General features: G+C 36.9%; 2 protein-coding genes and 3 non-coding genes across 5 annotated transcripts; 4 read left to right on the top strand and 1 right to left on the bottom strand.

Moving 5' to 3' along the window:
* Positions 1 to 8,952: 8,952 nt before the first annotated feature.
* On the top strand, positions 8,953 to 227,143 carry LOC105384857 (contactin-1a). The gene is made up of 18 exons (XM_048630311.1): positions 8,953 to 9,379; positions 109,761 to 109,931; positions 189,153 to 189,285; positions 189,812 to 190,020; positions 201,891 to 202,001; positions 203,311 to 203,514; positions 203,872 to 204,023; positions 205,873 to 206,014; positions 209,851 to 209,981; positions 210,409 to 210,568; positions 215,053 to 215,209; positions 216,537 to 216,676; positions 217,194 to 217,330; positions 218,398 to 218,563; positions 221,279 to 221,432; positions 221,775 to 221,953; positions 224,277 to 224,413; positions 225,631 to 227,143. Exons 2-18 carry the CDS (start codon positions 109,802 to 109,804, stop codon positions 225,775 to 225,777), a joined length of 2,589 nt encoding a protein of 862 aa, XP_048486268.1. The 5' UTR covers positions 8,953 to 9,379; positions 109,761 to 109,801; the 3' UTR covers positions 225,778 to 227,143.
* LOC119691057 (alpha-(1,3)-fucosyltransferase C-like) lies at positions 168,802 to 171,442 on the top strand. The gene has a single exon (XM_038107532.2). The coding sequence runs from the start codon at positions 169,361 to 169,363 to the stop codon at positions 170,561 to 170,563; it is 1,203 nt and encodes a 400-aa protein (XP_037963460.2). The 5' UTR covers positions 168,802 to 169,360; the 3' UTR covers positions 170,564 to 171,442.
* On the top strand, positions 218,147 to 218,219 carry Trnav-aac. The gene has a single exon. It is a non-coding gene; the product is annotated as a tRNA-Val (tRNA).
* A 4,298-nt stretch (positions 227,144 to 231,441) lies between the features above and the next one.
* Positions 231,442 to 231,514, bottom strand: Trnav-aac. The gene has a single exon. It is a non-coding gene; the product is annotated as a tRNA-Val (tRNA).
* A 10,667-nt stretch (positions 231,515 to 242,181) lies between these two features.
* Trnav-aac lies at positions 242,182 to 242,254 on the top strand. The gene has a single exon. It is a non-coding gene; the product is annotated as a tRNA-Val (tRNA).
* Positions 242,255 to 264,242: the final 21,988 nt, after the last annotated feature.

Here is a 264,242-nt window from a genome sequence, read left to right on the forward strand (position 1 = left end):
ACGGGTTTCACAGTTTTTACTCCTTAGTAACAGCTTTGGAATAGTATAGATTTCACTGGGCAAATGTCACTTTTAATCACTTTTTTTTATTAAAGTAATGCGGAGGATACAGTACACATCTACGTCTCACAGTGGCGCGCGGAGGAGGGGCAAAGCGCCCTAAGTGATCGCTTCGGATTTGTGCCATCAGTCAAACTTGGTAATCTATATTTATGATATAATATAATATATGGGGTCATTTCACATACGGCTATCCGACTCCAAGCTAGGGAGAACCTGTAATATGGTATCGGACAGCTGATATATTTACACAGATTCGTAGATGGACACATATATTATACGAGCTGTTCCCGCGAGCTTCGCTTCGCCTTAAAAAGTTTTCCCGTGGGAATTCCGGGATAAAAAGTAGCCAATGTTCTTTCTCAGCGTCTAGACCAAATGTATACCAAATTTCATTCAAATCCGTTCAGTAGTGTTGGCGTGAAAGAGTAACAGACAGACAGACAGACACAGTTACTTTCCTATTTATAATATTAGTTAGGATTAGGATATGTACATATCAACACCCAAGACCAAGTAAAAATATACGTCTTTAAATAAATATCTGCCCCGGCCGGGGATCTAACCCGGGACCTTGGGCATAGACAGGGTCACAAACTTCTACGTCGTCAATTATAAAATCCTTTATCCTGCGTAACTGACTGAAAATCAAGGCACTAATGACCGCATCCTCTTAAAGGGGATATTTCTTTACGTATGATGAGTAGTGTTTGTCACTGTGGTGCTAATATCAGCTGGAACTATGAATCTGTGGTATCCAAGTATAAGTGTGGTATCTCAAAATTATGATTAGAACCAAAGCAAAAAAACAACATCCAAAAATATGCTGTAAGTACCTACCGAAAATACTTGAAAATTTCCTACAACCATAAAACCCGATATTAACTATTCGTGTTTCGCGGCGGCCGTTAAGGGGGCTATTCTTAAAACTGTGTGTAGTTTAACCGCAGCATAGATCTTGGTCATTTGGCGGCCGGCCCTCCGCTCCGGATATGAGATTCTTCTGGTCTAAATGAATAATGTCTGGCTCTCGCGGTCCCTAAATGAAATTGTTATGTAAATTTCTGCCGGTCTCAGTAACCGACCAGGTTATTTTTGTGGCAGAGACCGTTGGGTTACTTATAGCGCTATAGCGGTACAAAGTAGAGCTGTTTTAGAATTAATAACACCAAGTAGCCCTAAATAGCACATTTTATTTGACTATTATAAGACGGCCGTGTTAGCAATGATCATAGCGCAGGGCTTGATAGTCAATAGTCAAGGATTTAGAAAAAAACTAAAGAATGACGAGTCAAATATGCCTAGCACAATTATCACTTAGTACCTATTCAATGTACATAATAGAGAATATAAATTCGAAACTGCAATAAAATATCTCACCGTGTCTCGTAAAATTAATAAAAGTGCGGAAATAATAAAAATTAAAAGAAATCTCCGGCAAGTGAGCAGTTAGTGAGAATTATCAATATTTAAATGATGAATATTTTATTTGGTCTGTCTTTTTTTCAGATTTCCCTTCGCTTCGTGAACATTAATAACTTCCATTTTTCTTTTGCTTAAGGAGAATGTTTGCCAGGTAGATTTGTACTGAACAATACCTACCCGCTGTTGCAGTATTTTGTCAAATTTATGTCTTATGAGGGGAGATATATATAAATTTACCTGTGGCGGGGGCGAGAGGCGACAACTTCACTAATTATCAGGTTTAACAGCAGACAACAAATGATTAAATGAAAATGTCTTTAAATAACAACTAAGATGACCACAAAAAAACATTACTGCGATTAAATAAAAAATATAAAAAATGCAGTTTACAAGTCATTCAGGTTTTGTGGGTTTTGTAAAACTTACAATAGTTCAAGTTACCGACCTAGTACCACAGGATAATCACTAGTCACTAGTAAAACTAAGAATACACGATCGCATAATAATTATGATAGATAAGCGTTTTAGAACTTATAAGTATATATCATATTCCTTAATATCACTTCCCCTTAACAGTCCATATTCATGGTCCACGCGACCGCTAAAATATCTACCTTCTGCTTTTAATAGCTTTTATCCAGAACTGGCGGGAATCTTCCAAACTTATAAGCGTAAGGCGACTTAGAGATTTGTGAAGGGAACATCTTAAAAAGAACCCTCTTTATATTGATTAAGGTATTTTTCAATTTTAATACCTGCCTTTTAAAAGTTGGGAAGTTTGGGGTGGGTGCTAGTGACGTCTTGGGATTGCGAATGTTTTATTTCATATACACTCACGAGCAATGAAAAGTTCCAGTGACATAGCACCAAATGACTTGTAAACGGAAAAGACTAGCTTAATGACGCCGCCGCCGTCTGCAATATTGAAGTAGGTCAAGGCATCAAAATACTACAATACAACCTTATTGGTGTCGCATTTTGAAAGTGGAACTTTTTCAATACCTATGACAGTATTTTATATAGTTATTTATTTATTAAGTTTAGTTTATTTAGTTGATGCACAATAGTTTGATTTCAGACGTTGGCCTCACAAAATATAATTTGTCCAGGTACATAAAGCCCAAAATTTTACAGTAAATTATAATGTATTTTCGTGGATATTTTTCGTTTAGTAATTTTGTCAGAGACGCCACAAACCCTTGAATTCCAGTCATAAAATTTTCTCAAGTCTTATGGGTGGTCGAGTTTTCAACGTGGTTTTAGTGTTGAGGAAATATGACTCATAAACATACAAAACAATGGCATTTAATTAACACAAGGAGATTAAATTTACCTCAAAATACGAGTTATAACAATACAGGATGTTGCAAAAAGAGTATGGAAAATAATATATATTTTTTTCGCGAATTTTGAAATTCTGATTTCATTTTTGGGCTTAGATATACCATGCTTCACATGTAGATTTCGGCTTAGTTTACCCTTTTTTGCAACACCTTGTTAGGTACCTATGACATAGGATAAATTTATCTTATACAAGCCATTATAATGCCAGCCATATTAAGTTCGGTAAACAAAATGGTGTTCTCATTGATCAAATTGTTAACTCTTAAATCTTCCCGAGCACATTTCATGTTTCTTAGATTTACAAAAAGTCCGGTGGAACAGATGGAATGTTGGCCTCGTCTCATCCATCAGGTTGTGATAAAAACGACACTGGGGGTTACTCTCTAAGTTTAAGCTTCAGAGCGCTGCGCTATCCACGGCTGTATCTCACCGTTCTTCCTACGATTTAGACAGTCATCATCGTCATCATCAGCCAATAATCATCCACTGCTGGACGTAGGCCTCTCCCAAGGAGCACCACAACACTTGGTCCTCGGCCTTCCTCATCAAACCACTACTGACTACCCGTCTAAGGTGGTCAGTCCAGCGGGCAGGAGGGCGTCCCACGCTGCGTTTGCCTGTTCATGGTCTCCACTCAAGAACTTGTCTACCCCAAATTTAAAGAGTGACCTCCTTTACTCCGTACTCCCTTCCTTGCGCATTCCAGCTTTTTAAAAATCAAGTTTCCGAGTGCTGCTGCTCTATCCACTTTGTCTAGACCCTGTCTATACAACCGAATGGTGTAGTGGTTAGTGGCCCTGTCTGCTATGCCGAAGGTCCCGGTTTCGATGCCCGGCCGGGGCAGCTGTCTGGTACCTACCTATATTACAAGCTCTGCCTAGCTTGTATGGCCGTGTGTGGGATGTCATACCTTACATATTTATTTAATTACTAGCGGTTCCCGCGAGCTTCGCTTCGCCTTAAAAGCTTTCCCGTGGGAATTCCGGGATAAAAAGTAGCCTACATTCTTTTTCAGGGTCTAGACCATATCTATACCAAATTTCATTCAAATCCGGTTAGTAGTTTTGGCGTGAAAGAGTAACAGACAGACAGACACAGTTACTTTCGCATTTATAATATTAGTTAGGATCATTTATCTCGTTCGAAATAAACGTAGGTAACAAATACAGGGCATCGTTCGCTCATTTTTTGTGAAGCTAAATTAACCCTTCAGATTCTAAATGGATGTTGCCGGCTGCTGCAGTTCTTGGCAGGTTCCGTTAATTCCAGAACAGTTTTTAACCCCCACGACACATTACAGAGGCTTGTTAGTTTTACCGTGTCTGCGTGACGCATTGTAGCTGGTAAACGGATTGGTGGGGTTATCGCGAAACCAAAACGAAGTAATATTAACGTAGTAATTAGTGTCAAATTAAATACAATCTGAATACGAAAATGGTTCCAAAACAAGTTCGCAATAGGGGCGCCCAATTTACATCCGACAAAATAGAATAGGTGACTGTTTTTAGTAAACGCCCATAAGTTGTACGGGATGGGTATCCTTTCTACTTAAGCAGGTTATGTATAATCTAAGTTGAGTCAACAATTAAACTCCAATTGGTCCCTTCCTCATATTTGTGACAGCCTCAACTTGCCAAAACTTGCTAACAGTGCGAGGGATGTTGTATTATGAGATGTGTAACACAATTATTGTGTTACTGAAATATTTTGTTTACTAATTTAGGTCATGTTATGAGTTTATAAGATGTGTTACACAATAATTGTGTTACTGAAATATTTTTTTTACTAATTTAGGTCATGTTATGAGTTTTTTCACAAATAATTGTTATTTATATTACACGATCACAAGACATTAACTAATAGTAAAAGGCAAGGTAGGCAAAAATTTTATAAAATTGACACTCAAACTTAGGTCAAGAAAAATATACTACTCGACTTTTCTATTTCTAGATACCTACGTAGGTAAATCTAGAACAGACCACTCCTTTATACTTATTTTAACAGCCACTTTTAAATCCAAGAGTTCTCTCTATCCAACGCTCCGTATCAACCCATCTTAACGGGACTAAAACAAGTAATTTGCGCACTAGATGGAGTAATGAACACACGCGGCCATCAAGCCCCGTGTTATCTGTCGAGCGTCTAATTGTCGACAAGCTGGAAAATTGTTGTTCCAAGTTTTGAACTTAATTTCTGGAGACACGGTGAACCTCTTCCTGTTTAATCTGTGTAAAAAATAATATAAAGAAATATTACTATATTAAACTTTTACCTACATTATTAAAACAAATGTAATATCAACCTAAATAATTAAGTATGTGCGCTTATTGTTAGCTTAGATAGAGCGGTGTCTCTAGGTGTCTCAGATTCTGCTTAAAAGAAGTTACCAAAACCTCAACACTTTTATTAACTGCAAGTAAAGATTTTGTGTTGCAAGTTTTGGCACATATCGGAACAGTCGCAATAAAATACATACTGAAAACACACTTTCAAGCCTTGTTTTGAACTCCATTCAATAATAATAATATAAAATGTTCGTGTACATTTAACATACGTAAAAATTATGGATTTCTTGCAAAAAAAAAACCTTTATGTTGGTACTCTACGGGGACACAATTTTCATTACAACTATAATAATTTGAAAATCCACATTTATCCTCATTTTATTTTATTATTTCAACTAAGATTTTATTAAAACACCAAAATCTAATGAACTTCAAATCATATTTAGGGTAAATATTTACAAAGCATTTTTTACCAGCAAAGTGAACATCCTTGTTTTCTGTAATCTCCCTGAAGAAACGGAAATTAAAATATTCCGATGCCCGAAGATGTTGACAAAAGTGAACAAAGAATCATTTGGAAATGGAATATAAAGGCTCATTTACAAACTGTTTATTGCGAGTAAAACCTAGTCCAGATCTAGTGTTTGTTACTGAAACGATAAGGAGAAGATCAATGGCTGTCATATCTCCCTGATGACACCTTAGCTCAGGCGGTAGTAGGCCTGCTTACACTAAGCAGCAAAAATCTTAAAAAGACACTTGTTTAGCAGTGTTCCAAAACCCTATATGCATCTGTGGAATACCGAATCGACCGCCTTAACTCCAATTTCACAATAGTCGGTTAAATCGTAACCAGGGAAAGGTTGATCAATTATTATACGTCATCTCCATATAAAATTCTTGACAGATGTGTCAAAAGTCAAGCAATAGTCCCTGGTTATGCTCTATGGAGAAATTGCAACTTAAAATATGGCCTACTTTTTAAACACAGTTAGGTACGTTTAGATAATTATTAAGAATGTCACTTCTTCGCAATCATTGTTCCACGAATGTCGAAGCCATTTCGGATTGCAGAATAAAGACGTTCTGAATTTGAAATTTAAATTACAATAAAGCTTTTGGCGGTTTGAATGTCAAACTTGTCAAACGTCGGCTCAACATTCCGATCGTGTCAACATTATGCCGGGTACTATTGTTCTGTGGATCCCATTTATGTAATCGTTAATGGATAACACGATTGGAACTATAATATAATAGTGTACGTAAGGAAATAATATTAACAAAGACAATTAATAATATAACCAAAACAAAGTTACAAGCCCCAGACATTAAAAACTAGAAGTTGCATGACTTCTGAACTGCTGAAACGACTTGCATGAAACATGGCTAAGAACAATCGGGGTAACATTACCTACGTCCATATAAAACGAAAACCAGACACATCACATTTATAATACCCCGGTCACAGGACAAACATATCCAGGATCTAGATTTGCAGGTTTCTTCAGGATAATTTTATCTGCATAATATTAAAAAAAAACCTACGTAACTTTATATTTTAAGTACTTGGAAATATAAAATAAAATGGAACATTCTGATATAAAAAAAGTAGTAATTATTTCATTTGTATAATTCCTTAATATTCAGATTGCGAAACATTTTTGATTAAATCGTAACTTTGAAAATAAACTTTTGATAACCGGAACAAAATAATTAATTCTAACGCTGAAAGATAAATTTAATAGTAAGTACCTACCCTTTTATAGATTATATAGATATAGGTAAATGCGTTGGCAGTTATCTTGATAAGTTTGTATCAGATTGCAGTAGGTTTCACATTTTAATTTAAGGTGGAAGTAGTATTACAAATTCTGTTAAAATTTCAGCAGTAAACTAATAATTAACAATAAGTCGGTCAGATACTTATACCTAAATCTGAAGGGCTAGCACGGGACGCATCGCACTCGCTGAAATCGCGCAGCCTCAAGAGCGAGCGAGACGGAGAACTTTTGTCACGTCTTAATGGCGCCCGTGCTGCCTGAAGAAAGAAAAATCGTCATAAAAACGTCAACTGTGTGGGAGCACCGTTATGAATATCTAAGTTCCCACATTCTCCTTTTAACTTTAGACAGTGCTAAGAAATTTAAAATTAAAATTTGTGTATTCGGAATTGCAGCCTACCATGGCTACTACCTAAAACCCTCTCGAAATTGTTTAATGTAGGGTGGAAACGAAATTGTATTCTTTTATGAAAACAAAATGGATTCCGAGAATCATTTCAGTCGGTAGGTAATTCGATAACGACCATCTTCAAAATCGCCATAATCCTTAGCATATTTTTTTTTCTTTGCAGGTAAAATCTTGAAATGATGTCGTCAATTGATGAATAAATGCAGTGCACGAAAGGAGAAATAGATGAAAATGCTTTAGACAATTTTTAGACGAGTCGCGTAGCTTCGATAATGCGCCAATGTGAGTGGAACCTTAGTAATTACTTAACACTTTATTAATTACTTAATAACTTATTTTAAGATGATAATATATAAACATTTAACACTGTGGTATAATTCATAATTTTCAACTCCCATTGTTTGGATAACAATGACATTATGTAGAGGTACCTATTATTTTTTTTTTACAACCCGCCACGACACCCTGTGTTATTTTATTGATCCACCCTGTACCAAAATGGGTTAATAATCCCCGGAAAAGTAAGTATTTGAGTTTTATCACAGCGGAATGAGGATTATATAACGGATAAACTGAAAATCATTAAGAACGTTCACGCTCAAAAATGAATTTAAAGTTTGATGCTCAAAATGTAATTTATCATTTTGCGTTGAGCGGTACACGGTTCGTTTAGATATTATATTTACATCGCATCCTGTTTCGGGATAATAAATTCGAAAGTATGGCCGACAGTTTTGTCACTAACTTTGGTGCAGTAAGTAGAACTAGGGCTAATTTGATACTAATCATAATCACACTAGGAGGTTTTTTTATAGAATAGGGCATAGGGACATTATGCTCACGATATGCAAATTCTTTACTTTTTGATATTTTCATATAGGTTTTTAGAATTGTTAAGTAAAATTTTATTCCATGTATTTTTTTTAACTCGGTTCCAACTGGAAAAAAGGGCAGGAAGGTCGATCAATAAAAAAAACTACATTTTAGAAAAAAAACAATAAAAAACTCATTCAAGAGAGAGCACGAAATGGAAAAAAACGGTCACCCACAAATATTATCTTTATAAGCTGCCAGTATCATTGATTTTGGGTCGAGTGGCAGTAGCCAGACATTTTTTTGTTAACTTGTCGTAAATTGAATAGTAGAGCCCCAACCTCGTGCCATCGCCTAAACAAACATTTTTTTCTGGAGAGGAAACTAGCCCTAATATGGAGTTTGTTAACCCCACCCTTTTATCTGATTCGGAGAAGTTAAAACGAAGACGAGTTTTAATAACAATAGTTAGTACCTACTTACATATCCATTTTAATAAAAGAAATCTGTCATTCGCCAACGTTAAATTCCCGCAAAATGAAGAGAATAGAGAGAAAATCCTCTCTAACGATTTAATCTTGTTTCTCGAATATCCTGTTAACTCGCAAGCGCTCGCATGAAGAGTTGAAGACAGATATTAAAATTCTTCCATGAAACAAATATGTCGAAGCGTTCAATTAAAAAAGAATAAAATACGAGAAATGAAATAAAGTAAGCCAAGTGGAGACGGAGCTTTAAAGCGCAAGTTCAGACGACGATGTGTGTGTGTGTGTGTGTGGGAGGGCGCTAGTGTGCGTGGCTCTGCAGGTATTGGATCGCAGCCTTCTCAGTTAGCTTCGAGCGGCGAAGCTCCGGGGACGCGCGGCCACGTTGCGGCATTTCAAATTTCGAATTCGATCGCGGCATTGCCAGTCGGCGGAACCGAGTTCGCATTTCAAAAATGGAACCACCCATTCGAATGACTCTGTGAATTTTGTGATTGTCGTTTGTTTCCCCCTATTGCAGTGACGAAATAGTGACAAACAGTATAACCATAATATTGACATAATGTCTTACAATTTGACAGCCGTAATATTTTGAGATAATTAACGGCCGCATGTTTATTCGTTGAGTGTTCAATAATATTGTGTTTGGTTGGAATATGTTTGAGGAGCAAAGGGAGAATAAGTGAGATTTGTTTTTTTTATAAGTGTTTTGTGTTACGAGACTGCAGTGTATGGTTGCCGGAACATTTGGATTTATATAATTGCTCTCCACTCACGGTCAGTATGCTTTTACATTTTAATACTGTGTCGATTAACTGAAGATAATGATCGGTTATAATTATCATGAATTCGTTCGGAACTTCGATCCTTTATTAAAGTTTTATTACTAGATCTCCCAATGTGAATAATCACATTCAATTAATCGGTGATATTGAAAAGACTATAAAGCTAGCAAGGTGAGATATTTAATTTCAAGACATTTTTATACGCTTTTGAATTCTTTTACTTGTAATTTAGTAATAAAACATGAAATATTTTTTTTATATAAAAGGAACACCCACTTTTGGTATCCCACGGCTCTCCAAAAAGAACAATGATCTTTGAAATTTGATAGATTTGTAGACTCCATTACTCCCACTGCAGTTAAACCTATGAATAACATTAGACTCTGGAGTTCCAAAGTTCACAATTTACTTTATTTTTTAACAAAAAGCACCTATACAAGAAGTTTTAAAATTGATGTATGTACTAAAAACTAAATTTAGACCTGAATATTCATTTAAAAGACACAATAAATTAAGGAGATGAATGATAATAGACAGAAACTAAAATACAAACCCGAATTATAACTTTTACTAGGACTACCAAATTAGATGTTTCTGCATCCCCAAAAATAGAAGCTGAAATAGTTCACTACACGTGACTACGTGAAGTCACATAATCCAACCATAACAATATTCACATTCTGATATAAACCTGTACACAACAAAGTAATCCTTAACGAGGTGTCAACATCACACCAAATTAAAAATAGACAGCAATAAACCCATAACGACGACACTGTAAAATGACTTGCAATTTGAACTTTAATAAATTGTTTATTCACTTTGAAGTTTATTTCTGCTTAACATCAGAAGAGTCTACAGCGATACAAGCACAGGTAGATACGCTGGATATGTAAACGGTACGGATTTAATCTTATCATGTAACATCAAACGGGATCCACACGATAAACATATTTGACTTTCCGCCTTGAAAAAACATCATAAAAATAACATGTATGTTTATTTAAATCTTTGTGGATATAATATAGAGATAATTATGTTAGGAAGTAAAAGTAATTAAGTAGGTGTTAGATGAAAATTTAGTTATATATTTTTTTAATAAGAGATATACATGACTGAGTGTTTATTTTAAAAGTTGAAATAGTACAGTATAACAAAATGTATTTATTTATTTATTTATTTAGAAATAAATAAGTTATGTAATTTCTACAGTAACAATTAAATTTTACTGTGTACTGTTAACATGATATCTGCGATGACTTCCACGAAACCTATTGTTTTAATTTTCTACCACTCATAGAAAGCTAAGAGCTTGATATCTTATTCTGCGAAATTTGAAAGCCATCTAGTATCACAAATATTATATTTATTTATTACTACTTTAGATCTATTATAACAACAATTAATAATGTCGGCTCGCGACCTATCACATGAGTACAAATGTACAGAGAAAAGCGGGTCACTCTCGACTCACCTGTGACTACTTCTTCGGAGCAATCATGAGCATAGTAAATTATACATTATAATTTCATTAAGTAATTCATTTCACCAGTACAAACCTGACTTAGATTTACCCAATCAGTTTGGTGGTTTCAAAGCTTGGTCAGGTCGGACGCGCCGGTCAATTTCATCAGTGCGGGATGAATTGTCTCTGACTCCGACATCACGTAATGAGGGTGTGGCGAATTTGACGGCGATCTCCCGGACGTTACATATCCGCGGAAGCCTACCTTCATACATAATCAATGGACATGTGTTAGACAATAGAACGGACGCCACCGCGTTTGTCCCCGCATTAGGGGACGAAATTGGGTAAATGGTTCGTTTTTGATGAAAACGATAAAGATTGTCATGTGGGAAATGTGTTTTGTTTCTTTGATGTAGGGCAAAGCAACAATGTTGCTAATAATGTAGAAAGGAATTTTCCTATAATAAGGTCACAAGTTAAACAGAGAAGTAAGTAAGTACATAGTAAGTCGTCGAGAAATACTCCGTTGTAAATGAGTTGGATCAAAATATTATTTGCTTGTAAAAAGCAACAGGGTAGGTTACTGGCACAGTAAAGAAGCTTTTAGGTTAGTACCTACTAATTTATTGAATTAAACTCCATTAGCTTTGTTTTCGGTGGGCATAAGAGGAAACATGCTTTTATATAACAATATTTTCTGCAAGTAAACGTAAGCCTTGATCTTCAACCACATTATCTCGATCTGGCTCCAAGTTCTTACAATGTCTTTGTGATATTCGTACATTTTAACATATTTTTTTGCAGAATTGGAATCACCAGGCACCGAGATGTGTCAAAAGGGAAATAAGAAACATTCATTATACACGCAAATCCCCATACTTTTAATAAGACACCAGCAACAATGCTGAATACGATTACGCCGCCGAATTGTACAAAAGAAACGCGACGAATGACATCATAACACGAACACGCTACCGGCAGATTCCGAGATTAGGTTTACGAATGGAAAAACTGGAATCGCACAACTTGGACCTCTTACTGTAAAGTGATCCGTATGAAAAAAATTATAAAATCTTTTAAAACATAGGTATTGTTTTGACCAGTTTCTGTAAATATTGCATGCATTTACTCATAAACTAGACAGTGAAAAAATACGTTAGAACTTAAATTATCTCTAAAGACTAGACTTAAATAGTTTAATTTAAGTATACAATAAAAATGTTCCTGATTTTTCCAACGAAGGTATGCTTCTGAGTTCTGAACAGAGTGAAGCCAATTTTGTTACGGAATCCTAAAATGAAGTAAAAAATAATATTAAGCTCATTTCTCACTTTGAAGCCTTGAGGAAATAAGTGAAAATGAGCCGCCTCTGACGGCAGAATATTCTGTCTGCAAAATAGGGTTTTTTAGCTTCTAGTGACGTGAAGATACTTACTGCCGAGACATTTGTGCCTTGAGTTGTTTCAGATGTTTTTTTCCTCATATGTAGGTACTTATATTATGTTAAGAAAATACGCATGTTAGGACTAATTATTAAAAGTATGTTATATTATGGATATAGAGTAGTATAATATAATATATGATTCAATTTATGATCTCTTATCAATCACATCTTCTAATATTAACGAAGGTGATCATTCATGAGTTATTAAAGTCTCTACTCACAAAGCATATATAATCGATTGTTCCTAATTCCATCGGAAAGCTTAATTTTCGATCGTAGATCAAATCTGGATGATTGATTTTGTCCTTAATGAGCTCGATAGATCAGATGCATTAATTATAAAAGAAGGATTGTAGGTACTTACTTGTTAAAAAGATATGTCATTTTTACTTTAATATTAACGAGAAGACTTTAATTTTAAAATTCGACTTTGTTTTAATTTGACTGCAGCTCTAGTTGGTAGGAACATAGTGAAATAATGAATTTACATAATTTTTGGTAGAATCTTTTCCTGATTTTATAAATATATGGGAAACGTATAAGATTGAGTTAGGTATAGGTAAATTTTAGCACAAAGGATATCTAAAGGTATTTTGAACTTTTCGATTAAGCTCTTTATTAAAGCTCGACCCCATCATCACATCAGGATCAGGCGACCGACAATTGAGAATATATCCCTGAATTTTATTAAAATTGTTAATTGAAATGAATTTTATAATTAAACGAAAGTTTATACAGGGTTGTGCTGTGTTTTCTGTTCCTTTTAATTAAACATATTTTATTGTAACTATAACATGAAGTCTTTATTTAATCTGAAATTAAATTTTGTGAACGATTCAGTCATATTTTGTTATAAGTATATTTTATTACGTTTTGCCAGTTGTTAAAGTATAAGGTACCTACTTACTTATTATACATAGTTTTTACTTAGGTAGTATTAGGTACTTCAATAAATTCTCATTTCATATCCAACGAATACAAATAAACGGGCAAGTATATATTCGATGCCTTACCTGTGCGATTTCATTTGGTGCAAACAACATCTAGCATCGAATAAATATTTAATTCGTATACTCTAGGAAAATAAGGCCACGAAGAACAACTAAATGAAGGAGAAGATATAATATTATAATAAGATACCTGTTCTTCGGTAGTTTCAGATACAAAAATATACCCGACATCATGAAAGAGTCTCGTTAACGCTTGATAAATGATTACATAAACTAAAGCATGGGAGCACTTCCACTTTATTCATTGCTCTTGAACATAAGTCGGAATAATTCACAAATATACGGGACCTAAGTATTAAAATCACGAATGGTGCTTAAACTTAACTACCAGTACTTAAGGCAAGTTCACGAAACAGTGCCTAGGAACCGTACACTGTTGAAAATTAACCAGAAGTAAATTGAGACATATTACAAGTGAAATTGCAGCGATTCGTTCAGTCGACGCTGGTAATATTTTTTGTCACGATTTACGGCTTGCGACTACAGGTATTGTAATCTTGGTTTTTCACGCCTTAGTAAAGGCAACTTGTTATAAGGTAAGTATGGGGTTATACGCGGTGCATGTTATCAATCTAACTAATGTGGTAGGTATTATGAACTCGAACTATATTATGGATCAATTTTGGTGAAATTTAGTATGTATGTTAGAATTTGGATAAAATATATACATATATTATATGACAATAGTACCTACCTACAGTATGGATTAATAAAACGGTTAGTTTTCAATCTGGGAAACCAGCTCAAAAGAAAAGATAGTCATATACATTTTCTATATTTTTGTTAGTTCGGTTTGGGATCACAAATGAGATTTTTAATTATTTCTCCCTATTACATAAACGATCATACTTATATTGTTTTATTAGATCTTAAAACAAAGCTCAGGTGTTATGACTTAATCTATTTCAATTCAATTGGTAACAGTAACGGATAGTTTCCATTGGCACCCAATATTTCGTTCCCACCATCTGTGTTCACCCTCGGGCCCTCCCGAAACTTGTAGATTGAGAGAAAACAGACGTGTACTTTGTAAGTCAATGCTTCGAACAATTAATTCGGTAGTCGGTTGGTTGTTTCATTGATTATTATATGTGTTACTTGTGTAAATAATAGTTATCGTAGTACATATTATTATGTTATATTATGATAAATACGAATGATTTGTGTGTAGGTACCTATTAAAGTTAAAGTACGTAGTATGTTAATAACGATACAATAGAATTCCCACAGGCTGAAAGAGTTTTGGAACCCCGCATAAATAAATCGTTGACGTTTTTCGTTTGCTATAGTAACCCATGGGGGTCACTCTCACACGAGAGTCGTGCTTACCGAAGTAGCTTCGGAGCGCTGCGCTTACCACGGCTATATCTAGTTGTATTAAGAGGAGAGTATACCTTCGCGATTCTAGCAAAATAGGTATTTAGGAAAAGATTTGTTATCACTTGCGCTCTCATGCCCCGGGCACGGGTGCGATAGAGATGCACTGCAGCACGCGACTGACAATAGGTACTTTTCTTAATGAAATTCTGGTTTCGGGAGAAAACGTTTTCCACTTACTAAATATCAACCAATCTTTTAGATTTTGGTGTCAATCGCTTCAGCATAATATATTCTAGGTTTATAGGTATCACTTAAAAAAAAAATACATTGTTATTGTTCAACCAACGGCTTGATTCAACAAACAAAAATTACGTTATTTGAGGTGCCTATAAGGTTGAATCTATTAAAAAAAATTAAAAAAGTAAAAGCTATAAACCTAGTTATTCCTTGTGTCAATCACATACTAAAAAATCATGGAGATTGGATAATATTTAGAGGTAGTAAAACGTTTTCTCTTTTTGTATGGACGAGCAAGTGCACTCTCCTCTTAACCGTGCCGATTCTCGTTCGTTCGTTCGTTCGTCGGTCTAGAGAGTGACCCTGCTGAGCGGTGCAGCGGCGCAGACTGCATCAGATTGCGGAGGCGTAGACGCTAGACGCTTGTGTTTCACCCGGTTCACCCGGTTCACCCGGCGCACCCGGACCGGGTGTGCGCTACCGGTTTACTGCGGGAGTTATTAGTCAGGGTGTTTACTGAGGGACTCTTCTAGTACTTGCAGTTTAGAAAAGGGTATTTGCAGGATTGTAAAGCTATAGATATTTGTCCATTTTCTTACAATCCTGTATAATGGATTTGACAAAATTAAAGTGTTAACCTATGCTTCGAGTATGTTTTAATCAATAATTTATGCACGTATTACCAACTTAATTTAAGGTTTTATGTACAAACTCATACAACCCTTAGGTGTAAACAACTTTATTATCAATTAATGTGCTAGTAGTAAAATTTTCAATGAACACAAAGTTTTATTTACACTCACGAGCAAAGTTTCTGGAACTTTTTCATTGCTCGTGAGTATATTTTCACGTAAACTTTGTTTAAAAATATCTACAACATATTTTTTTTGTGTTAGCGAAAGCTATTCATACACTGAAACTGTCCGTTTCAAGTGATTTTATCTCGCACTCAGCTAAAGCGTAAACGTGTGCGATACAATCTGCAAAGCGCCTGCAAAACGGTGCGGAGGCGAGATATCGGGTTGCGCCGGGGTATTCCCGGGATATGCCAGAGGGGTCACTCTATACTGAAGAAAAACGAGCGAGAGCAGAGCTGTAGGTGTAGGCCTATCACAGGCTAACGTGGCAATTTGCTAGCGTTGTACGATACTATATTATGGAAAAATAACAGCGCCAATGTAGTCATTTTTGGTACAAAAAAAAAAGATCAGGACATCACATATGGACTTTAGTATAACGCGTATTTCGTCTTTTTGCTCATAGAAATTTGACATCTTAGCGATCACGAACCTGTCGTAAAGATTCGAACGAAATTCTATCGCTAACATTAGAATTTCATTTGACAGTGACAGTTGACGCAACTTTAACGGAGGTCCGAGAATCTGGTGATTGGGGTTCTTTCCTGCAATCGGCATGTTTAATACAACAAGATAGACTCGTGGAAACTTCGTTTTTCGTCACATAGAGTGACCCCCAGGCCGTGCCGCGCCGGCTGCTGGAGCCCCGTCGCTTCCGACCCGCCCCGTGTATGCAGCACTATTAGTTTACAATCATGAAGACAGGAGCGGCTGAATTGAGGATAGCTTGGTGTTGTGTTGCAGGCCAACGAAAGGATCTTCGTATGATGAGACGCAGATAAAGCTAGGCAGTAGGGACATGGCAGGCAAGAAGGGGACATTTATACATTCACGAGCAATGAAAAAGTTCCAGTGTCATAAATATGGAATGGCAGTGGCAGGTGGAACTTTTTCATTGCTCACGTGTTTATTATAGTCCGCGGAGACGATAATGTTTTTTTCAACCACCTCCACTGCGTTCCAGTGGAAATAGCTTAGCTGATATCTATGTGCTGTACTGGGTGATTGCTATGTCGATTTATTCCTCTAAATGGGGTTTAGAGAAACGCATTTGCAGTCGATTGAACCCAATAACGCCCTATTCGAAAATCTTACCATTTCTCCTTCTCTTAACCAGCTATAACTAATGAGTTTTCAGTTTTTTGTTTTTGTTTTTAGAGGTCACTCCGTAAAGACCAAACGGAAAACGCGAGTAGGAAAATGAAATTATAGGTAGATATGAGAGTAAATTAGAAACCATATAGGGTTAGGACTGGGTTTAATTTAGTTTTGTAAGAAAAATTGGTTATACTTCCGGCGCATGCCACGCTCACAATAAAAGTAATTAATGTGAAATAAATAAAGTACTCACACGGGAAACGATATATTACTACGAAATATTAGTTTCCTCACTATGAATTTTCCTGTTACTATTTTACTAACTTACAATTAAGAGTATTGTAGTTCTGTAGTACTGCCTTATAACATTTTCCTAGTGTGGGAGGTGACAAATAAGCAGGTCACTATGACAAAAGCAAAGCGAACGACTCTATTTCGTTGTATTTAACATACCAATTGCACGAAAACTATCGTTTTTTTTTTCAAACTTATCGCTAAGTAGGTACATGGATAATTAAGCTTTAGTGGGGTCACTCTCAAAATCAACGAACGAGGGAATGTTTTTTTTTGTCAATACGTGTTTGTTCTTTCTTTCGTATAGAGAGTGACCTCACTGGCTCATCAATGCCTCTGGTCGTCTTGTAGTAATAACATTGTCGAAGTAGTGAGAATCAACAACTGAGCTAGGCTTAAGCGACTGTTCAGCAACTGTTGCCGAGTTAAACAAAACAGGACTGTTGGCGGTCTTATCAGTACATTTATACATCAAAGAGCGCTAAAGGAAACCTGTATTGTAAGATTATGACATTAGGTAATGCCCGGTTTCGTAATTAAGTAAATCTACCTTAGCATTAACTTAGATCAATGCCGCATTCCATAGTGTATGGAATTCTGTGTGAACCGCTTGTCCTGTATTTTAGGATTAGATTAGATCAATATTCTCCACATATTGTATTGTATACTACGAATACACAATAAAATATGCGGAGAATATTGATCATTTGTCATATTATCTAAAGTCAATTTACGTGTCATAAAAGTAGTAGTTAGTTATAGGGAACTGTGTAACCAAAAGCTGAGAGAAATTGACTTACCAGTTGAACTAAATCAATGCTGTGATTTTATGTGTGATAATACACAACATAATAGTGTTATAGATAATCTATACAATAAGATTGTAACAATTTTATCGGAGGCAGCTATTTCTACCGGCAGCGTACGGTCTGTTAGAAAACGAAAATACGTTACCGGCTGGAATAGGTATGTCCAAGAGTCTCACAGGGAGGCCCGACTAAGTTTCCAGTTGTGGCTAATAAATGGCAAACCAACTCGTGGACCATGCTATGATCAAATGAATAAAGATAGGAAACTTTTTAAGGCTAAACTTAGGTGGTGCCAAGATAATGAGACGCAAATAAAAATGGACATAATTGCGTCTCATCATAAGAATAAGAACTTTAGTCAGTTTTGGAAAGAAACTAAGAAGCTAAGCCCAAGGGCGGGCCTCCCTGTGAGTGTGGAGGGGGTAAGTGAGACCACAGAGATTGCTAATCTCTTCATGGAGCATTTTAAGGTGAAGTTATCGAGGGGGCAGGGGGACACGCTGCGGATGCCCACTGCTGACTCCGTCATCGCCCCCGTCACAGTCAATGCCAAGGAAGTTCGCAATATTATAGTGCGAATGACAAGAGGTAAATCGCCGGGGCATGATGGACTTAGCATTGAGCATTTGCTGTATGCTGGGGTTCACCTGCCAAGAGTCCTGGCTTTGCTGTACAGTCTCTGTATTAGGCATTCCTATCTACCTGAGGGTCTAATGAAAACAATTGTTGTTCCGATCATCAAAGATAAAAGAGGAGACCCGTCAGATAAAAACAATTATAGGCCGATATCGCTGGCAACCATCATGGCTAAGGTGCTGGATAGTGTGCTTGACAGCCATTTAGGTAAACATATGTGTCTGCACGATGGACAGTTTGGGTTTAGACCTGGGCTGTCCACTGAATCTGCCATACTCTGTCTAAAGCACACTGCCCAGTACTATGTGGATAGGGGAACTCCGGTATATGCGTGTTTCCTGGACCTCTCGAAAGCATTTGACCTTGTGTCTTATGACCTCCTCTGGGACAAACTGTCTGGTGAGACCAATCTTCCCTCTGAGCTTGTGGCAATCCTGGGGTATTGGTATAGGCATCAACAGAATAATGTTAGATGGGCAGGCTCTCTCTCGGACACGTATGGGTTGGACTGCGGGGTGAGGCAGGGGGGGTTGACCTCGCCTAAGCTTTTCAACCTATATGTCAACCGTCTGGTCGGGGAGCTCAGCAGCGCCGGTGTTGGCTGCTCTATTGATGGAAAGTTTGTTAACAACATTAGTTATGCTGACGATATGGTGCTGCTGAGTCCCTCGATCAGTGCTCTAAGAAAACTCATCGGCATCTGTGAGTCCTACGCCGTGGCGCATGGGCTCAGGTATAACGTTAAGAAGAGTGAGTTGCTGGTATTCAAGGCAGGGCGACACTCCTGCAATAATATTCCACCAGTAACTCTCTGTGGTGCTCCTCTTAACAGAGTTAATAAATTTAAATACCTGGGTCATTGGGTCACGGAGGACCTCACGGATGACCTTGACATTGAGAGGGAACGCAGAGCGCTGGCGGCCCGATGTAACATGCTGGCTCGCAGGTTTGCACGCTGCTCCAAAGAAGTAAGGGTGTCGCTTTTTAAGGCTTATTGCCAAACCTTCTACACATGCAGCCTGTGGGTCAAGTATACGCAGAAGGCCTACAGTGCTCTGCGCGTCCAATATAACAATGCCTTCAGGGTTCTACTGGGGCTGCCTCGATACTGCAGTGCGTCAGGGATGTTTGCAGATGCACGCACTGACGGGTTCCACGCAATAATGCGAAAGAGAGCGGCTTCCCTGATGCGCAGGATCCGGGGCAGCGCCTGTCGAACCCTGAAGGTAATTAGTGAGAGGGTCGATGGCCCTGTTTTATGTCACTGGGTAAAAATCCACAGCCCTAAAAATCCAAAGGTTTTTTGTAAATAAGTATTTATAATACTTGTTTGCAAGGAGCATTTGTATTAAATAAATATGTATTTAATAATATTATTTTTTTTTTTTAATTTAATAATGTAATAATAATATTATTGTTTTTAATTTAATAATTTAATAATGTAATAATGTTATTCTTTTTAATTTAATAATGTAACTAACCTAGATAATAAGCCAAATTGTTACTAACACAACTATGGACTTTTGTCTGAAATAAATATTATTCTATTCTATTCTATTAGTTAAGTATGTATTTAAATATTCTTAACACATAAGTGATAATTGACTCATTATTAAGCCTTGTTGAGTTATTGATAATTTGTGAAACTTGTTATGAATTTATTTAAATATTTTTAATGTTACCTACTCATATACATTTTCACGGACAAATATCACTCAGTATAGTAAGTATAAGTAATACATAATACAGAGGTCCACATCTTTCTTGTGGCTTGTGTGACTAGGGCCTTAGATAGGGCAGCTCCAAAATACAAAGTAAATATGTGAGAAAATTGGACTGGCCTTAATGTAAATATTGAGCTTTGACAACCCGCAGGGTACCGGCAAGCTACTTTTTAGGGTTCCCTAAATTTATGTGAAGATAATCTTACAGTAAATATTTTATTGTAACTTACGATATAAATTATCTTTCATTGACCCAAAAGTTGCCTGAAAGAGATCGCTTTAAGCGTTAAGGCCGGTTATAGTTCTTACTCCTTTTTTGATATTTAATGTATGTGGTGTGTTTTTTAAATAAAGTTATATTGTATTGTATTGTAAATAAAAAAAATAAATGTAGTTGCATTAGGTTGGAACTCCTATTTACGATAACTGATACTTTTAATATTAATTGTAGGTAGGTATTCATATTTTATGGTGAAATTAATCGGACCCTCTTAGAGAGCTATCTAGATAGAGGCTAGTTCCGTAGGATCAACGTCATCGTTATTTTAATAGTCTCGGAAAAGGCACATTATGTCCAGCAGCAGCAGTTAACTGATGATTGGAATTCCGTGAATCCATTACAAAATTCAGCTGTCCACCGAACCGAAATATGAATTTTATCGTAAATAAAAACAGACTACCTACATAACCTTTTTTTCATATCATACCGTTTTACTAATCGAATGATACTCGGCAAGAAAAAACAGGGACCTCTCCCACAAATTAAGCTTTGCCGAGCCGTGAAATGTTTAACATAATTGGTCACAGAACCCTTTCGGAAAATCCACGGACTTCCTTATCTTGCCTTTTTATTTGGTCGCCGTTTGAAGAGGGCACAATTTTGACATTGAGTCTAACTTTCTCTGGGTATGCCTCGTTTTATGTGTTTAGTGTTGACTGCAAAGCGACCTGCGGTGTGACGTAGACCGCAGACAAACCAGGGTCACGTTTTGCTGTGCTGCTTTCACACATTGGTTGGGAAGGTATGTTGGATTTGTTAATATGTTTCATATACCTATTGTTCAAATTGTCGAAAAATACATGGGGTTTGATATGTATGTAAATGTATTGTGGCTGCATTCACATATTTGTCATTGACAGCCGAAATATTTGGTCAGGCCTCCCTTGGTTGTAGAATTTTAGTGGCATAGGGTTATGTTAAAACAATTTATACGTAAAAGGGCCACTTAGTAGCCTATAAATTGTACTGACTATATATTAGATATGTCCGGCGTTCAATGGACAGTTACCGACGGAGAACTAATTTAACTGACTGTCAACCCCTAGTCCAGCTCTATAGTTTGTCACCGACAATAAGAATAAAAAACAATCTAGACATGTGAACCCACCAACCCGCATTGGACCAGCGTGGTGGGAAATGGTGCAAGCTTAGGAAGGCAGTTTAGACCTAGGGGATATGCACAAAGGTTCCACTCGAGTCAGGTGCAGGTACTTACACCCCCACATAGAATAGAATAGAGAATAATATAATATAAATATATATTTTTTTACTATGATGACTACATCATAATAATATTTAAAAAAATCATGGTCACTATACCAGACAGACAGTTCATTTAAAATTCTGTCTTTCATTGCACAAATCACAAAGTGTTTGTTTTTTTTAAAATTTTGTGATCGTGAAATTAAAGGTTATGCTTTGTTTGTGTTGAATAATAAGTCGTTCTACCGTTCTGTTCAAGACATTCTTAATTCGTAGGTCGTAGGGATTAAAATGCATCTGCTAGTATAATTCTGCAATGGTTGATTCAGATGTACCTAGTGATATTACTTTCAGAATTTGCTTAGCAATTTCGAGGACAAAATTTTTAATTTCCAAAAATCACGCGAACAACGTTCTTTGTAAATGTTTCTGTGACTTTGTTCATAAATTATAAGCAAGTTGCTTGAACTCTGAATGCTACGTTATAGTTTGCAACCACAAAACGAAACAGAATATTAAAAGGAAAAGTTGTAATACCTAGGACTAGAAGTTTAGAAATGACGTAGTTCTGTTGGTATTTCTTAAAACATAACCATAAAAAGCCCGACAATTATAGTATAACAAAAATCACGTTACTATCAAAGTACAATAGTACCAGTACCAGGTAAGTAGTAAGAATACTAAAATCATTTTAATTATACTTAGGGCCTGTTCCACAATGTCTGGTTAGTGGCTACCTGTCGGATAAAATACATGCTGTCACTCTCTGTCATTATTTTTTAGACAGTGACAGTATGTATTTTATCCGACAGGTAGCCACTAACCAGACATTGTGGAACAGGCCCTTACTATGATGTATCTTTTCAACTTATTACTGATTTTGAATATCTTATAAATATTTTGTAAGTAGTGTAATGTAAATATCATCGACCTAAAGCCTACCCTTTCCGATACGAGAGAGCTAAGCAGTAGGAAATCCTTTATTCTTTTCCTCTTGTCAATAATATTTACCAATATACAGGATAAAGCTACAACAAAAGCCTAAGGGCTGTATTTAGGGATAAATAATGGAGTGAGATGTTTACCTTACCAAGAGTAGTAGTTTACCTTAACAATAACAACCCTCTACAATACCTACTCTAAAATTTTCATTATGAGCTGATATTAGCTATAATACCATTATCATTATAACAATATCACAATACTAAGGGTCTGTTTCACAATGTCTGGTTAGTGGCTACCTGACGGATAAAATACATGCTGTCACTCTCTGTTATTATTTTTTAGACAGTGAAAGCATGTATTTTATCCGACAGGTAGCGACTAACCAGACATTGTGAAACAGGGGCTTAATATCATGGTTACATTCTTGGTAGAATAGCCCTAGAACCGTTAACCTGTCAGAGGCTGCTGTCATTATAGTGGAGTGTGCTATCTGACGACAACACAGACTCGTCGGGCAATCAATCCGGCGATTAGTTTGATGACAGATCCGAATTCATCCAGTTTGAGCTGTGATTTGCCAACAGTGTTGGTTCGTTGATTGAAATGTGCCGACTCGCTATTGGTCAGCAACTGTTATATGAGTAACGAGTGTGAGTTTTGTTTTAGTATCATTTTGCTTTATAACTAAGAGAAATCTTAGTGTGTTAAGCTATAAGCTGTATTCTAAGTATACCCACGATATCTAGCTATATCTTATCTGTAGGTATATCCATACTATACTATAACATTATTGACATCGTCCCATCGCAGTATAATTAACGATTTCCTGACAGAGAGGGACTCCCAAAAAAGTTAACCTTCAACTAGCATTTATAATCCCTTAACCCCTATAATCACCTATTTCCACAACCTTTACTTTTCAAGCAAACTTGAAGCTCCATAATTGCAAAATTCAAAGCCTGTTTCAGCACTATATACATTTATTATAACAAAGCCGATTAGCTCTCAAGGTATTATACCTCGGGTACGTAGTTTTACCCTAATTAATTAGGCAACGGGTGCGATTAAAAGGTAATGGTCCTCTGAAAGCAGGGTTAACCGCCAAAACGCCAGTCCTGAACATTTCTTAAGCCAGCATCGCAACCGCGGCTGAAAAACGGGCTGCTTAGTGAATAAGCCAGTGACGGCTAAGGGTTATTCTGCAATGAATTTAAGTTATACCAGATGATATGGGGGAGACAAAAGAAAAAGGAGTCAAGTTGGTTCAACCATAATTTACAAAACTTCATCGGCATTGCCGACGCCGTTTCACCGTACATTTCTGACAATCCGTTTGGTGCGATACGTACGATATCAATAGGAGGACGCTTACCTTTGGTGCTCTGCTGTGGGCCTCAGTCAGTGGACGTGGACGTCTTATGCGATCAGCCTAGCTCTATGCCCCAAGAGCTGTCTTGACTATTTTTACAATCACAGAACAGCGTGCAAAATATTTGGATTCCGTACATAGATATTTTGGCATCCAAAAAAGTTCCTCTATGCATGCAGCTAATAGAGGATATAGTATAATTGCCTTACAAATATACTTGTACATAATTGTGTACGTTTGTTGCTAATACGAGTAGTTTCAGAATAGCACAACTAAGGAGGGTAGATGGTTGTTTTTAGACCCCGCTGAAGCATGACTAAACATATTGTCTTAAGCCAGGATGTGAGGCTTTTAACCCTACCTTAGCTAGTTGTAATGATTGCATAATGTTCGCGGTGAGGCGTTCAGGCAACCTTTGTAGTGAAACACACAAAGATAAGTTGTTTTTGTCTTGCTTAAGATTAAATTTAGCTTGGTCATTTTACGTATAGTTGGGTAAAATCTTTGTGAAATTTATTTGGACTAGTCCTCAATATTTCATCTACCACTCTGAGCTTCTGAATTTACAACGGAAGAGATTGCATGTAGCGATAAGACCCCCCCTCCCCCCATTTATGCATTCATATTATTTAAGTTATGTTGAATGGTTTGCAAAAAGAGATTATTATTATTAATAATAATAACAGTCCGTAAAAATACTACTAAATACATATTCAAAACTTAAATAACACTGAGCAAATGAACACTTGTGTCAATGCCACTATGTTAGATCGTATCTTGACATTGTCACATTCACTTTGGGAACAGAAAATGACTCATTTAGGGCTAATGATCTTTTAATAACGACACACCTTTTTAACTTGACAAGCACCATTATCTTTGCCTTAATAAACACTTATTTTTGTTACGTGTTTTACAAAAACACAAGAATAAGAGGTCACAAATTGACAGCACTTAGAGAGACCAAGACCTGTCATTACGTGTCAGAAGAATGGTGTAATCTCAACGTGCGTATAAAAGAAATATGTCGACTTACATTTGACAGCTGACAAAACTGACCTCGGTCGGTTGTGAGCGGCTATTTCTAATTGCGTGCGAAATAATAAAAACGTACATAAGTAGGTAAGTACGTAAAATATTAATGACATTGTATCCACAATTTTTTTATGTATGAGCATTAAGTCAGCATCGACCAGTGACCGCCGCTAATCTGTGCGATTTTCTGACTTCGGTGACAAACCATTGTCACCATGTTCGTACCAGGGGTCGTTTTAAATAACTAGCAGTTCTCTTTAAACTTTGTCTTCGTCATAAAACATCTTACGAGTAGTCTACACTGCGTCTTACAAGCACCGTTGACTGCCTTCACATCTTCCTTATCTGCCAAATCCTCCAACCTCCTTACAAATCAACATAAGCCAGTTAACATCCGACCGACCGGATCGAACAAAGTAGCCGGAGTAAACGTAACTCATTCCACCCGGTTGAACCCGGTAGAAAATACTTTAAATGAGCTTGAAACATTTCGGACCTCCAAATTAGCATGATCCGGATAACCGGGGCAGCCGGGTAAAACGGGGACTCAAATAGGATAAAGTTAGTTGCCAGCGAAAATTATTTATTACTTGTGGAAGCCTTTGTTTTGTATGGGCGCCGTGCGTTTCATTTTTGCGGTCGCTTGCTCTCGGCCCGGCTTAGACTTCAGACATCCCGTATTCATATTTGTGTAATCGCTTCTTTAATGGTGGCTTGGTTTAAGGAGGTTTTTTTTTAATCTAATAGATAGTAGCATAGACTAATATAGTAGGTAGGTATTTAGTGTTGCTAGCACATGTAACTGCTCCAGCCACCGCAACACGAGGTATCGTAGTGGTGAGCTAAGGTTATAATTAGTTATAAAATTTTATGTTGATTACTGGGTATAAGTAAATAAAAAAATTTATTGGTATTATAGTAATAAGGATACCTGTAAGTACAGTCAGCTTCATTAGACCTGTACACTTTAGCATAAAATCACACACTTCTCAATTGGAAATTTAACAACACAATTAATTAAAATGTTAGTGAGGTTGACAAGGTACAAAACCTTAATTGTAATTGTTATTAAGTTTAAATTTAAACTTTATTTCTATTCAATAAAATATCAATACAATTAGGGATTTACCTGAAACAAAATAATTTCAAGTTTTGATCAAATATTGCTGAAACAATTGAAAATTCTTGAGCCCTGAAATTCATATTTTTGACATTTCGGTCGTTGTTTGACAGCGCACAACCGTTGTTTTGTTCGCTACAAATTGGAACAAGGAAAGGAGGAGAAGTTAAATAAATCTGAATAATTAAATTGAACGTCAGTTAATAAACAGTTTATTTAGTAAGATTTCACTTTATGTATCTAAAGAAGCGTGCCATACAAGTCTGTTGACTACTAAGTCAAAAGTTCAAAATGATTATTACATTTCTTAACTTTACTTACTATCATAATTTAAGTTATAAAATGGCATTTTTTTTTGTTGTTTTGTGTGTATATATAGCCAATTCAAATTATTTTTACGATGTCTCTTATGTACCTACATTATTATAAATATATTTTCTACCAATGCTACCGACGCTCTAGTTCTCTTTACCCCGATGTCCGCTGGCAGTACAGCGGCCAACAATCAAATTATTAATTCGTCGAGATTGTCAAATTTGTCGCAAAACTTTCCGATTGTTCACCAGATTCGAGGTATTTGTCGCCTTTGTTATTAACGTCATTCCCTTTAAGGGCTTAAAATTAATGAACATGATGTTAGATTGTTCCACAGAATCTGTTTAAGTTAAAGTTTAATGGGATTTAAATTATTTAACTCAGTCCAAAGAGCGTTGTTAGTTATTTTATTTTTAAAATAGGGAAACCGTTCCTTGTTGGGAGCACAATCGGGATTTTCAATGACTGTCAAAGAAGGTAAAAAATTACCTGATTTAAAATAGGTTTTAGAGCGAGACAATTACGCCTCGTTTCTAATAAATCTCGAGTCAAGCTCAGTAGGTACATTATATTCTCATGTGAATAGCAGATTACTCAAAGCCTCTTCTACAAGAGTGCGTGCGCAAAAAGGTAGAGGTATCATCATGGATGTCCTAGCTAGCTTGATTAATAAAATATCCTGCGTTTTAAGTGTAGTTGTGTTATGTTTTTTGTCTTTTAGATTTGGTAAGCTACATAGGTATCTAAATGTTGTTATAATAGTAAATTGTCTAATTGATTATTTGCACTAACTGTAAGCTAAGGAAGAGCGGTGCTCCCTGTCACAGGCTCTGCTTAAAAGAAGGCACCAATCACGTTTAATGTATACAAGTTCGTATTTATCGCAAAAAACATTTTGAATTTGAAATTTTGAATTTTGCTTTCAAGCGTGTTTGTAGTTAACATGTAGTCAGAGCTGAGATTTTCATGTTCGCAGTCACAAACACAGTTGTGCAACCCGTATGCAACTGTCAAATAGGATTAATTCCTACGAAGGTCTTAAAAACGTTTCTTAAAATGCGACGCTCACGTCACGTTTTTTTTAAAGGACCCTCATAATTGTTCCGTATGTTTGAGGTTTAAATGAAAAACGGCAGTTTGCGATTTGTTTGTTACTGTATTTGAAGGAGGAGAATAGATAGCCAGGCTACAAGCTGTTCTAAGCTTTATTGCTATATGTATTGTAGACCACCGTCACCGGCCGCCTGATTCCATTGATAGTACCTCTGCATTTCTCAGTTTCCAATTTACTAACGATGTTCTCTATGTAACTGCAAACCTATGTACTTAATTAGTAAGAGCTATTCAACCACCCACGTTATATGTTTACAATAATAACGTATGTAATACTATCTGAACCACTGTGTGCACAGGGGAACGGAAACATCTCAATCATCTTGTAAATACAATTATGTGAAGGATGGCTTCGATTTTCCTAAGAATAATCATCACATTGAATGAATATGCATTGGTATAAATGAAGGTGCATTTAGTGTGTGATGTCATTTATTTAGAAAATAAACAGGGTTTGAAAATAAAATATAGTTACTCGAAAGGGGTTGATTCAGGGACGAGGTTGGGTTATCGCGAAGTCAAAACAAAGTAACATTTACGAAGTAATAAATACAATCAAATTCGAATCCGAAATCGTTGTCAAAACAAATTCGCGATAGGGGGTCTCAGTCTTTCAGCTATCACTACTACCACTGTTGCGACACCCTGTATTATGTTTTCTACGGTTTACAGTTGGGTGTAGCGATACGGCATAGAGCAGCGTAATGAAAATGCTTAGCTCACACACAAAGCACAAGAGAACTAAACAATAAACCATATAAAAAAGAAAACTTAAAAAAGTAATTTATCCCGAGCCAACAATAAAAAAGGATGTTTAATTCATCCCTCGAGCAGCGGAACTTTAGAATCCACACAACAGTAGAACAATGAAACGAAAAGAAGTGTTATACGTTCATATCACTCCTGATAATTTTTGTTTCGAAGGGAAGGTTCCTTGGAAGAGATCGCCTATAGGAGGACGCTACCCATAGTGTAATTTCCAATGTATAAAATTGATATTTTTGAGTTTTTTTTAAATAAATAAGTAGTAAAATAAGTAGAAATCTATTCTAATTTATTCGATCTTTCGAATGGAGCTTGAATAACCTTCTTTACATATCTACCTATTATCTATCTAGTTGTCTACCGTGGGTGAACGCTAGTTCACTATCAACAGCCTCCTACAAGCCACTTCTCCATAACATTTGTTCGTCGGCATCCACGTATAGACATCAAGAAAGTCCATTCGAACCGAAGTTAAATCAAATTACCCGGAGTGGGACGCACGAGGCTGTTGTGTGGATGACCGCGTGAATACAGGGTGTTGTGACTTAGGTATAACGTTTGGATGTGTATGTGCCGTAAAAACAAATATGCCGAGTAGTTAAAAGGAAGTTAAGGGTAAGCTTCCAGCTATCGGTATGGTATGTACCAAACTTACATACTTACTTAATCCGCTGGCTCAGCGACCCAAAGTGAGTCTTGGCCTCCGGTCTACCGCCAGTCTACGGCTTGTAGCTCGGCAGGTAGGTTATGTACCAAACGAATTTTCATAAATAAATAAATATGTGGGGACATCTCACACACGGCCATCCGACCCCAAGCTAGGTAGAACCTATGTTATGGGTGTCGGACAGCTGATATATCTACACAAATACATAGATAGATAAATACTAAAAAAAAAACACACACACACTCACGCCTTGTACTCCCTTGCGGGGTAGGCAGAGGTGCATTGCTGCACCCACTTTTCGCCAGTGTTATGTTTAGTCCCAATGTAAAAGGGGGCGAGCCTATTGCCATTTTACGGGCACATCCGAGATAAATACTAAATATAAATAAATGTATGGCGAAATGGCAATGCCGATGAAGTGGACGCACATTTGTGAATGACTATACAAAGAAAACCAGCTGAATTCGTTGCGTACGATGCCGAAAGCTGAACGCTTACCCTAAAGATAATAATTATGACTTTGTTTCTGTCCGTATATTTCAAAGCATTTATTTTATAGGGAGTGCGTACAGAATACAAACATTATTTTAATGTGCACCTAACTTTATTTTTTGTTATGGCTATATTAAGATAAAAGGTTTTTAAATAGATGTGAATGTGACCTTTTAGTAGAGAAATATGGATTTCGTTCGAAGAAAGTCTAAAAGTAGGACCTTGGTATAAATAAACTCAAATGATACAGTTCAATACTCAATTCTCTTACACGTGTAAATTTTCTATAAGTTAATCCTAATCCTAACTAATACTACAAATGCGAAAGTAACTGTGTCTGTCTGTCTGTCTGTTACTCTTTCACGCCAAAACTACTGAACGGATTTGAATGAAATTTGGTTGTACATATAATCTAGCTAGACTCTGAGAAAGAACATAGGTTACTTTTTATCCCGGAATGCCCACGGGATTTTTTTTAAGGCGAAGCTCTTGGGAACAGCTAGTAGGTAAATAAGTGAGTCAGCTAAGTACTAGTCCTCTAAAACGATGAAAATAAACATAGGCTGGACCAGTTGGACCCTAATATTGCTTGGTCCTCAATATTCCTCGTATGCTATAAACGAGTCTAAAATCTAACTGTCTACGATCTAACTTATAGTTATAGAACCTTATGTGCGTTTCATATTTATAAAATCTTCTCCACTCTCTCGAATAACGTATTTTATTAACAAAATTTAATATCTTCTGTGACTAAATGAAAGTAAAATGATTTAAGTGCCTACTCCCTTTAATATTTATGCCGTAATGCTTTCAAAATGCTCAGTAAATAGAGATTTTAAGACCAAACTTAGCCAAAGTTCTTTGAAGGGTCTGTGTTATTTTATTAAATAAAAAAATACGTACGTACTTAGGTACTTACTCAACTCATCTCGAGACATATAATAATATATCTGGTCTTACTCTCTAGTAAACACATTTGTAGCACTATGTATCTCGTTAATAGTTTTTTTTGCTGAAGATTTATTAAAACTAATAAATAATTTCTGCCACAGATACGTCCAAAGGCTATTTACGTAATTTATCGTTCGAAATTTAATTCCTCCATTAATGGCGACACTCTAATACCGTCTAATTTGAATTCGTACTTCAAAGTAATAAGATTGGAAAGAGCCGATATTAAAATATGAAATTCCGCCTCTGAAAAGCGAAACACTTCAGGAGGGTTACTCCTGCTTGATAAAAAAGGAATGAAAGAGAGCTGTCATGTTGGTCGGTATGTTTAATACAACGGAATAGAGCCGTAGTTATCACGGCAGCGTTCCGAATCTTGGTTCATCATAAGCTATAGAGTCACCCACGGCTTAAGGAGCTAACTGCGCGTAACTAGTGATAGTTTTTTTTTTAATTAAATGTCACTATTCAGCCAGTAGGTAATTTTAGTGCAATTGAAATAACAAACCTTACCTAACAAAAATAACATACCTTTGTATGTATGTACACATTTATCTCGTATGAGGTCCTGAAGATAGCAGGGTAGTAACAACCTCCTTCTTCTTCTTCTTCTAATATTCCGTATTCCGATACTGCTGTAATACTTACTTTACTTCATTAATGATTTTTCAATAGTTTTAACCTAAAACGAATTTAATCATTTTGTTTGACCGTACGTTTGTGAGTTATGGTTTTTCTTGAAAGTATAATTTTCTGTGCTTACATTAGTATGAATAATCTCGCGTTGCCCCTCGCGGGCGCTATCGCCACGGCAACAGAAAGGAAGTCGCTTATTTATTTATTTCCCTTCAGAAATGTTGTTGCGAGATTCTCTTCAAGGGCGCTATCGATTTCTCTTTGACAAAGCTTTGTTCTTAGGGTAATTTGTTGGAAGATACTTCGCGGCGGGGTATTGTGTGTCAGCGGTTTAGTGAGTAAAATATAAATTTAGTAAGCACTTCGTTCATATTTTTTGTAATTAAGTAATGTTAGTAAATACATAAGTGTATTTATTCGCGAGCAATGAAACAGTTCTGCTTACAAATGGCCCCAATTTTATCAAACATTATCAACGTTGACCATGATGCACTGTTACATCTGCTTCAATACTGCAGATGGCGTAATTAACCTAGTCTTTTCCGTTTAAATTATACCAACATATTATTATAAGTGCCTATTATATTAGCTAGTCTTATAAACCCTGCAACATCTTCAAAAGACAATCTCACACAAACTATTTGCCAACACTATCCCGCTCTGCCCATAAATCATTGGACCCAAACAACGAATGGGTTAAAATTTCAATTTTCTCGCCCCCGAGTAGGGTCATTAGAACAGGGCGTCGGCAATTAGGGCCCAACGCTGGGGCTGAATGGGGATCCGAATGGGATGGGATGGGATAAGGGATGAACCTCCGGGTGTGGACGGACTCGACATGTGGGGAGTTATCTGGAAGAAGAAGCTTTGAGCGATAAGTGGTGTTTTGCTGGTGATCTTTGATTAAAATATTTTTGTTTTTATCGTTAACTTATGCCAAAGTGCACTCCAAATTATACGTGAAATGAAATAAGTTTATCAGTGAAAAATTTACTCTACAGGATGTTGCATAAACTGATAGGGTCAGGAGGTTATCATGAAAAATGCCACTATCCTTAATTTTCCCCTAGTAGGTCTAAACTGCCTTCCTAATTTTGTACCATTTTCCACCACGCTAGTCCACTGCGGGTTGGTAGGTTCACATATCGCCGGTATTCGAACCCGCCTCTCTGACGTCAGAAGCGAGCGCTTACCCGAATGAGCTACCACCGCTCTTCCTTTAGTAAAAGTCCTTAATTTATACCTAATAAATGCCCAATTTTAGTTAGAATATTCTAAGAACATGTCGAGTTTCGCACTACCCTTCATGTGTGAATTTGCATATGCAAGTTGTTGATTGAAAATGGAATACCAATTGTTCTACATCTTCATAGATGGAGCTATAAACTAGACAACGATCTCTCCTTACGATTGTAGACCCTCCCACCCGGGGCTTAAGGCATAAATTACCTTGTGCTCCTGGGATCTTGTAGTTTAGATGGTTTAGAGGTGATATAAGTTTAAGGCGCCGTTAATTCCCCTTTGTTCCAAAGTTATTGGTTACTGAAGTGGAAACAATATTCCCGTTTGTCTGTGCATGTGTGTGTGTGTGTGTGTATGTAGAGTACTAGTGTAGTTAATTTATTATGTAATACCAATATAATATTGACACCCACTGATCAACTTGTGATAGATAATAACATAAAGGTAAATAGCTATTAACCTGTTTATAATTAATGAAGTTATAAGTTTTACCAAGTTTATAAAGGTCTTCGACAGTAAATGAATCGTGAGGTTAAAATTTGTACAGAATGAGTAACCCCATTTTTCACTTTACCCCTTTCGCAACATGCTGTATATACAAAAAAAAAAAAAAAAAAAACACGCACTCACGCCTTGTACTAATGTACTCCCTTGCGGGGTAGGCAGAGGTGCATTGCTGCACCCACTTTTCGCCAGAGTGTTATGTTAGTCCCAATGTAATAGGGGGCGGGCCTATTGCCATTTTACGGGCACATCCAAGACCCGAGAACAAATATCTGTGTTTAAACAAATATCTGCCCCAGCCGGGAATCGAACCCGGGACCATCGGCTCAGTAGTCAGGTCACTAACCACTACGCCATTCGGTCGCCTGTATATACCTACATAGCGTACCTAGATATATGCCCTTGGCCGTTTTTTCTCAAGGCAATAAGTCCCCCTACTGACAGCTTGCCCAGCAGTTTGTATTTACGGTGTAAGTGAAATGAGAGATATAAATGCACGATCCGTCCGGAGAGGGCGCATAAAACACTCTGTCCCTTTGGAGGAATAGAACTGGTTAAGATGCAAGTTTGGTCCTTGATAAAAATATATTCTCTCTCTCTCTCTCTCTCTTAGCCTTCTGTAGTCCACTGTTGGACATAGGCGTCTACTAACGATCGCCACCCCAAACGGTCACCCGCCATCTGCATCCAGCGGCTTCCCGCTACCTTCCGCAGATCATCAGACCAACGGGTTGGGGGGCGACCGACACGCCGTTTGCCGACACGGGGTCTCCACTCCAGAACCAATACCAGAACAGAAAAAATATATTAGCTGTCAAAAATAAATACCTATCCGTTTGTCGCTTTATTTAAAAATGGTCATATCTGGCTGACTATTTATGGTATTTAACGTTTCTTTTAAGTGTACTTTAATTTAGTATTAGAACAGTTTGCAAGTTAAATAAAACAGGTAGGTCTTTTAAATTAAGGTTCAATAAATAATCATATATACTCAACTCTGAAGATAGACGAGTATATTTTCACACACTACTTTTAAGTTGCATGAGTAAACTTCCATTTATTACAATAATGAGCTTATTTGAAAACCTCATCATTTTTAATTTATTTCTGATTACATTCATCTTAGATTAATTTCTACATAAAGTAAACAAATCTATTGGAAATCGTGTCTAAACCTACATTGAAAAAGTATTTATGTTAAAACCGCAATAAAATCCAATCAAAGCAGCGTTTAAATTGACATACTAGTCAGAGTTACTTTTTTCCGTCACAATTTCGTTATTTATCGCAGCGGGGGTCAACTAGGTCAATAGTTGAGGTACAAACTGGACCGAAACCAGAAACATATTTAACTAATCCAGCTCGTGCTACGCATATCAATGGGCCAATAGTTTTTAATTATAAAATCTTCATTTTTATTGGTTTTTATCTGGCGTAATTACGTAAATGGAAATTTCTTTGTAGTTTAGATTCCAGTGATGTTCTGGTTGAATAAAGTATTAAAATAAATATGTTGGGTTACAAAAACGTAAGGTTCCTTTTATCGCTGTTTTTTTTATTAGGTATACTTACAGAAATGTAGCGAAGCTGATTATTTACTCAAGTTGTTACATGAGTTTCACACAGGCCTTATATTTAAATGTTATTTAGGATAATCCACAGTATTTACTAACTTTATGTTTCAAAGAAGACATTATGCATGTCATAATAATACAGAGCGGTACCATAACCATAATTTCAAAAAAAGTAATCCCATGTTGACTTTAAAACCAAGAAATTTGACCTTTTCTTTGAAGATAAATTTTCCCTAACTCAATAGATGTTATCCGAAGTAATTTATGTTCGGATCAGTAACGTTAGCACTTAATCTTTTATGTATTAGCATAATACTCGATCGAAGGAGATTCGTGCGCATTGAGTATTAAGATATCTTAGCGATTTTGATGTTTATGTTTAAATAACCCCTTCATAGCAAGATCGCTAAGAGACGGCAACAGAAGAAAAAGAAGAAGTATGATCGTAAAATTACCTATTAGTTTTCCGTATACAACCAAAACATTTATCCCACATCCAGCATTATGCTATGTAACAAATAAACCCTACATTTATTCGTATCATTTGCAACCGTCCTCCCCCGCTGAAACTTAACCCATATACAGCGTGTTCCTATTTACGGCCAACCAATCCATCTCGCACTTTTCCGGATCAGTATTAGTAATTACATACATTTCTACTAGGGCCGGGTCTGCTATTTTATATGCATTAAAAATACGATTTATAGCGATGGTTGAAAACTGTATCGGTCCTATAAGCCCGTGCCATGTTTGTTCTGTGTTGTTACTACCACCGAACATTAGCAATAAGCACTCCTTAAGCAGGCTTGCTCGTCTGTCAGATCCATACAAGTTTGATCAGATTTGACAAGAGAGCGATGTTGCTTACGGATTATTAATTTCTAAGGTTCGGTGCTGGTAATCCCACGGTTATCCTTCCAATCCAAGGAAACAAAACTATCATGAATCATAATATTCCCGCTAGCATGTTTCAAAGTTATAGGTGTATTTATCGGTGTTTTGTATTTACTTGTGTGTAATTTAGATTTAGTTTGTTTCTGACCCTGGACGCAAATGAATTTTGTTTAAGTAGTTTGTGTTTATTTGTGTGCCATTTGGTTATTCGTGTAGATGTATTGGTAGACTTATTCTTGTAGATGTATTAGTAGACTTGGCCCCATTGATCGTGCGTCTATCTCGCCACGTATACATCCCAATACGATTACATTCCTTAGAAACCTTCTTGAAATAGTTTATCTTACTTGCCTCAGATAAAACTGTTCGGCGCTTCGTTTTATTTTATTGAAATGGCTCGTCTTTCCAGAATACTAAATGCTGGATGCTATTTTCTGTTTTGTTTCCATTGAATTATGATTATGTAATTTTATTGCATGTGAAAATGTGTATTCCTAGAAGTAGTTCCATAGTTGAAACATTTGCAGGTTATCTCAATAGCCGTTGATTAAAATTAAACGGAAAATGATGAGTTTAAATAATCGTTACAGTATAATAATTAAGTTTTTCGAGGAAAAATGCCTCTGAATAAATGAGAAGACACTCTTTAATAATTTGACGATAAAAATATTCTGTTGCGATCAATCTATTAATTTACTGAAAATTGTTGATGGCAAAATATATACTTTGCTGGCAAAAAGTATAGTTCCCTTATAATAATATGTACCTAAGTATCATTGTGTTTTGTTAAACAGACTGTTACAAAGCCTTATAGTAAGCCGAAAAGGGGTGACTCGTGGGTCATTCTGAACAACTTTTGTTCTACGACTTTTGTAAGTTTGTAGCTGTTACCTAAAGGTAAGCGCCGTTTCTCCATACATTTATGAAAATCCATTTAGTGCGATACGTACGATACCAATAGGACGCTTGTTTACCTTAAATAAGTTATGGATTAAATAAAATATTTTTCCAGAAACACAACTCAAACGTAGAGCCGTTTATTTTTCGGTTGATGGTTGAAAAAGGAGGGTTACTCTATACTGACGAAAAATTAACAAACGAGAGCTGTCGTGCAATCGGCACGTTTAACACAACGAGATAGAGTCGTGGCTCGCGCAATAGCGCTCCGGAACTTAGTTTTTCGTCATACAGAGTGACCCCCTGTATCTTTGTCCGTGTAAGCCGGCCCATTTCTCCCCAGTTATCCGTAAGGGCCGGCTATGGCCGCGGCCCTAGATAACCCGAGTAATGGAGCGGCCATTAGTCCGCTCCCTTTCGGAACACTATTTTCTTATTTTTATTTTTTCCCGCCACTTCGAGCACAGCAAGAGCATTTATTTGTTTCGCTTTTAGTTGCGAGTGGCTAATTGATTAATTACTTGTGCTGCTGTTCCCGGCCCATGAATATGCGGCTGATAGCAGTGGTGCCTTATTGTGTGGGTTTGTGCTTGTACCTACCTATCTATACTTGTGTGTATTTTGGAATGTCAAAAACTATAGGTAATTAACCTAGAAAAAAGGTCTTCCATATTCCTGATAACATCCTGAGCCTCCTGTTTTCCGTTGTTCCTCTTTTTTGGACACCCTGAGTAATTAATTTTGGATGAGAAGTATAAACTCAACTACATAAATAACAAAACGCCGGTGTTGTAGGGGAATTAGCTTACCTGTCGCATATCGTATACTTATGTTAGAATAGAATAGAATATCATTTATTCGGCGTTTGTGTGATGATCACTTCTGTTTTACTTGTGTCTGTTTTTTATCTATATCCTATGTACCTATTTGTATACCTATCTATATATCTGTCCGATACCCATACGGATTGTTTAGGGGCAGTGTTTGAGATGTCCACACATAGTATTAAATTATTACTATAACTAGTTCTTTTAACAATGTTTCCAATTAGCGACGTACGGAAGTACATTTCTCATTGCGAGTCTTTACACGATGGCAGCGGGGTCACTCTATAAGACGAAAAATTTAGTTTCAGAGCGCTGCTAAGCGAGCCAGGACTCTATCTGGTTGTATTAAACGTGCAAATTGAACGACAGGTCTCGTTCATTTGTTTTTTGTCAGTATAGAGAAACCCTTCAGGTTCTTTGTTGCGGAAAACAATTAACTTTCAATCCATAAACCAAACTTTCTATGAAGAAAACGTTCGCGGCTACTATAGAAGGAAAACCTTTAAGTTCCAACAGGACAGTCTATTATTTTTATAAAGCATATTTGAGGATTCAGCAAAAATACTGCAACCTATATATTATAGGTACCTTTGCATAGATAAGGAAGGCTATTCAAGCTTTTAATTTCGAGTGTCAGTACATTTATCGATCTCCCAATTCCTGCCTTGAATTTCATTCCGTTATATAATATCAAAATAACGTCTTTACTTAACATTATGTTTATTAAATTACTATAATATTCCATTTTGTCTTCTTTCATTATGTCCATAGATTTTGACCCGAATCTGTCGCTCTTCTTTAAAAGCCCACCCATAAGGCACTGCGTCTAAGTGGTTATAGGAGACGGATGTCAATTCTCAAGATATTGATAAACAAGGGGCACGATTTGCATTAAGGCCCTCACGTGGGGAACCCGGATAGACCACGGGATTGATACCAACGTTTTAAACATCTCTATCATTGACTTTATTTTTACTTTATTTAAAAACCTTATAGGTAGGTAACGTTTATCGCAATATTTATACAAATAAATACAATACTTAATAAAATACTTTAAGAATTTATAAAGGTTCTTTAATAACATTAATATCCGACAAAAGATAACCAAATACATCTGAGAAACTACTACACGCCAGACACAGACACCAACGAGAATAATATTGTGAAACTTCCGCATTCATTTTATTAGATATTTCTAGGTTAGCCCAAACCTGTAAAGTATGAGATTGTTATTCTGTTGCTACAATAAAACTGTAGTCTCATTTATCAAACAGCTAACGACATCATTCTTTTTACTGCTAACAAAACACATAATGACCGAAATAATTTGACAGCGAATGTTGCTGTGGCTCAAACTAGACATCAAACGGGGAACAAACCTTCCCTTTGTCAGCTCATGTTTCAAAGTGCTATTTATACGTCACTAAAATGATGTGCTCCCTTAACAAGATCAAAAGCCTGCGACAAACTACGTAGGACATTATTTCCGGTACTTTCTTTGATAGAGAGTTTTTGAGTAGTACGTGGAATCTGGGACACAAAGAGTAAAATATGGGTTGTACTACCTACGCATGAGTTTACTTATAGATACATAGGTACTTATAGTATTATATTATACAGAAGAGATGCCCTTTATGAATGGGACATATTATGTAATATTTAGCCTACGTCAAGAAATTACATAAAAAACGGACGTAGAGGTTAGAAGGACGAAAACATAAATCGATGAAAGATCAAAAAGATTTTTGAATGAACCAAAACGTTTTTTTAACTGTTTAGTTTCTAGACTGACGCCGAGTTGCAACAAAGAACTTTTAGCTAATGTCGACCTTTAATATATATTGCTGTCTTGCTTTGATAGTATACGGACAAAAAGAGACAGCATAAATTTAACGTCTCAAAGTTCCTTTCTGCAACTCGGCATAAATCTAGAAGGTGTCGGGGTGGTGTAACGGATAAGCTCTCGGATCTCATTCGTGAGGCCATAGGTTCGAATCCTGCCATATGACAATGAATTCTTTAGAAATAAGGAAATTAAGTACTGGTGCCTTATACCTTGAGTTTACGAGGATTGGTCAGCTCACACTGTGGCCGCGACGTCTCGAGGGCTGCTATTAAGTTTACAGTCTTAACACAGAGTAGGTACTTGTAATTAAAGAGAGGGTATCTAACATTATAGTATTTTGAGTAAAATTTAAATCAATCATATTTGTAAAAGTAAATAACAAGCACATAACTTTACATACTTATGAAATGCTTATTTAAATCACAATAATCAATGAACACTCCCTTTTTAAAATTTAATTTAAGAATATCTATATAAATAATGTAAACTAAAAAGCAGCGTGCCTGAAAACGTACACTTAATTACGCAATTCTGGAAGCTTACGCCTAACAAAGACAAACGACTAAACTATCGTCCGTTCACAGTAGGAAGCTTAGGCAGTGCTTATCAGCAAATTCTACCACCCAACACAGTATTAGGCTCCTATTGAGTGAATGTAGAGCAGTAAGCACTAACTTTATAAGTTTTATTGTTACTTCACTGAAAGTTATAATTTCTAAAATATACCTAGATACCTACTATGGATATAATGTAATAGTTGTGTGGTGAGAAAGAATTTTGATGAATGAAGTTTGCTGATGAGATTATTATATATAAAAGACTCATTGATGACTTGGTAATATCTCTGTCTGTGGTTTACTCTGCATAAAAGTATTGAGTATCTAAAGTATTATGCAAATAGGAGCTGCGGCAAAAGTGTTTTTTGACGCGAAACCTGCGATCAACAGCGCGTAACTTAATATTTTTGTTGACGTAATAGCCTTATAAGAGAGTAACTTATTCGGAAAGAATAAATGGGATACGTTATGTGAATAATTTTCAGGAAATTTTATCTTTTGCGGGGCGGGCGTGTATGGAAATTTAATATTCAATGTTTCCGCAGCGTTTCCTCCTTGCATGGGAAAATGGGATATTATTTATTTTATCCTGTGGCTAACAGTATCGCTTTTAAAAACAATCCAGTTATACCGATTGGCCACGTGGAACTAACTCTAGCACAAACAAATGACGTATTGAGTTATTAATCGAAGATTTTAGCGAAATTTCTCATATAACGTAGCACATAACATATATATGTTATGTGCTACGATGTATATGAACAACGTGTTCTGATTCCAGGCACCTACTTCAATTGTTACCGGTTTTTTTGTCCATATAGGTAGCCTGAAAGACAAACTTCAGTATTAAAAACAAATTGCTAAAAGGTGGCGGGGTGTTGGGAGACGTATTCTCGCGTATATTTGCTCTTTCAAAACCACGTCACTCTCATCACTCCCAAATCTACCAATTTTGAGTCACAGCCAAAAAATGCTAAATTTAAGCGAATGCACATCTTTACCCACGTGTTCTCAATAAATCAAGGCTGAGTACTTATTGTATTGAGTTGAGTGAGAACATTTTGTACTAAGTATACCTATCTATGTTAGATAAAATTAGCCTGTAACATACCCATATTATCACGATATTCCTTCAGAAACGAATTATTTTAGCCGTTATAAAAGGTTTATTACCAACCCATTAAATATTCAAAGTATAATTTAAACTCTTACCTAATTCACTTCACATTTTATCGCACAATTGCACATGAAAGTCCTTTGTAAAACGGAACCTGCCGTAACAATGAAATATTTAACTTAATCAAAGATTAAATATGAATGCTCGTGGATGAAAGGGCAATGCACGTGAAAACTGACTGTAATACAGTGAAACCTCAAATTGTGAACACCAAAGGGAGGAAAGCTATTTGTTTTATGATATTTATGATAAATGATGAAACATCGTCAACCCTTAATATGGCTAAGGCAATATGGATCTTTAAGTTTTTATGTAGAAGTCTTGTATGTTTATTTATTATCTAGGTATTTCCGGATTAGGTACTGAACGTCTACATGTTTTTAATGACGATAATATGTAGGTATCTTGATTTTTTTATTTATCTATTTTTTATTTTTATGTAATGTTGTAACAAAACTCTATCCTTGACCTTCCTCGGTCAGTGACCAGCTACCCACCTGAACGCGTCCATTTTAGAAAATCCTTCATGAACTAAATGAAACCAACGTAAATTATAAACGAAGAAGGCTTAGCGATTGCCGTGGGTAACCTTTTTAAAGTGGTTGCTATGGCAACAATAGGAACAGCGGAAGCGAAGCGCTTAAAGTGATTTAACGAAAAAAAACTCAAAATAAAAAAATATTAAAAAAAAAAATTATACAATATTTTGCTATACGAAGATAAAAGGGGAGGGCCTTTGCCCAGCAGTTGGAAAACAAGTAGGCTATAAAAAAATATTTAAAAAATGCTATAAGTACCCTATTTCTCTTTCAGTCCATTCAGCCTTTTTTGTGCCCTTTTTTGGTTGTTATTTATTAATTCCTGATTTACTTACAAATAAACAATTAAACAGTCTAGGTGTATAAAATTGAATTTGTTAAGAAAGAAAGGTACATATACTACTTCTCTTACAAGAAGTCTCAAAGTATACTGTGACACAGACACTGGCAGTTAAAATAAATGAACCAATTTTATATTTTATCTGCATTACTTTAAAAAAATAACCCTGGTTTAAACCTAAACAACTTTTTCTTCTTACAATTTATTGGCACTTTCCACACCCTCGCATAAGCGGCCAATGTTTTGTTCAGAAATGTTCCGTGGCAGCCGGGTTAATTGCCTAAATAATTTATTCACGAAAACAATCAAAAGGAACACAATTCTTCGGTAATGCCTAGATTAAACTACATTATTCTATGATACTTTGTGTCTGCGCAATATAAAATAATTAATTGAATCTATTATTTATTCATATTGGAAAAAAAAATCACCGTGTTTCTTATTATCGTCACCTTCAGCCTGTAATCATCCACTGCGAAGAACCAATGAGGACTCACCCTTACAGGGATTTTAAATCACTGACAGTCTGAAGATTGTTTTTTAAAATATTTTCAATAATATTTAGAAACGAATAAAATTCGGCTTTGACTTAAATTAATAATTAAAACCTATCTACTACATTTACACTTGTATGTATACCTACAGGAATATAACTTGTAAGGACTTCTAATTAGAAGGGTGCGGTCAAACTTTACAACTAATTCAAACATTCGTAGATTTGGCTCTGCTCTGCTCAGCCTAAGCGGGACCTTTTAATTACGAAGGCGGTATTACGTTTGGGAGGTCGCTTCGTAACTCGGATTATAAAAAGAGGTTAAATTTATTGTTGTAGTGTTACAAATATTTTAGGGGTCATTTTTAATTAAGTATAATGAGTTATGAATGTTACCTGATACAATAGCATGATCTGAATTATTTATGTTATAGCAAACTATGGTAGGTATGTTGTTGTATTGTAGTTACAAAAAAAAATAATTACAAAAAATCGAGAAAGAGTAGTAAATAGTAGGTAGTAGTTAGTAGTAGGGTAGGGTTGGTTATACTTACTATATTTTTATTTTAACATCTGTACTGTGTAAAATATTGAATATGATAATATGCATATTTTATTAACATAACATCGCACTGTTTCTGAGACTTAATCTTAAAATCGGTATCAACAAAATGACACCTAATTTAAAAAAATTCAAAACCGACTTCAAAAAACCACTAAATTGTATAGAATTGCTGTAAACCTTAAATTTTTTCTTACATTTTAGTTGTTTTTTGAAGTCGGTTTTTATTTTTTTTTAAATTATTATTTTATTTTATTGTTTTTAGTTTATTTCCAATAATTTTCAATCAAAAGTAAGATGCAAATGATACAAATAAGTCCTACTAGTCAATACGAATAATTGAAGCCTAACCACGAGGTAGTTGCTATATACCGTTGAGGAGTTCCCTTGACTGCCTTCCGTTTCCATCATCAGATCAGCTAAGGCTCACTATCATATTTTTTTGTTATAAGAACTATATTAATGTTCTAAATTTCATTAGAATCGGTTAATAGGTGCCAAAATGGAAATTCATACCCTGTTTTTACCCCTTTACCCACCCTTGGGGGTGAGATAAAATTCTAAAAAAAAAATGGGACCACCTGGGAGAAGAATTTTCAAAATCGGTCCATAAACGGCGGAGTAATCGGTGAAAATACATAAAAAATATATAAAAAAAACATCCCGACGAATTGAGAACCTCCTCCTTTTTTTGAAGTCGTTTAAAAATGTCGAAAAAAGCTAACAAAACCTAGCCGCAAACTCACAAGCCACGGTCATTACCTTTGTCTAACCAAATTGGCTGAAAAGAGATAGAGGTACGACGTCGCGCGCCACTGGCTCCGAATCATCCTAACTAATATTATAAATGCGAAAGTCTAAAGTAACTGTGTCTGTTTGTCTGTCTATTACTCTCTTTCACGCCAAAACTACTGAACGGATTTAAATGAAATTTGGTATACATTATGGTCTAGACCCTGAGAAAGAACATAGGCTACTTTTTATCCCGGAATTCTACGTGATTTTTTAAGGCGAAGCGAAGCTCGCGGGAACAGCTAGTACCAAATAATCCGAGCCGCCGCAACGGATAATCGGTTCATATCCGATTGGGTCTGTTTCACGCATCGACAGTCGATTTTTTCTCCTAAATTACGTAATTTTCGGGCATTTGCGGCCGGAAATTTTTGATTAGTTGCGCCTTTTTGTGGACTTTCTCCTTTCATTTTGTTGCGGCCTTTTTGAGGACAAATAGGTATTTGTTAGAAGTATTTTCTTTAGCCATTGTTTTCTATCTATCTATTGGATTTTTGTTCTTGATTCCCTTCTTAAAACCTGTCCGCTTGCCTGACTGCTACAATATAAAATGAGGCTAAAATAATATAAAAATCGTTGGATATATTTTTAATTGATCGTCACTCCGACAAACACAAGTAATCGTTTAACGAAGGTGAATGTCACGCAATTTAAAACCCTACCTGGAGACGTTTAAGTTCAAAAACCATTGATGGCTGTCGCCGTCACCGTGACTGAGAAAATGTTTATTTTATTATGACAGTTATAAATGACATTGAGGAATAATTGGTCACGGAATATTTTATAATAATTGAAGTTATTTACCTACAATTTCGTGTCCGCAGTCAGATAGGGTAATTAATTAATGATAGGGTAAAAATACCTTGAGTGTCCAGAAATTTTAAGGTGACGAAACCGATATAATTGATAAACTTACAGGTTTTTAACATAATAGTGCATGCTTACTTTAGTCATAGTTAAGAATTTAGGCTATTTACTAACGCTTGCAAAACTTATAAAATGTTTCAACTTTTCTACCAGACTCGTCCATAATGGTCAAAATTTTAAAGAATTTAATTGTTAAAATTGGAACGTGTACGGAAGTCCTTTACATGATTTACGTATTTTAAAAACTCATTAAAAATATTACGACAGCATAAAGGTAACCCGATAATTTTTGACACATTAATGTTTAAAATAATAATTAATCCGTGACCAACCAGTTAATACATCTTCGCATATTAATTAAATTGTAAATATAAAGGCGGCAATAAAATATATTAAAAATGAAGTTTAGCAATAATATCTACTTCTAGGAACTCATTATACTGTGAGCATAGCGGATGGGAGGTAGCAACATTTTGCAAGCTTTTTCTGTGAAAGTGTATTTAAAATTTAACTTCGAATATAAATATGATGATGTTTTTGCTTATTTTTTTATGAAAAAATGGTGGATTTATATATTTATTTCTACATATAAACATAGATAGATGCCAAAATTATCAACACTGACTTTGTATGAGAGAAGGAATAGTTTTACGAATGAAGTTTATTGTATTATCAGTTCTTGACTTCTAGAAAATTATACAAAATGTACCTACCTTTTTATTAATTTATCAATACATTTTGTTTATAAATTTAAAAATGATGCTGACATAATCATCAATGCAATTTGCTGACCATTTTTCAACAAGCATTTCTTTATTTTGATTTGACCAATCATCACAAATTACCACACGTATTGAAATACAAAACAACGTAGGTCACATGAAATGTACTTACTTGAATGTAAAATAAATAAATAAGAAAAATAAAATTTAAATAGATTCTTGTTTTAAAAATAACTCTTTAATTTAGTACTATGAAATAAGCTATAGGTATAATTATATGCACTAAACTAGGCTCTAATCCTAATCCTGCAACAGAACCTAGATAGTAATCGAAATAACTGTTAGTAACATTCATTAATTTATAATCATTAAATAATACTCCATCCCAAAGAATAAACCTTTAATGATCTAAAATCATCTCCAAGGTTAAAAACTCAAATAGTAATATTACCTAATTAAAACCAATATTAACATACTAGTCGTGTGGTATATTGCTCGGATTACGGTAATTTATGTAAAAAAAAACATTTAATACATAAGAAGCGTCCATCTGTTCATGTTACATAAGAGAAAAAAACCTGAGATTAGTGTCGTGAATTCGCGACAGCTTTTAATAAATATTGTATTGACGGAAAACAAATATGCTTAGGCATAATTAGCATGACTCTATCTCGTCAATTTAAATTTTAACCGATAGAATATGAAATGGAGTTTTTTTTTATTCCATTGTGACAGATTATTTTCGAACGCCGAAACAAAGTCAAAGTCAAATGTTTTTATGCATCGTATAAATATAAAATTTTCTGATGAACGAACGAACAGTCGAGAAGAGCCTTTGGCAATGTCTGGATATAAGTTTATCGGCGTGACACAGTTGTATAAGAAAAAAAGCTACATCCTGTATCGATGGTCCAATATCTACGGGTCACCCTGTAGACATCATTATACCTAGATCGTGAAAGCATGGCTTTTACAAACACCATAGATAATAACATGATGAAAGTAATAGATTCAAAAAAGAATACAGGCGAAACATGCCAGCACGAAATTCTCTGAAAGGAGATTGACACAACACCGTAATAATTAAACGCGTCTCAAAGCGTTACAGGGGGTCTACTATGACTACACTTCAGGAAAATAATGGTACCTATTATGCCGGGGGCGTGACTGGAAGTGCATGTTCCTTTATTTTATTTTTATTCTATTTAAGTGTAAATAGCGCTGTAACATAAATTATTCTATTACAAGACAAGAAGCTCTTGCAGCTTAATGCAAATTTTTCCGGACAACCTTTGGGCGAAAACATATAATATTATTATTATATCGACACTTTTTACTATTAATATATTTATTAAAGAGTTATCAAATCGCAAAGTGAGAGTACATGCCCTCTCCCGCCCGGTCGCCACACTGAGTACAAAGTACAGAATCAAAGCATACCAGCGCCGCTCGTGGTATCCTAAAATCGGGCGCTTCTCCGCTCGCATGCTCCGGGTCACTCCGCCCACGGCATGTGGTCTACGGGGGAAATGGGAAGCTTTCTAGTGAGAAAAAACAACAAGATAGATAGATAGAATAACTTTATTTGTAGACAAACAGAAAAGAAATTACAAAACTTATCTAACATATAGGTACAAAAATGGCGGTCTTATCGCTTAAAGCGCGCCGACCCTTGCGAAAACAACTTTGAGAAATAAAATTACGCGTCCTGAGTTTTAAGTGTGTAGAGGTGGTTTAAAAATAATTATAAAAAGTTAGTATTGAGTATTTAATTTTGAATGTTAATTCCATGAGTGTGTTTTTGCGCTCCTTGGTAGGTGTTTAAGAAAATCTAGCAGTAAATAGTAAAGGGTATGGCTACTAATAGTAGTAGGGTAGGAAATAAAAAGCTGTCCTTATAAAGTATACCGTATATTTACTATACTATTAACTTCAAAATCATCATGTGAATGAAAGAAAAAATATATAAGGAATTTGATAGTGTAAAACATATATGACAATTTTTACAGTTTTGGTGGCGAGAGAGGCCAAAATATGTCATATCGACGGTGGCGCCGCCACAATATCTGTCTAATATTCATCAAGCTACCATGTACTGAACGAGACACACACTTCTAAAACGTTCGTTAAATTATCACCCCTAAGCCTTTCAGATATGATCTAGGTTGTAACGTTTTACTGGTGTGATAGCGTTAAGTTATGAATACAAAGCCTCTTGAATATTGATCAGATAAGCATGTTATGGCGAATTTGCCTTAAATGATGGAAAATTGATGTAAAATTTACCTCTCAAATAAGTTTTGCGAAGGAAATGGCATGAATTGCGACTTCAGTTTACTTAGTTATATTCGTAACGGTATATTATGTACATATAAATCATATAATGGTTATATTCATAGACCAAATTAAAGGTTGCCTGGAAGACATTCGCTTTAGCGATAAGGTCGCCTATTGAGTTATATCCACTTTACAAATATGTTCTGTTAAAGTTAAAGCAATAAAGTAGTAAGTAAGTATTACATAGACATGTGTGTGTAACGATACATAAATAAACCAACATATTTATTTACTCACGTCACTTTTTTCAAATACATTCACCAACTTACTTAATTTGGCACTAAAAATAATAATTGTATTTTCGTTCAAGACTCGACCCTTATATCAAAGGTCAGAATTAAAACTGTCAAAAGCAGGGTTTGACCTCGTAACACGAACAAATCTAAGTACGAAGCAAACATTTCAGCTGAAGTACGAATAGTGTTAAAGCTAACTAGCTCAGCTGCAGTTCAGCTGCTCAAAGTGGATCTTTGCCTCCAAAATTAAACCGAAGTAGCGCCGCTGTCAAACTTACTTTAACCCTTGATTACTCGCCTGATGTATATTGTACCTCACGGTGTTTGCCCAAGGCTGAGAGAATCGTATTAGGTTACACCCGCTAGAAAATTGTGAGTTCAAGGTAGAAGAAGTGGGTAAAAGTGACAACTATGACAGTAATTATCATGAAAAGACAGAACTTACATGTTATGTGTTAATCTGTTAGGGAAGACTGGTTGCTCGCTTGAGAGCCACCTATAAATAACTAAACTTTTTTGGATAATTCTTGCCACAAGCGTAAGTATTAAATATAAATTAAGTAAGTAAAAAATGATATCAAAATTATATTTTTATCATCCGATTAGGGTTTATTATACCCCACGTCAAATATTACTGATACTATTTTGAAGCGAGTTGTTAAGGGTTAAGCTTAGAATTGCAGTGAGCTGCAAGTACAAAGGAACTTGATTGAATATGAATAGATCATTTCTTACGCATCCTGTAAATGTAGGTATTAGGCAAATATAATAATAAATTTTTATTTAATTGAAGACAAGACATAACTACTACTACAACTCACATATAAACAAAAACAAAACTTACATCAGGTTTCTGGCCACTTTGTAGAAGATTTTAATTTCACCACCCTTTTCTTGCTATCAATTGTTTCTTTTTATAAAAAAACAAACATAAAATACATTATGTAACTGCTATAATCAGCCAAAAATGTTACACATTCACCATTGCAACTTCTGCTATTCAAATTGAACTCTTACTACTATTAAGATCGGTTCAAAGTCCAAGTCCCCTACGGAGCTCCTCAGGGGTTCAGTGTGGCTGATTGCTCGTCTCCCGACGGAACCCAGATTTGAATTTATTATTACGAGGCGCCGAGCGGCTAGAGGGTTACTCTGTACTGACAAAAACTAACGAAAGAGAGCTATTGTGCAATCAGAGCTGCGAGCACAGGATTCGATACTATTTTCGAGTGTACATAAACATATAGAAAAAGAACAGTATCGTCAACTGTCACTATTTTCGAATCTACACAAACATATTATGGAAAAAACAAATGCCACTTTTGGAACTAACAAATTTGCCTATCATATTTTGATAGTGACATTTGACCATACGCAACGTAAACGGAGGTTTCGAATTCTGTGCTCGCGGCTCAGCATGTATACTACAGCGAGATAGAGGCGTAGCTTTCGTAGCAGCGCTCCGAAACTTAGTTTTTCCTCATATAGAGTGACCCCCCTAGTTCTTGCGCACGAGTGTGGCCCAAATATAAGAGTTAGAATAGAATAGGGCTGTACCAAGTTAGGAGAATGGTAAAATATATGAACTGAAAAAATGAATTCAGTCACGAGCTGCAAGTATATTTTTCAGGAGGGTTTCGTTTAGTTTAAACAACTAAACGAAACCGATAAGTCCAATGAAACAGAAAATAAAAATAAAATCTTTATTGTTGATCAGATTTTTAGGTCCTAACCACAAAAATTAGACAATATTTAACAGATGTTTAGCACTGTCAAACGCCTACAAAATCTGTCAAATTTCATTTTAAACGCTTTTTAAAAAGTGTTTAAAGTTTTTTGTGGTAGCACAGTTATAGTAAATTTTTGAGACACACTGTTTAAGATCAATAAACAAATAATATTTATATATTTTTTTTATATGTAAGTATTGAAGTAAAACTCAAATACTTTGACATTCAAGTAGCCGTCTCTCCGTGAACGCAGCATATCCTACAGAATCGTGGATTCCGCCAGTTTTGTTGGTATATTTTCACACCGCAGTGTGAGGTGAATGCATAAACGATGTGCCCTTTGTAGCCAAATCCATAATCTCGCCTTTGTATTGGGGTCAGATGCTATATTTTATATAGTTTAGATGTCTATTTCGTATATTTTGTCAGTTTCTACACTGTACACGGCAGAAAAGTAAGGAAAATTATTTTAAAAAATAAGTACCTAACACTTTTCTAGTAAGTTATGTCCGTTACAACGCAAGGATTGGACACTAAAGTATATTTTCTGGTGCGAAAATTATACCTGAATGACTTTCGACGTAGTATTAAGTTTACTATAGCATTAAAAATACATGTGAAATTATTTTTGCATAATATTATCGAATTTGCATACTTACCTGACTTCTCAGTTTTTTTATGATTTTGATAATAATACTGATTATAAAAACAGGTAGAATCATTTTTGTGTGTAGTGCGTTGAACTCTTGTTCAATAAAGATTAAGATGAGCATTGAGCACTAAGCAATAACTATAATACCTATAGGCTGTTAAAATTTATGAAGACTATTTGTAATTATAATAATTATCGCATGGCTACCTTCATTAGGATGATGTTGTTAAATACTAAAATAGATTTATAGCTAAAAGTGATATTCGGGTAAATACAGAGAAATAATAATAATGAACAGCCGAGTCTACCGAACAAGATAGCAATATGAATAATTAAATGCAGAACTTAATAAAAAAATAAAGAAAATGTTCACTATTGTTAGCATTTAAAATGGCATTTTTCATCTCCTGTTAAGCTGCGTACAGACCGGCCCAACGAACGCCCAACGATAGATATTTATCATACACAATACAGGGCAGATTGCAGCAACGAAACCGTTCGTTGGGCCGGTCTGTACGCGGCTTTAGCAGAAGCGAGCTAGACAAATCGGAGCCGGGAGTCGATGCCATAAATTAAACATGTTCGATACGTATTTAGAATCGAATCGTTTTTATAATCTCGTTTCGGAATCGCATACATATTCATTAGCTTCTTGGCCATTTAGAGTGTTTTGCAATGTAAAAGTAATAAAAAATGCGAGGTATACTCATCTGCTACGTTTTTTACTGATATAAGTGTTATCTGTAATCGTACCTTGACCCGGAATCTCATAAAATAAAATACTTTAGGTAAAGTATTGAAACTATTAAAAACAATGGTGAAAAAAGTGAAAGCTATATTTCATACGTTTGTAATTTTTCGCGCGAAGTATAAATAGTATAAGGAAAAGATTTCGGATAAGGATAAGTACTGATATGTAAAGGGTTGTATTTGTTACTTGGTGACATTTGTCTCAGCAGCAGCATAGGTATAACTAAAAAAAACAATGAAATTTAAATTTTTCAACTATTTCAATGTATTTTTTTGGTATCGGAACCGCAATAAACTATCGATAATTTGTAGGTTGCCTTATTTTTAACAACTTTTTTCTTATTTCAGGTATGCGAAGACAAAATATTTCCGGGCGCCGCCACACTGCCAGCCAGGTTGTCGGATAAAAGGTTTACCATAACTTAGTATGTTTGGTATAGAGGCAGTTTTTGGAATAGATTCCATTATTTTGGTACAATGTTTTTTTTTTAATATGTACATTGTACACATACTAATTATACACATATTAGGTGATCCCGCGAGCTTCGCTTCACCTTAAAAAGTTTTTTCGTAGTAATTCCGCGATAAAAGTAGCAGTGTTAACCAGGGTAACAGAACAGCTAACTCCATACCAAAGTTCATTACTATTGGTTCAGCCGTTTTAACGTGAAGAAGTAACAAACATACACACACGCATACTCACAAACTTTCGCATTTAAAATATTATATAGTAATATTAACGAAGTAAAATAGGAGTTATGTACATTTTGAAATCTGTTTGTTTTGAATTTTGAAGCCGTTGTCGTGAGACCGCGTTGGCGTCTGAGGGGAGCACAAGGGCTCTAAAGTAAAACTTGTATCCCAAAATAATCTATACGAGTGACATAAAATGTATAAAATATCTGTCACTGTCAAACGTCACTCAAACGGGCGTGATTCTCGGCGCAACTCGGCTCACGACAAAACCAATTAACGCAGTTTTAGTCATATTTTTAGCCGACGTCGTTCCAATTCAGGTCTTATTTATCAATGTCAGCTTTCGACATGTCACTGGGGAGTTGAATTTTAACGCTCAATTGATTTTTGGTCACATGGACGGCGAGGGTGATATTGTTTTTTTCTATTTGGTTTTTGTGAAGTTAGCTGATCTGTAAACGGCGACCAAGGAATGCCACAACACTACATCCGATTATTTATAGGCTAATGACATAACGAAATGTCATAAATTAAACAAAATCATTTTTATAATTTCCTTATCTTCAAAGAATATTGGTGTCTCTTCTCACATCACCAAAAAGAAGATAGGTACGTTCTAAAGGGCGGATAACTATAAACATATTCCATTATGATAAAGTTCTTTATCCAGAATTTATCAGAAATAAAGATAGAATAGATAGAACAGTTATAAGTTTAAACCGACATATCGGAAGAGTCTAAAAATATGGAATTTTCATTTCTTATAAGAACAATGACAAAACGAAAATGAAAATTTTGGTGATCCTGTTGATAGCCTTTGATACCAAATTAACATAATAATTCATACATACATTCTATAATCCCATACATGTGTGGGTGACAAATGGGAGCACATGATTATGCCGTGGGTGTGCCTTAACTTATTTCCGGTTGCACTAAGATCCAGAAATCCACGAGATTAGTCGCCGGGATTAGTGAATGCTCACATAAATATACATTCCGACAGATGGGACAAGATGAATACCGGATGTATCGATGCTATTAATAGAAAATAAATAGTTAATGTAGGTAATGAATGGAATTGGCAAAATATAGCTGTAAAAGGTAAGCGTCCACCTATTGGTATCCTACATATTGGAATAAACTTTGTTTGTTCTAAGGAGGTTTTAAAACTGCATCAGGTATAAACTATTTATAACGAAAGAAAAAAAAACCCAATTAATATTAGAAACTAACAAAACTATAGGTAGGTTTTTTTTTTCTTTTCCTTTTTTACTGTAGATTCTGTTTATTTAATAAGATTATGAATATATAGCTAATACAATTTAACACAAAACTTATAACTAGATAAAATTAAATAAGCACTAATAATAGGTAGGTTAATAATTTTAAGGAATATATATCTAATCTTAATCTTAGGTGGTATTTGTTAAACTGTATCATTCGAATAAAACGGAAATGTAAAATAGAATACGTTTTATAAAAGCGACTGTTTAAGTTATCATTTTACAAAATTGGTTCTTTTATCTTCATTATGAGCAAATAAAATGTTTTTTGATATCAGTTGTCGTCATTATCATAAATAAGTCGAGATTTGACATCTTATTGATTTAGAAAAAAAAAAACGTTTTGAAAAATGTCGGTCATTATGATTTGACTTAAAAACAGTCGAAAAAGCATCAGTCATACGTTGGCTGTTGGTCCCAATTTTTTAACAAGGACAGAAAATATACCTAACTAATCAATTTTTTCACTATTGGACTAAAGAAAGCTAAGTTTGTGTGCAATGCATATTTTTTTAACTTTGAAATAAACTATACAAACTATCCTAATATATAGACTTAGTTAGGTATATTTGTAAAAAAAAATTAACATAATTTACTCGTTGGTATCCTCCTACATACCTCGCGTTAGTCCATAATTAACGCAAAAGCCAACTAATATGTACATAAACTGTACTATGTACAACTGTATACACCACCAAAAATTTAAAAAAATATGTTGGTCAGACTATACTACTCTCGCTTATCCTATCCACCGTATAATTCCAACCTTAGTGTGCCGTATTGATTAAAAAGATGTTATATGCTCTTCTTTAGCTATTTGTTATTAATTAAATTCGTATCCAAGGCTCTCGGAGATATTAATATGTAGAAAAAATCGTAAAGTTTATGTCGTTAGATAAGAGCAGGCAACATTAGTTGAAATGGACCGGTTTTAGTAGAAAACAGGTGGGATGATTAATATTAATGGCTTGACACGCCATGCGGGGATTGAGGATAAGAAGTGACCTTGCAAGGTCGACGGTCGATCACGAATATTCACGATAGATGGAGCCATACTGGTTTGTTGCGTACGATGCTGTTTTTCATATTTTTATATGATGAAAATAGTTTTGAACCGGTTTAATATTAATATAGTATTCAGCGGTTGGTAAGTGTAATCCTAAGAAAGGTTAGAATTAATGAAAATATAATAGTGTTACGTATAAAGGTAGACTCTCAGATAAAACCAGAACATTCTAAAGCCAAAGCAGTCCACATTTTCTACTATTTATAAATAAACATCCATTCATCATAGCGACCCATCACGTCCCCACTGCTAGGGCACGGGTCTCCTTCCAATGAAGGAAGGGTTTAGGCCTTGTCCATTCATACTTAAAATAATGAATTTTCCAATACATACAGCGATTTAAATTTTTGGTCAGATATAAATTCCGAATGTTAAAACCAAGATAACCCGATTTTAGACCCTTACAATCATAAATTAGCTTCAAGTTAGTTAATAAAAGCTTCATAAGGAGTCAATTAATAAAATTATTCCCGTATATACAGCGTGTTCCACGGAACATCAGCCGGGTTCGAAGGTGTAACGAGGCGCGCCGAATCCCCCTTCTATCGGGATGTGGCCAGGAAATCTACGCAATTATACTGAAAGATTTTGTAGTCCAACGTAGATTCGGATTTCGAGATCTTGGATAAATTAGAAGTGAGGTAACTCAAAATAGGATTTGATTCACAGTTACCTACCAATAAGTAACTCATAAGGCACTTAAAATCGGCAAGCTAATATGGCAGAGGGCTAAATGAGTTCACGAGTGGAGACCACAAACACTGGGGTTACCACCACTGAACATTAGCTGAACTCCACTTTTCGTAGTATGTAATATTATGTAGGTAAGTGAAACTTCAGTAATTCTAAGGAGTTCTAAAAAATAAAGGTATTTACATAAATTAGGTACTTTCTAACAATTTTCGGAAAACTTACAAACACTAACCGCCGTCCTCGCTCTTGTCGTGGCCCCACTTTAATGCGTTGCGAAGAATTCAACGCAATAATTCTATGGGAAGGAATTATGTAATCTGGTGCTTGTAAATCTGCCGGCGTCCGTGATTGGATGGGCCTTTATCTGCAAAATTTGTCGGGAGATTCTTCCTCGCTATATTACTGTTACCTGTATATCTAGCACGGGGTGCAAGACGCGCACGACAAGGCGTGGCAAAAGCAGCCATTGACCAATAGGTATTATTAGGTAATAAACACAAGATTTTTATTTTATCTCTAGGCATGTTATAGAGCTTTTATGTCATTAGAGAGACTATTTTATACCCATAATTATTTCTTTTTCAAACTTCACACCTTCTGTTTAACATGATATTAGGTATTTTTATCTGGCTTTCCATCCAATACCAATACATAATAATATTTAAACGAAGACTGTTTGAATTAGTCGGTTTATACATTAGCCGGAGCTTTATTTGTTTGTCGTTGTCCATCACGATGTGTCAATACGGATAACGCGATATATACAAGATCATTAACGCAGATACCCCGACAGCGCAGAGGTCTTCCCAACTGATCATGTATAGAGTGATCTGTTAGATCTAGGTAAAGAAAGCAATATTTTTTATATCATCATCATCAGCCAATAATCATCCACTGCTGGACATAGGCCTCTCCCAAGGAGCGCCACAACACTCGGTCCTCGGCCTTCCTCATCCAACCACTACCCGCCACCCGCCTAAGGTCGTCAGTCCAGCGGGCAGGAGGGCGTCCCTCGCTGCGTTTGCCTGTTCGTGGTCTCCACTCGAGAACTCGTCTACCCCAACGGTTATCGGTTCTTCGGCAGATATGACCAGCCCACTGCCACTTCAGCTTGCATTTTTTATATAGTATTCCAAAATTAAGTGCACAGTATAAATTGGTTACTTCATTTTAAGATTGTAAGATTGGCATTGATACCAGTTACGACAACGTAAAAATACCTTCTTAAGAATATAAATTAATATCAATAGTACATAAATATTATAAAAGTATATTTAAAAAAGGGTCAAACGGCTACCGCTGAATAGTGGGTGTCTCGCATGCTAGTTTACTTTTGTACGTATGCTATGCTAAGGATAATCAGTTAGGACTAAATCGCCGCTGCTAATTGTAGTCGGACAGACAAACAGCCTGATTGACGCAGCTTCATTAGTGAACATTGAGATACACACACACACACACACATACACCTGTGACGTTGTATTTGTTTTTTAAGCATTTTGTTTTTAAACCTATGAAATTTGTAAATTTTTCACTGTGAGTGAAAGCTTTTAGGGATTTTAAAATAACAATAAATGATAAAGTTGTTTCAATATTTTTGGTTAGAAACAGTCATCAGTAAATCTAGTTAGATATATCTAATTTGTGACAGTCAGGAGGAAATATTTTTATACAGGATGTTGTTGAAATACTAAGCCGACACCAGAATGTGCAGCACTACCCTACCCCTTACCCTTTTTGCAACATCCTGTATTATTATATTTGACGAATATCATTATGAGGTGTACATTCCGAAAAATACCTAGAAAGTACTGCAAGAAGTGTACCTCCAAGTCTTCACCCTGGAATAGCAGAATCATTTGTGGAAATGTGTAACAAAGACTCGTGTCAGCGGCAGACGCCATTATCTTGGGCCTCGCGCGGAGCAGCGGGGTCACTCTATACTGACGAAAAACGAACGAGAGCTGTCGTGCAATCGGCACGTTTAATACAACGAGATAGAGTTGGGGCTCGAGCAGCAGCGCTCAGAGACTTCGTTCTTCGTCAGTATAGAGTGACCCCTCAGATCAAACACCGGGTCCCACTAATCAGCCTCAGACAATGCTTTGTCCTGCACTCACTTAAATTTCGTTTGAATTCAGGCACGGATTCTAAAACGAGGGCCATAGACTGGGATGAGTATTGATTTATTTCTGCAAAGAAATTGTGCTTTGAATGTAAATTAAAATAACATTAATTACTATCAACGTCAAATGACCATGACATGTACGTGGACGTAAGTAGGTATATGATTACATTTTGTTTTCATTGGATATTATTATTGTTTATAATAATAATATGTGGGTCAAATTATGTAGTAGCCCAACTTTATACACAATGAACTATCGTAAGGTACCTTCTGGATTCTGCATGAGATGACAGAAAGATACAAAATACTCGATATAACGATAAAAATTACGATAAACGATGATAAATTAGGACATTTTCATTCAAGATGTAACTTTGCGCATTTACACAAAGCTACAGGCACAACAACTATAGGACATTATTGCCTTATTCCGCCACCCCTTCAACTTAAGTTAGTGAGTGCTGGATGCAAACTAGAAGCAAGAAACGTGAGTGGGGCATGTTCCGTGCAGTTCGAATGTCAGACAGAAGTCCACCAATCCGGTTGCAGCATACGCTGCGTCATAGCTAATCAGCCAACCAGCTGCGGCGGCTTTGTTTCGCACTAGACTCAAAGCGAGAGCTCGAGATCGTATTCGAAACTTGTGACTGCAAATGATTGGGGCTTCTCTCGAGGACGGCTGCACGTTTTGTTTAAGTATTAGTGAGATGAGATATTATGATAACATGGGCACAATAGGTAGATAGATAGAATATTCTTTATTTGTACACACACATAAAAGAAACTTACAAAACTTAAATACTAACAAATAGGTATGTAAATCGTATTAGGTATCTAAACATAAATATGATTATAAAATGAATCTGTTTTTTTTGTTGTTTTAGATGCTAATAACACTTTATTAATTAGTCCAAATAATACTTATATTTATATTCATGACAATACCATAAAACAAATGATTTTAAACATGTACCTACTTATATTGACACACTCAAAAATGAATTATGAATGTTCTATCCACTGACACATTTATAAAATAAGCAGCCAAACGTACTAAGAGTGTTATCTGAATCTGAGTAACACTAATAAAAAGTAATAAATAGACATCACTTTAAAAATCAAAGCAAATGCTCAGGTAGCTGGACAGATTGCATGCAAACGTGATGAAAATACAAAAACTGGCGCGAAAACTGAACGCACGTAAAAAGGAAAAATTGCAAGTCATGTCTACCAGGAAGCCATTTCGTAAGAAGCTGCTAAAAATAAAAGTTTAGTTTTCAACTAACACGATATTCAAACAGAAGTATCGCGTGTTTGAGGAACACTTCGCGATAAGGCCGAAAAGGTCAAAGAGTTAGAAAATTTAATAAATCATGAAGACTTGATTCTTAAAAATATATTATGTTTCTAAATGTATACAATTCATTGGTCATTTGACGTTGATATTAATTTATTATCAGAAGATATTATGAAACAGTGAATTTACTATTTGACTCAACGGTGCAAAGGCAAATGGTTACGATATTTCGTTTGACGCTGAGAGTATTCCCAGTTCAGTGTATTAAATGAAAGACCAAACGTTAGATTAAACAGTTAAATTACTTACGAACTCAAACGCTAAATAATTATTAGGATAAAAACCCAAGAGACCTGACCAATTCCAGCCACAGAAAGTAAAGGCTAATATTTTTCTTTTGATGTCATTACCAGATAATATAACAAGCCTTAGCCACATGCCATTAACCCGAAATACGCCCCAAAGGTAAACAAATTTTAATCGAATAGCCGCAATACCGTTATCTTCGCATCGTCGTTCTATGATTATTGCTCGTAGGCTAACGGACATGGGCAAACAAACAGCCCTTATAACGTCCGGTGTCCGTGCTGATTATTTACTAATATCCGTTGGGAAACTTTCCATCAAAGTTTTTAAAATAAATTATGAACATTCTGTTGTATGCCTGAATAGCTTAAAAGCCAAAGCAGACCAGGGCCCCAAGTCTGCTAAGGAATGGCGGCACAGTTGTGTGTCGGCAGCATGTGTTTCGCACTGTAGGTATTCATTATCTGCCTTTTAGGAAATATTTATTGCATATTTTTTTAAGAACTAATATTAATAAACAGTAATATATGTGTTAATAGTTTCATATTGCACTACTGGGACTCACTAACCAAGAGATAACGGATACCTAAAGTCGAAAAACCATTCAGACGACACAACATTGAGCCGCCATTCCTTAGCAGACTTGAGGCCCAGAAGCAATGAAAATCAGTGGTTTAACTTAACATAACTCAAAAACAAAGTACATGTACTTACATTATTTTTGATCAAAAAATTTAGGTAAACTAAACTTGTTAATTTTCTACATGGTATATATGTGTAGAAATATACGATAATAAACATACTGCAAAGTATATTGATGATCAGTTAAGAATGAATGATCTCCTTGGACTGTATCTATATTCGCGTGGACAAAGTGCCCTCGGTTTAGCACCGAACTCATTCTCCCCCTCCCCCCACCATTAATTAAAGTGATTATGTCTATTAAAGTACCATTTCCCGGGGTTTTTCACTATTCCCTTGTCAATCTATCGATGCCTATCGATGATTAAAAATGACATATTTTTCGTAGAAACGCTCGGTGGTATTTGTTTATCGTGGCTGAAAAAGGTGTGGTTTTACTAGAGTGTGTTATTATGACGTTTTGCGGAAAAAGAAAATTATAAACCCGGGCCGAAAAAATATATACCTATTATAAGTTTGAAGTTATGAAGGAATCTATCCGTCCGTGAAATACTCGGGCTATTTGTGGGGTAACTTGACCGATTTAGCTTCTTCCATCTATCATAAATCCGCCTTAAAATATTTTTTATGTCTTTTATTAATACACACAAATCCAAGCTTCAAGCACGGAACTTAATGGATATAATTAAGTGATTTCAAACTACCTAGATAAATACCCAAGAATAGAGTTCTTAAAATGAAAGCGATCAATAGCCGCTCCTGGGTAAGATTATAATGGAATCGACTTTCCAACTTCAACAGTTTCGTACAAGTTTAACCTCTTTCCCAATACTTCTTTCGTTTTCGCATTTAAATATAGGGCGTTTATTATACTTTATACTTTTAACCATTACCGCAAATACGGCAGGCTATCCTTCAGTGTGAATTATTGTACTTGTGAATGATTGATTATTGAATTTTATTTTCTTTGCAGGTATGTTTTACTGACCTCAATTCGTGAAAATGGCTGGTAAGGAATTTGCAATAAGTAATATTTACGCAACACTTTACTATACAAATATGTATTAAGAACCTAGATTTAGACTGTACTTACGTCTTAATTTGGTTTATAAAATTGTTTTCGACGTTCGCATTACAATGACTGTGTTTAACTTGATTTTACTTTTCGAAATAAGCGAACAAAAATTGCTCCTCCATGCTAAAAACTAACGTGACCATCAAGTTATCTACGAAGAAGCATTTGCCAAAACCATTTAGCAAATGCCCAAAATGCGTAGCACAAAAGTTGGTCAGAACCACCCCCTGAGTCACCCCCTTTCGGCTTAGTTTACCACGTTTGAAAATCCTGTATAACATACTTACCGTACCAACTGCGATTTGATGAGACACAGAAATCTGAACAGACATTGATTATGCATGGAATCACGGTGATTTGACTGTCAATGTCGGGTTTCTGACATCGATTATCGCTATTGGATAAAAACCGAGCAAGGAAAGCAAATCACCTTTGTGCCTACCAATCTGGGGGTGCCTGTAGTATGAAAATTGCCTATTATGTAAATGAGCGGGGACATTTTGTAACTGAACTGTGAATTCGTTATCGACAGACAGACAGCTGTTGTAAGCGTTTATGTTCGAGTAGGGAGGTAGAATATGTCATTCAATGCTTGAAGTGTGTCGATATGAATGATATGAATGTTCTGCTGACTGTTAGCAATTTGGTGGGTTATCTGTGCTATTGAGTATTGTGAAGATTGAAATTGAGCTGTTTCGGCCTGCTAAAATAATCACTGGTATTCTTCTTCTTATTAGCACGTCGGTGACAAATACGACATATTAGTACTGTGCGGTCTAGTTAGGCGTCTAGGATTTGTTACCGAAGTCACCGTGGTGAAAAGATTAGCCAGTTAGAATAGCATCACTGCGCGCTGTCTGCACAGTGTGCGCCGGACGCATATGCACCAGTATAAAGTACCTAAAGTCTGTTTTTTAATCTCAGATACTAAATTGACAGATTCTGAACCGTTCATCAACAGTGCGTCCCGCCAATAGAACGATACGTCACTTAATCGTGGGACCATCCACTGTTGATGAACCGTTCAGAATCTGTCAATTTAGTATCTGAAATTAAAAAAACAGATTTTACATATACCTACGATACGTCACTCGGGGAGGCTTATTTTTTCCACCCTGTGTACAATTCGGTAATTGCTAAAAGTTGCCGTGTCAGTTGTTTGCAATGGCGATGTATGTTTTAATGAATATGTTTCAGTTTTATTGTTCGCTCTGGGATTTCAGTTGGTATTGTAATTACTATGCAGTCTGCACATATTTTTAATCCTAAATGAAAATAAAGAGGAGTTATTTGTTTGCCATTGTACTAAGTACCTATAATATTTTTTTATAAACATAAATAGATCAGAATAAGTAGATAAGATATATTATGAAGTTGTAACTGGCGGAAAAAAGTTTCACAAAGTGTGATAGATACAGCCAACGATGTGACTAAAATACTAAGGTACATGTTTTCTACGTTTTCCTAAGCAAAGCCATCAGATTTTGCAAATAAATAGTTTAATAATACTGTATTTATTCAAACACCAAGCACTAAACACTACGTATGCAAAAGACAGTAGAAATCAAAACCATACTTTCCTATCACTCTATAAAATTTTATTACCCCTTGACACTAAAGCTGCATTACAAAGATCCTCGCGGGCGAGGCGTCAGAAACTACATCTCAAATGTATGCAAAACTCACTACCCGAGTTCTTACTCAGTTTATCTCTGCTCGGATATCGGTAGTAAATGGGGGAACGTTTTATTCAGGTACAGTGGGGGAAACCAGATGGGGTACTCGAAAGGAGCCCTTTCGAGAGACGTATCACCTGTTCCTTAGGCGCTCCGCTCACCGAGAGTCGAGGCGGCGGCGGCGTCGCGGTGGCGGCGACGAAAAGGCCCGCCTTTTCTATATTTTTTATGCAAGGACAGGTCGATGCTTACTGAAGAAGTCAAAGCGGAGTCGCGGCGGAGTTGCGGTGCGGGCAAGGTTCAGGCGAAGTTATAACTAATCTGACTGGTGAATTTTGTCAGCACGGTGACAAGCTCTAGTGTTTGTCACATGCAGACATGGTAATAATTATCAAAAAGAATTTAGGGACCAGATAAGAGTAACAGTTTGGAGTCTGTACTACATACCTAATTTATAATTCGTAGGTAGTAGTGGGTCTAAAAACAAGGTTCTATTTCAAATTCATTTGTTTTGTCACAGGAATAACACAATAATTCCGTGATACTTACATAAATACTGTTATCAATTTTACCAAAAATTAAATTCTTATCTTAACGAAACAACTCCGCGCCAGCCTCCAACTGAAAATAGCTGGCCTAAGAAAAATCGGAACGACAAATTTACGACTGTAACCGAAATCATATCGGATCCTACCAATATACAAAGCTTGCACCAATAAATATGACTTTACTACCGGCTTCGGCAACATATAAATTGGATAAAGATATTTGGAATCGGTCGGGAAACGTTCGACTTATTCATTCCCTTGATGTGTTCCGTGAGTTTACGGCTTGGCTCGCTTGCGTCTGGTTGCTGTATGTTTTTATGTACATGTATTATAGGGTTAAAAAATATTAAACACAAAAAAACAAAATTCCTATAAAATATAAAAAATAAAATGAGGTCCATTTTTTTTTGATAATACTCTTCCTTTTCTAGTTTCGATAATACTTACTTAAAATCAGGATAATTTATCAGTTAGTTTCGGTCCTGTTAAAATTCGCGCAGATAGAGACCGACGGCACAACGTGTAAGATACGGGAGATTATTATATTTTCTATAACTGGTAGCCATAAATAAATAAGAAATACGTACCACACCAGTGTCAGAACTTACAGAGAACAATAGCTAATAGTTGCCCTAACAAACATTTGTAGTGTTGGCACTTTTTTCTATTGCAAAGTTATCGTGGTGGATCGTGGATGAAGCGAGCCCCAGCGGCTCTCAACACTCAGGCCACGTTCAGATGACAAGCGCTCAACGCGCGTTTTGGTAACGCGCGTTTACAACTACATACATTTTATTCCGCGCGACGCACGTTAGCATGTGTACAGCCTGAATAAAATGTATGTAGTTGTAAACGCGCGTTACCAAAACGCGCGTTGAGCGCTTGTCATCTGAACGTGGCCTCAGTCAAACGAGAAAATGAAAAAGGAATAATACTCCGACGCTGGACACAAAAAATCCATCACGACACCTTTATTGAAGACAGCCGTGTTTACACTGAACTGTTACGGAAATGAAATTTCTTTTGTTTCGCAAAAAAAATGTAGAGAAAATATTTGAAAAAATAAGAATTCATTTAAAGTAAGAGACGTCAGCCGCTGTTTCGACATGAGTTGAGTATTGATTTGTAATTTTATTTATTTTTTGTTCGGGCATTCCTTTCTCCTGCTGGATCAAAGCCATTTCTATTGTTACAACGAAGAACCCTTGTTCAATGGTCAATATTAGATGTAATTATAATTGATAGACGGTCGAATGGCGTAGTGGTTAATGGCCCTAACTGCTATGCCGAAGGTCCCGGGTTCGATTCCCGGCTGGGGCAGATATTTGTTTAAAGACAGATATTTGTACTCGGGTCTTGGGTGTTGATATTTATATTTAGTATCTATCTATCTATGTATTTGTGTAGATATATCAGCTGTCCGACACCCATAACACAGGTTCTGCCTAGCTTGGGGTCGGATGGCCGTGTGTGAGATGTCCCCACATATTTATTTATTTATTTATTTATAATTATACTGGGGGAAATTTTATCATTTCACTTTCCGTTAGCAGGTCCAAACAGAAGTTAAACAAATTGAATAGTACTCTATGTATTCGAAAGACCTTTTGCTAAAAATTATGATTACAAATCATGAAACAAAGTTGCTTTCGCTTTCATTCCCGATGTATAACAGTAACTTTATCTTAATTAAATCCATGAAACTACCCAACAATTTTTGTCGCGGTGTTTCAAAATAGATAAAGTTTAGTGATTCAAGAGGTACGTTTAGATATATATTAAGGGCGAGCTGCTAATAAAAATATAATCCTCGCTTATAATTTTCCATAGAAAACACTTCTCAACCCAAAAGAAAATGTCTTTGACAAAGCCGATTTTGCTCAACTCTAAGAAAAAGCAAAGACCATTTTAACATCAAAATAAATCTGCCAACATGGGTTTTCAAGGACACCTTTCGGAAGATTAGGGATCTCTGGGACATCACTGCAGGGACTACTTAGGACCCTCTCTGCCAGTGGCTTGGGGACGGATTAAAATCTATCTTATCTTTAGCTAAGGTACATAAGGAATGAGGTAAGGTAAGCTATTTTTCGCACGGATGGTTCCGTAAGTTGCCGTGTAATTTTTTGAAATAATTTTGATTATCCATTCACGGATACATATTACATGACTGTGTTGTTGTCCTATGTAACCCCATGAATGTTACATAATATTTATTATGATGCTCACAACTACATGCCCCAAAGGGTTTTCAGAGGTGACTCGAAAGCGTTTCACCAGCTTTTCGCAGCTAAATTGTACTCACGTGATAAGTTGCCAGCCGTATCGGCATTTAAAATTTGTGTATAAAAGTGCCCTAAAATATACCTATAAATATCAACCTGATCTTTTTCTTTACCCAAGGGTTCATGAATACTTAACATTATTATTACACCCACTAGCACACATTACCGCATCATCACTCATACGTCTCTATGGATGGACCTGACTTTATTGGCCCGTATTCAAGTGTTGCCAAATTTCCGTTCATCGGTTTCTTTCACGATCCTGCCAATTCATGCCTCGTCGGTACCCCAAAAAATAAAGTCTCAAAGGGGATTAGGGTCCGTACACATGTACAGCGTGACAGGGGGAGACGAGGGTGCTCCGTGGCGGGAATACAAATGTGGGTCAGATCTGCTGCAATTATACAGGTGTTTTGTGAACTATTGAGCTCCAGTTGCTAAGATCGACGCGGCACGAAGCTTAGGGCGGGTGACACTGAGTTGAGCCTTTTTACGTGGGAAATTTTGTACATACTTTTGTGCCTACTGTGTTTTCTAATTTTGCTTTACTCTTTGGGCATTAATATTATCTACTTGTATATTTTATTTTCATTAGTTTAAATAACATACTTATCTTAAGTCATGTACAGGTGTACAAAAAAATAAAAAATAAATGTATGTTTTTGCAAATCAAATAGCAAATGACTCAAACAAGATTAAAGTGGAGCTGTATCCATCCAGATTTTAAGACAAGTGAAGTATCCATCATCATTACTAACAGAATAAAAGGGGTTTCAATTACTTCCAAGTAAGTTTGCAGTTTATATCAGCCTGAGTAAGTAATAAAAAGTGAAATAGCGCTTTTATGGCCACTCTCTGTCCCTCTGATGGCTAATGTGCAGTACATGGCACAATCAAATCTTTAATTTACCTTTTAAAGTAGGTATATAGGTACACGTTTTAAATTAACTTTAAGGTATTGTGATCACGAAAAAATAAATTACCTTATGTGGTTTATGGCTTTACCTTAGTAATGTACACTTGAGTACGAAAGGAGCCTCCTGAAGTCATGGTTATATACAGGTTGTTGCAAAAAGGGTATACTAAGCCGTAATCTACATGTGCAGCATGGTATATTAAACCCCGAAAATAAATACAGAATTTCAAAATTCGCGAAAAAAATATCGGGCTTAGATATACCATGCTGCACATGTAAGTTTCGGCTTAGTATACCCTTCTTGCAACACCCTGTATACTTATGGCGCACCCGGGCAATCTACCGTGGTGACAGACCCTAGACCTCTAGTGTTTGTCACCGACACGCTACGACAAAGAATGAAGCTGTAACGTTATCGGATACTAATCCAAAAAACTCAATGATTTCAAAACGCTAGTAATATATATATAAGTCAATGAAAAAACTCTTCAAAATCTGTACATGAATATACCTAACAGAACTACCGTAACAAATGGTCGTTGCTCCACACAATTTTGTTGTTTATCTAATACAACGTTAACAAGCTATCCAAAAACAAAATAAATGCAATAATGAAATGTTTATTCTTAAATAATGAACGTTGTTTTCATTCGAACCTCCTCCATTTAAAACATTATGATGGCGTTTTCTAAACATGTTGGGAAATATTGAGTGTAGGCGGCCGTGGCAGAGTGGGTTCTGCACAAGATACAACGTTGTGATCGATTACAGAGAGTCACAGAGTTATGAAACTATAGCAAGTCAACTGATAGTGGTACCTGATGGGGCCTAGGGTCCTGACTATGAAGATTGGATAAGCCCTAAGCTAATAAATGAGTGGACTGTATTTTATGGTATCGAATATTTAAATGTCTGGTTTACAATGGTTGTATGACAAAATATGTATGAAAAGATCGTGCGTCCGAAAAGTAAGAGGGTAAGAGGGTCCGGACAACCGAAGATGACGCATTTATACGTGGTGTCGCCGCTCCCCGCGCTCCTCCTCTTGCACCGATGTTGCCAGCTTCAATAGCCGCAACAGTACCTAGATAACTACATAAGAGAGTAAGATGATCCTTGGGAGAGCCACCTTTCCATTCTAATACAGGCTATTGATGGATTAATAATATAACTACTTAATTGCAAAAAAATAGAAAAATAACTAACTTCATCTAGTAAGTTATTACAGATTTTAGTATCCATCAAGGTTTTTCTAATTGATAACATAATAATTCAAGTCGTTATCGTGAACTTGTGATTTTGGTTCCAAATTTGATAAACCCGGATGTTTACGGAACCCTAAAATTAAATCGATGTCACATCAAGACAGGAAGTCCCGCCAGAGTATTGGTTTTGTTTCCGAAATGAGCGTAAAAACCTGTTCTGTGTTGACAAATTAAAACTCGATGAAGCCATGTATTTTCTCACCTCTACAACTAACGGAAATTTGTTGACAATTCTTTACTGTTCTGTAGAAAACTTAAATAATCCAAATACTTAAATATTTAGTTTTTCTTGTAATCTTTTCTAAAAGGAATTCATATATTACCTTATAAACTTATAACACCCCTATTTTTGCGTCAGTGGTTGATTAAAATAGACTATCACAATCGAATATTCACTGCCTATCCATTCCTAACTATCTGCAAAATCTGCATACTATAATACCTACATACCTTATAAGTATAGAGGTAAACACCACATCATTATTCCAACTTTTTGGAATTCCAGCTTTATCGAACGCACTGTAAATCAATGAATGCCAAATATTGGAACAAAATAATATCGGTAATATAATTTTATTCCTCCTCTCCGCTTATAGGATCAATTACAAACTAATTAAATATGTACACGTGTTACCTATTCGCTATTACAAACATCGTTTCATTACATTCCGTGTTATTTCACATGGAAATCTCGTACGCTCATACGATTTTCTGTATCAGTTACCTGAATCAAAATGATTATTCATGTTCATACATAAATTACGTGAAATTATGCCTGCGATATTATTTTATCCTGCGAGTAACGAGTCATTTAGTGGCTGGGGCTTCGGTAATGACCCTTGAGGGCGATTTGAATTTTGTTATGATAAGGAACGCAAGTGGGAAGGTTTGTCGCGTGGTAATAGTGATATGTTTTATGTTACATAGCCCAGTGTATGTCGTATATATTGTCACAGAATACACAAAGCTGAAGCACAGTAACTTTGAAACCACGATCTTATATTTTTACGGCTATTTACGATTTTTACGAATGAATAGGGATGATAATGGTTTATTATGCGTAGAAATTTCTTCATCTGTCGAAATACTCTATATTCCTATTATTTTGTTTAAAGCTTGTACAGCTGTACAATAGAGCTTATGGTAAGCTTTTATTCTAACCGATATGATGTTCTAAATAGAGATACACTTCAAAATTTTAAACTTACATCTACCCTCTCTTCAGGCCGGGGTTAAAATCGATGTTGCAAAGCGAGCCGCCCGCACCACTACCCACAGTTCGCTGCACCGTTTCATCCACGCGAAAGGTTCTAACTTACTCACATAAAATTACGGAATTACCTTCTAAATCCGCCCAATTTATTTCCCAACTTGTATAATTTAATTGCCTACGAACAAAATACTTGGATGAACTTCAGGTCTATCGGTATTCCGCGAAATTTCATTTACAAATTTTTTAGCCCACGAGCTTCGGTAAAGTTTTTTAATCTCGAGCCAGTGCCGAGGGTTGTCAGCCGCAAGAATTACTGGTCTCCAAAATAATAATAAATGTTGTTGTCTCAAAATGGGGCGAGGAACAAAAAGCTTCAATGTACACTCTGGCTTTGCGGATACTGAGTTTTACCACGCAAAACTCGCCCTTATTGTGATGCTTCAGAGGTAGCGATGGAGTGGGTGTAATTCTGTGAATCGTGTTAGTAATGTCGACATGAGCCTATATGCTTAGTTTCGCGCCACGACGACGCTCTTGGGGGAATTTTTGGAAGTTCTTTTTTTTCTTCAAATTTATGGAAGCATGAAAGTTTTTGCGCTAGGGATGAGTTTTGGTAAATATAGTTTAGGGGTAGTGGCGGGAACATACACAGGTACAAGCCTTACTCCCGGAGGAGACTTTTAATAATTATGTAGAGTTTTGTATTGCAAAGAGCACTTTTTATTATTTTTAACCTATATAACATCACCAACTTCGCACTTTTTCGTATCAATGACAGAGCAAAAAAAACAGGCCGTAACTCTCCATTTCAAGCGCAATCGAAAGTCTATCCCCTACGATTCAATAAAAATAGTGGAACATTTGGAGTAACTAGCAAATAAACTCAAGGATGTCGTCGTATTATTCTTTAATAGACCCCCCCCCCTCTCCTCTGCCCTTCTATTGGCCGGACACTGCAGAAAGAAAAGGAAGGCTCTGAGGCTATTTCATTGAAATTCAAGTAGCTCATAAATTCGACGTAAAAACCTTTGAGAGACGGGAGCGTTTCCAACCTGGACGTGTTTGATGGAAGATTTATTTTCATCTTGTTTTGTTTACAGTTTTTGTTTGCATTTTGGTGATAAAATTAAAGTCTTTACCTTTGGTAGAAGGTTTGAATATGAACTTCTTCTTCTTTAGAATGAGGTATTTTCTTTATTTGATAATTTTTATTTTGGTTCATACACGAGTATGTCAGAAGTAATCAACAGAAAATAATATTTACTTACCTATGTTAAACTGTTAAGAGACAGTCCATAGAAGCCCACAAAGAAGTAACATTGTTTGAATCTCCTAAAAAACCTTAGAATTACGAACAGGCCAAGTCGCAACGGACCGGACGGCCCGCGCCGTATATCGGGCATAAATCCTAAAGGCTGCGTATGTGTAATGCCTCTTTATATGCTGAGAAGAATATGTTGGATTTCGGATAACGGTTTACAGAAGCTAAAATACATGTACCTAGCTATAATTTGTTATTTTTTGTCCCACATACCTGAGCACATAAATTATAAATATGAGATTATTATCGCTCTCAGTTTCGAAAAACACCTTCCTTATACAGCATATTGCAGCCGGCTCAGGTAAGCAGCAAATAACATAAAGAAAGCTATTTATTAGATTAATCTTAACCCTAGAGTGCTCGCGCTATGAGCATTTTGCCGCCCTCAGCAAAGAATGTTTATTATTTTGTGAACTATGCACTCCTCAAGGTCCAGCGCCTATGTAGCTGCCCTCTCGGTCTTCTCCTACATGTTACGTAAATTTGGAGAAATTCAGTGCACAGGTTACAGCAGGAAGAGAGAATTGAAGAGAGTGTATCGCACGGGGCGGCATAATGCTCACCGCGCGAGCACTCGCGTCAGTAAAATTCAAGTAATTTTTTTACAATTGTTATGAAATATTGTAAATTTTTCAGTGTTTTTTGGTAATAATAATGTAAATATAATGTAGGTATGTATCTATTTCAGTTTACATTTGATTTATGATATAACTTTGTTAATTTACTAACGAGTTAATTTTACGATGAATTTACCTGGAAAAAATAGCTGTGCCCATAACTACACGACGTATAACAATAAAATCTTACATATGGACAGTACATAAGTAGTTTTAATTGGTCCGGTGGTACAAATCCCCCGTTTTGTACCACTGGACCAACAAAAAACACCCTGAAGAAGAGAGGGTACATGCCTATAACTATATCCATATAAGAAAAATAGCAGGTCAAAAAAGGGTGCAATACATGAAGAAAGTTACTGTGCAACGAACACTATGTGTTCATGTTTCAGGACTGTGTTGCTGAAATAAATGCTGTAGATGCTCGATAACGTAATTTTTTTTTTATAATTTTGCGATTTATTGATTTTGTGTGGCTTAAGACAAATTTATACCTAAAAGATCAGAATTTTTCCCGAAGCATGAACGATAGCTCATATAATGAACAATTATAATATAAAAACTATAAATATTACTTTTTCTAATACCATATGATTCATTTTATTCAAATTATATACATTTATAAGTTTTAGTAATTATTAAGTGTCCAAAAAATACATTTTAATATTGGCGGCAAAATGCCGCCAGGCGAGCACTCGCGTCACAAAAAAAGGCGCGACTACTCTAGGGTTAAGAGGGTAAAGGGCAAATGTGGCTAATAAATTGAATGTTTTACTTCAGCTGTCACCAAATAAAGTTGGTTTTAAAATCACCGTGTAGTATGAAATGTACATCTTACCGCTATGAATGTATGAATTCAAAAGACACAAAATGTCCGACCATCAGTATCATCAGTGGTATTTAAGGATAGCTTATCCCAAACACCCATAACACTGCCAGGGTACTACTACACAGGGTAAGTATCGGGATACGAAACGACCCAGATCTAGAAAGATCATCCCACTTTATGTGTCCCCATTATTCCCACACTTACCACTACCACAGGTTATTTAATAAGAACGGATCAACAGAAAGGTGGCAGTAAAAAAAGATTCCGACATTTAAGGTTTTTTTTCTCTATTTTTTATGGTGCTCGGGTCTTTTGTTTTCCCTGCCTTTTGTAAGCCTTCGGTTTTGTTTGAGTAAGAGGCTCAGTGGGCCGCGAATAATTTTATTATAATTGCGTCTGAAAATCATTGTAGAGGCTCCTGATTTTGCAAGTTTCGTATTCCTTTCTTGCGTCGAATTTTCGGCCAAAAATATTATATCAAACCCCGAGTTTTAATAAGAACGCTTCTAAAGGCTGCTAATTTATTTTCTTCACTTTTTGGTGCATACTACATTATATGTGTACCTATACTATACAATACCTGCATTATAATATATGTAACTGTAAAATTTTGAAAAAAAACATCGTATCCTAAGAAACTTTAAAATCTACAACTTTTAATACTAGTTAGAAAATTCTACTGTAAAGCATAAAACTTCCATAAATTGAGAGGCAGATTACTTAGCATCAGTACCCATTGTAAAAAATAAACAGTTTGCAAATGAAAATCTAAATAAGAACTAAAGTCAGACCGTCCACTTCGCATTCAATCCGCGGCCGTCAAGTGCGACGGTCCTCGCTCCTTTCATCTTCATATCGCGTTTTTGAAAGAAACTCAACAATTGGCTTCACAAAGAAATTCATAAAGTTGGCAGCGAACGCCTCAAAATGAGAAAACGCACAATAGCGTTTTTTTACTGTAATAAACAGTTACTTTGTCCACGCGGGTGCGCGATGAAATACTGCTGTTGTTCCTTTATTTAATGTTAATTAATATTTTATCAGGAATTCAGATAATGCCAAAAATATATTCATTTAATAACATAATTATGAGATAAGTTTATAAAAGCTGTTTAAACTTTAATAGTAATCGTAAAATAATTATGATAAAGGATAAAACCCTTTAAATATTATTATAATTATAAAATAAAAGAGATATCAAATACCTCTGTTTGTATCTCTCATAGGTAGGTACGTAACATAACATAAACTGATCTATCGTAAAACTACATTTTCACTATAATTACCTACATTCCACCAAGTGAAAAACACATAATGGGAAAAAATATTTTACACTTTCTGTTTTTGAAAAAAAAAAACAATCCTAACCCAAATGAGTGTCTAAAACAGATGTTTCGAAAGTAGGTACATACAGTCGTTTGCAATAGAAACCAACAATCATGTTAACAAATATGGCGGACTGACATTGACAGCGTATTGTTTATGCCCATAGTGATGTCATAGTGTTCTAATTAGATTAAATATATAAGCCATAGACTATAAAATAAAACTGATTATATATAAAAAAAGTGTTTATTAAAACAAATTTAAATCTTCGTCTTCGTCATCATCACTATCAGAAGTGTCGCCGGTGACCGTAATTATAAATGGAACCACTATGTCATCGCTTGCCATGTCTAAAATGCCGTCGAGCTTTTTCATTTCTTCCTCTTCCTTTTTTCGTTTTGGTTAATTATATTAAGCTCTTGAATTTTTTTTAAATTGTATTCAAATAATATTAAATTAAAATAATTTATTAAATTAAAAATAAAAGATAACTTCAGATTACGAACAACACTAACTTTTCAATGACTTATAGAGTTCGATGAGTAAAAAACTAAGATGACAGCTTGTCAAATACTTCGAAATTTTTACGTTGCAAATGTTTTAACAAATTTAACTTATAAATACAAGTTAAATCGTGTTGAAGATAATGTGAAAACAATGGTGTGTTCGTTGAAATCAGACTATGTTCATAAATTGATCGAAAATGTATGTGATTACGGAGTAATCGTGACAATTTGGTTTGTTTACATGATTGCTGGTTTCCATTGCAAACCACTATACCTACCTCCGACGCCATTCATAATTATTATGAAACGTAAAATTTTCCTTAAAAAATTGCATATCCTACCACAGCTATGCTGCATTTACTGTTCCTTCCTCGCAACAGTATCAAGCTCTTCTCAGCACAACTAATATAGACACAACAAGGAGCGGAGAGCAGCGGCAAAGGAAACCAGTGTTTTTCTTATTAAATTTTCATGTTGCCTCATAAATAATAGAGTAGTTGTATCGCGGTCTGTTCGTCTGTCGTTTCATTTGGCGCTGCCTGTTCTTGGCTTGCACTCATAAAAATTCTCTCGCATTGCAATATTTAAGTCCGTTTCTGGGATTTTAAATTATCTTCAGCACAAAGAGTGGTGGTGTTTCAGCCATTCTTCATTTATTAGATGTAGTGTTTTCATTTGTTAATGTATGTTATATTGTTATGTAGTTTTAAGAACAATATTATGCTCAAATATACAGATAGGGTGTAGTATTGCTATCCATAATTTAAAAGGGGTCAACGTCTTTTATCTACCTTTTATGCAGATATTATGAAGCAGGCACTATAAATCCAAACTAATCTTCTAGGCAGACTACATAATCACACTGAACTCCGATTTCGTCAAACAGAATCTGGGAATATGGGGCCCGACACAGTCATACAATATGTAATCAAAAGTGGAATCAGTGGCAGTAACTCGGATAATTAGGAGAAAAAGGCACGCGACAGCCTATTCGACAATTCGGGTTATAGTAGCATGTTACTGTACGGTCTTGTGCAGAGAAACCTGACCCCCCTCGCATAGTAGCAATGCGTATGAGAGGGGTCAGATTTCTCTGATTTATACTGTACAGTCAGCAAAATTATGTATGCAACCCAGCGCAAATAGGTACTTTAATTTTATGGTCCACTGATGGGTACGTGAGATGAAAAATACTTGTGATTGTTTGATTGTATCCTGGTATATTTATTGGTTATTGGTTAAATGTGTTTATTGATTCATTTATCTTCCACCTATGAGTCTTAGGATCGAACCGTTTGCGCTCCCTGGTGTGGTATACGGTATACATGTCTCTTTTGCGGAGACGGTTAATTTTACCACCGCAGTCAGTCTTACTAGACAGTATTAGTGGTGATTGGTGCTCGGATGAATGAAATGCACCGAATAGTCAGTCAGTATCAACTACAATACAATGGGAAGCCAATAAATGATTAAGAGTATGACGGGTCACTCACACACTCTTAATGACGAAAAACTAAGTATCTCGCTCGTTGTATTAAACGTGCCGATTGCACTCTCGTTCATTCTTTTGCCGTCAGTATAGAGTAACCCTATATACCAAATTTCAGTACTCAACCTAAGCATTAACAACAAGTCCTGCTCATTTTCAATTTTATTCAACCAATCACAGTGTCGTATGACCTACTTAAGTTCTGCTTAAAATGACATTCTCAGTTGTGAAACTGGCAGTAGATATAACTATTGAACTACGCTTCAGGCGGCGGATTGAGGGCACGTGGAATAAATCTGTCAGTTTTTGCTCCCGACATCTGTACTCACTGTCAGAACACACAAATATGGAAATATGTTAAATTCTGGATAAGGTTACGTATTTAAGCACAGTTTTTTACTTGAATATAAGGTTTAATGTATAAATTACTAAGTACATTATTATATTTGTATACAGTACTAAGCAACTTCAGTCCAACTCGATGACAACTCAGCCAGCCAATGACATCGCTGCATTCCATGCTGAAGTTGACTCCTATTGCTTTAACCTACACTAATTTAGGTTAGGTTTGGAGGTTAGGTGTCACAGTGTAAACATTAAATAATTTAGCTCTTGATAAAATTTAATAAATACTTACATAAATAGAGTAGTACTTCATGACCAAGTAAAGTTTGTGACACTATTATACCCGCCAGCTATATATATACTTCAAGAATATTATCCATTCATTGTTTGGGTGACATAACCTATAAGTAATTTCATAAACAATGGAATCAATAATGAAATCACTGGAGGATATGAAGGAGCTCTTTGGGAGCAGCATGTCCAGCTTCCAGGAACAACTGGACAAGAAATCCCCGAGCCCCCCAACCACCACTGGACTTGCTGCAGAGTTCAACACATTCCGGACGTTTATCATGTCTGCCCTGGCAACTCTGCAGCAACAAGTAGACTTCCTGGCGCGGGGCATGGACGCTGTTGAGATGAGGAGCCGCCGCAAGATGCTGCTGGTGCATGGTGTCCAGGACAGCAAGGACGAGAACACCATGGCGGCTACCATCAAGGTGCTTGCCGAACATCTCGCAGATCCCGAGCTCATCAAGGAGGACAATGTGAGACAATGTCACAGGTTAGGACGCAGTGTAGGTGACAAGGCCAGACCCGTTGTGTTAAAACTGAAGGAGGCTGCAGTGCGAGACAAGATTTGGTTCTCCAAGACCAAACTCAAGGGCACTGGAGTTACTTTGACGGAGTTTTTAACCAAGCCGCGTCACGATACATTCATGGCGGCTAGACAGCGAGTCGGTGTGACGCGATGCTGGACGAGGGATGGGTGCGTATTCGTGCTCAGCCCGGATGGTAAGCGGCACCGAGCAGTCACTGTCGCCGAGCTCGATGTGGTGTGTCCGCCGTCGCCGGTAGCAGGATCGTCGTCGTCCGATAATGCATCGACAGACGTTGCTAAAAGGAGTGGTGAAAGACCCCCATCCACTAAAGCTCGTCCAAAACGGGCCAACATTCAGAAATCTTCGTGATCATCTTAGTGTTCCGCTTTAGTCTCTGTTTTGTTCATATTTTATTATTCTACCTGTAAATTTCACTTTTGTAACTTGTTTTTGTTTCCATTATTGATAAATGTCACAAATTTTAGCTGTCATTTAGTTGACTTTGACATCTATCACAGACTATGTTTATTTTTATTTATTCTATGATAGTGCTTTGAAACTTAAAATATTTATATAACGTAGTCTGTGGCTATCGAATTCGGACAGCTGGCGGGTGTATGATACGACTTTGTAGTACTTGCGTATAGTGCTGCTTTGTTAATATTAGGCACATATTATTTAGTTTAACTATTTGTTTAGATATTATTTATATTTATATTATATTATAATTAATTACATATACTATATAGGTACTTGCAAATTATGTCCATACTGAATGAAAGCACTGATGTTGAAAACTACCTCTCTTGTACGTCCGATGATGAGCTGAACAGCACAGGTAGTAGTTTTCTAAGTATCCCGTCCCTATCAGAAACCCTTATTTCGAATTACTCTGATGTTCCAAAAAATTTTAATGTCATTCACTTCAATGCCCAAAGTATTCCGGCCCACTATTCTGATATGCTGGCAACGTTTGATAACAAAAATGTCCATGCTATATTAGTTTCCGAATCCTGGTTAAAACCATGTCTACCTACAACATCATATTCTCTCCCTGGTTTTCGGCTAATTCGAAATGACAGGACTGGCAGTGGAGCGGGGGGAGTGGCTATTTATCTTCGTGCCCACATTCCTTTCACTGTCATAAGTATGTCCGCACAACCCCCTCCACAAAATTCTGGTGAACACCTGTTCATAGAGGTAACTCTTTCACAGCAAAAAGTCTTTCTCGGAGTCTACTACTGTCCCACTCTTCGTTATAACTTTTTTCCCTCATTTGAAAAGCTTCTTGAAGACTTTACTTCCACTTACTCTCATATAATTTTAATGGGTGATTTTAATACTTGCCTTCTCAAAAACGATACCCGTTCTTCGTCTCTAGTGTCAATCTTGAATGCGAGCAACTTAAATATTCTTCCCCTCCATGCTACGCATCATTTCCCCAACTGTAATCCGTCTCTTCTAGATCTAATAATAGTTTCCTCCAATAATCACGTTGCTAAATTTGGTCAATGCAATGCCGATGCGTTTTCGTATCATGACTTGCTTTATCTTTCCTACAAAATTCGCCCCCCTAAAGCCAAGCCGAGGATACTTCTGCAACGATGTTTTGGTAGCATGGATGTAGAAAAGCTGCGGTCTGATGCTGAAAAGCTAGATTGGGGATCTATCCTAAGCGCCAACTCAGTCGACGATAAAGTGGAGCTTCTCAACTCTTTACTGGAAGACCTTTATGACAGACACGCTCCAGTCAGAGCAATTAAAATGAGACACTTGCCAGCTCCGTGGCTTACTGACGACATAAAAGCTCTGATGCATCGTAAAGCTTCATCAAAATGCAGATTCAAGTGTAATCCTACAGACCTCAACAAAGACAAATATATTCTAGCAAGGAATCGCTGCAACAAGGCGTGTAGGGACGCTCAACGACGCCATATCCACGAATCTGTACAAAATGGAGATCCGGTTAAAGTCTGGAAATTCCTTAAAACATTAGGAGTTGGGAAAATTCAACATAGCTCTTTCCCCAAAGATATTAATATAGACTCATTGAATCAACACTTTTCCTCAAGCTCATTTCTCAGTGGATCTAGTAAATCTGATACACTTTCTCGTCTCTCATCATTGCCAACTCCTAACTACCCCCCTTTTACTTTTAGCCAATTTAGTGAATGTGATGTTAAGAAGAACTTAGTTTCCATTACATCGAATGCAGTTGGAAGCGATGGTGTTAGTCGAAACATGATCATCCCCATTATTGATGTCGTCGTCCCAATAATAACCCACATCTTTAATTTTTCAATTAATGCAGAATCTTTCCCCGTAATATGGAAAGATGCACAAATTACTCCCATTCCTAAAAAATCCAACCCCTCCTCATTCTCAGATTATCGTCCCATCTCTATTTTAAGCTTCCTCTCCAAGGTGTTTGAACGATTGGTGCATCACCAATTAAATTCCTTCCTTTCTCAAAACAATGTCCTTAATCCTTTTCAGTCCGGCTTCCGTTCAGGCCATAGCACGGTCACAGCGTTAATTAAAATAACAGACGACATCCGTTGGGGTATGGAAAAAGGTGAACTTACTGTGTTGACACTACTCGATTTCAGTAACGCCTTCAACACCGTTGACTTCGACATATTGCTAGGAATACTGAGTTCACTTAACATATCTCCAGGAGCTATTGGCTGGTTTCACAGTTACTTGCGTGGCCGACGGCAGAGGATACGCATTGAAGACTCCTTCTCAGCGTGGTGTAGCACCAATGCCGGAGTCCCGCAAGGTGGCGTCTTATCTCCACTTCTTTTCGCCCTATTCATTAACGGCATATCCCAAAGCATTTCATGTTCCTACCACTTGTATGCCGATGACCTTCAAATATATTGTCAATCACCTCCACAAGAACTGCACAATGCAATATCTAGGATGAACTGTGACCTCAACAATATCTCTGACTGGAGCAAGTGCCATGGTCTTAAGGTCAACCCTACGAAGACCCAAGTCGTACTGGTTGGCAGTTCGAGGCTGAAATCTAAAATAGACTGGCTTCAGCTACCCCTCATTGCTTTCGATGGCGTTACGATTCCTTTTGCTGACAAGGTCAAGAATCTAGGCATCTTTATCGACAGTAATCTGACTTGGGCGCCACAGATCGGTGAAGTCAGTCGGAAAATTTTCGCATCATCCGCCAGTTTGAGAAGACTGCGTAATTTTCTGCCTACCGCTACCAAAATCTCGCTTGCACAAACTCTTCTACTTCCGATCCTCGACTACGCTGACGCCTGCTATTCAGATATCACAGAGGAGCAACTTAATAAGCTTGAGCGCCTTCAAAACTTTTGCATACGTTTCATATTTGGTTTACGCAAATTTGATCACATATCCGAATACCGCACTAAGCTCAAGTGGCTCCCAATCCGCCTTCGCCGGAATGCTCATATTCTCTCCTTACTCTACTCTGTGCTGTTCAATCCCTCAACACCGGCGTACCTTAAAGAGCGCTTCGTTTTTAAACTTCACGCAGACAACAGGCCGATGAGATCCTCACAAAGGCTTTTATTAGAGCTTCCAACGCACACCTCTGAGTTTTATGGCAACTCCTTCACAGTAACCGCCATACGGCTGTGGAACTCACTGCCATTGGAAATCCGTTGTGCAAAATCAGCTTTTGCTTTCAAAAGACAAGTAAAGGAATATTATCTGTCCATCATTTAATAGTACCTACCTACGTATAAATCTTTATATAAGTATATGGTATGTATGTATATATATAAGTATCTATTATATTTGTATGTATGTATCTAAGTATTTATTATTAAAACATAAAAAATATCACTAGTATTTAAATGCAATACGTGTACACCTTCCTCTTCTACTCAATAAGTCTCTCATTCACCCAAAGGTTGCCTGGAAGAGATCGCTTTTAGCGATAAGGCCGCCTATTGTGCTTACTCCTTTTGTAATTTAATGTATGTTGTGTGTTTTGTTCAATAAAGTTATATTGTATTGTATTGTATTGTATTGTAACGTGGCGTGGGAATCTGGGGAAACGCCAACGATCATAGCCAGATGTTAACTTCTACAGAAAAATCTTCAAAATACACTCATAAGCAATGAAAAAGTCTCACTTACAAAACTTTGACACCAAATGACCCCATTTTTTAAAACATGAAATTAAATTTAGTATTTCATCAAAATATTTCCGTTTTCAGTTGATAATATCGACGGTAGAAAGGCAGAATGTTTTATCCGCCACTTTTGGCGAATATGAGTTATATACACCGTTGGAATCGCCTGATTTTTCTCTTTCGAATGGTGCGGGTCTCGTTTCGATCTGAGCACTTTTTTGGCGCTTAAGACATCGGTGATTTTGGAAATCTTAATACTTTTTTCTTGTATTATGAGCCACTTTTTTAGTCATTTGTATGTTCAAACATATATGATTAATAATAAAGTTATATAAAACATTTTACCCTTACTAAAACAGTAAAACACTGTGACTTAATTCATTTTAAATGAATGTGAATTTGTATCATTAGTTACTTAAGCGACCTGCCTGATTGCGAAATAAAACATAATGGATATAAAACTAAATGCCTTCTTGTCAAAAATAACATAAAAGCACTTAATATATTTTACGTAATTGTAATTTAAGCCTCACTGGCACTTAAACCATTTTACCGGTCAGTCTCACTCGCGGCGTTTGGCGGTTAATACAACTTTACCTAAATCTGGTTAATGGTACAATTGGCATTTAAGCGGTGTTTTGCGATTTGTAGATGATTGATATAAGTGATATAAAACAATTCAAAAGAATCGCAATGAAGCGGTTTATGGTGTTTAAGCTGTTATATTATTATTATATCCAGAAGGATATTGCGTGAAAACGCCAATATATAAATAGGACCGGTTGGAAAGGTGTCGCTTCAGTACCCCGCCGGGACGTTCATTCGGAGAGGACGTGCGTCTATGCGACAGTTGGCGCCGCGTGCGCAGCGTAATTCCGTAGGCACAAACTCAGATTCGTTCGCCAGTATAAAACTATAAATATTTTTTATTATATCACCAGAAAACTACATTAAATTATAATATCTATTATATTACGGTTCTAAATAATAGTGTTGCTATAATTAATATTTATTGAGTTATTAATAAAAATATGCACTTGGATCCTTTCTCCTAAATTGCTGTTTCTATGCAAGTAGGGAATTTTAACGTTTCTCTAAAAGGATCAAACCAAATATTAAATTTTCATAAAATATTTTTTCTATGACAATATGGTTCTTAATGTAAAATATTTTTAATGTATTAACATGACATTACTTTTTATACAAAATGAAAATTATGTATCAAAAATAAACTCTATCTAGTCAGAAACAGGATTTCTTATCTATATAAATATCTAACCGAAAATGTGTTCCCAAGCGCAAAACTTAACCAATTTTGATAATTGTTAGGTAATTATACGAAATAGAAGACCACGTTTTAAGTGAGTGACCACGAGTACCACGACCTGTTTGTATCCCATAATTTTCAGAATAAAGTATTTTAAAGAAAAGCAAACCTTATAGGAAAAGTTGGACATGAATTAAAAATAACTTTTACTCTAACTTCACTTCATCATCCTCCATCGCTGAAGGCCTCTGACTAGCCTTAGCGACCTGCTGATTTTATTAATCATAATGATTACGATTATGCATCAAGATACAAGATGCTTCTGGTATATTTGCATATGCATCCAACTCCTCAGGTTGTAGTTAGGATCATTAAAAACTTCAGCTATGTGGCCTTACCATCTTGAAAGTCAATCTTCCATAGTAACAAGGAGACATCCTAAGTTTTGTTGCAATGTTCTTCAAGATGCTTTGTATAGATACTTCATGTTTTCTATGGCAGCCGATGGTCGTGGTCTCATTTCTGGACATTTATCCGTTTTTGGAGCGTTTGTCCTTTTATAAATTTCGTTTGATATTAAGTTCACAAAGAAAATACTCGTACGCAAGTGCTTCTTTAGAATGGTCGTCTAGTTCGACGTTAAGTCTTCTTTGATGGTTGATCATATCCCATGTTTCTTTAGACATACCATTCATTTTTTTTGTGTTCCTTGTGTCTTATTATTTCTTCGCAAATTTTTAACATCACGTCTTCGATGCCAAACCTTTGATCTTTGAATGAGACCTCGTCCAGACTTAGTAGATGGTATTTGTTGTCGATCTGGATACTAACTTGTGGGTCCTGCAGCATATTTACACGACACCTTTGGCAGATCTTGTGGCCTGCTCCTAAACGCCCACTATCTTCAAGCCGATTTTTCCATCGACTAAGTGGTGATCACTATTGACATCAGCAACCCTCTTATTCCTAACATCCAGAAGTGTCTCCATTTTCGACTAATTGACCAATCGTCGGTCGATTTGGTTCTCGGTCCGGCTGTCGGGTGAGACCTAACTCACATTGTGATAGCCCTTTGGGGTTACCACCACTAAACATTAGCCATTAAAAATCCTAAAGCATCGTCGCTTGCTTATCAAATCTAGCGTATCTTGTATGAATCTGACAGATAGTTTAGTTGGTAGATAGTTAGTTGGCGAGCGACGCTGCTTATGAATTGATAATTGCTTATGTGTCTTGCCCACAGTAACATAGGTGCCGATACATGGACGTTGACCAAGGAAACTGTGCACCGAATCAGAGTTGCACAGAGAGCTATGGAGCGATCCATGTTAAGCATTTTGCTTACAGACCGTATTCCCACCGTGGTAATTCGCCAAAAGACAAAAGTCTTCGACGTCGGTATGCAGGTCACTGAACTGAAATGGGAGTCGGCAGGACACTTGGCTCGAAGGCAGGACGGAAGGTGGACAAAGGCGGTGACAGAATGGTGGTATAGAGACGGGCGAAGAAATGTTGGTCGGTTATGATTATTAATTGATGAATAAGTAAACCTGATCACTTGGATCTCAATCTCAAAGTGATTTCGCGGTGAACAATATGTTAATAAAGTTTATATAGTAAAATAATGCTTCGAGAAAAGGATGGCACTGCCGTGCCCCCAGATATTATGAAATTTTTGTTTCAATGTAGCTGACCCTTCTTACCTACCTTCCCTGGACTTCCACAAATGTTTCTAGACCAAAATCGGTTCAACTGTTCTCGAGTTCTGAGGTCCAATTATAAGTTCATTTATTCTTTAAGTCATTCATCTTAGATATAAATTGCCTTAGTTTGGCGGTTAATTCATTCTTATGGAATGTTTAAAGTAATATAAATTATTATAAAACATTATGCTGGTGTAATGGTTAAATCTCCTTGGTCTTTAAATTGTTTTTACTTGTATTTTATTAAAATGTTTATGTCGTTTAAGCCAATTTTACCTGACTGAGATTTCAGATGCCTATGTCTTATGTCCCTTATTACAGTAAATAGAATATGTACATTCATTTTATATACAGAATTACATATAAAACTATTTGAATTTTACCTATTTTAATTTTCAAAGCCATAGCTAGAATAGTTAGAGAGATATGATTTTTTTTCGAAAATTTCAAACTTTAAATCGCTCTGGTGAACATTTTATGTCATGGCGCTTCAAACATTCTGCCTTTCCACCGTCGATATTCTGATGCGCCGATAAATGTTACTTCAATATTGCAGACGGCGTCATCAAACTAGCCTTTTCCGTTTACGAGTAATTTGATGCTATTGTCACTGGAACTTTTTCATTGCTCGTGAGTGTGTCGTTCACGGGAATTGATCTCCACTTCCCCGTATCCGTGTGCCGGTCCCGTATGCTGGCTGCGTACGGACCTTCATCAGGGCAACAATTATACGGTCGGCACCCGCGTCCCCGCTCTGGGGGGTCACTCTATATGACGAAAAACCAAGTTTCGGAGCGCTGCTTCGCGAGCCTCGACTGTATCGTTTTGTATTGAACGTGCCGATTGCACGACAGCTTTCGGTTGTTCGGTTTGCGTCAGTGTAGAGTAACCCTCCTGTCTCTCTTTACAATACGGACGAGTACATACATAAGGATATAGTATGTATGTATACGTCATAGGTACATTTGTGTAGAGCTAGCGGGTGCTGTAATGTACCTAATAGGGGTTAGTTTCTAAGTAAGAATTGCGAGAAAAGGGTATGATATGTAATGTTGTGTATGTATATTACAATGTGTAATTATGTAGCCATGGTGGCGTAATAGATAAGATCTCGTTGTCTCAATCGAGAGGCCGTGGATTTAAATCCTTACAGCCAGCACTGTCGGCGAAGAAAAACATCGTAAGTAAATCTACACATCCAGATTTGTGAATCCAACACTGGCAGTGGACCAGAGTAGTAGAAACTGGATCCAGCATATTTCCGCACAGCAGGCAATAGAGAAGTAAATAAATGAAAAAAGCGCCCCGAAAAATATAGTTTTATGTAAAGTTGTGGTCAATTATGTCCGGACTGAATTATAATAATTATGATTATTATCCGAAATCGTATAGGTATAATATATCAAACAATAATATGTGGTGGTATTTAATTTTGAGTAATTATTTCTCACGGCCCCTACTGACCTACGTTAATAAGTTGCAAATTGCCATTCTAGTTCCAACTCGATTGGGAATGTAAATTACTAATTTAGTCGACACATCGATTTCCGAACGATTATTCAATGATAAATATTCAAATAGATCCGACCATACCGTAGATAACAGATGACCTGGGCTGTTTAGCCAAAAACCACCAATTTTGTTTCAGGAAATTTTGTTTTAACTTTCCGCATACAATTTTATTGACACCCTTTCTGCATATTTTTTTTTAAATCTGCTTAGTGCGATATGTGAGCTACCAATAGGTGGTTGAGTACCTGAAGTCTACTATCTTGTTTTCAGGTAGTGTTTCTAGTTTTTTTTTAAATATTTTATTAAAACAAAAGAAAATAATAAATCGTCGTAGCATAACTACATAAAAATGATTCACTGTCACAACTTAGTGCATGATACTTACCCAGCTCAATTTAGACAACAAACTGAAAAAATCCGCTAATAATAATAAATAAATAAATAGTTTATTCATGAAACTGTACCCTGTACAGCAAGCAGGCAAGCAGGCAAGCTGCGTCGGACATAGCTTTTATATTCCAGTTAAACAAGTATTGTTTAAAATGTCACGTATTAACGGTTTAGCTGTCAACAGCTATAGTGTTTGATGTTGTATGTTATTACGATTATTATTAATGTTGACAGAAAAGTAAAAGTTGTGTCTGGTCGGCTTAACATATCATTTTGGTTAATGCTTGTTTTTATAATTTGTTGCTTTAGAAGTTTTGTTTTCACATTATCATAAATTACTGAGCACGCTGGGTGTGTAGTTTGTTAAGAACTGATTATGAATTTATGTTTTATGTACATGGTTCTGGAGTTTATTAGCTATCTGTGTATATCATCATCATCATAATAAGCCATCAATTGTCCACTGCAACACTCTGTCCTCCACCTTCGGTTCAATTGGAGTGTTACTCTATACTGACGAAAAACGAATGAACGAGAGCTGCTGTGCAATCGACACGTTTAATACAACGAGATAGAGTCGCGGCTTGCGCAGCAGCTCTCTAAAACTGAAACGAATACGGAAGCGTATCGTAAGGCCCACCCCACGCTACCCTTGCGTATTTCTTTATTCAAGAAAACGTTTAACTACTCCACTCCACTGTCAAACAAGCATGCCCCGGTTCTCTAATGACTACCTAATTATTAACCGTAATATTTAATGTAAGCATTTACCTCTCCCAATTTCTCAGAACAAACAACAAATCGAACAAAATCACTTTGTTCACTTTCAGATGAGTGTATGTTTTTTGCATGAATATACACAGTAAACTAGACTGTTCCTTTCCTCTCTGTATATTTAATTATTGTTTCTTCTGCTGCACTATCCGACTGGTTTAGGTTATGCTATCAGTCAGTCTAGATTCTAGATCCATAACTATATTCCCTGAAGATTCAGGTTTCCCGAGAGGCTCGACCGTGCCTCATGCGAGCGTGAGGAATCAAATAGCTTATAGTCTACAGTCTAGATACTTATCTGCTAGCATATTCATGCTTTGATACAGTTAGGTAACAACTTAGATGACCTAGTTTCAGATTATAGTCTGGCTCTGAATCAATACTTTATGCTTCACAGTTTTAATGAGCAATTGAGTGTTGATTCTTTCTATAATTGTTGTTTCATGAGCAGATAACGGATCGTTTTTATCTACTAAGGGTTGTCTTCCTGATTTAATTTATTGAACCTGTAAAACTTATGGATGCAATAAATGATTGAGTATTGAGTCTTTATCACTGTATCGTGGAACATAGGTAGTTAGTGTGTTTTGTTTTGTATGAAGTCGTTCTAACAATACCTGGTTATATACTTAATTAACAATCATAATGATAAACATATGATGAAATATTTTTAAATTTTAACTCATTGTTAGTTTTTTGCAAAGAAGAGTAAACAACATCTTAACTTAAACTCATGTTTTCTTCTTCAAAAACTTTGAAGCTCTTATTTTACGAATAATGCTTAAACTACGAAGCACGTTTAAAACTGAACCATAGAGCAAAAGTAACTGGAGTTTTAACAAGACTTTACTTCATCAAAAATTCTATCAGGGAGCCACTTGAGGAAGCTTATAATTTGCACCAAAAGAAAAAGAACTGCTTTTCGTCACAAACAGTGAATAAAAGGAGAAGTCATTTTTTAAAAGTATAAGTACTCATATAGGACAATTTAATTTTGAAAATAAGAAGGTACCTACTTAAAATAACATGTATAGTGCCACAAACTTATCTGTTCCGGTGAGAGCGAACTAAATTGGTCCATACCTCATTACTTACTAATGAATTTCATATTGACATGACATAGATTATATGGACCAATTTAGTTCGCTCTCACCGGAACAGATAAGTTTGTGGCACTATAAAACAAATCTTTAGTGCTGTCATACAGACGTTAAACTTGATTTGAACTTTTTTTCAACACTGACATAAATCGAACCTTCAGGAATGACATTGGCTACAATAAATTCATAATTAATATGAAAATATTATATTATACCTACATATTATTTATATTATACTTTCATGAATAAAAAAGAAACTAAGTAGATTCTCAAAACTAAAGAGCGGAGGCACTGTAACGATGTACTGCAATATTCCAGGCGGCTACGTAGTCTTTTCCGTTAAGGAGTAATTTATTGCTATTGTCACTTTTTCATGGCTATAGTGGGAATATATTTTCACTTCTCCGTAGCGTTGTGCTAGCGGCGGCGGCGGCGGCGGCGGCCAGTCGGCGCTCTCTCAATGTGCTTTGTTATAGCTCGTAATAGGAGCAATAAAATTTTAACGATACAATTCTCGATCGGACAGTGCGCTTAAAAGGTTTCCCTGGCTCGGTCAGGACCGTGTTACTTTGTGATTTATTGCAGACTTTGTCAACTGCAAAAAATAACAGATGTAAACAGTAAAAAAATCTGCGAAGGTTATAATTACAATGTTGTATTTTTATAGTGTTTGATAGATACAATAATACCTATGTGGGGACAACTCACACATTGATCCGCCCTCAGTAGGTATTTATATATCTATGTATATGTGTATCATCATTAGCCTATATAGCAGTATAATGCTGGACGTAGGCCTCTCCCAAAGCACGCCACTGGATGCGATCAATAGCATCTAGATACTAGATGTGTATCATAAGTGCATTTTACTTGTAGAAAAACGGCGATACGGCTCACGACCTATCTCTTGAGTACAAATTTACAGCGAAAAGCGGGTGGTTCGCTTACAACCCAGTAAAGGCGAAACTTTGTAATTATGTGTGTGTATATAATGTACCTATGTTTGTTACTTCTTCAAAACCTCAAAACGGCTAAACCGATTTTCATTAAATTTGGTATGGAGTTAGCTGACTCCCCTGGATTAACACATAAACTACTTTTTATCGCGGAAATCCTAAGTGTTTTTTTAAGGCGAAGTGAAGCTCGCGGGAACAGTTAGTACCTACTTATATGTAATTTATCTGGAGTTACAAGTAGGGAATGCAAATCTCGCGAGATTGGGGCTCCAGCGAGATCTCGCGAGATTGGTAGTTTTGTGTGTGTTTTTTTTTCAATAATGACAATAATGTATTTTTTCTTACTCTTCGTAGATTTTGAGCAATCTTGGAGTGTCTTTTTATTTGAATTAATTTAAAAACTTAGTTATAAAATGAAACATGAACACAAATTAAATACTTTACAAGCAAAAATGATTGATTTCGTAATTAAACCATTTATTTTGGCCGTAGTTTATTTGTTTAATAGTATTTTAATTAAAAAGACACACAAATATTGTTTACCTTTTTCGCGAAATAAGAATGAATACAGTATATAAATTGTAAGATAAACATATATTTTTATTTTTTCACCGAACATTGTTTTATGTATGTCTGAAATATTTTTATTTAATAAACTTTTAAAAATAAACTTTGATTTACGTATCTATCAAATAATAAATACAAAATGAAACAGTCTTCGCTAATCTCTTCTAATAATAAACAAAAATATTTTAGTATTTTAACTTATAATTCACGCTTCGAAGAGGACGTTTTTATGCTCGATTTCAATGTCGTTAATCTCGCGAGCGTTTTCCCCCCGAGATTAATCTCGCTCAGAAAGGCCGAGATCTCGCGAGATCGAGATTGCATTCCCTAGTTACAAGCTTGTGTTGGGGTCCACCAACCCGCACTAGGCCAGCGTGGTGGACTACGCCTGAACCCTTCCTTCATTGGAAGGAGACCCGTGCCCCAGCAGTGGGGACGTGATGGGTCCTGCTGATAATCTGGAGTGACCGGCGGCCACACACGGTGAAACACGGGAGCGCGGTCTAAGCTCGGTTATCTGTTCATCAGCTCAGTCGGAGACTCATTACGAACATTTGTCTCAATTTATTGGGACGTGTTAACGAGTATTGGATTTGTTGTTTTACTTTCAGAAGTAGTTTGAAATTGAGCATTAAAAAATCTGATTTATTATTTTTTTTTTTTCTTTAAATCTTTATTTATTTAATTGGGACTTTGTTCAACAAAAGAACATGTCAGTCCCATCATGCCTTAAACTAATACAATCACAACAGTCTTAAGTTAAATCTAATCTAGTTAACTAACATCTCTTGCTTTGATACTATGTTTTATAAAGTTGTATACACATTTAGCCGAGTCCGACCATGGTTCGGCCAGAATACTACAAAATAAACCTATGTTATAGTTATTATCACTAATCCCTAACTTATGTAACAATGCGCGACGCGCGCGCTCGTTCCGGGCGCACTCCGCCAGCAGGTGCTGCAGGTCCTCACACGCGGCGCACGCGCTGCAGTTGGGAGAAGGAACTTTTTTCATAAGGTAGCCGAATGCATTTAGTGGAATGTGCCCGGAACGAGCCCGATGAGCTACATATTATAATGTCAGATCTACTCAGTTTAGAATCACAGAACCAAGGCAAACGAGGAGGGTGTGACTGAATTATTTTGTACCATATTCCCTTTTCTTTCGACAACTGATTGAAATATTCTTTAAAAAGGCTATAACACTTGTTTTTATACCTAAATACACTTTCGGAATAATGTGGTAAGATGTATAATTCCGTACCTTCTGTACTAGCGAGCTTAGCTAACCTGTCCGCCTCCTCGTTCCCCCTGAGTCCAATGTGAGATGGGATCCACTGTAAAGCCAGCTGTTTCCCATCGCTGCTTAGTGTGTGTAGCAGGCGCAGTACCTCATAGGCTATCGAAACACCTCCGTGTCCGGAGACGCATCGAGCCAGTTGTTGTAGTGCGCTCTTGCTGTCTGTGAACACCACTACTTTGGCATTTTGTACATTTTGTTCAACATATAAAAGTGCCTCTAATATAGCTGTTAATTCACTGGTCATTATCGACAAATTATTATTTAATTTTAGCATACGATTTTGATTTATTATTGATTATAGGTAGGTAGGGCAAAACACCCAGTAACTGACCATGTGCCAGTAACTGACCACCTTCCTCTTCAACTCCAATAAATAAGAAATATAGCCAAGCAGGGCCATCTAGTGAACATCCAGTCTATTTTGTGGTTCATTGAGAGCATTACTGATACAAAAGATTTTGCCAGCCGCCAACAGATGGATAGTGAGCGATCGAAAAAGTTCAGTTGGCGCGCGAACCGAGTAAATTGCAGTTGTGACTAACGTATTTGTTAAGGTAAGTGAATTTTTTGATCGTAAAATTTACCATGAAAAAAATTGAAATCATTGAAAGAAAAAATTATACCATATAGATTTAATTATAAAGATTACGTTTTTGATAAGATTCAGCTTGTTATTTCCCGTTTGATTGTTTTTAATGGGGTGGACAGTTACTGGACGACAAAACAGCGATTTTCCAATAACTGACCACCTATGTCGGTTATTGGGATTTTTGGTTGAAGCTGAATTTAGGCAAAATAAGAACGTAATATTAAAGCTCATATGTGCCATTTTCTTGTGTCAAAATATGAGCATTCTATCTTCACTCCTTCCATTTACTGACATAGGTGGTCAGTTATTGGGTAAATTGGTGGTCAGTTACTGGTATTATTATATATGATATATTTTTACAGCTTTCAGCGAGATGAAGAAGCGCCAAGATAGCAAAAAAAGTATAGAAAAGGCAATTCCACTTGTCTGAGACAAACTAGGATCAACAAGACATTCCAAAATAATTCAGGGTGACATGCAAGCACCTTTTAAAATATAGAGAATTCAAAAACAAAGTCCAAGTTTGTTCCAGATTCGGTATTAGCTGATGAGGAAGATAAAAACGGTTGTGGAGCATACTATCAGCCTAGGATAATGTGGATTCTCCAGGATAAAGACAGATGTCACCATTTTTCCTTAAAGATAATCCTTGGAGCAGTCCCTTCAAGAATGCAAGACCAGGAGACAAATGGTTTTCACCATCTCACTCTATGAAAAGATACTCAAATGCTATCTTCAGAACAGCTGAAGGCGTACCTAACCAATGCCAGCGCTTGTGAACCAGATGAAATTGGTTCCCCGAGCACAAAAGCACTTGGCGAACAAGACCTCAATGACGCTATTAATGACCCAACCCGAATATACGTTACCGACGAAACGCGCCTCCACATTTTTCCAAAGACAGACAAAGCCACTTCAGCAAAATAGGAAAAAGAAAGCATCACTACAATGCTAGCACCCTCAGCACCAACACGCCCTTCAATGGCATTATGAACAGCCAGCGGATTTCAAACAGAACGGTAAAATTGGCACACAAGAAATGGGGCATTCTTCTATAAGTTGTTACCACGACCAACACCCCAGCCATTTGGAACCGATACCACAACTATCCGGAATCCACTGGCAACGCTATACTATCATTGGCAGACACATTAGTCCAGCAGCGGAAAATGCAGAAAGTACAGCTATGTTCTGCTTCTGTGACGCCTCTTCAACGAGGCAAAGATTCCCTGTCCCCCTTGCAGAAATGACTACTCCTGTCTTTGGCCAAATACTTACCTACGAAAGCACGTTTCAACAGCATCCTAAATATTCCAGTTGAATCCTTAAAAAAGTCATTGAAATCCCGTTCGTCAAGGCATCCATCTTTGTATCCTGAAAAACTAACCCCCAATATCTGATTCGGTCATAATTACAATGGCTAGCCTCAATGACTCTTTAAGCCGCACTGAAAGTCTCTGGGTGGGGTTTCAGCAATAATGAAAACCATCTGTCTCTGGTCCTACATCCTTGAAAGGACCGGCGGGGAAAGGGCCTACTTTCCGGCGGGGAATTTATGTTTTCCCAGGCCGACAATACAATCCGCCACGATTCCTCCTCCTCATCAGTTGATACCGAATATGGAAAAGACCGGCTTTAGCGCTTGGATTAGCTACTTTATATTTAAGAAAATGCTCGTTTCTGGCACCATGAATGCTTCATGGGCCTGTCCCACTGATCCTGGCTTGTTCCGGACAAACAAAATCGCCCTTTCTGTGACTTATCTGAAGGTACTACATTGGGGCCACTTAATCTCCCTGAAAGCTGTAAATTTAAAATGCGTGTTCACTATGTGCATGTGTGTTTATTCCTTTGTTTTAGTATTTAACAAAAATGCATAAACTTGTGTTTTTAATAAATAAATGGTTGATTATTAGGTTAAGATATCATTTAAATTATGCATTAATCTGATTAATTAATTTAATGCACTTTTCAGTTAAGAAACCTTGAGCAAAAGTGATGTGTCACACATTAAAAGAGACCAGAGGATCGGTACTATTACATGAAGTAATCAAATAAATAAATAAAAATAAGATTTAATCATAATTCCATTTTTAAACCATTTTAAATTGGTGGTCAGTTACTGGCATCGAGTGTGGTCAGTTACTAGATTTTAGTGGTCAGTTACTGGGAAAATCGCTACTTTTTGTTTGCAAAAATATATAAAAAAATGTGTAACTTCTACATGTTTGCTATTTACTCAGGAATGTAGCTCTGTTATTCTAGTTTCTAAAACAAAAATCGGATTTAATAAGCGATAAGAATTGAGCCCGCTACAGATAAATTACGTGAACAACTCCCTTAAGGTGGTCAGTTACTGGGTGTTTTGCCCTATATTATTTCTTTTTTGGATGGTTCGTTAAAACTTTATTTTTTATTTAAGTAGGTAGATATAGAGTTGTATTTTAATTCATTTGCACTAAAAAAAACTTTATGTTTATAATCCGCCTAGTTGCTCAATATTTTTTTACTATTTCCATAGTTTCCATTACTGCTTTATTTGGCCTGAATCCTGATTATTCGCTAGAAGGTATTCGTTTGTATCGTTTAAAAACTGTAAAACGTTATAGCCGCGTCCAAAATCCGAATATTTCAATTACTATTTTCAATTGATACCTTTCAATTGAATCGAGTAATATTTCCTATGATAACTAAATACCAATATTTTATATTTGTTCCTGTCTTCCAACCGCCACAATCACCTTGTAAATAAAGCATAATAATTTATGTAGATCCTACTTATATTATAAAGGCGAAACTTTGTAAGTATGTGTGTGTATGTACCTATGTTTGTTACTTCTTCAAAACCTCAAAACGGCTAAACCGATTTTCATTAAATTTGGTATGGACATGGAGTTAGCTGACTCCCCTGGATTAACACATAAACTACTTTTTATCGCGGAAATCCTACGTGTTTTTTTTAAGGCGAAGTGAAGCTCGCGGGAACAGTTAGTACCTACTTATATGTAATTTATCTGGAGTTACAAGCTTGTGTTGGGGTCCACCAACCCGCACTAGGCCAGCGTGGTGGACTAGGCCTGAACCCTTCCTTCATTGGAAGGAGACCCGTGCCCCAGCAGTGGGGACGTGATGGGTCCTGCTGATAATCTGGAGTGACCGGCGGCCACACACGGTGAAACACGGGAGCGCGGTCTAAGCTCGGTTATCTGTTCATCAGCTCAGTCGGAGACTCATTACGAACATTTGTCTCAATTTATTGGGACGTGTTAACGAGTATTGGATTTGTTGTTTAACTTTCAGAAATAGTTTGAAATTGAGCATTAAAAAATCTGATTTATTATTGATTATAGGTAGGTATATTATTTCTTTTTTTGGATGGTTCGTTAAAACTTTATTTTTTATTTAAGTAGGTAGATTTAGAGTTGTATTTTAATTCATTTGTACTAAAAAAAAACTTTATATTTATAATAGTCCCCTAGTTGCTCAATATTTTTTTACTATTTCCATAGTTTCCATACTGCTTTATTTGGCCTGAATCCTGATTATTCGCTAGAAGGTATTCGTTTGTATGGTTTAAAAACTGTAAAACGTTATAGCCGCGTCCAAAATCCGAATATTTCAATTACTATTTTCAATTGATACTTTTCAATTGAATCGAGTAATATTTCCTATGATTACTAAATAATAATATTTGATATTTGTTCTTATCTTCCAACCGCCACAATCACCTTGTATTGTATTCATCATCAACATGAGTGTTGTTGGCTCTTAGATATAAATTTAGGCACTTGTTCCTTATAAGTCTTTGTATAGTTATTTCAAAAGTTCACAAACTAAGTATACCGCTATTATTAACTACTACTCTATTCTTTACCCACCACGACCCATGAACTATGAACATTAATATTGTAAGGTCAACCCACGAATCATGACATAAAACTTTACCAGCCCATTTTTATCTTTAATCTTAGCAGCAAACACCATTTCGCCTTTAGTGTTGAGAATGAGAAATTAGTGAATAAAATTACAAAAAGTTTGATTGAACAATAACAAATTGACTTCAAGCAGATTTTCGCATTCATACCTATAATATTATGTTATAACTGTGCCAACCTATCTGTTTAAAATTGATTACTAGCATTAAAAATATTACGTTAAACATGATTTTTTTTGATTACAAGTCTCCAAATGTCACCATAAATGGCGGACAAGTCTGACATTATTATCCGGTTGATCTTTGTAAAAAAATATCTAACCATTCTCGGTGTAACAAAACGTTAACCGATACTTATGGTAATGTGGCCTTACAATCTCATTATTTCCGATAAAGCTATTCTTTACTGTCGAAACTGAACCCTTTGGCCATTAAACAGGCGAGCTGATTACGAAATAGCGTGCATGGGATTTCATATTTTGTTAGTCATTGATTTTGTGTGCAAAGAAATATAAAACAAAGATGGTACAAAAGAACATAATTTTTCGGTGGCAGGTTGCTTTTTATTGACTTTTTAGATAGATAGATAGATAGAATATTCTTTATTTGCACACACACATGAAATAAACTTACATAACTTAAATACTAACACATATGTACAAAAATGGCGGCCTTATCGCTTAAAGCGATTTTTTCAAGACAACCTTTTTAAGTTGTTTGCTTTCGAAACAACTTTAATTTAATTTCGCATTATACAGGGTGTTTCAAAATTGGTATACTAAGCCGAAACCTACATGTGCAGCATGGTATATCTAAGCCCGAAACAGAAATCAGAATCTGAAAATTCGAAAAAAAAAAAAAAATAATTCCATAGAAACTTTGTTGGTCACGTGACTTTTTACTATGGAAAATATTTTTTTTTTCGCGAATTTCCAAATTCTGTATATAGTAAGCTTCAAAGGACATAAGAAATAGAATAAGGACGCCTAATGTACCGTCTATGTTTATTATTCCTTTTTGTAATTTTAGTGTAAGTGAGCAATAAATATTTATCTATCTATAAAAATATTATTATAATAATTCTGTAAAACATAAGACCTCTACTTAACTGCGATGCAACAACGACTATGAATAAATGGTGCAACCTTCAATATGGCAGATTGTAATGTAAACGCTTTTCCATCAAGCTAAAAGCACATCCGATATTTTAGGTGCGTGGAGTTTTAACCTTTTATAGCTTAACTGTGTCAGATTTGTTATCGTTTAGCCTGCGTTCCCAGTGGGCTGAATATTAGTCGTCGATTGAGTTAGTATGGCGTATCGGTTTAGTATACCAAGTGCTCATTGTACCAGGTTCGCGGTGTCACGAGCGCCTAGCAACGTGAGTGTAGTTTGTCTACTGGGAAAGCAGTCTTACCTCTAACTAGCGACTCTCCCAGCTTCACACAGTGTAGTATAAAAAGAAAAACTATAAGATGTATTATTTACAATACAGACTGTATGTAGCTGTTAATTCATTTCAATCTTTCGTGAATCATCGCGATTTACTGAATCCCACCATCAATAAAATCATACTTCATATAATTATGAAGTTGAACTATTTGTGGTGGAAAAAAAACACCAAATTGTCTGTATTTCAAGTACCGATTGCATGCGCACGTCAATTCAGTGAATTTCATTTTCCGACGTCGAGTGACTCGCCGCCGCCGCCGCCGCCATGAGCTCCCGTCTGGAGGCACGAATCTAACGCCAACTTTCCCAAACTCTAAAATTACCGGCTCAAAATTCCCCTCAGATAAACGAATTAACTTTAAATTAGTTATGAGAGTTCGCTTCGGCTTTTTTCCCGGTTATCATTACAAAGCTCGGCCGTCGCTAGCTGCTATCAAGAAATTCTTAATTCACTTTCACTCCTTGTTGCGTATTTTTTAATGTTCCGCTCTCGTCTCTCTAAAAGCTGGTGTTTGTAAGGTTGTTTTTGCTCCCAACTGGTGTTTCGTTTCTGTAATTAACGCTGTTTTTTTCAGACACTTCATTATTTCCATTTTTCCTTCGTCATAACAGTCTTTGTGAGTCGTGTGCCATTTCGCGTCTTTGTCTGCTCGGGTGGTACAGGGCGTCTCGCGATGTCGCCTCACATTTTTACGCAATGAAATTCACCCCGTATTTTATTTTCTACATTCAGTTTTCATACTTGTGAAAATATGGCCCGCGATTGGTGGAACAGCAGGCGTTTTATTTTCTGCGGCGCGCTCCATAAAAATATCAGTTTTCATATTCTTTTCGATCGCCACGATTGATTCACTCTCGCCTGGCTCCCATTCACGTCGGAACAAATACGATCGCCTATTTATTTGAAGAAGTAAAAAAAGAACAACATCGCAGGCGATGATGGCGAACACAAACAAACTCTGTTACTGGAATAACAAAGGCACTCGGAAACCCGCCGAAGAAACATTTAATGTTATACGAGAAAAGGGTAATAGGTAATGGGGAAACAAAAAATAAATTTAATATTCCGATACTGTGCGGTATAAAGGAAACGCGAATACAGAAGAAGAAATATCATTTTTTATGCATATATTTAACGATATGGGTTTATGAAAATCTCAGTGTGAACTTTAGTGAATGCGATAGTATAGAATCTAGGTATAGACCCTTCAGAAATTGGGTCGTCCTGGCGTCGAACAGACATCCGGTCCTCGGCCTTCCTCACCCAGCCTCAATCTGCCTCTACCTGTCATTTGAAGCCTGTTGACACATTTTATACTGCCCCTGTAATTTTCCTCATCCTTACCATTTTTATACTGGAACTTTTTTATGAAAAATAACACGATTCCCCATTACCTTACGAGCGTTGGTGAAATGGCTTTGACGGCCTCGTTACATACCTCTGGAATGATGATGAAACCGTGTCAGAGTTCAGCAGACATACACACATACACGGGATCTGATAAATATTGCATAAGACCAACTCGTATACTTTGTTACTAGCCTTTTACTACACCGCCGGCGAATAAAAAGGTTCCTTTTACAACCACCCGTGTACATTGGTACTTATTTTAACAAGGTTCCTGGTCCATAACTTTTCTTGTTAAGTTCCATTACGTCGGCATCTTCGTGAAAGCTTTACTTATCGTATTGATGTCGGCGTTATTGTGTCTTTGCATTGGAACTTTGTGTTTTTAAACAGTATTGTTCTGTAACTGTAGCCTCCGTTGTTTACTTCTGGTGTTGTTTGATAAAGATTTTTTGTTTGTGTGTTTGTTAATGAAACTCAATTTCAACATACTTTATTTACATTATTTTACAAACAAATCCAAAATTTTCATAACCTCAACTATAAAATATAAATTATGTCAACCGTATTTACCTAAGTATAAAGCCATTACCTATAGGCACTTATTTGCGTAAAAAAACGAATATTTTCACACTAGACTTGAACCATTTCATAAACTCCTCTGGACCCGGCACACGGCGCAACACAAACTTTTTGCGTTACAAAACTTTCCAAAACAAGACAACTCTATCCAACTTCACGTGAAATCACATATTTTTACGAAATAGCTGTCGATTCATCAAAATCACCCCTCTTGTTACGCTAAGCAGCGAGGAAATAAAAAATAAATAACGTGACGCCATCCATGCCCCGTAGCGACGATTCGACGATTTTAGATATTGCGAACGAACGAATGACCTACGGGAGTGGGGTGGCTTCTATTCCTCACATGTCATATGCTTTGACTATTATGATAATTATTTTAATCATCTTCTTTTTAGAGTTTTCCTTATTTTTTATTGTGCGTCATGTCACGTCAGTTTACTATATCCTCTTTCACTCCACACTCTACCATATTTTCTTTCATGTAATCAAGGCACGTCTTTCTTGGTCTTTCTCTCTAACGCCATTTCCACAATTTTACACTATCATGTAATCAAAATTATTGTATGGTCAGCATTTTAGGTGGCTTAGCACTCTTAATTATATATACGTACTCGAACGACACACAATGATTGATGAAAAAATGCGGTTTAAAAAAATAAGTTTGCCAAAGTGCAAAAACGTATAGCTAGTATAGCTACTTAGGAAACTCACTACATTTACAAATGTTAGGTAGGAGGGTCTAAGACAGTCTAAGCTGTGTTTGCATGTCAATCGTGGTGGACTCGATAACTTAGTGTTAAATATTCGCACAGAAAAGTTAAAACATTTTATATTTTGATAAAATTTTTAATAATCCGTGTTATAACTACAACACGAACTATGTTATTTGACAGTTTTAAAATCGACAAATTGCGATGCCGTTAACCGGAATGACCCCCCAATATTTCCTATCGAACCAGGCAATAAGTTCGAGTCAGGCCCTTTCGCGGGGCTTAAATGATTTTTTCGCAGTCGAAAAAATACGGGCCGTCTAAATAAATCATTCGGCAGCTCCGGCCTTTGTGCCACAGGTCGCTATTATAGCGTAAGTACGCGGGGGATTTATGGGAATAGACTTTTTGGCGCGACTGCGTTTTGGTTAATGGAGGAGGCTGGATGATGAATACCGCGGTTGGTGTCTCGAGCGGTTGTTGATTTAGATGGGAATTTGTCAGCGAAGCTGCTTGCGTGTTTAGTGAGGTCACTCTATGAAGAAAACCGGCCAAGTGCGAGTCGGGCTCGCGCACAAAGGGTTCCGTAGCAGCAAAATTACAGTTAAATCAACCTATCTCAAAAACTATAAGAGATACTTTGATCAAACCAAAAATCGTTGAAAGAGTTAATTAGCATGCATCACCTCTATTTTTTTTAGAATTTTATACCCCGTAGTTATAAAAATAGAGGGGGGGGGGACATACTTTTTACGACTTTGAGAGCTGATATCTCAAAAACCGTTCACTTTAAGAAAAATGTTTTTTAGAAAACTTTATATCATTTTAAAAGACCTTTCCATTGATACCCCACACGGGTATGTACATCGAAAAAAAAAATTTCATCCCTCAGTTACATGTATGGGGGGCCCCACCCCCAATTCTTTTTTTTACTATTTAGTGTCATATTTTTGTAGCGGTTCATACAACACATATTCCCATCAAATTTCATCACTGTAGTACTTATAGTTTCCGAGTAAATCGGCTGTGACAGACGGACAGACGGACAGACGGACATGACGAAACTATAAGGGTTCCGTTTTTGCCATTTTGGCTACGGAACCCTAAAAACGAGGTTTTGGTGCGCTGCTGCGCGAGCCACGGCTATATCTAATTCAAATTATCGCATTCAAAAGAAAGCTTTTTGGTAATATTTACCTTATAAAGTGTTTATTTCTTCGAATAGTTAATACTTTTTTAGTTATTTATATTTAATGCCTTGGTTTTCATCGCCATGCTTTCATTTCCGTGGCTTCCGTGGCCAATATTTGCTATGGCAATGAAAAAAAAGCCACGGCAATGAAAAAAATTTCATTGCCATGTCTTGTTAAATAAATTGTATTCATTGCCGTGGTTAGGTTATTCATTTCCATGGCCAGGTTATTCATTTCCGTGACTTATGTTTTCATCGCCGTGGTATGTATGATTAGGCAAAGTAACATTTCTTTACCATTTTTTACCTGTAATACTGGTAATACCGATCACTGACATTACCTACAGGACTAGTCAAATTACCTCTTTTTGCAGTGCGTTAAAACGGGTGCGTATCGCGATGTATAAAAACGAATTATATAATATTACATTAATAATAACAATCACAACATAATAATAATGAACGTTATGTATAAATAAGATCGGTGGTAGCTCAGTCGGGTAAGCGCCCGCTTCCCACGCCAATGATGCGGGTGCGTATTCCGGCACTGACATGTACCAATGTGTTCCTTTGAATTTAAATACCTACAATGTATACCATCACTCTTACGGTGAAGGAAAACATCGTGAAGAATCCTGCATATCTACCTATAGATTTAGCACATCTAGATAATATGTGAACCCACCAACCCGCTGTGGACCAGCGTGGTGGGAAATAGTCTAAGCTTAGAAAGGCAGACCTTGGGGATATGCACATTGCACAAAGGTCCCATTCGAGAGAGCCAGGTGCAGGTACTTACACCTCCCACAGATAGTAGAATAGAATATAATAGAACAAACATCTCTGCAGGAACTCAGCTGGATGCTAAGTGGCCTTGATGCTGCTTGCAATGGGCAAGACAAAAGTCATGTAGAGTGTTCACATAAAACCGGAGCCGGTGATCATTCGTGAGACAACTATCGAAGTTGTGCAATAATATGACTACCTGAGGCAGACTATTCGGCTAGGCAGAAGCAATTTCGACAAGAAGGCTGAAAGGCGCATCCAACAGTCTTCAACCATTGCGCCCTGCCAGTTATGACATATGGTGCATATACGTGGACACTGATGGTGGGACTGGTCCACCGATTTAAAGTCACTCAACGTGCTATGGAGAGAGCTATGCTTGGGGTTTCTCTAATGGATGGTATCAGAAAAGAGGTTATACGTCAGAGGACTAAGGTTACCAACATAGCTGTCAAAATATGCAAGCTTAGGCAGGTAGCCGGTAGTGGCTGGATTCGGAAAACCGAGGACCGAGTGTTGTGGCGCTCCTTGGGAGAGGCCTATGTCCAGCATTGGATGATTATAGGCTGATGATGATAACATGTACATTTCATATTATTATACCAATTAAAATGTACTATGATTTAGCATAAAGTTCATAAAATATTCTATCATATCACATAATCTGTTAAATTACACAACACCATGAAAACCTCTAGCACCACAACCTAAAGATAGGTGCGATGACGAGAAAAGCGAGGAGGAGCGGTTAAGTGCACATGATCATCAAAAGCGAAGCGGGGCTACATGGGGAGACGCTCTATGTTTAGGTTTTGGTGCAAGGAGTTTTGACTGCGTTATTATTATTGGCGCTGTGTAGGGAGACGCATAGCTGACCAACATTTGCACCTAACCGCACCTATCTTTATATTTTGGTGCTAGGTGTTTTGCCGGTGTTGTGTAATTCAGCACAGATTATGTAATATTATAGTATATTTTATGAATTTTACATAAAATGAACAGTATACGAATTGGATATTATACCTTATGAAAATATAGATGTCATAGGAAAGGTTTATCATATGTTGTGAACGTTATTAGTGTGAAATGAAACATTTTGTTTTATACGTCGCAATACGGACCCCACAATGCTACTTTATTACCTTATTATTCCTACTGTTAGAAGGAATTATTCACAACAGCTTTGTGGCCGCACTCTTATCTCGAGGAATAACACAGAATAGAAGAAAGTTGTCTATGATATGTCTTGTCTATGGACTGAGCGTTTTCTGACGTTTACCGGCATCTTGTTCTCGAGCATAAATTGCGCATGGCTTCATGATTTTAATTTAAGCGAATCCTAGAAAAATAAGCATAGTAAGTAAATATTTTAACGTTTAAAAGATTCAGAAGTGAGATTGGGCCTTCCGCCACTAAAATTTTCAAGTTTAAAAGTAAAGTTCATCATTTTCCATATTTCTGTTAAAACCGCAAAAATAATTTATTATTTTGGTAAAATAAAGACTAATTTCAGTAATAAAACGCTTACATTGTGCATTTTGGTGTGTAATACGAATTTAAAATCCAATCCTGTGTGCGGGAATAGACGCTTTGTTGTTTTATAAAAATAAAATATCTTACGATCACGACGAACTAACCTCTAAAGTTACTAACCTATTTTGTGTTGTGCATTGTGAATTGTGCTTTTAACCTGCTGGTGGTGAAATAGTAAGACTGTTGGATTGTTGCTATTATTGCATTGGGTTGCCCATGCAAGTTTGGTGAGCTGTAAATAACCTATTAACTATTCTACTGTGAATGCCTACTGTCTCCTGAAAGGCTGGCTATTTTATTATCATTGATAATTATTTCGTGTGCTTATTTTAAATACTGATTGACCGTGTTCTTATTTTGTGTGTGCCTAATTGCAAATACTGTGCATTAGCTATTTTTAAATAACTACTGGGTGTGTGCATATTAATTATTTATTTATTTATTTATTTAATACTTTATTGCACAAATATAACATAAGTGTACAAAAGGTGGACTTAATGCCAAAAGCATTTTCTACCAGCCAACCTACAGGAGGTACAAGAAAACAAGTAGAAAGGTGCAAAAAAAAAAAAAAAAAATTAAACAGGATAAACTAAATATAGTCACTAGATTATATATAGAATTATAATTGCTATACTTGATAAACTTAATAAGTGCTTATAACTGGTACACTTGAAGTAAAGTTTTGTGTTATTGTGCTTAGCATAAGTTTAATTAACATTACTGAGTGAGAATATCTAAAATAATAATGGGACGGCATAAAAATAAGAAAAGATCTCATAGTAGTAGTTCAAGTGCATCCTCTTCAAGCAATAATAATAAGAAGAGATATAAATCTAAGTTAAGGGAGAAAGACAGACGTATTGATGCATTGGAAGATGTAATTAAGGTGCTAAGGAATAGTGACCATATTAGAAATGATAACAATGACCGGGACACTGAATCTATATCATTTGTGCCACCTGTACCTGGACCTAGTAGTGGTGGTATTGCTAGTAATGGTGGTATTGCTAGTAGTGGTGGTAATGCTAATCTACCAATAGTGAGATATGTTGGACGGAACGATTTCATCCCTGAATTTGATCCTCAAACCACAAATGTCCCTGTCGAACACTGGATCATCAATTTAGAAAGCACTGCTAGGATGCATGGCTGGGATGAGCGTAACCTTATTTGCAACTGCACTTGTAAACTACGTGGATATGCAAAGGGATGGTATGAACGGCAGGCATCATTTGAAATGAGCTGGGATGAGTGGAAAGATAAAATTATAAAAGCTTTTCCATTTCCTAAGAATAAATTATCTCAGATCCAGGAGCTAGTAAATAGGATGCGTCTACCTAATGAAGATCCCATAGAATTCTATTACATTAAATTGGGAATTGGCATGTCATGCCAGATGAGTGATGAAGTTATTACTGAAGCAATCATAGGAACACTTGGAAATCAGCTGCTAGAAGTAGGTGCAAAGTCTGCTGGCTGTCAAAACACAACTACATTACTGAAGTACTTAGCCAGCATGAATACATCGAACTTTGGCGACATTAAGTATTCTGTGAGTAATAGTGAAGGAAAGACAAATATACCTTTGATATGTTTTAAATGTGAGAAAGTCGGACACAAGGCTGCCAGGTGTCGGCAGAATAAAGAGAATACAAAAGAAAATATAAATAAAGAAAACAATAAATGTGGCTTTTGTGGTAGATTGGGCCATACAGAGATTAATTGTTTTAAGAAGAAGAAGCACTGTTCATTCTGTAACATGAATGGTCACACTTTAGAAGAATGCAGAAAATCAAAGTCAACATAAAATTTAATACCTAATATAATATTAATTTAGTTATACCACCAGATATTATACAATACTACATTCACAAAATAAACAATACAATATATATATATATATATTAACTGTCAGTTCCGGATATACATAACTGTGCCTGCCCATTTGTCACAGCTATATTAATGGTGGATGGGATTTAATTGATGACTGACTTTTTGAAGTATACCAGGCAGTGGCCCAGTACCTTGATGTGTTGGTTGGTGACCATTTTGAGGTCACAGTACAGCATAATAATATATTGGTGGGTAAAATAGTTGAGTTTCTCCGCAATAGAAATGGCACTTCAATTGGCAAAGTTATAGTGAGGCTATTGGATAAGTGTAGTATACCAAGAAGTTAGAAAATTGTTTAATCTGTCACATTGAATTTGATTTGGAATTAAACTAAACTAACTGAAAAGACAGTCATAAAGTACAAGCAATATTGTATGTTATTTTATGAAGCAGAAGTTTTAATTAATACTAATGTTTATATTAAATATTGTTACTAAATTGGTAAAGTCTCCAACGTCCAGTAATTTAAGTCAAGTAATAATAATAATGGAAATAAAATAGCTTAAATTAAGTTATGATTGATATGATAAATACACAACAGAACTGCTGAGGTAACTTATTGAACAGTAATGCCTGAGGGAAGCTTTTCATCAGAGGAATACTTGACTGAGCAATGAGTCCTATACAGAATACTTAATTAAGTGTGCTTGCCTTCGGGGCCTCATCACACCAAAATCATATACTAATTATTATTGTGCTTGCCTTCGGGGCCTACATAGCATAAGTGTGCTTGCCTTCGGGGCCTACACAGCATAAGCGTGCTTGCCTTCGGGGCCTACACAGCATAAGTGTGCTTGCCTTTGGGGCCTACATAGCATAATCGTGCTTGCCTTCGGGGCCTACATAGCATAAGTGTGCTTGCCTTCGGGGCCTACACAGCATAAGCGTGCTTGCCTTCGGGGCCTACACAGCATAAGTGTGCTTGCCTTTGGGGCCTACACAGCACAAATGTGTTGCCTACGGGGCCTAAACACTATGCCTATGGGGCCTGAACATGTTGCCTGTGGGGCCTAGACATAATGCCTACGGGGCCTGGACATAATGCCTATGGGGCCTAGACATAATGCCTATGGGGCCTGACATGTTGCCTGTGGGGCCTAGACATAATGCCTACGGGGCCTAGACAATGCCTACGGGGCCTAAACAATGCCTACGGGGCCTAGACATAATGCCTACGGGGCCTAGACATAATGCCTACGGGGCCTAGACATAATGCCTTCGGGGCCTAGACTCAATGCCTACGGGGCCTAGACACAATGTCTACGGTGCCTGAAGATGTTGCCTACAGGGCCCAGACACAATGCCTACGGGGCTTAACATGTTGCCTGCGGGGCCTATGCTCATTACCTTCGGCGCCTACTAACATTGCCTTCTGGGCTTAGACTCATTGCCTTGGGGGCCTACGCATGTTGTCTTCGGGGCCTATATGTTGCCTGCAGAACTTTTCAGAGCTATGAAGAATCTCATTGTAAGCATGAGCATCAACTACTCCTACGAGGACGCAGGAGAATCAGGATTCATTTTTTTTATTTAGTTAAGTACTTGATATTGTTTTACTGGTAAATAAATATTTTAAATATTTTAGGATGGCCGAACTGTTAGAAGGAATTATTCACAACAGCTTTGTGGCCGCACTCTTATCTCGAGGAATAACACAGAATAGAAGAAAGTTGTCTATGATATGTCTTGTCTATGGACTGAGCGTTTTCTGACGTTTACCGGCATCTTGTTCTCGAGCATAAATTGCGCATGGCTTCATGATTTTAATTTAAGCGAATCCTAGAAAAATAAGCATAGTAAGTAAATATTTTAACGTTTAAAACTACCTTATTATTCCATACTATATTCTTATTTTTTTATACATAGGTACTGTCGTTCTTTCTTTCGTTCCAATATCTATCCAAATATTTCCCCCATACATACCTGTCTAAGTTTGCGTTTCCCACACAGTATTTTTAAAAAATTGCAGTGGATTGATTCTTTCATTTCCATTGTATACAGTTCTTTCATTGCCGTGGAAGTTTGTTTCATTGCCGTGGGCCTTTGTTTCATTGCCGTGGACGCTTGTTTCATTGCCGTGAACGCATGTTTCATCGCCGTGGCACGAAATTTTTAATCATCGGTATCTCGTTAAGTTTTTAACTTATTTGCTACCCATTTAGTAAGAACACTAACATTAACAAAAACTTTAATAAAAGCGTTTTTCTAATATAAAAAACCTTAAGATAAAAAAGTCCACGGAAATGAAGATTTTTTAGGACTTGTTGAAATCCACCCATTTAGCTTTTTGCTTTCATTTAGTCTCATCTATTGCTGTAACGGGGCCCGCGCCACTGAAGCCGTTATCTGTGTCACAGTATACCGCGTTTTGCAAGTCACTTCTATTCAATACAACCTACCTACTCACTCTGTAATAAACAAGTTCTTACTGGGCTGGAAATAAAGCACAATTTACAACAATCGTGGTCGAGTGTCACTGCAACAAAATTACAATGGCGCTGTGTTCCTTTCAATAAGTTTCTATAAATACAGCGCTTTCATGAAACCTCAGGTTTTTTCTAACTATATTTTAGTTTAGACAGTCTCTGAAGCTCTCTATAGGGTTGTTTGTTTTCCATTATAATTATTGTGAAGCGTAGTGATTGTTATTGGTATTTATTTATACTTTTAATGCACTTTTACTTGCTCAGTATGTTTTTAGAATGAGAATCCCTAAAATCCTAGTCACAAGAAATACAATAAAAAAATGTAGAAATTTTAAAAATCAAAGCAACCTTTCAAAAGTTTGTTTTGTAGGTAATTACATAGTGTATTATTTAAATAATCGTGACACAAAATTTATTCAGAATGACCCTCTAAATCCCCCCCCCCCCTTTTTGGCTTACTATACCAATTTCGCAACATCCTGTAAATGTACAGCTCATCACAACTCCCAGCTATAATTTCAACGCATCGCACTAATTTTCCCTATTTATAAAGAGCACTCATGACTCCGCTCCATACACTCACGGCTTAAGTCTTTATTCCGCTCAACCAAACACTCAATAATCTGAAAAAGCCACTCAGAATCTCTTCACGTTGCTTATTTATTGAGTACAAGTGAGTACAAGTGTACAGAATGGAAGGCGCAAGGATTTAAGTAGGTTATATCGATGATTGAGCGGTAAGCAGCTTTCGGATGGCTTTATGAGGATCTCCGTTGAGTGCAGTTTTAAGACAATTTCCAAATATACATTTACAGATACAGATTTAAAAAACATACATTTAAATATAGTTAGCTTTTTTCTGTGTTGTATAAATATAGTTATTACTTTTTTCTGTGTTATTTTAAATGGGATTATTGTGTGATAAGATAGGACCATAGGTATATTGAATTATCTAACCACTTGCTTAGCTTTCTTATTATGTACAATCATGTATTGTATATTCTTTCTTTCTTTCTTCTTTCTATTAATTATCAAAGGCCACCACCACTACCAACCAATACCACCAACGGGTCATCTTTTTATAATGTATTTGCTACGTACGTATCTGATTTTCATTAAGTGTAAAACCATGGCCGAATCGTTAGAAAGGTGCAACCGTATAACAGAAAAAAACCAACAACAAACACGTGTCAGAGTTTACCATATGCTGGAATTCACATAAATAATATATTATTACATAGGCAGAAATATCTGAAATTCTGTTTCACACACAAACTTTTCCGTCATATTTTTTTTTGCGTCATCTCATTTAGTTGCCCGGGAGAAGAGTATGTTTTCCTGTTCGCTCACTAGTGAATTGAATTCTGCGTAACTCAATGCTTATTCGACGGAAATTCTATGCAGTAGGCCAGTCGAGGCCGTGTCTTTAGCCGAAAAATATACCACTTTCTCAAATTTAATAGGTATTATGCATCAGGCATAGGAATATTAAGACACAACACGCTATGACCCAAGCAAAAGTATGTTATGAACATTGTAGATACTTTAAAAACATTTCTATAGGTACTTAATAGAAAATTTCCAAGAAAATGAATGGAATACTGCAATACATTCAAATTCAGCGTCCAATCCAAACCGTCTACACAAAAAATTACCCAAAAATTCTGTTAAGTGACGAAACTTTGTTATGTGGACGAAAGAAAGCCGAAACCAATGTTCTTTCCACCACCCCGATTCACTACCGATGTCAAGGTCGTACGTTTTCGATCGAGTATCGAACCCCATCAACTGTCGGAATAAGTGAGAGCTCGCAATTTCTTGAAGGACCTGTCACTCCGAAGGTTCCTCTCGTTATCTCGGAATAAGTGCTTTATACGTGCCATATTTAGGGAAACGCGGAAAGCGGTAGTAAATACCTGGTGACACGAGCCACGGATTTCACGATGCTCACGAGCACGAGGTAAAATGCAGGGTGACAAAATTTGTCACGAAATACGCACTACAGGATATAAAATAAAAAAATACTTGTGAATATAGTAGGTACTTTTTACGTTTTTTAAATTATATCGCATAAATACTGTGAAATATTTCAATTACACTAGTCATTTAAAAGAGCTACGTGTGAGAAGATAATAAAATTGTTATGAGCTACAGACTTTGATTATCGGGTATAAAGATACAAAGTTTTAAAAAATATAACAAAGTAAAAACATTTCTCTGTCACCAAATTATTGAAGGTTGGCCAGAATAAATAGCTTATGAAAAGATTATTCATTATATATTTAGTATTATTTAGGTATTACTAAAATCTGTGTTTAAATCTCATAATTATACTAAATTGACTGATTCTGAACGGTTCATCAACAGTCGATTGTTGTTTAGTGCCAATTTCTCCATAGTCGGTTATCTAACCGACAGGGATTCATTTATAAATTAAACGTCATCTCCATAATATAAAATTCATGACAGATGTGTCAAAAGTCAACCACCACTCCCTGGTTATGCTCTAACCGACTAGAGAGAAATAGGGAATATGCAAGTGGTTCAAATAAAGGTCAAATATTATTTATAATAAACTTTGTTGTTTCATAACTACGACTCCATCATTATTTTTGATTATAATTTATTTTTGAGCAAGTAAATGAAGTTGAAAAGTACAAAAAAACTTCGGTAAATTCTAACTTCCGAGAAACGTCACCCATTTTCTTAGGGCGGATGCGACGTCATAATTCTTTATATATCAATCTCAGAATAATAACTTCTTTGCGTTTGCGTATAGTTAAATAAATGTCAAGTGTAAACAAAGAAATGTTAATGTCACCGAGTATTTGTGATGCTCGTTGTGATCAGATACGATGGATCACATAAAAATTCTTCCAATACGAGTAGATCCTAGCCTCCTTTAACCTCTCCACTTCTTGTTTGATATGCTTGTTTGTTTGCAAAGTTTAAGACTTTTTATATTTTTTGTTGGTAGTGTATGGGCTGCCACTAGTTGTTCTATTGTAATGAGGCGTAAACAGCCATTCGCTAGTCAACGAGCCACTCAAATATGCTCCATATTGCAACACAGTAAAATTAAATTTGCATTGTAAGTATTATGACATGAACATGACACAAGTTGCTCTTTCTACTTTTAGGTTATAATGGCAGTCGTTATTATATTTCAAAATTTGTTATTTAAGTTATGGAAGAATTCTCGTAATCAGAAGAACTGGACACATTAAATTTATTACGCAGTATGAACGAGTAAACTGTGGCCAGCTGCGGAAAAGGACAGCAAAGACTATTGAAAAGTCGAGAGCCGTGTGCCCAAATATTAGGGAATATGCATATATTTTTATACTCTTATTCGATAGTTTAGATAAGGGGGTTTAGACCTTTGAGATATGCACAATGGTTCCATTCAAGAGAGCCAGGTGCAGGTTCTTACACCCCCACAGATAATAGAATAGAATGACCCACTAACCCTAGTCTCTCTTACTGAGAACCAAAGTTACAGTAAGTACTTACATACAATACAAATATTACTTTATATTCATATTGCCATAATAGCGTAATATTGTGTACAAAGGTCCTCTGGTTTGCGCGCTCCCATTTCAAAAGAGCTACTAGCAGCTATTTACGAGCTCCCATTACAAAACAGCCACTGGTCACACTTTATTACCATTACAAAACAGCCACTGATCACACTTTATACACTTCCTTTTTCGTTTGTTACCATGACAACATTGGTTTGTTGAAAATACAAAAGTACTCTGTGATTACTTGATTAGGTAAAAAAAAATCGAAATCTATGCCGACTGACGGGACTCATTATTCTGAGCCGTGAAATTAAACGATTATGACGTCACACCAGCCCGCCATCCTGACGGGAATTTCAAAGTGGTCGTGATGGTTGTAATTTTTTAACTTTCTTTAAAATACCTTAAATTACTTATTTTGGCGTTGAATTTTTTTTTACTATAATAAAGTGATGTAAAACTATCCAATAAAAGTATAAAAAAAAATTACGCATATTCCCTATTGGCTCTCAGTATCTGAGATTAAATATAGACTTTAGGTAGTAGGTATTACTTATTATTATATTGTAAAATAAGGTAGGTACATGGACCCTTATCTCCAGAATGTTCCGCCCGACACGAGTGGCTTAGCGTCGCGGAATACACTCTGTACTACGTAAATAATGAGCCAAACATCTTGTAGGAGGACACAAAATATATTACACATTTTTTTGGGTACCACGCAGCTAAGCTTTAATAAAAATTATAGGTATTTATTAGGTATCAAAATATTTTAAAAGTGCTTGCATTATTCATTTCGGACGCCTTCAAATATTATTTTCATGTTATTATGAACCTTGTGAATAAAGAGAAATAAAAACTTGGACACGCATAAAGAAGTAGCAATGGAAATTCTGGCAGTAACAGCACAGCACAGGCGTCTTGCAATAGTAGCCGAGACTCGATGTGCTTTAGGTGTGCCCAAGCCAAGTAGCATCATTCTCATTTACTGCCATTATACAAACGTGTTTTTTTCTTCTTTCCAGGATGCCAGTGCTAGTGCGGGTGATGTGTGCGAGCTGAGGCGATGCGGCGGCGGGGCGCGCGGGGGCCGCAGCGGGGCGCGGGGGGGGCGGCGTGGCTCGCGCTGCTGCTCCTCGGAACAACGACGGCCTACACCGACACAGAGGACTTCATCTCTGATCTTGACAAGCCAGGTTAGTCTATGGTTTTATGTGACGCAACCTGTCATTGTGACAGGGCGGCATTTGTATTCATTTATGCAAGAAATAGGAATTATACTTTTATTTTCTTTCTTTATGGTCAAAAACAAATGCTGTCGGTCTTTAGTCGGCATTGGATACCATAAAAACATAATTTCAAACGATCAAATTAAATCCCATAGACTTTTACTTGTGCACGCAATAGGAAACACTTAAAAACCGATTAAATTAAACATCGAAATTATAAATTCAAATACTGGCAACATTAAACAAACAATAACATTTAATTTAGAAAAATAACGTCGTTTTTTTAAATAAAGAACACGGATTTTCGTGTAAACATTTAAAAAGAATATGCGTTCGATGACAGCCGAGTAATTTTATTCATGAGTAATGGCAGTCACTGGCATCCACCATAGCCAGCTTAGGGATAGAAAAAAAACAAAACGTTCTATTTTTAAATGGGTTTCTTATTATCTTTCATGGTGATTATAAGTTCACGCTGTGATTTATCCGTTCGGATTATCGCATGCAGCTAGAGGAGAATGTAGATTATGTTTTTAATTAAGATACAACTATCTGCGCCTGTCACCTAATTTACATTGACTTATTGTTTTAAAGTTAATGGATCAGGAAACGAAGACTCACATTCTCACGAGTAATTTTAGATTAGAATACGGAAACGAGCACCTTCAGGACATTGGTAGTATATGTATATAAATAGTATATACATACCTAATTACGTTGTTTGTATGCCAATATGTACTGGCTTAGACTTAGAACTAACCTAATTAATGATTTAGTTTAACTAGTTACCTCATAGATTTAAAATTAATTTTAAAATATAATTACTAACCTAAACAAATGTTTGTGTAGCAAACTACTCTAGCATGTTTTTGTTACATAGTTTTGGACTGTTATTTACTTTAAGATCCACAAGCATGAATTTATAAGAATGTGTTAATAACAATCTGTTTTGTAACTTACAAATAATTAAATAAATAAATTGGCCTAATTTATTAAAACTTAAAACGAAGTGCCGGAAAATAACTATAATATTATTAATAAAATAAACAATTTTGGTTAGAACGCTGTGATTTTTTGCAAGTTTATGGGTAACAAAATACAATGATGCTAAATATTGGTCTATTTTCTGACTTTGATACTGAAAACTGTACTTATTATTGGTCCAGTTATGCGGAGTCAAAACAAACTTCATTTAAGGTAAGCCTCCGCATTTCGGCATACGCAACGGACGCGTCGCATTCAGTATTCTTTGTATCGAAATTCACACTAGGACGTCCTCTTCATCGGCATTCTTCCATACTTTTTATCAAAATCCCTTTGGTCCGATACGTACGATACCGACGCTTACCTTTAATAGACAAGGCAAGAAGAGAAGCAGCTTGCAGTATAATATATAGTTAAATGCATCCATCTAACTTCATTTAAACAGTATCAACAAAATACCATCGACCTTGCTCAGACTTGGAGCGTAATTCGCGATCAAGATAATGCTTTTTTACGGAACCCCGAAATATAAAATAGTCCTAAAATGTGGTTGAGCCGACGACTGCGGTATACGAGCTGGCATCATACGAGGGTTTTATTGGCTTCTGTCACGCGTGCCCTGAACATCCTGCCGGTGGATAATAGAAATGGTTCCGTCTTTAAAAAATTAAAATAAAACATAAATTTCCTAAAGGTTTTTCCAAGACTAGTTCGTAGATCTAATTCAATATACATATAAGTACCTACCACAAATTGCTAGCATAGCGTGAGACGCCCTCTGGCCCACTGAACCTACTTATGGTCTTTGAATGGTAATCCGTAGTCGCTGGATGGGGAAGGACTAAGACAGATTGTACTAGCGCTCAAAAAACGGTTATAGCCTGACGATAATGATAACCTTCTTTCTGTAATCTTTGTAAAATTTCCATCCTATAATTATGTTTTACCAACGCCTGTAAATGTCACGAAGTATAACACCTACCCTCCGACCTTCAACATTTGGTTGTTGAGAAAGTTGCGTTACCCGATAAACATTAACACACAAGCTCGGAGACACTTTATCAAATTGCTTGAGGCGTGTGTCGGAGTCTAGAAAGTTCTGCGCAGTTCAGAGTCATTACTGTGTTTTGGGAGTTGGAGCAGCCACTTGAACACGCGGTGTGAACAGTGAACACCTTCCCCTCTCACTTCCTCTGTTAATATCTTACGGATTTTTTCTTGAGATCTTGATAAATATTATTATTAACCGTTGTAAAACCAAAGTAAAACATAGGAAATTGTGTTATAATATGGGGAATAAAAAATAAAAATATAATTGTGTCTCTCTCTGAATTTTCGCTTAGAAAGTGACAGTATGGCTTTTATCAAACATTGACAACTTTTATCTATAGATAAAGAAGTCTCTAGTCTAAATTGGTACAGTTTTTGTCTAACTCGATCTGTTATGGTACCTAATCTTCCTAACATTGCCATTAGGGTCGTAACTTTTAGAATTCTACGACTGAACCCCAAATAACATTGGGTACCAGTCGTTTTTATATTCCAGAAGATAATCATATATCAAAGAATTAACATACGGCCGTACGGTGAAATTATTTGCTTTGTGTTTGTTACAGAACAATAAGTTCATTCGTATATTCAAAAGGTCATGGTTTGAACATTCATAGAAAAATACAATATAATAATAATGTACCAAAATGCTTTTGTTAGACGTTGTTTAGGTAATGATTCGTCTAATATTTATCTGATGCTATATTGACAAGTAAATATTATAACACTCAACCATTATAATATTTTCCACTCGTATATGGTATGTATACTATTACGATTATTCTTATATTATTATGAGTCTCAAATTTTGTCTGTGCTATTTACTTTATATTTGCACTTGCTTAAATACATCTAAAAATAAATATTTATAGATGGTAATATTGAATATTTATCAAATAATATTACCTTATTATTACTAAACCGACGATGGCTGTTTTTATAAACTCAAGCCTAGTCATTTAACACGTCAATATAATAACAAAGTAACATAATTACTCTCGTAAATTACTAAGAAACCTGAACTTTGACTGAGACCTAACAAGTATAGTGCGGTACTTAAAACTAGTAGCCTTTTTAGTTTATGATTTCGTAAGTATCATACACATTTATGATATGGGTAATTATAATAATATAATGTGGAATTTCGCGTTGTGTATTTTATTACATGTACTACAACATCTACTTATGTTTAGCCAAATAACTGAATTAAAACTTGTGGATATTCGAACCACTAAAGGTTTATTGTACCGTAGTCAACTTTACCCATTAGTCAAATCACTGGTCAAGCATTACAGCTACATACTTTTGTTGGATTTCCAATGGTTGTGTTAACTAAGGACCAAATAATCGGTTCCAAAAATGTTTACTTGTACAAAATTATAATGCGGAACATACAAGTGGTATAGGTACCGACAAACTGAGAGCTGAATTTCCCAAACGTATTCGTTCTTTACGAGCCTGCACTAGAGGAAGTAACGCGCGTTTGAAGGTTGTCTTCCAGTTGGTCGTAAAATGCGTTACTTCCACAACAATTACTGTGAAGCTGTTTGTAGTTGTTGGAGATAATAATTAAATGAAAATAGTTCTCAACAGACTCAAAACAAATTCAAAATTATTATAAAATCATTTTGGATCTACATAAGTAGGTACCTAAAGAAATCGCGGCCGGAAGTTTGTAAAATTTTATATAGTAAGTACCTACTCACAAATTTCATATCTGTCAGTTATTTGGCAGGGCATTGTTATTCTTCGTGTTTAAATCTGATTGCCATGCATCTATAACACACCACGACGCCATACATATAGAAATACACGTCAAACATTTTTTTTTCTATACTATAGTGTAAAACTGGGTGAACGTACAAAGTAAGTGAAGCACAGAAAGCTAATATGTATTGTGTTTTAAACCAGCGAGCATTGTGTACATTTTAAGTTTTAAAAGAACTGGGGAAGGTTTTGAACTGAATTTTTTATTGCACCCCGCAAGTGGCAGCGCGGGGAAGTTTTGCAATTCCCGTTTGTAACTCTTTTTTACAAGAATTGAGTGGACTACGCAGTTGAGTTGTTGACCCATGCAGTACGAAAAAAACTCTTGCAAAGATCGCGTTCAGAATTATTGTAATTCCAAGAGTAACAGATATTATTATATTTTAGAAAATGGATATGCTTTCTACCCTAATATATATATTTTAAATCTTTGTAATAATGTCCAGAAAGACTATCGGTAATAAAAACATGTAGCTTATGTATCTAGTTGTTATCTACTCCTTTATATCAGTGACATGCTAATCCTTTAACCAAGCAGACAAACCTAGTCCAGCTCTAGTACTCACTTGTCTACGACACAATAAGAAAAAAGGAGAACCTAACAGCGATAAAGTTTCAATGAATTCACTTGTACTTGTCAAAGTCGGGATTTGAACCCGAATCCCAGGAGTTGGAAGCGGGTGCGTTACCACACTGCTACCACCGATATCCTGATAATATTTTTTACTGTTTCCCATAAGTTTTTTGGGGACAACGCAAGGTTTTTGTTATGTTTCAGGAAGGGTGCGGTATTGTGAATGTTATCGCGCGCAGAATGTGCCGAGATAACTTACAGCTGTTACGAATGAATATGTTTATTTTTTCTTGGAAAAACTTCGCCTTTTCTTGTTATTGAGTGTGAAGTTTTTGTGCAATAATATTTTGCTTGTTTAAAATAACTTTGTTATAAGTTGAAATTCTGTTGTTTTTATCAAACAATATTTAACATACATTTTAATTAATTTTGATGACTTCACACGTGGAACAGACTTACGTTCTGCAAATAATCAAAGCAAGAAATAACTATAACCAAACTTAAGGCTATCCTTCACAGTTTATAACATAACGTAAAAACACAAAAATCCCAAATACCTACATATGTACTTATTAAAATATACTTGGCTAATATTTTCCGCATGGAATCCGCCCAAGAGATTGTACCTCAACGGTCTTTAGGCGGTTAAGGGTTGGAAATTCTTTTTTCGAATTCCGCCCCTGCCCAGCTCCAGCGTCGTAAATTGGACGGAGAGGTTTAAACAAGGAGGCGGGCAACAACAACACTTTTTTATCTCAAACCTGGAGGGTGACTCTATACTGACGGAAAACTAACGAACGAAAGCTGTCGTGGAATGGCCACGTTTAGTACAACGAGATAGAGTCGTGGCTCGCGCAGCAGAGATCCGAAACTTCGTTTTCGTCATAAAGAGTGGCCCCTGTACCTACGGGCTGCGGAAGACGACCACAATTTACGCTTGCAATCTGAAGTTTCAAATCTAGTTCTTACGACAAAGGTGATAGGATTGCAACTGAGAGAGACGCCACTATTCGGCCAGGAACAAAGCGCCCTAGGTGTCCCAGGAGTGTCTACACCGGGTAGTGTGTCTAACTCGCAGCCACTTCAACAATAAAATACTGTTTAAAAGAGCAAAACCGGCAAGTGGTTAGCAAAGAGATTTAGCGTCGAGTGCTAAAAAAATTGTCGACAAGAGTGTTTTACCTCGAAATCGGGAAAAGAAAAAGTTTTTTTTTCACGTTTTCGCTCTCAAATTTTGCACGCGTGAAGCTTAATTAAGGCTTCGGGAAAGTGCGGTGGAAGTAGAAACGGTTTCACTTTGAACAATCAGGTTTTTTTATGGTAGAGATATTCATCATTTTTGGGGCTTTCTCCCCCTCCCCCCCCTGTAGTAAATAAAAGGTGTTTGCGGCAGATAGGGGGGATGATTCATCATTTTAGCCCACGAGGGTTCACCTGGCATTTTTGTTTGGTCTGTTTGATGGCCGAAATAAAATCACCCTGCTCTCTCTTGATTACAAACATTGCTGAAATTATAAACAAGAGTTTTCGTAACTGGTTTTTATTATTTTTTACCATTATTTATACATATTATCTTATATGATACGTAATTCTTTATATTTTATTATGTATTATGTTTATCATCCTGTACAAACCTCATATTTAAGTACTACTTGTATGGGTAAGTGGAGCTATTTGTACAAACATCAAACTTAACATCATTGGTTAAATAAAACATTAGCTAGAAATACGGAGCAATAACTCATCTACCTAATACGTAGGCAAAATAAATGTTTTTTCATAATGTTTGCGTACAAAATGTAACCAACGGGAAAGGCCAGGCAGTGGAATAGCAACTGAAAATTTGCAATGCGTATGAACCGCGCTCAGGCGGTTATATTTCAAGTCTGAACATTTAATATATTATTATGGAATCCATCTGAATATTTATGAGAACGCCCCAACCCGTACCCCGTTCTACGTAACATCCCATCCCTATATAATTAAAATTAGAATGAAGTCAAACTTATACGCTTGAAACTTTTTTATGGAGTAACTTAGTGGCCAGTTCTATTCCGCGACGGAGGTGTAAACCTCCTTGGCACGCTCCAGTCTGAATTTCAAATTCAATTTTGGAATGCATTCGTTGAGTTGGCAGTTTGGATGTTGTGTGAATCTCGGCGAAACGGTTCGATTGCAGCGATTGCTAAAATAGCCATGTTTAGAAAATTCGAGAGAAATTTCGAGAGAATTATAGCTATGGTTACAAACGAATACCTAGCTATGCCATATCTGCTGCAATGTCATTTCATTTTACTAAGTGCGCAATTATGTTTACTGTCTAACTGCTACTTCAAATATAAATAAAATATACTATAGGTTCTCTGAGGAATATAACCCCAAGTAACCCTATCGACTGTTACATAATTCTGGTTTAATTATGCTCCGGAGCCAAAAAACACGTGAGCATCCGAATTTATGACCGAATCAGAGTGCCAATCGATATCCTGGCATCGGAGGCAATCTCCAACGCAATTGCAATCTTAACATCAGAGGGAAAAGAACGTTTGTCGAATGGGAGATAGTTATTTGTGTTGACTAAACGTACGGTTCGTAATATGAAATGAGCGCCGTAACAGGCATAATAAATACTCTGTATGGAACCTCCGTGGAGCAATGTGTGCTTCATACTTACTGTTATATCATTGTATGTAGTTCAAACAAATATGCTTACGGGAATTGAAAAAGTTCCAGTGTCATAATAGTTTAGGTGGCAAGGTTAACCTATATTATCTTGTGCCATTAACGATGTATGTTTGTTTATCTTACATATTTTTTTTATCAATAAATATTTTATTTATTGTTATTATTAATTATTATGGAACGGCGACGGCTTTTTCATTGCCGTTGTGTGATAAGGTATATCTGGGCCACCCTATGGAGCTCAAACCTTATGGTGCATAAGTTGAGCGTTGCGTTGCAAACATTGACGTCCCGTGTTCATGGCCCAGTCCTGTTACATTAATTGTTTTTTTCCTCATTGTAATAATTATGCACATAGATAGGTAAAAGTGATATATGAAAAGAGCCTTTATATTAGGATCAATCATACGAAAAAAAAATTGTAGCATTACACGGGTAACTTTAATAATTTTGACTTTATAAACAATGCATGGTATGGTATGTGGCTCATCCACCTACAATAACGGAAGTGCTAGAAATATTTTAACCGATTTAAACATGTTTAGCTTATCTCATAACAAGGCGATGATTTGACCACGCTATCACAAAGATAAGGCAGCACGAGCTAAAAAATAATATATCGTCTATGCATATGAAAGAACTTACAGGTCATCTTCATCCGGGCTTTATTTCCATTGCATGAAGGGATATTGTTGCATGTATAGAATTTAATATAAGTTGGTGTTACTTACGATCACCCACGTTGAAATTCTAAACGTAGTTTTGAATATGAAAAACTCATGTTATAGAGAAGTTAATTGTGTTGAAATCGGTTTTGGTACACATTTTCTTGTTGTTGATGTGCGATAGAGTGCTTTTTCTATTTAGTTATGAATACTTTTACTAAGGTCAAGTGGGATGTGAAATATTGTTGCAGTGGATCATAAAATAAACTTTTTCTTAAATTGACTTTAATACCGTAACTACAAAGCTCAGCACTTTTGGGCTTGAAACTGTATTGTATCTTTGATTGTGCAATTGTGCATTGATGATGCAGGCTGTACCGGCTTACTAAGAGTTACTAAAGTAATATATTGACGAAAGAATGGTGTAGTGGTTAGCGGCTCTGACTGCTATACTGAAGGTTCCGCGTTCGATTCCCAGCTTGGGCAGATATTTGTTTAAAAGACAGATAGTTGTACTTGGGTTTTGATCGTTAATGTGTATCTGTGTAGATATATCAGCCTGTCCGATACCCATATTACAGGCTCTGTCTAGATTGGGGTCGGACGGCTGTGTGTGAGATATCTTCACATATTATTATTATATCTCACACCCTATTCTGAACTTAGCATACCCACAGCCTAGCATTGGTACAGGCCTCTTGTATATTTCAGCATTGTAATTTCCTTCTCAAGTTCATCCCCACATGGTTCAAATTCGTGTAAATTCTGTCTTTCGGAGGCAGCAGGGTAAACTTTTATAATTGTTTGCCCTTGACAAATGTGGAAGTGAAACCGCGAGGATCTTTGCAGAGGATGCAGAGTCAATATGGAGAGCTCTTAATAGCAAACAAGCCTTCAGTTAAATGTTTAATTGCTCCTCTGAAGGATGTATGTTATGGATAGTTATATTTTTGTTAATGGGTAAATGAGATGTCCCCACATATTATATAGGTATAGGCCGGAAGTTAGGTGTATTTGCAACCATCTCTTTTGTGTATTACCTATGTATCTCAATAAGGACAACTAATTCGGGACAACTACACCAACTTAAGCAGGGTACACAGCTTTGTATCATTACCCCGTATCAGATGATACACATGCCGTTACTATGATACGGACATCAGATACTGGAAAATGATACACTAAAATGTGGGCCCAGTTTAACATGACAGTATAAGACCTTTACTTTGACCCGATGAGGTAAAAATCACATGCAAATTAAAATCAATTTACTGAACAAACAAGCCGAGATGTTGAATGAATATCATCATCAAATATTATTCAGTCACATATCATTGGCATTTGTCTAATTTATTTGCTTTTCAAGTGTTTATTCAAGTTACGCCCTTGTTTACCGAATACTTAACCTAAATGTTTTTTTTTACTAAGTATAATTATAAATCGAAATTTGTGAAAATATAGCTTGTTCAAAACTACGTATGTTAAAAACAACCAATAACTTTACGTAAAGGTAGGTAATCGAAAATATTAAACCTGTAAAACATAAATAAAGAAAAAAAAACTTTATTTCATGAACGTCCATAAGTTAAATTAGCTACATTCAAGTTTGACCTCTATTGCCATACAGTTAAGGGTCGCCTCTAGCGGCTCGGTACTTACATAATATTTTATTTGTCGGCTATAATTTGCCGAATGGTCATCGTCCATTTACGAGTGCAGATAAAAGCCTCAAGTAATTAGAGTGCGGTATTTTGTATACAGGAAATTCACCGATCAACATCCTCCCTGTATTTTTTCATCCACGGGCAATGAAAAAGTTCCACTGAAAAAGGCACCAAATTACTCCTAAACGGAAAAGGCTAGCTCAATGACGCCTTTTGAAACATTGGAGTACATTTAACAGAGCATCCGGATGTTACCAATTAAATACTTTAATATTTTTTTTAAACATTGGGGTTGTTTTTTGTTGGTATTTTGTGAGTGGAACATTTTCAATGCCTGTGAGTGTATTATATTTTGCAGTATGATATGCAGATGTATATGTGTATTTTTTATAATAGAGACTACTAGACTTGTGTTTGTCTACATTTTTAACGAAATACAAATTAGTTAATTTTCAAAGAAATAACGTAAAAATGTAGTCAACCTTGACCTTATAATTTTGGTTAATTAACAAAATTAATTATACAGTCATCTATCTGAATTACCTTTGACCTCGTTTTTTTTAAATGAAGATCTGATTAATTGTAAGGAAGTAATAATATTGATATTGCCCTCAATATGGATTTGACCGTAGAGCAATTTATGTAAATAAAATAAAACTTTTTCTAAGGACTCTGTAATATTATTGTTAGTTTAGAATTTACAAATTTTATGAAGATATAATGAGAGATTCAAGACATCAACTTCAGCAAATTAAGACTATATTTGTAAAACGATTTACGATTAAATTCAGATCAGGTAAAGTATAAAATCGAATTTTAAATAGGTAGTTTCTTTAAATAAATATTTCAAAATAAACCAGAATATTCCGCATACTGAATCCTTTTACGTAGCAATTTTAAAAATATCTAAACCAAAAGTACCTACCTAACACTTAGATTTTTCATAAAACGCACAATAACCAGATATTCAACATCAAAGCGTCATTAAAAGCGCCATGCGATATCCGAGAGGGCCAAAATGACGCCGTCGAGAGCAATTTTCTCGAGTTGATTAAAAAAAAAGTGAGATACAAGCCAGCAAAGGGTTTACCTCGACGACTAATCGAGTGTCATTACTTGGCTATGAATAAATTACGTGAGTACCCGTTGCGCCCCACTTTACACACTTTGTCTCGCTGCAAGCCACAAGCTGTTTCTACAGCGTTTTGGGCAAATTTTCTGTCGTATAGTGTTGCTCTCCAATGGCGTGGTGCCTGAAGTGAAGTTCCGATAATTTACGCAAACACGAAGTATGTAGACTCCACGAGTGACGTATCAACCTGAACTATACTGATTTATAAACGTCCGGCGTATCCTTGGGGCACTGACGCTATTTTACAGTGGGTGATCAAATTATTATGATCACTTGGAGAAAAATCATTTTTATGTTTCAAAAGACCTTGTTCTTTTCAATTTTTTTCTTTATGTTATTGACTTTTGACTGAGCAACACTGTGCTTTTCAGCTATCTGACGTTGTGAGAGATTTTTGTTGAGTAGTAATTTTTTGATTTCACCTATTTTTGGCTCAGGAATGTCTTTGCCCTTACCCCTTTATATAAATTTTAGAAATTAACAAAAACCGAAATTAAAAACCACTTTTAATGGTGAAATCTAAACAATTTATATTAAAAAAACAACAATATAAAGAGTAAAAAGCAAATGAATTGCACTACAGAACTAATAACAAATTTTACCCACGTGGACAGTTAGGGATGTTTTTTTATGAGTCTAGACATAATATTATTGTCATGTATAAAATCCAATGTTACCATACGCATAAACGCTTTGTGAACAAAATGATAAATGTACAATACTCAAAGGTTTGCTGGTGGTTTATGACTGAAATATTAGATCGTAGTCATAGTCGTTTTCTTCATAAAAAATCAAGTGATCATAAAAATTTGATCACCCACTGTAGCTATTCTAACTGTCTAAGCCCTTGTTTTGCTTTACTATGTTAGATCATTAACACCCTGTTACATGACACATATTTTTATGTCAAGAATTCAATACTTATGTACATTTAATTGGTGTTAATAATTATCAAACAGACTGGTGAAACTAGGCCTAATCATTTCACCACCATGGTGACAAACCATTGACACCCACAACCGACTCGTGTCTGTCACCGTCATCGACACAAAAGGAGATGTTAACGCATTCATATGTCAACGGAATGCATTTTCCGGAATTCCCACGGGAAAACTTCTTAAGGCGAAACAAACCTCGCAACAGGAGCTAGTTTATTTTTAAATGAGTAATTTATTTCTTTCATTCTCTTTTGTTCCCTGACATCGATCGGAAAACCGACTCGAGTAAGAACACGGAACAGCAAAACTAGTTAAAAATTAAGTGTGGTGAACCTCACCTACTTCCGGAACTCGGCGTACTTTTTTATAGCAATTACGTATTTTTCTTTAACACCATCGTTGAAAGTTATTTTGGTGTATCAAAGTAAAATAATGGAATTTAATAAATTTACTTTTGCTCGCTTTCGCGTATATTTTAAGCGTATCACCGAGGGTGGAGTGAAAGAGACCTAAACCTGTAATCTACTTCATACAATCTCTTTATTGTTACATTCTTTTCAGCGAAAAGTTTGTATCACTGCATATAAGAGGAAGAGGACAGGTATCTATTTACTAAGAACGGATACTACTACCATCTCTTCCGTTGAAATCGAGCTAACACCACAAAATAATAACTTACATAACCTTATTATAATTGGGAAAGGAGCACTAGAGGGATAGTTACAGAGGCAACATGCAAAGATTTGTTGTTCTTTCGTAATCCCATAACAATAATATTATTATATTATATTATAAAAAATCCTGAAGCAAACAACCTACCCAGGTAATTCATTACAATGCAGGTGTATCGTACCTGTGTTACCTACCACCTACGCTACGGAGTAGGCCACAGTGAAGTGTAATTTTACTCACAAACCAACGCCGGGTTATGAGGGCAACTTTGTTTGAAACTCGGAAAATATACCGCTCTGAATAAAACTTATACATAAATTTTCCGTATTTTATGGTTGTAAAGGAAAATACTGTTTTCGGTTTCAGTAACAGCTTTGTTGGTGTAATGCGGTTGACTTGTAGGATGGTACCAAGTTTTAAGGTTTCGGAATGGAGTGGTGTTTTGTTTATGTTACTCTGATAAATAGTGCCTCATTTTGCAACAATCCACGCTTGGCTGGTTGGTTGGAGATATTGACAACACAATCATTTAATAGGTACGATGTATTTCTTAAAAACTGTTTGCTCTCGCAAAGCCCCAGCTGGGAATCGAACCTGGCACAGCAGTCACTTAACCACTGAGCCATCCGGTCGTCCCATTTATTCACGAATTCCTTAAACGCATTTGTTTCCACGGCGCCGTACACTCGTGTTGTGAAGTGCTTCGACATAATTCCATTTCGTGTTTACATGTTGACTTTGGTTCAATTTACCACGTCTCTCCAGCGGTCAAGTGCGTGCGTTTACTTCTCGCGTCTTGTCCCTTCGGCAGGAGAATGCTGGTTCTTATCGCTGTTACTTAATGCATATTTTTGCGCTATCAGGTCTCAGGTTAAAGGACAAGACGGTGTGAAGGAAGAATATGTCATAGAGAAAGAACGAGTGGTTTTCTAGCATATGTAGAAATGGTTCGGTTACCAGTTCGTCGTTGTTTAAAATGTTTGATTAGAACATTCTTTATGTACAATTAAAATATACATAATAATTTTAGAAAGTCCGGATATTGTTGAAGTACTCTAACATTAGGTATATTACGTTTATATGTATATCGGCATCATGAGGAACTTTACTTGCTATTATCCATTTTTAATTATTATCTCGCATGTTTCTCTATAAAACATATGTATACAAGAAAAAATGGCTTTACTGTCTTCAATGTGTCTTGTTGAATCTTTTCCAAATTCTAAGAAGCTTAATCCTCTCAGAGGCAAGTCTGAAACTTTTACCATATTTTATATTTTCCTTCCCAGTATCTAGCAGAGGTCAGTGATGTGAGGTTTTTAGGTTAATCTTGTATCGGGAGGCTCGATACACGTGCGTGACGGGGACCCATTGAGTATTATACTTAATAATTCGTATATTATTCTTATTATAATTATCTACACGTACATAAAATATATACCTACTCAAATATTTTCTATTGTATGGGCATTAGAGCTTGTAGCCGGTGCATTGCGGGACATCATTGTCAGCTGGTCATCCACCAATGCTGGAGCAATACAAAATTCTGTCCTCGACTTTCCTCATGCTGCCACTACCGGGTACCTGTCTATAGGCCCTTCGGATACAAACAAGACCCGAGATCAAATATCTGTGTTTAGAAAAATAATATGTGCCTCAGCAGACGTTTTTTATAGTTTTCGACAAACTATCAAACCAAGATGTGCAAAAATACTTTTTGTTTTGTAAATTAAGATTTTAATTTTACTTATTATGTGTTTTATGTGCAAATAAATAAATATTTTACTTTACTTTACTTACTTTACTGTACGTGCCTGTACTATATACGTACAGGACTAAAAAAGCTTTATTTAAATTACAATTCCTGCAACGCCATTAAATCCAAACCAACGTAACTTTACCAGTGGTTTTATGAGGACAAATTGAGTCGTCAAATAAGAACATAAACAATAATGTTAAATATAAGTAGAGCATTACTAATGCATAATGGTACAGTTTGAAAGGGAATTGGTGGGGTAATGGCTACTTACTAGTGTTGTGTAAGGTAGGTAAGGTACGGTAGTATTCTAATCTAAAATATTCTTAGTAACAGAAGTTACAAAGACGAAAACATAATAGTTTATATAAAAAATAGGGACCTGTAAAATAGTCACTATTGGTATTATAAGAATAAGATAATAAAATGTGTCTAATAGAATTGGAAAAATTATATATTAACTTATAAAAGTGATTGTTTTAAATAATAAAAATCAACCAATAAATATTAACTGTCCAGAAAAAAACTGTGAAATAACGAACTAAGCTCCATTTCACAGCAGTCCAAACAATTACTGAACTACAGTTCACTTGACTGGGCCGAATCGGGACCAAATGAGTCGTATTACATTACCCGGCACTAGTCGTGCGACTTCACTTGATGGCCCCGGAATTATTGCAACACTGCCCGATCATCCCCCGGGTAACAACCTTCTTAGGGGGTCACTCTACAGGGTGTTGCAAAAAGGGTATACTAAGCCGAAAGGGGGTGACTCAGGGGGTCATGCTGAACAACTTTTGTTCTAAGGGTTTTGGAAATTCGCGAAAAAAAAACGTTCTCCATAGTAAAAAGTCACGTGACCAACGAAGTGTCTATGGAAAAGGGATTTTTATTTCGTGAATTTCCAAAACTCGTAGAGCAAAAGTAGTTCAGTATAGTCCCTTTTGCAACTCCCTGTATAAAGAGAGCTAAAAAAACTGCAGCGCTAACCAGTACTCTATCTCGGTTTATTAAGCGTGCTGTTCGTTCGTCGATTTAGAGAGTGACCCCCTGAGGAGAAGCAAAACCGAATATTAAACGGTTAAATGACAAGTTGAAAATTGTATTGTTAATTTCGCCCCTTTGTTATTGTTTTATGACGATTTTGTCATCCATTTTGTCATCTTTAGTGTCGATCTACTCTTTGTTGAGCTGAGGAGTGGCTGTTAAAAGGAAGGTTTAAGATTTTCATTGAATTAATTTTGAAATGTAGGTATTTGTTTCTTGTTTTTATTTATTTATTTATTTATTTATTTGATACTTTATTGCACAAATATGAAATATAAGTGTACAAAAGGTGGACTTAATGCTAAAAGCATTTTCTACCAGCCAACCTACAGGAGGTACAGAAAAACTAGTAGAAAGGTGCAACAAAAAAAAAAAGTAGTTACTAAATTGAAAAAGCAAAAACAAAATAAAGTCACTTGATAATTAACTTAACAGATATACATAAAATATACATAATATACTATAAATTCAATATAAATATATATATACGAACTAGCTGTTCCCGCGAGCTTCGCTTCGCCTTAAAAAGTTTTCCCGTGGGAATTCCGGGATAAAAAGTAGCCTATGTTCTTTCCCAGGGTCTAGACCGTATGTATACCAAATTTCATTCAAATCCGTTCAGTAGTTTTTGAGTGAAAGAGTAACAGACAGACAGACAGACAGACAGACAGACACAGTTACTTTCACATTTATAATATTAGTTAGGAAGTTAGGATACCAATTATATATACAATAATACATACAAAATTATAATATTCAAAGAGGTACAAGAAAATGCTACTTATCTAACTTGCTGAGATAATGAGCACGGGTTAGTCGCTTGAAGACATTGCGGGAAGGAGCTTTCCTAATGTTCTCGGGAAGATTATTCCATAGGCGCACAGCGGTGACAGCGAAAGAGTCTGACATGAAACCTGAATGGAAGGAGGGCAGTGCTAATAGATGATTATGGGAGGAACGGAGATGACGAGTGTGAGTGTCAGAAAGAAAGTTGAACATGGACTTAAGGTAAGGGGGAGTATTTGGCTCGTGGAGGACAGAAAAGAGGAGACATAGAATCCGTAGATTTCTACGATCTCGGATGGGGAGCCATTTTAGCTGTGCGCGGTACTGGGACACGTGATCATATTATTATTTACGTAGCCCAAAAACGAAACGGATACAGGTGTTCAATAAGCGTTCAAGCTTATTGAGAAGTGCCTCGGTCAAATCCAAATAACACACATCCGCGTAGTTCAGGATCGGTAGGAGCAGTGAGTTGACTAAGTTTTTGTTTGTTTTTATACTATTTTACCGTACTCTTAGTATTAACCCTTTCGCTGCTGCCTGGAGATCCTTCAGAATCAGATTTTATGTTGTATCTAATTTACTTAATGGAGTACCAACATCGTTTACTTATTAAACAATGGCACGGGCAGGAGTACTTAAAATCTTCATTTTTTTGTTACCCGTGCCTATCGAGAACTGAAATTGAGATCTTGAAATATTTTCCCATTGAAGTAGGTACAGTTTAATATATCAATATAATAAAAAAACGACGTAAAACCGTAACGTAAAATTGGTTCGTCAAAGGCCGAAGGAAGCACCTAGAAGCAACAATTACATTCAATGTTAATGGAACTCGAACAAAAAGTCCATCACGAAAACTAGGTGGAAACATATCGGATCAACAGTAAATAGTTAATTGCTACATACATGCGTGTTCGATACCTCATAAATAAATAATGATTGAGACATTAGATGTTAAAGATCAATAAAAAAAACGTACTTTGAAGTTCAAAAGGAGTTGAAGAGAATAGCAGACTTCGGAATGCTATTAAGGTTACACGGGTAAACGCGAACCAAACCTTTATAAAACTATTTTAATTGACACCTAAAATCAAAACACTTTTAAACCACTGAAAGGTAAAATAACTTTATCATTTTGCGCTAGCTTTCAATAAAAAACCAACAGTCAGTTCAGCCATTTTTATTCCAACTATCAAATGTTAAAGTTTAACTACAAACTGCTCTTTTTGGGGGTGAAAATAGTTGTCAACTCGTTTTGAACTCGATCACTGCTCGCGTCCCGCGGGTCACAGGGGGGTTACTCTATACTGAAGAAAAACGAACGAACGGGAGCTGTCGTGCAATCGGCACGTTTAATACAACGAGATAGAGTCGTGGCTAGTGCAGAAGCGCTCCGAAACTACGTTTTTCGTCATATAGAGTGACCGCCCTAAACTAAAGTGACTCGGTCAATGTACAGTAGAGGACGCTAACTACCAGACTTGCAGTTGGAATTGAACTCTTACAACTCACTAATTAAGGACGACTTACATAACAAAGTGTAGCCCACACTGTCCCCCTTGTAGACTCGTACAGCGATATAACCATTACCACTGTGATAGCGAAAGACGCCGTAAAGTCACAAAACATGAACAGTTCGGAAACTTTTCTAATTTATTCATAACAGCACGTTGGTAGAGGCCCTGAAGTTACAGGACTTTGTTAAACAATACGGATGAGAACATCCGAAATGGGATTCCACTTTGCGAGTAATTATTTTGTTCGCTCTGAGCTCCCTTTTTATGGCACATCTGCTTTTTGTTAAGTCGTAAACGTGTGCGTTTTTACGGCTTTCTCGAAAAAACTTTGCATTTGAAGCTTCCTGTGCATTGTTGTAAAAATAAGTGCTTCGAAATCTGTGAGATCCTTGGGATGTTTCGGTTTCACTAATAAAATGTCGGCAATTGTATATATAAAATATATACATATTCCTTTGTGTAGAGTCATGCGGCGAATATGTCCCACTTGCGTGGGTGCTGCGTACAGTCAAGTGTAAGTCAGAGAATTAGTATTCAGTTAGGGACTTCGATACTGTGTAACCAGTAGCTGATATCTGTGAAGTTATTGAACGGGTTTGTACCCTTCAAGTTAGGTCTAAGAAGGTACAATTTTGTGAATACATTTGTTTCTCTTTTCTTTGGTCTTCGGGTAGTAATCGGGTAACATGTGCCAGAAACAATCGGTCTAGCCGTTGGGGAGCTACGATACCACAGACAGATACACAGACACGTTTATATTATAACACCCCTCTTTTTCCTTCGGGGATAAATCTAATCTAAAGGGGGTTAATAAAAGTCAATATTGAAACTAAAGATTATTGAAACTACGGAAAGCTAAAGATCGCATCCAGTGGCGTACTTTGGGAGAGGCCTACGTCCAGCAACACTGCTATAGGCTGATGATGATGATGATGATTCTATGATTTTTGAAACTATGTTTGTCCACAGTATAAGTGAATAAAGATAGGAAGTACCTACGGAGTTCGGCGGAGTTGCCTGCATGCGCTGCGCTGGCTGATTATGCGTACGTAATGGCAAAACTTGAGCCACACGAACTTTGTAACTGATTATTATGTATGAACTGTGCTTACAATTAAACTGCTGATGTAGCTGAAAAGGGTTACAAAGAAATAAGTAGGCAGTTTTTTATGAAAATAATTACCTAAATGTTGTTACCTACTTAACAACAACAAAAATATGAAAACAATATCATGCATCTATAATCCATTGCATATTTCATGATAGCTAGATACCAGTTACCAAAGCAATTTTGGTAGGTCTACATTAGGTATAGTTATGCAATAAGATGTAAGATCCAAATATTTCGTCCATCAGAATCAGTCTGCTCAACAACCGCCCCCAGAGTAAGCAAACAATATTCACCAGTGTGAAGTTGGCAGCCTAAAGTTAGCAGCCTAAGTGTAGGCGACCAAATTAAGAAGGTTACGATTTGTACCACACATATTATTCAAAATTAAGGCTAATTTCATATTACTAATAAATACAAATGTATTAAATAATTAAAATTTAAAACATCGAATGACCAAACCGCAAAATAAAAAGCAAAATAATTTTTTAAAAATCTATTCTCCATAAGTGGATGACGTTTCAACCACGAAGGAGTCGGAAAGCCACGACCAGACCTAGTTTAAATCGAAGGCTGGTTAAGTAACACCACCTGAAAGAAGTTTCATCAACATTGAAAGAGGATTACAGGTGTCAGTAAGAAGAAGAATGCTGAAATCTGGGGAAAAAATACATATTTCACAAAGTTTTTTAAAAATTTCAGCCGAAAATGCTGATAAGAACAATACGTCTGCTGGTTTATATGATTGGCAATGATGATTACTGAAAACTATTTTCAGGATTTTCAGCTCACATGAGTACCTCTTCAGTTATAGGTAAATAGGTATTTAGCGGCCCAAGTCAAAATAATACACTCATACCCTCAGATACCCTAGAAGCAGGTGGAAAGCCACGACCAGACCTAGTTTAAATCGAAGGTTGGTTAAGTACCAACAGCTGAAAGAAGTTTCATCAACATTGAAAGAGGATTACAGGTGTCAGTAAGAGGAAGAATGCTGAATTCTGGGGAAAAAATACATATTTTACAAAGTTTTTTAAAATTTTCAGCTGAAAACGCGCACAAAACCACAACGTCTGCTGGTTAATATGATCGGCACTGATAATTGCTAAAAACCATTTTCAGGATTTTCAGCTCACATGAGTACCTTTCCAGTTATAGGTAAATAGGTATTTAGCAGCCTAAGTCGAAATATTACACTCATACCCTCAGATACCCAAGAAGCAGGTGGAAAGCCACGACCAGACCTAGTTTAAATCAAAGGTTGGTTATGTACTAACAGCTGAAAGAAGTTTCATTAACATTGAAAGAGGATTACAGGTGCCTGTAAGAAGAAGAATGCTGAATTCTGGGGAAAAATTAGACATTTCCCAAAGTTTATTGAGATTTTAGGTGGAAATCCTCTTGAATCCCCTAGAAGCAGGTGGAAAGCCACGACTAGACCTAGTTTAAATCGAAGGTTGGTTAATAACCAACAGCTGAAAGAAGTTTCATCAACATTGAAAGAGGATTACAGGTTCCTGTAAGAAGATGAATGCTGAATTCCGGGAAAAAAATACACATTTATTAAAGTTTATTGACATTTTAGATGGAAACCCTCATGGATCCCCTAGAAGTACTTGGAAAGCCACAACCAGACCTAGTTTAAATCAAAGGCTGGTTAAGTACCAACAGCTGAAAAAAGTTTCATCAACATTGAAAGAGGATTACAGGTGTCAGTAAGAAGAAGAATGCTGAAATCTGGGGAAAAAATACATATTTCAGAAAGTTTTTTAAAATTTTCAGCTGAAAATGCTGATAAGACCACAACGTCTGCTAGTTTTTATGATCGGCACTGATGATTGCTGAAAACCATTTTCAGGATTTTCAGCTCACATGAGTACCTCTTCAGTTATAGGTAAATAGGTATTTAGCGGCCTAAGTCGAAATATTACTTTTATACCCTCAGATACCCAAGAAGCAGGTGGAAAGCCACGACCAGACCTAGTCTCAATTGAAGGTTGTTTATGAACAAACATCTGAAAGAAGTTTCATCAACATTGAAAGAGGATTACAGGTGTCAGTAAGTGGAAGAATGCTGAATTCTGGGGAAAAAATACATATTTCACAAAGTTTTTTAAAATTTTCAGCTGAAAATGCAGATAAAACCAATACGTCTGCTGGTTTATATGATCGGCAATGATGATCACTGAAAACTATTTTCAGGATTTTCAGCTCACATGAGTACCTCTTCAGTTATAGGTAAATAGGTATTTAGCGGCCTAAGTCGAAATATTACACTCATACCCTCAGATACCCAAGAAGCAGGTGGAAAGCCACGACCAGACCTAGTTTAAATCGAAGGTTGGTTATGTACCAACAGCTGTAAGAAGTTTCATTAACATTGAAAGAGGATTACAGGTGCCTGTAAGAAGAAGAATGCTGAATTCTGGGGAAAAAATAGACATTTCCCAAAGTTTATTGAGATTTTAGGTGGAAATCCTCATCAATCCCCTAGAAGCAGGTGGAAAGCCACGACCAGACCTAGTCTCAATCGAAGGTTGGTTATGTACAAACATCTGAAAGAAGTTTCATTAACATTGAAAGAGGATTACAGGTGTCAGTAAGTGGAAGAATGCTGAAATCTGGGGAAAAAATACATATTTCAGAAAGTTTTTTAAAATTTTCAGCTAAAAATGCTGATAAGACCACAACGTCTGCTAGTTTTTATGATCGGCACTGATGATTGCTGAAAACTGTTATCAGGATTTTCAGCTCACATGAGTACCTCTTCAGTTATAGGTAAATAGGTATTTAGCGGCCTAAGTCGAAATATTACTTTTATACCCTCAGATACCCAAGAAGCAGGTGGAAAGCCACGACCAGACCTAGTCTCAATTGAAGGTTGTTTATGAACAAACATCTGAAAGAAGTTTCATCAACATTGAAAGAGGATTACAGGTGTCAGTAAGTGGAAGAATGCTGAATTCTGGGGAAAAAATACATATTTCACAAAGTTTTTTAAAATTTTCAGCTGAAAATGCAGATAAAACCAATACGTCTGCTGGTTTATATGATCGGCAATGATGATCACTGAAAACTATTTTCAGGATTTTCAGCTCACATGAGTACCTCTTCAGTTATAGGTAAATAGGTATTTAGCGGCCTAAGTCGAAATATTACACTCATACCCTCAGATACCCAAGAAGCAGGTGGAAAGCCACGACCAGACCTAGTTTAAATCGAAGGTTGGTTATGTACCAACAGCTGTAAGAAGTTTCATTAACATTGAAAGAGGATTACAGGTGCCTGTAAGAAGAAGAATGCTGAATTCTGGGGAAAAAATAGACATTTCCCAAAGTTTATTGAGATTTTAGGTGGAAATCCTCATCAATCCCCTAGAAGCAGGTGGAAAGCCACGACCAGACCTAGTCTCAATCGAAGGTTGGTTATGTACAAACATCTGAAAGAAGTTTCATTAACATTGAAAGAGGATTACAGGTGTCAGTAAGTGGAAGAATGCTGAAATCTGGGGAAAAAATACATATTTCAGAAAGTTTTTTAAAATTTTCAGCTAAAAATGCTGATAAGACCACAACGTCTGCTAGTTTTTATGATCGGCACTGATGATTGCTGAAAACTGTTATCAGGATTTTCAGCTCACATGAGTACCTCTTCAGTTATAGGTAAATAGGTATTTAGCGGCCTAAGTCGAAATATTACACTGAAAATTTTTTATTTTAATTAATATTTTACTAACATTGAAAAAATAAAAACATAAGTAATATGGACTGATGATTACCGGATTTCTTATTTCAAGCTTCGCTAGTACTTCGAACGCACACCAATTTTTTCCTTGTCAGAGCGAGAAAAAACACAAGATCTTATACAATTTTATAGAGCGACATCTCTTTCTTTCACCTCTATTGAAATACGGAACGCAACATCGGCCTGATATCGGCTTACTTCGGCTACCGTTTCAAAAATAATCACTAGTCGTTTCTTGATATATTTTCTACGTTGTCCCTGGTCCGCGGCTCAGTCAAAACCGAGGTGGTGGTACCAACTGAATCGGCCTAAATTTTTCAACTGAGTTTTAATTGGCTTTTTTGGATAGCGACTATTAATCGCTGGGAGTAAGGCTGCTGTAATCCTCTTTCAATGTTGATGAAACTTCTTTCAGATGTTTGTACATAACCAACCTTCGATTGAGACTAGGTCTGGTCGTGGCTTTCCACCTGCTTCTAGGGGATTGATGAGGATTTCCACCTAAAATCTCAATAAACTTTGGGAAATGTCTATTTTTTCCCCAGAATTCAGCATTCTTCTTCTTACAGGCACCTGTAATCCTCTTTCAATGTTAATGAAACTTCTTTCAGCTGCTGGTACATAACCAACCTTCGATTTAAACTAGGTCTGGTCGTGGCTTTCCACCTGCTTCTAGGGTATCTGAGGGTATGAGTGTAATATTTCGACTTAGGCCGCTAAATACCTATTTACCTATAACTGAAGAGGTACTCATGTGAGCTGAAAATCCTGATAACAGTTTTCAGCAATCATCAGTGCCGATCATAAAAACTAGCAGACGTTGTGGTCTTATCAGCATTTTCAGCTGAAAATTTTAAAAAACTGTCTGAAATATGTATTTTTTCCCCAGATTTCAGCATTCTTCTTCTTACTGACACCTGTAATCCTCTTTCAATGTTGATGAAACTTCTTTCAGCTGTTGGTACTTAACCAGCCTTTGATTTAAACTAGGTCTGGTCGTGGCTTTCCACCTGCTTCTAGGGTATCTGAGGGTATGAGTGTATTATTTCGACTTAGGCCGCTAAATACCTATTTACCTATAACTGAAGAGGTACTCATGTGAGCTGAAAATCCTGAAAATGGTTTTCAGTAATCATCATTGCCGATCATAAAAACTAGCAGACGTTGTGGTCTTATATGCATTTTCGGCTGAAATTTTTAAAAACCTTTCTGAAATATGTATTTTTTCCCCAGATTTCAGCATTCTTCTTCTTAGTGACACCTGTAATCCTCTTTCAATGTTGATGAAACTTCTTTCAGCTGTTGGTACTTAACCAGCCTTTGATTTAAACTAGGTCTGGTCGTGGCTTTCCAACTACTTCTAGGGGATCCATGAGGGTTTCCATCTAAAATATCAATAAACTTTTATTAAATGTGTATTTTTTTTCCCTTAATTCAGCATTCATCATCTTACAGGAACCTGTAATCCTCTTTCAATGTTGATGAAACTTCTTTCAGCTGTTGGTACTTAATCAATCTTCGATTTAAACTAGGTCTGGTCGTGGCTTTCCACCTGCTTCTAGGGTATCTGAGGGTATGAGTGTAATATTTCGACTTAGGCCGCTAAATACCTATTTACCTATAACTGAAGAGGTACTCATGTGAGCTGAAAATCCTGAAAATGGTTTTCAGTGATCATCATTGCCGATCATATAAACCAGCAGACGTATTGGTTTTATCTGCATTTTCAGCTGAAAATTTTAAAAAACTTTGTGAAATATGTATTTTTTCCCCAGAATTCAGCATTCTTCCACTTACTGACACCTGTAATCCTCTTTCAATGTTGATGAAACTTCTTTCAGATGTTTGTACATAACCAACCTTCGATTGAGACTAGGTCTGGTCGTGGCTTTCCACCTGCTTCTAGGGTATCTGAGGGTATGAGTGTAATATTTCGACTTAGGCCGCTAAATACCTATTTACCTATAACTGAAGATGTACTCATGTGAGCTGAAAATCCTGAAAATAGTTTTTAGCAATCATCAGTGCCGATCATAAAAACTAGCAGACGTTGTGGTCCTAACAGCATTTTCAGCTGAAAATTTTAAAAAACTTTCTGAAATATGTATTTTTTCCCCAGATTTCAGCATTCTTCTTCTTACTGACACCTGTAATCCTCTTTCAATGTTGATGAAACTTCTTTCAGCTGTTGGTTGTTAACTAACCTTCGATTTAAACTAGGTCTAGTCGTGGCTTTCCACCTGCTTCTGAGGAATTGATGAGGATTTCCACCTAAAATCTCAATAAACTTTTGGAAATGTCTATTTTTTCCCCAGAATTCAGCATTCTTCTTCTTACAGGCACCTGTAATCCTCTTTCAATGTTAATGAAACTTCTTTCAGCTGTTGGTACTTAACCAGCCTTTGATTTAAACTAGGTCTGGTTGTGGCTTTCCAACTACTTCTAGGGGATCCATGAGGGTTTCCATCTAAAATGTCAATAAACTTTATTAAATGTGTATTTTTTTTCCCGGAATTCAGCATTCATCTTCTTACAGGAACCTGTAATCCTCTTTCAATGTTGATGAAACTTCTTTCAGCTGTTGTTTATTAACCAACCTTCGATTTAAACTAGGTCTAGTCGTGGCTTTCCACCTGCTTCTGAGGAATTGATGAGGATTTCCACCTAAAATCTCAATAAACTTTGGGAAATGTCTATTTTTTCCCCAGAATTCAGCATTCTTCTTCTTACAGGCACCTGTAATCCTCTTTCAATGTTAATGAATCTTCTTTCAGCTGTTGGTACATAACCAACCATCGATTTAAACTAGGTCTGGTCGTGGCTTTCCACCTGCTTCTTGGGTATCTGAGGGTATGAGTGTAATATTTCGACTTAGGCCGCTAAATACCTATTTACCTATACCTGAAGAGGTACTCATGTGAGCTGAAAATCCTGAAAATGCTTTTCAGTGATCATCATTGCCGATCATATAAACCAGCAGACGTATTGGTTTTATCTGCATTTTCAGCTGAAAATTTTAAAAAACTTTGTGAAATATGTATTTTTTCCCCAGAATTCAGCATTCTTCCACTTACTGACACCTGTAATCCTCTTTCAATGTTGATGAAACTTCTTTCAGCTGTTTGTACATAACCAACTTTCGATTGAGACTAGGTCTGGTCGTGGCTTTCCACCTGCTTCTTGGGTATCTGAGGGTATAAAAGTAATATTTCGACTTAGGCCGCTAAATACCTATTTACCTATAACTGAAGAGGTTCTCATGTGAGCTGAAAATCCTGAAAATGGTTTTCAGCAATCATCAGTGCCGATCATAAAAACTAGCAGACGTTGTGGTCTTATCAGCATTTTCAGCTGAAAATTTTAAAAAACTTTCTGAAATATGTATTTTTTCCCCAGATTTCAGCATTCTTCTTCTTACTGACACCTGTAATCCTCTTTCAATGTTGATGAAACTTCTTTCAGCTGTTGGTACTTAACCAGCCTTTGATTTAAACTAGGTCTGGTTGTGGCTTTCCAACTACTTCTAGGGGATCCATTAGGGTTTCCATCTAAAATGTCAATAAACTTTATAAAATGTGTATTTTTTTTCCCGGAATTCAGCATTCATCTTCTTACAGGAACCTGTAATCCTCTTTCAATGTTGATGAAACTTCTTTCAGCTGTTGGTTATTAACCAACCTTCGATTTAAACTAGGTCTAGTCGTGGCTTTCCACCTGCTTCTGAGGAATTGATGAGGATTTCCACCTAAAATCTCAATAAACTTTGGGAAATGTCTATTTTTTCCCCAGAATTCAGCATTCTTCTTCTTACAGGCACCTGTAATCCTCTTTCAATGTTAATGAAACTTCTTACAGCTGTTGGTACATAACCAACCTTCGATTTAAACTAGGTCTGGTCGTGGCTTTCCACCTGCTTCTTGGGTATCTGAGGGTATAAAAGTAATATTTCGACTTAGGCCGCTAAATACCTATTTACCTATAACTGAAGAGGTACTCATGTGAGCTGAAAATCCTGAAAATGGTTTTCAGCAATCATCAGTGCCGATCATAAAAACTAGCAGACGTTGTGGTCTTATCAGCATTTTCAGCTGAAAATTTTAAAAAACTTTCTGAAATATGTATTTTTTCCCCAGATTTCAGCATTCTTCTTCTTACTGACACCTGTAATCCTCTTTCAATGTTGATGAAACTTCTTTCAGCTGTTGGTACTTAACCAGCCTTTGATTTAAACTAGGTCTGGTTGTGGCTTTCCAACTACTTCTAGGGGATCCATTAGGGTTTCCATCTAAAATGTCAATAAACTTTATTAAATGTGTATTTTTTTTCCCGGAATTCAGCATTCATCTTCTTACAGGAACCTGTAATCCTCTTTCAATGTTGATGAAACTTCTTTCAGCTGTTGGTTATTAACCAACCTTCGATTTAAACTAGGTCTAGTCGTGGCTTTCCACCTGCTTCTGAGGAATTGATGAGGATTTCCACCTAAAATCTCAATAAACTTTGGGAAATGTCTATTTTTTCCCCAGAATTCAGCATTCTTCTTCTTACAGACACCTGTAATCCTCTTTCAATGTTAAGGCTGTCACTAAAGCTGGAAGAAAATCAGAATCTGTCAAATCTAGTGAGGGGGGGTTGAGGTATGCGGGGCGTTCTACGGACAATGACATGAAATTTTAACATAGTACTCGAAAACATAAAAGTGAAGACATGCCACTTTGTTAAAAATATACTAAGTAAGTAATATTGTTTTGTGATACGAAAATATTTATTTTTATTTGAAAGTATTTTTAATATTTAATAATTAATTATATATAAAGTCGTACCCGTGCCGATATTTATACAGGTTGTTGCAAAAAGGGTTTAATACTATGCCGAAACCTACGTGTGCAGCATGTTATTGATGTTATTTCTAAGCCAGGAAATTAAATCAGAATGTAAAAAAAACGCGAAAATATTATCAGAGTTTAATAGTTCAGGGTGTTGTATTAAACTCTGCCCCCGTGTGAGGTATAAGAATAGTAAATAAAAAAAGTATAGTTAGCCGAAAGGGCGTTACTCAGGCGTCACTCTGAAAAACTTTTATCCTACGTAATTTTTTATATTCGTGAAAAAAACGCTTCTTCATATAATTTTTTTTTGGTCACGTGACCTTTTAGTTAGACGACCTGTTTTTTTTTTGGTGTTTCAAAAGCCGAACAGTAGTTTGCAGAACTCTGCATATACAGGGTGTCACAAAAGGTGCTGGCAAAGGGATATGGGGAGGTCACCAGAAAAATAATAACATGTAAGTACCCCCGCAAGGGAGTACATTAGTACAAGGCGTGAGTGTGTGTGTTTTTTTTTAAGTACTTATGTGTATTTGGGATATGATAGAAATAATATTTTTGTTTCTTAAAAACCAAAAAATTTACACCTTGCTGCGCTCTTTTGCTCACTGTAAGTACACCTACAAATATTGCTGTATTAAAATACGGTTTTGTAATAACGATTATAAAAAAAAAGGTTATTTTCATGTCAAGGAGTCATTTACCTAATTACGATTTCACTCAACAGCAGGTGAACTAAAAAAATAAGTTCTAGTTCTATCATCACTTTAGATCGCAAACATTGTAACTCCACTTTTCTCGGCGAAAAGTACTCTTTGGTGTCAATAGAAACGTTTTTTGAATTCACATGTTTTCCTCTTTATTCGAAAAAAAAAAACTGTATTCCACATTTTACCATTTGTTTTCCTCTAAACCCCAAACCGTGATTTTTAAACAAGAAAACTTAGTAATTACCCTTTATTCTCATATACAACGTGCGATGTAGGCGAACGTGAACGAAAACTATGCAATAAGCCTTTGTTTTTATTACTACTTTAGTAAATTACAATAACATACTCAACAATGTTAATTTTTTTTTGCAATGTTATGTTGTTAAATTAAGATCTAATATTTTATTAACATGAAGTTACTTTCAACTTTTTTTTGCATCTATGCGTCGAATCACAGCATGACGGCTGCTGCAGCTTCCTGCTGTCCTGCCCTCCAACCAATCCCACCAGTACTGCAGGTTGCGTCGAATACGAGCCATTCTCTTCGACTTGACAAGACAGGTGCTCCCGGAAGGATCATAGATCGCACGGAACCCGTACCGTATAGATAGAGGCAACGGACTCCTTTGCAACAGCCCCCCAGATTCGGAAGTAGCCCATGCACTGCATGGCGAGCACAGCTGCAGCAATTTTTTCGTAATGAATCATTAGGATGTCATCCCCGAAGGAGGCTCTCAGCCTACCTCACGACCTGTGTGACATTAGAAAAATGCACTGTGCTAACGCCGTTTGCGAGCTTGATTTGCAGGACCGCGTTGTATGCCAAGTTCCACAGCAGAGGGGTCCAAGACCTACCGCTGTGGAACTCCGCAACTGAACTTCTTCTGTGAAAACAAACCCTCCCTTTTCGCATCCTTAATGTACTTGTTAGACACGTATGACCTCTGTCAATTTTCTGCAGATAAGAAGACAAGTGATGGTATACAAGAGCCGCCCTAAAGGTTCGCCCTCTAGGGGATAGAGTTGAACGCGGTTACTATTTTTAAGCAAACAGCCAGCGCAACAACTCGCCCGTGGTTCTTATCCTGCTCCGACAGTGAACGAACGCAAAGTATTGTACCCACTATTCGAATCCGCATTTCGGATGCCAAACTGACTGTCCGAAAGGTCGAAACCGTACCACCACAGAGGTATGACTCGTTCGAAGAGCTTATCAGGCTCTTACAGCAATCAGATGTGTCGGTACACTGAAAGATAATCTACAGGCCTGCTTTATTTATTTAGGAGCACTAATTGCCTCCTTTCAGTCATTGAGTCACTGGCACTCAGTTCAACTGCGGTTGAACAGGAAGATAGACTGTCTAAACAAATCATTTTTAGGCTAGTTAAAAAAAACTTTAGGTGGGTAGTATGCCAACTAGAACTACAAATAAAACAGTATTTTTGTCTCCTCTAAAATTTGGTCACGAGGAGTTACGATGATTACGATCTAAGGTGACGCTGACGATATTTTATACAAGGTATTGAAAAAAGGGTATAAAGCTTAGCCAAAAGTGGATTTAGGTGCCATTCTGATCCATTTTTCTTCTACAATTTTGAAAATTCACGTAACAAAACCTTTTACATAGAAACTTATTCGATCACGTGACTTTTTACTATAGAGACCGAATTTATTTTTCGAGAATTTCCAAAACTTGGAGAACAAAAGTTGTTCAGAACAGAATAACCCCTGAGTCAAACCCTTTCGGCACAGTATACCCTTTTTGCAACATCCTGTATAGGTAATATCAGGTTTATAAAAGACCTGGGCCTGTAGAGTGAGACTCGGCATGGGGAGTCATAATTTATAGATCTTTTAGGTTGCAGTGGCGAATGGGCACTGGTAGCCCTGCCCTTTTCTATAACTATAACTATAGGTAATTTTATGGCAATTTAAAAATGGTACCTATAACATTTATCTATTTGAAAAAATCATTAAAAATATACATTACCTATCACCCTAATTTAAAAAAAAAATTCAGCCCTTACTTTAAACTTATAACACCCCTCTATTTCCTTCAGGGGTTAAAAAACCTGTGTATTTAATATTTTCTTATGAGTTTTTTTTTAAAAACTAGGCTCTTACATAGTTGTACATAATATTATGCGGTATTTTATTCCACTTGTAACGCATAAAATTCATAGCTACAGTAAACATTTCATTTTTTCATGGCGAGATACAGTCGCACTTAACCGCTTTTTTGCAAAGCTTGTTAAATAGATTTAAAAAATTATGTAAATTTTAGATCTTCAATTTTTAAAAATACTTACTTATTTTTAACAACCTGTAGTGTACAGACTACCACATCTTAAAATATATATATTTTTAATTAACTACGGTTTTTGGTTTCAAATAAAACAAATTATGAACTTACTTTTCAACACCCTGTATATTGTGTAGCTTACCTACCATACACAACCGTTAAAATAAAATAAATTACCCCTCAGAATATAAACAGGCTCGCGCTTTGGCATACTGCATTGACCGTATAGTTCTTATTCGGAGAATCTAATAAGTGTCATTATGTGCAATGTTTACCTTTATCTATGCATCTGTAACTCTATAGTAAAAAATGTAAACAAATCGAAAAGGCGAAATGTTTTCTAAGAATTTTCGGCTTTTCTGCATCTAAAATGATTAGAAAATTAACTTTCCATAGCAAATGCATATGTATTATAATACTTGTAGTCATAATTTGTTGATTTAATCAGTTTTTGTGAAATATTTGATAAAAAATAAAATGGCGTGGGTATCGCTCCTAACAGGCCGCCACCAGGGCGACGACTGAAGAAATCTGAAATCTGTCACGGTGTCATCATTTTTAAACCGGAATTTATTAGTTTTTTGCAAAAAAAGTTGACTTCTGGTCCATTAAATCCAACTCTTTAAGGTAACTTTGTTAAGAATTTAATTACCTACACATACATATAAGATTCCATGAAAATGGGCCCTCTGATTTCGAGGGTTTTTTCATAATAAGTCAAAAAATGGCAAAAGACATGGTGTGTTTGCATTTTTTTTTAACATACTTATTATAATCCTGCACCAATTTATAAGCAACTAACATGTTCAGTATACCCTCTGCTACAATATATATTTTTACCAATGTGATAGAAGCCACCGTTTTTCCAATCTAATCAAGTATATCAAGCCGACTTTAGCATTTTAGCTTTAGGGATCCCCTTAATGAAACTTCTTTCAGCTGTTGGTACATAACCAACCTTCGATTTAAACTAGGTCTGGTCGTGGCTTTCCACCTGCTTCTTGGGTATCTGAGGGTATGAGTGTAATATTTCGACTTAGGCCGCTAAATACCTATTTACCTATAACTGAAGGGGTACTCATGTGAGCTGAAAATCCTGAAAATGGTTTTCAGCAATCATCAGTGCCGATCATAAAAACTAGCAGACGTTGTGGTCTTATCAGCATTTTCAGCTGAAAATTTTAAAAAACTTTCTGAAATATGTATTTTTTCCCCAGATTTCAGCATTCTTCTTCTTACTGACACCTGTAATCCTCTTTCAATGTTGATGAAACTTCTTTCAGCTGTTGGTACTTAACCAGCCTTTGATTTAAACTAGGTCTGGTTGTGGCTTTCCAACTACTTCTAGGGGATCCATTAGGGTTTCCATCTAAAATGTCAATAAACTTTATAAAATGTGTATTTTTTTTCCCGGAATTCAGCATTCATCTTCTTACAGGAACCTGTAATCCTCTTTCAATGTTGATGAAACTTCTTTCAGCTGTTGGTTATTAACCAACCTTCGATTTAAACAAGGTCTAGTCGTGGCTTTCCACCTGCTTCTGAGGAATTGATGAGGATTTCCACCTAAAATCTCAATAAACTTTGGGAAATGTCTATTTTTTCCCCAGAATTCAGCATTCTTCTTCTTACAGGCACCTGTAATCCTCTTTCAATGTTAATGAAACTTCTTTCAGCTGTTGGTACATAACCAACCTTCGATTTAAACTAGGTCTGGTCGTGGCTTTCCACCTGCTTCTTGGGTATCTGAGGGTATGAGTGTAATATTTCGACTGAGGCCGCTAAATACCTATTTACCTATAACTGAAGGGGTACTCATGTGAGCTGAAAATCCTGAAAATGGTTTTCAGCAATCATCAGTGCCGATCATAAAAACTAGCAGACGTTGTGGTCTTATCAGCATTTTCAGCTGAAAATTTTAAAAAACTTTCTGAAATATGTATTTTTTCCCCAGATTTCAGCATTCTTCTTCTTACTGACATCTGTAATCCTCTTTCAATGTTGATGAAACTTCTTTCAGCTGTTGGTACTTAACCAGCCTTTGATTTAAACTAGGTCTGGTTGTGGCTTTCCAACTACTTCTAGGGGATCCATTAGGGTTTCCATCTAAAATGTCAATAAACTTTATAAAATGTGTATTTTTTTTCCCGGAATTCAGCATTCATCTTCTTACAGGAACCTGTAATCCTCTTTCAATGTTGATGAAACTTCTTTCAGCTGTTGGTTATTAACCAACCTTCGATTTAAACAAGGTCTAGTCGTGGCTTTCCACCTGCTTCTGAGGAATTGATGAGGATTTCCACCTAAAATCTCAATAAACTTTGGGAAATGTCTATTTTTTCCCCAGAATTCAGCATTCTTCTTCTTACAGGCACCTGTAATCCTCTTTCAATGTTAATGAAACTTCTTTCAGCTGTTGGTACATAACCAACCTTCGATTTAAACTAGGTCTGGTCGTGGCTTTCCACCTGCTTCTTGGGTATCTGAGGGTATGAGTGTAATATTTCGACTTAAGCCGCTAAATACCTATTTACCTATAACTGAAGAGGTACTCATGTAAGCTGAAAATCCTGAAAATGGTTTTCAGTGATCATCATTGCCGATCATATAAACCAGCAGACGTATTGGTTTTATCTACATTTTCAGCTGAAAATTTTAAAAAACTTTGTGAAATATGTATTTTTTCCCCAGAATTCAGCATTCTTCCACTTACTGACACCTGTAATCCTCTTTCAATGTTGATGAAACTTCTTTCAGCTGTTTGTACATAACCAACTTTCGATTGAGACTAGGTCTGGTCGTGGCTTTCCACCTGCTTCTTGGGTATCTGAGGGTATAAAAGTAATATTTCGACTTAGGCCGCTAAATACCTATTTACCTATAACTGAAGAGGTACTCATGTGAGCTGAAAATCCTGAAAATGGTTTTCAGCAATCATCAGTGCCGATCATAAAAACTAGCAGACGTTGTGGTCTTATCAGCATTTTCAGCTGAAAATTTTAAAAAACTTTCTGAAATATGTATTTTTTCCCCAGATTTCAGCATTCTTCTTCTTACTGACACCTGTAATCCTCTTTCAATGTTGATGAAACTTCTTTCAGCTGTTGGTACTTAACCAGCCTTTGATTTAAACTAGGTCTGGTTGTGGCTTTCCAACTACTTCTAGGGGATCCATGAGGGTTTCCATCTAAAATGTCAATAAACTTTATTAAATGTGTATTTTTTTTCCCGGAATTCAGCATTCATCTTCTTACAGGAACCTGTAATCCTCTTTCAATGTTGATGAAACTTCTTTCAGCTGTTGGTTATTAACCAACCTTCGATTTAAACTAGGTCTAGTCGTGGCTTTCCACCTGCTTCTGAGGAATTGATGAGGATTTCCACCTAAAATCTCAATAAACTTTGGGAAATGTCTATTTTTTCCCCAGAATTCAGCATTCTTCTTCTTACAGGCACCTGTAATCCTCTTTCAAAGTTAATGAAACTTCTTTCAGCTGTTGGTACATAACCAACCTTCGATTTAAACTAGGTCTGGTCGTGGCTTTCCACCTGCTTCTTGGGTATCTGAGGGTATGAGTGTAATATTTCGACTTAGGCCGCTAAATACCTATTTACCTATAACTGAAGGGGTACTCATGTGAGCTGAAAATCCTGAAAATGGTTTTCAGCAATCATCAGTGCCGATCATAAAAACTAGCAGACGTTGTGGTCTTATCAGCATTTTCAGCTGAAAATTTTAAAAAACTTTCTGAAATATGTATTTTTTCCCCAGATTTCAGCATTCTTCTTCTTACTGACACCTGTAATCCTCTTTCAATGTTGATGAAACTTCTTTCAGCTGTTGGTACTTAACCAGCCTTTGATTTAAACTAGGTCTGGTTGTGGCTTTCCAACTACTTCTAGGGGATCCATTAGGGTTTCCATCTAAAATGTCAATAAACTTTATAAAATGTGTATTTTTTTTCCCGGAATTCAGCATTCATCTTCTTACAGGAACCTGTAATCCTCTTTCAATGTTGATGAAACTTCTTTCAGCTGTTGGTTATTAACCAACCTTCGATTTAAACAAGGTCTAGTCGTGGCTTTCCACCTGCTTCTGAGGAATTGATGAGGATTTCCACCTAAAATCTCAATAAACTTTGGGAAATGTCTATTTTTTCCCCAGAATTCAGCATTCTTCTTCTTACAGGCACCTGTAATCCTCTTTCAATGTTAATGAAACTTCTTTCAGCTGTTGGTACATAACCAACCTTCGATTTAAACTAGGTCTGGTCGTGGCTTTCCACCTGCTTCTTGGGTATCTGAGGGTATGAGTGTAATATTTCGACTTAAGCCGCTAAATACCTATTTACCTATAACTGAAGAGGTACTCATGTTAGCTGAAAATCCTGAAAATGGTTTTCAGTGATCATCATTGCCGATCATATAAACCAGCAGACGTATTGGTTTTATCTGCATTTTCAGCTGAAAATTTTAAAAAACTTTGTGAAATATGTATTTTTTCCCCAGAATTCAGCATTCTTCCACTTACTGACACCTGTAATCCTCTTTCAATGTTGATGAAACTTCTTTCAGCTGTTTGTACATAACCAACTTTCGATTGAGACTAGGTCTGGTCGTGGCTTTCCACCTGCTTCTTGGGTATCTGAGGGTATAAAAGTAATATTTCGACTTAGGCCGCTAAATACCTATTTACCTATAACTGAAGAGGTACTCATGTGAGCTGAAAATCCTGAAAATGGATTTCAGCAATCATCAGTGCCGATCATAAAAACTAGCAGACGTTGTGGTCTTATCAGCATTTTCAGCTGAAAATTTTAAAAAACTTTCTGAAATATGTATTTTTTCCCCAGATTTCAGCATTCTTCTTCTTACTGACACCTGTAATCCTCTTTCAATGTTGGTGAAACTTTTTTCAGCTGTTGGTACTTAACCAGCCTTTGATTTAAACTAGGTCTGGTTGTGGCTTTCCAACTACTTCTAGGGGATCCATGAGGGTTTCCATCTAAAATGTCAATAAACTTTATTAAATGTGTATTTTTTTTCCCGGAATTCAGCATTCATCTTCTTACAGGAACCTGTAATCCTCTTTCAATGTTGATGAAACTTCTTTCAGCTGTTGGTTATTAACCAACCTTCGATTTAAACTAGGTCTAGTCGTGGCTTTCCACCTGCTTCTAGGGGATTCATGAGGATTTCCACCTAAAATCTCAATAAACTTTGGGAAGTGTCTAATTTTTCCCCAGAATTCAGCATTCTTCTTCTTACGGGCACCTGTAATCCTCTTTTCAATGTTAATGAAACTTCTTTCAGCTGTTAGTACATAACCAACCTTTGATTTAAACTAGGTCTGGTTGTGGCTTTCCACCTGCTTCTTGGGTATCTGAGGGTATGAGTGTAATATTTCGACTTAGGCTGCTAAATACCTATTTACCTATAACTGGAAAGGTACTCATGTGAGCTGAAAATCCTGAAAATGGTTTTTAGCAATTATCAGTGCCGATCATATTAACCAGCAGACGTTGTGGTTTTGTGCGCGTTTTCAGCTGAAAATTTTAAAAAACTTTGTGAAATATGTATTTTTTCCCCAGAATTCAGCATTCTTCCTCTTACTGACACCTGTAATCCTCTTTCAATGTTGATGAAACTTCTTTCAGCTGTTGGTACTTAACCAACCTTCGATTTAAACTAGGTCTGGTCGTGGCTTTCCACCTGCTTCTAGGGTATCTGAGGGTATGAGTGTATTATTTTGACTTGTGCCGCTAAATACCTATTTACCTATAACTGAAGAGGTACTCATGTGAGCTGAAAATCCTGAAAATAGTTTTCAGTAATCATCATTGCCGATCATATAAACCAGCAGACGTATTGTTCTTATCAGCATTTTCGGCTGAAATTTTTAAAAAACTTTGTGAAATATGTATTTTTTCCCCAGATTTCAGCATTCTTCTTCTTACTGACACCTGTAATCCTCTTTCAATGTTGATGAAACTTCTTTCAGGTGGTGTTACTTAACCAGCCTTCGATTTAAACTAGGTCTGGTCGTGGCTTTCCGACTCCTTCGTGGTTGAAACGTCATCCACTTATGGAGAATAGATTTTTAAAAAATTATTTTGCTTTTTATTTTGCGGTTTGGTCATTCGATGTTTTAAATTTTAATTATTTAATACATTTGTATTTATTAGCAATATGAAATTAGCCTTAATTTTGAATAATATGTGTGGTACAAATCGTAACCTTCTTAATTTGGTCGCCTACACTTAGGCTGCTAACTTTAGGCTGCCAACTTCACACTGGTACAATATTCTAACTCAATTAGAGTCCGTAAAACTACTTAAACATGATTCATACATATTTCATTGCATTCCGGGACTCCCCGGGCTTGTTTCATAAGAAAACAAACAAGAACTTGCAATCATCGTTCAAATGAACGCTAAGTAGCGAACTTCGTAAATGCACGGCAAAGGATTCTTTTATCAAAGCAATTAGTGAGCAGCGCGCCCCGTGAATGTTCCTGGCGCCTCATTCTCTATATTCTACAGCTATCTCGATGACGTTTTATTTTATAAGAAAGAAATTGCAGATCGGATAGTTTCTTCTGTCAATTTTAAGGTGATTGCGATTGAGTGAAAAATGAGCCAATCAGGCACCTGGAAGCGGTAATCCGCGCCGTGATTGGATCGCTTTTACACAATCTTTTTTTTTACACAAACTTCTTAAAACATCCTCCTTTTAACATTGACTGAGTTTTTATAAGCTGCCTTTATTAAAGTTTGGATGGATGGAAAGCCTTTTCTGTGAAGAATTTTTAATGTGGTAATATTATTTTTGTTCTTTTTGCGTTCTGCGCTTTTGCCTTGATTTTGAGATGGATGATGCAGACAATATATTTTGGTGAATATTTGTATAGAACATTACTTAAGCTCAATGATAATAAAAAATAAATCGTAATAGGTAGGTAATTTTACATACATTTTAGTATAGAGCATATCGATCCCCGGCCGGGTAAGATATTTGTTTAAAAACAGATATTTTAATAGACACGCACTCACGCCTTGTACTAATGTACTCCCTTGCGGGGTAAGCAGAGGTGCATTGCTGCACCCACTTTTCGCCAGAGTGTTATGTTAGTCCTAATGTAATAGGGGGCGGGCCTATTGCCATTTTACGGGCACATCCAACCAAAGAACAAATATCTGTGTTTAAACAAATATCTGTCCCAGCCGGGAATCGAAACCGGGACCATCGGCTCAGTAGTCAGGGTCACTAAGCACTACGCCATTCGGTCGTCATATTTTAATACGTACGTATGTTTGCATCTGTGTAAGTATATCAGCTCCCCGATACTCATATTACACGTTCTGCTTAGCTTGGGGTCGACCCCACATATATTATTGTTATCATTACTATTATTATGTACATACCTAAATAATTGTTTTACTAATCACATCATAAAGAAGCCTCATAATTATCACAGTGGGGCGCTAAACATTATCTTCCGTGCTTCCCGAATTTCCCCAACAGTAGGAACACATGTGATGCAAACACACACAGTATTATGCTTCTTACATTCGCCCCGGCGCTTCATATAATTAATTAATTATCCTACAAGCCGTTCTGTTCTAAGCAACTCGCATGCAGCCAACCGTTTTATTATGCCAGGGACGAATTCGGGCCCCAACAAATGGCATTTAGGGCCCTTTCGCGTCAGCACGGGATTGAATCAATGGTTCTGATTGAGTCCCCGTTTTGATACAAATTTGGCGGAAATGATTGCTATGTGTTGATTGGTACTGATAATTGATTAGTATGTTGGTACCTAGTCTCGCTTTGCGCTCGCTGGAGATTTATATGGGACTGTTTGATTGGATTTTGGTTTGTGTAATGGTATTGTGTTTCCAATTTGAAGTACCTATTGTTAATTCAAAAGTATGTTGTCTTTCTTTCTCGGCAGAAATACTCTCAACCAATTAGCAAGCTGTGTATAAATTTGAAGAAGAGAAGAACAACTAGTGTACTTTTCGCTAAAGTGATAGATATAAAGAAGTAGGTATTTAATTCCTTGTAGTTGAATATTCTGAAACCTTGATAGGAGCTAAGTAATAAGTATTATCTCACCTAACCAGCTACACATTTTGTGCTGAATACAGAATCTGGTAATTACGTGAGAGCTTAGCATTAATAATACATTTTATCTTCATGTTGTATGGATCTTCACTAGTGTAAGTTCAGTTTTTTTCTGTGATGTAGGCATACTGTATCTGATTATCTGCTTCGCATCTAAGGCAGTCAGTGATTAAAGCTAGTCTAAATATTTTCTTTCTATTACTAGCCCATACTTCTCCAACTACTGTCGTGTCATCGAGAAGCTAAGAACAACACTAGCAAAAAATATCAGCAAAAATGCATAGAAGGGTCTAGTAGCAATCTGGAACAAGAATAGCCCACGAAGTAAATTCAAGCTTACTGGCCAAAACTCAGCTTTCCTTGATCTTCTTTTGTTTTATATATCCTTTCTGTGAATAGTGAATCAGTATGTAATTATAATGACCTAATTATCCCTGAATACGTCCCTGTCGCTGTAAATATCCGTTGGTACCAGCGCATGTATCATAGTTAAACGGATAAATACACTGAAATTTACAGTATTACGGTCTCGTTTAGTTGATGAATGATGATTTGAACACTTATCAATAAATTACAGCTCCAGTATGCTAATTGCATTCACGAGAACTAGCAAACTATTAAGATATTATCTATTGATGACAGACGCAACATCAAACATTACGGCAACTAAGTTATCATCCACTCAACCACCAGAGGGAATTGAAATTAGGAGGGGGATTATAAGACTTGTCATACACTGTACATAACCATAAAAAGTGCATTACACGCATTGCTGTTTCTAAATTCTAATCTTTGTCATTTTCATTCAACTATCTCTTAACCTATAACTAGCATAATAAATACACTCTCGAGTTATGAAAAAGTTTCACTTAAAACACTTTTATCGATACCATATTATTATGACAACAATTAAAAAAAAACCGGCCAAGTGCGAGTCGGGCTCGCGCACAAAGGGTTCCGTAGCAGCAAAATTACAGTTAAATCAACCTATCTCAAAAACTATAAGAGATACTTTGATCAAACCAAAAATCGTTGAAAGAGTTAATTAGCATGCATCACCTCTATTTTTTTTAGAATTTTATACCCCGTAGTTATAAAAATAGAGGGGGGGGGACATACTTTTTACGACTTTGAGAGCTGATATCTCAAAAACCGTTCACTTTAAGAAAAATGTTTTTTAGAAAACTTTATATCATTTTAAAAGACCTTTCCATTGATACCCCACACGGGTATGTACATCGAAAAAAAAAATTTCATCCCTCAGTTACATGTATGGGGGGCCCCACCCCCAATTCTTTTTTTTACTATTTAGTGTCATATTTTTGTAGCGGTTCATACAACACATATTCCCATCAAATTTCATCACTGTAGTACTTATAGTTTCCGAGTAAATCGGCTGTGACAGACGGACAGACGGACAGACGGACAGACGGACATGACGAAACTATAAGGGTTCCGTTTTTGCCATTTTGGCTACGGAACCCTAAAAACTAAATCGATCACAACATTCACGTTTTTAGTTGATAAATTAGTTGTCAAAATTGCAGACGTTTTCCGCTAGGGGTAATTGGTTGCTATTATCAACTTGGAACTTTACCATTGCTCACGAGTGTAATATAATTAATTATAATCATGTATTTGACTACTTATGTACCAATGAATTTATATAATACCTACCTCTAGAGGGTGGTGGTATCGGGGCAAATCACTTGATCACACGGCGACCCTGTAAGTACGAACCGAAATTAATTAACAACTCCATTTTATCTCTCAAAGTAGCGCCAGCAGAGCACAAAATGTACTCTCGAATAAAATTAATATTCATCGGGAACAAAGCGCCGTGTTCATTGTACATTTTAACTAAAATCAAACATTGCACAATTTCGCGACCGGTTTAGCGTTACCAACTTAAACAAGCATAAAATTATTTAATTAGCGAGAGAGCCGATAGCGGAGATACGGTCGATGCGAACAGAGAGGTGCAGACTGATCACTCATCACTGATCATTCTAGATCGAATCTGACGAAACGGCAAAATCTATCGAGATCGCCCCGCCATCTCTGTCTGGGTCTTACGCGACTCCGCGTCCATCACTGGGCACCCACTGTGTGACAATTCTGGCCCACCGGTCCGGGTGCTTGCGGTAGATTTGGCCTGCCCAGGTCCACTTCAGCTTTGCAGCCTGTGCGCCCAGCCCACATCAGTAACACGAGCATAGCGTGATGTATCTGACTTTGTGGGTCTTTGCTACACCTAGTATGGATAGTTTTGTTTAGTAATGCATTTTCTTTCAGCAGCGCTCCCAGTATCAGCTGGGAAACTTGCAGACACGCCTAATTGTTAGCAGCGCAACAAAACACAATAAATTTATTACAGATCGGGTTCCGTAGCAAACAATGCGATCGGGACAGGATTTATGCTAACGAGACCCGTCCTTTGAATGAAAATGCCTTCAAGTATTACGTCTCCAGAAAGGAAATATTTAAATTACATTCCGATGACAATAGAAATTTTATGGCTCATCGACCTAAATATTAAAATGTGATTCGAGTCGCGATTCGAATGTAAAAACAGTTATCAGATCAGGCGGCAGTCGCCGTGTTGTTTTAAGGGAAATTGGGTGCGCGAATGGGTTTTTGTATTCCGGTCGGATTCAAAGGGACTTTTATCGAATAAGTGTATTTTTTAACTATGTACCTACGTACTCTTGTGAAAACATCCGTCACCAAAAGTTATTTTAAACCATATACCTTATTCATGTCGAATCTTATAGGTAGTTTTTAATTTCAGCATCTATTTCATTGATCGAAAAATAAAAAAGCTGTAAAATATGATGATGAAATTGACGTGACATGTGTTTATTATTCCATTTCACATAAAACATCCAAAATTTGATCGGTAGGTGAGTATTTAATAAAAAAAATAGCTTTTTCCCATGACAAGACCACAAAGTTGAAACAGAGATATTAAACAAATCTAATAAGTAATTTGAATAGTTTCGAAGCTAAATCGCTTGGGCAAAAAGTTGAGAAAGTTGCAATGTTCGCTCCTACCCGTGGGAAATGATATTTCCCGGACTAAAATGTAGCTTTTATTTCAGAAAAGATATTTCGGCATGAATTTAAAATGGTTTTATAGTATTTTTTACCCAAATGATGATGCACGTGCAGTTTTAACTATAGTTTCTAAACGTTACGAACGTTTCAGATCCATATTATTATAAAATTATTATCTTTTTCTTGTGAATCAAGTTGCCTATTTTCAATATATGTGGCAAAAGTATTTCAGGTTCACTTATTAAACATGTTAAAGAAACCCACTTGTAAAGAAAAAAAAAACAAATAAGTACCTCAATCATTTTCAGTGTAGTTCTCTTTCAGCATCCTAGTACAGTTTCAGAATCCACAAGCATAATAATATAATAACCTAATAATAAAAAGATTCCCTCGCTGATGCACTAAAATTATGACAAAGTTCCGCAGCAGCCAGCAACACTGCAGCGCTCACACTCGCAGGAACTTTTTCAAACTTATCCCCAAGTTTACGACAGCATCGCGACAACTCAGTCTCATGTTCAGGCGCAATTTTCGCGAGATTAAATCCCTTCTTTACGCTCTAAAATAGCGGAGACTTAAATATATTTATGGTATAGCAGTTCAGGACTTCCCCAATGGACGCGGTAAAATATGGAATATAAGAAACGATTAATGAACTTTCCGTGAAACTTTGCTAATAGGATTATTTTTTACCTCCACCGTGACAGATTTCGAAGACTTAAAATCGACGGAGGTGTTCATTTTTTACTGTAATTAAAAGCTTTTATAGCATTTCCATGTTGAACTAAAACTGTTAGTGCTTAGTGAACTCAGTTTTTAACTGTAACAAAATGGAGGATGGGTTTAAGCAAACCCGAGCAGCATCTTTGAGATGGGACTGCAGAAGTTTCACTCCCAGTATCTTATTACCGGGCAGTAGGGTGGAGAATGCGAGGGTGTTTCCTGGCGGGCCATTCCGTCCACTCCAGTGAGTCTCTTCAGCATGATAAGCCGGAGTAGATTATTTTGTTTTAGGGCGAAGCGGAACAAATGAGAATGGGAAGCTTTGTGCTTTGAACGAGACATCTTCGACGTTTTTGTACATTTTCAACCGACGGCCGCAGAATAAGGGTGTTAGAAGTATTAGGTTCTGATATTATTATTATTTTTTGCCAGTAGGTTGTTTCTGTATCTGCAAGTATCCTCAGCTGTAGTTTCGGATGAATTGGTTTATTTATTTATTTAATTCTTTATTATATAATTTTCTATCACTCAATGCAGGCAGTAGAGGAGAAAGTATGGTTTTCTGTTTAATTTTCCTCAAATACATTGCACTGTTCCTAAAAGGCTTTCAAGCCAAGCAAACCGACTATGCGGAAGGATCTTGATAAGATTTCCGTAAAAAACCCAGTAACCTAATTCATTAATTCTTTTCTTTATCACATTCCACGGGTATGTTTTCTTTTTTGAAAGATTACAATAGGACTTCGCAATACAGCCGTCTTCAGGGAAATCAGGATTCAAATTATCTTTCCATACGCGTCGTCTTAAATTTATTACTGACATGGGATGAAGGCGGGTAACCTCAAATTGTTTCCGGGAGTAAATTTCGTAAGCCACATGAAAATCAAATTTTAAAATTCATGATAGTGCCTGCGGGCTATATTGTCTTCCTGAACAGTAGGGTGAGCGGGCGAATGTGGACCTTCTTTTGAAGATATTAAAGAGTTAGATTTCAGTAAGCCTGAAGATGGTTCTATGGGAATTTCTAACGCGCAAAAGTATGAGCCACTAGCGCAATACAAACTGAAATATAAATATGGACACAGCATGTGCAGTGAGAATAATAATTTAACTATTTCGAGGATGTATCAAAATTGTAATTACATTTTATTTCTGGGTGCAAAAACTTTTGTACTTCGATTTGTACTTTATATTATTACCGAATTAAACGTATTCAAATAAGTATTGAGCATTAACACGCACTTCATCATAAAAACATGATTTCCCGACTAAGGTCTTCTCAATATATTTTTCTGAAGAAACCACTCTCCCAAACAAATAACTCGATCCAATAATTTTCCGAAAGCTAATAAAGTCGTCTGGGCAATCCTAACCCTAATATAGGACTTCAATGTAAGAGATTTGATCATAAAACGGGGCTGCCTCATGAGCGTATTACACAGATCACTGGCTCGGGTCAACTCGGGATACGCTCACATTTTTACACAGGTCCTACAGATTACCTGTCCTAACTGATCATTTTTTCAACGCTACTATCCCTGCCATAAGGATATAATAATATTATAGATTGGTTTATGAAGAAGATTGGTAGAATCTTGCGTGGGCACCAAGAAAAGGAGAATGAGCGCCCACTGAACATTGGGCAGATACAGGAAATGTCGTAATTCAGTATCTAGATACGGCAGTCTGAGAGAAGAACATAGTAACTCCTTCGTAGAGGCCTATAATGTCCAGATTTAGTTGACTTTACGTCCAGATTTGGCATCCTATGGTATGTTAACCATCGATTAAAATTTTATAAATATTACTTATGTACCTACTAAATATACGCCCTTATCCATTGATCCTTCATCATAACCATTATAATAATACTCTAGCTTTGTAAATTGTTAAGCTAAAACTAAAATCTTTTACTGAATTTGATTTGCAAAGATAAAAAAAAAACTAAATAATGATATTTTAATAAATTACTAACTACTTTTGTGTACTATATCGGTGAGTGACCACTGATCCTAGTTTGAGTATCACGGGACACACTATTGATGCATACAGCCTAAATCTATGCTTGTTAACTTTGGTTTTTGTACCTACTTAAGTTTAAGTTTGGCTATGAAATAAATTATTATTTATTTATTTATAACCTTATTTCACTGATCCATGTCTCGCTATCAGTTTGGATATCGTAGGTACGGTAAATTTGTTTGAAAAAAAGACGCTCTTCTAACGTTAGATCTGCGTTTTTTTTTTTACTTTACACGTTTTGTGAAAAGGCTTAGTGGCAATTAAATGTACTGTATTAACAATATTTTCCGTCTTCTTAGCGTATAAGAAGACGGAACATTTATTTGGTGTAAAACTATTTTGTATAGGTAAGCGCGAAATAACTAAATATCGAATGGACCAAAATGTTCTACATACTCACCTCTTCAAGCGAATTTTACAATTATTTTTCCAGCTCCACTATGAATTTCACTAAATTACACTATCTCTATTGTAAGCTCCGTTAACTTCTCCTATTTTAGCGTCCGTCACCCACAATGTAAAATAACTAGGGAATTTCTAAAACTCCCTGTAATCTAAAACCCGACACATGCCATATATCTCCAGCTAAAAAAACGGTGCCTTTTTCAGCCCTTGAATGCCTTAACCAATTTAAACTTTATAAACTTGCCGCGTTATATTAGACTTTATCATGTGGTGTTAAGGGCTAGAGGGAATGAATGGATAATGTGGTTTTGTAAGACTTTTCGTAAACGCAAGGGTATCCTCATTGGTTATTAATATCTCGGTGCGGACCCTCACTAGCGAAATAATGGTATACTAAACATTCTAGGTCCTTTCAAAGACTACTTTTGCATTGAATTATTTTGAACAAAATTAGTAGGTACATACCCTACATTATTGTTAGGTTGGATTATGACCTCCAGAGTTATAATTATTACCTAAACGGGTATATAATATAATCAGTATACATACTTCCACGTGTGGGGGACCAATGGATGTCAGGGCAAAGATGGCTCAGGAGTTTCATGCCCAGGTTTTTCTATTTAAAAAAATAACAATCTTTTCAACAATTTTCGAACAGATAGCTCAAGTTTGTAATTATTAAGGTTCATTAGATAAATTAATACGTGTAAACATAATATTTATAATAATTCTTCGCAGTAAACTACCGACCAAAAAGCAATGACCCGCTGTTGTCCCCAAGTTGAAACCGCGTCGGTGGCTTTTTATATGTAAATCATTGTTGATGCTTTTGTCGGTGGGTCAGGATTTATTGGACAGCGCAGTTTGAGATATGTTTTCCGCATATTCAGGTTAAAATTTAGTTCTGGTCACACTCGACACCATTTTGGCTACATGTCAACCGCTGAGTTAGCAAATGGAGGAAAATAACTATTTTGTCATCCTTTCAGCCTATAAGATAAAAAAATCGTTTTAAATGAATATGATAAGTAATGTAACACTTAGGGTTAAGTAATCTTAGGGTTGCTACACATTTAAGTACTTATAAATATCAATGCTTATCTTTATGAAATTCTAGAAGGTCTTCCTAATAAAAGTTTCTAAATACAAAAAGGATTGCTCCAGTCCAGCATTTTCTACCAGTTTAATCTAGGTGTCATGTACACCTTTACAGCATTAAGTCCTCACTTTGTACCCTTATTGATATATTTGTGTAATAAAGGATTAAATAAAAATAAAGAATATTATAATTTGATTGGCTGATTTTTCTTGTCAGTCACAGCTCTCAGAATAGATCTGGGCATCTAATAGGGATATTTAAAAATATTTAAGTATGCAGATGTGTCTAAATATTTATTTGAAACTTTTTAAAACACTTTTTTTGCATTACAGTTAATTAAAATTATATTGTTTCAGGTATGTTTGAAATTGGAACAAAATTGACATGGCTACAACCAAATGGTATGTTAATGTACCATAACAGGACATCACATTATGCTAACGACTCTTCTAAATTTGTCGTATAATGTAGCAGCACATTTTTAAAATGGTTTCTGCCATATTTCTTTTAGCATTTACTGGAACCATTCAAAGTTATGTTATTTTCCCTGACAAGTTTGTTCATTATAAAGATAGAAGGCAATGCATTCTTATACTTATGAATAAATAATCTTACCGATATATACATATTATGTATGCTATACACAATAATGGGTGCACCTGTACCTATCGTAAGCTAGAATAAATATGATCTACCTATCTATCTACCTATACTACCTGCAAATAATAAGGCATAGGTACGTATACATAATAATATTTGAAAAGCCAGTGTATAAAAAATAGACTGTCATATTTTCATAACTTTCCTATACATTTTTGGTTCATATTTCCAATTAATAAAAGGTATTTAATATTAATACCCTTTTCGGATCTGAAGGGATTACTTTTCTGCTCATTGAATTTTAATAACAAGATTACTGCAATATACAATCTATAGGAGGATCAGGAAATAATTATCCTTGCAATTATTGTATCTAGAAAGAACATAAATATCAATTTCATCTAAACTTATATTAAACTCATAGTAATTACTTTATTATTGTTATTAGTTGCTCTATCAACAAATTATATTAATTACAAACAACATTAAACACACTGCATACTTTTATTTTTAAATAATCCGAGTGAGTAATTTGTCCGACACTGTATAAAATATTGCGTGTTTCATTAAAATGTTGTGCTGTTTAAAAACTGAAACACAGACTGAAGCACGTTTTAATCACTTTCGCGCCTTACTCGCTTGTTTTAAATTTTACAAAAATAATCATTGAATAACTATCGAAATACAGTAAGATGTCTATACCTAGTACCTACTGGATTTAAACATGAGATTATTACATATTTGGAGCGGTGGTAGCTCAGTCGGGTAAGCGCCCGCTTCTCACGCCAGAGATGCGGGTTCGATCCCGGCGCTGACATGTACCAATGAGTTCTTTTAACTTAAGTACAATGTATACCATCGCTCTTACGGTGAAGGAAAACATCGTGAGGAAACCTGCATATCTAGATCTAGCACATCTAGATATGTGAACCCATCAACCCGCAGTGGACCAGCGTGGTGTGGAAATGGTCCAAGCTTAGGAAGGCAGTTTAGACCTTGGGGATATGCACAAAGGTTCCATTCGAGAGAGCCAGGTGCAGGTACTTACACCCCCACAGAGAATAGAATAGAATAGAATAGAATACATATTTTGTCTACAAAATGACACTTCCTATTCAATGTTTATAAAATTTAGCAAACTGGCTGTGATACTGTGATACTTCACTCTAAGAGCCTCCTTTCTTGCACCCCATGATAAATACTCATCATCAGCACAACCCATCACGTCCTCACTGCTGAGGCACGGGTCTCCTTCTAATGAAGTAAGGGTTTTAGGCCTCGTCCACCACGCTGGCCTAGTGCGGGTTGGTGGATCCCAACCCAAAACAAGCAAGCTTGTGCTGAGAGAGATGTCGGGTAAGTGGACAACCCGATAATGATAAATACAAAATAAAAATAAACAATTACATAACTCGGTTATGCAATATACTAGCAATATGCACTATGCAATATGCACTATGCAATATGCACCATTTAAGCTAAGTTTTATTTCGCAATAAAATTATGTTTATGTTTAGGTTGAAAGTAAAGGTATTGTCATATTCTCCGTTAGAATGGAAACATGATAACATTTCAGATTATTTAATAATTCCTCGGAAGCCATTCGCATACAAATATAGGGGAGGCGTCCGCAAACATTATGTTCTGATGTGATAGTAAGTGGAGATGAGTTCTGTAAACGAGGGGAGATAGGGGTGACACGGATCCTTGTTAGTTCTCGGATTTCGTTTCCATCTGTGGAATGATTTTAGTAGTGTTTGTCCTATATATTATATGTAAGTAGGTACCTATATGTCATTGGAGATGATTCGATGTTATTAAATCGTTTATGTTACTTGATTTCAATAATTAGGTACCTCTATCAATAACTTGTCAGTTTTTTTGTCTGAGCTGAAAATTTTGAACAAAAGCCGGCGTTTTTCAATTTAAATTGAAATTTCTCATTCAACAAAAAACGTAAAACGTGAAACTCACTTCCCGTTTTCGCACCCGAAACTCCCGAAAACTAGAGACCGCCTCCCAACAGATGGACCGTCCGAAAAAAACGACCGACACATATATTTCAAGAGCTAAACTGCTAGACTAAATAAAAAAACACACACCCGGAAAACTAGACCGTGAAAGCCGCAGTGGCCCCGGACGGCCCGGCCCCCCATATATTAATGTCTGCCCACAATTTTTAACACTAAAATCGGCGAATCATGAAATCGAGTAAAGGGAGGGTCCGTTATGCTGTCATAAAGACTGTGTGTTTATGACGCTGGGTGTTTAGCGCAGGGTTTGATGCAAAATGTTTTTGGGTTGGACGAGTTTTATGTTAATATCTGTTTTCGGTTTTATCTTGAGACAGGTGAAGCCTCTGTTTATGTTGCTCAGTAACCTTTTACGGTGTTTACAGGGAGGGTCGGCAGACTAAAGTACATAAGTCATAATTCATTTTCACTTTAGTTTTTACAGGAACAACAAAAAACATAATAAAAATCTATGTATTTGGAATTTAATAATTTATTTATTACACTTTCATTGTTTAACATGAAATACATTAGATGAACATAAAAAACTATAAAAAATAAGTCAAAAGCAGACTTTGAGTGACTTATGTGATACGTATTATTTACTAAGTACACCTTAGATATGACTTAAGTGATTAGGCCTAGTGAAGTGTTGCTTTTATTTCAGATAATAATATTAATCATACACTCACAGAAGAGATGTGTGTGTGTATGAATCATAATTATCTAATTATTGAACTCTTCTTCACTACTGAAAACATCTGGGAGTGTGTTCCGAGCTGTTTCAGAAGAACGCAAATTATTGTAAAACTAAGAAATATCATATTTTTTCTCTTTGAATATAGGTTTGTTGGACATCAATGGTATAGCATCGGGCACTATCTTCTCTTCATTTTCATAGTCTGGAAATCACTATTTCGGTCTAAGCTATTCTTGAACAAAATAATCATCATCAGCCTTTAGCAGTCCACTGCTGGACGTAGGCCTCTCCCAAAGCACGCCATCGGATGCGAAGTCGTGACCCCATCTAGCCGGTAGACGTCCCACACTACGTTTGCCTTGTCGCGGCCTCCAGTCCAGAACACGTTTACCCCATCAGTCATCGGTTCTTCGACAGATGCGATCAGCCCACTGCCACTTAAGCTTACTAACTCGGTGTGCTAAGTCGGTGACTTTAGTTCTTACGTTCCGGATGCAATCTTTCAGAGAGACTCCAAGCATCTCTCTCTCTCTCGCATTAGCTCTTTCCATAGCTCGCTGAGTGACCTTCAGTTTGTGAACCAGTTCCACTGTAAGTGTCCACGTTTCAGCCCCATAGGTAATAACCGGTAGGACACACTAATCAAAGACGTTTTCGTCTTGAGACTTTGTGGTATGGGCGACGACTTGACGAAGTTTGCCAAATGCTGCCCAGCCCAACTGTATTCTTCTATTGACCTCTGATTGGAAGTTGTTTCTACCCAGCTGCATATTGTTGAACAACTTCTAGGGTCATGCCATCAACGGTTATTGGACACGGTAAAACGTGGTTATTATACATAACCTTAGTTTTATCCAGGTTCATCTCGAGGCCAACCTGGCGTGAAGCTTTGAATAGGCTGTTCAGCATTTGTTGAAGTTCCTGCAGATTCGGCTATAATGACGATGTCGTCGGCAAATCGAAGGTGCAAGATGTTTTTGCCGTTGATGTTTATGCCTTGTCCTTTCAAGTCCAGCGTTTTAAAGACATCGACCAAAGCATTGCTGAACAGCTTCGGGGAAATTACGTCTTGTCTGCTGTTTTATTTTCTTTTCTTACATTTCATTCTACATGCTGCATTTTAATGTTTTGTAACTTTGGCCTGTACTACGCATTTTTTTCTGTTGTTTCAACACACGCAAGCTTAATCCAGCAACGGCAGGTGGTTCATTTGTAATGTCTAAGTCTGAAGTCGTAGAAGAACTATCATTTGTAACATTTTTAGTTCTATGTGTTCCTGTTTTCGACTAGACCGGTTCGTTGACAAATAAAAAGTCGGGGTCAGCTATAGAATCATCTGAATCTTCGTACCTGATCTCGACTCCTCTGAATGTGTTTGATGTGTATGGTACTGGCTCCATGTATGGGTCATTGTTTGATCCCATTGCTTGAGAAGTCATCACCACACTTATGGTGCCTTCGTTTTCTTTTTGATTTTTACCGTGTATAAAGTATAAGACAAACTAAGCATAATCAATTTCAATTAATAAGTATTTATGAAAATATGCATTAGTTTATACTTTATACATATTGCAGTTAAACACTTACTTGCTGTGGGACTTTAATCCTAGCTGAGCTAGCTGAGCTGCGCCAGTTCCACTAGCTTTTTTCTTCTTCCTAAATTCATTTTTAACAATAATTCACTTCACACAATATGAACGATTAAACGTACTGTTTAAAATAGAATCAAAGTTAAGACTGAAGCAAAATAACACTTATATCCCACAGGATTGTAATAAAAAATATCGTGTAGGTACCTAACCACTTGTAGACCACCCGTAGTTGACTGCTGTTCAACAAAATTCTTTGAAGATATATTTTTTATTTAGTGGGTAGTAAGACACTTGAGAAACGGTGTTAAAATTATTAGGTACCTTATAACATAAGTCGTTCCTTATCGGCACAACGTGACTGTGGAGTGTTAGTTCCTTTTCACATAAGTTCACTTATGTTGTTTAGCCTGATTACAAATTGGTAGCTTTCAAAATGTTCATAAGGAACAATTTGAGACTTAGCTACTTATAATAGTGATTTGACATGTGTGTTTTAGTCCAGCTATGAGTCGAGCCAAAATAATGCCCCTGGCGATTAACAAAAAATATAGGTAAAAATGACTTATGTGCTTTAGTCTGCGGGCCCTTCAGTTATGATAAATGTAAAAGGCGCAAATTTTAAGGGACTTCAGGACGCTCCTGCTCCCGGAGCACCATTCTGTTAAAACTCAAGCAAGCTCAAGCTTTTCAAATTCCAACATGTCAGACATTATGTATAGAAAATAATAGACACTAGGGTGGTAAATACAGAGAGCAATTACACAAACAACAGTGTTTTATTAATTTAGGGGTACCAGTAAAAAAACTACTACGTTACTAACGCCTACTTTTACCAATGCAAAGTTAACTTTCTCTGAATTAAAATCAAATTTGAAAAACAAATAAGTAGTATGTTACGTACCTATTTCCTACATTTTTCTGGAAAATTATTGTACAGCTAGGTACTTACATAATATACTACAGAGTCAAAATTAAAAATAAAGTTACAAAACGAAATGCTGAAAGTGAAAAGGCGCGTATATTAAGCAAACTTGACGGCTTGTCATAAACATAAAAATGGCAGCCAACATGATCGACGAGCTAATAATGTTCAGCTCGCGACGTCAATAATAATAATAACTGAACACGGAACCACTGGAGGGTTACTCTATACTGACGAAAATCGAGCGAAGAAGAGCTATCGTGGAATCGGCACGTTTAAATCAACGAGATAGAGTCGTGGATCGCGCAGCAGCGCTCTGAAACGTCGTAAAAAATTAAAATACTTGCTTGCATAAAATATGTAAAAAAATATCCTGTATATTTTTTTGAGTCTTCATAGGTGCACATCCGGAAGTAGGTATGTCACAGAGCTTTTCATTCTGAACGTTATGATGACCTTGGGATATTCCCAGCTCTGTGACATACTTTAATAAATAATTCAGCACTGTCCTTAATTAAATACCCTCAGGTCCCTCAGTAGGTCCAAAATATGTAAGTACATGCATATATGAATTATGATGTAAATTAATTGCGTTTAATCGCATCGCTGTGAGAAACTCGTACCTATAACAATATATATCTAAAAACGTAAGTTGGTATACATTTGACAGAGCCCTTTGAAATAACATTTAGGAAGACATCTATCAAGTTAATGTAGGCTGTTGTGATGAATATTTTTTTACACACATCATTACTCGTAGGATAGAAACGTTTAAGTACCTAAGCAACATTATCAGTCAATATTATTGTGTATTAAAAATTACTTACCTTAGGTATATCGTATATACCTACAAGGTATTTCAAAACGGTAGACTGTCTAGGTATTTAAAATTATCAGTGAGTAAGTGTGACCGTGTATTTAAATATACTAAGCTATAACATGGCATGGCATTATAATAGTAAGCCAAAATGGCCACTTCTATGAAGTAGCAAAAAAACGCGTTTTTATGGTTGAACAAAAGGTAGTCAAAATGACAATTCATGAATTTTAAAAATATCAGTTGAATGAATCAGAGACCTACATTACAAAATTATAAATTACCAGGACATCATAAGCTGCTGGTAATCAGAGACTAACTAATTGCACGTTCAAACGATAACTCAGGGGGTCACTTCATATGACGAAAAACTAAGTTAAGAAACGCTGCTGCGCGACCCACGACTCTATCTCCTTGTATTAAACGTGCCGATTGCACGACAGCTCTCGTCCGTTAGTTTTTTGTCACTAAAGAGTGACCCTCCTGCGAAGTACACTATACAGTATACACTACTCAGAGTATCAATTAGCCCACTAATTAGATCACCAAATTAACAATTATTAAGTTAATCGTCTCCTAATCGGTTATCGGGTTACGTTTGAAAGCAAACGTCTGATTAAAGTTTAATTAAAGATCGCGATGAAATTGTATCCGCTATAATTATTTGGCAGCACTTTTAGGTACAATTTGTGGAGAAGTTTCTCCAGGTTTGTAAGTTCTAGGAATTTTAGGCTTATTTTCGTCGAAATCGTAGTTTTCAAGCTTGAGAGAGAAAATACTTATTATTATTAATTTACTCAATTACAAATTAAGTAGGTGAAAAAAGTTTACATAAAATAAGATTTTCAGAGATATCGGTGGACATGCATAAACAAAACATACTCAGAAGAACTGAGAACCTCCCCCTTTTTCTAAGTCGGTTATAAATGAGCTATCGATTATCTTTCTGTAAGCTTTCAGGGCCCCAAGTCTGCTAAGGAATGGCGGCACAGTTGTGTGTCGGCAGCATGGGTTTCGCACTGTAGGTATTTATTATGTAGGAAATATTTATTGCATCTTTTTTAAAGAACTAACGTTAATAAACAGTAATAAGTGTTAAGTGTTTCATATTGCACTACTGGGACTCACTTACAAAGAGAAAACAGATACCTAAAGTCGGAAAACCATTCAGCCGACACAGCATTGAGCCGCCATTCATTAGCAGACTTGAGGCCCAGGATGTAAGAAGGTCATTACCATTTGTTATAGGTACCTACTAGTTGAACTACGCTGAAATAATTATTATATATCCTTATTACTGTACAAACACATTATGCTAAACAACACATAAGCACGCCATTTAGGAAAGCACTATCAAAACTAATTTATATTAATTGCCGGGACTACGTCTTCCGTAGATCTTGTTTATAATACAAAGTGGGTTTACCATTAACCTACCGAATGCGAGGATCTTTTGATGAAGCGGCAAACAACGCAGACATACCTTATATAGCTACTGCTGCTGGTAGCAGTGCGGAGATTACATACTTAATAAAAAAAACCTTTCCCAAAAAAACCGGCCTGCGAGATGGATACAAGAAGTTTTTTTAGTACGTATGGGTACTTATTCCCAATTATTTTCATATTTTTTGTATGAAAAACAAAGTCATAAGCTCAATTTTTTTTCTCAATTTGTAGTCACTCGTATTTGACAGTATTATACTTACTTGGCTTTTATTGTTCTGTGTTTTCGGGCAGTACCCTAAACTGTACCAATTTAAAATACCTATCTTCCTTTCTTAATATTTTGAAGATATATCATAGTCGTGTCCCCTTAACCCGCCAGTGCTCGCGTCAAATTTCGTGACACAAACAGTCGCATGTGGGTCTTTTAGACCCGAAAGTAAATTGATCTATTTTCTCGAAAAAAAAAGAAAATTTAGATATTATTGTACATCAAACGTAAGGTTAGTAATAAATCTATATTGGAATCAAAATTATTTATGAATTTATGGATAAAAAAAATATGTTTTGATAGTTTCAAAAGTACTATGCTTTATGTTCTTATTTATCTACATAGGAACATAAATTACAGCTTATTTTTATTAATTTTATATTTATCAATAAAAAAAACTTAGTTTTATCTAAACTAATAACCATTCTTCTCAGTAACAAAAAAATAATTAACTTTTTATATAAAAAAATAATCAACAATCAGCCTTCAAAGTTAACATAAATTTACATACAAAATTACTTCTTCCTTGTATTGATTAAGTATATAATTAGGTATTTTCTTCGGTATTTTCACATATTCGGATTACAATTAATGCATAAAAATGCAGTGTGATCTCTACAAAGATCGTCTAAAAGGTAACGTGACATTTCTGAAAAGAAAAAATAATAAAATAAAAAAAATTTCAAAAAAATTATACTGACACAAAGCGTCGCTCATGGGTCGAAAAGACCCATACTCACTTTGAATGTCCGTCCTGTCCAAGTGCCGCGGGCAATCTGGTCGGGGTGGGGAGTGCGGCTAGCCTATATGGTAACTTAAAGGTACTAGGCACGCCAATTAGTAATATCAAATATTTTAAAAGTTATCGAGGTATAAATAGAGTGCTGGGTCTTTTTGACCCACGCGCGACTATCCGCGGGTTAAGTCCATCTGAGACCACTAGTTAAAGTGGATATCCCGGTAAGATGGGCATTAAACCCATAAGGCTCTGTACTGTTGCCTAAAAGGCTCGACAATGGGCCGGGTTATGGGCTCAGCCTTTGAATGAGACTATGAGAATACTGAGCTTACTTTAGGGTAAGTGGCATTATGTGTTTAAAAGATAATTATCATGGTTAAATTTATTGAATAAATGAAACTGTATGTTATTTTATCTTTAATAATTTTATTCACAATAAAGAAAACTGTAAGTATGTTAAAAATATTAAATAGAAGTTATTAAATTTATAGTAAACAAACTGTAACATGTATTAGGCTTAAAATATACATAAGATACATTCTTGTAAGTTCGATTCAGTTTTTTCCGTAGCCTATACATAATTCAAAGCCTATATATAATATAACCAACATAAAAAACTACACAAAAAACATAATTTTATTTAAGCTTTAACAATAAAATTATTCATCTTAAATAAAGTTGCAAAAACTGCACTCACTCAAAAAAGCTCCCCTTCAAGCTGTAACTATTATGAAATAAATCACTGAAGCTGTAAAACATAATCACTATGGTGATTCCTTCACTCCGTGTGAATCGTATGCGTCGTTTAACGACAGCCCTCGAGTCGTAAACGTAATGGACAGAATACGACGGCAAAATATGCTTTTATTATTACTGTGTGATGATGACGGAGGGGCGACGGTTTTAGTATTCAAGACAATCATTATCAATGACTCTTCAGACTGATGTTTTATACGTACTTCATTGAAAGCAGATTTTTAGCATTTTCAAGTTTGTTTTTTATTTTGGAAGCTTTAAATAATCATCATGCGGAAAGTTAGGTATTCACCAAAATGTATATCCTTTATTTTGTTGCATTGACAACTTATATCCTTACAGTATCGCGACCGACACAAGCGGATTCATTCCCGCTGCGGCTGGTCTGCCACCATCGATGCACTTCCTTCACCTTCCTCGAGGAGCGCCAGGTCGGCTGGTGCAGGATCTCGCACAACTGACACAGCGGGTGCTCCCCCGCCGGCCACTCGGAGCCGAGACCCCTGCGCTCCACTCTGTACCTCCTTCGCCAAGAGAAATACCTCGCATACGCTTCAGGGTCATCCATCAGCGCACGCATCATCTCGGCCACTTTCTTCGGACCAACCGATCTGACGTCCAAGTACGATCCTGGAGGCAGGAATTTGTCTACATTGGCCCCACTTAAAACCACAGGCACAGCACCGTTGTAAAGGGCTTTCACTACTTTATCAGACATGTAGTCTTCGCATAGGGCATTCTCGAAGACCAGGTAGAAGTAGTAGGAGCGCCCGAGAGACAGTGAACAGTCGGTGTCCGTGTCGCCGCGGCATGGGCCTATGGGTCCGCAGCGCCCGTGAACATCTACTTGTACTCCATACCGACGAATCTTCCGTACGTACTTCTGTCTTTGGCTGACATCGTCACAGTTCGTCGCGATCCAAACAGCTTCATCTTCTTTCTCTTTAATGAGATCGTTTATTTCTTTTCTCAAATAAGAACCTGGTTTGGGTGGCTTCGGATTTTTCCAACTGACTTTTAGGGATGGAGCTACAGTCTTATTGGTCCCTTTGTCCACTATTGCAAAATATGGCGACGGTATGTCTGAATCTAGGCGGTACGTCATAGTAAGATCCATTAAGTTTGAGAGTTTTTCTGGCCAACGAAGGTGCACCGGTGGTTCTAGAGACATGAACACAAATAGTTGATGTGGCAAGGAATGCACAGGTAGATCTAATCTGTTAGAAATGCCATCGTCAATGTGAAAGAGGATCGCAGCATCCTGACTATCTTCCAAGTGTTGGTGTTGGCGATAGTTCATGATGCAATTCGACACTTTACATTCAGAAAAGTCAAACACTCCTCTTTCAGATCTTGTTGGTCCAAATGAATTTTCGTTGTGATATCGGTTCCATATCCTTATGACTTTTGTCTCATTAATGGAGGTCACGCTTTGATTATTTTTCAATTTATTTTTGTTTCTATTGTTATTCCTGGATGACACCATGATAATTTGTAGCAAAACGAATGTGATGCTGATCTTCATATTATTTAATTACTATCAGCAAATCCTACGACGTCTAGATACCAACTAAAATAATGAGGACCATAATTGTCTAGATATACCTAGTTCATTTTAGATCATCTTGATTATTATGATAAGTCATATACAATGTTTAAGTAACAATACTCAACCGAATTCAAAATATAAATCATGTCTATGCTTAAAAACCAACCATTCATATTTATTTCTTCTGTAGCGTATTATGACTAATACACCTTTTGATGGCAATATTCGATACATACGTGTATAGATGGATGATCTATGATTTCAATACAATAATTTTGTGAAGAAAGAAATAAAACATTTGTTTAATAAAGAGATAGCAACACGTGCTCTAGTATTGGTATAATAATTTTTAATTTTTAATTGCAGATGTATTATAATACATCTGCAATTAAAATAAAGCTTTAAAATACTGCAGGTCATCCAAAGTGAACATATTTTACACAGAACATTAAAATAAAATGTTATGAATAGTTAATTGTGTGCAATTTTTTGTTTAAAAATGATTAACTACTATGGTATCTAAGTATACAATACATGGTTTTTCACATTGGCAAAAACCTAAAGAAGGGCTGCGAACACGCAAACTCTTTACTGTTGGGCTTAGTTTGCCACCAAAAGCGAACTTCCTTCTTTCGCAAAGATCTGGGTGCCAGGGGATGGTGCAAGATATCACACAAATTGCATAGAGGATGTTTTCCCGTGGCCCATTTTTCTTCAAAATATCTTCGCTCTACACGGTATTGCTTACGCCACCAAAAAAATCTCTCATAATCTTCCTTGTTCCCCATATACTGCCTCACCACCCCTGCCATATCCTTCGGGCTCAGCTTACTACCATCAATGTATGAATTTGGAGGCAAAAAGTTCTTCAAATTTGCACCACTAAATATTATGGGCACTACGCCATTCTCCAGAGCATCCACCACGCTCTCGGATAAGTAGTCTACGCATAATGCCTTCTCAAAGATAAAGAGGAAATAATACCTAGCTCCTATTCCCTTAATACAGTTTTCGTGCACGCTACAGTTTGGTGATAGACCACATAGACCGTAAGAGTCAACTGTTATTCCATTACTGCGAACTTTTTCCACATACATTTCGGCAACTCTATCACAATTTTGCTCTATCCATGCTACTTCAATTTCTTTCGCAGCCACGATTTTTTTTACGTCGGAAGATTCTTTGTTAGCTTTTTCGTCAACCTTCGGCAATGTTGCGATCCAGGGAGGATTTAACACAGGTGCAACGTCTATATTGCTATTCCGATCAACGACAGCAAAGAAAGGCCACACAATATTAGAATCAAGGCGGTAAGTCATGGTCATGTTGAAGAAGTTTGTGAGCCGAGGAGGAATATTGAAATAAATCGCTGGTTCTAAAGTCATGAAGACGTAAAGTTGCTTTTGACTTCGGGCATGAGGAGTTTCGAATGTGGTGGACATGCGGTCATAGGCATGAAACACGATTGCATCATAAACCTCGAGACTATGGTAGTACCGATTAGTGAATATTTTGCAGTTGGTATAACTGCATCCTTTATTGGTGAAAAAGTTGATATGGCCGTTCTTCGAACCGAATATTGTTTGATGGCTGTATTTAGTCCAGAATAAAATTCTTTTCACTTTCTTAATTTCTGTTTTTCCAGATACACTGTTAATTTGACAGGGAATAATCATTATTACTAAGCACATCGAAACTAAACACCACATTTTGTATGTTAACTTACAAAATCAAAATCACTACTAATCCGAAAGAACTTTAGAAAAAGAATGAAATGTAACATTTTGTTTTCAATTTGATTTAACGTTACAGGAAATAAAAAAAGACAATCGTTTATTTGATACCGCCACTTAATAATGTTGAACATAAATAATTTTATTAATTCAATTATCGATTCCGGTCCGTTCAAGATTCATAATATTGTAACATAACACTCATGAAAGTCATGAATGAAATATAAACAATGATTCATTGGATTCATTGAAATTGATTGAATGGATAATATAACTTACAGCTAGAGAAATTTGCAAGCTTGATAATTAACTAAGGTATTTTATTTCAATTTTCACATTATACATCATCACGATCCATTATGTCCCCACTGCTCGGGCACGGGTCTCCTTCCAATGAAGGAAGGTTTTAGGCCTAGTCCACCACGCTGGCCTAGTGCGGGTTGGTGGACATATACATACATATTATAAAAAATGAAAAAGTTACACTTACAAAATGTCGACACGAAATGACCTATTTTTTACTCACCTATCCATCTATCGGTTCTTAGACACTTCCACTTCAGCTTGCAGATTTTGTGACCGAGGTAGGTTTTTCAGTTACAGCTGTCTTATTTCTGATGTAATCTTTCAGATAAATCGTAAGCATCACTACTTAGCTCATTCCACTGTCTGAAAACAAAAGGAAAAAGCAAAAATATTATCTGAGAAACTAAAAATAAACAATGGTTTTGTTTCTTTTGAATGTAAAATATTGTAAAACCAAGAGAAATCAATATTATTATATTACACAATGTGTATTGTTAATCAATATATTACACAGTAGCGTGTTTTTGGGTGAAAATACACAATATAAATGAGCGAGGAATATAATTTAACATAAGTTCTTTCCCATACGTAAGCAATGGAGCTCAGAAAAGTGTTACAAGTAGTCATTTTGTTACCCTTCTCAATGGCTTCAAGAAACGAAACGGATGTTGAAATATCATCACCAAGAACAAGAACTGAAACAGTGCTAGAGAATGAACCAAAAACGATGTTACTATACAATATGGAATCAGATTTTCCAAAACTCGAAAGGGACTACAACCTGACTTGTACGAGCAAATACACATGTTCCACAAACGTGTACTCCAACCCTCAACTACAGTTCGATGCAGTACTGTACCCGACCAACACGACGAAGCCCAGAAACGACCACCATTTACACAACCAAAAACAAATTAATGTCTTCTACAGTATGGACGCCACAGCTACCATTCCAGAAAATCTGGACAAGTTCTTCAATTTGACAATAACATACCGCCTGGACTCAGACATACCTTGGCCGTTCTTCGCATTCATAGATCGTGCAACGCATCAACAAGTTGCGCCGGCGATCGAACCTGTGTGGAGGAAGACTCGCAGACCGATGCCAGGCTCGTTTGAAGAGAAAGAGATAACAGACCTGGTGAAACATAAAGAATATGATGCTGTGTTTGTGGCTTCTACTTGCAACACTCAGAGCCGTCGGGAGGATTTCGTGCGTCACCTGCGGAAGCACGGGGTGCAGGTCGACACGCACGGCCAGTGCGGCCAGTTCCAGTGCCCGTATACAGACGAGGACTGTGCTGAGACCATCGGCCAGAAGTACTACTTCTATTTAGTCTTAGAAAAGGCTTTGTGCGTAGATTACTTAACTGAGAAAGTCGTGTTAGCCATGGAAAGCGGAGCGGTGCCGGTGATACTCAGCGGAGCTAACTTGACTCGCTTCCTGCCGCCTGGTTCGTACATCGACGCTCTGCAGTTCAGCGTGAAGTCATTAGCAGATGAGATGGCTCGGCTGATAGCAGATCCGTCATCTTATGAGAGTTTTTTTTGGTGGCGCACACAATATCGCGTGGAGCGTCGTGATCGACCCCACCGCGAGATTGATGAATCACATCCGTTTTGCAAACTCTGCTCTGTGCTGCACAAGCTGGATAAACATTATGTTTATACTTCCCGCGGCTCACGGAGTGTAAGGAAGTGGTGGAACAAGATGCCTAACAGTGACAGATCTGCGTGTGTGCATAATGATGAAAGCGTTTATAAGCCGACTATGACTAAATGGCGTACGCTCGTTTGAATTTGTTACAATATCTATAACTTGTACATAACGGCCGGGACTTGAACATACTAAAATTAACAGTACCTACATACCTTTCTCAAAAAATTAAAATATAGAATTAGAAAAATAATTTCTTTTTTCGGTAGGATATTACAGTTTGGTTTCTTTAAAAAAAATTGGCCTGTTTTTAAAGGACTTTACTTTTCCTTCAGAGCCCATAAGATTGTTCCGCCCTGTGTACATAAATAGAGATAAAATAAAACACAGTTCAATAATTGTACAGTGAAAGGGCCTGTTTACTTTCACACCTTTGAGTATCCTAATCCTTTAAGCCATCCACTATCGAACGCTCCAAATGGATTCCTACTACAACAGTTTTCAAGACTGATATTCCAGTCGGATTGTGGGTGCTATCCATGGATGACTTCCATATTTTATATAATATCATATTTCTGACTCTTATCGAAAGTACCTTAACTGAATACAAAAACTGCAGTTAAAATTAATGGTTAAAATAAAATCTTAAGGATGACTTGCACCACCCATTTAAATGCTTTAAATCTATTTTTTGCTTGCTTTGACAGTGTAGTGTCAAAGCTAGGCAGCAATAGATATAATTACGTTGAAATATTTGGTACAAGCCATCCTTAATGAACATCCCAAATCTATAAAAAGTGTTGCCGTGTTGCGGTTAGCGATTCCCCCACCACGTATAATATACTGAGTTCAAAGTGGGGTGAGACATTACACGTAAAGCAGATGCAACATGTCTGTTTGTGTTACTGTCCTGGCTGAGTTCGGTACAACGGTGGATAAACAATGTCGACCCTTATTGCTTCCCAGTAAGTCATCTGTTTCGTCTCAAGTTGAACAAACTGTAACATATAAGCATCTTTGTTTTGAGAACTCAGATAAAAGGTAAGAATATTTTCAAAACTGTTATTGTTCGTGAAGCGGGTCTCTCTATTTCAATTCGTTTTTGTACTCGTAAGGTGCTGGAGTGCATTCTCTCAAATCAATATTGGTTCCGTTCATCGGTGAATTTTAACAAATTATTCAGTTTTCCTGTTTGGTGTAACTAAACCTGTTGAAAATAATAAACTTTGAAATCGGTTTTACCAACCTTTTACAATCAATTTACATTTTTAAACCGTTCAACAACTAGAGTAATTTCATAATGTAATGGTACTTTAAACGATAGGTATTTGAAAAGTGACATGGGCAAAAGTACTCAGTGTTTAAAATTCGATTGGTGTTTGAGGTTCGAGTAGATTGTTTGTTTTCCCGTCACCTGTGTTAGAAAAAGCCTATTTTGTTATCCAACGGGAAACCCGAGTGTGAGTGGTCTTGTTTTGAATTGGGCTTTGTTTGATACATTTCGGGATCCAGATTTTAGTTGGGGCCTAAAAGTCGAACGCTGTTGCTAAATAAATGTCATTGCAAAAACTTCGTTTTGGAACGTGCTCCGCGTTATTTAGTTTTGTGTATCATATTTAGCTGGAAATCTGTGGTACCTATAAAATATTGACGACCGAATGGCGTAGTGGTTAGTGACCCTGACTACTGAGCCGATGGTCCCGGGTTCGATTCCCGGCTGGGGCAGATATTTGTTTAAACACAGATATTTGTTCTCAGGTCTTGGATGTGCCCGTAAAATGGCAATAGGCCCGCCCCCTATTACATTGGGACTAACATAACACTCTGGCGAAAAGTGGGTGCAGCAATGCACCTCTGCCTACCCCGCAAGGGAGTACTTTAGTACAAGGCGTGAGTGCGTGTGTGTGTGTGTGTGTGTGCTATAAAATATTTTTTAACGTAGGTACTTAATTAATCTGGTTTATATAATTTAGAGTATATACTCACAAATTACCACAGATCAAACACTTAAATTCGTTTGCATGATAAAAACATAAAAAACCATCAAATCCAAAATTCTTGTAAAACATTATTATTTCTATTCCAAACCATCGACAGCAGAAACTTGACCCTAAACAAATAAAGGTGACTTGAAAAGACGATCGAAGAAAGATTAAAGCGAGCCGAAGTTAAATTTGAGAAACAAGTAAACTTGAGCCGCAGAATCAATCGTAATTTATTCAAAGTTCGCCATCGACACTGGCGGCAGGTGCCACGCTAAACTTTGACTTTGACTTTAGCTTTAAGACGATGTTCTTAACATCAAGCTCAACTTCGGATATAGATTTTAATGACATACTTTTTTACTTCCCTTCTAGAGGTACCTGAGAAGTGGACAGGTGTTTAGCAATAACGCCGCCTTAGTAAGCCTGACGCCCGAATGGTGTAGTGGTTAGTGACCAAGACTGGTATGCCGAAGGTCCCGTGTTCGATACCCAGCTGGGGCACATATTTGTTTTAAGACTGTATTTGTGTCTGTATTATACTAGCAGTAGGTAGCTATCCGATACCCATATAACAGACTCTGCCTACCTTTGGGTCAGGTGGCCATGTGTGAGATCTCATCCTCACATATTTATTTATTGTAAATTTTCAGGTGCTAACTGTAGCCTCTTGAGTTAATTTGCACAGCTCATTTTCTGGTATAATATTATTTCCTTGTAATTTTGATTCACAGAATTGGCTTTTTTTGTAGCGAGAAATAAATAATTGACCATTCTTGAGCAAAAAACTTTGTAACTACATAACTGATGTTGGTTTTGTTTTCAAATTTACAAAGAAATGGCATTAAAAAGTATTGTGCTGCTGTAACTTTCGTCAAGTTTGCAAAATAATGCCGGTGCCGTGAGGTTTCATGGTTTTGTTCGGATTTTGTTACTTTCTCTTGGTAAAGAAATATGGCGCCTTCGTCTTTTAGCGTTGGCCTTTGTTATGAAATATTTGACACCACTCTTTCAGCATTTCATGGAATTTTCGAATGTTTCACGCAAATTACAATAAGTACAGTTTATTTGCACCAAAAACAAAATTAATAAGTGAAAACATTTAAAAAAAACAAGTATTCTTCTAAAATCAAAAACAGGTCTTATTTCTTAAATAGCAAATACTTAGGTGTGTCTCTCTTGACTCTTGGATAGAAAAGAATGAGTTTAAACTATTGTTTCGAAATATTTTTCAAGTCTTGATTATAGTAAATTTATTTCTTGAAATTAACAATTTACAGTCATAAACACTACAAATACACCACTATATATATATATATGGATATAATAACTGTGCAGAATAAATAAAGCAGATTTCCCAAACAGATAAATCAGAGATTGCAATCAAAAAGGGAACAAAGATGAAATCCGCAAACGGGTACTTGATAATCCCGATTAAAAGACTTGCACCGCTCTTTGCGTGGTAAGACATAGTGTTGAGAAAAAACTATCGAATAAAAATTAAATTTCATAGTAAGTATATACCTAAAGTGTGAGAAACGAGCAAGTTAAAATAATTATAATGATATGGCTTAGTGGCGCTATCAAATACTTATACATGGGATTTATACCTCGCAATAGTGTCAACTTGTTATTGATAAAAATAATTCGGTTATTGCATGGTTTTTTTTAACCTATTCAGGTGCATTAAAAATGTAATTCTTGTTTTAAACCTTTGGTAATTGTATGCAAATGCTAAAAAGTATGTTTATTTAATAACCAATATAACAAACACCTATTAGTAGTCAAATAAGCATACATATGGTAAAGCGACACAACATATTTTTCCACAACGTGTCACATCATTACTCCTCCCAGTTACTTTGAAGTGCAATAAAATAACATTTGTTTCTTTTGAAAAGCAATACAATTACATTTTTATCAATACGCCTATCGATATCAAGCACGAGGTATCTAAAGGACTTAAAGCTTATCGATAGAATTATGATCATTATGCATCTCTACACTGCCGGCCGCACTTTGAACCGGAGAGTCTTGAGATGTGATCGGGAGAGGTTAAGGATCATTACGATGCAAAGGTGCATTCGAAGCTGAATCAGCTAGTTTAATGGACAGGCCGAGAGTTTTTATCTTAAGGAAATTGTCTACTTGAATTATCTTTGAACATCTTCCTCTACGGATCTCTAGTTATATTATGTAGATATACTATAATTGTGTTTACTACAGTAATGTTTGTTGATGTCAACGCGTAGGTTTAAATTGGAGTAAAGCACTTAGCATACACTGTCTAGCCTTTAAAATATTCATCGATACCTTTATAACGCATTACCTGCCAATCAACATCTGTCATACATGAATTAAATCTGTTTATACACTCAATTACCAGCTGGTTTGTGCCACTCTGTCAAAGCAACAGATTTGCATACGCTTCCATTTAGGAAAGTGACTGTGTGCTAATCTAAAACACCCTTTACGGGTTACGAGATAAGAGTTTTAGTGGTAGCAACAGGGGAGTGGTTGGCAGTCAAAACATTTACATGTCAATTTCCGTGGAGGCATGGATGGTAATCGAAGTTGTGTACTTAGTCAATATAAATGCTCATTTACTCGATGAGCCAATGGTCTTACGCGTTTGTGAAGAGATCGTCTTTGCTGATGCTCTAATGGATCCGTGGGAACACTTGCACGGTAGCGAAATGTGGTAAACATAATGATTAGGTTTACAATTCAATCACTATAATAATTGTAATAACTTTATTCACGCTGACAGGATTGCATTCAACTAAAGTTAGTAACTTACATAATCATAAAGCAACATAATTGTTGAACTTGTTTAAAGTATCGAACTGGTGTCCTTGCTAGGTTGGCAAAAAAGTACATCAGTGTATATCCCGGACGAAGATAATTAAAATTATGTTATATCAAAAAAGATATAAAAAAAATTATTCCAATAAAGCTTTAATTTTTGTTACAGGTAAAACTACAGTCAAACATTTTTATATTATGAAAGAATTCTTTCTAAGATAAATTAAATAGATTCATCCTTTCGCCTCCCTTGAACCAATTCGTAGACGTATTTCCTGTCAGAGAATGTATTTTTTCCTGCGAACACTCTTAGATGTTCCTGTAAACATGAAAAACCTTATCTTAGCTACAAATAAGAGCTCTCCATCCAACTTAAAAGACATCTCAAAGAGCATTGTGAACAGAGTATCTTCCTGCTTCAGTTTGCAATGAAAACAGTCTCGAAAAACTTATCTCCTAACCATACGAATTGCTCTCAAACAACCTGAAAAAGTCCGAAATCAAAGCAAAAAACGAAACGCGGAAAATTCCTCTTTTATTTGAACGGATGCACAATAGAGAGCTGTAGGGTCCTCCAAACATGTTCTAGACGCATGTTTGCGGACTGCATGCGGCGCCGGGTACCGCGAGGGAGAAATTGTGTACGAAAGCTGTTTGCTCGGGCCTTCCTTCCTTCCTTGCACTAAACTTTTCAGGGTTGGGCAGGTCATGGCACGTTAAACTTGGGACTCGGTATTGTTCTGGTTAAAATATTACCAGGAAATTGGGCGGAGTAGTTTTCGTTTAACTGTCTTTGTTTATTCGGCACGCGATTGTCTTAATTAATTCGTCATTCTTTTTCACATAAATGTTTTGAATTCGGAACAATACCTGTAGTAAGAAAACAAAGTGTGCTTTCAAAATATTTTATAGAATTTCAGTAACCTTAAAAAGTTAAAAGTGAGAAAATATCGACACCACATTCACATGTTGTGTGGATTCACACTTGACAGGAGTTTTTCTGGGCGCGTCGTCTCGACTCCTTTTGATTTACAAATAAGATACGGCTTCAAAAATTTTACTTGAGCTGCAAGACGTATTCGCCATGTTTGATTTGGAAGCAAGTCTCTTGGCACAAAATTTTAGATTACAGATGTTTTTATTGCAATTTAAATACAGTTAAATATTGGAATTGTAAATACTTACCTCACCTTATTTATTAAAAATATACCTACTTGTTTATTTTCTGGTTTTATAGCCTTTTTCTATAGGGTATAGTGTATACCTAGATAGTATACAGATATTGGTATACAGATATTGAGACCTAAACGATATTATTATGCTATATTCGTATTAAAACCTGATACACCGATAAGCAACCCTGTATCCTGTACAGACAAGAAAAAAGCAAGACTAAACAACTTAACATTGAGTCACGTGCCTCAGGTGTAAGAGCCTGTGCTTTGTCACTCGGCTGTCAGCGCAAGAGGCGGCGTCCCGCAGGGCGCGTCCTGGCGCCCGGTTTGTTCGTCGTGTGACTGACAGCGTCTGCTCGTCTCTGTGCTTGTTGCGTTCACGTTTAGACTCTGTTTACGTTTGCAATTCTTATGAGATGGTGTAAAATGTTTTTTTTTGCTTAGATAAAAAGGAAGCTTTATTTTAAGCATATTATTTTTTGTGTTGTAAAATAATATTCACATTAAAAAGAGTATTTTACAGGTACCATTCCATAGACTAAAACAAAAAAAAAACAGAGTCTTTGCAAATGGCATAGCAATAAATATTTATCTCACTGTTAAACAACATAAAATCAACCAATATACTACGCGTTAATTTGCACGCAAAGTCAAACAAACAGTCCAGCATGTTCATCTGCTAAATTGGTCTGTGGAGCAACAATTGTGATTGCCGCATAATATTAACTTAACTCCGCAACTACTGCAATCAGATAGCGTCTTTATTCCTTTGTGATAGAGTTTAAAAGGTTATATCCAAGTTGTATGCTATCGTTAGTAGTAACGATACGGTTCGTAAACATTTCGATCCAGCTCAGCGGGTGGTCGAGTCTCATAACAATGAAGACGATCTTAAAATATCAACTGAATTGTGAATTGTGCGTATAAGGAATTGATTTTGACGTTTTTATTATTGGATATCAAAGAAAGGTGTCTCGATGTGTACTCGTATCTAAAAATGGAGAATTGACTTTTAGAATTTATGTGTTTAGGCATATAAATAATGTTGTTTCTAGTTTAGTTTTTAAAATTGGTAATATTTTTTTCTATTTTACAGGAAAACTTTATTTCAGACCGAATACGTTTTGCATAGACCTGAATAAAGTTTGGCAAGAAGTGTACCGTCAATTTATTTTGAAGAACGAAAGAACAAAATGATTAGAGACAACCTCACCGTCAAATGTTAAGGTTGACACGGATTACGTCGTTCGTTCGTTCATCAAAATGTAATACGACTGGACCCTTTTGAAGTAGCCTTTTGTTCCTTAATTTGTCGTTGGAGTATCTTATTCTGCTAATGAGTTTATTAATTGGATAATTTTAAATAGAACAATACGAATGGATCTTTTGTCTGTTACGAAATCAAATCCTTAAAGTATATTATTACATTTCTATCTTTATTTATAATTAATTATTTAATAGTTTATTTACATTATAGAGAACTTATATAAAAATCAGTACAACACTGACTTGGCACTATACATATACAACAGTCATTATTTTAGACAGATCGAATCACACGTTCGACAGTTTTAGAGTAAATAAACTCATCAAAAGTAATCCATCCATCACTTTCGGAACTAACGTGGTCTGAGCCAGATACTGAATACAAGAACATTCATGAAAACTTACTCAATAAATCTCTATAACTGCACATCATTATTATAATGTTTTCTAATAACTTTCGTAGACTGCTCAATCCAGTCATCAATGTCCAAGTAATCATTATACAATCAATGCAATTCTCATTAATGATTAAAGCGCTACTTCCTGCCGGTACTTAATTGTTGAGAGGAACGGATAATTGATACCCCATTTACACTCTCGCCTCGGCCCTCGCCTCCTCGCTCGCCTCGTCACTCGTGCGGAGGCGCGAATGTAAACACCCACTCGCGTGTGACGCGAGTGGGTGTTTACACTCTCGTGCAGAGTTCAGTTGTCTTTGAGCTAGCAACGATGGAGGACGTCGAAGTTTTAGCTGCAACAATAAAGAATTTATGTATGATCATCGATTACTTCGCCGTTTATGGACCGATTTTGAAAATTCTTTTTTTTATGTATTGGGTTGAGATCCCATGTGGTCCTATTTTTTTCAAATTTTTATTCCACCTCCAAGGGTGGGTAAAGGGTTAAAAACAGGCTATGAATTTCCATTTTGGGTACCTATTAACCGATTGTAGTTAATGTAATTTAGAAAGTACATAGGTACTTACTTACCTATATTTTTAACATTAAAAAAATATGATGGTGACCTTGAGCTGATCTGATGATGGAAACGGAAGGTAGTCAAGGGAACTTCTCAACGGTAGGTATATAGCAACTACTTCGTGTTTACTACTGACTAGTAGGACTTATAGGTATCATTTGCTTCTTAATTTTGATTGTCAATTATTGCAAATAAACTAAGTATAATAAGTAATAAAATAAAATAATGATAAAAAAACGACTTCAAAAAACCACTAAAACGTAAGAAATAATTTAAGGTTTAGACATGGTTTAGACCTATTCTATGTGAGAGTACTAATATATCTAAGCAGGTAAGTACTGCTTTTATTTCTTACGTTTTAGTGTTTTATTATTATTATTATTTTATTGAAATATTTACTTATATGAAATTAAATGTTTCGTCTTGCGACCAATCCATTATACAACTGAGGAAAAAACACTACGTTATAATTATACGACGACAAACACAACCTGCGCGGCACGATGGAGAAGCCAGAATGAAGCGGACGCGAGAGTGTAAACACCCGCTCGCGTGCGACGCGAGCTCGACGCGAGCTCCTTTGACTCGTGCCCCAAAAACCGCTCCGGACGCGAGCGCCGCGAGTGGCGAGGCGAGCGAGGAGGCGAGCCACGAGCGTCTGTTCACACTCGCGCCTCGCCCCTCGCCTTGTCGCTCGCCTCGCCACTCGTGCGAGAGTGTAAATGGGGTATCATAGGTACGATTTGATGCAATTAAAATAATGACCTAGGACTCCATAATATCGCGGTTAAGCACCGTTTTGTGTAGGAATGTGATAGATAGGTAATACAATTTCATTTCATTTTTTTTTTTCAAGAAAGCTGTCTTCAAATCTCATTTTAATCTTGTGCTTTCTGTAAAATAAATTCTAATAGCTTGTTCAAGCGATTAATAATCCATAGGTTTTGTGCTGATATTACGTTTATTTACAAAGAAAACTGAATATAATACAATTTATACAGATGCGTATCGTGACGAGTTCAGATTGAGAAGTGAAAATTCTACAGGCCTCTTTCAGAGGATTCTTTCATTTCTTTTGTTTCTAGTTTCCGCCGACCGCCACCAGGCAGCGCGGCGGTCGCGGCGCTGCAGTCGCGAACATACCGCCGGCCTTGGAAGAACCTACTTCCAACATCTAGGTCGTAATCGTAGGTGAAGCCGGTGATGATGATGAAGAGGGCTCTGGCTGGAGAGGCAGTGGGCAGATCTTCGAGAAGGCGCGGCGCACCACGCCCGTGGCGGTGCGTATGTCTGCCACCCGAGCTACTCCGTCCGTGCCCGGGAACAGCTGTACGATTCTTCCCAGTCGCCATCTCGGCGGTGGAAGGTTGTCCTCTTTTATCAGCACCAGACTGTTCATCGTGAGTGTGTCGTGGTTGATTTTCCACTTGGTTCGTGTTTGTAGTTCAGAGACGAATTCTTTTGACCATCGCCGCCAGAAGTGTTGGCGAAGCTGTTCGACTCTGTCGTATCTGTTGAGCCGGTTGGTCACGGCTGCTGTCAGGTCCTCGGCTGGTGGGGCGGTCAGGGGGCGTCCGATGAGGAAGTGTCCCGGCGTCAGCGGCGAGAGGTCGTTCGGGTCGGCGGAGAGCGGCGACAAGGGGCGGGAATTTAGGACGGCCTCGATCTGCGCTAACACAGTACTAAATTCCTCAAACGTTAATCGAGCATCACCAACTATTCGCCTCAGGTGACTCTTGCAGGACTTTACTCCCGCCTCCCACAAACTTACAAAATGAGCAGAGTAAGGAAGGATAAAATGAAATTGTATACCCTGATTAGCCGAGTGATCAATGACCTTTCGTTTATTTTTCTCACAGAGTGAGGGAAATTGCGTGTCTACGCCTACAAAGTTTCTTCCGTTATCTGAAGTAATCGAAATAGGTTTACCGCGTTCACTATAGAACCGAATGAGCGCTAGAACATAATCATTTGTCGATAAACCGCTTACTAGCTCCAAATGAATCGCTCGCGTCGAAAGGCAACAGAAACGTAGCAAGTAGGCAGCTATACGTTGTTTAGTGAAGTCAAATAACTCATCATTAGGCTGCGTACTCACTAAGCTCGTCGTATTATTTGTCGGTTTCATTTCAGGCAGTGACTCGAAATGCACTTGATTCGTCTGACTAGCTGGCTGGCAATCTCCGAGAGATTCAACTGGTTCGTTTAATGGCATTCGTACTGAAAAACTACCACTAGCTTCCCGTATTGTCGTACTAGTAAATAGATCCTCGCATTTTTGTTCGTCTAATGTAAAACTCGGTTTACTGTTATCAATCGTTTGAGTGAAGTTGCACTGAACTTGATAATTCATGCGCAAGTCAGTGTTTGGAATCGGCCCTGAAACTAACCATCCTAACTTAGAATCGATTAAGTAGGTACCGCTCGATAATCGTATTTTTCCTGATTCTATCAAATCCCAGAATAAATCAGAACCTATCAGCAACTCGACTTCTGAAGGAACGTGAAAACTAGGATCCGCTAACCGTATATTTTCAGGAATTCGTATATTTTGCACATCTACGCGGGTAGATGGCAAGTGTGAGGTAATACTAGAAAGTACAATACATCTTAAAGGTGTACTGTAATCCTGTACCTTTGATCGCATGGTGATATCGCATAAGTGACTCGAATTGGTGTGCTTGTTGCCTACACCTGTAACGTTTAGAGTGGACTGTATCAATTTCGTATTTAATCGTTTACTTAATTTCTCCGAAATGAAATTGTGTTCGCTGCCATTATCTAATAATGCACGGGCAGTGTGATACTTATTATCGTCACCGGCGACTTCGACTAGCACGGTGGACAATAAGACCCTTTTTAACAGCTGATCGTTATACTGCGAAGTTGTATTGGTTGGTTGCAACCCTAGTGTGCTAAACAATGACACCGACTCTTGAACTTTGTCGGGTAACACGCGGGTACTGCTATCGTTTTGATTCGTATGAAGTAGACTGTTGTGTTTCTGTTGACACTGCCGGCATGGCCCGAATAAACAGTCTGCTACAGAGTGACCTGCCCGTAAACAGTTCACACATAATCCGTTTTGTTGCACAATTTTAGTTCTTTCACCTACTGCAATGTTAAGAAAGTACGAACACGTAAACAAAGGATGACTTTTGTTACACATTACGCAGCTCCGTGGTGAACGTTTATCTGTCGACTTATTTTTATTAGTGGAGACGTAACTGTGTACATAATTATTTTGTGAAGATCCTTTCTTTTCGTGAACTGCTTTGCTTTCGGTTGTAACTTGTTTAACTGTGCTTTTTGAGTTAGATTGGTTCGCATTAACCATTTCTAAGAAGTCTGCCCTATTGCGAAGAAATGTCATCAAATCGTCTAACTTTAGTTTATTTGACTCCGAATTAGAAAGTAAGGTACCCTTGTGCTGTTCCCACTCTCGCTCTGAGCTCTCATCGAGTTTAGTAACAATCAAATATATTAGCAACGTATCCCAATGGCTCGTGGGCTCATGCAAGGTTTGAAGTGCACGTAGGTTCCTTAACACCGTATCTATGAGCTTCCGTAACTGCCCAGGGGACTCCTTACTAACCGTGTGAATGTTAAACAGTGATTTAACATGATTGTGAACTAGTAACCTATCGTTATGAAATCTCTTTTCGAGTAGCTCCCAAGCGTGCGTGTAATTATCCGCAGTAAACTCTAAAGCACTAATAACTTGAGAAGCGCTACCAGTTAGTGACGATTTTAAATAGTGAAACTTCTGAATGCTATTTAAATCAGTGCGTTCATGAATCATTGTTACATATGAGTTTCGAAACTCAAGCCAGCGATCATAGCTACCGTCAAAGGAAGGGAGTTTAATGTCAGGCAATTTTATATTAGTGAATGGAGCGCATTTGGCACTAGAACTAGGCGATTCATCGTCAAGCAAGCATTTAGCAACAGCTATGAGATTAAAATATTGTTCCTCAAATGACTCGCGGTAATCCAACTGCAACATAAGCTCATCCTCATCGGCTAATCCTTCTATATCGCTCTGAATAGCATTAAAACATTTGAATGTATCCTCCATCGACTGAATTCTAACGCTAACTTCGGTTTTTTGTAATTTATCTAACGTACTATCTTTAAATTTTGTAACGTACTTTTCGAATATAGTTAATCTGCATTTTAACGTACCTCTCTGTTTCTTAAGGTCGCTAATGCGTGGATTACAAGGTGACCTACTTCTACTAATATCCTCTTTACTCATTTTGGCAGTTTATAGAATGCAAGAGTACTCACAGTTATCCTGTGCTGCGCGCGCCAACCTGAGCCGAACAGCAGGGTCTCGTGTACTGAAAAGTGAGTGCACAAGCTATGTTAACACAGATCTCTGGCAAAGGGCAAAGGAATATGTAGAAGGAATGTCTTGACCGTGTTCTCGACGCCGCGCTGACTGCGTGGAGACCGCCTCGAAGTGGTGGGATTCTCGCTCGCCTCAGTGGGACATCTGCTTCTCTCGTATGTTTCTCGTTTCAGGATGCTCGTCCAGCGTATCTGGCGTCTGATCCAGTGGTTCTGACTCGTCGACTTCGTATTCGCCGCACGTACTACTGGATTCGTCGAAGTAGACGTGGCTCGATGACTCGTATATTGTATTTTCGAATTCTTCAATTTTCTTGTTTTATCCGGCTCGAAGGACCAAATTTATGTTCAAGCGATTAATAATCCATAGGTTTTGTGCTGATATTACGTTTATTTACAAAGAAAACTGAATATAATACAATTTATACAGATGCGTATCGTGACGAGTTCAGATTGAGAAGTGAAAATTCTACAGGCCTCTTTCAGAGGATTCTTTCATTTCTTTTGTTTCTAGTTTCCGCCGACCGCCACCAGGCAGCGCGGCGGTCGCGGCGCTGCAGTCGCGAACATAGCTTGTGTTCCAACTTATGATATGATAATCGGAGACCCTTAAAAAAATTAGGGGCGCTGATCAAGATGTCATACAAATTGCTATCGATTTAGCTGTCGACTAAAGTCGTCAATATTTGTACACACACATGTAGCACACTGATGCTGGATCTGAACGTTTGCACAATAAAAATTTTTACTTAATCCGGAAAGATACTTGAACAACATAATAATCCCTCTATTTTAGGAGTAGCCTCATGCCCAATAACAATATGATTGCGTAACAGTTTCTGTATGATTAATGACTGAATATAACTTAAATTCATTAAAAAAAATCGCGCAATGCTCGCCAGGCCAGCGTTATTAATTTGTTTAGGTGTTGTCAGTTACGACACTTCAATGCAGTGGGCGTCAATTGTACCCATTCTTGTCAAAGAACAATCATGTCTGCAGCAGACGTGACACTTCGATGCTTTGAAAACAACTCTGTATCGCATCTCTGTTCTTGCATCGATTGACGAGCTCGCTCTTTGTTTAGTATAATAGTGGATGCTCTACTCTACTTCTGGGAATACGTGACATTGACAGAGTTCTATGGAAGTTATTTCTCCATGAAGGTATGGTGACTTATGTTATTTTATATTCTCTTATCTTATAATTAGCTATCATGTATATTATCTCTTAGGTAGACGGACCTAGATTTGTAATTGTATACGTATACTTAGTAAAGTGAATTTAACAGATGAAAATCTTTGATTCCATCGCAGATAATTTCAGTTAATAGGCTTACGTAGGTATAAATAACTTGTGCAAATATGCATAAGGTAAGAAAATTAAAAAAAAAATGGAATGGATATTGATTAAATATATAGTTTGTGGTTTGCCATGTTTCATAAAATTTGGACAAACAGGTGGCATACCTGCACAGTGTACAGGCAGACCTCTCCTGCCAACTGACCTTTGTGTGGCCTAAGTTACGAGTGCTATGACTTCGTTAATAAACTACCAAGTGTCAGTTCTACAACATCGCCCATCTATGCGTCATCGTCAGCGTGACTCCCCCGCGCCCCTCCCCCCCCCGCCCCCGTGGGCGCCGTGATTGATGCTGGATCACTGTGTGGGTCTCATTGTGGATCACTGATCAATCATCACGGAAATGGGTTCCGGAACTCGAAATAAATTTATCGTCATCCATTTAAAAGTGACTAAAATCGATGTTTCCTGGTCTTTTAATTAATCCTTTTTTTAATTGTATGATGTCATCACAAGCCTTTAAATATCTAGGTAGGACAATATACCTACCGTTGCGTCGTATTCATGGATTTCAACTGACACATGGTCAACATTAGAGTGTTATTCACTCATTTAGAAACCCCTAACCAACCACTTCAAACTTTACAAATACGGAGCTATGCATCTGTATCAAAATAATAATGCTATCGAGGGTAGTCAACCACAACCAAAGCTATTTGTTTCTTTCCTTGAAATTCCTTCACATAGCTACTCGAGGGATTATCACCAAACCAAATTGGTTGAATATTGCCACCGACTGTAGCAGGCCTCCGACATAAACACTGGAACAATCCAACTGTTATTATAATATTAACCGAGCGTTTACCAACACGTGCCAACAGCTCGTCTAAGTACGCATGTAATATTCAATAAGTTCTCTAGATGATACGCCAACGGTATTCATACGAGGCTGTGAATTCTGAATACATACTTATGTTATGTGTTGGTACATACATATGTATATAGGGGTGGTATTCACTTGGATATTTCGTCGCAGGTGTGTGGAAGAGCGGACTGTGAGGCGTCTATGGGCTAAGCTACGAGCGTAACTTCAGCTTAAGGGAAATTCATGTTTACTAGAAATTTACAATAAACGCTAAGTTTTAAAAACAATTGTCTCAGATTTTGAAATCTCAAACTTGAGGTTTTAAAATGAATGAAATCGCCAAATAAATTCTTTATTCGCAGTGAAGTATTAATATTTATATATTATGGGATAAAACCGTGGAATTTGTTTCGTTGATTAATTAAATTATTGGTTATTTGGAGGCGCACTTTAAACCAAGAGTGCATGTGCCGTGCCGGTGGCGAGGAAACCCGGGTAAATAAAACAAAAATGAACATTCATTTTATTAAAAGCAATTGTATTCGTTTTTAATATACGCAATAAATTTCCCGACACAATTGCGTAAAATATTTATTATTTGCCAGTAATCAAAGCATCAACAATCAAAGAGTAAATGCTGAGTCAAACACAACGAAAAATGAGGCTAAAATTATACCTACCACCCTGGCAATTTTAAAAATTTTGTAATGCAATACCCTGACTATTAAGTGATAATTAGTTGGTTGACTAAATTAAATGTATTTCCATGGACACACAAAGCTTCCCCTTAAAAGACTATTGTGAATATAGTACACCGAAGCAGCCGGCTAACGCAATAGAACCACGTAACAGAACAGCGCTGTATTTCTGCACTATCCTCCTTTATAGTTTACTTTGTTAGTATAATAACATCACTGTGATAAATCAGATAAAAGCATAAAAGCTCGCTTTAGTTCAAGAAAATTACATTAATGAAGATGTTATATTTTGCGGTTTGCAGGCTACTTTGAATCACTGACTTCTGTCCTAAGGTTGCAGGTTTGGTGCTAGGCTTTACTTCTATGCTAAGGTCAATCCCTGTATTTATGAAGAAAATTGTCAAATTGTCTTAGCTACTCATTATTTTGTACACCAATGATAAAAAGATCTAGATAAAAAGATAAAAATTCGGTGTCTAACACCACTCACCAAAAGAATAATAATAACATAAGTACACAAAAAATAAAACAAAAAACTAAATTAAAATTAAAAGTGAAACAAACATCTAAACAAATTAATTCCTAAATCACCACACCTTTACATAATAAATCACCGTCTATCATTCTTGGTATACCGTCTTACGCCACACCAATAAACTAAGTTTTATCTAAAATTTAATTAATTTCTTTGCCATCGCTGGCATCAACTTTACCGATACATCAAAAACCATCCTTATTACTATTCTTATAGAAGTGCTTTAAGTTTGCATGGTGTCTATTCATGTTTTTAGGTTCCCAAAAGGCAGGAAGTTCAGAAATAGGTACTTTTTAGTGAATCAACTGTGAGAAGACGGATGACTGTGACTGGTCGGGTGACGTAAGCCGGAATCGGTGATATTTCATTTTGGTCTGTGATGTCATAGATATAGCTCCGAGTATTCGTAATTGTTACTAACAAAAAGTTGTGGTCACGCAATTCACCACTACAGCACAAGAAATGGTCGGATCTACCTAAACTTATACTTATTTTGTTTATGTATAATATAGGTAATATGTCTCCTATATCATACATAAATAACTCATCATCAGTGGACTGGCTCCCTATTGCGAACTTGTTTTGACAATTACTTCGTTTTGACTTCGCGATATCTATCTGGTCTCTATCAAGAAGTGAATAATACATACTTTATTCTAGCCATTACCAGCCACACCCGGTCTCAAGTCGTCGGTACGAAGACGAAATCACCTCAGCAATTTGAGTATCAATCATGGAATATGGCAAACTCTTACAACATCAAATAACGTCATTATAAAGATTGAGCATAACGAGAGGCTTTTGAAGCATAATAACATCTCCGTAACTGTACACCTTCTGTGTAACAAGGGCCGAAGTCTGGTTCTAGTCTTGAATTCAAAACGAAATAGCATCTATTGTTATGTGTTTAAGGACGTTGATGATTTTCTTTATTAAAAATTCAGATAACTTATTGAAAATTAATGCTTTGTCGGTTAAATCTGCCCGTTCTTTCTCCGTTTCAGGACTCCATAAAACGAGTCCCGTAAAATGCAAAATTTCCGAAACCTGAGTTTGAAACAAGGATAATTTTAACAATGATTCCAAAGTTTTGAATCAAGTTTTGGGAACACGGGTACTTGTTACTGAGATACGGGTGATACTTATAAAGTTTCCTATAAATTCCTTACAGTGTAGGTAGACAATCCTAATCCTAATATCAATGGAGATCCATCTATTTAAATTTGATAGAGGAGGAACATTTTTACTGTTAAATATTAAAATGAAGAACCACCTGATCCATTTATTTACATTATTATCGAACCCACATTGTTTTGCGTGGTATTTTGCAAAGTACGGTAAAGTTTATCGTGAAACAACGAAACATTCGAACAAAGTTATCGAAGTGACGTCGATAAAACAAGTGAAACACGAGTTTTCCGTGAAATTACCCCGTGATTCGTGAAAGTATCGGGCCGACCGTTTTCGACACTGCGCTTATATGCTGAGACATAAGTACCTACTGTTTCCCACCTCCCTTATAGTAACGTGAACTTTTTTAACTTTGTGTAAATATTCATGTACTTAAATTTAATGTATAAATAACAGTAGATACAAATTAAAATCACCTATGAATTTAGTTACCTTCGCTTCGCCGGCATTTTGAAATACATCATTATCACGTATAGGTTTACAATATTATCTAGGTAAGTTAGGAAGGTATTAATCTTATCGGAAACTAAAGTTGGTAAGTAAGCCATAATCGATTCATATGTAATAGGCGCCACGGGATGCGGCCAACTATAACAAATAGGATGATTGAGATTGAACGCTTTCTTGAGTATGATAATGTGATATATGTATATTATTATGTAGAGCTTATAAGTCTTAGACTATGACTCAATACACTAAGATATAAGACAATTTCCAGTGTTTATTAGATGTTATGGAAAAAAAATATATTGCTGTATTGTCGTATAAGTTTACCGCCCTGTAGGTGGTCCTACAGGGCGGTAAACTTTAAGCAATTCGAAAAAGTAAACCATTTTGAACCATTTGCAACCAAAAAAAGTTAGGTCCACTATATTTTTCCAACGAAAATCCTCCACATTCATTTTTTGTTTTAATATCAGCACAAAAACCGTCGAATCGTCCGCCGTCCGTATTGTGTGTGCAAAGTTTAAATACACGCCGTCGGTAAAAAGGCCTACAATGTGGATGTGAATCTAGCCGTTCCAGGGGGGTCACTCTATCATGCGAAAATCAATATTTAGGAGTGCTGCTACTCTGACCACAACTCCATATCGTTGTATTATACCGTACCGATTGAAAGACTCTCTTCCGTTATTTTCGTGAAGGTAGAGTAACCCTCCAGGCATCGCATGTCGGGTTGTCTTCAACTTGTCCTTTGTTCCGTGTAAAAACTTGGTTACATATCGTCGGCACAAAAACATGGCGTCCAGCCAGTATCGCGACATTACGGTGTACCAACTTTTGTAATTAGACGGGAATTTTTTAATGCAGAAATGGTAGGAGGTTAAATGGAGAAATAATTTCACTACAACTTTGTCGTGAGGAAGTTTGACCTCAGTTTGCACAAATGATTATATAGCGTTGATATTGTTTGATAAACTACATTTTCGTATGTTATGTTTTTTGAACGTTTAAAGCCGCAACACTAACAATTCTCCCATCTCTCTCCGACCAGTGCCCACGCAACACTAACAATCTCCCATCTCTCTCCCACCAGTGCCCACGCAACACTAACAATCTCCCATCTCTCTCCCACCAGTGCCCACGTCGGACGTGCAAGGAGTGCTGGGCAAGAAGGCGTCTCTCCCGTGCGACATCCAGCCGCTGCACTCCGACGACTCCGTCTCCATGGTGCTCTGGTTCAAGGAGTCTGATGGAGAGCCGCTGTACAGGTTTGTTAGAGACTTTATTGCAGAAGGTAGTAAAGAAGAAGAAGCAGTATATAGTTGGAGAATGTCAACCAGAAGTAAAGGTTGAAAGATGTTAAAGCAACACTATGATCAACATTTTAAGTACATGCTTATGTTGATTGACTCTTATTAGCGACTTCTATGGTTCTTTTACATGAGAGTACAGCAGCAGTTGAGGCAGAACAGCTAGGCCCTGGATACTGAGAAGATTGAAAGTACTGTTCTGCCAACTGTTCTGCCTCGCTGCTCTACCCTGCCTCGTATGACAGGGCCAAAAGTAAAGAAGATAATTTAATGCATGTAATCTAATGATGCATGTACTACTTTCTATATGAATATAATTTTCTACCGTCAAACAAAAAACAACATTTACAATCGTTGTCCGCATTTTCAATGGTATAGAATGCTTTTAGCATTACGTACATCTGAATGTATAGTATATCAGCTACTCTTTGGAAATTGTGCAATGAAATTATTAGAAATAATAATATACCTTTCTCTCCACCAGCTACGACATCCGCGGGCGGTCCTTCAGCCAGCCTAAGCTGTGGTCGTCGCCGACGGTGTTCGGCAACCGCGCCTTCTTCCGCGCAGTCGCCGACCCCGCCGTGCTCATGATCGACAACGTGACGGCCGTCGACGCCGGGGTGTACCGCTGCCGCGTCGACTTCAAGAACTCGCCGACCAGGAATCTTAAAGTCAACTTTACTGTTATTAGTAAGTGTTTCGGGTGAATTATTGGTGTCTGTGTTTTCGTTACAAATAGGGTTTTTTAGGTTTTTATTTATGTTGGCGCCTACCGCTGCCGTGTCAACTTTTAGAACTCGCCGATCAAGAATCTTCAAGTCAACTCTACCGTTATGAACAAGTTTGTTGGGTGGATTTGGTGTTTTTGTTCTCTTTTGATTTATTTCTTGAGTAAATAGAACATTTTGCTTCCTTATTTGTTAGCAGAATCAGTTGCTATTATTTTAGTAATGATTAGTGGTTTAGGTATAAACACTTTTAAACAAAGTGCACTCTTAACCAAACTAGGTATCTACATGTACGAGTAAAGTAAATAAGTACTGATAATATTTTAGTTCTTTGTAAGTGCTATAGCGACGGACATTACGAAAGCATGTTAACTACATTCAAATGAGTATTGTGAACAGAAGCTCGAAGCTGTGAACATTTTCAAGGGTTTAATAGTTGACACGAACATTAAGTCTGCGTTTTGTTGAGAACTTGCCATTGTTTCACCGTTCCCGTTTCTGGAAGGTCACTCTATATGACGAAAAACTAAGTTTCGGAGCGCTGCTGCGCGAACTACGGATCTCTCTCGTTGTATTAAACGTGCCGATTGCACGACAGCTCCTGTTCGTTTGTTTTATGACATTATAGAGTAACCCTCCTGAGTATTCTTACAATAGGTAAGAGGGTACAGTCGAGTAAGAAAAGAGTGTATAGCGTGAGAAAATTATAGATAATAGGTACCATAGTTTAAATAGAAGTATTGATTAATCCATTTACAAAACGGGTACATTACAGTATAAAGGGATTTTTAGGACGTTTTCCAATTTGACTTTCGAATTCGGTACGGTATTAGATTTCGTATTTCGAATACGGTAAGAAAACGAAGTGTCTTTTGAACGATAAAAAATACACGCATTGATGTGTAGTTGCACGCTCATTGCCCTTACCGTGCCCTTACTCAATGAAGAGATACGATGACATTTACGACCACAGCTCCTACTCAAAGGAGCTGCGAAATGTAGTTAGTAAATGTCACTTTCTAAGATGCTGATGCTACTTACTAAGTTGCAAAAGGAAAATATAATGGATATTTTCTATGCAATGCTTTTGATATATCGTAAAATATGAAATAACTTACTAAGATTAAGTAGGGCAAAACACCCAGTAACTGACCATGTGCCAGTAACTGACCACCTTCCTCTTCAACTCCAATAAATAAGAAAAATAGCCAAGCAGGGCCATCTAGTGAACATCCAGTCTATTTTGTGGTTCATTGAGAGCATTACTGATACAAAAGATTTTGCCAGCCGCCAACAGATGGATAGTGAGCGATCGAAAAAGTTCAGTTGGCGCGCGAACCGAGTAAATTGCAGTTGTGACTAACGTATTTGTTAAGGTAAGTGAATTTTTTTATCGTAAAATTTACCATGAAAAAAATTGAAATCATTGAAAGAAAAAAATATACCATATAGATTGAATTATAAAGATTACGTTTTTGATAAGATTCAGCTTGTTATTTCCCGTTTGATTGTTTTTAATGGGGTGGACAGTTACTGGACGACGAAACGGCGATTTTCCAATAACTGACCACCTATGTCGGTTATTGGGATTTTTGGTTGAAGCTGAATTTAGGCAAAATAAGAACGTAATATTAAAGAATAGAATAGAATAGAAAAACTTTATTCGACACAAAAACAACAACATGGACAGTAAAACAGGTAACAAAAATACTTAATTACTAGAAAAATTCATATTAATAAATTAGTAGGTAGGGTACACTAGGTGCTAGTTGCTGCTCAGTGTCGAAAAGGACTCCAGACTCAGCATGTGCTATAATCCCGGGGACTATAGCGCTGGTTTTCAGCTGGATCCTTTGCGAACGGAACGCCGTAGAGTAGGAGTGCGATCGTTTGAATTAAACAATTACAAAGCATACAACAAAAAATAAACAAACAAGTAAGTGAACAAACAAGTGTTAGTTAGGTACTACAATGAAAGATATTATAAACAGTGAAACAACAATTATACATTTAGATTTAAGGGTAGGTCTAACATTTTGTGTAGGCACATACATATTAGGTATATAGGCATTAACCAAACTCAAAAAGATGTAGGTACTCATGGAATACTTCATGACTGCAACTTTTGTAACAAGATCAGGTGTGTTTTGAGTCTGTGCTTAAAGGTGCTTTGTCCTTTTAGGTCGCGAATGGGAGGGGGGAGATTATTCCAACATTTACAGGCTGCGTATCGGAAACTACATCTAAATGCTGCGCTTCTGAAGTCAGGGGTAATGAGTAGATAGGAGGAGGCCCTAGTGTTATGCTTATTAAACTGATGTGACCATGTAAGTTTCTTGTTAAGATACTCAGGGGTTTCACCTCTAACAACCCCAAATAATAGGGTAGCGAAATGAAGCTTTCTTCTACTTGATAATTTTAATAAATTTGAACTGTTCAAAAATGGGGTCACATGAGCACGAGGAGGTATATTAAAACAAAAACGTGCACAAGCATTTTGGACTCTTTGAATGAGGTTCTGCGTTTTAACATACAGACAGGGTCCGTAGACAGTGTCTGCGTAGTTTAACTTTGATAAAACTAGTGCTTCACACAGCTGAATACGCAGTTTTTCACTAATGTACGGTCTTATTTTGTATAGCACTTTGAGTTTGTAAAAACAGCTTCTAACAACGTTGAGAATGTGTTTCTCAAAGCGAAGGTTTTGATCAAAGAGTACGCCAAGATTACGGGCCTCAGTAACTTCTTCAACACTTGTGCCGTTAACTTTTATGTTAGGATCGTAATTTTTTATTCCCTGTATTTGTTTTTTTGAGCCTAATATCATAAATTTAGATTTAGTCGGATTAAGAAGCAAGCAGTTTTTATTGGACCAATCTACTATCCGCTCCAAGTCCTCATTGATTTTGTTCACCGTTGGCCCAGAATCCCCTGGCAAACAGGCAAGATATAATTGAGGGTCATCAGCATAAATGTGGAAGTTACAGTGCTTAATACAATTGGTAATATCGGAAGAATATAAAATAAACAAGATAGGTCCAAGGATTGAGCCTTGAGGGACTCCTCTAGTCACAGGTAGTAATGACGAGGAAAGAGTTTTCCCGTCAGTGCCTGTAAACATTACCCTTTGCGTCCGATCTGAGAGGTAACTCCTGAACCAGCTAACTGTAGATTTTTCAAATCCATAGTAGGATAATTTCGCTAATAACAGGGGAATATTTATGGTGTCGAAAGCGCGGGAGAAATCCAGTAGCGTCAGCAGTGTGCCCTTGCCCTTATCCTGGGAGGAAATTATGTCATCCACTACGTTAAGTAATGCCGTTGCCGTGCTTCTTCCCTTTCTAAATCCGGACTGAACTGTAGGAAGGATTTTATTTATTTCTAAGTACTGTGTTAGTTGGTTGCTAACAGCTTTTTCAAGTATTTTAGAAAAACATGTCAGTAAACTGATCGGTCTTAGTTCTTTTTCGGATACTGGATTTACACTTTTTGGAATAGGCCTAATTAGAGCAATCTTCCATAGATCTGGGAAACAACTAGTTTTGATGGAATAATTGACCATGAAAGTGATTATTTCTAACGTGCGCGGTAAAGTCAACACTATCATATTTAAAGCGATATTATCGACACCTCGAGCGTTTGACTTAAGGCCATTTATGATTTTGACCACTGTTTCCTCATGGATGGTAAAAAGGTTAAAAGAACATGATGTGTCAAATTTATGCGACTCATAGTATTCGATATCGGTTTTACTGACAGAGCTATTTCCAGGAAGATCCAAAAAATGCTGGTTGATTTTATCCGGATTCTGTAGATGGTTAGGAAGTAGGGTTTCGTTCCCGCTTTCCCGAGAATTCCCGTTCCCGGGAATTCCCGGGAAATTTGTCCTTCCCGAAACCGGGAAAAAAATTGCATTCCCGGGAATTCCCGGGTTTGATTTTTTATCGAATTTATGCTATATTATTTTCGTCTTTATCTATCTGTTTCTCCTACCTTAAACCAAAAAAAATATCGGCAGGTTTGTCGTCTACGATCAGAAACTCGGTTTTGTTGTAAATTATTGGAAAATCATACGTGTTATTGTTTTCACGCAGCTGCATTGCAAAGATAAATGACTCATCTACATCACTTTGTTTCACCTCTCCCTGATTCAATATTTTCATCTTTATTTATCTGTTGGTCCTCCCACCTACCTAAAACCAAACAATTGATCGGCTTTTACATATGTGACCAAAGAGTATGTAAAAGCTAACACTAGTGTGACACCTGTCATATATTTTTTTTATGTCCCCGTTTTATGTCCGCGTTTTATTTTTTTTTTAATTACTAACGCATAGAAAAAACCAAAATAAGAAGTAGGTTGAGCGATAAATCGTTGAATGAATTATTTTTTCTAAAACATTACCTCAAGTGTAATTAATTTTTTATTTTAATTATATGTCATAATAATATTATTTTCAAACTATTAATTATAATACCTTTGTTATTGTTTAATTTACAATAAAGAAAAATAAATGATTTGGCATGTAAAACAAATCATTATATGTAATTTTGATTGTTAATTTATATGATTGTTGCTTTTTTCTACCTATACGAGTGATAAAAGTATTTGATTTAATTGTTATAGTTTTAATAGACTATTTTATAGACTTTTAATACCCGAAAATAGCAAAACCAAGCATTTAAAACAATTTCCCGTTTCCCGGGAATTCCCGGGAAATCTTCAAAATAATTCCCGTTTCCCGGGAACAGAAAAAGGTCGGGAAAAACGAAACCCTATTAGGAAGGCATGGTTCTGTGTGACTGCGGAGCGCGGTATTCTTTAAGTTTTTCCAGAGGGTGGCAGCGTTTTTAATGTTTTTATTAATATTTTGCTCAAAATAGGCTCGCTTCTCGTTAAAAATTGCACAATTCACCAGTTTTTTCAGATCCAAGTAGCATTGTCTGTGAGTATCTGATTTAGAAATACGGTACTTCTTGTGTGCAGTGTCTCTTAGCTCCATCATAAGTTTTACAGTCTCTGTTATCCATGGGTGGCTGTTATGTTTTATAAGAATGCGTTTCTCCGGTGCATGTAAGTCAAAGAGTCTAATAACATAATCATTAAATGTGTCAATCATAGAATTGAGATTGCCAAGTGTTTTAATATTCTCCCAGTCAATGCTATTCAGATCCGAGTTGAATTGTGTTATATTTATATCCTGAAGTGGGCGATAAACAATCCAACGCGGTTTAGGCTTGATTTTTTTAAGATTAAGTTCTACACATATAAAAGCATGTCTACCAAGAGAAGGAATGTAATCAACAGTGGTTCGGCGGGTCTCAATATCCGTGCAGACGATATCAATCAGGGTCTCACTGTCGTCGTTAGCAAAATGAGTTGGCTCAGAGACCAACTGATTCAGAGTGAGGCTTGATACAAAGTCATTTACGGTTTGTGTGTAGCTATCATGTTTCAGTAGATCAATATTAAAATCTCCTACAAGTATAATTTTATCGTAACCGGCTAAAGAAGTGACTGTGTCAGTGATGGCTTCAAGAAATGAGTTCAGGTCTTGCCACTGTGGACGGTACGCAGTACCCACGAGTAGCTTAAAAGAGTTCACGGTGCATGTGAGCCACATCTGTTCAATACCAGCGGCCACGGGATGAGAACGAACCCGGACATTTACACCCTCGCGGATGTAAAAACCCACTCCTCCGCCTCGTTGGCGCTGCCCCGGAATGATCACGCGCGGCGCGTGACGTAGTCGGTAGCCGGAGACCACTGGGGCTCGCTGGTCTTCACCCTCATATAGCCAAGTTTCGTTGATTGAGACAATGTCGGCACCGTAACGCTCCATGACGGCTATGAACTCATCGTGACCGGTCCCTAAGGATCCCGCGTTGAAATGTCCAATTGTAAATGATTTTGTCTTACCCATGGGTCTTTTTGTGGATGATACATTCGAATTTACTCATTATTAACAATATTATGTAGGTTTCAATCCTAAAAGCAGCAGGCTCAGGCCAGTATGCAAGAGTTCGATGGTAGACTACAGTCAGGAATTCAAACATAAGCGTACCCAAAAATACATACACACACAATAATATATTCAACACAGATAGGTCCTTTAAAAAAATTGCATTCAAGTCATTCTGGATTAGTTTTGTAACATATGAAGTTATATATAAATATACATATGCACAATAATTTAGATCGCAATCAAAAAGGTAGAAACATTTCAACACATCAGAATCTATACAACAAAAAAATAATAACAGTTTAATACCTACAGGCACCGAGATTACAGGCAACTTCCATATGAGAAATACGACCAATATAGCAAGAAACATTAGTCGAAGAAAATCATCATCATCATCAATAATTTGTAGTACTAGGTTTAGGAACGTTTGTGCCAACTTTATCTGAGCCAAAAACACTCGCGAGGTCCATTTCCGATCTTATGCGGTGACTGGCCTTTCCTTGTTCCTTACGAACCAGTACCTTGCCCTCTTTGGTCCAGATGAACCGCCACCCGTGACGCTTGCCCTCTTCGCGGGCTTTATTGAACAGCCATCTGTTCGTTCTTGTAAGGCGTTCGTTCACGTAGAAGCGTCTCGATGGTCCGGGAAGATCGCAGTCTGCTGTAGTGGCGCCACGACGAACACGCGCTGCATTGATAATGCCATCTTTGACAGATCGGCGCGCGAACCGCACGGCTATAGGGCGCGGGCGCGGCTCAGCCGCCCCGTTCGAGCCTTTGCCGCTGACGTTTTCCACCAGACCGCCTGGCCGGAACACACCTACTCGGGTAGCACTGACAATATCACATTCATTGATGCTTAGACCGAGCTTATTTGCGAGTACCTGAACGATATGGCCAACGTTTTCTTCTTTCGTCTCCGTTATTCCTGAGATCTCAACATCATTGCACAAAAATTCCTGTTCGCGGTCGCTTAACTCCATTTTGAGAAGATCAATCGCGTTGGAAAGAGTGATGTTCTCAGATGCCAGCTTCATTGTAGTCTCGGAGAGTGACTCAATACGTGCCTCCGCTGATGAGATTCTCTGGTCAAATGAGCTCACCGTGTCACTGAGTTGGGTAAGTCTCGCGTTCACTTCTGTCTTGAACGTATCGATTGAGTCTTTGAGAGAATCAAATCGCCTATTAATGAGACTTATCAGGCTTTCGGTATCTATATTAATGATTGATGACATAGCTTCCGATTCCTCACATACCTTATTCAATACAATCGGACTTCCCAGTTTTGGTGGTTTGCAGTTTCCGCACTTCCATTTGGGCTTATTCATAGGAAGGATTTTCTTAAAACCTGCCATATCCAGCCCAGCGCAGGTATAGTGCAATGTTATCGAACATGCATTGCACTTCAATAGTTCCTCCGGCTTTAATTTCAGCTTACATTTAGAGCAATCCATCTTGGACAATGTGATATAAAAGCTCAGAATGAGGAGTCGCACTACCAAATTTTATCAATATACGTAAATTGGAACGTATCTCAAATATCGTATGAATCGCAGGTGTAGTGGCAGCCTTATCTGTTTATTATGCCTGGCAACATTTATCCGTTGACATTTAAGAACAGCTGATTGGTCTCCGAGGTGTTTGTTTACCAAGAGTTTGAGTAAAAATATTGCTGTTAAGGCAGTTAAAGCTTAATTTGAATTCAAATTTACTGCGAAATGAAGACAATAGATCCAACTGTGTACCTTGTTTCAGGATATAGTCCAAAATTAGAGTTTAAAACTCAATTTCACCAGTGGTACTAGATGAGGTGAGGTTATATCTTGATGTAGATGATAATTTGATGGACACTAGGCACTGATTTACTTGTTTTATGATTTTAAACTTGAAGAGCTTTATGATAACAATGTTTATAAACACACGGCGACGTTCCGTTTTCTAAAGTTCGTAAAGCTCATATGTGCCATTTTCTTGTGTCAAAATATGAGCATTCTATCTTCACTCCTTCCATTTACTGACATAGGTGGTCAGTTATTGGGTAAATTGGTGGTCAGTTACTGGTATTATTATATATGATATATTTTTACAGCTTTCAGCGAGATGAAGAAGCGCCAAAATAGCAAAAAAAGTATAGAAAAGGCAATTCCACTTGTCTAAGACAAACTAAGATCAACAAGACATTCCAAAATAATTCGGGGTGACATGCAAGCACCTTTTAAAATAAAGAGAATTCAAACACAAAGTCCAAGTTTGTTTCAGATTCGGTATTAGCTGATGAGGAAGATAAAAACGCTAGTGGAGCATACTATCAGCCTAGGAAAATGTGGATTCTCCAGGATAAAGACACATGTCACAATTTTTCCTTAAAGATAATCCTTGGAGCAGTCCCTTCAAGAATGCAAGACCAGGAGACAAATGGCATTCACCATCTCACTCTATGAAAAGATACTCAAATGCTATCTTCAGAACAGCTGAAGGCGTACCTAACAAATGCCAGCGCTTGTGAACCAGATGAAATTGGTTCCCCGAGCACAAAAGCTCTTGGCGAACAAGACCTCAATGACGCTATTAATGACCCAACCCGAATATACGTTACCGACGAAACGCGCCTCCACATTTTTCAGCAAAATAGGAAAAAGAAAGCATCACTACAATGCTAGCAGCTCAGCCTCAGCCGGTGCACCAACACGCCCTTCAATGGCATTATGAACGGCCAGAGGATTTCAAACAGAACGGTAAAATCGGCACACAAGAAATGGGGCATTCTTCTATAAGTTGTTACCACGACCAACACCCCAGCCATTTGGAACCGATACCACAACTATCCGGAATCCACTGGCAACGCTATACTATCATTGGCAGACACATTAGTCCAGCAGCGGAAAATGCAGAAAGTACAGCGATGTTCTGCTTCAGTGACGCCTCTTCAACGAGGCAAAGATTCCCTGTCCCCCTTGCCGAAATGACTACTCCTGTCTTTGGCCAAATACTTACCTACGAAAGCACGTTTCAACAGCATCCTAAATATTCCAGTTGAATCCTCAACAAAGTCATCGCCCCAATTTTGGCTAACATCTTTAATAAATGTATCGCTGAAGGTGTGTTCCCAGATCTTATGAAATTTAGTAAAATTATACCTCTGTTCAAAAGTGGGGATATGGAGGACCCTGCAAATTTCAGGCCTGTCTCGGTTCTTCCAGTTTTGAGTAAAATATTTGAGAGGGTCATACTCAGTCAGATGCTTTTGCATTTCAATGATGCTCGATTGTTTCATAGCCAGCAGTATGGTTTTACAAAAGGCAAATCAACAGCCGATGCCGGTACTGCGTTGATTAAGCACATATTTGACGCCTGGGAAGACCATCACGATGCTATTGGAGTCTTCTGTGATCTGTCGAAGGCGTTTGATTGTGTAGACCATCAGACTTTAATTTCGAAACTTAGATACTATGGAATAGGAGGAAAGGCTTTAGATTTGATATCTTCATATTTAGACAAGAGACAACAAAGGGTCGATATTAACAATACTAAATCACAGGGGGCTCATGTAAAAATAGGCGTCCCTCAAGGATCTATTCTAGGACCATTTTTATTCCTCATTTATATTAATGACTTGCCTTTTATGGTTGAAAAATTGACTAATATAGTTTTATTTGCTGACGATACTTCTTTGCTTTTTAAAGTTAAAAGAAGAGAAAATAATTTTAATGAAATTAATTCAATTCTATCTGACATACACGATTGGTTTACCGTTAATAATCTTCTATTGAATTCTAAGAAAACGAAATGTATTAAATTTACACTGCCGAATGTTAGACAATGCGATACTAACATTATTCTAGATGGGAATAAATTGGACCTAGTTAATGATACTGTCTTTCTTGGGATGACTATAGATTCAAAGTTACAGTGGGGACCTCACATTGAAAAATTGTCTGGAAGGTTGAGCTCCGCAGCTTTTGCTGTACGGAAAATTAGACAGCTGACCGACGTTGAAACCGCCAGATTAGTTTACTTTAGTTATTTCCACAGCTTATTATCGTATGGCATTTTGCTTTGGGGTAGAGCAGCTGATATTGAAACTATATTTGTATTACAGAAAAGAGCCATCCGCTCTATATACAAACTTGGTTCCAGGGATTCATTGAGAGAACTATTTAAAGAAATTAACATCCTTACAGTTCCATGTCAGTTCATTTTTTCCAATTTAATGTATGTACGAAAGAATATTTCAACTTTTGATACAATTGGCAGTAATCATGACATTAATACTAGGAACAAGCATAAGCTGGCTTTTCCAGCGATGCGTCTGGCGAAAGTTAATAAATCGTTTTTAGGGTACTGTATTAGATTTTATAATAAGCTTCCAGCAGAAGTTGCTCAAATGCCAGAGAATAAGTTTAAGTGTTACATTAAAGAGAAACTCAGTAAAAAAGCTTATTATAAAATTGATGATTACTTAGAGGACGTTAATGCATGGCTGTGATAAGTAGTTAGCTCTGCTCATATTATTATAATAATAATTATTAAGCTTATATGTATTGTATACCAACTAGTTTTAAGTCTTTTTTTGAAAAGATGGCTCAGGAGTTTCTTGCCTCCGTTCTTCTCCTTAGACAGAAAGAGCCCCCCCTTATCCGAACGGAGAGTAATTTGTAAAAATTGACGTTCATCAGAAAATTTTATATTTGTACGATGAATAAAAAAAATTTGAGTTTGAGTTTGAGTTTGAGTTTCATTGAAATCCCGTTCGTCAAGGCATCCATCTTTGTATCCTGAAAAACTAACCCCCAATATCTGATTCGGTCATAATTACAATGGCTAGCCTCAATGACTCTTTTAGCCGCACTGAAAGTCTCTGGGTGGGGTTTCAGCAATAATGAAAACCATCTGTCTCTGGTCCTACATCCTTGAAAGGACCGGCGGGGAAAGGACCTACTTTTCCGGCGGGGAATTTATGTTTTCCCAGGCCGACAATACAATCCGCCACGATTCCTCCTCCTCGTCAGTTGATACCGAATATGGAAAAGACCGTCTTTAGCGCTTGGATTTGCTACTTTATATTTAAGAAATTGCTCGTTTCTGGCACCATGAATGCTTCATGGGCCTGTCCCACTGATCCTGGCTTGTTCCGGACAAACAAAATCGCCCTTTCTGTGACTTATCTGAAGGTACTACATTGGGGCAAATTAATCTCCCTGAAAGCTGTAAATTTAAAATGCGTGTTCACTATGTGCATGTGTGTTTATTCCTTTGTTTTCAGTATTTAACAAAAATGCATAAACTTGTGTTTTTAATAAATAAATGGTTGATTATTAGGATAATATATTATTTAAATTATGCATTAATCTGATTAATTAATTTAATGCACTTTTCAGTTAAGAAACCTTGAGCAAAAGTGATGTGTCACACATTAAAAGAGACTAGAGGATCGGTACTATTACATGAAGTAATCAAATAAATAAATAATAATAAGATTTAATCATAATTCCATTTTTAAACCATTAAATTGGTGGTCAGTTACTGGCATCGAGTGTGGTCAGTTACTAGATTTTAGTGGTCAGTTACTGGGAAAATCACTACTTTTTGTTTGCAAAAATATATAAAAAAATTAGTAACTTCTACATGTTTGCTATTTACTCAGGAATGTAGCTCTGTTATTCTAGTTTCTAAAACAAAAATCGGATTTAATAAGCGATAAGAATTGAGCCCGCTACAGATAAATTACTGGAACAACTCCCTTAAGGTGGTCAGTTACTGGGTGTTTTGCCCTACCACTGTTAATATTAATTATTTTGTGCTAACAGACAATTAAACCAACAAATCATTGATTAAAATGTATTCTAAATATATTTCTTTGTTACAGTACCCCCAAGTCGTCCAACAATATACGATGCAAAAAGAAGAGATAGAACGAAATTAGTGGAGCCTTATAATGAAGGCTCCAATGTGCTGCTCATATGTGAAGTAGAAGGAGGTAAGTACCTAGTTATGTGTAAGTTGTTAGGTATGTGTATTAAAACATAATAATATGTACTAACCGTGTGCCAATACATACATTCAAAACAAGCAGAGCGTCAATAAATAATTATTAATCGAGCCTGAAAGTTGATCAAGATGAATAAGTAATAAATACCTACATTGTATTTTTTTTGTAAAAGACGAAACCTCTAATATATTTCGTTCACTCTTAACATCTTACGTAATATACCTAATAAAGTAGTAAAACAACATATTTATGTGGTTCAATAGTTTTGTTACTTTCAACGTTATTGTCTGTTTCGAAGAGCTTATCCTAATTTGCATTCAAACGAGCATTTTGTTTACAATGCATTCAACGTTTTACATTACACGTTATATGTAGTTGTTATTCCATTGCCCATATCCCACGTAATTACAGTAATTTTAGAGCTTTTGTCATCAATCTTTGTTTAATTTCACTATTCTGTGAACGGCATAATTTGCTTTGTCACTGTTAGACAAACATTTTGTAACAATACATTTCAAAACGAATTTTAGTGACTTCACAGAAAATTTTGAACTTGTTTGTTTTCTGTCCTTTACGAGTATTATGGATATAATATAAATGGCTTTCCAAGCACACAATGACATTTTTAAAAACCTGATTATCCAGATGATGTTTTCAGAGCAAAAACTAGTCATTCTTTATTAATAGCTTTTACTGCATAAAATATTCTGAAATTAAGTTTTTTTTTTCGTTAAAGAAAGCGTGATCAAAGCACATTAAAAATATATTTAATATGGATCGCAACATGATCGATTGTAACGTTATTTTAAAAAAAAACGTTATATTTCCTCTTGACTCATGATAATAACAATTATGAATATGAGGCCACTGTAAAACCTTTGACAAATGGTTCGAACCAGTTTAAACGGAATTCTAATTTCAAATTCAAAACTAACAATTTCGTTATCAACCAATCAGCAATCAAACATTGTCAACACAATATAAAGTAACTTGCGTGTTTGTTTTATTGGTCATTATATTCTCATATAGTTTTTATGTTACCTGTCGTAAATGAAGAAAGAAAACCGACAATTCCAGTTTAGGAGTTTTCAGCTCTATCATAATATTTATAAACCTTAGCTTTTGTTTTTTCTTTAATGATTTCTTGAAAGACTTTCTTACACACAAACATTTGAAATAGTCTGCATTATGTTATGTACACATTTCTCTAACCAATTTCATTGAACGAAAATCCTCCAATCCACCCAAACCTGCATCACCAATTCCCCAATTTCACTAATTCTTCCCTTTTTAACAGGTCGGCCAAGGCCACGAGTCACGTGGTACCTGGAGAACGTGGTGATAGACGACTCATTCGAGCAGCGTCCTGACGGCGTGACGCTCAACACGCTGACCTTCCCCAACGTGGGGCGGCAGCACCTCAACGCGCGGCTGGTGTGCCAAGCCTCGAACACCAACCTGGCGCCGCCGCAGACTAAAGTGCTTATATTGGATATTAATTGTAAGTGGATGATGTGTTTTTGATACAGCTGTTCTTTATTATGGTGCGGATTTTACCGTTTTATCGCGTCCCATGTAGACGCGTCTCATTTTTGACGCATTACAATAAATAGGTAAAAACATAAAAAAACATGAAAATGAAAATAGCCGTTGTCACTCGTGCATGATGAAATAATATGCAAGATATTAAAACCCCATAATCCTGTGATTTTTGCAAACAATTCAGATACTATAATTAATCTGAGTTATCCTCGATGATTTATTTCTGTCATAGATAAAGAGTAGCATAAAAGATCAGTGTAGTCTTTGCAATAACAAACCTTTCAAAAGAAACTAATCAAACATATACATTCCACAGTAAAACCAATAACAGTGACGATCCTGACGAAGGAGAAGCAGATATCTGCGGACAAGCGCTACGAGATCGAGTGCCGGACCACGGGCTCGCGGCCTGAGGCCTACGTCACCTGGTGGAAGAACAACCGGCAGCTGAAGAGGATGGCCAAGAATGTAAGTTTTTTTTTATATAAGAGGATGGTTCATTTGATTTTAGATGATGATACGGTCAGGTGCAAAGAAACCTGACCCCCCTCTCATACTAACAATGCTTCTGAGGGGGGTCAGGTTTATCCGCCCCTTACTTGTAAAAGACTGCGAAGTTAAATACGCTTTTTAAGTAAGGGTTTTAGAAGTCACATAATCACATTAGATGAGAAAATTGCAAATTAACGACTTGTAATCATGTAGATATAATTTTATTAGAAGTGTATAAAATCAGCAATAATGCAGTCCTTCCTATTAAATATCAATTTTCGATTTAATTTTGCGCATATGATCATTTTATAAACATAGATTAAAATGTAATAACCGAAGTAAGTCATTTCACGTCTTCTATAAATAAATGTTATCTCTATTATTTTGTAATACAGGGGCTCGTATATCACTTATTTATAATAATACCTTTGTTGTATTTACAAACATCAAATTCAATTTAGCTTATACCGCGCCCGGCATAATTCTATTGTAGGCATATGTTATTATCTGTACAAAGAGCCGTATAAATGGGGGACTATTATGAATCATAATTCAAATCTTATCTTAATCACGCAACTGTGCACGTAAAAGAGACCTGGCATTTTTCCTCCATTATTCCCTTTCAACGATTCCTTGAACATTACCTGAAATCATCGCTTTCATATGTCAAGGGTTCCTTTGGCGATGAGGAAATATGGCCGGTCCTGAGCGGATACTTGTCGGGCGTGAGTCATTATCGTTATTCCCCACAGTTTGTGTTGTAGATAAGAAAGTATAGAATTGGCTGGTGGATTTCCTCAATGGATACGTAGATACGAGTATATTGTTAAACAAACGTTATAGATAAACCAAATATATAAGTATAAATAAAACAAATTTACATAAATAAGTAATTACGAGTATTTTAGAACTTTAGGACTTAAAGGGCCACTTGCACCAACATATTGAAACTAGATTTAGTGTTAAATCTCGATTTAGTGTCAAATTTTATATGGACTGACGTTTCTTAAACCGACATTTTTTACACTAAATCTAGATTTAATTTGTTGGTGCAAGGGGCTCTAAATTACTGCCCAAATATGAAAAATTCTAAACACACTTCAGAAGGCAGATCCCTCATTTTTTTGTTGTTGCGAGAAAAATACCTAAGTCTTCTTCAGAGACATTTAATATTAACGCTGAAAGCGTTAAATCATGTATGAGTCAAAAGTGTATTTGCATGTTCTTTAAATATGTTTTTGAGTACTCTCTTACTTTGCCTCTAATGACGTACTGATGTCTACAGTATCCATTGTCCCTATTTTCCGATTCATTCTTTTGTCTTTTAATTAATTCATTCTTTTCTTTCCTCATTCACTGTGTTTGGGTCGTGATAAATAGTAGCCATTGTCGACTGCCTTGTTTCGTTATATTTTTCTTTTATTTTTTTGCCAAGTGAGCGTCTTGTCGGATGGAGTAAAAGAATTTGAGGTTTTGTAGTGGAGTGGACTGAATGAACACAATACTACTGAGAAGTGTCATAGGATTTTTATTTCAGAATTCTCCAGAGAAACTCCACAAAATTAAAACGAGAGAATAGCAAGTTGTCTATAAACATACAGCGGCCGCTACATGGGATCGTTCTACATTCTTAAACTCGTTTCATGCGCGTTTCACCAATCACAGCTCCGTATTTTTCGATGAATTTCAATATGCTACGCCGGTGAAAAACCTGTGTTGTGGCAGCTGGCCTCTAACTCTAGACCGCACGCCATTTTTTTTGTTATTACCTTGCCTCTTAAAGGCGTGGTTGAGACCAAGCTACATTCTCTACCTTACTCCTCAGTTCTCGGAGAACAACGAGACGCTGTCCGTACTGAGCCTCGTCCCCAGTGCGGAGGACGACGGTCGCGTGCTGGCGTGCCGCGCCGAGAACAAACACGTCGATGACTCCGCCATCGAGGACAAGTGGCGGCTCAATGTGCACTGTGAGTGAGCTTCTTACTCTGTTTTTCATAACAAACGTAGACTAAAGATGGTGCTAGTTTAGACCAGTCCAGAGATTTCATACAAATCAGTAGACTACAGTGCTGGGTATGAACCGGAACTATCTTTAATCTTAGTTTTATAATAAGGAGGATTATAATAGGACGACGGCCGCTCACTGGCGTGCCGCGCCGAGAACAACACGTCGACGACTCCGCCATCGAGGACAAGTGACGGCTCAATGTGCACTGTGAGTGAGCTTCTTAGTGTAAAATTGAAGGTCTACTTCCGAGCGGAGCGGCACCGAAGACACTGACTTTGCTTCGACCAAAGTGACAAGTTACAGTGACAATTCAGTTGTCTCCAGAGCTGTACCGCTCGGAATTGGAGCTTTACCAAATATTCATATTGTATATTAAGGTGAATCATTATCCATCAATCTGCATTGGACCAGCGTGGTGAGAAATGGTCCAAGCTTAGAACGGCACTAAAATCCACGTAATAAATAGACTATTACAGAATGAACAGTAAAGGAGCCAATGAAGTAATTATGGTGTATGGATTATGTAATTAGGTATTATCATTCACCTAAATAATTTATAAGCCCCGGAAAATGCTATCGCCCCTGTCTGTCTAAGCAATAATGGCTATTATTGACTTGTGTTCAAATCATGACGTTATTGGTTCAGGCACATTAGCCATTCATGTCTTTTTAACCGACTTCAAAAAAAGGAGGAGGTTCTCAATTCGTCGGGATCTTTTTTTTTTTTTTTTTTTTATATTTTTTTTATGTATGTTCACCGATTACTCCGCCGTTTATGGACCGATTTTGAAAATTCTTTTTTTGTTGTATTGGGTTGAGCTCCCAGGTGGTCCCATTTTTTTTTCAGAATTTTATCTCACCCCCAAGGGTGGGTAAAGGGGTAAAAACAGGGTATGAATTTCCATTTTGGGCACATATTAACCGATTCTAATGAAATTAAGAATGTAAATATAGTTCTTATAACAAAAAAATATGATGGTGACCTTGAGCTGATCTGATGATGGAAACGGAAGGCAGTCAGGGGAACTCCTCAGCGGTATATAGCAACTACTTCGTGTTTAGGCTTGAATGATTCGTATTGATTAGTAGGACTTTTTGGTATCATTTGCACCTTACTTTTGATTGAAAAATATTGCAAATAAACTAAAAACTATAAAATAAAATAATAATTAAAAAAATTAAAAAACCGACTTCAAAAAACCACTAAAATGTAAGAAATAATTTAAGGTTTACACAAATTCTACTCGTATGTGACAGTACAAATATACCTAAGCAGGAACTGTTCTTTTTTGAAGTTGGTGCCATATTTCTTCAGATTACCTACTTTGTCACCGCACCAACATCAAAAGAGAACAGTTCCTGCTTAGGTATATTTGTACTGTCACATACGAGTAGAATTTGTGTAAACCTTAAATTATTTCTTACATTTTAGTGGTTTTTTGAAGTCGGTTTTTTAATTTTTTTAATTATATACTTCGTCACCTTAAATCGTAAACCGCCCAACTCCACGCGAGCAAATTTTACAGGAGACAAAAAAAACTGTTTATTTTGTACTTCTACTTAGGATACCCCCTAATATTTTTTTGATACTAGACTAAAAAAGTGGTTGCGCATTCAACGGCGTTATGAAAAATTAGTTATTTTTATCGCTTTATACATAAAATGGACTTACGATCTTTTCCCAATCTCTATGTGAATACTATTATTGGAGATAAGTGTTTTTCCTGGAAATACGAGTTTTTCGGACTTTGATTATGAAAAATATTGTTCTCTTTGATGGACTTATGCTGTTCAAATATAGATAAATCTACTTACCTTTTCCTATTACTTCAAATTTATAGTATGATTGATGTACTTAATAAAATGATTATATAATCAGCAGTCATCGTTATAAGCAGTAGAAAACATAAATCAGTACTAGGAGGCCATGGTCCCGCCGTTGCCGTTGAATCCCTGGTGGTAAGCACGCTGTTTCCCAGGGACTAGGAACATCATCACGTTTAATTTAATGGTGAAAAATAAAGAGCATTCTATTCTATTCTATCATCTGACGAGCAAGGAGTGACGGATCTAGAGTTCAAACGGAGCGCAAAAGACTGTTCCTAGCCCCGATGGAATACCAGACCGCGTGTGAGTGCTGGCGCTCAAAGCTGGTTTGTACAGAAAGTTTATCTGTCTGTTGAACAGCAGCCAGAGTGCCAGTGAGGTGTCCACTGACTGAAACGAGGCCACGTTAAAGCTCCTGAAGAAAGAAAGCAGTCCTGCAGATTCTTTTTCTATGTACAGACCCATCTGCCTCCTGTAAGAGGCTGACAAGCTTTTTAAATTAGTGACACCCCTGGATGAACGGTCATTACCTTTCGGATTGTCAGTTTGGTTTACGAAATGTACAATCGATAGTGGATACAATACGTATTAGTAGAAGTACTTCTATGTTCGTTCACTGTCGGAGCAGGATGTGAACCGCGGGGATAGTTGCGCTGGGTGTTAGATTAGACCAAGGATTAGACATGGTGTACCCGTTCAACTCTATCCCTTGAGGAACCTTCAGGGCCTCTCTTGAATACTATCGGCCGATCCTACCTCCAGCAAATAGTCAGAGGTCCAACTGGTACAATAATTACCCGATAAGAGAGGGTTAATGTTCGCAGAAGGAGGTCAGTTGTGGAGTTCCACAGGGGTCAGTCTTGGACACCTCTGCAATGTAACTTGGCATACAATACTGTCCTGCAAATGAAGCTCGCAAAAGGCGTTAGCACAATTCATTCTGCTGATCTCCATCTCCAATGTGTGTCACATTGAAGATGGCTGAGAGAGCGTCCATCGAGGATGATTTATCAAAGACGATAGTGGCATGATCCACCGCCTAGGCCTTAAAACAGCGCCCCTCCTGATATCCTACACACTCCTAATGAGCAGGGAGCCAACAGATCTGTCGGTGCGGGTTAGTGAGGTTCATATTGCTATAGAACGGCACATGTGCTACCTCAGCCTAGTCGTAGATAGTAGCTGGTCATTCAAGGAGCATTGCAAGATGTTAGTTCCCCAGAATCAAAGAGTAGCTGGTGCTCTACACGCCATGCAGTGCACGGGCTACTTTCAAATCTGAGGGCCGTCGCAAATGAGTCCATCGCATCTATACGGGTGCCGTGCAATCTACTGCCCTTCAAGGAGCACCTATCTGGTCAAGTCGAAGAGAATGACTGTGATGAGATCGGTTAGAGGAGCCATGGATTCGTCAGCAACGGGTTGCAGCAGCCGTCCTGCCTTGTTTGCAAAAAACCTATATTAGTATGTAGTAAAGTGCTGATTCCAACCAAAATATACAAAATATTTTGTTTGTGATATACGCGTAACTTTTAATTTAAGAGCATAATATTGCTAAAAAAATGCAAAATTTAACTATAAATTGATCAATAAGAATGTTAAGTTCTATAATTTATTAATGTAGTAATAAAAACAAAGCCAAACACATAGTTTTATTGCAAAAATGTACGTTCACTCCCGCCTACATCGCTCGTTGTATGGGAGTAGGAGGAGTTACGAGGTTTTATTGTTTAAAAATCACGACTTAGAGTTAGGAGGAAAACGAAAACTAAATTTTCTCAGAATTCTGATTTTTTATCGATTTACGAGTAATACGAGTAGATGCGCCTTGAAAAAACGCTTCTATTGATACCAAAAAGTCATTTTCGCCAAAAAGTGGAGTTAGGCGGTTTACGATTTAAGGTGACGACTTAACGTATTCTCTATCTTACAAAATACAAAATTAACACTATGATTTGTTTACAACAGATGTCCCTGTAGTGGATCTGAAGATGGGGTCCAAGTTAAACCCGGACGAGATCAAGGAGGGCGACGACGTGTACTTCGAGTGCACGGTGAAGGCGAACCCCAAGACGCATCGGCTGGTCTGGTTCCATGGTGTAAGTGGTAGTTGTTTTGTTTGTTTAATATAATAATATATAATGTAGGTGAATTTTCTCCCTCTAAAGATAGGTTGTAAGATATTTTGAAGAGCCATCTAATGACAATGCTCGTTTAAAGAAAAAGTTAAAGAGCGTCGAAATAAGTTTTGAAGACATTAAAAGCATCCATTATATTTTTATGATAGCTTGTATTATCACTCTCAGTGCTTTCAGCTATAATTATAACTGTATAGAATATTTCTAAAACTCAATTAGTCTGATTTGAAACAGTCACGCAAATGAACCGCTAACAAATCTAAAATATATAGTTTAGCGGTGACAGGGCACACACCGACTTTTGACGGATCAGCGTGACTGCAAACCACAGTTGCCCATCCCGTCAATTCCTATCTATCAACCTAACCTAACTCTCTTCTTCCACCAGAACAACGAGATCTTCCACAACGAGGCGGCCGGCGTGATCCTGTCGGCCCAGAGCCTGGTGCTGCAGAGTGTGACGCGCGCCGCCGCCGGCGACTACACCTGCATGGCCGCCAACAGCGAGGGCAAAGGCACCAGCAACCCCGTGTCGCTGTTGGTCAGATGTGAGTAGTGTTGACGCTTCTTTAGATCGCTATTGGTCAGATGTGAGTGTGTTCTCTAGCAACCCCGTGTCGCTGTTGGTCAGATGTGAGTAGTGTTGTCTAGCATCCCCGTGTCCCCGTGTCGTGGTCAGATGTGAGTTTTTTTATAAACTTTACTACCTACCTTTTTCTTAGGGACAGTTTTTTGTGTTAAAAATTGCAACGATTACCCAGTTAAAAACTATCATAATTCAAATGCAGCTGTCATGCCTGACATGTTTTGTGAATGAACTGGTTAGGCTGTGTCTGAGATATTGCGGTGCGGACACGGCCGTTAACTATCCGGTTTTTGAGAGTATCTTTAAAAATATTAGGTCCTTACATATGAAATTGGCGTTTTCTATAGGAGGAACATAAAGTCGTTTTTTTTTTTAAATGAAATATATTAAATTAATCAAAGTATGTACCATTGCTATGTATGCACTTTTGCCATCTCATAGGTAGTTCATTGATCCCCTTACTAAAAAAAACCATTCGGGCGGGAATCAATAAAATCTTTGAAGGCGGTTTGGACTGCCCCATCGGAGTTGAATTTTTTTCCTTGCAAGTAGTTATCCAAATTGCGAAAAAAATGGTAATCTGTTGGAGCAAGGTCCGGAGAGTACGGTGGATGTCTAAGACATTCTAATTGAAGCTCCTCTAATTTGGTAGCCGTCTGTTGTGCAGTGTGTGGTCTAGCGTTGTCCTGAAGCAGCAGTGGCCTAGAGCGATTGACCAGCCTCGGTTGTTTAGCAGCTAGCTTTTCCATCATGGTTTGCAGTTGCTGACAATAGATATCTGCCGTAATCGTCTGGCCAGATTTAAGAAAGCTGTAGTGAACGACACCGGCACTAGTCCACCAAACACTTACAAGCAACTTTTTTTTAGTCAATTTTTGCTTAGGGCAGGATTTGGCTGGTTCGCCAGGGTTCAGCCATTGCGATGAGCGCTTCCGATTATCGTAGAGGATCCACTTTTCATCACAGGTAATGATTCGATTTAAAACTCCTTTATTATTGTGCCGGTTGAGTGACGTAACGCAGCAGTCGACGCGTGTTTGTCGGTTTGCTTCACTCAATTCATGAGGTACCCACCTTTCAAGCTTTTTCACCTTCCCAATTTGCTTCAAGTGGATTAGAATAGTTTTATCACTAACACCGGAGCCTGCAGCTAACTCGGACGTGGTTTGCGATGGATCCGCTTCCACAATAGCCTTCAATTCTTCATTATCAACTTTGGTCTCCGGCCGTCCACGAGGCTTGTTCTGCAGGTCGAAATTTCCAGAACGAAAACGTTGGAACCAAAAACGCACTGTGTTTTCTTTTGCGACAACGTCACCATACACATCATTAATCCTTCGAGCCGTTTCTGCAGCACTGGTGCCACGGTGGAACTCATACTCGTAAATAACGCGATATTTCAAGTTTTCCATGTTGTAAACAGAGTGACACAAAGAAAAAAACAAAAGAAGAAAAAACAAATGAATTAGGGGGTTTGAAACACAAATGCATGAGTAAATAGCTGTATGAATTTGAATTTGGAATTCCTAACCATAAAGGTAATATTTGAGATCAAAGTGGCCAGTACGACAAAATGCCAATTTCATATGTAAGGACCTAATAATACATAACTCGATAAAAAGACAGACTGTATCTGTACCTACCCACGTAACTTTTAGTGCCTCACCCTGGCCTGTGTCGAAATTAGTAGAAAAATTAAATGCAATAAGTTGTATGTTATTTAATGACTGTTTCTAGCAAAATATAGGAAATAAAATAAATTTAGAATGTAATATTGCTTGCGAATCGTTTGTTAATAATGGTCTATTTCATAGCGTGCTGAACAAAGTATTATCTGTCATTTTCATTTGACGAACTTACAAAGCTTTTTACAATCAAATCTGTCGTCCGTGAATCACAGAGAATCAGTGATGACAAATTATTTCCGAAAAATTGTTAGTCAAAGTAAAAATTGAACAAAAGGCCTCCAATATCCTGTCCGTCAGGCGGCACCTCATTTTGTCGAAAAATACTCTAGTTTTAGGTCTCAAAGGGAACGTGAATTATATCGTCGAGCTTAGTGCGAGCGCTCACAAAGGGGCTTAGAGTGCGCCTGCCAAACGTACTATTAGATTCCAAAAGAAAACGTAATTTAAGAAAGGATGAAATTCAAGTCCCACCGAGAAAAAAAGCACTGTCAGAACATGAAATAGGAAAGTGTCCGTCGACGAACCGTTTTGATGTTAATTTGACGAGCGGTGGTAGCTCAGTCGGGTAAGCGCCCGCTTCTCACGCCAGAGATGCGGGTTCGAATCCCGGCGCTGACATGTACCAATGAGTTCTTTTCTGAATTTAAGTACAATGTATACCATCGCTCTTACGGTGAAGGAAAACATCGTGAGGAAACCTGCATATCTAGACTTAGCACATCTAGATATGTGAACCCACCAACCCGCCGTGGACCAGCGTGGTGGGTAATGGTCCAAGCTTAGGAAGGCAGTTTAGACCTCGGGGATATGCACAAAGGTTCCACTCGAGAGAGCCAGGTGCAGGTACTGACACCCCCACAGAGAATAGAATAGAATAGATGTTAATTTATTGTTGATGAGGTGAAAACACTTCCTCAAGCCAGTTGCTCATCATGGATATAAATGGTTCCGGCAAGATGCCTTTTCTTGCGTTAATTACCAACGAAGTAGATAAAAGATATCTTTGTAATTTATATTGAAAAACTTCCGGCTATAAATCCACTTCAACGGAGATAAAGAAGACTTTTCAAGACCTAAATCCCTTTGTAACGATGTAAACAAATGTTGAAGAGACAATATTTGTGAAAGTCGAGTCGGCAACAGTAACCGATACTTCGGACCGAGATGTTTGGGATTGTTTCGTAGCTCATTACTGTAGTCCATGAAACATCGAGGGAGGAGTTCTTTACTTAAAGTCAATTTATATTAAGGTTAATATTGGTTGGAACATATTTAATGTACCTACTAAAGTATATTTCTTTATGTAGGTATTTATTTAGCTAGCTGTTTGAAGACCTTTGCAGCAAAGCGTTTATTTTTCATGACCCTTTATAAAAAAAACATGTTAATTCCCGAATGTCAATAAAATGGCGATAGCGACTATTATTAACGTAACAGAAAGCTCAATGTAATAAAAACAAAGCATTTCAACGTTGCTTGCAAAATAACAAAAAAAAAGCTTCCGAAAATCGCGCACTGAAAATCCGATTGCTGCAATCAATTTAGCGGGGAAACAATGGGCACTTAAAATTTTGAAGCTACATTAAAACAATACCCACTTGCTTCGGATCTTTTGTTAGCGGCTCGGCGCAACGCAAAAACCGGGAAAATGCAATCCAGCCAGTAACTGGATCTGGGACAGCAACACTCTTCAAACAGTCTAACTAGCAATACAGAGGGGTCATGAATAAAATACAGAGAGATTTTAATTTAACGAGATCGGGAAATGCAGTGGAGAGAGATCTGGAAAGGTAAACAGAACGTAATTTCTGAACGTGCGCCCACTGAGCCGGCGTACGCTGTGCAGTGTGCAGGTGGAAGGAACTCCCCTGGGTTATTAATTTTCTCATTAAGCCGCACTAACGTAATTATCTTTGGGCAAACTTGGAAGAGATTTTATGACAAAGTTTAGAGAAATCAATCTCGTTTAAAGTTTCATAGTTTCTTCTATTATTTCAGCGTAGTTTGACCTCTTCTTTGCTGATATTAAAAGCGGGGTTGTTAAAGTCCGGGCTAAGTTCGCGTCAGTTCTCCGTCGTGAAGTTCGGTCTCTGGTTAGACGCTTGGTTTCAGCCCGCGAGCATCGGCAGTGGCTTTGATAGTCGGGAATTATGTCGGGTTTTAACTAGTTTTACGGACTGTTTCTGATTTTAATTGCACGGAACACGGTTCTGTTTTCAAGCTTCCTGTTTTTCGAATGCAATGCTGAATGGACTGAATGTATGTGAGAATAATAATATTTTTTATTTCCAATAACAATCCACACCATGATTACAATAATGATAGAAATTGAAATAGTTTATTTTCTTTCTAAACTCAACACAATCCGTAACGATCATGAGTGGAGCCCCCTAAATAATTATAACGACAATAGAAATGGCCTAGAATGTAGCTAAGTAGGAATACAAAATATAGGCATATAACATGTTGAAGGATTTTAGATTAGATAAATTTATTGTTAACCACCTAAAATAACGAAATTGGATTATCTATTTCTTATGACGCAAAAGCCAAACACCCTTCAAAGTCTGCTACCGCATCAGTACTTACACCATCACCGTAACAACAACAATAAAACCCGCCAAATCCCTCCTTTATTCACTGTTGCCCGTAACTCTTTCCGCAACCCTATTGCATTCCCGGCCACCATTCAACAGAACTAAAGCATTTTATCTCCGTACTCTCAGGGATCGAATAAACTAGCCACAATTCGTTTCAGACGCTCCGGTCTGCGCTGACAAAAGGGACGGCGAATTGTTCGGTGCCTTGAAACATGAGACGGTCTCGCTTCACTGCTCGGTGGACGCCAACCCGGCGCTGGTCTCCTTCCACTGGACCTTCAATAACTCCGGCGAGCAGACGGAAATACCGCCGCGGTAAGTCCACAGAACGTTCTAGAGTTTATGACGACAGTGTGACGGGTATTATCCAACGGAATCCTGAGAGTTATCGGCCGGTTGCTCGGAGTTTGTGGTGCTATTTTTGGATCTGTTGAAAAATAGGAGACCCTCAATGTGTAGCAAAGTTAGTTTTGTTATTTATTATAGGTATTTAATTCATTTTTTTCCTTTTCTCTTGACAAATCGTTACACTTAAATGTAACTGAATCGGTTAATTCAGTGTAATTTGAGGAATTACAATATGTACCATGTACTGCAATAAATATAATTAATGGTTAAATGTTAATTGCTGGAGAGGTTTATTTAGGTTGGTTGCAAAGCTCCCATTTTCTGCAAATCATGGAAATTAATTACCCCATTTATTTGCATAGCTGCCCTCATAGCACTCATACACGGGAGGGCTACATGGACTGGGCGAACCAGGCATAACTTCATTGAAATTCTTCGGAGTATTTAAATACATAATAAACAAACCCAACAGCTTAGAACATTCGTCTCATCGATTTTTTGGCAAATATGTGCCGGAAACTACTTATAGTCTAAACCTTGTCTTGTAATTCTTAATTTCTGATATCATTCTTCAAATCAAAATAAACTTCGTAGGTACTGTATTTATAACTATATTTTACCGAATTAATAAAATAAATGGCCATTTACGGAAGTAACATCCAAACAGAATGCAAATTAACCATCGATTTGAGACTCTAGATTTCTCAGATTCAATTGGAAACTTAATGTACACAAGAACAGCGCAACTACAAAAGTTGGTCTCTTGAATTGAGTTATCATTTCTGAACATTGCACTGAATTTCTCGGAGAACAGGAAAGCATAATATTGTGCCTTGTATCGGGAAATTCTGGGAAGATAAAATATTTCCGACTACATTATTTTTATAAACACATGTTATTTTACTGTAGCAGTCGAAAAATGTTGCGTAAACGTTGTGATAATAGTTTTTTCTACGTAAAATATTTGTTCGCGACATAAATTGCTACAAAATCTCAAATGCATCAGCAGATTTTTCTAGATCCTTGACCTATGTATCTGGTGTTATTCAATAAACGATTCCAACCTGGTAAACTAATACCCTTCAAAAAACAGAATCTCTCGTCTCCTGTTATCATCCAGCGCCCGCTCCACGGGTTTGTTATCGACTTCAATACCTAAACTTGTGTAACCTAACACCGTATTTATGACGAATCGCCACTTGGTAACGTATGTCTACGTTTCTAAGGAACCCGTGCAGTGGTCTCTTAACACGCCTTCACAATTTATCCACCTAACACCTCCCCAACCCCCCAGGTTATACTCAAGCCACGGGCACACGTCAACCCTCAACTACACCCCGACCACAGACATGGAGTACGGGACGCTCGCCTGCTTCGGAGCCAACTCCGTCGGGCAGCAGAAAGTGCCGTGCATGTTCCAGCTGGTGGCTGCTGGTGAGATGTGGCTTTTGTTTGTTTTTTATGTCTTAGATCAGGGCCCGAAGTCTGCTAAATAAAGATGTCAATTGGATGTAAACTATAGGCAGCTTCATATTTGGTAAGCAAATAAATAATAATATATATTTTCCTGGTCTATCAAATTACCATGCTATTGGCATCCATGAAACTTAGCAGACTTTGGGCATATGAAGCTAAGAAGCTTACATCGGCCCACGATTTTCCACTACTTTAAATTTTAACCCACTGATCGCCCAACACTTGATCTACGATAGGCCTTTCTTGCATAAATTTATAATCATCATAATCATCATAATCATCATCAGCCAAAAACCGTCCGCTTCTGAACAAAGTCCACACTTCCCAAGGATGATTGAAGGCCAGCTGCTTAGCTCTGCTTACGTCGAATCTACCTATCTTCTCAATACAAATAAACAACTTTAAACAAACCTATCTTCTCAATACAATTCAACTACTCCAAACAAATGACTTACGAAAGCAATTCTCCAATCAGGGCGGCCGTTCCAGCTGCAGAACTGCTCGGTGGCCAATCAGAGCGTGGACTCATTATACGTGGAGTGTGTCGAGAACTTCGACGGCGGACTTCCTCAACACTTCGTCATGGAGCTTGTGGAACTGCCCACGCATATTGTAAGTATTAGGGGAGGAAAAGGTGTTGTAAGATTGACTTGTTGTCCGTTTGTGAAACAACCTAACCAATGTTAAAAACCCCGACATTCAACACTTACTTAAAGGCGCATAACTTTTGAACGGCTAACATTACAAGAACGGTAATATTACCTATTACCTCAAAAAAGCAAATTGAAAATCAGTTCAGCCGCAGACGCGTGGTCAAAAGGGTGTAAGTATGAAGATTTGATTGAGTGTGACTGTTTTGTATGTTTACCCCGATCATTGAGTATGAAGAGGGTATACCCGAGTCCGCGTTGTTCTATGCCCCCTAAAGAAAAAGGGGTGTTATCAGATTGACTTGAGTAGTCGTTGCCGTTGTGTTGTATTTGTGTATGTATTTATTTATTTACATCGTAATCAGACAGCATCTAATGAATACGATGAGCAATCTAATGTTGGTCAAACGTTTTACTACGTTAAGTTCCAATGAGATAGGTAGGTAAATAATTACGTTTAAATTTATGAACGTAGTAAAAGCAATAAATATGTACAATTAAAACTAGTCTTCAGAATATATTGAACTGCTTTTTCGCTTTAATCACTTCTTATTTGTGTTATCGTAGCATCTATGTCATAAAAGCCAGAGGAAATGTTAATTATCGTAATAATAATTAACAACAAGTGCATACTGATTAATATTTATTGGACTCGAATAAAACTTGCTTGATATTTTATCAGCATATTTATTGCATTGGATTGAATAATCTACGTGCTTGTTTTTGATAATGAAGCCAATTTAATGTTGCGTTGTGTATTTTTAAGTATTAATTCATAGTTTCCGTGGTGTAGCGGTTATCACATCTGCCTAACACGCAGAAGGCCCCCGGTTCGATCCCGGGCGGAAACATTCTTTTGTTACGTGATGCTAAAAGTCTGTAAGAAAACATCGAAAAGGTCTTTCAAAGCACAGATTAATTAACTAACATATTACCTAGTTCTAATCCCCATCATATTACCACTAACATTCTCCCAACCCTTCACAAACCACTCCTAAGTACCTATTAACGCAACAATATGTTTACAAGGTCCGCTACAACGTGTCCACCAACCGGACACCCCCGTACTTCGAGATCCGCGGCCTGCCGCCGGGGGTCAGCTACCGTATCGACCTGTACGCCGTCAACGCCAAGGGACGCAGCGACGTCGCCACGATAGAAACCGTGACGCTGAAGGGACAGGCCAAGTTTACTGGTGAGTTGTAGTTATAAATACACACACGGGCAATGAAAAAGTTCCATTGACAAAATCACCAAATTAGTCCTAAACGGATAAAAACTAACTATATGACGTCTTCTGCAATAAGTACCTACATAAAGTAAATAAATATGTGGGGACTTCTCACACACGGCCATCCGACCCCAAACTAGGCAGAACCTATGATATGATTGTCGGATAGCTGATATATCTACACAAATACATAGATAGATAATAAACATAATTAAATAGATAAACGACAACCAGACACAAGGCAAACACAAATTCTCATCACACAGATGCCTTGTGATGAGAATTTGCCTTGGGCGGGATTCGAACCCGCGATCCCAAGCTTCGGAAGCAGCTTTACTACCCCCTTAGCTACTGTGCCGTCAGTATTAGTAGTACAAATACAGTGCAGTTAATTGGTTGTAAAGAGGAGGGTTTTGTACGTTTGATGTTTGTATGCTGTGTTTGTGGTCTCGAGACTGGTCTCAGCTATGTTAAATAGAAAACGGATAAGGGATAGAGGTTTCCTCTTACAATCTCCAGCCTAAACAGGCAAAGAATGATATCCCTATAACCTAAGTTAGCATCTGAATAGATTGCTTTATGCAATGATGCGAATAATAAGACCCTTTCGCTGAACATAAACAGAAAACCCAGCTTCGGTAATTATGGATCCACCGAGCCAGCCAGCCATGTTAGTTTTGGGTTGTCGTTTCATGCAAATGATTTGTAAACGAGCTCCAATGTCCGTTAATGCCTAAGTAGTTAGACCAAACCGCAGTTTGTAGTTTTAAACTAATAAACCGACGCCATTAAAAGTTGAAAAATCAACTAAAAAGCCCGAAATATTTCATGCACACTCGAAGCGCGAGCAAACGAGAACATTACCGAATGTGAAAATGTAACATGTATATAGAACAAGCAGTGTGGTAACAAGCCTCTATCAAACTTGTTCAACTTTAGTTTAAAACTTCCAAGTTTTACTAACAAGGAGGGAGAAAGATACTTAAAATGACAATATACAAGTATGTATGTGAGAAATTGTACAAGTATTGTAAAATCCATATGGTTAATCAGAAAATTCATATACTTACTGAAGTCGTGAAGAACAAATTTTATACTTATACAAATACTTATAAGTACCTATGTTTAGTAGAATTTTTGGAGGATTTGGGATACGATTTGCATTTGGATCCGTTGACTGGTGAAATTTCACACAGATTAATATAATTTTCTTATCCAGTATGAATCATTGTTATTACACTGGTATACATAAACTATACACTGGTCATTACCTATGCAGTATGTGTATGTACGAGTATAAATATGATTTATCTCAATACTAGCTGTCCCGCGCGCATCGCTTCGCCTTAAAAAGTTTTCCCGTGGGAATTCCGAAATAAAAAGTAGCCTTTTTTCTTTCCCAGGGTCTACACCGTATGTATACCAAATTTCATTCAAATCCGTTCAGTAGTTTTGGCGTGAAAGAGTAACAGACATACAGACAGACAGACAGACAGACACAGTCACTTTCGCATTTTTAATATTAGTTAGGATTAGGATAGTTAGGATTAATACTACATTTAATAAGTTTGATAAGTACAACATAATTAGAAGACTATATAGGAGCACTATATAGAAGCACTATATAGAAACACTATATAGATAAGATAGTGACTATGCTCCTGGTAGGTAGACAGACATTGCGGCCGCGGTGGATCTCGGTTGATTGGTGGTTTCATGTCTCACATGCGGTTTGTGGTCAAAATCATTGTTTTAAATCGATTCACAGCCTGCAATAACGCCGGAGGTACACCTTTTTGCGGGTTGATTTCATTAATTTGCGGTAATTAACTTTAACAACACGATGTAAACAATGAGTAGGTTTCTGATAATCCTGTACGTAATACAATAGTTTTGTATTTTAAATTCAAACAAAGCTTATTGAAAATGTGGTTTTCAACATGAAAAATTTATTATACATATTATTATACTAATTAAAACAGCCATTTGAAATATTCACATTAAAACTGGGTTTATTATACTCATCAAAGCATCTAAAATACCAAGAGGGCATAGAACGTAGGAATGCAGGGACAATGCAGAGCACGTGTTTGTAACAGGTTCCTAAACAGCCGCTGCAGCGATCCCGAATACCAGGCGCACAGAACACTGCAGCTGGTATCGCTTTATGCCAACAAAGGTCATAAGGACAGGGCCGGATATGCCAAACATGTGTTCTTTACAGGCTTTTAACTACTGTACGGGTGCTGCCAAAAGGCAGCGATAACGTCCGTTGCTGTTGCGGCTCAAAATTCGTGAAATGTTTTCTTTTGTGGTTGCGAAATGTAGCTATTTAACCAGATTTATTGTGTTGAGCTTGTAGGTATTTCAGAATTTTCATACTTATTTCAAAAGGCTTTATTTAGACACAATATTATTCTTCCCCAATCTTTCCATCAATACATAGATACGGCAAATAACTTATGCCAAAACTCAACTCCTTAGGAACTTTGGAGGTATCCTCTTTAGCCTTCCCAAACCGCCGGCACAAGTACCAGGAGCGCATAAAACTGAACTAGTCTCTCTTGCGGGTGAGAGCACGACGTAAAGTTGTCATTTTAGTCACCCTCCTCTTCAGCTAGTTTCCGAACCACTAACCCAAGTACCAGGAGCGCATAAACCAGAACTACTCTCTTACAGGTGAGAGCACGACGCTAGGGTTGTCACCAGTACTGGCCTCAATAGCCGCGATGGCCGCGCTGCTGGCCGCGGCCGTGTGCGGCGTGCTGGCCGTGCTCTACAAGCGGCACTCGGCGCGGCACAGACACCTGCCCGCTAAGCATGCTCCACTTAGGTAAGTTTAGGGAGATTGAAGTTAAAACATATTTTTTTATATGAATTTTGGCCTCGGCTTGGGTTTAACGGAGAAACAACGGAAGCATTATGAACAAAAGCAATTCAAACTTATGTGTATTTTTTGTAGGCCTTAAATTACAATAGCCCCATCGTCGATATCACATAAGGTATACTAAAGCAAATCTTCCTTACTGGTGTTGCAATCATCAATACCCCTTAATGACAACAAAGACAAAGAAGCAGATTTTCGTCAACCCTACTCTCTGACATTCAGAATCATTCACTGTTCTGTTTGAAAAACCTTACCATCTTCAACCCTAACCCTCCACCTTCTTCCCAGCGAGGCGATGTACATGGAGCGTCAGACCCACAGCCCTACGCCCGTGAAGCAAGAGTGCGACACGCGGTCAGTGACCCCGGGCGAGGGGCGGGCGGAGGGCGCGCGGGGGGCGTTGCTGCGGGCGCCTGACCCGAGGGAGGCTGATGATGCTGATCCGGATATTATACCGTGTTTGTATGGTAAGGTCTAAGGCGTAAAATACCAAACTACTGTGATCGATTGCAAAGGTTTAATATGTTGAGTCTCGAGAAGCGTAGATGTGTATCAGATTTAACAACATTATTCAAAGTTGCCAATGGATCATTCGGAGCTCAATTACTAGAATTAATACAATTTAAGGTTCCTGCTAGATCAGTACGATTCCCTAAGTTGTTTCATGTGCCACCTGTTAATAATAATGTATCATACAATAAACCTATAAATAGAATGTGCAATACATATAACGGAATATGCGCCAATGCAGATATTTTTAATACTTCCATTACATGTTTTAAGAATGATTTAATTAAGTTGTTATGAAATGTTTTTAAAATTTTAGCATGCAATTGAATTAATTCATTAATTTATAATTATAATTATGTCATAAAATAAATAATGCATGAATAGTTATATTTTTAGGTTAATTAAGTTAAGTTTTATTTAAGCTAGTGTTAATGTAAATGTTGTGTGTAATTATCAATAGGGCAATAGATTTAAAATGTTTTTATAGTGCTGAATTTTATGTAATATGGTAATCTATTGGCTGTTATTACACCTTTTCCAATAAAATAAAATAAAATAAGTGGTGTGGTGTTGGTGATGATGGTTTTGGTGCTGAAATAAGCCTTTCCGAGTCACGCCTAAACTGTTCTTTATATACGTATGTCGTGCCCTGGGCGGTCAGTGAGAAACCTGAGTTATATTTTTTTTTAAATAGTCGTAATCATCATCATCAAGTAGTCATCGACTGCTAAACATAGGTAAGACTCTCCCAAGCAGCGCCACAACACTCAGTGTTAGGAATTCCTCGTACATGCTCATCGGTCACCTGCCTTAGGTCCTTGGTCCGGTCATGAAAAAATTACCTGTGTGAAATTAGCAGCCTAAAGTTAGCACCATAGCTTCCATCATCACTCGCATCTGGGGGCACGGCAGTGCCCCCACCAAATCGAGCAAAAAAGCGGCACGGCCGTACCATCCTTTTCTCGAAGCAATTCAGGCCATTTTCGACCCCCTTACATATATTTCACAATAAAACTATCCCGGATCTGATTTGGATGCCATAATAATTTCGTGAACAGGAGTGAACTCTCGTACAAATTGTAATCGTTGAATTATGGAAATTTATACCTTATTTTTGCATCTTCTTGAGTCCCACTACTGGGCAGCTGTCTCATTTAATTCTAAACTTAGGAAAACTATTAAAATTTACTCCTTTGCCTTAAAATTTGGGGTGTTTCCTCAAAATTAAATTCTCAATATTTTAAGTGTTCATAATATCGCTGTCGAAAGTTTATATTTCTTGCTATAAAACGTAGTTGTACTTTGGTTCTTTATGAGTATACTTTTATATTGTGCTAGTAGAATATGAAATGTAATTTAAGAAACTTCTTTTACGCCATAAGTTATTGTCGCCATAACTCTAGGTCATATTCTAGTTTGCATCTTTTATTTCAAGGCTGTAGCGCGTCTACATGGAAATGATGCTCATAACATATTTCTTCGCTGTTATTGCGTTTTCTCACTTGTTCACGTCTTTATTCTTTGCTCACAGTAAAGTGAATAGGTAACACAAAACACTTTATAAAGACAATTTGTCTGAGGATTTTTTGGTATAAATATCATAATAATCTTAGATATCATCAACATTTACACCATGCAGCTGCCCAATTCTGCTAGTTGTAATTTTTTTCACTAAACTGACAGCCATTGAGAATCTTTTGACTTTTTGTCTGAATTTGGAAATCAGATAAGTCTCCGTGTGAAAAAAATATGTTCGTCATATGCGTAGTTTATATAATAAATATAAGTGTTAGGTAGTAACTTCACAGATATTATTACTGCACAAATTTCAGATTCTATTCAGGTCATATTTCGGAGTAGCTATTTGCGGATTGCTCAGTTTTGAAACTTCATCCTGAGTCCAACCCTTCAGGGTGCCGAAACCTGCTGAAAATTTGAAAATTGCCCCAATATCTCAAACCTTGTCCCACACCTAACCACTACTATCCCCGCAGAGCGTCGGTCGATATCCAACGACTACATGACCCTGCAGTGACAGTAACAATAATCTGGCGACGATATCCAACTAAAATTTCACCCCAGGCCTGTCCCAGAATCTTCTACAACCACTTACCACAGAACATCTGCCTCTACCAACTGAATTCGCCTCCAATATGCCAGCCAATCTGCCTGTATCCAACTGAAATATTGTCTACTGACGAGCTGTCCTTCTCCAAACCTGATTTAACCATAATATATAACGTCTTTTTCTACCAACTGATCAGCCCCTTTTCTCCCTAGAGCGTCGGTCGATATCCAACGGCTACATGAGCCTGCAGCGGCCGCCGTCCTCCACCAAGCTGGCGCGAGAGCCCGAGCCGGACCCCGCCTTCTACACAGACTTCCGGAAGAAGGGCGCCAAGCTGCCTTTAACTAGTGTGAGTATACTGGGTGTCTAGGGGACTAGTGGAAACAGGGGGGACGAAAGGGTCAATCTGAGTAACTTTTGGTCTGGGATGGTTGGAAATTCGCAAATTCGAAATTTGGACGGATAGAAAGTAGGAGCTAAAGTCGCTACTGCCAGAAACGTCCGTTTTTTACATTAACTTCCATATTCTAGGTATCTTTTTGTTACTGTTGCTCTAAATATAATACGTATTTTAATTTTTGCAGCCAGTTATTTTTCAAAGTTGAAAAGGCTTATTTATTTATATTAGTGGCTTTATATTAATTAAGTCACTTTATCTAAGATTATACTTCCTGAAAGCTTCCTTTATTGTAGAAATGTCTTTGACAGCTCTACCCAGAAGCTACGCGCTTAGCTTACAAAAGTTCTTATACTTAAATGGTATTTCAAGCATCTTGGTATTTTTAGACGCAGCCAACGAAATTCTAGATGTGTACCTACAAAATGTGTCTGTAAAGCATACCTATGCTACTTTAGCAAAGCTATTTTCAAGAAGATATATAATATATTTGAATACAATGTTCATAATATTCAATTCAATGCAGTTTCAGTTCAGTCATGTGTGTATCCTCACACTGTGACGAGATAAGATGCATTCTCGGTACATTCTCACTCGGCCATTCATCGAAGGCTCCTTAGAAGCTGTTATCAAAGGCTCTACAGTCTTGCAGGACATCTAAGCTAAGCCAATTCCTTAGGCATCTAGCAATCTGTCTAGGACACCTAATGGCCAGTGTATTTGGGTGATAACTCGCCGCTGGGCTACTCCCGACACTCGATCCTGTTGTCAACGGATAACAGACGTCTAGTCTGTCAGTGTAGCTTAGCAAGGGCTTTTGTCGTCTGGAATTAGGATCCACTACGGCGGTGGAAAGTGCAATAACTGATCATTATTTTGATTTAAATTAAATATTAGAATGCTGCTGTTTACAATAATCCTATCTACCTAGTACCTACCTCTTGAAAAATATGAAGAGACACATTTATGTAGGTATCAAATAAATAAAAAAAATACTTATAGCTTTACCATGTTGCAACTGTTTTTAATGACTTAAGTACCTATTATAATTTAATTTTTACCATTTTTGTCATTAATAAAACGGGATGCCTGATTTAATCCCTCTCTCATCTATCCCTCAAACAGCAATGACCTTTACCCAAATACTAATAAAATATTCCTTGTTGCAGTCATACCATAGTTTAGGACGCGCGAACAAGGGAGTAAACGCTTGCAGCCCAAGCTCAGCCACAGGAGTGACGTCATCACTCACGGCACATAGACTGCGGCCAGAAGTCGTCACGACTTCGCATCGAGTGCAAGAGAGTTGTATATAGAGCGAGAAACGACGGTAGCCCTCCGAATTTTGTACATAACTAATTAACTACGCGATAAGTATTGACTGTGTTCCTTGAATGCAATGTGCTGTGGGAATTGGGCTTTATTGACATTGCGTCTAGTAAAGATGATTAAAATTACCATGAATAGGTAACTGGATTGTAATGGCAGTAACATGATTACAATAATTGTGGTAACGACGCATTGTGAAGCTTAGGGGGGTTATTGATTGAACATGATAGATAATCATTTTGAGTCTTATTAGTACGATCATTAGTGACCGATTCAGAGTGTTGGACGTGATGTCGATAAAGGTCAGTTTTGCACGGCACGTGGCAATAGAGTAAGTTGTTACAAAATGTATGATAATATTTTGTAAGCACAACCTCAAGTTTTGTATAAAAGTATCATGAATTTGTATAATGATTGGGTAATTTAATAATTTATACGAAAATGTGTTTTCCAACATCTGCTAGAACTGTAGACATTTTAGGTAAACTAATAAATCTAATATTGTGGGTTTGAACAAAAAAAGGTTTTGTTTCGTAATTTGGTAATTTAAAACGGTTACTTACTTATTACTTATCATACGAAGTGCGAAGGCATTTAAAAAACGATAAGTAGGTTGGTAGGTATTTCACAAGTTAAAAGCATTGGTATTTTATAAACAGAACTCTATCTCTAACACAATAAACCTATCAAAAATACTTAAACACCGTTTGAACTTTTAACTGTTGTTGAAAACCAATTATCACAATATAAGTTTGTCTTTTAAGGGTATAATTTTACTTTTAAACATTAATGAGTTTAATAGTCCAATAATAAACTATGCAAATGTTAAGTAGAAGTAACTTCTACATGAAAACAACTGTGTCTTTTTGCCAGCGTACATACGTATAATATGTTTGACTGTGCCTTTTTGTGTAAAAACATTTCTCAAAAACTAACCTACCAATTATACGTCCATCACCTTGACATAGACAAGCACGTCAAGGACCCTTTATACCTAACATAATAGCAATAAATATACGTTTGGTCCGTGAAAAATTACCTGTCCCATATCTTTCTTCGCAACAAAAGAGCGTAGCCTTAAATAAGGGGCCTATTCTCTAATCACTGGCGACCGGGAATCCAACGGACAACGCTATCGGTCGAGATTTAACGCCCTCGCGACCACACGTGAGAATTCCGACGTAAAAATAAATGACAACATTTGTCTTGAGACTCGCCGCCGATCGCACTGAGTAGTTGGAAACCGTATTTCGACGTCGTTGAACGTGAAGCTTAGATTAACAATGTACGAATAAGATGGTGTATGTCATATACAAAAACTGTCGAACCGTTTTAATTTAAGTTCAACCTAATGACAACTAAATTCTAACTAATATTATAAATGCGAAAGTAACTGTGTCTGTCTGTATGTCTGTTACTCTTTCACGCCAAAACTACTGAACGGATTTGAATATAATTGGTATACATAATGGTCTAGATGGTTGAACCTACCGTATTATTAAATCAAAATTTTACATTTTACATCTAGACCTTGAGAAAGAACATAGGCTACTTTTTATCCCGGAATTCCCACGGGATATCTTTTTAAGGCGATGCGAAGCTCGCGGGAACAGCTAGTTCAAAATAAGAGCACAGTGGCAGAGGTGGGGTGTTATTTGTCGAGAAGTTTCTTTTGTCTCACACTCCATCTGTTCGTATATTGTTAATCTAAGACGTGGACTTGTAATACTAATGCATTACTTTGACAAATTGTTGTAACTTGTGGAGATTGTGGAGGTGAAGATTGTAAGTGAATTATGATTTCGGTTTTTGTATTATAAATTATCATCTACGCTGCGCTCCATTTTTCGTTGCAGTCGAAATTTATCGTTTAAGTAATTCAATAAGAATCAAAACACGACCGAAAACTCGTATTTGAACATGACCGTTAATCATGTGTTAAGAAATGTTTTAACGCCGCTTGTACACACGTTATTTTGACACGTCGTTATGAATCTTTAAACGGTGAAATAATAAATCTTTATTTATTCTTGGTTTAGTCGCTCAACGTATGATGAAAGTTATATTTTATGGTTGATTTTTAAGAGTGTGAAGATGTCGTTCTAACTGGGTAGTTAATACTTCCACTTTGTTACAACATCATTATTTAGAAACGGGATTAGTGTTTTTTTTATTTACTTTCAAGAAAATACCGCCCTTAAAACAAACATAATTATGATTTCTGAATAAAGTAAACATGACTTAGGTATACTGCTCCTTTACTTCCTGAAAAATCTGTTGCTCAACCTTTTATAAATATCAATTGAGAAATCCGTGTAACAAGCTCTATTTAATTATTTAATATCAAAGATATCAATTTGTACGTATGTAAATTGTACATATCTGTTTTGTAAGATAGTTATATTATATCTCTAGTCTAATATAGTTGTAACGGTACTAAGTTTAGGGCCTGTAACACAATATCTGGATAATGGCTACCTGTAAGATAAAAAAACATGCTGTCACTCTCTGTAATTATGTTTTAGACAGCGACAGGAAGTATTAAAAAAATTTACTGTTAGGCATTATCCAGACATTGTGAAACTGGCCCTTAGTGTATAATACTGAATAAGGAAGTTTATTGAAAATGGCTGGAAAGACCATACTGGGTATGTTGTTGAACAAATTCTTGTAAATGTTTCCAAATACAATGTCAAGCATTTACTTATTGGTTGTTTTATTACAAAATATATCCCCATATTGTATATAACTATAGTTAAGCAAACGATTATCCAGTAATTGAATAATTCATTTGTGCATAGTTACATGCATTTTAAAATAGCCCCCGTGTGTAGCGTGGGACGCCGTCAGGCTGGACCAATGACCTTATACAGGAGATGGCTGGATGATGATGGCCTCGGATGTGGAGCAAACAAGACTCCTCTGTCCAAAAGTGGACGATTTCTCGGTTGATGATGAAGAAGTCTGATTGAACAAAGTCAGGCATCCTAACTAATATTATAAATGCGAAAGTAACTGTGTCTATATGTCTGTCTGTTACTCTTTCACGCCAAAACTACTGAACGGATTTGAACGAAATTTGGTATACGGATGGTCTAGACCCTGAGAAAGGCTACATTTTATCCCGGAATTCCCACGGGAAACCTTTTTAAGGCGAAGCGAAGCTTGCGGGAACTGCTAGTTACTAATAAATTACACACTAATGTTTGAGAAAAAAAAAACAAAGTTTAAAGGTAAAAAACACCGATTAATTCCTTGTTTCGTAATCCCTATTAATTACACGTTTTCTCACGTTTTGTTTTTTTCCTCAAAGTTTTAATTAAGACGGAGTGTAACAAATCTCCAATTTGGTTGACATTCAGCCGATCGGTGCGTCCGTAATTGATTTAAGGTTTTAAGGGTGTTCGGTAACACGGGATTAGATTACACTTACGATGTCATTTAAAAGTTAATCTGCACTGTATATTGTCCTGAGTTCGATAACTGAAGTCCTCAATTATTATTCTTAATAGAATAAGTAGATATTCTTTATTTGTACACAAAATCATGGTCAAAATTACAAAAAACTTAATCTAACACATAATATGTACAAATGGCGGTCTTATCGCTTAAAGCGATTTCTTCCAGGTAACCTTTGGGTGGAAGGATATTTCGAAAAATATTTAATACTTGATTAATACTTGCATTAGGAATGGGAAGGCGTAGAGTTCTTTTGTTTTAACAAAAACCTGTTCATCTTTTCATTTTTCTTTTAAATTTGTATCCGGAATTTGAAACATGTTCACGGTTGTGAAATAATGCCGTGAGGTTTGATTTGATGAAATCATATCAATCTCAAATGCTATAACCACAATTATATTCCAACATCCTAACATTCCAATCTTTATAATAACCCCCCGGTGAGATAAAACCGATAGATAAAATGGATATTGTTACGATTGAATTTTGATAGTTTTTATTACTTTGTGTCAATACTTTATGTCCGTAAGAACGTATGACATCAATTACATACAGCCTCTTCTTTTGTGACTGGTGGGTGACTCTAGATAACGGAAAACGGCTTTTTGGAGCGTTGCTGCGTTAAACAACACTGTATCTCGTTGCAGTCAGTCACCGATTACCAGTCAACTCTCATTCGTTCGTTTCTTGTCAAGGTAAAGTAACCCGTGTTTGATGTCCTCTATCTTTTGATTTACAATTCAGACAAGAGTATGTTTAAATAGGTACTACTTTACAGCCTACACAAAGGATTTAAAGTTAATACGTAGTAATAAAATAAATTAAAATGGTACTTAATGTAAAAAACAACAAATAAGCCGAGGGCTGAAGATATATGTGAGTATTATATTGGTCGGCACTTTAAGTGTAATGCGATAGGCTTATTACAGGGTGTGTCACGGGTAATGAAAAGGTTCCACTGAGAAAAACACCAAATTACTTCTAAACGGAAAAGGCTATCTTAACCCTTTGGCTGCCAACATTTTTTAAGGTTGTTTGGTTAAAATGTCACAGTATAAAATAATTTTTTATTTATTTTATTTTTTTCTTCTTTTTTTTTTGTTTATAGTTAGGCTAGGTACCTTTAGTCATAATTTTTCTTAAGTTTAGAATAAGTTATTTAGATTCTGCAAATAGATCTAAATTCATATATTTAATTACTTAGAAATAATAAAATTTATTTTGTTTATTCTGTTCGTTAATAAACACATTTAGCCACGAGAACTAAATTTAACAGAGCATCAGGATAACTTAAATCGGTTATATTTTGTTCCAATTTTATCTTTGAAAAAATTGGGGTCGTTTGTTGTTGGCATTTTGTGAGTGGAACTTTTTCATTCCCCGGCAGTGTATAAATATGTATGTTCAGTGAAACGTGGTTTAGGGGTAAACCTCTGCAGCACAAGCGAGATGGTGAGGAGCTCATGCTGAGGTCCTGTCACTTCAGCAATCAATCACCTCTGTCAGTAGGAGAAGGTAACCCTCTGGATTGGTTATAAATTTACTTCTTTGGCGATAGTGGTAAGACAGGTAAGTACAGTAACACAGGACAAATTAGACAAATTTGTGTATGCCTTGAAGTAACGTAGGTACCTACTTAAGTACTTCTTACTGACCATCAGACAACTGTACCTACCTATGTCATAATTATTAAAGCTGTTCTTAAATTGACGTCCTCGATTGTGAAACCGGGACAAACAACTTTTCGTTCCATGGTTCTTATCACAAAGCGGTTCCTGTGAAAGTAATTACAAGTTATTAAACCTTATCAACGGTTCCTGTTTTTAAGTGTTTTCAGTTCCTGAATTAATTCCATTTCATTATGAAGTTGTTTACGGTTTTGACATAAACATAATCCTTACGACTGCTTTTGTTTTTTTTTAATTTACCCAACCTTTAAAAAATAAAGTGATTATAATAATAGTACCTACTTTTGTATCAGTGTATGATATGGGCAATATAAAAGTGTTGCGATATGTCATAAAGAGGACGTTACCTTAGTGCATTTTACACGATAGAGGAAGAGTATCATAAAGTAAATCTCAAGGCTTTAGGGTAACAACCAACAACCTGTGTATGCGTTTTCAATACTATGTAAGTATCAGTAAGTATGAATTTGTTGTACCTATTATGAAGAAAAAAAAAACAAAAAATGTTTCCGCCCGGGATCGAACCGGGGGCCTTCTGCGTGTTAGGCAGATGTGATAACCGCTACACCACGGAAACTGTGCTTCATAGCAGACAAAATTACAAATTGATTGAGTTACAGGTTATTTTAAGTAGTAGATACTTAGTAACATTCTATTATTATCTTTATGACCTAGGTACCATACTTTGATAATGTTTATGGCTATAGAGCACTATTTCATATTACAAAAGACAAAAGGTCAATCTGAGGTGTGATACCAATAGGGTTTCTGTTCGAGAATTCTCGAGCTCGAGAAGATTCGAGAAATTCGGCTTGGTTCGAGACGAGAAAAAAATCTGAAGACTCGAGAATTTCTCGAGCCTTGAGATAAAAATTAAGAATATTCATTTCGAATTTTCCTGCGCCGCTTAACAACACAAACGCATACCGTGTGCGTGTATTATGATTTATTATGTTTCATCTCCATTTAAGCTAGTGATAATACCAATGATAATACCAATGAATGATTAAAAAATAACGTAGTAATAGTTACGTATCTATTACTGTTTCCTAGTTCAGGTGGACCAAAAGAAGTCATCTGATGTTGTTTGGCTCTCATTTTTTTTCTAAATTAAAAACTTCGATTCTGTTTTTTGATTATGTTTATTTGAACCTTTACAATTTTATGTAAAGGTAAAGTCGAAAGGAAATGATATTGGCCAAATGGGCGCCGTCAGAATTGATTGCCATACGGGCTCGTTTTATGGCATTTCTCATCACTTCAGCGAAAAATTCGGGCGAGAGATTCTCTCACTCGTGTCGGATGTTGTCCTTAAGGGCTTCCAGAGACACGGGTTTATTCACATAAACACGGGACTGCAAAAAACCGCAGAAAAACTGCCTGAAACGGTTAAATCGGGCGATATTGCAGGGAAAAATGACAGATACAACGAAAAAAGGCGAACGAAAACTTAATGAACACAATTATTCTTCGTTCTTGGGGAGTATATATATCACTCCACGGTTTCTGAACTTGTATTCTGCATTTGTCTAGTCCATCAATATCAAAACTGATTTGAAATTGGCGGCCATTTGCAACATCCAATAGGGTGATTACTTTTGGCCCACCTTGTACTAGTAATTAGTAGCTAGCTAGACGGATAATTATGAATATTAGGTGGTATTAGTAAAGTATTTTCTTTGTGATTAAGTTGACAAAGTAAAAAAAAGAGATTTAGTGGTTTTTTTTTTTAATTAAGGCTTTTTTTAAAGTTTTTCTTAGAAAGGCTCGAGACTCGAGAAGACTCGAGAATTTGGGCTCGAGAATTCTCGAAGCTCGAGAACGAAAACAGGTCGAGAAATCAGAAACCCTAGATACCAACCAATATAGATTGCTCTAGTGTAGGTGTAATATCGATGTTCAAAATGAAGTGAAATTAGCCTATACATATTTAATTTGACCTTTTGTCTTTTGTAATATTATACAGGGTGTTAACTAGAATGCGTTTGAGCGGGAAATGGGGGTTAGTATTAGTCTAACCAAGCACGTTTCTAAGAAAAAAAACATCAGAATCTCGAATATTTATGTTTAAAGTCTAAAGTAAAGTGGAAAGTTTTACCTTAATCAAAAACATGGTCACCCTACACAAACACATAACCAATGAGACATTCGATTGCAAAAGAACACACACTGTAAATTTGTTATCAACTTCACTTTTCATAATTTATTTGATGTAACTATGATTGTAATTAATTACACAGTAGGTAATAACAATTATTAAATAAAATTGAAATTATTCATGGTGATTTATGACATACTAATCAACAATTAAACAGCTGATGTGCATAAAGTTTCATAGATCGTACAGAATATAATTTATGACTTTCTAGGAGCTCAGAACAATAATTAAACCTTTTTACTCAGAATAAGGTAAGCGTTTAGTATTCACCCTTGATACTCACCACATTTTATTTTTCTTTTATTACCTAAAGATGCGTACAGACCGGCCCAACGAACGCCCACCGATGGACATTTATCATACATAATACAGGGGCAGATTGAGCAACAAAGGTCAACAAAACCCGTTCGTTGGCGTTCGTTTGGCCGGTCTGTATGCAGCTAAAGATAAAAGACCACAATGCATAACAGGATGATAACAGGGTCTACTTCAATGACGAATTGGTTTACTTACACTCGCTCATCTCGATTTGTGTTGTGTACCTACTTGCGATTGAGACATCTTTGATGACGAATAGTACGGAAATCCTCATAATAAGTATGGCCTCACTTTAAATACCAGTAGAATAATAACAATCTCGCGTATCATAACCATCGAGTATTTAATGAGTATTTATGATAGTCATTACCTTCTCTGTGGATCTAGTCTGTCAGTCAGTCATTGTTGTTTACTTGTTTACAATCATTTTATACAATTATTACCTAAAAGGGAAAAGGTACCTACAATTCTATCTTTTGATTACCAAGCCTTGTTCCTCATTTCGTTTTATGTTGTGCTGTGCTGTGAATACGTGTGACCTATGTTATGAAGCATAAAATGAAAATGTTCTGTATTCATAAAAGATAATTGTGTATCAATAAAGTGATACTTATGGAGTAAAATGAAATGTCTACAATGGATTGGGTACTTTGAGTACCCAAAATCACGGTAGGTACCTTGACGATGTGACTCCACGAGTGTGGTGCAGATGCACGCATACTTTTTTATTGACCTTGGCTTTGAATTGTTTGGCCTTGATCTTGGCTTTCAAGTTCATGGTCATTCTGTCAAACGTACCTAAACCTGTATAGGGTGACTATGAAATTTTAAAATGTACTAAATAAAACTGTTTTATGTTGGTCAGCTTAAAGCAAATAAAATACGTTTTTTAATGTCTTATCGTGTTCAGTATCATCAGCTGTATCTACCATTTCCCGCTCCAACGCAATTAAGTTAACACCCTGTATAATATATTATGAAATAGAGTTTAAAAATATGCCTATTAATTAATTTTTAATCTAATGGAGGCGTGATAGAAGAATTAAATATGATTTATTTACTAACAGTTACCTAATCCACTTAATTAGTTTATATAAAAAGAGGATCTATAATTTTATCGATTTTTGCGATAAGCCCGAGACGGCAATCGGCACCTGACCTTATACTTACAGCACTATAGAAGCATTGGTATCTTTTTGGTAAATACATTTCTATTTAACGTTAACACACCATAATTAATACCCATTTCAGGTCCTCTTTACATCACAAATAAAAGAGTTGGAGCAAACTATTCCCCAAATAAAGAACCGTCGACTGCGACTGTGATTAATGTACTCAGTTCCACTAATCAAATAGCCTTTCTATTTTGTCACAATTAAATATTTAATCCCCGATCTATCCTTCTGGGTCGCAAAATGGATTTTATGCCTTGTTGTTTAGGGTGTATTTTGTATGATACAACTTGTTCATTAAGGTATTTAGCCGGGGGCAATACGCGTGTTCTATTTGCCTTGTTATACGAATTTATGTCGACTCTATGCACCTAAAAAGACGGATGGAGTGTACGCTATCTAAAAATAGCATTTATAGATGCCAAACCAGAAATAAGTTTCACTGTCACATTTAGAGGAATTTCATACAATATTAAGTCAATCCAATGCATTGGTCTGTCTTGTCTTATCATGCCTGCTTTGCTCGAATATTATCATAGCGACCATCTACCCTTTATGACGTTCCTAGCTCGGTCCTGTATGCTTAAAATTACGTGGGCCGATTGTTGAATTCCCTGGCAGAAAGTATCGTATGGCATCGGGCCACATTACAATAAACAGCAACTCTACAGAAGCAGTGGGGTCCCTGTAGTTTACGAATAAGGAAGTTTGCTGTACATATTGCCAGTGAATCACCATTGCACATAGAAAATCGTCAATCTTTAACTAGCGCTGCTATCCGACATACTCGTAACTTAGGGATCTGACAGATGTTTTGCAGAAAATTAATGTTGCTCAATAATTTCTGATTTCTATCTATCCACGATGGTTCAGTAGCAGCTCTTGTATGTTCGTTCTAAGTAAAGCTACTGGGGTCACTCTTTTTGACGAAAAACTAAGTTTCGGGGAGCTGCTGTGCGAGCCACGACTTTATCACGTTGTTTTAAATATGGCGATTGTACGACAGCTGCTCTCGTTTGTTAGTTTTTCTTCACTGAAGAGTAACCCTCCAGTATCCCTACGCCTTAGGCTCAGCTTCGTTCATAACCAGCGATTGATAACCGGCTGTCAATTTGTGTAATGTTCCATTCGTCTGATTCCATTTGTGGAATTAGTTGGTTCAGTCTGATTGAATGGTGGCGGTCGCTGTGTTTTGTTTATGTTTGTGCTAAATGTTGTGCCACTTGTCCGCATTAGGGTGTGGGAATAATTTAGCTTTTTTACAATTTATTCATAATATTTAAAACAATAGTATGGGACTATCACCCTAGACCTAGACTGTTCTGAGAAGAAAGTGCTGTTAATTACTTACCGCATCACAGGAAAATGGATATTGATGATAAATCTGTCTACTATGGTAATTTGTCTACAATGGAAGATGGTAGCCCTACCCTATAACTACAACACATGATGCACCCACCATTCCAACGGGCGTTTATAACGGCACACGACAACACAATACCGTGTGACAATCGAATAATTAATTCACACTAATCTTCTCACACCTTTATTATAGAAAACACAATGAAATACGTGTGAGGTACGTGTTGCCCAACAGTCGAGCGACATACCGATCGCCACCCACGCCAAACATTTGAATTCTCAATCGTTACTATTCTATTATTTATTCCTGGTTCTCACTTTAATAGCTTGATCAAAATATTTTGTGGGATTCATTATTTTTTATGGGAAAATTCGGTTTTAGAGCTTCCGGGTTTGAAAAGAATTTGTGAATTTCGGTTAAGTGAATTTTTATGTCGGTAGAATCTGATATTTTATTTATTCATTCGGACCTATTAAGTGTGGGAGTGGAACAGAACGCAAGGTGAAGTATCCATGACGACGAATAACAGAGGAGCATAGAGTGAAAGCAGAGTGTGAAAGACGTATAAAGACGTAAAGACGATTTCATATTTCTTTATTTTATTTTGACCCTTATATAATAAAAGTGATAAATACAACATCTGATTTAATTCCTACAAATTGGGGGCTCGTCCGGGATAAATAAAATTTAAAAAATCTCGGAGATTACGGCGGATGAAGACGGATTTTTATAAAAAGAACAAGACTGACAGTTGCAAATTTTACAAGAAAATTTTTCTTCGCATCACAACGCCTTCAGGTCTGAACATATACCATTTTAAGACGTAACGACGACGACAAGAAGATGCCACGGACGACGACGGGAGATGACGGGGAGGCAGTTGGAACATCAGGACCGCTCACGTACACGGAGGAGCTGGTAGCTAAGTTCAGTGGGTGCGACCAGACCGATTCCGCAACACGGTGGGCGCAGGAGGTCGATGACAACGCCGAGATCTTCGGGTGGACGGAGCTGCAGCGGCTGATCGTGGGGCGCAGGTCACTGACCGGTACGGCGGCACTCTGGCTGCGTTCAGAGAAACCCTTCAAGACGTGGGAGGCTCTGAAGACGGCGGTCACCAAGGAGTTCCCAGACACCGTGGATTCCAAGACGATCCATGAGTTAATGAGCAGCCGGAAGAAGAAAGCAAATGAGACGTGCCTAGACTACATGCTGATAATGAAAGAGCTCGGCAAGCGAGGCAAGATGCCCGACTACGTCGCTATAAAATACATCGTGGACGGAATACTAGACGACGAGTTACATAAGGTGATGCTGTACGGCGTGACGACCTATGGGGATCTGAAAGATAAGTTGAAAGTGTACGAGACCATCAGGCAGAAGTCGAGCGGAAGACGGGCACCGGTCTTCAATCGTCTACCTACTGCAACTACACCCGCAGGCCCCGCAGCAGCTGCACTCGCGCCAGGCAACAGGACGACGGCCGTGCGACTGTGCTACAACTGTGGAGAGAGTCAACACATGTCAGCAGATTGCCCGTACAGACAGAGAGGTATTAAATGTTTCCGCTGCAACGACTTTGGACATATTGCTACGCAGTGTCAACAACCAGGCGGAAGCGGCAACTGGCGGAGCAACGACGCGTTTGGACGAGGACGACCTGGTCTGCAGCAACCTCAGCGTGGGTCGAGGCGTTCAATGTTCACCATGCCTACGGAGTTAAACAACGAAAATTCAGCAGCGAGTCGGAGCGACCAACGACGTGAGAACGTGACAGCCAGTGACAGTTCAAACTGTATGGACGTCAACGTCAAGATGACAGATGCGAATGCAAATGTAAACAAACAGACGGAAAGACGAAAGCCGATGAAAACCATTGAAATTTCAGACTGCAAAATGACTGCTTTAATAGATACGGGCAGTGAAGTTAACTTGTTAACCGACGAATACTACAAACTGATAGGTTCTCCTAAGTTTGACGAGGGACATGTGAGTGCTTTGGTGGGGCTCGGACAATTGGAAGTGAAACCCCTAGGGAAAGTCACTTTAAGTGTGAAGATAGATAAAGAACATTATAATAACGTATTGTTTCATGTTGTGAATAGAAGTTGTTTGCCTTACGATGTGATAATTGGTCAAGATTTTTTGAGAAGAGTGGTATTGATTATGGAAGACGGACGCGTGAGTTTACGTATGAAAGATGACGAATGGATGAAACAAGTAGGGTGTTATACGTGTGATTCTGTGGTTGTAGATTACATTGGTGATATCCAGTACAAGGAGCAGCTGACGGAGATGGTAGAGAACTACCAGCCCCTACAGGTCAAGGAGGCTCCCATACAGATGAAGATTGTGCTGAAGGATGATATCCCGGTGGCTCAGCGGCCGAGACGTATTTCACTAGCAGAGCAAAAGGTAGTAGAAAACCAAGTAAGAGAGTGGCTGGACGACAACATTATTCAGGTGAGTTATTCAGAGTATGCTAGCCCTTTAGTTTTAGTTATGAAGAAAGACGGGGACACCAGAGTCTGTGTAGATTATAGATTGTTAAATAGGAAAATGGTGAAAGATAGAGGTAGGAAGGAGAGTCACAAGTACAAGGAGGGAGACTTGGTGGCAATTAAGAGGACTCAATTTGGTGTGTGTCTTAAATTGAAACCTAAGTACCTAGGTCCCTACGTAGTGAAGAAGGTGAAGCGGAATGACAGGTATGATGTAGAGAAATTAGATCCCAGCAGCGAAGGTCCAGGTCGTACTTCTAGCTCTGCAGACCACATGAAACCGTGGCCAGACCATAAAGAGTAAGTAAGTTCTTATTTTGTTTTGTTATTGCATAATATTCTATTGGTGTCGGTATGATAGTGATGATGAATGAAGAAGTCAGTGATGGTAATAAATAAGTTATGTGTGAGCAGTAAATAAAGTCAATCTAGATAGGTTTTGTAATGATTGTAAGGTTAAGTCTTGAAGGCTTAAGGCTCATATTCTTTACAATAGGTGTGTTTAAACAAAACAGGTATTATAGGTATTTTGAATAGGTATTTCAAGATGTTGTTTGCATAGAATAGTTGTTTATGTTTTTCTGTCTAGACCCTAAGTTGAAATCTAACTAATCTAAATTGTTGTTAACTTGAGTTGCTAAGTTTTTAGTTTTTTTTGTTTTAATAAGAAGATTATCTTTAACGTTTGATACTGTTATGTTTTATATTGTGTGTAACCTTGTACTTTACAGTTATTGTAATGAATAAGGCTGAGGGCAGCCTTAATGTCAGGATGGCCGAGTGTGGGAGTGGAACAGAACGCAAGGTGAAGTATCCATGACGACGAATAACAGAGGAGCATAGAGTGAAAGCAGAGTGTGAAAGACGTATAAAGACGTAAAGACGATTTCATATTTCTTTATTTTATTTTGACCCTTATATAATAAAAGTGATAAATACAACATCTGATTTAATTCCTACATAAATTATAATGAATTCAGGGCTTATTTGTTTAACTTTACAGAATCTTGCCAAATGAAGTGTTTTTTTAGCTGTATTCTTACCCTTTTTATTTTAAATCTAAAATATAGTTAAACATTGTTGTGTTTTGTTGGCAATTTCAATCTTTATCTAAGTTTTCTATTGAACTAGCTCTTGCCCGTTGTTTCGATTACTACATTTTTACTCACTGCACGCGTCTAGTTTCATTTATCAGTAGGTATGTGTTTGTTATTGCAACTGTCAGTGGCGCGGACAATCAACGCGGATTGACGCACTACTCTGATTGTGCACCAACACATTGAAAACATATCGATATATTTGTAGCCCGCTATTGAAATTATACAGGGTGTTGTAAAAAGGGTAAGTATATTAATGGTAGAACTATGGAATTGTTCAGAATTATCTACGTAGTCATTCTTCGGCTTACTTTACATTTTCAGCAACTTCCTGCAGGTAGAGGAGCTCCATTTGAGCATATTTACAAATGTGTTGTTATAGTTTCACGAGTACTATTATTATTATTATATCTGATACTTACAATCATTTTCTGAATCCATATCTCTCGTCGATATTTATTTTATTTAAAAAGAAAAAGCTTCCAACTCTACAAGGTTAAGTTGTAAATTTATGACAGAATCGAACCACAAGAGGCACCTCCGACCTGGGAGTAATCCCTAACCCGAAGCTTTTTACTAGAAAGCTTGTCTTTAAAATAGGGAACTGATTATTATTGGTAAAAGCTCTGTCCTTCGAGCTTCAGCTTGAAAAATATTCTCAAAAAAAAAATTTAATACATTTTGCTGTTATTCTGGTTAAGTCTTAATCAGTATAGTTAATAGGTACATAAAATTGTGCCCATTCGTCTATCCGTTTAAACTTTTAAAATACTTAAATACCTATTTTGAACACTATTAAACCCATAGAAAAACAGTTAATTTGACAAACTTAATTAATGAATAATTATGTATAACTGTATCCAGAGTACATCGTATAAAAGTAATTTAATTGTACAATTAAATTGTCAATCGACACCTAACAAGAGTTTCTTAATTTAAAAGTGAAATGTATTCAAATAACGAATCTGCGATAACACAGTGTACACTACCCACAGTGAAGTTTCTTACAAACGTCTTCGTAAAGTGGCTACATACCTACCTACATCACAGCACCATAATCCATTGACGCATCAGGACAATTTCGGACTCCTCATAAGTAATAAATTAACTGATGATTTGATTTTGTTTGCTTCTATAGGATATAAGATATTTAAAAATCTCATTTGAATACTGTGGATGATAAATAACGGTTTATTTACTTATCTCGATTTAATTGCTTTATCAGTAAGTGGGTGGTTATTTCCAACTAACTACTCTACACTCAAGTTGTACTGTAACAAGTAACAACAGTAAATATATTTGTTTTGGAAGCAGAATACAAAATAAACCTATGTCTTTTAAAACGTGACATTAAAATATAATAAAATTGTGAGTACCTAGATTCAAATTAAGGAAATGGTCCTAATTAAAATCGTATAAGCTCTTCCAATTAATTAAGATGATCTAATATTATATAATTATTTTCAGGTTACCTAAGTATAAAAAATTATAAATTTATTTGGTCTTGAAAAAAGCTATGTGTGAATCGGACTCAATGATACTTATCTCTACTCAAGCTGAACAAAACTCGACATCTAGTATTTTTAAGTGAAATATTATAAGTATGCAATTCATGAGATATTTATTTACGTCGTGAGATGGTGAACCCCTTTCCACTAAACACAATTCATTTTCTACGATTATGTAGAATCGAGTTCAAATACACTGGGTGTTCACTCTACAGGATGTTGCAAAAAGGGTATGATTTTAGATTCGGGCTTAGATATTAAATGCTGCACATGCTGGTCTCGGCTTAGTACACCCTTTTGCAACATCCTGTATATGCCACGACTCTTTTTCTTAGCATTAAACGTGCCGATTACATGACAGCTCCCGTTCGTACGTTTTTCGTCATATATGTATAGTAACCCCCGGTGCCGTGACCCCGTGACGTAACGAGTAGCGTACCCGCATGCGGTGTGTGCTCGGCATTAGGCCCGGGTTCGATCCCGGCCGCGCTGCGTACACAACCACCCGCCTTCGTTATTGGCGTCAACGCGAACTGAACACTTTCTTTTCTTAACTATAGGTATATCAGCAGGGTTTTTGGCACGTACACTGACAAACATTAATGTGTGATACAGAATGATTATAAGTATGTATGTGCATAGGTATGTAATTTTATTTAATTCCTGAAATTCGCGATAACAAAATCAACTCATGCCTCCTGACAGAATCGACTCCCTAAGTAGTTGAGGACTGAGTACTTATTATTTTTTTCCTTTATCGGACGCAAATAAAAAAATTATAAGAATTTATCAGCTTACGCATTTATTGCCCTGCAATAAATAATTATCTTTCGGTTTTTTATCAAATCTATAATAATTAAATAAATAACTGAACATTGGAATGTGTGTATGTGTGTCCTTCTGTCACGCTTATGTCAGACAAATTTTAAACAATTTTGTCATAGATAAATTGGCTCAAGGAACATAATAAGTCTTTCTCTAACGATAAGGACTGGCTTGAAGACCTCAGAGCGACGACAGGATTTAATCTTTTTATTCTATCTTTCAATCTTAGCTCGCGGGCAAAAGCTAACATTGTTATGAAAAAAAATATTTAATTGTTGTGAATTTGTGATTAGAATTTCACAGTTTCCGTGGTGTAGCGGTTATCACATCTGCCTAACACGCAGAAGGCCCCCGGTTCGATCCCGGGCGGAAACAATGTTTTTTTTTTTTTTATTTGATATAAGTACCTAAATATTATATTTTTATCGTCATCTTAAGTAGGTATCATAGGCGACCGAATGGCGTAGTGGTTAGTGACCCTGACTAATGAGCCGAAGGTCCCGGGTTCGATTCCCGGCTGGGGCAGATATATGTTTAAAAACACATATTTGTACTCGGGTCTTGGGTGTTGATATTTAGCATCTATCTATCTATGTATTTGTGTAGAATATCAGCTGTCCGACATCCATAACACAGGTTCTGCCTAGCTTGGGGTCGGATGGCCGTGTGTGAGATGTCCCCACATATTTATTATTATTTATTTAACAATTATATACTTAGGACTATATTGCCTTCTTATTCATCAAATATCTTATGTAAAGGTATATATACCTACTAGCTATTCCTAATAATAACACCAGAAAATACATACTCAAGTAGTAAGTTTTACAACGGCTAAATGCTATAATTCGTACATGCCCATAACGCGAGGTTTAAGGCACTCTTAACCCGACTATTGTAATAAAATAAAACAGTATCATTTCATTTTATTGTCCAACCACAAAAGTGTACTTACTCATATATTTGGTACTTCGAATAGAGTTTTTATTGCCTAGAACCTAGATCGTTCGAGATACGGCACCGGATGGTGCAGTGGTTAGTAACGACGGGGTTTTGTTGGAGGTCCCGGTTTGAATTCCGACAGTAGCAGTTCTTTGTTTGCGGAAAAAATGGCAGTCCTCAAAGAAAAACCACGACAACAAGCATTTGAATTTAATTTGATACCTGATTTAGAGCAACAATCCCACTAGCATACAGACAGAAATGACATTCCTACTTATAAACTTATAACCTCTCAATTATACTGTCGGCGGATAAAAACAGACACTTATCTTTAATCCAGCACCTCAAACATTCATCAGCTTTTTCAAACTGCATGAATGGTAAACACCCGCGATATATCAAAACTATTTACGAAAACAAAAAAAAAGGAAATTCGCTGGCAGCTTACAGCAAACATAGGGGATTCAGTTGAAAAACTGAAACAATTTGGATTCGTTCTGAAGTTTGGTAATCGCGCGCGGCACTGCTCGTATGCTCATAACTGCATGGCCTAGTTTCAAAGGTATTTTTGTTTTTTGTTTACAAATGTTGAAGCCAAATAATGTATTTAACCAGCTCTCTAATAGGGAATATACTTTGGCAGTGAGTTATTTGTGAAATTATACATATAAGTTTAATTAATTTTAGCCCAACAATTGTGTTAGCATAATTTTATGCTTCACTAACTAGGTACCTACCTACTACTCTTTTTTATTATAAAGTGCCTGAAATATACTATATTAGACTAGGAACAACAATATACAAATAAAGGTAAGTATGTGAGTTGTTTATTTAATCCTGCAATGGATTTTTGTTCTCCACGCTATGGGAAATGGTTAAAATATTGAGTTATAAAATATTTCCTTCACATCTTCGTGTTTAAATTAGAAATTTACAGCAAATTGAATCAATAAATCTCAATATCTAGCGCTCCCGTCAAAGAGAGCTGAGCGAAATTGGATTCGTGCAACATAAAAATAGATACATTTAAATCAATTTGCTCAGTAAATATTAGAATTTTCCAATTACCTACGTAATAACTAATTGAGCACAAAGCTCATATCGCATGCACGGCTCCTTCGGCTATGGCCATGAGATGAGCGGGCGGGATAGGGGAGGGTCATAGGAGGAGCGGGTAGGGGCGCCACAGGAAGAGTGGGCGGTCAGAATCTATTCAGTAAAATACATCCCATTTTCAATGCTTCTTAGCTAGGTATCAATGACATAGCTGTTCTATTTTAGAACAATACATATTCAATGTTCAACTCATTGTGCGATATTATTTTGTATTGAAAGACGTGGGTAGATTTTATAATATTAATTAACGCTCATCAAAAGTCTGTGGAGAGATAGTAATATTATTAAAAAAAACCTTAGGTCTGATGGTATTCTAAAGAAAAATATATAATAATTATGAACAAAAGCGGCCAAATGTTTGTATGACATAAAATATTTCAAAGGATGGTTAAATAGAAATGCATAAAATATCGCAAAAACTAGACAGCATCACAGCAATTCAACAAAACAATCGTAAAAACATCCGACAAACGCAAATTCCGGACACACATGGTATAATAAACTACAACGCTTTCATCTAAAAATGGCTTTTGTTTCATGAAACCCATTTAGCTTCCAATTAATATCTCGGGGCCGCAACCTTTCAATTTTAACATTTTAATTGAAAAACAACAAAAATCGATCGTAGTCCAATGAGAGCGGAACAAAGGAGTTATAAATGTTGATTTTAATTTTGCAATATCAAACGCTGGACTCGTGTGTGATCAGCTGGGAGTGAGGGTCTCGTAGTGTGGATGAGGGCTAGGCGCTGACCAGGGCAGGGTGCAGTCAGGGAGCGGTTGGGAACCAATACAATTCATCATTATTCACACCATCAGACAATAGTCACCCAAAAGCTCCCATGGAACGTATATTCAGTCGCCACTGAGGACTCCTGAGCCATACCTACTTATCCGATCAATTTATTGGCAAGAGACTGCTTCACGCAACTTTTGTCTGTTCAAAATCTCTTTTAATCCAACCGGTTATCTCCAGTACATATAGGAAGGGTTGGACAACGCATTTATCAACTAGACCTGCAAAGATCCGCTTCGCTCATCACCCTGCCAGCGGCCGGAAGGCTCCCGAGTATTCGTCGGTTGCTTTTTCAAACTGCTCCATGCATTATTGAGAGTTCCACTCGACTGCGCGCCGACTCGCCGCCTCTCAGATTGCTGATCAACTTGTTACTCGGTGCTGGATACCCACTGTTGATTTTAGCTGTGATATAGGATACGAATGGACGTAGACATGCATACTGCATAGATAGGTAGGATAAGTAACATAAAAACATACCGCGGTATTATTACGTATAATTAGGTATTTTATGCAGATAACCTTTGGATTTTATTATAAAATAATTTAAAAAAACTTAATATGGTATTTGTCTCGCTCGAATCCTGCGAGTAAGAGGAACGCTAAGGACATAACATCAGTATCCTAAACCTAGCAGAGGACGATTATTGGCTAATGATGATAGCGAGGAAGGCCGAGGAAATTCACTATTCTGGTGGGGTGAGCGCAAAACCAAACAATTTCACTTTGAAAGCAGTTTCATTTCCTTATAATTTGTGGTGAATCTTGTACGTCCGTCCTCCTTACCGTACCCCATTCACAAACCTCACGCATTGTCCGGCTTCCGGCTGGAATTTAAACATATAACTTTATATAAACGTATATAATATAACAAAACACGACCCTCCCGCCGGCTGTTATATGATAATACCGCGATATTCACAAGAGCTTATAATGCGGCGGATTTAACAGTTTCGGGTCGGAAACTTGGCGACTTTTTGTTGAGCCATGTTAAGTGCCGTTATTGAATTCTTTTTGTACTTTCGCACGCTGGATTTGTTGGGGATTTGGTTCGAGACAGTTGCGGGAAAACGTCGTTATGGCGCTGTTAGATTGAGCTGTTTTATCTCTCTCTGTCATTATTTTCGCAATTTTGAACCTAGTATAAACAAAGATTGCTTGCTTGAATTAAAATATTAGGTATAATGTTTATAAGTAAAATCATGCACATAGGATAATATTGTCATGATAGTTTATTTTATTGTTTCAAAACCTTCACGGGTTCAACTTCTGTTCCAAACGTAATCAACTAACACTTGTCCTTCATTAACAATAACAACCCTATTAAAATCTATGGGTTTTTTCCCAAATCTATAGCCGCATCTTCAATTGGTGGAAGAAATCACGCACACAAACGATTTGTTGTTTCTGTGCGTGCGTCCAGTAATTGGTAACAGTGGTCGCGGCGCGTCCACCACGCGAGGCCAGACCACCACTAGACCCCCATCACCACCTTACAACACGAAATTACCTGCTCTATTAGTAGGAGGTTTAGAGCGACGGCCGATGAGGGATAGGGGTCGAAGGATGGAATTAAGGTGAACGGTTAGTAACGAGAACTGTACGAGTGACGTAAATAGTGCTCTTTGTTGATATGCGGCTCTCTCGAGTATTAATGGACTTAGTTTGGTTTGATTTTGTGTTGTGAATTAAGGGCGTAGGACCACGTGGCCAGACGAAAATTTCACTATTATTATTGAGCTGGTATTTGCGAGTTATGTGAAGGACGGACATGAACAGCTGACAGTTAAGCCCAGTTAACCCCAGCGAACCAATATTCAAATTTACACATCCCATACTACTTATCGTAGATTTATTAAATACCTTTCACTGGCGGCTCTGGTCAAAGCAATGCGCTCTGACATAAATACCGAAAGCATGTATCAAAGGCCAATTTGCCAGTAAAGACCTTTACTAAAGATAATAGTCGGGCTGTGTGTAATTTATCAATGGTAAAGCAGCGGCCACAATGATGATTGCAGACAATTAGCAGATTATAGCTTAGATAGCCAATCAGGAGCCGAGTGCCCCCGCGCCCCGCGCCCCGCAGTGTCCATGTAATCGCGCCCTATTATCTGAATGTGAAACCGACTCAATGATGTCCCAAAATGGCCTGTTGGAAATCGGTACAGAGTAGGCGGTTACCAGATTATCAACTGGGTTTGTGGGGCATGGTTCAGTGGTTAGTAACGGTGGGTGAGTGGGAAGTGTTAAAGACTGTTTGAATTTCGGCCAAGGCAGATTCAAACATTTGAAAGGAGGCTGAAAAAATAATTTAACATACCCATGTCACATACCTGTTATTACATAATATTATTTTTATTATTGACATGACACGCAGGGAGGTACAAACTCACAAATTTATTGAATTATTACGAAACAAAAACAATAAGTTCCAAACGTAAACTACCTTTATAGCCATTTAGTTTGACCTCCAAGATATAAAACTAAAGTCAGCCGCAGCCCCGGGGAGCACACGTGGTCTCGTAAACTGCGAGATTCAATTAGACCAGGACTTGGGGCAACCCTTGTCACAACTCCGAACTGACGGCATATTCTCTACCCACTTGTCGCTACCAACCGATCCTGGTCGGAAACTTGTTCTTGTCAATATTCTTGGTAAATTTCATTCACAGACGGCAAACTTTGCTTTACAACGGCTTCAGTATTTATTAAAGTTGTATAAAACAGCACTCAAACTAGCCGATTTGACGACACACTAATAACGGCAGTTAAAGCTAGGGGGGTGCGCGCCGCTCCCACTTAGATTTACAAACTGCTATAAAATACCGGAACAGCTCGGGTGGAGTAAACAAAACAAAGTATCCGCATCCACACAGAAGGAATCGCACGTCGGATCCGGAATGAAATGCAGCATTTATCCCAGAAATATTGGTGAAAGAAACTCCGCCGGCCATTCGAGCCGGATTATCGGAGTAACAATGTCCGGATTTGGGACTCGGAAAGGTTGACGATCACTGCGCCGAAACAATTGGAGCTGGCCGGAAAACAATGTTTTTTCTTTATGCGGTATTTCTTCTTTTCCGTTCGTATTTCGAACTCGCGTTTGGGCGGCAAAAGTGGCAGTTTGTCTTCGCCGGTGACGCCTCGCGCCGGCTTTTTATGCATTGCTGATTCTGTGTATTGCGAGGACGGACGGGTCAGAGCGGCTATTTACGCCCCCAAGCCGGAGATATTATTCAACACTTTTTTCTTTTACAAAAAAAACTTTTTAACTTCTTGAGTGGGACTAAAGAGTACTTGAACAACAACTACTTATTTACACCAATTAGCGGTCATTTGCAAGCGTAAACAAAAAGAAACAATCCGCGATAAAGCGATCGTGCAAATTGACGGCATGTGGCATGCCACTCGGGCCTCTTATACAGCGTGACTCAAAACGGCACGTCACAATCTTGAGCGTGTAAAAGTCAACTCGACCGCGTCGCGTGCACAGGGTGGTCCGGAATTGAATTAACATCAGTAATTACGAACGAGCACGCATCGTACTCGTACAAATTACATCCCCCTCTAGGAGACGGGCCCTGATTGCGAGCAATTCGATAGCCTAATTACGTGCGATTTGGAAGATCGACGTGAAATGGAGATAGTTATTATCGTGCTGAGTACGTACACGGGTCGTCTTTGATGTCTTACAGTAATGGCAATGTTTTAAGTACGCTAAAGAGTTTGCTGTGTAGCATGTTTTATATAAAATACTAACTTAATATACAAAATATATGATTCATGAAATGTTGAAGCTTTCCAAAGTCTGAGCTGGATGAGGAAGGCTGAGGATGTAGGATGATCTCGTCCAGCGGAGGACGATAGCTTTCCATGTCCAGCTTTTTTGTTTTTCCCGAAGCGATTCATTTTAAAGATTCAGTTCTTTAAAGAAGCACAATCACACGTCGGAAATCATACCTCGTATAAAGCCCTTAACTGTATAATATGTGTCTTGTTATCTTGTGGCGTGTGACATGGCAAAAATAGTCAGACAGATATCTATGGTAAGAGCAACCACGCATTCCATTTGCACTGCATTTAAATTGACAGTAACAAAAGTATGACGGGCGTCGGTAATAAGTAGAGTGTCCAATTTGAATACAGTTTTTGGTGTGGATGTCCGGAATCTGTTGCTTTATTTTAAATCGGATTTCAGATCGCTACAGGCCGCAGGGGGGGGAGGCCATGTATTATGTATGCGCTTAAGTGTTCATGTAGTGTAGTTGGAGAAACTATTTTTATTTATTTACGTAGGTATGTTAAAGAAGGTAGTAGGTATATTGATCGTATCGATCGCAAAACCAGTAAGTTGAGGTAGATTAGTTGTTGTACCACAGAATAATAACGACCTAACTGTTGTTTTCATTCAAAAACGGCGATACGACCTATCAAGTTTACAACGAAAGCTCTGAATATCCCTTTGGGGATGACCGTCGTGAGCATAATTAGGTTTGTAAATAAATCCCAATAGTAGTAAGTACCTATATTTTTTTTTACTTATATTATAATCTCAACTACACTATATCAATCATAATTTTCTACAATAGCAGATTTCACCTACTTCTCACCTTTGATTACCCTCTCGACTATGGTCGACCGACCGCACATTCAACTTTTCAAATATATTTTTTATTATGAAGTGTTGCGTTGCGTGTCAAGTTTATAGAAGTCAATTTTAATTTGAGTGCAATTAAGGCGCGGCTGTCCGAAATACGGCATTTTACCTGATTCCATCGTATACGCCCAATTAACTACATGCGTATGAAAATGCTTGGAAATTGGTTAATTTTAGCTTCACATACGTTCTGCGAATGGAATTTTTTGAATATCGAGGAAATACTCGTATTGCCTAGAAAATATTACATATTTTTAACATATTATTATTATTTTTGTACCTACTACTCTGGCCAGGCGTGGAGAACCAAAAATAATTATAATTGCTATATTTATACTTTACAGGGGGAATTTAATCCATTCCATATAGTTTTATTTATTTATTTTATGTTTTTCATTAATGATGCCCTCATGAAGTTTTTCAGTATGATAGGGACATTTAGTAGCCACGGTAACATCATTGATAAAAGTTCACCTTGTCTAGAGCGATCTGATAGGATGCTGCATGTACGTTTGGATTTATGTTTTCTTGCTTATTACAAGACGATATTTATATTAAGTTTTAACAATATTGTAATTCCAGCTTATTTAATACAGAATACCCACAAACCTGCGTAGTTCACTTCAGTCTCTCGAATATCAGCTTACATACAATTCATCTGGTGTGGCTTCCATAAATTCATATTAAAGCAAAAGGGTGGTTACTCTGGATTTGCGCACGAGCTCCGACAGAAAGGCGCATTTATTCCACGCGCGACAGTTCAATGACATGTTGCTCATTCGAACCGCCATACACATTTTAAGTCATTATAAGTAGTAAGTATGAAGAGATCAGGGTCTATCGTGGGCCCGAGTGAAGGTAGGTAAGCGTGGAGAAGAATATAATATGTAGCCCTAAGCTCCACAGGGGAGTAACAGAACGACAAGTAAGTAAGTAGGCAGTATTAATTATTGTATATATTATCCAAAATAGTGCCCGACGACGTCTATTATCTAATTCTTATCTATTTAATTGCAGGAACTATACCTATCTGAATGTGTTCAAATTATAATTAGCATAAACCTTTACACGAGTTACTAATTCTGAGTATTCCACCAATTTTCGCTATCTCAAGATTCGCAAGTTACCTCGGCATACGTAATATTATTGTAATGTAAGCGCACTACACTCCACTCTCCTGTAAATCCCTGGTAAACAAGTTAATATTAAGTTTGAAGCCACATATTATCGAGGATTAAGTTCTATAGAAGTTATCAACAAATTTAAGTTACCAGCATTGCTAGCTCGGCCGAGATAACTTTTAATGAGCAACTATAGGTTTTTGCTTGACTAATTTAGTGATGTGCTTATACAGTATTTTTTTTAAAGCCTGCTTTATAAAAGTCTCGATAGGAATATCCTACTAATATTATAAAGTGAAAGTTTGTAAGTACATTTCAATCGCCAATTCTGTTGGTCCAGCCGTTTTCCCGTTAAAGAGTATAGATTACATAAATAAACATTATAGATTTTTTAAAATATAAATTCTGTACAATGCCGCTACTATGACTGTCCAAGTACAGGACCACAAGACAAGACCTATCCAACTGCAACGTGGAGTGAGACAGGGGGATGTGATATCTCCGAAACTGTTCACCAATGCATTGGAAGATGTCTTTAAGACGTTGGACTGGAAAGGACATGGCATATGTATAAATGGCGAGTACATGTCACACCTCCGCTTCGCGGACGACATCGTTACTATGGCAGAATCTCTGCAGGAACTCAGCTGGATGCTAAGTGGCCTAAATGCTGCTTCCCGACGTGTTTGCCTCGGTATGAACTTGGACAAGACGAAAGTCATGTACAATGCTCACATCAAACCGGAGCCGGTCGCCGTTGGTGAGGCAACAATCGAAGTTGTGCAAGAATATGTCTACCTCGGGCAGACTATTCGGCTAGGCAGAAGCAACTTCGACAAGGAGGCTGCAAGGCGCATCCAACTGGGTTGGGCTGCATTCGGGAAACTTCGTCACATATTCTCCTCGGCCATTCCTCAGAGCCTGAAGACAAAAGTCTTCAACCAGTGCGTCCTACCAGTGATGACGTATGGTGCAGAGACGTGGACACTGACGGTAGGACTGGTCCACCGATTTAAAGTCGCTCAGCGTGCTATGGAGAGAGCTATGCTTGGGGTTTCTCTGATGGATCGTATCAGAAATGAGGTTATCCGTCAGAGGACTAAGGTTACCGACATAGCTGTCAAAATATGCAAGCTGAAGTGGCAGTGGGCTGGTCATATCTGCCGAAGAACCGATAACCGTTGGGGTAGACGAGTTCTCGAGTGGAGACCACGAACAGGCAAACGCAGCGTGGGACGCCCTCCTGCCCGCTGGACTGACGACCTTAGGCGGGTGGCGGGTAGTGGTTGGATGAGGAAGGCCGAGGACCGAGTGTTGTGGCGCTCCTTGGGAGAGGCCTATGTCCAGCAGTGGATGATTATTGGCTGATGATGATGATGATGATGATGATAGATTTTTTAAAATAAACTTTGTCATGTAACACTCAGAAAACAGGATTAATCAGTCATATAGACTACATTACATTACAGTCATGTAATCTACCTGCTTGTAGAGTACGTCATCGTGGCAGCCATTTAAAATATACTTATAAAATATAGTCCCATCACTAGTGAAATTAGCTCAGACCTTGTTCTTTCATAGTTTCTGGTATTTGCCGTTTGTCGAGGCGGCGCGGTTGAAGCGTTCCTTATGGATGAACTAATTTTAATTTACCTTCCACGTATTAACTAGTTAATTCAATAAAGGCTCTTAAGGGTTTACAAGTTGAAAGAAAGAAAGAAAGAAAGAAAGAAACATTTATTGACGCACTGAACAATAAAAACAGAAACAAAAAGAACAAAAGAATACAACAAAAAATATATAAGAAAAAACACAAAATAATACAATATAAACAAACAAGGTTGCTGTCCAGAGCGTCAAAAAGGCACCAGCTCAGCGTGTGCTATGGCCAGAAAGGCCACAGCGCTGGTTTTCAGCTGGCCCTTAGTGTTGTGACCTCAGTCACGAACGCGAGGTATATTAACTAGGATGGGTTGTGTTGTGTTGAGTTTTTTATGGATCCGTATAATCTGCTACAGCTGGGAATTGCTAATTGTATGATTAAACATAATTACGGATACTATAATTAAATAATTATAGTGCCCAACATATATTAGCCACTTGCGCTCATTCAACAAGACTGACCAAAATATTGTAAGTAATAATAATACCTATTACAATTATGAATAACGCATAGATATCTGCAGTTCGTTGACGGTATGAGTGTGCTTGGTGGCCGAAATACTACTTTTTATGATTATCAGTCTGTATGAACTCGATTAGCTACTCTCGAGTGCACTCTGGCTGTTAATGGACTGTAGTTACCTACCTCACCCAACTTCAACTAGCTATAAGTTAATCAATTATTTGTGATTATTGTCGGCACTATAGGTCTATAATAATACCACTATCTATGTGTAAAATTTATTGTAAATGACTGTTTGTTGCCAAAATATAAATAAATAAATAAATATATTATAATAATTATTATTATTTGTGACATGGGAATCTGGCTATAGTTAGCCACTCTTCCTATACTCAACACCTACTGTACTATTTTGGTTTCTACCCAAACAGTAATCAATAACACTTACAATCACAATGGTTCACAAGCCCTGCCGAGTAGCACTTTTACGGACAAACATCGGCTGGGGTGGGGGGGGTGGGGGTGTCATTTTTCAGGCATTCGATTGCTAATGAAATAGCACATACAATACATAGGCTCGTTTATATCAATCAAGATAATAATGTAAGTACCTACCACCCTTTAGTGCATTTCTTTAAGGGTTTACAACCCTTGAAGGAAAATTTCTTCGCTAGAGAAAGAAATGACGATGCTTTTTAATAATTCTTCTCGTTATAATAAAGTACAAATAGGTACCTAATGGTCTAACAAAACAACAATCAATGCAGCTAATTAAAACAAACTCACCTATAAACAGTTTTTACTCGACCAAGAACCACTAGCAGGGTAAAGAGGGGACAAGCCGACAGTTTTAACGTAAAAACTGACGACGCAACGTCGACGGCGCTTCCGTGACGCATCACGAGTGTCATCAGTGTACGGGGGCCCTTAGTGATGTATGTGTGTGCTCCGCCTTATTCCATTTAATGAGGGTAGTGTATAATGCTGTGGCGAGGAGGAAGCACTAGTTAGGCGCATGCAGAATGAGCCTTTGAGGTTAGAGCCTCGGTGTTCGTGGGCGACGTGCTTAGAAAGAACTTCGCAAGATTGTTGTGATGAGTGTGATGACAGCCTAATTAGTAAGTCAATGCGAAGCTCGCGACCTAAACGTGAGACTTGGCCTAAAATCTGTGTTCGTTATGTCAGTAAAAGATACAAAATGTAATGTTATGATTTTTTTTAATTCAACAATCAAATCATTATCTATAGACAATGCATGAAAGGAGCACAGTAGTATACTCCGATAGGCTTGGCAAGGATTTCGGGCACATGTTGGGTAATCATGTAACTGGAAATGTTGTTAATCATTGTTACCCAGAACTTTCATTCGCACAAATAGTACAACTGATTTCAGAGAGGTCGTACACCGAAAAAACTACTATATTAATTATGGTGGGAAATAGTTTAGGTGTGTCAAATTCTGATATAAATAGAAGTTTTACTATATTAGAAAGCATTCCTGCAAAACATATATTTGTTTGTGCATTTCCTTATTCTTGCACACTGCCTGACAAATACAATTATATGACATGTAGCCTAAATAAAAATATGTACAATGCGTGTTATAAATCTGACTGTATCAATTTCTTTGATACTAATTTGTATGTAGATAATTTTAAGTTGACCTGGGACAGTTTATTTCTGTCCTTAAATCAGAAACGACGTTTAGCTACAGAAGTAGCTCCTCTTATTAACTCAGTTATAAGCATTATAACGAAGAAAACTTGTGTCCCTATTGACACCGTCAGTAGTAATACTGAAAATAGTACAGTAGATTTAAATTAGATTTTCAGACAACGGGAGAGCATCATAGCGTTGATATAAAGATTGATTCAGTTCACTGCTCTCTCGGCTCAAAATTATCGAAGGACAAGACATTTAAGAATGAATTTAAATTGGTACATCAGAATATTCAGAGTATTTCTTCTAAATTGTTAGAAATAGAACTATTTTCGGAAAAATTTAACATTGATTGTTTATGTATCACAGAACATTGGTTAGACGAGAATAAAATGATGTTCCAATTAAAAAATTACAAACTTATAAGCTGTTTTAACAGAAATATCAACGAGCATGGTGGGTCACTTATATTTCTTAAAGAAAATTGTAAATGTAAAGAACGAAAGGATATAGTTGCTCTTTCTGTTAAACACCATATAGAAATTTCATGTGCAGAGCTTAATAAGTATATAATAGTATGTACCTACAGGCCACCTACTGGTGATTTTATTACCTTTGAGACTGTCATGGAGGATGTTCTAAGGTTAGCTTCCAATAGTAAAAAGGAAGTAATAGTGTGTGGTGACTTTAATGTTGACCTATTAGGTGACTCTCCTAATAGGTCGAAATTGTTGTTACTTTTTAAATCATTTAATCTTTTTAATGTTTTTCTGGAACCAACTAGAATTACACCCACGTCAGCCACTTGTCTAGATAACATATTCTGTAACTGTGAGTTTAAAGACAGTAGTGTGATTAATTGTCTGAGGTCAGACCACAGTGGGCAGACCATTACCTTAGTAAACACTGACAAGACAAATAAAACTAAGGTGAGATGCAGACCGATTACTACAAAGAAAATTGACAATTACTTGAAGAAACTAGACGAAAAACTTCCGAATGTTAAATTAGATTGCAATTCTAATGAGATGTATAGTAACTTGTTTAAGATAATAGCTGATGAGTTTGAGAGTAATTTTGAAACGAAGGAAGTTTTGATTGACAATAAAATTAAATTTTGTGACTGGGCTACAGAGGGTATTCGCAAAAGCAGGGCGACATTATATGATCTGTATGAGATGAAAACATTCATACTCCGACCTGACTTTCAATCTTATGTGAAGAAATATAGCAAGATGTATAAATGTGTCTGTCACTGTGCGAAGACAATTTTTATTAATAACAAGATTAAAGACTCTGCTAACAAATCTAAGGCCGTTTGGACTATTATTAATAACGAAACGGGGAAGAATCGAACACGCGAGACAAATTTATCTTTGAAGGTAGGCAATGACATTATAACATCGAATGATGCGGTGGCGAGGGTCTTTGAAGAGTTTTTTACGAACATTCCTTTAGAGACTACGTGTAACCTGGATTCTTCGGCTGCAGCAGCTGAAACCCTGACGAAGGAGAACGCACCTTCAACCGATAAGGAATTTAAATTCAGATATATTAATACATTAACTATTATAAAAACATTTAAGTCATTAAATATGAAGAAAACTGAAGACTTGTGGGGAATGTCAGTTAAATTTGTTCTTTCTATTATTAATAAAATCGCCCCAATTTTGGCTAACATCTTTAATAAATGTATCGCTGAAGGTGTGTTCCCAGATCTTATGAAATTTAGTAAAATTATACCTCTGTTCAAAAGTGGGGATATGGAGGACCCTGCAAATTTCAGGCCTGTCTCGGTTCTTCCAGTTTTGAGTAAAATATTTGAGAGGGTCATACTCAGTCAGATGCTTTTGCATTTCAATGATGCTCGATTGTTTCATAGCCAGCAGTATGGTTTTACAAAAGGCAAATCAACAGCCGATGCCGGTACTGCGTTGATTAAGCACATATTTGACGCCTGGGAAGACCATCACGATGCTATTGGAGTCTTCTGTGATCTGTCGAAGGCGTTTGATTGTGTAGACCATCAGACTTTAATTTCGAAACTTAGATACTATGGAATAGGAGGAAAGGCTTTAGATTTGATATCTTCATATTTAGACAAGAGACAACAAAGGGTCGATATTAACAATACTAAATCACAGGGGGCTCATGTAAAAATAGGCGTCCCTCAAGGATCTATTCTAGGACCATTTTTATTCCTCATTTATATTAATGACTTGCCTTTTATGGTTGAAAAATTGACTAATATAGTTTTATTTGCTGACGATACTTCTTTGCTTTTTAAAGTTAAAAGAAGAGAAAATAATTTTAATGAAATTAATTCAATTCTATCTGACATACACGATTGGTTTACCGTTAATAATCTTCTATTGAATTCTAAGAAAACGAAATGTATTAAATTTACTCTGCCGAATGTTAGACAATGCGATACTAACATTATTCTAGATGGGAATAAATTGGACCTAGTTAATGATACTGTCTTTCTTGGGATGACTATAGATTCAAAGTTACAGTGGGGACCTCACATTGAAAAATTGTCTGGAAGGTTGAGCTCCGCAGCTTTTGCTGTACGGAAAATTAGACAGCTGACCGACGTTGAAACCGCCAGATTAGTTTACTTTAGTTATTTCCACAGCTTATTATCGTATGGCATTTTGCTTTGGGGTAGAGCAGCTGATATTGAAACTATATTTGTATTACAGAAAAGAGCCATCCGCTCTATATACAAACTTGGTTCCAGGGATTCATTGAGAGAACTATTTAAAGAAATTAACATCCTTACAGTTCCATGTCAGTTCATTTTTTCCAATTTAATGTATGTACGAAAGAATATTTCAACTTTTGATACAATTGGCAGTAATCATGACATTAATACTAGGAACAAGCATAAGCTGGCTTTTCCAGCGATGCGTCTGGCGAAAGTTAATAAATCGTTTTTAGGGTACTGTATTAGATTTTATAATAAGCTTCCAGCAGAAGTTGCTCAAATGCCAGAGAATAAGTTTAAGTGTTACATTAAAGAGAAACTCAGTAAAAAAGCTTATTATAAAATTGATGATTACTTAGAGGACGTTAATGCATGGCTGTGATAAGTAGTTAGCTCTGCTCATATTATTATAATAATTATTATTAAGCTTGTATGTATTGTATACCAACTAGTTTTAAGTCTTTTTTTGAAAAGATGGCTCAGGAGTTTCTTGCCTCCGTTCTTCTCCTTAGACAGAAAGAGCCCCCCCTTATCCGAACGGAGAGTAATTTGTAAAAATTGACGTTTATCAGAAAATTTTATATTTGTACGATGAATAAAAAAAAAAAAATTTGAGTTTGAGCATCCTCGTATGACGTATCTATTACCTATTCCTCATTTATAATGTCGATAAACCTATAGCTAGATTTTTTCAGCAAAACACTAAAAAGAAGAAGATTGGCAATATTTATACAAAAATAAAATAATAGTACAGCACTTACATGTAGTGTTGTTCCGTGCACTTAAGGACTGCTTTAGCAAGATTCCGGTGCGATTTCCGTGTCCAGGAAGCGTCTTCGAGACCGGGATCCGGGACAAAAGAGCGGGATGCTCCACGCGATTTTGACCTTTAAAAGCATCGCAGAAGGGGTAAGATGCGGGATGTGTTAAATACGGTAGGTTCTTAATTGGGCCATAAGGTCCCTTGAGGTTTCCAAATGGGCTGTCCCTTATAAAGTTGCTGTCAATTGTTAATTATTAATTCTGAGAATTGTAATCCGTTTTGGTTCATTGCCATTTAACTTCTATTTGATGATTTTAAACAAAATATAAAATCCTAATTACTTAATGTTCCCCAACGAACCTCATTAAACTCAGTCATATACGCAAGGCAATTAGCTGAAACAAAAAAAAAAACTATACTATACAGTCCTTATAAATGCTTCTTACAGTTCACAAAGGCAATTTTACTAAACATTACAGAACAGAGATAGCACAGCGCACCCGACTAAGAGAGAAAGGGACACAGAGAAAACTAGTCGTGTGAAACGCGCGTCATTTCAACTTGTTCAGATTATATCGCGGCGCTGGAGATAATGAAAAAAGTTGTGCTTCGAGTGGAGTGATCGCTTTTCCCTGCCTCCCGGCCCGGCGCCCGGTGGCCGGCAGTTCTAAAAGATAATTACTTCCTAAATAGATGTAAAGTGCGCTTGAGGAAGGATGTTGGTTGAGAAAATGGCGGGTCCGCCTTAAAATTGATATTGTTATTTTGAAATGGAAATTATGAGAACTTTATACTCGGTGTTTTTTGCGAACTATCCAATGTTATATACAAGGTTATTGGTAAGTAGACCAGCCCCCCGTATTATGTAACTCCGAGTGGGGTGGGTTGGTATAAAATGGCTGACAACTTAGAGCATTATTAATTAATAACTTTTTACTGACTTATGTGATTTCACAAACGTTTATGTTGAATGTAAGGATATATTGGTAGGAATCTTGTATATTTCTTTCACTAAGATTTTTGGTGTTTTCGGTTAATAAGTCTCTAAGTTGATACCAATTATCACCGGTTGCTAACTCTCAGAAAGTTACAAAATACGGGGGCAGATCCTTTCAGGAGGTGATAGAGGAAGGTATTTCCAGTCGATTGAACCCAATAATGCATTATCCGAAACTTAACCATTTCTAAGATATTTAATATTTAAGTTTTTTTTTAAATCTCTAAAATTTATGCTTAAAACCGAAAATTAAAAAAATTTGCCACATTTTTTTGGTTGTTTTGCGTAAGTAACTCCATAATAAACTAATCAAAATAATCAAATATGCATTTTTCGATTTAAATTAAACATAATACCTCAAAATAGTTAAACATTTTGAAAAAATATTCAAAACGCAAAAACCAATAAATTAATTTAATGAATGAATATTTTTTCAAAATGTTTAACTATTTTGAGGTATTATGTTTAATTTAAATCGAAAAATGCATATTTGATTTTTTAAATTATTTTATTAAAGTGTACTTATGCAAAACAACCAAAAAAATTATTGAAATGTGGCTAGTTTTTTTATTTTTGGATTTAAGCATAAAAATTTTGCAAAAAATTTAAAAAAACTTAAATATTCAATATTTTAGAAATGGTTAAGTTTCGGATCATGCATTATTGGGTTCAATCGACTGGAAATACCTTCCTCTATAGTTGTAGTTGTTGCTCCAACTGTAAATTATGTGCTTTGAAACCCTCACGTTTGGATTTTTGTATGCCAGTTAGTACCTTATTCAATTTCTTGACAGGGTTAGCAGAAACATGTCTCTTCAGACTACTGAAATATTTTATGAAAAGGTAAGTACTTACATTCATATACATAGCTCTAAATAGTATTGTATATAAAAACAATTCAATCAATAATATTATTTATTGCATAAAATAACAATTTACTTAGCTTTTTGTATTTAAACCTACTAAAATTAAAAGTACTATAAATATTCCAAATCGTTTCTTACTACCTCCATATAGTCGGGAGTCAACTCTTACATTTGCCAAGAAAAAGAAACTTACAATGCGAGATACTAAACTGAAAAACTTGGAGAAAAAAGTCCCAAGTAGCGGGTAGTTAGTAAAAACGTTAACTATTATTACGGAATCTTACGTAGTTGAGATTTAGTTAAACGGGTAACTTTTGCTGTTTTATACCTTCGTAGGAAGGCAGTTAAAAGTATTAACTGGCTTTTTTAGACGGTAGTATTTTTTAAATTATAATATTTTTCTTTCTACCAGGGTTCTTATTCTGTATTTATTGGGAAAACAGTAAGTATATTCGATAGGTTTTAGCTTTTGAATTAAATTGAATAAGTACCAACCTACAATATACTCGCGATATTCGCGATTAATCAAAGAGTTCCAGTGACATCATCATCATCATCATCATCAGCCAATAATCATCCACTGCTGGACATAGGCCTCTCCCAAAGAGCGCCACAACACTCGGTCCTCGGCCTTCCTCATCCAACCACTACCCGCCACCCGCCTAAGGTCATCAGTCCAGCGGGCAGGAGGGCGTCCCACGCTGCGTTTGCCACTCGAGAACTCCAGTGACATATGGAATGGCAATGGCAGGTGACGCTTTTTCATCGCTCGAGAGTGTAGCTTTATGTTTTTTTATTCAATATATTTACGAACAATAAGTAAATCTAATTTGTATATAATAGGAGGTTTTCTCCAGAAGCGGTGGCGTGCGTCACAATTTCGGACATAATGAACACTTTGGTGCACGAACTCGAAGTCATTATTTATTTGGGTCAACATTGGTGTTAGTGTGGGACGCCAAATTAGCGGTTGAGAGTGGGGAGCCATTACCCCGGCCCCATCGGAGGAAGCCGTAGCAGGTTAAAGGTAAAAAGTATGATTAAAGTATAGGTATTGTAGTCTCCACTTTTTTTACTGAAATGGTGAAAGAAAGTGTACATGTAGTGTCTGACATAAATTATAGAAAAATGGTATAATATTCATCAGATTTTTATTGCACGCTTTATCTTTTACGAGGACTATGCTATGCCGTATCCTCCTTTTAATAATAAATAATAACATTATAGTATTGATTTATTTATATCAATTCCAGTGCAGTCCTTATTGTTATTCTAACTGGGTAATTCTTACCTTAGGTTTACGGACCCTAGTTTTTGACACCGACAAGCTAAGCTAAAAAAATATTTCCTCTTTAACTATAGGTAATTATACTCGTAAGAGTAAAAGACTATAATAAATGCTGATGGTGAAGGGTTATTATAAAAATTCATTAGTAAATTTTGAGTAAAAGTACTTAAATTAGCCATTCTTAATTCATCTTATGAATATTCTCAACCGTGCACTAATTGTTTACCTCCGAATTTAGCCCCTCCATCTGAGGATGCACCTGTAGTATAATCATATCCGAGTTATCCTCCACAGCGGCACAACTTCTAACTCCGGATAGTTCCACAAACTTAGCTGCCGACTCACACGAGCACTCAGCCCCTGACGCACAACTTGTAACCTGCATAAGAGGATATTATCTGATATTCATACATACAAATAAGGAATTTTGTCCTGGAATAAACGATTTCGATTATTTCGGTCTCTTTGTCTATAGTTTGTTTGTTTTTAAATGCACAAAACGATTTAGTGCGTGAAAGAAGCTTCTCCGAGTGACGTATCCATTGTACTTAGACTAGGCATTCCGTATTTGACGCTATTCTGACTGGCTAGTTCTTTCACTACGGTGGAAAATCCTAGACTTGTTCTAGTGTCCTATGTTTTTTAAAGACACACTAAGAGAAGTACATTTTTTTTATTCAGCCTTTTTGGATTAGCAAGCAAAGCTTGAAGGTTGGCAAGTTATCGATCTTTTGCTTCACAATGTAGGTATCACGTGGATCAACATAATACTCTTATCATCTCCTCAAGTAATAGATAGAAGTTTAAGTAAGGTTAAGATATACTGATAGGCTAATTTGTTAATATTTTATTGTGCTATTAATTGATTGAAAGCGTTAATGTCCTCTTCTCCCAACCTAACAAGGGTTGGCTGGAAGAAATTGCTTTTTGGCAATAAGCCCGCCTTTGTACATTGTTAGTTTTCTTTAATGTTCTTCACCTTTTATTAATTGTAACTTTATAATGTACAATAAAGTGTTTATAAATATAAATAAATAAAATAGACTAGATTTAGTTTCGTTTAACAGTCAGTAGCCGTCTTAAACCCTTCACACTGTCCGCTCCACATATCGTCCAGAGATGTCCGTCCGACTTATCTATAGATTTATTTAAATAGGGATGTACAAGGATATTTATCGATAAGTATCAATTAGCTTACGTGAAAATTAAACCTTTTAAATATTTAAAATTTAAATTGAATATTTTGAATGGGAAATTAATTCAAACGTGGCTTTTAAAAGAAATATAATTGTATCTACATCTAAAATAATCAATTCATCTGATTCAGACCTTAGGTACCACTCCAACTTGTAATGTGAAGAACCCTATTATAAGTATATACCTAATATATTATTTATGTGAAACTAACGTAAATGCAATGTTATACAAAAATGTAAATACAAAATTTGATTGAAATCTTTCATTAATAGTATCGACATCGCATAACAATATTCGAACTCCTGTGTCCTATCCCTAGTGCTCTAAAGTGTTTTTTCAAGAAGCAGCCGTGTTGCCAATGGGAGCGACTTAACCGTTCGGTGCCAATAACTGTCGTCATTTTCACACACGAGCAGCCTCGACCACTCGAGGGTTAGAGGGGTAATTGTTGAGATATTGCTACTTTCCAGTCTCGCAGATTTGTTGGAGTGGGCTAGAGCCTCTGAAGAGATACTACGGATCTGATACAAATAACTAACAAAAAAAACGTCATTCCATACTATACCATTCTATCTAACAGAGTATGGTGAAACTGGGGCAAAAAGCCGCATGACTTTTGAACGGCTAAGCTGATTTTGGTAAAAAATATATGTCTAAGAGCACTTGAGATAATCTATGACCCAAAACAAAAAAGATTAAATAATGTACCTACCTAATTGAATCGTAACTTATCTTAAATAACATGTAAATAATTCAGTTAACAAAAACTAATAACACTGTACAAAGGAGAGGGCCCGATACCCAGATCCGTACATAAAATGAGACAAATAATACCGGAAGCGCCGCTCTCCCGCCAAATGGGAGAATTCACTTCCGGCGGATGTGGCGGCGCCGGATGTTTACTTAGCCGCCGCGATACCAGCGCGGACTGAAGCCACCTGATTGGTTGGACCGTTATTGAAGAAATTAAGATAATAATATAACATCAGGAAGAGAGAGTTTGCAAGCAAGGCAAGCGCTTTTTAACCGATTTCGAGAAAAGGTGTTCTCAATTTCTGTGTACCTATGTATGTTTTTTTTTATGTATGTCACACAATAATACCTATAAGTTACATATAATAAAATTGATTATGTTTAAACATAAAAATCAGTCCATAACCCACACTTATTCTCCTCCACAACAATTTCTCAGTAAAAGATCGACACGACACGTCACAAAAGCGGATAATCTTTTTGCAAGTTCACACCAGAGCTTATTACTTTAAAATTGCGTATATTATGGTAATCTTCGCACGTTATCATTCAGAGATCAGCCTGGGGTCATAATTATATGCAGTCAGTTCACCAACCAGTATACCTTGGCCCCTGATGGATGGCCAGTAATAAATGATCTTGGGTGTGTTGGGCTGACAAATAAATAGTGTGAAATTGCTGGGGTTTAGTGCTCCAATTTGTTGAAGGTGAACTTTAGCCTGTGATGAAACCGCAAATACCTGCACAAGCATATAAGAAACTATAATTATGTGTGCTGTAGTGTTATTCTTTTAAAATCTTCAATTTTGCAGTAAAAATATAAAAAATAGTTAAGTGTAAGAATAGCTACTACCTATTTGTTATTATGTTTTTTGATTTTAAAAAAATTACTAAGCTTACCTACATTTAATCACTTTATCAATTACACACACGCACTCACGCCTTGTACTAATGTACTCCCTTGCGGGGTAGGCAGAGGTGCATTGCTGCACCCACTTTTCGCCAGAGTGTTATGTTAGTCCCAATGTAATAGGGGGCGGGCCTATTGCCATTTTACGGGCACATCCAAGACCCGAGAACAAATATCTGTGTTTAAACAAATATCTGCCCCAGCCGGGAATCGAACCCGGGACCATCGGCTCAGTAGTCAGGGTCACTAACCACTACGCCATTCGGTCGTCTCTTACGTCTCTTTATCAATTACGGAATGCTTTTTAATATAATAATATTATTATTAACGCCATTTAAGTATGTCAGCTTAATGTAGTCAACCTGTACCTTAGGCTGCAATCATGCCTGAAAGCCAGTTTAGTCGTGGCTCCTAAACACTTTACATGGAAGAATAAGTCATGTGTCTTTCGTGATGAGATT

This window comes from Plutella xylostella, chromosome 25, assembly GCF_932276165.1.
Source record: "Plutella xylostella chromosome 25, ilPluXylo3.1, whole genome shotgun sequence".
NCBI lineage: Eukaryota > Metazoa > Arthropoda > Insecta > Lepidoptera > Plutellidae > Plutella > Plutella xylostella.

Bases quoted from the DNA above. Each gene is read 5' to 3' on its own strand.
- LOC105384857 (XM_048630311.1), top strand. From the start codon at position 109,802: ATGCGGCGGCGGGGCGCGCGGGGGCCGCAGCGGGGCGCGGGGGGGGCG. The intron at 217,331-218,397 runs GTAAGTATTAGG...TATGTTTACAAG, and splicing joins TGGAACTGCCCACGCATATT to GTCCGCTACAACGTGTCCAC. The intron at 224,414-225,630 runs GTGAGTATACTG...TCCTTGTTGCAG, and splicing joins CCAAGCTGCCTTTAACTAGT to TCATACCATAGTTTAGGACG.
- LOC119691057 (XM_038107532.2), top strand. From the start codon at position 169,361: ATGGAGCTCAGAAAAGTGTTACAAGTAGTCATTTTGTTACCCTTCTCA.